Source organism: Eumetopias jubatus, unplaced genomic scaffold, assembly GCF_037043125.1.
Source record: "Eumetopias jubatus isolate StellerSeaLion01/CBP00866 unplaced genomic scaffold, mEumJub1_p1.0 scaffold_4, whole genome shotgun sequence".
NCBI classification, from domain to species: Eukaryota; Metazoa; Chordata; class Mammalia; order Carnivora; family Otariidae; genus Eumetopias; species Eumetopias jubatus.
Genome location: NW_028274810.1, coordinates 169633151 through 169921508, shown reverse-complemented (window position 1 = coordinate 169921508; position 288358 = coordinate 169633151). Strand labels below are relative to the sequence as shown.

The window sequence follows — 288358 nt, the reverse complement described above, 5'->3', positions numbered from 1 at the left end:
TGGTCAGAACTTAAGTATCCCAACCATATGTAGTACAAGTTGTTAATCTTACAGCTCCCCAGTAATTCTTTGCCTGGTGGTTATCCTTTGTCCAACTTTGTGGATTCTCACCCCACAAATCCATAGCTTAGTTTTCAGTCAACCACTGAAAACCCCATACAGATTTCTAGAGCTCTTTCTCTGTGTTCCTCTCTCCTCTCATATTCTATCCCACAAATTCCACTTCCCTCTCCAAATTACACTCTCTCTTCAGCTTTGCTTGGGTATCCCTCTTGGTGCCATTTTCGAAAAGTGTCTAGTGGGACATACCTCCCTTACGTTTCTTCTCTCAGGGATCACAGCTTATTGTCCATTGTCTGAGATAGTTGCTCCATATACATTGTCCAGTTTTCTGACTATTTATAGCAAGAGGACTAGTGTAGTACCAGTTACTCCATCTTGATTAGAAATAGGAGAACCACAACATTTGTATTCAAACCTTGTTTCTTTTTCTTTTCTCCCCACTAATCACGAAGACCTTTCAAGGTAGTGACAAGATCTCATTCATCGCTGTATTCCCAAGGCCTAACCTAGAATTTAGCACATAGCAGGCATAATAAATATTGTTGAATGAAAGAATGAATGACTATTGTTACACTGATCCACAATATTTAGGTTATCTACATTTAGTTGAGATGTTGATGTAAATATCTAATCATTTCTTTAATATGTGCTTTTTTAAGCAACAATGAAAAATCTATTAAACTGCTGAATTCACATTAGCTAAAGATCAATGCTAGGGTAGACAAGTTCTATGTTAAGCCTACTTAATATTCCTACTAGCTGTAATATGCCAGTGTCCAGAAACAGAGATCACATGTTTTCAAGTACCTATAGAACAGTAATGACAAATTATTGTAGAATCAAAAAGTAGCGGTGGCTGTTTTTAACATTCAGTCCATGAAGTTGGCAAATGCAATATTTACTTCGGGGATTTCTGCCTCTAAGCATATGCCAGGATTATAAATGTCCAGACTGTAGTTGCATTTACCTTCATCTTTTGAAGGAACTATGATGGCTTTTTATTTAAATAGCAAAATGCATTGAGTTGGTCTTTCAAAAGGCTATCTAGCTTTCTTTCTATGATCAAAAAGTCGACTTATAAACTAAGAATGATGGTCAGACTTTTGTAAACTACACAAATTGAGTGGGAAAGGAGTCCTGCATTTTCATGTTAAAGATTTCTCTCTGAAATCTTAATACAATATCTGTACAAGTTTCATATAAGAATTATCTGTATCTGGAAGAATGTAAGATTTGCAAAAATATCTTTAAAATCTCTGATACTTAAAAGTCTCTGGATATGGGTACATTTCCTATAATTAGAATATCTTTCCCTAATTATTTAAAGGTTTCCTAAAATTCAGACGTTTTCTTGTCCTATACACACATACACACACACACACACACACACACACACACACACACACACACACACGCAAACCACATGACTGATAATTATTCCTACTCCATAGGTCAAGTCAGGGTTCGCACAATACTGTCATTATTAAAAGCATGGTCTTTTAATACTTAATCTCATTTGATCCACAGGATTCTTAAAGTTTCCTTTCATTTCTTTTTGACTCTATTTCTGCTTTCCTTCGATGGAAGGCAGCAGTTTTTTAAGTTGAGGAACTGAGCCGTGAACAAGATCTCCGTTGGCTCATTCTTCCAGGTACCTTTGGCAAGTCACCTCTTCATCTTTGTTCTTTGATGACACACCCTACCAGATGGAAAGAATAATTTGATCTCCACATGAGTGTGAAGGACCCCTGAAATTCTAATATAGGTTAACAAAAAAACGGTTCGTTAGTTTCAAAATAATGATTGTACTTGTTTAAAGCCTGAGTGAGATGAAGTTTGAGAGCAATGATTTAAGTTTGTGGTTCCAGAACTGTTCAAAACTAAAGGTTTTATTTCACTTTGTTTTTCTCCAACGTTTACCCCCCTCGTTTTCTATTTCCCAGTTAAGAATCTAAAGTGAACCTTGGCCAAAGCCTTGGGTTCCACCTGGTTTGGGGTTGAAACCACATGAAGCCACTGAATTTTGCATAGTTTCCTTTTGAAAAGATATATCAGCTTAGGTTCTCTTTCAGTGTGAGCCAGGTTTACATAAAATTTGGCCAAGCTGTAGATGAACCTGCCCTGAGTTGTGATTTTATATCAGACCCTAAAATGAAGCCACTTACCTGGTTCTGTCTTTTAAAAACCGCATATGTAATGTCCCCAGAGTGGATGGCTGAGGTGGGGTAGCACCTTGTTTTAGTATAATGTGGGGGAGGATTTCTCAGGTACTTGGAACTCATTCTAATTGAGAAACCAAACAGACTCAGTAATAGAGGCTCTGGTGTCAGGAATAACGTTTTGGGAAAATTTCTTTTGAAGTCTGACAAGAAGGTTTCCAAGTAAATAGCTCAGAGACACCAGGTTAATTCACCTTTCCTTTGTCCCGTCCTTTATTTTCTGCATTCATTAATTGAACAAATCCTCATTGAGCACCTATCCCACGACATGCCAAGCCCTGTTCTAGGTATTCAAGACATATTTGTGCACAAAATATTTACAGATCCTGACTTTTGTGGTCCTTACGTTCTAGTAGCAGAAGACAGAAAATAAAACTAAATATGCCAGATGAGTCAAATATATATAGTATATTCGAAAGTGGCATGTACTATGAAATAAGAGAAAGTAAAGCAAAATTAGAAATCGGGGTGGGTTGCCGTGTTGAGGAGGTTTCACAAGGAAATCATGGAGATGGTAAGATTTGAACAAAGTCTTGAAAGAAGTGAGGAAATAGCAAGCAGGTATCTTGAGGAAGAGCTTTCCAGAAAGAGAGAACAGCTAGAGCAGAAGCCCCAAGATACCTACATATTAGAGGAACCATAGTGACACCATTTTGACAAATATGAAGTGAAAAAACAGAAGAGTGGTGGAAAATTAGGTCAAACAAGTAACAATAGGCCAGCACGTGACCTGTAGGCCATGAGAAGGACTTTGTCTATTTCTCCAGATGAAAAGGAAGCCATCGCAGGGTTTCATACAAAGGAGGAGGACATTCTGATTTCTATGGTCAAAGGCTCTATCTGTCTTGTGGAGAACAGACTGTAGATGTGCAAAGGTAAGAAAAGAAACATTATTATAAGGTTACTGAAAGGGATAAGAGTGCTTCGGATTTGGAGAAAGCCATGGAAGTAGCAAACAGTGGTCAGATGCTAGCTAATTTTGAAGATAGAGCCAACGGTATTGCCTGATTGATTGAAAGTGGTATGGGGGCAGGGGTAGAAAAGAATCAAAGATGCAAAAAAAGAATCAAAGATGCTTTGAATGTTTTGGCTCAAGCAACTGGAAGGATAGAGTCGTCATCAATTGAGATTGGAAAGGTTGCGTTGGAAGCATTCTGGGAAGGAAGATCAAGAATTCAGTTTTGGGGGCGCCTGGGTGGCTCAGTTGGTTAAGTGACTGCCTTCGGCTCAGGTCATGATCCTGGAGTCCCGGGATCGAGTCCCACATCGGGCTCCCTGCTCAGCAGGGAGTCTGCTTCTCCCTCTGACCCGCTTCCCTCTCGTGCTCTCTATCTCTCATTCTCTCTCTCTCACATAAATAAAATCTTTAAAAAAAAAAAAAGAATTCAGTTTTGGGAAGCAAGTTTGAGGTGTCTTTTAGACCTCCAAGGGGAAGAGCTATCACTGTATAGGTAGTTGGATTTATTTGCAGATTGTGTGGACATTTGCATTTGGAAGTCAGAAGCATAATATCAACAAGGATGTGAGTATACACAGAGAAAAGAAGTGAAGACCAGCCTCTGCGTTTCTCCAACATTAAGAGGTCAAAGAGAAGAGGAAAGGTCAGCACAAGATATTGAGAAGGAGCCCAGCAAAGTAGGGGGAAGACCAAGGGGTGAGGGAGTTCCTGGTTTCCTGAAAGCTGACTGAAAACAGTGTTTCAGGAAGGAAAGAATGACCAACTACACCTGGCAGGTCCAGTATGATGAGGATTGAGAACTGACCATTGGATTTATATCCTTAGCAGTTACTGGTTTTGTGCGTGAGAGCAACTTTGGTGAAATAGGGGGAGAGAAAGCCTGAATGTAGTAGATCTAAGAGAGAACGAAGGAGAGAGACTCAGACAGCAATATGGCAAATCTTCCAAGGCACCTGTTCCAAGGGGAGCAAAGAAAAGGGGCGATAGCTTGTGAGAGACGTAAGGTCATGAATGTTTTTTACAGGATGGAAGAAATGACAACATGTTTACACGCTGATGGGAGTGATGTAACTGGGGGAGGAAAAATGATCTGAGCAAGCGAGGGGAGCATTGCTGGAGCTCTGATTTTTTTGAATAGGTGAGAAGAAATAGTACCTTGTACAGAGGTGGAAGAATTGGCTCCGGACTGAGAGAACACGGAGAATTCATCTACTCAAGTAGATGAGAAGGCAGAACACAGGAGAGCAGATGCTGGTGGGTGAGCAGACGGGGGTTGGGGGAGCCTGTGGAAGTTCTCTTCCAATTGCTTCTGTGTCTTCAGTGAAGCATAAACGAGGTCATCTGCTTAGAACGAGGGTTAAGAAGGAGTGCTGAGGGTGTGAGCAGGTAGGAGGGGATGAGAAACCAACATCTGAGGGAACGGAAGAGTAGCCAGGCTAAGGAAATAAAGTGTGGTTGCCTGGCAGCATTTGGGGCCTCCTTGAGGGTTGTGGCACGGGTAAAGCATGAGCCCCCATGGGGTGACGTGCCTTTCTCCAGTCACGGGGCAGTGGAATAGGCAGCGAGTTGGATTTAACTAGGGCTCTGGTGTCGCAGGCCAGGGTGGTGGACTGATGGGGGAGGTGGGGGATCCAGCCTATTCACAAAGGACTGTGTGAAATGACCTTAACCTGATAAGGAGGGGAGTGAGGGCCAGTAATGAGCGGAAGGATCAAAGGACTGAAGAGCTCTGCCATGTCAAGGAATTGTTGGGTTTGGCCAACTGGAGGACTGAGTAGTGGCAGAGGGCAGGATGCAGGAATCTGAGATGACAAGACAAGAGGCAATTTCCAGTACTGCTCAGGGCCATGGATGGACTAGCTGGCCTCGGGAGTAACTAGGGTAGAAGAGAGGTGACCAGAAAGGAAGAAGCAGTGGTGCTGGGAAGCTCACATCCATGAGCTTGGAAATCTCCAAGAATTCAGGCAGGCATAATATTGGAGAGATTGAGAATGAAAAAGAAGCTAAAATCACTTTGAAATGTGGAGGAATGTCCCGGGGTTAGTTGATAACTATGGAAGTAGTAGGCTATGTAATCTAATAACATGAGCTAATCTTTTTTTTTTTTTTTAATAAGAAAGCATATGGATTTAAGGAGGAGAGGAGAGAGAGAGAGAGAGATGGAGGGAGGGAGGATGGGAGGAAGAAAGGAAGGAAGGAAGGCAGGCAAGAAGACAGGCTGGAGGGCTTTAAGAAAGAGTTTGGCATAACTGATTCAGTGGATCTACCCAAATTTACATTCAATTTTCTAGAACTATAGTATTCAAAGATAACGTATTTATACACAAACCTGGGTAAATCATTACATTTTGTGTAAAGTAACATTTTGCCAAAATGAGATTTTTTTTTCCAGAAACTATCAAGGTGCGCAATAACTTGCTGCTTCTTATTTTACAGTGAAATAAACATGAAAGTCCTTAGGAAGATGTCAACAACAGCCCAGAAGAAGGAATCCAATTTAAGTATAGATGGTCTGGGCTTGCTTTATGGCAATAATAAACCAAGTATCTTCTCTGGGAAAAAGAGCCAAAAATCTCTGAAGGATGGTGGATAGTGCTTTATATGTAGAGTGGTGGCTTTATTACCCCTTTTTATGGCTTTGCGTCTTCTCCTTGTTGTGACAAAAGATCACTCAGATGTGAATTTATTTTAACGATACCTATACAGGCTTTATGCCTGCAAAAGTAATTCATAGTATTTGTCCTGATGAAAGCTCAGAGGATATGATCGAATTTTAATACTTCCATAGTTAAGCCATATTCCATCCTTGATGCCATAAGAACATTTGGGAAAAAAAATTCCTGGAAGTCAATAACAGCACCTTGGTCAGATTCTATACAGTGTGAGCCCACAGATACTCAGAAAGTGCTCAATGGGACTAAGTTACTTGACTGTTAATCCTGTTGTAAATTCAGTTTTGTGGTGGAAAGGAATTCTATTTTCGTTGGAGTGAAATTGAGAAGGATGGCCAGGTAGAATTTCCCTGGTGTAATTCCCCCTTTCATGTTTATGAGTCATGTCTTTTGCCTTGGTGAGCAATGACAAGGATGACACCAGTTGACTTGTTTGAAAACTCAGTAAACCAGAAGAAACCTTTTCCTTGTACTTTTCTAGGAAATCGGGTAGGGAGAAAGAAACAGTCCAGTGGAAAAAAAGACCATTAAGTCAAAGGATTTTTGATTAATTCGCACCTTGTTTAGACTTTACTGTAAATGACAATAATGTTATAAATTGCAATAAGCTTTCCAGGCAGCCGGTACTGTGTGAAGTGGATTTTGTGGACTTTATCTGAAATGGCAAATCTCAGTCATCCATTCATTCAGCAAATGTCAACGCACGATTGCATGTGCGGGATATTATCTCGGTACTGAGATACTGAGGCTCTAATGTCAGGTGTGACCCACAGGCTCTGCTTTCAGAGAGCTTATATTCTTTTTATTTTTATTCTTATTTATTTATTTATCTTTTTTAATTTTTAAAAAATTTTGTTTAAATTCAATTATCAGAGAGCTTACATCCTAAAAGGACCACACGTGTGAGCTGAAGTAACACGCACTGAAGCTTTCTGTCAGTGTGATTACTAGAAACTGTGTCTTTATAGGGGTAACAACAGTCTTTAGCACTGACTCCAGTCTGAGGTAGGGGTTGGAAAGGACAAAGCGCTCAGCAGAGAGGACAGAAGACATCATTCCAAATGCTCCAAGACAGAGGATGTATTTCTTAAAGCTCTTCAGTGGATAATTCCCACTCTACTGTTTGTTAGAATGTATTTCAGAGAAAAATGGTTAGAGGATAATAATGTAAATTCACTAGAACCTCCCCGGAACTGTAAAGTTTTTAAGGACAAACTGCTATATAACCAAATGCCAGGCCAGCTTAGGGATGCTTAGGACAGCGGCAGAAAGTACTCCCCAGTAACCTTCTCACCAGCCAGGGGTTTGAACGCAACAAAATCCCTTTCCTCACGTGGCCATGTTAGAAGGGCAGTTAATATCCAAGCAGAGACCTCTCCTGAATACTCTCAACAGTCTAAATGACTTCCTCACAAGGCTCTTCTTTAGTGCAAAGGAGAATTTAAGTTTCTGGAGTTTTGTTCCCAAAGATCAACCTATCTTTTCTTAAGTTTTATTTTATTAGTCATTCTGTTAAAATGATGGACTTTTGTTATTAGTCAATTTTTTTTTAACGCTATGTCAGGGGCACCTGGGTGGCTCCGTCGGCTAAGCATCCGACTCTTGATTTCGGCTCAGGTCATGATCTCAGGGTAGTGAGATCGAGCCCACATTGGGCTCCGAGCTAGGCGGGAAGTCTGCTTGAGATCCTCTCTGTCCCTCTCCCTCTGCCGCAATCCCTGCTCACGCGTGCACGCGCTCTCTCTTCCTCTCTCTAAATAAAATCGTTTAAAAAAATAAAAAATGCTTCTGTTTCACTGTACTCATTTCCCAAAGTTTACAGTGAGAGGCTACTTGAGTTCCACTCAAAATAGAGGATTCGCTTCATGAGAAAGATAGCAATAATAATGATGATACTAATAACGGTTTCTTGTGTCTGAAAGATAGAACTAATCCGAAAGTAAGTTAGACACTTCAGAAATAAAAATAATAAAATGTCAGTGTGCACAGCTCTTGTCTGGCTTCAGCTGGTATCTTGATGATGTTCTTGAGAACTCCCCTCCAGTTTGCTGACACCCCATCTGCTTCCCTGAGGATGACATCACAGGCAGGCAGAGATTATGAGCACACTTCAGGACAGGCCCTGCAAATGCAAAAGTAGCTTATATTCAGAGCCTCGTTTCTAACCGTTTGTGACCATATTCCCAATCGGTACGTTGTCTATGCACAGAAAAGATGTAAAGAGAAAATAACAGGGGGGAAAACACTCCAGCTAGCAGATTGTTGCATAGCAGAAACCAAAATAATACAAAAACCGTACAATAGCCATGTCATTGGGGGCAAGTGAAAAGACAAGGCGAATGACCAGTAGAGCAAGAGGAAAGAGCCGGAGGTCAGAAAGGACAAAGGGCTCAGCAGAGGGGACGAAAGACTTCATTCCAGATGTTCCAAGACAGGATGGTGGGTGTCAGCGGGGGATTCCTGGGCAGCTTAGGGTCTAAGCAGGTACAGGGTTTTGGTTTACTTAAAATACCAGCTACGCAAAAAAAAAAAAAAAAAAAAAAAAACGATTGCAGGTGTCTTGAAAGGATGGATTTCTCCACATGTTCCTAAGTAAGCAGAGAGTAGACAGAAGGATGGATGGATCAATTAAATGAAAAACAAACAACCATTGTCCGTACAGATTTGAAGGCTTAAAACTGAATGAGATGCTCATCCTGTGGCTCCCACCCGCATAGCATGGGCACACATGTGTTTCCTTTCCTTTAAAATTGCAGGAAAAGGGCGCCTGGGTGGCTCAGTCGGTTAAGTGTCTGCCTTCGGCTCAGGTCCTGATCCCGGGGTCCTGGGATCGAGTCCCGCATCGGGCTCCCGGCTCCGCGGGAAGCCTGCTTCTCCCTCTCCCTCTGCCTCTCTCCCGGCTCATGCTCTCTCTCTCTCTCTCTCTCTCTCTCTGTATCTCTGCATCTCAGATGAATGAATAAAATCTTTAAAAAAATTGCAGGAAAAATGCGTGATGAAAAATTATGCTTGGGTAGCAGAATCTGTGTGTGTTTCTCTGGGGTGGGCAGAGAGAGACGAGGATGAAGGAACTGAGAAAGAGGGAATTTGTAAATAGTTTGATTAAACACCCTCCCCCCCCCCCAGGATAATGCGGTAAACTAAAGGGAGGGTAGTCTTGCTTATTTCAGCGAAATAATGTAAATGAGTAAAGCTAAATAGTAAAAATGTGGTGTATCCAGCCAGTTTCCTGCTTTCCAGGAACTCTTTTATGTCCAACTGCACGGTCTCTATCTTCCTCTAATCCTTTTCAGTCTTCTTGCCCTTTGCCCCCACATGACCTTTGGCACATTGCCTCCTAACCTTAAAAATGAGGAGTGTAGAGTTTCAGGGAGATTTTGATGAAACCACCTGCTGTTCTACTCTACTCTGCTCCCCCTCCCCCCACTGAATTCAAATAGAATGGCTGAGCGCACAAATATGCTAATATTCTGAACCACACTAAATCCCCAGCTCAACAATCCCTATAAGATAGGACCGTCATGATTGGCTGGGATTCCATAATTCTCCCACCACCACCCAAACAGGAATGGGAATGAAAGATCTTACAGACAGAAGTGGATTCTGATTTCCTTTGTCACACTGAAAAAGACAGTGGAAAAAGTCAGACCAAATTGTCAAAAGTTAGTCAATTTAGTATTGGGCTTTGAAACTGAGGCGACTCTTCATTTTCTTCTAACAATACTCGGCTTTCCTTAATTATATCCTGGTAAACTCTGACTTGAACCCTGGAATGCTTGCTCTCTAAGGTTTTCCTTTAAAAATCCAACTTTCAGATCTACAACTCTTAGAAGACAGAGTCATATCCACGTACCCTGACACTGGTTGCCTTTTAGGTCTGGGAGTGGGTAGGGCATAGGACAACATGGCATGGCCTTTGAGCTGTCAGTACTGAGAGGTGCCCGCTGGAGAGGGCAGGGAGGAAGCCAGGCAGGACAGCCGATGAGCCACAGTGGCTCTCTAAGATAGTCCTTCCTTGTTTGTCTCAGGTTCCAGATTCAATTAGGAAAATATCTTAGTTGACTAAGTGAACGGCATAAATGAATTCATGGATCATGAAAAAAGAAGAAACTATGACACGGTTAAAATATTAAGTCGTGAAAATAAATTGGTAATAAAAATGATAATATGGGGAGTTTTCTATGTGTTGGCTCTTCTCCAAAAAACTTCACATATATTAGGTTATTTAACCCTCACAATACCCATGAGGTGTGTACTATGGCATCAGTTTATTCTTGGGGAAGCTGAGGTCCAGAAAGTTTAACTTGTGCAAGTTCTAAGAGCTAGCATGCCATAGAGCCCACATTGGAGCCCAGCTTGGGAGATTTCCCAAAGCCATGCTTGTTATAAGCCACTGTGCTGGATCTAAAAGTGCGCTTACATATATGAAAGGGAGAAAGAAGGGAGGATCTTCTGAAAAAGCCATCAGAAAATGCCTTTGAACTGTCACTGGTATAGCTACAAAACTTCAGGACCCCTCTACTCTCTATTCTCATAAATGATTAGCAGTTAACACTGTCACAACCAAACTGAAAGGTCACTTCAGTCACTCATAGAATCAATCTTTTAGGAGCGTCCTGTATTACTTATCTATCATTGCACTAAAAATGAATCTAGATGAAATGGCTTAAAAGAATAATAAACATCGATTGTCTTGTATAGTTTCTGTGGGTCGGGAATTTGAGAGCAGTTTAGCTGAGAAGTTCTGGTTCAGGTTGTTCATGACATTGCAGTCCAAGACGATGACCAGGACTGCAGTCGTCTGAGGGATTGACTGGGGTTGGAGGGTCCTCTTCCAAGATGGCTCACTCACATGGCTGGCACATTGGTCCTGGCTGTTGATGAGAAGCTTCCGTTCCTTGCCATGGGGTCTCACCATGGAGCTACTCCAGTGTCCTCACAACATGGCAGCTACTCTCTCCAGAGCAGGTGATCTAAGACGTCAAGGCAGAGCAACAATTATTGTTAGGGCCTAGCCTCAGAAGTGACACCATCATTTCCACCATATGCCATTGGTTGCTGGGTCTGCCCTATTTAGTGTGGGAGGGAATGATATGAAAGTGTAAATACCAGGAGGTGAGAATCACGGGACTGTGTTGGGGGCTGGTTGCCACACATTATCAGTTCATTAACAGTACTGTCTGGTGATTTGGGTTCATTTTTCTACTTCAGGGAAAGACCAAAAGAGAGATGAAATAAGGGCAGTAAATACATTCAGTTTATGATTGCAGCAGGCACTCTGCTTTTCCCTCCAACCCAGGAGAGCTAGAGTTTGAGGAGTCTTGCTAGACTCTCAACCCCATTCATTCTGCCCTACTGCTGACACCAAGTGTAGGACTTGTGTCTGAGCATAAGGCTCATCAAGACACTTGCCCAATGGGGCACCTGGGTGGCTCAGTTGTTAAGCGTCTGCCTTCGACTCAGGTCATGGTCCCAGGGCCCTGGGATCGAGCCCCGCGTCGGGCTCCCTGCTCCGCGGGAGGCCTGCTTTTCCCTCTCCCACTCCCCCTGCTTGTGTTCCCTCTCTCGCTGTGTCTCTCTCTGTCAAATAAATAAATAAAATCTTAAAAAAAAAAGACACTTGACCATCAAGCACTCTGAGCAGACAGAAAAAGCAGACATGTCTAAGACTGACTCTCCATATACATTCATTCTACTTGACACACATTTATTGGTGGTCAGAACCACAGTCTGTATAGAATCTGAGACATAATGGACCGTTGGGAAGGCTCAGTCTGCTGCTCTTAGAGACTCATTGCTAAAATGAATCTTAGAGACAGTTAAATATAACCACCACCCCTTATTACAAAGGAGAAAATTGAAGTCTCCAGAAAACTAAAATTTTATTATTATTACATGGGCTATGCCTATTCTGCCTTAACTTGTTGTTGATGAAATCACAATCAGAATAACTGCTTAAAACTGTTTTTAGAGGTTCTCTACAGATTTCATTGTTTGTCCCCTACTCAAGTAACCAGATGAACCATTTGAATGAATTGTACCTCTTTCTAGAGTTCATAGGTCATGACTCTAGAGAGTCACAGGTCGCTTATGGACACCTAATCTGGTTCCTTTATCTTCTAGAGAGATATCTAACTAAACCTCAATAGTGACATTAACCCATACCTAAATTAACACTTTCTATCCCCTTGGACCAATGTATCAGATTAGACAACTGTATTTTCCAAAGAGGTTGAAGCTGTTGGTATCCCACATAAGTAGCTGCTCAGAAGGAGTGGAACAGAGCGAGAAAAGGACAAGGCACTTGTTGAGGGTCTCCTGGGTGCCACGCAGAATATGAGCACTTTGACACCTGTACCAATTCTGTAATCCCCACAAGAATGGTATGAGGCGATCAGCATGATTATTATCCCATTTTGCAGAAGAGAAAACTGACAAGGGAATGAAGAAGAATGCTCAGGACGCAAGAAACAGATTTGAAAATTAAATCCAGGTCTTCTTGAGCTTGTGTTCTTACCCATTAAGCTGCCCAAATACCCCTCGAAACTGACTTCTCAATCAACAAGCCTACCTCATGTCTATGCTCTCTCCTCAGGTTATCCCATGGAGCTTTGTAAGTGTTGATTTTAAAAAGCTATTTTATCTTCATATGTGTGTAAAGGAAGAGCTTCCAAATATATCAGTCCCTCCTTAATAACAGTATTCCTTTTTAACTTCCCTTTCCCCACCAATAAGGCACTCTGCCCACAATAAGCTCGGAAGATAGTTTTGTCCTCATGACAAATGCTCACCCAAGCCACCATCAGCCTCTCCTCCCTTTCCAACCCAACCCATTGAGTGTTGGCTCCTACTGGTGGGGGGAAAAAAATGATTTCTCATTTTTTAAGATCATATTATTTCCCCCCAAAACTTGTTCATATTATATTCCCCCCAAAAATCCTTCTTAGTCAATACATGTGTTTGCCTCAAAGTTGTGATTACAGTAATTAATATGGAAGCTGAAAAGTCCATTGCACTGTGACTAAGAGAGAGCCCAATGGGGACCCTATATCTTAATGTCATCTTAGACATATTTTTTATTCTGGAATCAATTTTTAAACACAGGCACATTATAACCCACACCTTTTCTTTCTCTTTCCCTGTAATTACCAAGAAGGCCTTTTGTTTTGTTTCTGCTGGGTGGTGGTTCCACAGCTCGGTGTCACCACAGGAAAAAGAAGCAGTTCTAAGCTGATTAAACACACCACCATTCCTCTACCAAGGGAACGCTTTGCTGCCAAGCACGGGAATTCACATCCTTAATGGCAGTGGCACTCTTTAGCTGAAGAGCTGAGACTCACTTGCCAGCAAATAACCTACGACAGGATAATTTCTAGCTTGCTGGGCCTCCAAGGTGAACAAGTTAGGGGTTAGGAAGCAAGAGTATTCACGAAGTCACTGCTACTCCACTCAAGAACATTGAGAAAGGAGCCTTTAGATGAAGCAAATATCCATTTAGATTACAGAATTATTCTTCAGTCACCATATAACCTCAAACTTTATATCTTTTTATTAAAAAGTCTTTTTTTGCCCCAGGGTCTTTTAAGGAAACAAGTCATTCTGTCTTAAAATAAATGTTTCAAAATAGACATATGAGAAAACTTTAAGCTTCATTGAACCTTAAAAGAATTTTCAATATTTAGAGGGGAAAAAAACCACAACCTTCAATTCTTTGAGAAAAGGAAAAACGGACAGCAATATGAATAGAATAGATTCATTAGCATTATGAAAAACAGGTCACTAACTCCTTTTTCTTTTTCAAGATAACAACAAATACTTTACTGCTATTAATAACTGTTAGAAAAGTCTTCTAATAAACAGAAAGAAGTTTGTGCTTTCACTACCCTCGGAAAAAGAGTGATCTTTAAATGCATTCTACAGTAAGAAAATGGAAAAAAAAATATGCAAGAAGAAAGTGGATGACTAGATATCATAGATTTACTACTGTTTCGAATATTTGTGAGTACAACCAAGATTTAGATATGGAAACGGATTAATCTGGAAGTACTAATACTAAGAAAATCACCAATTAGAATCCCGATTGGTCAAGTGATTAAGAACACTCTCCTGGCTCTTACTGTTTCTACCACAGTCTTCTCCATGCTTGGTTTTGTGCAGAAGCTGTTGAAAAACCTGATCACTGATACCCATAATCCCAGTGAGTTCAGGATTGTACTGGGCTGTGGAGAGTGGTACAACCTAACTCTGAGGGCCCTTGGGCCATTTGTTCCAAAACCAAACCGAGTTGAAAAGAATGTGGTTATTTTTACCCCCAGTCTGGAATGCTAAAATCAAAGGCTGGTTGTGTATAGCTTAAAACTCCATAGATAAAGTTAAAAGGCAAAAACAGACCAGGAGAAAATATTTGCAAGGTTCCGTTGTGAAGTTGACTATTTTTCCTCCACTTAAGGGAGTTTTACACTCAGCAGTTACAATGATGACAAAAACTGTGACATGGAAAGGGAATGAGAAGGAAGCTATTGATGGGTTAGTAAAATCTTCTGTTAATGACTTTAGTGAGAGCTACGTGATCGACGTTCATCTGGAGGCTGAGTATACTTGATAATGTACCTTTCACATTATCGAACACTTACGTTTGCTTACTTGCAGTTCTTCCAGGAAGTAGCTCCTAATTAAATAGGCAATCTCCAAGGACCAGATGAAAATTGAAAAATTCAGGAAGCATTTACAAATGATTTGTTTAAATGTCTGTCATATAATATTACATCTTTAGAGCCAAATGACTCTTTGAGAAACTCCTTAATTAAGAGATACACAATAGCTATTTTCACTAAATCATGCATGGTCAACTTCTGGGTGACTTACTATTAACTCGGTCTTTATGGGAATTACTTGTATGCCATAAGAAACAAGAATCTAGTGCACTTGAAGATGCCAACTCTGAAGAATGGGAATATATTTCTAGAAGCATCACCAGTCATTGAAGTTTTATAATACATAGAAACAATTGCCAGAAAAGCAGGACTATTGCATTCCTTTTTGCTCGTATCAATTTTATTACCAGTTCAAACTTCAACCTTGGTGAGCTCGGCTTGGTCTTCCATATGTCATGAACTGCATTTCCTCGACAAATGAGTGAATTATAAGATTTTATTTCACCACTTTTTTGAAGACTTAAGAGAATTGAGACAGGATAACAGTATCCAAAGGCAATCTGTCAAGGTTAGCAAGATTACGAACTTTGCAGGCCTATGAAATGAATGTGTTACAATTATACAATTGATGTCATACCTATTTAACAGGAACTATATTTTTAAGTTGTCCTAAACACAAAGTCACCATTCATAATTAATTAAGACTTAAGTGAAAAAAATTTTAAATAATTCAGATAGAAATGTGCTGATTGGAAGTGAAATAATAGTAGACTTTGTAAGGATTATTTTAAACAAAAGCAAGCTGTTTTTTAAATTAAAGTTTGACATATACATATATATGATATATAGTATATGATAATATACATGTGTGTTATTATATAATCATACATATCCATTAAAAAGTTTTGGGTTGAATATGGTGATTAACATAACAATAAAAAAATAAAAAAATAAAAAAAAAAAGTTTTGGGTTGAAATGGAAAAAAAAAAACCAATCGGCCCAAATTGCATTAGACAACAAGGGAATAATTGGTCTTACAAATAATACTTCTAGGGTCTACTGCTCACTGAGGGCTTATCCTGGAGCTCAGTTAAAATCACCTGCTGTGTTTCTTGCCTCCTTCTCTTGGCTCTGCCTGCTGTGGAGAGTGCTATGTTTAGGCATGTTTATGCTCTCATGTTTACAATGTGGCTGCTAGAGCTCCAGCGTCTCATCCTCACAGTCTTAAGTCAATGGACGACAGAGCACTGGCTTTCTCTAAGCTCTAACAACAAAGCCTCTGAAGGATGTTTCTGAATATCTGGCTTCATTCAATGGTCAGTCTTCAAAATGATCACTCTTGTTGAGGAGAAGGGAAAAAGCATGCGCTCCAGAGAGGGCACCCTATGGGGGAGGTGAGGGAAGTATGAATATCCCTGGAAGTTCATGGCATATACCAAAGGGAGAGAAATGATTCTTCCAAAGCCAAAATTCAGAGCCATTTACAAAAATAGGGAACAGTTCCTGGATCAGAAAAAGGCAAATAGCCCCTCGAATACCACAATACACGAAGTATGACTCTAGCCTTATGTATCTATTAATTTAAAATCCATGAAACTGGCTTAGCTAGGATGAAGGTTCCAATTAAATAAAGCCAATTGGAAAAACACATGCAACCTGTCAGGGAACAACATGACCACCCTTTTCCAAGAAGAACTGGTGCGAGCCCCGCATGCTGTTGCTAGTACCTCACTCTCCTTGAGGGGGAAAACAACTTAGCTAATAGAACCCTCCATCAATTTGACTCCATCATGATTTTTTATAGTATTTATGCCCAGGTATTTTGTATATATCATCTCCCTAGACCTCCTGGTTTTCTGGTTGGCACGGCACCCATTTTCTGTTTGGTGTAAAGACTGTAAGCAACTGTCCATGTAGGTATCAGTGAAGGCTCCTGCATAAATTCATCTTGTAGCTCATAAGGAAGGCATCATCTAAGGACTTATTCAAATGGTGTAGAGGATCAGAAAGTAAACACTGTTACCTTTCATCAGACATGCTACCAGAACTCATTTTGTTTATACTTTATATAAACTCCATGATCCTGAGTATCATTTGCAATTTAAATTAAAAATAGCTGATTACCATTAATACCGCACATCAGAGGACATTCAAACTCTCTTTGCAGCCTGCTATTCATGTTTATTAATAGCCGTGATGAGCAGGACACCCTGTGCTTTAGTACATTTGGCCGAGGAAGGTGGCAGGATATAATCCATTAGCCACATTCTCCAGGCTAAAGTGGGTTGCATTTTAAGGTAATCCTTTGACAAACATAAAATCACTGAGGTTGGAGCCCCAGAATGCGGATACTTGAGGATATTTCCTTTTTCTAGGGATGTTTGATATGTGATTCACTAGTATTCACTAATTCCTATTCATTTAGAGCAGTGAGGTGGAGGTATTTTCCGATTTTGATACCAGTGTCTCAGAGGAATCAACCACAGAAGCAAGACATAGAATGGTAACTGCCAGGAAATCTGGTGAGATGGTAGAAGACCTGTCCAATGTGGCCATCCCAGGGAGGCATTGTGATGTCCTACTTCATGATTACCTGAGTTGACCTTGCAGTAACTGGTCACGTAACCTTGGAAAAGCTATTTGACCTCTCCTCCTCAGTTCTTCAGCTGAAAATGGGGAAAATAGTCCTATCTCCTCTGTTCCGTGGGGCGTTCCTGCACTGTGCCTGGCACACACTGTGGGCTCAATAAATGTAAGTTTATATTATCAGCATCTCTGACTTGCATTGTGCACATCTTTAAGAGCACCTGTGCCCTTGGGAGAGAGTGAAGCCCTTGAGTTGGGCCTTTCTGGGCGTTCCCTCAGTTTCTTTTCTTTCTTTCTTTCTTTCTTTCTTCCTTTCTTTTCTTTCTTTCTTTCTTTCTTTCTTTCTTTCTTTCTTTCTTTCTTTCATTCTTTCTTTCTTTCTTTCTTTCTTTCTTTCTTTCTTTCTTTCTTTCTTTCTTTCTTTTTCTTTCTTTCTTTGACAGAGAGAGAGAGACAGCGAGAGTGGGAACACAAGCAGGGGGAATGGGAGAGGGAAAAGCAGGCTTCCCGTGGAGCAGGGAGCCCAATTCAGGACTCGATCCCAGGACCCTGGGACCATGACCTGAGCCGAAGCCAGACGCTTAACTACTGAGCCACCCAGGCGCCCCGTTCCCTTGGTTTCTGTCTGCAGGTGGAAAGAGATCAGTTAGCAAACCAGGTACAAATACCTGGATTTCTGGGCATCCCTGACAGCCTATGGTACACAGTGGGGTTCCTTAGAGGTTTGTTGGGTAAAGGCTGGTACCCTACCTGAAAACTGCTTATTCCCTAAGGTAGCGATCGCTTGGAGGTTTCATACATTTCTTCTTAACAACCTCAACCTCATGTCCTATGAATGGATTTCTACTGCCAGAAACTGTCATTAAATATGCATAATTCTGTTAAGAGACTTTCTTGATCCAGTTTCTGATCTCCAAGAGTATGTCATTTTAAATAGACAGAAAAAGTCTCAGCTCTACTCTCAGCGTGGGGGTGGGCATCTTAGGTGTACTTCAAGACCATTCAAGAAGATTCTCCCTCATGACTAAGCCATTCCCTGATTTTAAAGTTATGTGCTTCCCATTTTTACCACAAAGGACAGAGTGGCCTGCAGAAGCACTTAATACCCTGCCAGAATGTCAGGGATATCAAGGCAAATTCGGCACATTTGAAATGAGAATCCGTTACCTGTCATGCTTTGTGCAATATAAGACGGCAACTTTGACTTTCAACTTCTTGCTCCCTTTGCTCATGTTCAGATTCCTCTGAGGCTATATTATCTCAGAACTCTTATTTCATACCAGATGCATGGAATTAAAATATTATACAACCTGAGAAAACGATTTGGGAGGGGGGAGAAGTAATCAACCTGCTTTTGTTTTGCTTTGTCTGGTTGTTTATGTGTTTTTTGGCTTGCCTTGCCTTTTTTGAGCCATTGGGTTCTTTTTTTCAGTCCTGCATCTCCCCCCTGGCCTGCTGCATGACACCATAGAAGCTAAACACTAAAAGCCACGGCCATCTGTCTGAAGTCGGTGTCTAGAAATCTGGTTTGAGATGTCTAGGTTAAGTTTGCCAATGCACGAGGGCCAAAAAACCTTTCTAGAATATGTCAGCATGGAGGAGTCCACCCCATAGAGTCAGACAGTTCAGTGAGTTTTGAAAGCACTTGTCTAGAAGATGAGGGATGGATGCTTGGTATAGGTTTCTGCAGAGCGGGGCTCAGAAACAAAATCCTGAGCAAAAGTGGGACAATGAGAGAAAACAGAAAATCCTGTCAGGTCTGAACCTTCCCACACTCCAGTCTTCTTTCTTTTTGCAAGCTTTAATTTATTTCCAAAACACAGTGAGGTAAGCCAGGATTGAGACCTGCAGCTGGATACCTGTTAGTGTCCGGGGTTGGCTTTGAAAAGCACGGGGCACATCTGTTGGGGAATTTTCCCCACGCTGCAAGGCTGAGGGGCTGCTTCTGAATCCAAATACCTGAGCCTCTGTGCTCAGAAAGGCCAACTTGGGAGCTACAAAACGGCTTTCAAATGGGTTGGGAATAAAGTCAGACTGTCACAACTTTCATTCCTTTTTTTTTTTTAATCTACTGAATGAAAACGACCTCTTGGAGACATTGAGGCTCATTGAAAAAGGAAAGGCTTTAAAAGATGAAAGATCACATGTTATTTGACAAAGGCGTTTAAATGTCCTAATTTTTCTCATATGATACGATGACATGCAAATATGAAAACATCTTGCCCTAGGCAATTACTAACTGGATGTTTAGATATGGCTGAAAAGACCAGAGTGTGACATAGCCTATATATTTTTAAAAATATTTTACATCTAGGTTCCGGGAATACCCATAAGGGGGTAAGTGCATTACCATCTTGACATCCATTCTCTTATTCCACATTTCCCAAGCCCATATGCTGTGCCAGAGTCCAGTGGGCTCTAGAGGGGGAAATGATATTTCAAAGGTGGAGATAATGCACAGGATATTACTAGAGTCTAGAGGAGGAACACAAAATTTCTGGGGAAGGAAAATAAGTTCAAGTGGCAGGGGGAGTTTAAGAAAGGCTTCACTGATGTCTGTATTTCTCAACAAACAAAAGAGGGTTCCACCATTTCTGTGGGAGTGGAGTTGGTTGGGCAATACTACATTGGACAATCAGCAAGTGATTGAATCTAGAAGGAGTTTTCAACACGAGGGCCGTGACTGGGAAGGCACTGGACTTTGAGTAGGGAAGAGACATGGTTAGGCAGGCTAGTAGCATCTAAGAAGATTTCTGTGGTACCTGAGTGAATTGAAAATGAATTTAAGAGGAAGCAGACAGGAGACAGAAAGACCATTAGAAGCTGTTACAATGATCTGGAAAAGGGATGAAGGCATGATCTATGGAAGCGAAGAAAGAAATAGAGGAAAGGAAACAGAATTGATAAACATTTAGATGACAAAAGTAGCACGATAAGTGATTGATCAGATCTGATGGGTGAGGAAGATGCCGCCATAGAAGGAGAAAAGAGATACACACAGCCTCCAGATCCTTCTGGCCTACAGACAGTGATAATCCCCTAAAAGTGGGATAAATCCCACTTTTCCCCCTGACATAATGACATGGATTCTTTTCTGTAAATAGAGACCAAGGTATTAGAGTGCCTCATTTTTATAAGACATTTTCATGTTTATCAAGTAGTGCACCAATTTAAATCATGTGATAGTAAGAACACTCTGGAAGACAGGTAGGGCTGTTACATGGTAGAGATGAGGAACTACTGATCCCGAGAGGGTGTCGCCTTCGAAATCACACGAGTTAGTGGGAGAGCAGATACTCCGGTTCAGAACTTCTTTCCAAACCCACCTCCCCCTCCTTCTCCAGCAGCAGGCCCTGTTCTTTTGCAAGGAGCTGTCTCTGCGCCAGGACAGTGGCGCAAGTTGTTTCTCTTGAGGTGATGGCGTTTCTTGACTTCTTGCCCAGGTTTCTGTGCCTGGTCCTGTGCGGTGCTGACCACGGTGAGGAGTGTACATTCTTTCCCCACCCCACCCCACTGCTATGTAACTGACAAAGAACACTGTATTAGCTTTAGCTGTACAACATAATAATTTGATATTTGTATATAATGCAGAATGGTCACCACGGTAAGTTTAGTGAGCATCCATCAGCACACACAGTTACACATTTCTTTCTTTTGGGGCGCCCGGGTGGCTCAGTTGGTTGAGCATTGGACTCTTGGTTTCAGCTCAGTTCATGATCCTCGGGGTCGTGGGATCGAACCCCGCGTCGGGCTCTGTGCTCTGTGCCTAAAGATTCTGTCCCTCTGCCCTTCCCACCGTTCATGCTCTTTCTCTCCAATAAATAAATCTTTAAAACAAAACAAATTTCTTTCTTTTTTTCTTGGGATGAGAACTTCCAAACATACAATACGGCATTATTAACTATGGCCACTATACTATGCATTACGTCCCCATGATTTATTTGTTCTATAACTGGAAGTTTGTTCCTTTTGACCTTCTGCACCCATTTCTCCCACCACTCACCTCCCCCCTGGCAACCACCAATTTGTTATCTGTATCTGTGAGCTTGTTTTATTTTTTTGAGGTGGGGGGAATGTTTGTTTGTTTTGGTTTGGTTTGGTTTAGATTCCACACGTAAGTGAGGATATAATGGTATTTGTCTTTCTGTCTGACTTACTTCAATTAGCATAATGCCCTCAAGTTCCATCCATGTTGTCACAAATGGCAAGATTTCGTTCTTTTTTGTGTCTGAATAGTATTCCATTGTGTGTGTGTGTGTGTGTGTGTGTGTGTGTGTGTGTGTGTGTACACACACGTATATATATAACATTTTCTTTATCCATTCATCCATCAATGGACGGTTAGGTTGTTTTCGTATCTTGGCTATTGTAAATAATGCTGCAATAAGCGTAGGGATGCATATGTCTTTTCAAATTAGTGTTTTCAGGTTTTTTGGGTAAATATCCATGATATTTGCAACAACTTGGGACACCTGTGTGACTCAGTCGGTTAAGCATCTGTCTTTGGCTCAGGTCACCATCCCGGGGTGCTGTCATCGAGACCCACAGCGGACTTCCTGCTCAGTGGGGAGTCTGCCTCTCCCTCTCTCTCTGCTGCTCACCCTGCTTGTGTTGTGTCTCTCTGTCAAATAAATAAATAAAGTCTTTAAAAAAAGAAAAAAAAAGAGGTGGAGTTGCTGGATCACAAGGTAGCTTTATTTCTGAATTTTTGAGGAACTTCTATGCTGTTTTCCATAGTGGCTGCACCAATTTACATTCCCAGCAACAGTGCACAATGTTTCCATTTTCTCCATATCCTCACCAACACTTATTTCTTGTTTTTTTGATGCTAGCAATTCTGACTGGTGTGAGGGGATATCTCCTTGTGGTTTTAATTTGCATTTCCCCCATGATTAATGTTATTGAGCATCTTTTCATGTGTCTGTTGGCCATCTGCATGTCTTCTTTTTAAAAATGTCTATTTAGATCCTCTGCCCATTTTTTAATTGAATTATGTGGTGTTTTCCTATTGACTTGTATGAGTTCTTTATATTTTTTGGATATTAGCCCCTTATCAGATACATGATTTGCAAACATTTTCTCTCATTTGGTAGGATGCCTTCTCATTTTATTGGTGATTTCCTTAGGAGTGTACATTCTTGCTATAGGATGCCATTTGAGAGTTCCACTCTAGGTAGGTATTTGTTACGCCTTCTTTCTCCTTTTGCCAGTTACAACCCACAAATGAAAGACCAATGATAAGTTCCTGGAGGAAATATGCTCTTTGTAACTTTCACAGGACCTGTCACATAGGTGATGGCAAGCATTTCATTAATGAAATCAGTAGAGGCTTATTAATACCTCTCTTAGGGTCACTCTAAACTAACCCGAATGAACCTGGACTAAAAAAAACAATCCACGATGCAATATGAATCTATAACCTAAAAAGCTCATACCCTTTCCTATATGGCACAGCTAAAGGATTCCTGAAAAGGAGAATTCAGGAAAAGAGAAGGGGAAGAAACAGAATAGAAGTGCGTGCTTGGGGGGAAGGGAGACAGAGAATGATGGGCCGGGAGTGGGAAGGACCGGACGGGATTTACAGGAAAGACAGAATGACATCTCCAGCTCCATGTGTAATTTCCTACCAAACTCAATCCAATGTCGAAGAAATGGCATCCACATTTTACAGAAATATGACGGTAAAGCATATTAACTTGAGATGACTGCCATTTGTGAGACCAGAGCAAACCCCAACTAGTCTTAACCTAGGTAAAGGCGATTTGGCATTTCCTCTGAGAAGCACGATGCCAGTTACACTTGCCCAGAGTGGTCAGGGCAGTGTGAAAGATCACAGAAACTTTATCTGTGTCTTTCCTCAGAAAAACGGAAGCAGTGGAACTAGGGAAAATGCATTCTCACTTTTCACACCACTTGTTTACCTTAACATGTTATTTGCAAATTCGCTATTATACACTTACCTCATAAGGAAGGAGAGATTGGGCTCTAAAAAGAGAATTATAGGACATTTTTTATTCAAATGAATGAAGAGAAGGAAGAGAAAGTAAAAAGAAAAGATACCCACTTAACATTTTTTAAGTAAGCATAGAGATCCCTGAACAGGTATTTGAAAGCACAGATGTCTGGTCTAACCAGGATGTCATGGGATCCCAAAGTTCTCAAAGGGAGGAGAATCTATGAAGAAAGTTTTTCCTTCTAAATATTTTTTGGAGAGGAGAGCAAGCCATTTGATAAAATGTGAATATTGTGAGTAGATGCATGTATGGCTAAATAGTGATGTTTGATTTCCAGAGTAGAGGATACAAGACTTACTTTAAAAGAAAGAAAGAAAGAAAGAGAGAGAGAGAGAGAAAGAGAGAGAGAGAGAAAGAAAGAAAGAAAGAAAGAAAGAAAGAAAGAAAGAAAGAAAGAAAGAAAGAAAGAAAGAAAAAGAAAGGAAGAAAGGAAGAAAGGAAAGGAAGAAAGGAAGAAAGGAAGAAAGGAAGAAAGGAAGAAAGAAAGAAAGAAAGAAAGAAAGAAAGAAAGAAAGAAAGAAAGAGAAAGAGAAAGAAAGCAAGAAAGCAAGAAAGCAAGAAAGCAAGAAAGAAAAAGAAAGAAAGAAAGAAAGAAAGAAAGAAAGAAAGAAAGAAAGAAAGAAAGAAAGAAAGAAAGAAAGAAAGAAAGAAAGAAAAGAGATGGAAATGTTTTAAGATCAAAACTATGGATCCACCAACTTGTAGATCACAGAAAACATTTAATTTTTCATTCTTCATTCTGGGACTTACTGCTTTCAATCCTCAGGAGTTCCACACACTCTAAAGAATATTGGATAGGATTTCACAAATTTTAGGTGTGTGGGTGTGGTGAGGCAGAAGACATTTCTTCATCACACAAATGTAGTTCATCATTTCAGCGAGTCCCTTAACCTGAGACAGAATTGATTTAGACAAAAATACTTGTGGAACTAGAAGGAAACTGCCTGAAGTTAGTTTTGCATCAGATGCAATAGAGAGCTCAAATGTGATCACGCTGGAGTAGGAAGGTACAAGGTGCGGGTTTCCTTCTCCACTTTGAGAGAGAGCAATTTGGGGTGAGCCATTTAGCCTCTCGGATTCTGGCTCCACCTGTGAAAAAATAGGGATAACAGCAGTGCCACCAGGGACTACTGGAAGATTTGAATTAGAAAAGGTATGTGAAATCCTCGTACAGTATAATTTGATACAAATGGTACTATAGTCACTCAAGGCCTCAGTTTCCTCAACTTTAAAAGAAGTCACATAAGATGATTTCTAAAGTCGGGCGCCTGGGTGGCTCAGTTGGTGAAGGTCTGACTTGATTTCGGCTTAGGTCATGATCTCAGGTCATGTCTGGCTCTGCACTGGGCATGGAGTCTGCTTAAGATTCTCTCTCTCCCTCTCCCCCTTCCCCATCTCTCTTTAAGGGGAAAAAAAAAAAAAAGATTTCTGAAGTCTATTCCTGATTGATGAATCTATGAGTTTGAGTTTATGAGTCTATGACCTCTATGATTTTGTGGTTCTGTGAGGTGGAGATTTAAGTGATCATCCAATTAATTCTTCTTACATGTCAAATCAAGTTACTTGCCTTTTTTTTTAATTACTCTAAGAAACACCACTATATACAATACATACTTACAAGTATAGAAATTAAGCCTTTGATTTTTTTTAATCTTCTATTTTCAATATCTTTACATAACATTTTTGAGCAGACAGCCACATCGATATAAAAATCCTGATAGCCCAATTTGGCTCTCTAGCGGTCACTCTGCATTGACAATGGGTCACAGATCTATATAATAGGTGTGTCAAGGTCTCTACCTCATCAATCTCAGGATGGCTGGGACGTCTGGCATCATGAGAGCCCCTCAGAGCCGTGAGCAGACTTGTGTGCTGTTCATAACTGGTATTATTATTTTCTTTGTGTGCCATGACATGAAACAGTTTGGGGAAACATAAGCTAGACTAATTGAATTTACCAAATAATTTCCATTTCATGGTAGTTAAACATAAATCAAATTGAATAAGGTCTTTTGGTTTGTGGATTTCATATTCTTTTCCTTCTCATCTTTGCTAGTTATCAATGATAACTTTGAATTAGCCTTTAGTAATTGCTATGGAATCAGTCTCACCGTCTAAGAGTAGTATGTCAGTTACTACTAATATGAGCTTACAAAATCCTAATTTGAGGTATAACTGACACATAATCGACACCAATGCAAAAAAAAATTTTTAAATTCTTTTAACACATAGGGACCTTGAGTTTTAGGAGTTTGAATTTTTCAGGAAAACTTTGCTACCCAAGTAAAGGCAGAATTCCTATTTTCAACTAAAAACAAAGGTCATATTTGCAGGAGTGAGGACGGAAAAGAGGAAAAGATCTGCAGGTGAAGAGAGATAATTAAGTTTTTCTTATAAATAAATAGGCCCCAACATTCCTGCAGAGGAGTTGGTTTTGTTATCATTGAGTTTTGCACAGTCTGATCTGGAAATACAGCCTCAGTATGTACTGCCAGGGATTCCTTCAGGACACGAAGGATAGAGGCTGCCTGGGTGAACTTCCCTGAGTGGGTCACCAGCCATATCTACCTAAATGCAGAAACAACGCTAGCTCTTTTTATGTACGAAAAAAATTTTTTTAAGATTTTATTTATTCAGGGGGCACCTGGGTGGCTCAGTTGGTTAAACGACTGCCTTCGGCTCAGATCATGATCCCGGAGTCCTGGGATCGAGTCAAGCATCGGGCTTCCTGCTCGGCGAGGAGCCTGCTTCACCCTCTGACCCTCTCCCCTCTCATGTACTCTCTCTCTCTCATTCTCGCTCTCTCAAATAAATAAATCTAAAAAAAAAAGATTTTATTTATTCAGGAGAGAGAGAGAGAGAGCACAAGGGAGCACAAGCAGAGGGAGGGGCAGAGGGAGAGGGAGGAGCAGACTCCCCGCTGAGCAGGGAGCCCGATAAGGGTCTTGATCCCAGAACCCTGGGGTCATGACCTGAGCTGAAGGCAGACGATTAACCGACTGAGCTACCAGGCACCCCTACATAAAAAAAAAAATTTTAAAGTCTTCAATTATCAGTGTTTTAATGTGGATGGAATAGTCAATTGATTATAGAAATCTCCTTTTAAAATTCACGATTATCTTCTCAATGGATTCATTTTCAAAATATGTAGCTTAGTTTCCTTCAGTTACATAAAAGTACTCATACTAGAAAAAAAAAGACTCAGGTACAGTACTGGTATATTGCCCACGTAAAAGACTTAAGGCTTTTTTTTTTTTTTTTAAGGAGCTAAAGAGCAATTTGTACCATAATAAAATCCACTTGAATCCTGGGAAATTACCAAAAAATAGAGGAATCCATTTCTGTTTTTCATTTTCAGAGTTAATGAGAGATTTCTAACATTCTTAATTGACCCAGAAACCTTACACTGCCTTAAATATTAGTTTGGAACTTAATGCCTGCTGAGAGAATATCATGTTCTCACTTGCCCCCATGGATTTCATAGCACTGACCATACTTTGTAATTACACATTTATTTGTGTAGTTCTTTGTGTCTTTAAATCGCTCATTAACCACAGGTTTGTTTGTTTGTTTGTTTTCCTATTCTGAATATAAACCAAATTCTTCTGGTTTGATTTAAAAGGCCATGTTTTCCTAACATTTCAAATCTAGGATGGTGATAGAATAGGAAAAACAATAGTGTTCGTTCAATGTAATTGGAAATTTGACTACACATAGCAGATATCAAAGTAGTGCCTTAGCTACAAAAGGTTTTTTTCCCTCAAGTAAAAGAAATTCAAAGTCAGGCTGGCAGGGCTGGGACAGTGGTCACTAGGGACCCAGGCTTCTTTTCTCTCTCTGCTCCACCTTGGAGCATTCCATCAGTGAGAGCATCTTGTGGTCCAAGAATGACTGATGACGCTCTGACCATGTTATATGACAGAAGGCCACTCACACTCTTGTACAGAAACTCCCAGAAGTTTCATACAGCCCTTTTCATTACATCTCATTGGAAAAGATTCAGTCATGTGGGCACAGAGAGCTAAAAGGGAAGCTAAGTGATGTCACCTGAAGCTGGGCACGTTGCCACTCAAATAAATCAGGATCTTGTTATAAATGAAAAAGCTAATGAATGATGAGGTAGACAATGAGAAGTCCTTGCCCAATAAGTTAGGAGTCTTTGCATCAGTCAAAAATGAAAATGTATTTTTTCCTTTCAACACATAGAAACAGAAATTATAGGAGCTCAGAATGTGTCTGGAGGAAAACAGATCGTTGCCATCAGAGACAAAATAAAGCAACGTTGTACCTTGTCATCATTGTACGGAATGTTTTTTTGGCCTCTTCCTTCATCTGCGTGGTCAGGCAAACCCATGACTCAAGGTGAGGTGAACTTCCAGGAATAACTGTCCCACCCAGTTGCCTTCTCTCCCATGACTCCTACCTGGAAAATTACAGTTTTCTGGCCGCCATCCCCTGAGAAGGGGCTCACTCCCTACCATGCAGTCCTTTCTTATTTCATCAAGTTTCATGTCATCTACAAATGCATTTTCAGCAGTGCAATCAATCCAGCTTTCTAGTGTGTGTTTGTAAAAAGACCATGAAAATGTTAAAATGAACTTATCTTTAGGACTCTCCTCAAGTTATTAGTACTTAAGGGGCACCTGGGTGGGTCAGTCGATAAAGTATCTGCCTTTGGCTCAGGTCATGATCTCAGGGTCCTGGGATCGAGCCCCGCGTCAGGCTCCCTGCTCAGTGGGGAGTCTGCTTCTCCCTCTCCCTCTGCCTCTCCTCCTTACTTGTCCTCTCTCTCTCTCTCAAATAAATAAATAAAATCTTGAAAAAAAAAAGATATTCAATCCAAATTATCTCATAGACATATTTTTACCAAAAAGTTGTTTTCCCATATTTTTAAGCCTATGATTCTATTATGAATACTCTGATCAACATAATAGTATTGCTAAAATTATTAGAAAACAACATTAACACATTAGCTCACCCTATTCCTATTACTAAGGATGTTCTTCTTTGTATTTTCACAGGTCAGTGGGTTTATGCAGAAAGAATAAACAAACAATACAGTCTGTTCGCCTAAGTTGTAGAAAAAAGTAGCAATGAAAAGTTTACAACTCATGCAAATGCATTTTTTCTTTGCCTGTTTGCACATTACCTTAGTCTTTCATTTTTTAACATATATGTCCATGGATAATCAAGCTGGAAATTACTCACAAAATAACGAGGCAAAGTGAAAAAGAACTGATTTATTAGGGGAAAACCCACCAGCTGCAGAATCAGAAGACCTGAGTGTGCAGTGAGTTTTAGCTTCAGCCTTATGAACCTCCTGTGGGGGGTAGCGTTGCATTAGAGAAGGAGTAGAAACACTGGCTCTTCTTTCCTATTAAGTTATGGTGAAGAGCAATTTTGATAATTTATGACAGTCTTTCCTGAACTGGGATGCATTGTGAACACAGGAGTTATTTTATTTACGAAAGAACAAATGTATCTTCTCATGGGATTTGAGATACAAGAAAACACCTAAACATATGAAAAATCTTATTCCCAGTTCAATTATTATCAACGTAAGGTCAGGCTTTCAGAGAATAACTATGTTTAGCTAAGAAATAGTCATCCGCTAACCAGGTTGGAAACATTTGACTTCATCTATCTTGACCAGCAAATAATGGCTTGTAAGGGTTTGTTTTCATCCAAAAAAGATGAACATCAGACTCCACTGTGATGTTCAAGGTAGTATATACCCAAAGTGAATATCGTGCACGTTCTAGGGAGTCCTTGAGCCTTTCAAAGTGTCCCGTCTGCCCCACCTTTAGAAAGAGGACAGTTGCCCACATTCTGGAACTGAATTATATCTAGCATCCATCGAAAGCCAGGCTCTTTTCTCATTCATTCATTCATTATCTCCAGTAGTGCCTAACTAAGTCCCTTACTCAGCGGCTCTAAAAAGATTGCTGAATATAATGTGTATGGCAATTAAAATAAATTGGGGGGCAGAGGAACCTGGGTGGCTCTTTTTGTTGAGCATCCGACTCTTGGTTTCAGCTCAGGTAGTGATCTCATGGGTTATGGGATCAAGCCTCACGGTGGGTTCCTCGCTTGGCAGGGAGTCTGCTTGAGATTCTTTCCCTCTGCCCCTCCCCCATCATGCTTTTGTGCTCACTCTCTCCCTCTCAAATAAATAAATAAATCTTTTTTAAAAAGTAAAAGGAAATGGAATTGATCAAGAAGTGTCAGGTAGTCGTAATGCTTAGTCAACTATCTAGAAAATAATTCTTGTTACATGTGGAAAATGGCAAAGCAGGGGCTCTCCCTGTGGAACTTTACCCAAAGCCAGTTCTTTCCTAACTTCATTTATCCCACACCCTCAACCAACCAGACAAAAACAAAGAGGAATCTAATAACCCCGTGAAGCATCTACACACAAACGTTTGTCACAGCGTCCATGCACAAAATCCAACATACTGCACTTGAGAGAGACCCCCATGTCTTCGCTCTTACTTTAAACACAGATCTAACAAGGTTCAACAAGCCATCTTTCTGGCAGATTAGAGGAAAGAAAGTGGAGCTGTGAGAGGCAAATGCACTTAGTAACTAGAAGTGATATTTGCAAAGGAGGTAAAAACCATACTGTGAAAAGCATCCATAAGGAATTCCGAGCACTATCAGGCCAGTGTCATTTATGTATTGGTCAAACAGCTTTTCACATCCTCATATCCCTTAGGGAAAGTCTGAATTGTTAACAACGATGACCCAGAGCCATAAAAACAAAACAAAACAGTGATCTCATTCCCAGTATTCTTTGAAGGCTAGAAAATATGTAATTAATTTTTGAAAGTGTATGTGGTAGATTAACTCGTAATCCCCAATTATTGCCACCCGTCCCCCACCAGAGAAGTGACCAGAGTTCAACATCCCTGCCCACTGCATGGGACTTCCCCAGAGAGCAGAACGTATCCCCACCCAGCCTGGGCGCCAGCACATGGCTTGCACTGGCCAAGGGTGCATAAGCAGGTGTGCAGATGCCAAGGGCGAGCAGATGCTTTGAGCGGCATTCCAAATTTCTACCAGCTCTCCAGCTCCTGGGGTGGGTCATGAGAATGGTGTGTCTCACACAGGGGCTGCTGTCTCAGCCTGAGTCCTAAAAAGAAGACTCAAAGAGCCACACCGTGGAGCAGGGCTGAGCCACCGCCCTCTACAGGCGCCACGTAACTCACACAGGGAGAAATAACCCTTTTTCTGTGATAAGCCACAGAGTTTGGGGAGTTCTTTGTGCAAAGGCAGTATGCCTTAGAATGGTTCCATTGCATTTGTTTGTTTGAAGTTTCTGCCTCGAAAAAGTTAAAGTAAGGTATCATGACAATTCACGTATTTGGAGACCCGCCTTCCCCCTACTGTGATAGATAACGGAGGTATTACTGCGAACAGCCTCAGTTAAAACTGCACTAGGGGAAATAGTCACCAGCGGCCCCGTGCAATATATGGACCAGACTGTGCTTCTTCCACCCAGCGAGCCAGGAAGCCGAGCTTCAGGGAGGGCTCCTGTGGCCTCCTTGGGGCTAAGGCACAGGCCCACTGGGGGTGTGGGATCTCAGTGGGTGGAATTTCCAGGGACTGGAGATATTGAGGATGATGTCATGAGGGTGTAGATTAAGGCCAGCTGGCAGCCACCTGCCCTCCTTTTAGAAAATTTCAGGGATTGGCGGGGGGGCGGGGGGCGTTGGCTCTCTTGGATCACAGGCACAAAAGCAGAAAGTCAAGTCCAATCTTCTTTCTGTCTCTGGAAAACGAAGCACTCCAGTACTCACTCACCGCCTGAGAATGACCAACTGCGTGACTGTGCACAAATTATTTCACCTTCTGCCTCGGCACCAAGGATTAATTAATCATTGCAAGTTGTCTCACAACTACACAATGCTAAATACAAATAGAGGAGACCCTCAAATTCATGGAGTTGTGACTCGTGGTCTTGAATATTCATGTTCAGCCACGCCAGTCCACTGTCTCGCCCAGCAACGGCTCTTTGTTTTACTGAGTGCTGAGGGGTCCCCTTCTGTTTGTCAGGTGAAAGGGGGCCTGTACATAGTATGTGGCTGCAATGCTGATGTCCCGTTGTGTTCTCCTGGGGTAGATACAGTCAGGAACACTGGCAGGTGTCTGGAAACACCAGCAACACCTGACACCCAGTTTTTTACCCAAAAAAAGTCCCCCCGTTAATTTTGCCAGTTCAAAATTCTTCAGGCATACAAGATCTTTTAAAGTGAAAAGACACTTCAGAAACAAAATCCACACACAGAACAGTTAACAAAGACTCTAACGTGGGGTAGCCCCATTTCTGCCCCTTGCTGAGCCATCTTGGATAGATTCCTTAACTAGCCCGAAACTCAGTTTCCTTATTAAAAAAAAAAAAGAGAGAGAGTAGTTGTACCTACTTCCTAGAGATGTGGTGGGGATAAAGTGAAGTAAGGACTATGAAAGGTCTAATACGTGGTAACTGCTTGGCCGATATTAGCACAAATTGTTACTTCTTGATAAAAGGGAAAGTCTGATCCACAAGTAGGAAATGGAAGAAATTTGGAGACTCGGGAGAGCAAAAGGAAAGAAGAAAGTGAAGAAAGTAGTCAGGGCCGGGCACGGGCGATCATGGGGCAGTAGTATTTGAGGAATGAAGAAGCAGCAGGCAATCACATGAAGGGGCGGGTGGGGGGGGGAGGAAAGAAGGGGAAAAGGCCCCCAGTTCAAGATGCGCCACTTCTCAGTCGTGTTCCGAGCCCAACAGCAGTGCACATAGGGGTGGAATATTCTCCCTAAAGTCAGACCACTGGAAGACTCAGACTCCAAAATTCTTGCCCTTTCTCGGCTGGAACTAGACTCCTTCTGAGTTTCCTTCTGAGAAGTGGCTGCTACGAGAATGAAGACACACAAAGTCATTTGGAGGTTTGCTCCCTTGCCCTTTGCTCTGCTCTCCCAGTTAGGTCTGGCCAATCTTCCCAATTCCCTTTTGTCGGGAGGAGAATTCAGCTTGGGGTCCCCAGAGCACCTGATGTGCCTTGCACATCGCAGTGGGTTGGTCTGTTTGGGGGATCATATTGTGTAATTCAGAGTTCATTTTTTTGCTGCATCTCTATCTGTCGGCCAGTGCTTCAAAGAAGAGGTGATAGATGCGGGGAGAGGCCCAGGCTGCATGACTGGCAAGAGAGCTGGACAGAATCAGAAAACTGGGTTGGGGAGGGGGGGTGGTTCATTAAAACAAAAGCAAGTAACTCTCTCCGCCTTCTTAATTGCTAGTAATAACTATGTAAAGATCTAAAATAAAATGTAGTGGTCGTAAACCTATCTTTGTGCATAATGATTGTTTAATAAATATAACAAAACTTCAACATTGTGCTGGGCCACTGTCAGACTCCAGTAGTTCCCATATGCCCAGGATTTGTGGGATCTACCTTCTTCAGACATTGAAAGGGAATGTACAGAAAGGGATATCAGAGGGTCATTTGAAAGCCACTTCCGGTTATTTGCTGAGGGAAGTTTAATGCTTTCCAATGGAAAACTCTTTCTGTTGTCCATGCCTACTGAAGTCTGAGTGCGTGGAATGTTTGCCTTCTCCACAACTCCACAAAAGGTGATCTTACAAGAGTCCTATCGGTGGAGCCTGGGTGGCTCAGGTAGTGGAGCATCCGACTCTTGGTTTCAGCTCAGGCCATGATCTCACGGTTGTGGGATCGAGCCCCACGTTGGGCTCCACCCTGGTGCAGAGTCCGCTTGAGATTCTCTCCCTCTCCTTCCCAAGGCTCCTCCCCTCTAAAATAATTAATTAATTAATTAAATCTTTTTTTTCTTTTTTTAAGAGTCCTGGGGCGCCTGGGTGTCTCAGTCGTTAAGCGTCTGCCTTCAGCTCAGGTCATGATCCCAGGGTCCTGGGATCGAGCCCCGCATCGGGCTGCCTGCCCCGCAGGAACCCTGCTTCTCACTCTCCCACTCCCCCTGCTTGTGTTCCCTCTCTCACTGTGTCTCTCTCTGTCAAATAAATAAATGAAATCTTTAAAAAAATAAAAATAAAAAAGGAGTCCTATTAGCTGTGAAATGATTGGCAGTATCAGTAGCCCTGGGTGGCTGGTGAATGGTCAGCTGCCTTAGCCAATGCAAAAGCTGGAGAGGTCAACCTTCATGAAAAGACTTGAAAAACCTTCCCCAGACTTGGCTCCATGCACCTTTCCTTTTGCTAGTTGTAATGGGTTACAGTACTAGACCAGTACTATCCATATCAGCATCACTAGGAACTTCTTAAAAATGCAACTTTGTAGGCCCCATCCCTTGTATTGGGAATGCTGGAGCAATTAGCAAGCCCTCCAGGTGATTATGATGAACCTCTGCTCTACCTTGTGATTTAAGTACTTGAGCTTGGGGCCCTTGTGTGATGGTAGAATAATTGTTCTTCTGTTGCATGGCTCTTTTAAAGTATCCAGCTATTCTGAAATTGGGAGCCAAGTGTGGTAAAGAAGATTTTTTTTTTCCTTCCAGATTTTTATTTAAATTCTAGTTAGTTAACATATAGTGTAATGTTGGTTTCAGAAGTAGAAGTTAGTGATTCATCACTTACATATAACACCCAGTGCCCATCATACCAAGTTCCCTGCTTAATACCCATCACCCATTTAGCCTATCCCCAACCCACCTCCCTCCATCAATCCTCAGTTTGTTCTTTATCATTAAGAGGCTCTTATGGTTTGCTTCCTTCTCTCTTTTTTCCCCCTTTCCTTATGTTCATCTGGTTTGTTTCCTAAATTCCACATAAGAGTGAAATCATATAGTATTTGTCTTTCTCTGACTTATTTTGCTTAACATAATACTCTGTAGCTCTATCCATGTTGTTGCAAATGGCAAGATTTCGTTCTTTTAGATGGCTGAGTAATATTCCATTGTATATACATATACCACGTCTTCTTTATCCATTCATCAGTCGATGGACACTTGGACTCTTTCCATAGTTTGGCTATTGTTAATAAAGCTGCTATAAGCATCAGGGAGCATGTACTCTTTCAAATCTGTATTTCTGTATCCTTTAGGTAAATACCTAGTAGTGCAATTGCTGGATTGTAGAGTGGTTCTATTTTTAACTTTTTCAGGAACCTCCATACTGTTTTCCAGAGTGGCTGCACCAGTTTGCATTCCCACCAACAGTGTAGGAGGGTTCCCCTAAGAAGATGTTTCTTAGAAGGAATGCTTCGTCAAAATCTGGAGAGAAATCAAGGACTAAATTGTCAAGGAATGAAAAAAAATCCAGTACTTGGATTATAACTCTTAGCCTGGATCTTCATCTTTCTTGTCTGACTTTATTCTCCAATAAAACTGATTAACAAGTTAATTATGCAAATTTTGGAAGATTTCCGAATTGAATTTAGTCCAAGCACGAAAGTAGTAGTACATACGGAAAATTTCCTTAGTGAATTTGGAAAGCATTGATCAGTAGTCTAGCAGTCAAAATTCCTTTGAGCCAGAAAGGCATTAAATATGCTGGCTTCTTATTTGTACAACTCCAGCTTTATAGGATCTCTTGATTCAGTACTTAACCAAGAAATGGCCAAATTCAAAAATAACGCTTTCCACTGCTCTCCCATCTCTCTCCACCACACAAATATGTTTTTTAAGAGGAGAAGATGTAGACGTCAGATGGAAACCCATCTCCAAATATTAAAACATTTGTTATAAAGAAGAATATAGAATTAGTTTGTGTGGCTCTGTAGACTAGACCATGAATAAACATTTAAGAGGGAGGAGGACGGGATTTTGTTCAATAAAAGGGAGAATTTTCTAAGCTTAGATGCTGCCCTAAACTACACAGATGGCTTAGTGAGTTCTGTGTTACCCAGATGGGCATGTTTTCATTGATGCTCTAGTGAAGTCTTATTCATTAGTTAAAAGTTTACGTAGGTGAGCTTTAAGAGCCCTTTTGTCTTAGTCTATCTGAGCTGCTTTAACAAAAATACCATACCCTGGGGGGGTTTAAATAACAAACATTTATTTTTCACAATTCTGGAAGCTAGAAGTTCAAGATCAGGGTGCTTGGCAGATTTGGTGTCTGGTGAGAGCCTACATCCTGGTTCACAGATAGTCGTCTCCTCAGTGTCCTCACATGGAAGGGGGTGGGAGAGCTCTCTGGGATCCCTTTTATGAGGATACTAATCCCATTGGAGGGTTCCCTCATGACCTAAATACTTCCCAAAGGCCCCACCTCCTGATATCACCACATTAGGGGTTAGGATTTCAACGTATGAATTTGAGGAGCGTACACAAACATCCAGTCTATAACCTTCAAGCAAAGAGATTTTTACAATGTATTTTCTAGATTTCGTCCTGCACATTAACTCCGTTAAGTACAGCTGCTAATCTCCTTTCTCATATACGATCGGGTGTGTGAAGCAGTGTTCCAAAGAGGAACAGCACATTTTCTGTGTCAGGGTGCTGGGTTTTGCTAACTTCATAAACCAGTTCTTGATCATTTGCATGTTTTCTTTTATGTGCTTTGCAAGAATCTAGAGCTGTATGCAGAAGATCCTGAAATGGAGGGATTAGAAACATATCAAATCTAATCCTTTATATTTCCATCCATGATTGAAACTAAATACAGTTGACCCTTGAACAACACAGGAGTTAGAGCCGCCAACCTCCTGCGCAGTCAAAAATCTGAGTATAACTGCTAATAGCTTACTTTTGACCAGAAGTCTTACTGATAACATAGTTGATTAATGCATACGTTTTATGTTATAGTATTATACACTGTATTCTTGCAATAAAGTAGGTTAGAGAAAAGAAAATGCTATTAAGAAAATCATAAGGAAAAGAAAATACATTTACAGTACCATATTTATTTTTTAAAAATCCATGTATAAGTGGACCCATGCAGTTCATACCCGTGTTCTTCAAGAGTCAACTGCACAACTAGAGAATAGAAAAAGGATCAGGAAAAACAAACAAATAAAATCCCCAGAGATCCTCCAGGTCTGGAGGTGTTGGTAAACCATAGGCAATTACTCAGTAATTGTAAGAATCCAATTCTACTAACGATGATAGCTAATATTTTTAAGGTGTCAAATGCTGTTCTAGGACACATTTTGATCATGTTTCACCATGGTGAGCCAGAAGAATGATATACTAGAGATTCGCAACTTTTTAATGAATTTTCTAAATAATCCAAGCTCCTCACTATGCATAGTCGCAAATGTTTGCTGTGCTTTGCCTATTTGTCCGTCAGTGAAAACTTTTAGTTTCTCCTCCACTTTTTTTAAAATTTTATTTTATTTTATTTATATTCAACTAACATATAGTGTATTATTAGTTTCAGAGGTAGAGTTCAGTGATTCAACAGTTGTATATAACACCCAGTGCTCATCACATCACGTGCCCTCCTTAATGCCCATCCCCCAGTTACCCCATCCCTCCTCCCCTCCAGGAACCCTCAGTTTGTTTCCTATGATTAAGAATCTCTTTTGGTTTGTCTCCCACTTTGATTTCACCTTCTTTTATTTTTCCTTCCCTTCCCCTATGCTCCTCTATGTTGTTTCTTAATTTCCACATTTTCCTCCACTTTTATATGCCAATTGTATATATAAATATAAATGCCATTCAGATAACAGGGACCATCCTTTATTTTTTTTCTTAATTAATAACTAAACACCATCTACCTTTGTATGCAGAATGTTTTTAGTAAGCTTACACATAAAATTGAAAATTGCTTTCTTTTTGAAGAGTCCGTTATTAAAATCAGCCCAACCCTGTTGCATTATAATCTCTAATATCACATCAGGTTTTAATAAGCCTCCTTTTCGCAGCACACATGTGCTTAAGACTTCATGGAAACCAAATCAGTAGAGAGAAGGGATTACTTTAGATTACTTTGAAATATGCATTGTTTGAAATGGCCTCTGGTGACCAGCTTTCATGAATGGCTGATTTTACTTGTGGAGCACATCATCTGGTTTAATTATATCAGCTCCTTTGTGTGACAAGTACTGTTCTTGTGTGTGCTGAGAAATGAAGGTTTAAGACAAAGTAGAGCAGTTAGTGAGAGAATAAGTTCTGGAAGTGGAACACCATTGAGTATTTGTGATCTAGATGAAATCTAGGACTTGTCCAACTGTAAGCATCTGTTTATAGAGAACCTCTAGTGAAAATAACATAAATTTGCTCCAAACATCCACAGAGATCCTAATCTCAGCTTTTTCAGGATGATTACCTTACAAATATGACAAATAATGGTTTAAGGTGATACTATGACTCAAAATTTTCATTCTATAAATTCTTCAGCTTAAAAATGTCATAAAGTTTATTTACTCTTTTGTAAGAATAAAGCCAAACATTCGTTTTTATTAGCTACAATTTTTTCTCAGCTTCTGTCCAGACAACAAACTAAGACAGAAGGCCTATTTTAAGTTTCAAGTTACTTACAGGCCTTTGATGCAAGCAGCGTCATTTGAATCAGTAAATGTTAGTCAATTTATGGTCTTAAAAATCTCCTGTATCTCTTCACATGCTGATCAACCTGAAGACATTGATAAATATCTCTATGTCCAGATAATGAGTTGAGGGTAGGGAGATGAATCTGATTGGACAAGAATGCCATATATCTGAAGGATGTCAACAAGAATTGACAATTTGCATTCATCATATGCTTTATGCATGCATTATGGCTAAGATTACTAAATTAATTTTCTTAGATAGGCCTATTAGTTACTCAGTGTGCTCTCCTGTAATAATATTTTCCATGATAACAGGCCTGAATTTCACTTGAAACTTAAGTAGAGTTGCTTTTTTTTAACTGAGAAATACACAGCTGTGCTTGTTAGTGTTCGGAGGTAAGTGTACCACTAAAGGACAACTTAAGGATCGCGTAAGGATTTAGGTACACATAAAGCACATGTTGAAGATAATTTTGTCATTAAAAGTCTTGGAATTACATCGTTAGCCAGTAATACAAAGAAAGCTCAAAATAGTATTTCCCAGTACAACTTGTGAAGGAGTATTTTTGAAATATCAATACACGAACTAATCTGAATTTATAGATTCCTTGAAAATGTGAGCAAAGGAATTGACTTAAATATGAATGTCTGACTTTTTAAGAGGTTCTCCTGTAAGTAATATATTTGATGGGGAAGGGGGAGGGCGGGGGAAGGAGAGTTACTCTCCATATTTGCCCCTAAGTCTTTAGGAACTAGCACTGTTTTGAAATGCGAATTCATCTTTCACACTCTGTTTCCCAGACTCCCTTTCTTGGTCATCACTCTATGTGAGGCCAGCAGGATCCCTCAGAAGGAACTTGTAACTCTACTCTGCTATATTGAAACCCTTAGAAAATGTTAGAGAGCGTTATATTGGTGGTGAGCTAGATGGCATAGAAAGTAGGCCAGTGGAACTCTTTTGACTGTGGCTTAATTAATATTGTAAAATCAGGTGTTCCTCTTTCCTCACATAGATTTTAACTACAAGAAAATATTTGAAGAAACACTTTTGAAGTATAAATATAGCATCTAATTTTTTTTTTTAATATTTTCTTCACGGGCGCCTGGGTGACTAGATCTCTTAAGCATTCGCCTTCAGCTCATGTCATGATCCTGGGGCCCTGGGTTCGAGTCCCACATCTGGCTCCCTCAGTGAGGGAGCCTGCTTCTTCCTCTCCCTCTGCCCGACCCCGTGCTTGTGCTGTCTCTCTCTCTCTCTCTCTCTCTGTCAAATACATAAATAAATAAATAAAATCTTTAAAAATATATATTTTCGGGCGCCTGGGTGGCTCAGTTGGTTGAGCGACTGCCTTCGGCTCAGGTCATGATCCTGGAGTCCCGGGATCGAGTCCCGCATCGGGCTCCCTGCTCAGCAGGGAGTCTGCTTCTCCCTCTGACCTTCCTCCCTCTCATGCTCTCTCTCTACCATTCTCTCTCTCTCTCAATAAATAAATAAAAATCTTAAATATATATATATATATTCTTCAACTTAAATGTATTACAAGAATTGTGGAACTTTAAAATAAATTCATATTATGGCAGATTATGTACACCAGGGAAACAAACTAAAACGAAACATGTACCCCCAGAAATCTATAAATCTGTTAAAAGGTACATTTTTAGCACCCAGGAATGGCTGAACTTTAAGTTACAAAGACTATGTTTCTTCATTACTTGAAATACGTGTCTAAATATATTTAGACACGCATCTTAAGTACGCACATGCACACACTTCTGTGTGTGTCTGGAGAGAGAAAACAAAATAAATACATAAGGTGCTGATGGAACCTGATGCTTGGGGCGTAGACAGTGGTGCTCAGCAAACACTTCATCTACTCCATCAAATTTTCAGCCCTCTTGCAGCTGGATGGAGATGTGTGACAATGACAGCCAATGAAATATTAGGTATGATCCGAGTCACTTCCAAGTTGGAGCCATGAAAAGCTCTCCTGCAAGATTCTCCAGTTTTGTTTTCTGCCTCTCTTGGTCCAGGGCAGCAACAGGACAACAGTGCCCTGCCAGCCCATGTCCATGCATGACTGGGCAGAGCAAAGCTCCCTGCCACCACCCTGTGCGTGACTTGTAGTATGAGTGACGAATATACTTTTATTGTGTTAAGCCATTGATAGTTGGTGTTTATTTCTTATTGCAACAAACTGCTTCTGCTGTCTAATGCAATACCTTAAGACACTTAAATATAAATAAGCTATAGGGGCGCCTGGGTGCTCAGTCGGTTAAGCACCCGACTCTTGGTTTTGGCTCAGGTCATGATCTCGGGGTCTTGGGATCGAGCCCCAAGTTGGGCTCTGCGTTCAGAGCAGAGTCTGCTGGGGATGATCTCCCTCTCCCTCTGCTCCTCCCCCTGCTCTTTCTTTCTCTTTCTCTCTCTCAAATATAAATAAAATCTTTAAAAAGAAAGCAATAAATAAGCTATAAATACATAAAACTGGAGGCAAATTTAGTAGAATTTCGTGCAATAAACCATATACTTTAAGACCTAGCTAAGCTGTCTAAGACCACATTTGTAATTCTTTTTACTGATATTGCTGTCTTTCACCAGGCCCATTTGAACTGAAATTTCCAATGCTCCTTTTTTTTCTAAAACTCCAATAATCTCTTTGTTCTCACTACCACCACTGCAACTAGTGACCATTATTAGACCCTTCAGACACTTCACAGCATCTGCTTCAAGAATATCAGATCCTTTTGGTTCTTTTTTAGACCACTTTGTTTTCCTTTGTTTTGCTAATTCCTATTTGAAAGAAGATGGACAAATCTTCATCTTGAACTTTTGGCATTCTCTAAAATGCCCTTGGTAAGCTCACTTTTATGTGGTTTTAGTTCCTATCTTTCTGGGGCAGAGTCTCAAAAGTACATTTCTTGCTATCACCTCTCACTTCATGCTCATCACTGCTCCTTCTATCTATTCTCTTCCTCCCTGAGAAAACAGAGGGAAAAATGCAGAAAACTTACATGTATTTATCTCTATTTTTATAATGCAACAGACCATTGAAAAAAATCCAATATAGACATGAATGAAATAAAAACAAAATCTGTTCCTCTACCTCACCCTACCCCAGGGACAACGAACGCTAACAATTTTGTGAATAGATGACTTCTCAAGGTTCCCTTCAATTTCAGGATTCATATGTTGGAGGGAAAAACAGTAGAAAGGAAGAAAGGCAAGGAAAGCAAATGTTGTGGGAGGAGGATTTCATCATTTAGCCTAGTATTTTCCCAAAGGTGCTCCAGGTCAGAGATGCACGCTTTTCAGCTGTCATTGGTTGTTGGAAGAGATTTATTATTACAAGGGTATAAAAATGTTACTGCACCAGAAGGAGACTGTTGTCTATCTCCTCTCCTTGGAGTTGTAATAAATTAGATCAGGAAATATGCTTTCTGGGGATTAACGGTAGATGAACTTTGCCAGCTATGGGGTTTTTAAAAGAAATTAGCTCCTTCATGATTTCCATATATTATAAAGAAGATAACATGTCCTGAAGACTTCTCCTAAAGAAAAGAAGTAATGTATGGGAAACTTGAAAGCCAAAATTAAGGGAAAGGGGCCATGTAAACTGACCCTTAGAAATGTGAGTATGTAGATTGGCCGTGGGTGGAGGGGGCCAGATGTGGATATCAGCTTCTCACTGCTATAATCCTATTTTACTTCACTCTTAGGATAAACCAAGTGTGTTCTAGCTGAATTCAGCTTTGAATAATTGCATAATGCTGGCCTAATCTCTCCTGCTGTTTTGATTGGTTATGGTGTCCCTTTTTTGTCTCTGCCTTAACTACAGGGTGGCATTGCTTTGTACTAGAAATAATTCTTTTGCCCCATCCCTGAGAGGTTTATTTCTGTGCTGAATGGGTTGTTCTGATCCTGTCTCTAACATACTTTAGATGTGTGGGCATGCATTTGTAAAATTCTGTGTTATCCTCAGATTAAAAAGCAAACAAACAAAACACAAGGTGTCATCACTCATCAACAACCTCTATGTATACTAGGCATTTAGAACTTAGGACCGTTTCAGGGCTTTAAGGGACAAAAAAGTGAGTAAGTTTGTGAATGGGGCCAGATCTACAGCCTTAAAGGTGAAAATCTGGGCTTAACTATGGTGCCGGGTATACGCTAGGCCAGCAATTCTCAAACCTCTGGGGCTCAGGATCCTTTTATATTATTAAAATTTTTGAAGACTCTCAAGAGCTTTTGTTTATGTAGATTGTAGCTACTGATAATTAGAAATTACAATGGGGGGGCGCCTGGGTGGCTCAATGGGTCAAGCTTTTGACTTCAGCTCAGGTCCTGGTCTTGGGGCCCTGGGATTGAGCCCCGCTTGGGACTCCCTGCTCAGTGGGGCATCTGCTTGTCTTTCTGCCCTTCTCCCCTCTAGGACTCTCTCTCAAATAAATAAAATCTTTAAAAAAAAAAACAGGATATTACAACTGAGGGATTTTTTAAATATTTTTAAATTATTTTGAAAATAACAATAATCTATTACATGTTAAATTATATATTTTGTGAAAAATAACTATATTTTCGAAACCAAAAAAGTATTGGTAACTAAAGTGGCATTGTTTTACATTTTTTAAAAAGATTTTAGGGGCTCCTGTGTGGCTCAATTGTTAAGCATCTGCTTTGGCTCAGGTCATGATCCCGGGGTCCTGGGATCAAGCTCTGCGTCATGCTCCCTGCTCGGCAGGAAGCCTGCTTCTCCCTCGCCCACTCCCTCTGCTTGTGTTCCTCTCTCGGTGTGTCTCTCTCTATCAAATAAATAAATAATAATAAAATCTTTTAAAAAAAGATTTCATTTATTTATTTGACAGAGAGAGAGAGTGAGAGAGAGCACGCAAGTGGGGGGAGGGGGTGGAGGGACAGAGGGAGAAGCAAGCTCCCAGCTGAGCAAGGTGCCCGATGCAGGGCTCCATCCCAGGACCCCAGGATCATGACCCGAGCTGAAGGTAGATACTTAACCAACTAAAGCCACCCAGGTGCCCCAACATCGTTTTACATTTTTATGCATATTTATCTGAATAGAAGAGAGCTGCATTCTTCTATTTCTGCATTTAATCTGTTGAAGTATATTGTTTGGTTGAAATAAAGTAATCAAATTCAGCCTCATATGGATAAGTAGTTGGAAAAGGAAAAGTATTTTGATGGCTTTTTCAGACACTGGTAGATTTCCTTTGATACTATGCCAAAACTTAACAAGTGGTGACTTCTTAAAGATTAGTTGTCATAAGTAATCTGAAACCCCATCAATGAGCTTTCATACTCTGTTAAAATCCAATGGTCATCTTGCACTGGGAAATTTTTTTTGCTGATGTATGATTCTGTAGCATTTTATTTGGTCATTTGAGAAATATTGGTTCACTGAATTATGCAAATATGCTAAATGTGGACACATTTCATTTTTCAGTATAAAGAATAACATTTGTTAATATCAACATCAATGTCGTTGAAAGGTTTTACATATTGGGAAGCTGTCAAGTTCGTGGTGGCGATATAAGTTTTCCAAAATTCTGAGTTTAGCTTGGAAGCTAGATTTCTATCATTGGCAACAAATACAACAAATATTGTCAGCTGTTTTCCTTGAAATGACAATCTCATTTCATTTATCCCTTAAGAAATGTCTGCCAAATACCCAAGTCCAAATAATTCGTTCAAGTAAAACTAGTGTCCCATGAGCCAAAAGCAGTGTCTAGTGGAGCTTGCGACTCAGTCACACAAGTGCTGTTTCTCGACTATCATCCAACCTCCGTGGGCAACTAAGAGCTCTACATGTACCTCCTCTCTCATATAACAAAATTAGAAAGAAAAGATGTGTGTTCAAGGGTCAGGATTTAATACAATTAGTCATCTTACTGTTTCATCTTGAATGAAACTGGCTTTTTTTTGTTTTGAACTGTATGTGATGCTCCCTTTATTCCAACAAAAGTGATTTTACCCACCAGTGCAAATATCAACAAAGTGAAAAAAGCGAATGTGTCCGTATTCTTATCAAAGCAGTGCTGACCTCATGGACTCTCCCCAGAAAGGATCTCAGGGACTCCCCAGAGTCCTGGGTTACACCTTGAGAACCACTGCAGTGGACAAAGCATCTTGATTTCATGTGGGGTGTTGCTCACTGAGCAAATGTGAGCTAGACGTTTCCATCCAGTTGGCTTGAAGTCTCCCTGGTCTGTTTTTTTCCTTTTATATGTGACTTGAAACTTTTAATGTCACATTTATAGTTTGGCTTGACTGACCTAAACAAAGCCCTAAAAACTTTTTTATAGTTTGGCTTGACTGCCCTAAACAAAGCCCTAAAAACTTTCCACATCAACTGGCCATAGCTACAATTGGTGTTTTCATTTTAAGACTTGAAGAAAAGGCAACTTGTATTCTGGTCCTGATTCATGAATACAACCCCGTTCCTCAAGCTCACTTTCCGTGTGTGAGAAAAAACCCCTTTTACCATTTCTCCCATTTTCTGCTGTTTCTCAAGACAAATTGTTAGTCTCTAAGGACACTTGTCGTCCACCACAAAGTATCCAATTCAAACATTGCATCCTTGTCTCCTTTGTCAAGTTCTGTATTTGTCTGTCAATTTTTTTTTTCTTCTTCTTTACTTCTTTTCCTTCTGGAGCTGGAAACCAGGCAGTGAGAGGATGACAGGTTTTAAAAGGTCATTTTTGAATAAGGAATTGTCTCGGTGCAGGTTTTTCAGAGTGGTGTGTTTTGTGTCTTAGTGAAGGGAGATGGGGTAAAGATAGCGCGCTCCTGCTGGTCAGACCTGTCTGAAAGTCCGGTTTTCTACACCATCCCATATCTCCGCGTTTACATATGCACTCCCTGAATCGATAATAAACTGTGGCAGGAAAAAAAAAATGTAGGCTTTTTCTGCACCTTTAACTCTCTAAGGAAGGTCACATTAGAGGAAAAAAGAAAAATGCATCTACTTGGCTCTCCCTTTTCTTCATTAGGAAATGCTTTTCAATGTAATTCAATGTAGTTTACTCAAGGTACCATTAGGGCTAATTTTCTTTTTCCTAAAGGAAGAGACGAAGTAAATAAGATAAAGAAAAGAATAACCAGTAATGTTGATTGGGTTCCAGGGAATGTTATCAGCATCTTAACTCTGAAGACTTTTTTCAGTTTCGTGTGGGGCTGATTATTTAAACTGCCAGGGCTACTGTTTGCACGACACCAGGAGTTTGAACTTTCCGGGTCGCTACTGTCAGCAGAGAAGCTGGCTCATGACTAGAGAGACTCCTGTTCCCTCCCTCTTCACACACCCTTGCAGGCTTTGAGAGGTGAGCAAACTGCTGCTACTTAAAGCACCAAGCTTCTGAGAAATGTCTGCGTGTCACTGTTGAGCCTGATGCCGCTCTGCGGGAGACAGCCATTGTTTGACCTCTTTCTTTCCTTCTCCTGTCTTTCTTGCTCGTATCAGTTTTCTCACGATTTGAAACAAATGCACAGAAACCAAACAGTCAGCGCAGAACAATTGCTGGCTTTCAGTGTTCAACATGCACAGCAATCACCGAAATAACCCTGGGTTATTACCAAATAAACCCAAAAAACAACCTGCCCCCCAAACCTTGCATATTGACCTTCGCAGAACCACAGGATCCATCAGAAGTGGTTGGTTTAATGCTCTGCCTTCCTACAGCATTAGATTTTTGTTTAAAATCTATTTCTTACAGAGTGCGTCTCCCTTCCTCTCCATCCCTCCCTCCCTCCCTCCCTCCCTCCCTCCCTCCCTCCCTCTCTCTCTCTCTCTCTCTCAAAGTAATTACAGGCTGCAGAGTGAAAAGCATTAGAACTGTTTACAAAACAGCTCATAAAGTTTAAAATAATAGGGGTGTGTGTGTTTGTGTAAGACAAAATAATGTGTGCGGCTGGAGTAAACAGTCCACAGTCTTTCTTCTTTCTTCTCCCACTGCCCCATGTCACCCTCCAGAATTTAAGGCATGGAAATGAGCGATGCAGTCCCTTTTCTTCTGACTTGCAGTTCTCCCACTTGATTCGTTCTGCTTATTTATCTGATGCCAGTTTATTGTTGCAATTCAAAATACAGACCCTCAGGTGTGTGGGGACAGAGTGGCTGACGAAGCGGGCCGCTATCTAATTTTAGGGTGGCCTAAATTCCCATACAGACATTCCCTCATGACATCCAAGAGAAAGATTTTTCCTTTTTTTTAATGAGCCCTTTGCGATCGGAAGTCCAAGAGAAATGCTTTCAGCAGGTTAGTGCTCTAAAGTAGAAGGGGCATTCTTCCAACCCTTTCAGAAGTCTCCTCTTGGGCACATTTGCAAAGATTTTGCAGCACTCCCCTCCAGATCTGATTTATTTATTTATTTTTAATGTGGAAAGGGAGCCTCTACCCTCCAGCTTCAGAGCCAATCAATCATTTCGCTTTGCAGGTTTAGATGTGCTGCGGCAAAACCTCTCGCTGGCGGCACCGCGCCAGGTCTCGGCGAGAGTGAGGCTGCTGCTGACAGTTGAAGGAGCGCTCTGTCCCCTTAGGCGCTGGGGTGCTGAGGACACAGGCGGGATGGAGGGACAAGCCTCGCCCGGAGGAAGCACTCCTTCCCCTGGTGATTGATGGAGGACAGTTAGGAGCTTTTCAGGGGCCGGGAAAGGTTGCCCTCCTAGTTGCTTACTATGAAGTCTTTGTCAGCAGAAAGAACTCTCCAGGGTAGTGAGTGACATAATGCAGATGACAAATGACAGCCTTGCATTTTATTCTGCTTGATAAGTACTCAGTATCTACGCAGGTGAGTCAGCGCTCCCCCAGCACGCCCCCTCGCGCCAGCTGCTTCCCAGATGCAAGTACTCTCCAAACCCACTGTGGTTTTGCAGGTGCTACGGGTGCCTCCTGGTCAGGCATGAGTTTTCTTGGGGAAGTACTGGCAGAGTGTGAACAAGGATGGTACCTGTGTCACCACTTTAAGGAGCTGATCATGAAATGAAGATATTTTCTGAGTCATTTGTTAGCAGCTTTGAATATTGTTTTCTCCTGTTTCTCCCTTTTGGAGTACGGATTTTGTGTGATACACACACATATTCATATAGATATAGATATAGATATAGATATAGATATAGATGCTGTTTTGAGAGACTACTTCAGACCAAAATCTGTATCAAAACCCTTGACTGACGTTTCCTTTGTATTTCTTCTCCCCCTCTAGGACCCCATCTGCCGATGTTCTGAATACCTCTGAGTACAGAAATTGATTCTTCAACCAGGATACCTAATTCAAGGTATTAGCTCTTGTCAGGCTTTTACATTTGAGCTCTGTGTTGGAAATTCTATTTTGGCAATGAATTTTGAAATAGGAAAAGTTGGAATGAGAAGAAAGGGCAAAAGTGAATTTGCAAAATAATCAAGTGCTTAAAAACCTCCCCAGCGCCTGGGAGGGCTTGGCCACGTCTGACTCACGGGCAGCCCTCTCTCTAACAGTTCATGTGCCAGATCTCACTTTGTTGTAGCCCTTTTTCTACAACTGTGTTTGGGGTTTGGATGTCATTTTCATCTCTCCCCCTCTCTCTTTTTCTCCGACTGCCCAGACCTGCAGAAACCAGGAGGCTGAGACATTCTGTCAGTCTCGCGACATTGGACCAAACACAATGAAGTATTCTTGCTGTGCTCTGGTTCTGGCTGTCCTGGGCACAGAGCTGCTGGGGAGCCTCTGTTCGACTGTCAGATCCCAGAGGTTCAGAGGACGGATACAGCAGGAGCGAAAAAACATCCGACCCAACATTATTCTTGTGCTTACCGATGATCAAGATGTGGAGCTGGGTGAGACACTGGGTTTTTCACTTGTTAGTCTCTTTTGCTCAAATGATTTGCTGACCCTCCACACGATCAGTAACACTGAGTGAACATTTGGGGGGTTGGTCCTTAAGTGGAGGATCTTAACCAGCAACCTGAGTTTATAAAATGAACTTGTATTGATTATAAGGCATTCGGTTTTCGTTTCAACATTACTTTTCTGGTCTTAGGTGTTTGAAACAGTCTGGGGGAGGTCCTAGAATAACAGCAGGAGAGAGGAAAAAGAGCAAGCACGAATACTATAGAAGTCAAGGATTCGATTGTGCACCTTGGACGCTCTTGATCAAGAAATGTTTTAAATATTTGGGGAAAATTGTTTCCAAGAGTATGAGCTTATAGCTGTAATTCTATGCAGTGTATATGAATACAGATACTATTACTCTCTTTTAACAGTTATTATCATTAAAGGGAATGAAATATTCACAGCTTGTGATAATGTTAGGTGATTGAAAGTTACAGTATTCTATGTATCTTCTGGTGATAATTCATTACTACCACTTTGGACATGATGCTTTTTTGAAGAATTAGCTAACGTGGGTTCATTCCAGAACACTTGGAAAGCCTGCCAAATTCTGGTGGTTCTAGCGGAGCTGCTGTACCATCTGATTCCGTTTCTTATCTTCTCACTTTCTTTAATGGCCCAGCTCTTATGGTCTTGGCTGTTAAGCCTAGGTATGATCTTCCCCGGGACCTTAGGGCAGATAGAAAAGCTCGTCCTTACAAATTGTCGCCAGCACGCATTTTCATTCCTAGAATCAAATTCCTGGCTCTCAGGAATTGCTCAGCTGGGCTTACCCATTGCACTCAACCTGGTATCTTTTAGACTTAGTGCTGGCAGAGCAAGCTGGGCTTCCTTATAGAGGAACCCTCCATGCTGGAACCTGGTCTCCATGGAACGGGACTTTAATTTCCAGTTTGAAAGCAAGTCATGGAATCCCAACAAAGTTAACCCCTTGGGTTTAGCTGGAAGCACATGCACTAAAAACCAACAGCGTGTAATAATTGTTGAAGTTGATTTGCAGAGTCTGCTGTCTCTCCCTTTACTTTTTAAAGAAGAGTATTGATTTTCAGGCAACATGCCCGGATGAAGTCTTGGAGGTACGACTTTAGTATGCACGCAGCTCCTACTTTAGTTTGCACTTACCTATAGAGCAAGTAAAATGAGGTGAACACATTTGAATTCACCTTCCTTAACATCTCTCATATCCATCCCTTTCATTACAGCCAGGATCTCCAGACCATTCTCTTGCCTCTAGTTTTTCCCTAACTGATTAGTCAACTGACCCACCGGTCCCCCATAGTCTCAGCGCCTCTTGCCTATTCTTCACTCCATGACTGGAGTTATCATGCAAGTATCTGATCAGGTCTGTTCTGCTTAAAACACTCTATGGTTAAAACACTCTTCCCGTTGGCAAGAGGATTAAGCAACTCTCTTCCGTAGGCAAATGAGCTCTGGGCCATCTGGCCCCTGCCTATTTCTTGAGGTTATTCCCTTTTCCCCTATCATAGAAATGACTCACGCTTCCCTGAAGGTGTCTGGTGGTTTCATCTCCCTCACCTATATTTCATGCCTTTGTACATTTTGTCTCCTCTGTCTTTCGCCTCCCCCTTTCTCCACCTGGAGAAGCCCTACCTATTCTTCATGGCCCAGCTCAAATGCCTTGTCCTCGGATTGGGGGGGGGGGTGTCTTTCTTCACCAAAACCATTCTCCCCTCCAGCAGAGTAGATAGAACTTTCCTTTGTACCACCTTGGACATGCCTCCAGCATGGCCCTTAATCCATCATGTACTTCCATACTTGTCTCTTCCACTGGCCTGAGAGCAAGGTAGTGTTTTGTTTATGTTGCATTCCTGATACTGGGACCATGTGGGGACTATAGTAGGTGCTAAATAAATTCGAAGCGGACCTATGGGGGCCTGAAAAAGCTAGCAAAATTCTCAGAAGTGAATACAGGTATCTGTGGTAATCTACCTCTTCAATATATAGCCCTCGTCTTTAAAATAAATTAAGGAGTCATTTGACAAATTTTTTAACAGAATTCAAAATTTCATCTTTTAGTTTCACCCTATAATTACTTCATTTATCCAGTAAATATTTCCTGAGCAATCACTAAGTGGAAGCGTATGGATGTAATGGATACAGCTCATAGACCAGGTTCAATCAACCCAGTTGTTTCCTATGTATTTGTCTCTACCTCCTTCCTTGATTTTCTAGCCAGACACGATGCTAAGCATTTATTCATTTAACCTTCCCAATAGCTCTATGAAGTAGATGCTCTTACTCTCTTTAATTTCTACATAAGTAAAATGAGGCTTAGAGAAGTCACGTAGACGGTGATGAGCTAGTCAATGGTGAAACTAGGACCCGTGTTTGGACTAGGTCTCCACAGCTAACATTTAACCATGATGCTTTCCATCAGTCCTTCAACAAATATTTACTGAGGCCTTCCTAAAAGCAAACTGTAAGTGCATAGTAATGTTCTAGGTTCTGAAAGAGAGAGAACAGAAGCATAAGATGGCAGAACACAGTGATGAACCACAGTGAACCGTGGGGTAAAGACTTTAGAAAAGACCTCCTTCCTCTGCCCTAACAATTGTGCTCTTGGTAGTGGACACTGTCTGATGGAGACTTTTACCTAGCCTTCTGTAATGTTCTCAGAATCCTTCTTGAGCCGAACTGCTCTAGACTTTAGTTGGGTTTTTTTGTTTCTTTATTTTAACCATCTTTAAACCATTTTTAAGTGTGCAGGTCAATAGTATTAAGTACATTCACATTGTTTTGCAGCCGTTTTCCAGAACACTTCATCTTACAAATTAAAACTCTGTATTCATTAAACAATAACTCTCCATAACCCCAGTCCCTGGTAACCATCATTCTACTGCCTCTATGAATTTGACTGTTGTAGGGACATCATATAAGTGGAATTATACCAATTATGGCAAAGACAAAGTATTTACCTTTTTGTGACTGACTTGTTTCACTTAGCCTAATACCCGTCCTCAGGGCTCATTCATGTATCAGATACATGCTGTAGCATGTATCAGAATTTCCTTCCTTTTGAAGGCTGAATAATAATCATTGCATGTATATACCACATTTTGTTTATCCATTCATCTGTTAATAGAAGTTTGGGTTGCTTCCACTTTTTGATTATTGTAAATCTATGTAAATAATGCTACTATGACCATAGGTATTTAAATACTTCCTTAAGACCCTGCTTTCGATGCTTTGGAATAAATACCCAGAAATGGATTTGCTGGATCATTTGATAACTCTATTTTTAATTTTTTGAGGCTCTTCCATCTTGTTTTCCATAACAACTGCACCATTTTACATTGCCCCCAACAGTGCACAAGGGCTCCAATTTCTCCACATCTTTGCCAACACGTGTTATTTTCCTGGTGTTTTGTTTTTGTTTTTGTTTTTATAATACCCATCCTAATGGGTATGAGCTCGGAGCTCATTGTGGTTTTGATATGGTTGAGTTTTGCTTTGCTTTGTTTTGTTTTTTTACTTGCGTGTTATTATGCTTGCCAAATGCTTGAATAGAATAGAATCGCAAAACTATTTGCACCTGTCATACTGCAGGCAGTTTTGGCTACCTTACCACCAGAAAGATATAACAGACTTAGAAAAGGCTTAGAAGAACAATGACAAAAATTGTAATAGAATGCTTTTCTTTGGGGGAAAGAAGAAAACTATTCTACTTCTTTGTCTGGGAAGACAAAGGCTGAGAAGGGTTGTAATGGAAGTTTATGAAATCAAGCTAGGAAAGAAAGCTCTTACTCAGTAGGAATGGGGCCACTCCCTCAACTTTGTCTGAGGACAAATAAAATAAACTAGTACTTTGTGAAGGGAGTGAGACACATAAGGAATTCATTAATAGAAGTGCTAGAACCTTGCATGTTATCTTTTTCCAAAGAACACTCGTTCTCATTATTACCCTGTTTTCATCCCACCCAAGTTGGGTGGATAGGACAAAGGTCATTATCCCAGGAGAAAAGTTAATCTGTGGAAAGATGAAATAATTTAACCACTGGTCCCCTTATGTCTGGATTTACTTTTTGCACAACTTAAGAAGTAGCTTAGGTCGTGTCTGTCCTGTAAGTAGTTCAGGTTTTTAGACTATATTAATAGGTGGAAGATTTACACTTTCTTTTAAGCTAGAAAAACACACATGGACATGATCAGCATGAAGTTTGGGATGATGGTTTCCTCTGGAGGAGCAGTAACCAAGAATATCAATGATATTTCCACATTTTGCCTTAAAGTTTGAAAACGACATCTGAAGCAATTATCATCAAATATTAAATTTTTTAAAAGCTTAAATTTAAGAGTTTAACATTTAAAAATATTAAAGCTAGGACTGCCTTTGCTGCATCCCAAAGGTTTTGAACAGTTGTGTTTTCATTTTCACTTGTTTCCATGAATTTTTTAAATTCTTCTTTAGTTTTCTGGTTGACCCATTCATTCTTTAGTAGGATGCTCTTTAGCCTCTATGTATTTGAGTTATGTCCAAATTTCCTCTTGTGATTCAGTTCAAGTTTCAAAGCACTGTGGTCTGAAAATATGCAAGGGATGATCCCAGTCTTTTGGTACCGGTTGAGACCTGATTTGTGACCTAGTATGTGATATGTGTATATATATATATATATATATATATATATATATATATATACACAATGGAATACTACTCAGCCATCAAAAAAAATGAAATCTTACCATTTGCAATGACGTGGATGGAACCAGAGGGTCTTATGCTAAAAGAAATAAGTCAATCAGAGAAAGACAATTATCATATGATCTCACTCATATGTGGAATTTAAGAAACAAAACAGAGGATCATAGGGGAAGAGAAGAAAAAATAAAATGAAATCAGAGAGTGAGACAAACCATAGGACTCTCATATAAGATTAAGAGACTCAATCATAGGAAACAAACTGAGGGCTGCTGGGGGGGTGGAATGGAGTAACTGGGGGATGGACATTAAGGAGGGCATGGGATGTAATGAGCACTAAGTGTTGTTATATAAGACTGATGAATCACTGACCTCTACCTCTGAAACTAATAATACATTATATGTTAATTAATTGAATTTAAATAAATTTTTAAAAAGTAAAAAGTAAAAAAAAAGAAAAAAAGAGAAAGATTCAGTAAAAAAAATAAACCTTTTAAAGAAAAAAATATATATATATAATAAAAATATTAAAGCTAGGAGACACATTATTCTAGTATTTTCCTGTACTTAAGGCATTTTATAAATCAAAAAGAACGAAATAAAGAATGCCTGTGGAACTCCCCGAACTTTCTGAAACTAGAGTCAAAGAAATTAAGCTCTAAATCGTTCCAAAAGAGTCCCTTGGTGCCACTCTGAGGAACAAACTGAGGAGCTGATCTGACTCAATGTGGCATTTGTTAAATTCTTAGGAAACTGGGCTGATGCTAACATCTCAGTAACGCTGGCCCATTGCTTCTTTCAGATCATATGTGGAATTAAGAAACCATAAATACAGGGAAATACTTTGTTTTTTTAAATCAGGGGTCACAATTGGGATCTATAGTCCTCAGCTAGTCCACAGATGTGGTTTGCTTGACCAGTGTATTTTTTTTAATTAAGGTAACATTTTAAAAATCAGATGATTTCATGTTAAAAAAAAAAAAAAATCCAGATTCTGACCTTTCTGGAAAATCCAGAGGCATGAGAGCTTGCGTTCCCATGAGACAGCAATCAGGTAGATGTTTGAAGAGGAGTCAGAGTTGCCCCACTAGGTGGAGCATGTCCTCAGGTCATCATGGCCCCCACCACTCTCCATTGCTCCCCAACATTTAGGTCATGGAGCCATTTACCATCATGTCCATACTGCTGTTTTTCTCATAGTCGGAGAAAGCTCTCTACACCCACATCTCTACCAAATGTGAAAAGCAGAAAAGGTGAAAGCTCCCTGGTTTTTCTTATACCTGGCTACCCTCACTTGCCTACCTCTCTATCCGACCCTGTAGACATTTTCAGTCCATTTCTCTAAGAAATTAGTCTCCTCTTTTAATGGCCTTTTGCTCTTTGGCGGGAGGAGGTGGGTGAGTAATGAGGCTTAGTGACCTGGAGACACTCCAGACAGATTTATTATCTGCTTCTTAGTCATTTCTTCCCCAGTCTTGTTTCTTCCCTTTGGTTTACACCGAAATATCTGGGGTTTTTTCCACTCATCCCATGGTTTTGGTAGAAAAAGATATACTCTTTTATCATGTTACTTTTTTCTTATGCTTTCAGAATCAAAATATTCAACCGATCAATATAGCCTTTTTTAATATTGAAAATATCACTGTTTAAGGTTTCATACTTTACTATAAAAATAACTGTTGGTGTGAGAAAATAGCAATGGAATCTGGAGGTATTTAGTACAGACCATTTATATATTTAAAGCGTTAACCATAGCTCATCATAAAATGATGACATCTAGAAACAACACTGCACAATTAATAAGAGTTGTGCTTGCTTGTCATTATTGTTCATCAAAGCATGAACCATTGCAGTCCACAATGAGGTGTGCCTGTCTAGGAAGCCAGGTGTATTTGAGCCCCACATGCCTGGAGTTTCCATAAGGGATGACGATGGCAATATTTATTATTGAAGTTCTGGGTTTGTGAGTTTTCCAGACCGTGATAAACAAGCTTGATGAAAACTTTAATGTTTCATAGTACAAAACATTGAATAAATTAAACACTAAGATGCTTGAATCAAGAAAGATAAAGTTTTATTGTAAAGTTTGACATGTAAATGAAGTAATTCAAGCTCTCTGTGTAATTTTGGAAAAGTCATTCAGAGAAGTTGGACATTTTCTCTCTGCTGACCTTTTTCACATAGATGATGTGAGAATAAATGAGTTGGAGTGTGTAGAATGATTTAAATTCCTGGCCATGGTCCCATCCGGTCCCAGTAACCTATCCCATACTCCAACCAAAGAACTGTCCCTGGAGCCTGGAATTTTTTTTTTTTTTTTAATTCCACTGAAATTGCAAACGTGGTGGATCTTGCGGGACTCCTGAAGAGTGCCATTTCTCCCCTCCCAGTCACTGCTGGCTGACCGAGCAGTAGCCTCGTCTATAGCTGATTGCTGTTAAAACATCCCCACCCCTGCAGGAACAATGCAGACATCCCTAGTCCCCACCTGGAGCTCTGGCGCTGGGACAGCTTTTCTTGGCAGACCTGGGACTCAGCTGTGGCCTGGACCTTCTCTGTCCTCAAGCCAGGCCAGTCAGCAGTGCCCCCACACCAGCTCCTGGACCCAGTGACAGTCACTTCATAGCAACCTCATCAGGCTTCCACCTCCAAGGACAATTTTAAGTGATAATGAAGTCAGGCTTCTTGCACAAGGGGAGGTAGGGGGACAGTGTATGTGGGGAGAATTGATATTTTTAACTATAAACCAGCATTAACATTTTAAGTCTCAAAGCATAGAAATGATCGCTGACCTCTGTCTTAGTCGTGAACAGACTATCACAAAATGGAAGGTTTAGTGGCTTATAAACACCAGCCATTTATTTCCCACAGTTCTGTAGGCTGGGAAGTCCACGATCAAGGAGCCAGCAGATTCGGTGTCTGGTGCGAGCCCGCTTTCTAGCTTACAGATGGCTGTCTTATTATGTATCCTCACATGGCAGAAGGGGCAAGGAAGCCTAGTGGGGTCTCTTATATAAGGGCATTAAGCCCATTCATGAAGGCCCCACCTTCATGAGCTACTCGCCTCCCAAAGGCCCCACTTCCTAATACCATCGTCCTGGTCCTTAGGTTTCAACATATGCATTTGTCGGGGGAGGGGGCGGGGGACACGAGTATTCAGTCTATGGCAACCTGTTTACTCTTATCCCCACTTTTGGAATTCAGATGTAACTTATGGACACGGGGATGAAAAAGACAGGAGGAAATTAACACGGTGGGTTGAGGTGAGCGCACAGTGAAACCCCAGTGCCCCTGACAACACTCCTTGTGTGAAGTGCTCTAACAGCGAGCATCAGGCCATTTGCTCCTCAACAACCCTGTGATCTAGTTGGGGAACAATTCTTAGCTCCATTTTACAGATGAGACATTCAGACCAAAAGAGAGTAGGTGACTTGATCAAGCTGATCTGTGGCCAAATCCAGATGTTTTCCCACCAGTTCAAGTTCAAGGCTCTCTCTTCTCCTTCTTACCCTCCTAAGCCCTGCCTTGTGAATCTTGTTACGAGTCTTCGGCCTTAAGCTTCTTCTCATTCCTATGAAATACTTGTTCTAATAACTGAGAATCGGCACGAGTAGCGTTTTAGGCACCGAAGGCCTGAACCTCAGAGAGATGAGCAGTTGCAGCTTAAAACAAAACTGAGCTCTTCCAACAGCGAGGCAGGACATCGTCCCATTCATTCATCTCAACAGCTCTAAGTGTGGAACGATGAGTTTCATTACAGACGAGCTTTTGGGAGAGTTTCCCAAGGAAAAGTCAGTGGTGCAGTCTCCCTCAGTGAGGGAGGCGGTGTTACTGCCTGACATTCGTCATCGCACAGCCATGAAAAAGAAGGTGCTTCGTGCTTTCCTTCCTGTTGCATACTAACTCAGAGTGAAGAGGGAGGGTTCCTGGGCTCCATCATCTGCGGAGAACCCACCAAGATCAGAGGTGGCATTTCACGCCGGTGACGAAGTCAGACACGTCTACGGCCCTCTCAGCCCTCACCAGGCCTGAGCTCCTGAGATCCTTCAGCCCTTGGGGGGAAGGTGGGTGGGAGGCAGGCATTCGTGTGTGTCAGTGTCTCCTCTAAAGAGGCTAGATGAAATATCAGTCTGGGGAAAGTGAGACATATCTTGACTATGAGCAGACACCTTTTCTGTTTCTCAGTCTTGAAAACGTCAATGTCACAGCTGGTACTCAGCCTAGATGGAGCTTAAGAGCTCGGTCTCTGGAGCAGATTGCCTGCATTTGCTTCTGGGCTTGGCGACCTAGGCTATGTGTGGCCCTCGGAATGTTATTTAGCCCTTCTGCCCCTCAGTTTTATCATCTGTGATACTCATATGGGAATAATAGATAAGAGCACCTGCTATTAAGGCTTACCATCAGGATTAAATGAGTTGATGAGTGTGAGGGCTCAGAAGAGAACCTGGCTGACAGTAAGCATGACATGGATGTTTCTGATTCCGGTCTGCCGTATCTTACAGCCTTGGGGAGTGGGCTGAGCCGCCTAGAGGCACGTGCTAAAGTCTCGCCCAGCTCTCGGCTTCCCTGCTTCTGTGTCCAACCCGGACTACTTCTCTGAGCGTGAGTGTGGTCCATGGACAGGGAGCAGCGGCCTCACCAGGGAGCTTGTTGGAAGTGCAAATTCTCTGGTGCTTTCCCAAGTCTTCTGAAATCAGCATCGCAGGGCGGGCCCAGAATTCTGACGTAACATGCTCTCCAAGTGATGTTTAAAGTTGAAGGAACATTGTCTCAGAATCTATTCTTTACTGAGAACACTTCAGGCCAGATATCCACCTTTACAAATCCTAATGTTGGGGCTGCAGTGGTCACGGTGACTCCGGGGACCAAATGTCCTCATCAATCCCTTTGACTTAGGGACTGGTTGGAATTTGGACAGATTGTTTAGGATCTCAACATAATCTGCCTAGTTCATTAAAAGAGTGACATTTAGAATGGGAGGGGAGCCCTTGCTGGAGCAAGTCCAGATTATGAATTGGGCTAAGTTTTGGTACCACTTTGTATATTATTTGACCTTAGGTCCGATTTCTACCTACCATCCTATATTTGCAGTCTAAATGAGTCTGTAAACAGGAGATTGCAGGTGATTCAGGACCTTGGAGGATGGTTTCCAGTGCCTTTTTTTTTAATTTTTTTATTATGTTATGTTAATCACCATAGATTACATCATTAGTTTTTGATGTAGTGTTCCATGATTCATTGTTTGCGTATAACACCCAGTGCTCCATGCAGTACGTGCCCTCTTTAATACCCATCACCAGGCTAACCCATCCCCCACCCCCTCCCCTCTAGAACCCTCAGTTTGTTTCTCAGAGTCCATACTCTGTTCGTCCAGTGCTTTTTTAAATATGAGTTCAGCTAGGACTCATAAAGGAAATTGATAGCCCATCCTTTGTAATAAAGAGCATAGTAGGCAATGAAAATCCATCAGTAGTGTTTGCTCAGTTTTCCCAAAATTCAAGATACTACACTAAGTAAGCACTGCAGAGGTGTAAAGAGGAGAGAGGAGTAAGTGAATAGACGCAACCATCTACCTTTCACTCTCTCCCCACCCCCATGTCTCTATCCATCTATTTATCTCCATCTCCAGGACGTTTCCCCCACCTGATCAATAAATATAAAACACATTTCTGAAATGGACTTCCTTGATCTTCTACAGGGCATCTGTCTTTTTAGTTACTTCTTGAGTGACAGTGAAACCATTACTTTTCCAGTTTTCTTCCTGTGCTGAAAACGTTGAGGTATTATTAGTCAACTCATTATCTTCTGATGCATGACAACGTCTCTTGGATCTGTTTCTTCGAGGCTCCCTCCATTTTAGAGGCACAGTCCAGATCAAGTCTATATCACCTCATGGCCTAATGGCTTTAGCGACCTCTCGGCTCTAACCTTGGTGGACCAGCCTATTTCCTCCTCCATGCACATACCTCCATCCCCCGTTGCCACAACAACACCCCTCAAAGACGTTTTCCATATCACGTCATTCATTCCTTTGACAGAGAAACCATTCTGCCTTCATTTTCGCTATTCTATCAAATCCAAATATCTCTGCCCAGCCTCGAAGCCATTCACTAACTCTACCTTCTGTGTTTCATCAAGAGAATTCCCCATGTTCTTTTTCATCCTAGGAAATCAACGTGCTGTACTCATCCCTCGACTTCCTCCCACCTCCAGAGCACACACACCATCCTCCCCTTGCTGCCACGAACATACTTCACCTGTCTTGTGTTTTTCTTCCTGCTCTCCTTCCATTTGTCCTCGTCTCTTGTTTCGGAACTCTCATCAGACATCCCCTTCGGTCCTCCCTAACCTTATTTGTACCACTACCGCTGTCCCCACACTCTTATGTGGCTTTGCAAATAGCCCCAAGTGGTTTCTATATGTCGGTTCTCGTCTAGATAGTTTACCTCTAAAGACCGAGGCAGCAGAGAATTTTCCATTTCTTTTGTTAATGCTACACTTGGGGGAGCAACCCAGAGTGCTGAGGTTGATAGAATGTTGAGCATGAAGTGGGCACTCACTCCACGTTATTCACCAGTTACAAAAAGGTTGCTTGATCCGCCGAAGACAACCAGAGGAGAAAAAGCAGTTAGGAATCCTCCTAACTGAAGCCTGTTTTAGGGAGCTCTAATGAGACCCAATTAGAAACCTTCCTCCTGTTTTCATATGTTTCATGCGAACAGTAAGAGCTAATACGTGAAAAAAAATCAGGCTAACTGTGGCTTTTTGGACCATTGCACACTTTTCTGCTCTGAATGCTTGCCTGGTTTGCATTACGATTTCCTTCCTTGCTGGAAAACTACATAGACTTTCTCCCTTTCTTTGGAAGAAGTGGGACCTGTTGGAAATGTGAGGCTCCAGGATTCAAATGCAATGGGCTTGGCTGTGGCGCTCTGTAGTGCATTTCTTGACAAGTCCTGAAAAGACTATTGAATTCTAGCCTGTGCTTTTTTTTCTGCAGTATTTGGATGTGTTTCAGCGACAGTATTTGGCTGGATAGAGTAATCGAAGTCGTTTTTTTCTTCCTCGGCAATCTTATGTTACAATTTCATCCTTTGCAGTCAAAATGGAATACTTTACTCTATGCAAATACTTTTGAGTGCAATAGAATCATTGCTCTTTCATAAGCAGACAATCTATCTTTTAATATTACACATAAACAGGTGAAAGTATAAACTGGCAGTGCTATCCTGATGGAAAAACTGGAGGGTATTTGGTGACTTTGCTAGAGGATACCAAGTTACAATAAAGATTTTTTTTTAATTAAAGACAGGCATTTTGGAGGGACTTTTACTTAAGAGGAAAAAAAATGGTTTTCCTCTTTAGTTTCCTATGATTAAAACACTGTAAGTAGTAACCTCAACAATGTCACAAGCGTTGTGCATATGCTGTGGGTTGGGGGTTTGATGCCCTGTGTAACAGGCTCTTGTTCTCTTGCAATCTTCAAAAGGCTGCTGGCCTTTGAATTTGCTCCATATCTAAAATTCTAGCTTTAATTATCAGATTAGCCTGCACTTTTTTTTCTTTGTGAGTAAGGAGAGGAGAAGCTGAAATGAGTTTTATTATTCTGCAAAATGCTTGAGATGGTAGGATCCCAAATGTTTAATTTTGTTCTGGAAATGAGAGCTGTCAAATTATCGACTCCTTCAAGCCAATGGAGGGAAATTAATAAATCAGGGGAACAGAGTCACTGAGTGACATGACATCAATGGGCATTCGTGGTGTGGTGCGCTCTGCTAAACAATGCTGGAATTGTGCCTTCCAGGGTCCCTGCAAGTCATGAACAAAACAAGAAAGATTATGGAGCACGGGGGGGCCACCTTCACCAACGCTTTTGTGACCACCCCTATGTGCTGCCCCTCCCGGTCCTCCATGCTCACCGGAAAGTATGTGCACAACCACAACGTCTACACCAACAATGAGAACTGCTCCTCACCTTCATGGCAGGCGATGCACGAACCTCGGACTTTTGCTGTATATCTTAACAACACTGGCTACAGAACAGGTAAAGGTGGACTTGCTAGCCAATGAACCTCTGATGGTACTTCTTAGATACAGGAAAATGCCTCATGTAATGCAATATATAAAGTTACAATAACTGGAGGTAGTGTAGGTTTTTCTCTTCGCTATCAGGATCCTCCCCATCCCATCCTTTTTTACTCTGAAGAATGTACCGATGCGAGATCCCTTAGAAAAAAGTGATTCTCAGTGGGCACATTATGAAAATGTTATATTCATCAGAGCACCCAGTGGTTGGAATTTCCTAAGAGGATCCGCAACAGAAGAGCTTTCACCCCCATTTACCTGCTTACCTCAACCTCCCAGATCTCAAGGGATCATGGTACAGCTTGAGGCTTGTCTTAAGGTGTCAGTACATTTCTGCTGATTTTTTCAATGAGAAATCATCAAATATTTTGAAACTGCTTAGCATCTACTCCAAGATCTGGGACATAATAGGTGATCAAAATGATTTTTTGAATTAATAAATAACCGAATGAGGAAACCAATGGGGTGTACCTTATTGATTCATTTATTCGTTCATTCCTAATTGATAGAATTTGGAGTTTCTTTAGCTCAGTTTGTGGTTATTTTTAGGTCCCAGATGTTCATGCCCATCTTCCAAGAAGGGAAGACATCCCCAATCCTAAGCAGGCAAGAAGAGGTTTCTGGTTAGTTGGTCTTTTGAAAATCAGGGATCTCTTTCAAGAGAAGTCATAAACGTCATGCCAATCTTTCTAAGAAAGAAGCAAGGCTCCTTCTGGTAAGGTTAGCCCCCAAAGCCTTTGAATAAAGGCTAAGAAAATTCTCAGCACGTCGATGCTCTCCTTGGGTTTTCTGAATGCTTCTTCATGAAAGGCAACCAAGATGTTTATAGAAGAACTGCAGAGCAAAAATGGTTTTTTTCATAGCCACCTAGACTTATAAGATTTAAGGATATCATCACTAAAGCTCACTGGAAATGATTTTTAGGTCTACATATTCTCTATTCTGAAGATTTAAAAGTAAAGGATTTCAGAAAAATATATTCTCTTAAGTACTTTTAAAAAGTGAAATGAATTTTTCCCACTGTACTTGAAAAATATGAGGCCATCTGTTTATTTGCAGAACATTCTGTGGGCACTTAATACTTGTTGTTTATGGATAAAAATATTGATTTTGACTATGATAGCATTGTCATTCACAAGCATCTCAAGATCTCCATTCAGAGAGGAAGCTCTTCCCATGACTCTCAAGGGTGTTTGCTTATGCTTTGGAAAGAAACTAGGTTACTCAGAGTGCCTTATCCTAAGTGTGTTTTCTCACGTAAGTGATTTAAATTTATGGCACCTTTCATCTGAGAGCTCAAAGGCACTTTGCAAATCCATCAAACATCCCTGTAGGGTTTAGAGACAGCAAATGTACTTGGCTCTGTTTTATAACTGAGGTGGGGATTTCAAATATTGTGTGACCAACTCAGAGAAATGTTCCCTTAATGCCTGGTTCCTGATTTTAACCACCAAATTATGTTTTGTTCATGAGAAGCATCATGTGACATCGATGCCTTTCAATTTCCAGGCTTTCTATAATTTAAAACCTAGTAACAGATATAGAGCTTGAAGGGTCGGGACTCTCCCCATATCCAGAGTGATATGGATGATGTCTGTCATAAGAAATAGAGATGCAGGATGACACAGAGAACCTTGCCAGGACTTAGAGTGGTCCACTAGGTTTTGCTAATTTGTTTCAGGGCAGATCAAGAAAAAGCAAGAAGATGAATGAGTTCTGAAGAAATTGTGTACAGCAATGGGACCCGAGTTGACAATATTGTATTGTACACTTGAAATTTGCTAAGAGGGTTGGTGCTGTCACCATAAAAGAAAAAAGAAGGAACATAGTATAGATATGAGGTGATGGATGTATTGGTTGGCTTGGAGGTGGTGAATATTTCACAATGTTTATGTATTTCAGGCCATCAGATTGTACACCTTAAATATATTACAATTTTTTAAAGATTTTATTTATTTATTTGAGAGAGAGACAGAGAGAGCATGCGCAAACACAGGGAGAGAGAGAGAGAGGGACAAGTAGACTCCACACTGAGCATGGAGCCCGACCCAGGGCTTGATCCTATGACCCCAAATCATTACCTGAGCTGAAACCAAGAGCTGGTCGCTTAACAGACTGAGCCATCCAGGTGCCCCAAGTATATTACAATTTTTGATTATAAATAATACCTCAATAAAACTAGAGAGAAAAAAGAAAGAGGGAAAAGAAGGAAATTAGTATTTTTTGCTTACCTACCGTGCAGCATGCACTTTAGCTAAATTGTCTCACTTAATTCTTCGGGCAACTTTGAAAGAAAGGATTTGCCTGTGTTACCAAAGGCGAAACAGAGACTAAGGAGAGTTGTCACAGGCTAATCAGCGATAGGATGGGTCCATCACATCTGACTCCAGAGTCTTTCCTTTTTCCATCATCTCATTTCTTTACATACGTTTCTGTCGTGCCTCATTCCAAAGTGCCTTCAGAGACACATAAAACATAGCAAGATACAGAACAGTAAGGACCTTGGCAAATGGAAATGAAGAGTCGTACCAGTAAAAGTCAAGGCAAAGCTTGGTATACAAAGTGTGTGCCATGGAGCTGTGGAGAAAGGGTGCCTATGTGGGGGAACTAAGCTTCCAGATGGCAAGAGCAAAAATCGAAATGCCATCCATTGCAAAGTTTACCGAGTCACCAAGATAGAAATAAATCGGTTGCTTCTAAAAAGTGTAGTGTATTCTGGCACTTGTTTCAATTAGACTATGCTGTATCTACCCTACAATAGATCATAAGAGCTTGGATAAAACAGAGAGAATTTAGTTCGAGTCTCTTATTTTCAGGTGAGCAAATTTCTGCCAACAAGATCAAAAGTGACACATCTGATGTTCTAATGGGGAGAGCAGGTGTCAGGATGTTGGTCTTCAGGGTTCTTGCCAGCGTGCTACCCTACCTGTATGGGTTGGGTCTTGAATGACACTGTGCACCATAAGGCTATCCCGATGACGCGGGGCGCCTGGGTGGCTCAGTCGTTAAGCGTCTGCCTTCGGCTCAGGTCATGATCCCAGGGTCCTGGGATCGAGCCCCGCATCGGGCTCCCTTCTCAGCAGGAAACCTGCTTCTCCCTCTCCCACTCCCCCTGCTTGTGTTCCCTCTCTCACTGTCTCTCTGTCAAATAAATAAATAAAATCTTAAAAAAAAAAAAAAAAGGCTGCCCCGATGACAACTGTCAGGCTCTTTGTATAGCCCAGCTGTCTTCTCCGGGGATAGAAGACTTGCTCCTGGAAGCGAAGTCTGATTCCAAGGCCAACCTTCTTTCTGCTCAGGGGTCTAGACACTTAGGTAATAATTGAATTTATAGTGAGTCATTGTACAGAGGAAAAGGAATTCTTTAAAGGGAACAAGAACTTTTCCGAATAGTTAGAAATAGAAGGATGATCTGCACAGAAGAAAATAAATGTTGATGTGCCCCTTAGTGAATCAGACAAAAGTACAAATTGGAAGACAAAAATGGCAGCGATAGAGACCTATACAATTTAAATTTATCTTTGATGTGAAAATATTGAAATGTGTCAGGCGATTAGGAAGCAAAGATGCCTTTGTGACAATAGTTTATTGATCTAACCAGGGACAGAGACCCATTTGAAAATGGATGATAGGCATTTTAGGAAGTTAAGAGAATTAGGGAAGAGTTATTAAACCAACATAATTATTTATAAGCCACTAAACTAGAGGGGGGAAAGCCGATATATAAAGATATTATCATTTTTCTAATAATGAATACATTATTTGGAACGTTTAGCTGAGAACCTAAGAAAAATAATGCAAGAGGCTAAAATATGTATCATACATATAAATATTCATCTCGAGAAAAGCACAACGCAGTAATCAGTTTTATGAAGAATAACTCCAAGAAGACAAATTACTAAGAGGCTAATTTTGGGAGGCATCCAGAATACGTGGATTTCAATGGATTGAATTGATCCAATATTATATTTACCATCGTATGACATGATTTTTCTTTCTCAGAACTGAGGCATATTTTTGGACTGGCTATAGCCGGAATTTTTTCTAACTTTACTCATGGAAAATATGACTCTCCAACAGCTTAAATTTTCAAAAGGGGAAAATACAGCAACATGTCTATTGCATTTTATGTTCTGACAAGTGAAGTGGGAATGATATTGGATTATCTATCATAAAAATGAATATCCTGCCTGACTATCCGCTCAAAAAAATAATTTGGTGTGAATTTCTTGTGAGAGTATAGACTTGAATGTAAAACCTGGCATAAGTTTTAAGGTAAAAGTAAGAGTCTCTCCCTATAATTTTTATACTGATTCATTTAAAGATTGTAGTGTTCAAGTTACAATCAGAACACATGATACATAAAATCACATGTGAATTAAATTTTAGTCATAACTCATTTTACTTCATATCATTTGGGTAGAAGAGGCAATATTTAAAGGAGAGCTGCAATAAATTCTTTTGTAAAAAATTCTTTTGTAACAAAATAATTTGGACAAAGGAATCAATTTTCTGCTTTCATGTCTTTTTATTTTACAAAATCTATTTATGTTACCATACATTCGTTGAACTACATATACCTAGAATTACACTAAATGCTGGGATATGAAGAGATATAAAGAAAGATCCTTGTCTTCATTAGACTTACAGACTAGTTGGGGAATTATAGTTTTAACTTGGTTCAAAATTATGTATATTGTTAGTTTGTCAGTTACTACCAGTAAAATCCTGTGACCCCAAACCTATCAATGACGATTGAGTAAAAGCTCAATTAGTGTATCATTTGTTACATTAAATAAGATTTAACTTCTCCACAGCATCAGAAATCTTTTGTATAGTTCCTATTGCTGACTAAAAGGCCTTTGCTTCAAAAGATTTGAAGAGAAATTTTTAAAGTATTATGTAACAGATAGTCCTGGACAGAAGTAGCATGGCCTAAAGTCAACAGTAATTATAATCAGGTCTTTCTGATCTTTCTCCCTGTCACCTGACCCCCCCACCACCACCTTTCTTAAGTAGCCATAAAGGGAAGTATTTAATGGTGTCTCAGAAAAGAGAATGATACGAAAGGGCAGGTAGATAGTGTGCTCGAGATATATTCCCATAGTAGTAAATTGACTGAATTGCCAATGCCAAAGGATAAGAAAAACTTCATACGACACATAATAGAATGACATTATGGGCAAGAAAACAAAATTCACCTTAGGGAGGGAGAAAGAGATTTAATACATCTGGAGGAAAATAATTAGAAGCCCAGATAATCAATTGCAGAGCGCTGCCAGGAAGCATAATGTTGAAAGAGGCCAGGGGTGATTACAAATGAGTCTCAATGTTACGAGGCAACAAGAAAGGCCAGAGGAACTTGAAGCCAGCAGCACCGGGGGTGCCGCGTGTGGTGACGCATGAGGTCCTGGTCTCTCTTGGAACGAGTGCAATGGGTGAGGGCACATCTGGAATCCTGAGTACATATTTTACACTCCATTAGCACAAAGACACCGAAAACCTGGAGGGAGTTCTGAAGCCAGTAACAAGGACTATTAAGAGACTCAAAGGAAGAGTTTATAAGGGGAGGATTAAGGGAGGGGCGATGGCCATGACAATGGGTAGAAAGCAGCGCTAACCAACCAAACAAGGACAACAATGAGGGAAAGGCAGGAAAATCCTGTCTTGGCTGCCCTCGGAGGAAAAAAACAGAGAACAAAACTGAACATGGCAGAAAAAGAAAAAAAAATCTAAAAACTAATTAAGCAGGAAAATGTAAGCCAAATGGGAATTGGTTGCCACAAAATAAGTCTGATTGGGGAGGAAAAAGATGTAACCTCTCGAAAAATTTTTTCAGACTCCCAAGTACAGAACTCAGACAAGACGTCCTCCTACTGCAGAATGGTAAAGTACTTAAAATCAGGACACAGGGTTGGGAGGTTGATGGTAATGGTGCTGCTAATAATAATACAGGCAGCAGCGGTCTTTAATAAGCTCTTGTTAGGTGCCAGGCACTGTTTGAAGTGCTTTACATATGTTTTAATTCACTGGATTCTCACAACAACCCTACCACTGTTCTTATCATCATCCTCATGGTTTTACAGATGGGAGAACTGGAGGTGAAGAGAGGCCAAGTGACTTGCCTGTGGATGGATAGCTAGCAAATAGCACGGCCAGGTTTTAAACCCAGGCAGGCCGGCTTCCGGGTCTATATTCCAAACCACTGTACTCGTCTGCTTCTTTTAAGACCAAAGGAGAGAAAAGGGGCGGGGGAGCCCTGGGGATGAGGAGCAGGCCAGAAGAAAGAGCAAAAGAGCAGGGCCTGAGGTTATTAAGTGAAAAGTTCCTGGAAATAGTCCCCTTCTGAAGTCATGTTGGCGCGGTGTGGCCCTGGTCTGCCATCTCTGACTCAAAGTCATTATTGCCTTTTGTCAGAAAGGAAAATCATCTTGTGGTTCTCTGTGAAAAGGGGGTTGGTCTCTGAAGACGAGAACCCCTCATTAGAATTCCTACTGCACGTAGTCTGCTCAGAGGGAAATCCTGAGTTCTATCTGACCTGAGATCCTCTGACACTTTGTCCCACACACATCAGTCTGCTCTGGGGCCTGGCAGAGTAATCAAGCAGTGGGCGTTTGGCCAACTGACCATTTGATGGATTTACTCATTTGCAGACTCAACATATAAACGCTCATTCAACAAATAAACAGTGCTATGTTTCTCGGACTTGAGTTAACTCTTCAAAGAAAATAAATCTCGTCAGAAATAGCAACTTCAGCCACTTATAATTCCAGTGAAAACATCAGTCTAGAACTTGTAGAATCCCCAGAATACATGGAGGTCCATGAACCCCAGTGCAGGAAACAAAAACTATGAAGCCCCGAGGCTATGCGCAAGGATGGGGAGCCGGGGGAGTATAGAGATGAGGCAAAGGCGAAATTCACCCTCAAAGCCTTACAGGCTAAGGGGGATTACCTTACATACGAGCAGAACCATAGCACAAGGAAGGAAGGGAAGATGGCATTCGAGCCACAGAGACAAATTGCTGGGGGACTGGGCAAAGACTGGGATTGGAAGGGCACCTGGTCTAGCCTTGACACGCATCAGGGAGATGCGGGAACTAGCACGGGCAAAGGCTATAAGAGCTGAAAACCAGAGCAAATGGAGAAAACACATTCTCCAGAGAGAGGCACAAATAACAGAAATGCAGGCTGGGATCGGAAAGAGAGGGATTTGATCCAGATCCAAAGGTGGCCTTGCATGATATGCTATCAAGTGAAACTTGATTCTCTCAAATGACACTTGAGGGGGCTCCATCCACGACTGTGACAACGAGGTGAGGTCACCAGAGCCGGTCTTCAAGAAGGTGGCACTAAGAGTGGACAGACCCGGGAGGCTGGTTAGGGGCTCTGGAAGGAGACTGTGAGCATTCATGAGGGGCATCGAGTAATCGGAGAAAGAGGGGCAGGTTCGAGAGCTGTTATCCACGTAGAATCTTCAGGTGGTGGCGCCTGCTTAGCAAGGCGACCAAAGGAGCAGGTGAACCGGGCAAGGCTCTGGGGTGCTGAGCCTGGTCAACCAGGAAGATGACTATAACACTCGGAGAAGAAAAGGGTATCTGAGGAGAGAAGTGCCCTTGGAAGGGAAAACGATTCATTCCGTTCTGGACGAGCCTATTAAGAGGGAGGAAAACATTCCTCTGGAGGTATCCTACATGTAGCTGTGTATCAGGATGAAAGCGAGCTAGCTAGCCCATCAAGACACAGAAATAACGTACCGTGGACAGTGCTGAGATTCAGAAATGTGTGCTTTAAGAGCGATACTGATAAAGTGCCTGATTCTGGGATCTGTTTTCATCTTACCGGGCCTGTCCAGGAGCGATCTTTCTTCGTGTGTGTAAGTGGAGACACCTGTGAAACCAGCTTAGTGAAGATACACAGTGGCTTTGACATGGAAGGCATCTGATTAGCCATAGTTTCTCCCTAAAATGAAAGATGGCAGCCTTTTGAAAATCAGAAAAATTAAAGCTTGCGTGCATGTGTGTATTACATATGCATAGATACATAGGTAGAAGTGTGTGTGTACGCAACACACACACATAAACACATACACCTACAAATACATACATAAAAATTTCTTTGCTCCCTTCTACTTAAGGGGAAGGCTATGTACATGGCTACTAGGGTGACCAAACATCTAGGTTACCCAGAATAGTGCTTGTTTATGCCTGCCTTCCTGGTGAAGTTACAACTATTAGAAATAGTACCCTCCTTGTCTTGCAGACTGATTGAATCCTGCAGTTCTGAGGGCTGGTTGGCTCTTAAAAAACCCATTCAGAACAGTGCATGGAATACCACATTCTCCACTTTCCCCACAAATGAAAATGTGTGTGTCTTTAAACCAAACCTAAAAAATTGGTAACAGCCTCTTAGAAGTAGGATTTGTCTCAGAATCATGCATGTAAACATGAGAATACCTTCACTATGGATCCCAGTTTGGCTTTTCTGTAATTGCAGAGAGTTATGCCGCTGTGGTATTAGAATAATTTTTGAATGTCATCTTGAAATAGAAGCATGGATTTTAAGTACTAATGCAAAGGTAAAGGAGAAACACTTCTTAAATGTATGCAGTTTGTTTATTTTCTCTGTAAGAATCATAAATGTTGACACATCACCTGTAATTGAAGTGGTTAATGATTTATCAGCAAGGTGATTTGGTCAGCCATTACACACAAACTTTGGTATACTCCAGAATGCTTTATTGCACTTGTGAAGCTCTCTTGTCTAACCTGAATTTACATTCCGTGGTGATAACGTGGTGTATGCAGTGTGATTAAAGTAAGTGAATGTATCAAAAAAAAAGGAAAGAAAATTAATAGTACCCTCTTTCTCAAAAGTGTGCCGACAATACATTTTTGGCTACCCTTCTGAGAGTTACAAGGATTTGACTTCAAGATCTAACCCATTTTGTTCCCGAAACCCCAACCTGCCCTACTCTCTCCCCTTTGCCCATCTCTTCTCATCCTCTTTGGCAGAGGACCAAATCCAAATCCCAAGTTTCCCTCTGAAAGGATTGGTAGGCTCTGTTGCCCAGTGGCCTTCCTTAGGTGAGACATGCCGAAGTTACAAATGTGAAGTCCCTCCAGGGGCCTCATCGATGAGCAGTAGAGTGTCTGTGTCCCATGTACTTCTCTTAGACTATGATTCTATGAAAGTTAGTCATCTGCGTAGTAATTCTGTGTCACCGGAATTTTTTATTATCAATAATAGACATACACATTCATAAAATACAGATAACATGAACACCGACACCATAAAATGTGTGTGACATAAAAACCCTTACCATGTGCTGAAGAAACGGAGTTTACCATGGTTCCTTGACTTGGAAAATTTGTATTCTGGATATGCAAACATAAAGACAAGCTTTTCTATAGGGTTTTTATAATTTATAACTCTCAAATAGTAGGTTAAAAACTTATTTTCTCACCAAGACTGAACTTTCAGTCCCCCCCAACTATTTGCCCAGAGACAGCATTCCACATTTCCACTGGCTACTTCTCTGACTGTTACATCAACTTAACAAAAGGGTACATTCTGCTTTTATTCTAGCAGGACGGCAAGAAACAGATGCACCCCGAGTACCATGATCATTATGGTGATTTTATTGCGCTATAATCCATGTACATGGGTACTACGCTTATTTATTCAAAAGGAAAATGTCTGTGTGTCACTTTGCCAAAGGATCAGGGTATTACACTATATTTTGGCGTTACCAAGGTTTACTTTTGTTTTACTGCCCCTTTTTCAAATCCTAATTTCATACTTACGCATTTATGCATTTATTTGTGATTAATCATTTCATATGAGAAAATAATCCTTTTTTTCCCTTTGCAGCCTTTTTTGGAAAATACCTCAATGAATATAATGGCAGCTACATCCCTCCTGGATGGCGAGAATGGCTTGGATTAATCAAGAATTCTCGTTTCTATAATTACACTGTTTGTCGTAATGGCATCAAAGAAAAGCATGGATTTGATTATGCAAAGGTAATTTTCAGGCACTTTTACGCTGCATCAATTTACTTTGTGCATAATGGGGAAAAGCCATTTTCAGTGAGTTAACTTATCCACGAGATTGGCTTTCTATGTTCTCACAATGTTAGAATGAGAAATTTGAAGGTAATTTTAAACTCCAGGCAAGAAAAAGATTTTCAAGGAACACCGACTTTGAATAGTGATTCTTTTTTCCCTCATTAGGATGAAAGGCAATCAGCCTTTGATGAAGTATCATCAAGAAAATCATAGATGCCTCCACTCGGTCTTGTGATTTTTTTTTTTAATTTTTTACTCCCTAGAGGATTTGTCCACATAATGAAATGTTCATCTTGTACCATTTCGCTTTTCACTGGTGTAAAAGTGCATTTCGTCTGTGGCTTCAGGTTTTGAGCAGACAAGCGCAATAATCAAAGGTCGGGGAAACCACATTCTTCGCTTTTCCTCCTGTCTGACCAAGCATTGATATGTGACAAGGACACCTGCCCCACAGCAGCGAGAGTCCACAAAAGTCCCTGGGGCCATCAATCCCCGGATTTCCAAATCAGTTCATAGAAACTGAAATCCACACGTCCCTCCGTGTCTCTAACAAATCCATCCCAGATTAGACTTTCTAAAATTCACAAAGGTTTTGTGATTGCCAACCGAAAATAAAACAAGTTTCAGATGACAAGAGTGAAGGGGAAAATACCTTCGAATTTAGCCTGCTAATTAGCCTAAAATACCTCTTCCCTTCTAGCCATGCCCAGCTCTTCCTCACTTATCTATAAGAAGCCGACAATCTGCTCTATCTAGCGTAGATCACTACGAAAGAGCCATTGGTAGAAATCAGAGAGAGGGAACTTGATTTAATTTTGGCACAGTGCTGCCTTTATGCTTGGCCCGATTTGAGCTCAAGGAACTTGGGAGATAAGGTGTTGTAGTCTCGCTCTTTTGTCCCCTTCAGAAAACAATGAATGCAAATGAATTCACAAACATTGCTAATAGGATTCCAGATTCATCAAAGTTGAGAGCTGGCGGGGACCTTGGAGGCAGATTTGAGCAATGTCCTACAAAGTGCGCTAATTGTCACCGCTATCATTTTTTATCTGTGGGGATGCTTTCATGCTCCTTGTTCAAGCTATTAACCTTTCTTTCCCTGTTGTCCTAAGGAGAGCAAAGTAATCAAGATTCCCTCCAAAGACTAAAATTAGCGTAACTTGCCCATTATCACAGCTGATTAAGTGTCAAAGACAACTGTGTCCGGAAAGAATATATGGCTTTTTTTTTTAGTGAGAAAAGGAATGAAACAGACACTCCCATGGAAGAAGGTGATGGCCTGTGGAGTTGTCCTCACAATGACATGTGACACAGATTTCCTCCCTTGGGCACTGCTTTTGCAGCTGTGCTGGTCCCTGAATCTACATGTGATTAGTCATGCCTGAGAGCCTCTGACACTGTGAATGCTGTCTGGGCACTTTCTGAATAAACTTTGTACTGGAGCTCCAGGCCAACGATACCCACTTAGAGGAAGCAGGTGGTTTAATTTAAGTTTTCATCGTTCCTTTTCATTCCATTTCTTCCTTCCCCCTTACAGAGTTGCATCAGGTCCTCAGACTGCAGCTTGGGTCATTTTATTAACAAGTCAGGCTCCAATCCCAGCAGCTGTATCATTTTAGTTGTGCAATTAACAGTATAATCTGCAGGAAATCAAATGCTCCCCATATTTAGTGTTTCGAGTGAATTAATTGATAAAATATTGCAGCTTTTCCATGTGCACCCAGATTTTGGCTATGGCTTTCATTAGCAATTAATGTGTAATTCCCACAGGTGAATTTTGAATTTAAAAAAAAGACCTTTTCTTTTGTTTGTGCATGTGTGTGCGTGTGCATGTGTGTGTGTGTATGTGTTCTGCAACTGTGAATTTGTAGTGGGCGTGGGTGTTTCCTGCCCTTGAAGTAATTAAATTTTTTGTCAACGACGAATTACATCAATGAAACCTGAGAATGAAATATGTATCCGGTGTTTCAATGGGCTCTAGCATTTGGATTGCCAGATCTGATCATTATCTTGGTCACACAGGACTGGACTTTTTTTCTTTCCTAATTGCTAAGTTGTGCCTAACTCAAAATACAATTTTTGCATGTTACCAAGCTAGCCACCCTAGAAAGTAACCGGCAACTGATTTTGTCTGTTACGGAAGATGTTTTGCTGCTTTGGGAAGCATCATCTTCCTTCCTGCTTTAGACCTTATCCCTTCATTCAGTGAGATGCTTCTGAGGAAAGCAGTATTCAAATGTGATCTGATGAATGTCACCTTTTGTAATTTTTGTTTTGTGTCAAATGTATGTTTCAGGACTACTTCACAGACTTAATCACTAACGAGAGCATTAATTACTTCAAAATGTCTAAGAGAATGTATCCCCATAGGCCCATTATGATGGTGATCAGCCACGCTGCGCCCCACGGCCCCGAGGACTCGGCCCCACAGTTTTCAAAACTGTACCCCAATGCTTCCCAACACATGTGAGTAATAACGTAGGTTCTGGGACCTGCTGAACACGGGTCTTTCCTTTGCTCCCCACCTCCCTCCTTTCCCTCACCCCGTTTCCTTCCACGCCGTCTCTCCAGAGGCAGGTACACCAACGAGCTCTTGCCATGAGCCCACGGGGCAGGCTGGCCACGGGGCCTGGCATAAAGGACCTGGTCTAGTGTTGTGATTAGGAATCACATTTCCAACCTTTGTAAGTAGCTAAGTGGAAAGGAAGAGAAGCACGTAGGGTGAATGGGGGAAATTTGTATCAGGCGTTCCCTTCGGTTGTCTTACATGATATTCCTGACCATGATCTCATAAAAATAACGATCAAACGGTGTACTCCTCAGAGCAGCAGAGTGGTGCCCCCTGGTCTGGTTGTAGAAACATGGGTCTGTCTTCTAGGCGGATACTGGGGGCAGCTTTGCTGCAGATGTGCAATTAGGATTGCTGCAGAAAGCAGCTTGCATGGGCTTGTCTGAGAGGCCTTCTCAGGTCACGGTTTTAAAATAACGTGATGTTTCTTTTTGAGAGGCGGGAGCCTTGGTAAGGAGGGGAGGGGAGGCCCAGGGGAGGGGGCTGTTGGTGTGGGGAGACCAAGGCAGAGAGCAGAGAGCCCTGTTACGCCGATAACTCTCACTAGCCAAGAGTGGAAACGTCCGGATGCTTTGGCAGCAAAGAACAGGATTTTGTTTTTTACTCCATTGACTCGCTTCCTTCCCATCCTTTGCAATAACATCCAGCCTTCCCTACAGAGCAGTTGGCTCTGTGTCTGCGGAAGGATCGGCCATCAGACAGGTAGGGACCAGGGAATTGGTATGTTTCCTTCATCAGTAAACCTCCAAAATTAGTTCTTAATCTGTTTATGCTTAAGTATCATCTCTTCTCACCCACACTGATTTCCCAGCCACAATCCCAGACAGAAAGAAAATAGAGTAAATGTATTTATGAGAAGAGAGACATACCAAAAGCACTGTAGTTGCTGGTCATTACAAATCTTATAAGGAAAGAATCTTTCCTTATATTCTTATTTTTTTATCTTATAACTAGTAAGCTGATGGTTTTTGGCCAGTGGTATTCAGGTCATCTCTATCATATCGAGTGACTTAGAAGGAAGGAGGTCAGAGCCGACTGAGGACAAGAACTAACAGTAAATATAAAACCAGGACAGATACCCTACTGAACACGCCCAGTAGGATGGAAGGATGGAAGTGTCTCAATACATAAACTATTGTCACCAAAGAAAGCAGGTTGCCCCAGCGCCTGGGGAATGTGGTCTGGGTGAGCCGCTGTGTTTTGGAAAGAACTCTGTGGATGGATATACAGGCCTCTGAAGGTCCACCTACATATAACCATGAACCACAGTCATGAGCGAAGCCCATGAGTGGCGAGGGGCTCTCCATGACAGATCACTTACAGATTTACCAACCCGCTGGCTCAGTGAAAGAGAAAGGTCTTTGCAGGCTTCTTCCCCTGCCCTGGGGCCCAACGTTCTCTTCCCTTCTGAATCAGAAAAATCCCTCTGTGTCGGTTCTCTTGTTGCATTGGCAGATGCTCCGCCCAAGGTGGCTTGCTACCACTGTAAACCTTGCTGGTGTTTTCCCGAGGTTGAGGAGAGGGGACTGACAAAATGTGGTGTTTTATGGCTCCTTAGAAATCAGCCTGCCTTTGAAGCTTCTGGGCAAGGTCCTGAGCCGACAGAAAAATCAGCCGCAGGTCAAGAGGTTCTGACAGCTCAGTGGCATGCACAGACAATTGTAGGAGGAGAGGAATCTGCAGACTTCTCAGGGCCTTCATGATAACTAAACAACAGTATCTCTGAGCCCAGCAATTAAAAATTCTATTTGATTGCACAAACATTTATGAGTGGCGCTATCCGGTACAGCCGGGTCGAAAGGCATGAGGAAGACACAACGGCTCACAATCGGGAACCAGTGAGCAAAGACGGATGCGCATGCTGGGGCCAAATTCAGCTTGCCGCCAACTTTTGTTAATAAAATTTTACTGAAATACAGCCATATTCATTTCTTTATGTATAGTTATCTGTGGCTGCTTTCGCAATTCAACCGGAGAGTAGTTGTGGCAGATACAATATGGCCTGCAATGCCCCAAATATTTGCTCTCTGATCCTTTACAGGATGAGTTTGCCCCCAACCCCTACTCTAGGGAGAGGATGGGCGAGTGTCCAAATAGCCATAGCACCAGTGGGAACAGAAGGCCTAAGTACTAGGGCAGGCCTTCAAGGGGCTATGGAAGTTTGGAGAAAGAGGCATTCACATCTTTTCGGGGAACACGGAAAAGTCATGGACCAGCAGACATTCAGAGTGGGCCTCAAAGAATGGGTACCATTTCTGCAGCTGATTCTACAGATTGGGTGGATGGTTTCAGGAAGAAAATGCAGCATGGACAAGTGGCCGCCACATTAAGTGAGGCGATCTGAGATGTGACCTAGGAGAATGGAGCGCGAGGAAGGCAATAAGGGATAAAGCTAGAAAGGGAAAGTAGCAGAATTGTGAGGACTTGAATGAATTTGTATATCACTGTAAGCAGAGAGTCACCAGAGGTCATTTGGTGGGGTAGTAACATAATATATAACTCGGTCATTTTCACATGTGAATTGTTTCAGTTATTCCTTTTGAGCTCACGTGAACCACGTGTGTGCCTTACTAGTGACTCTATAAAACAAAACCTATGCATGGCAGAGTGAAAAGTATTTAGGCCTTTGAGACAAACAAGTATGGGTTCCTTTTTCATCTGTTCCACTAAGCCTCTGGGCAATTTTTTTTAACCTCTAGGGACCTCCATTGTCTCATCTGTTAAATGGGGATAATGCTAGCACTTTGACATGGTGTCGTGAACAAAAATTAAGGGAGGAAGCATCGTTCAAGTCCCCACATAGGGCCTGGGACAGAGAAGCCACTTCATAGATGCTGATTCCTAGTGATCTTTTCTATTGAGATGAACCATATGAAGCTGCTCTTTCTTGATTCCGTCTTTCTTGACCCACAAAACGTGCAGTTTCATTTGGCTCAACTTCATGTTGAGGGGAAGCAGCTGAAGAAATGACAAGTGGATACGTGTCCTTTGTGATGTGACAAAGCTCTTGACAAGCTAAGACTCACACTGAGACAAGCCTGTCACGGCTGGCCACTCTAAAAACCCAGGCAGGATAAGCACCAATCTGGGCTGTGGTATCTTTTCTAGGTGCAAAATGTGTGCTGCGAGCAAGTGCCAGTGAGGAGAACACCCTCAGCTCTAGAAAATGAAAATCCATGCGGTTGGTCCAGCGCTTCAGCTTCTATTCGCTGCTAAGCCTTGGGCTTTGGTGCCCCCAGCATGGAGAGAGCCGCTGTGTCTCCTGCGGGCCTTAGAAGGCCTGAGTCATCTGCATCTTAGTTGTCCAGGACTCCCTGGCTGTCGCTCGCTGTAGAAGGGGGCTGGCGAGAGCCCGTGTGCGGTTCTTGTCACTGTGAGTGACTGCACAGGTCCACAGTTCAGTCTGTGGACAAAAGGAGAGAGACGGATGAAGACAGGCGGCTAATTGTGGTGCACGGAGCTCCTGAATGGCCGGGTTCCTTAGTGAAAACATTAGCCACACATTCGAGCAAAGGGATATAGGAAGTTAAGTACTTTGCAGAAATGTTTGGCAAGCCCTCTGCAAACAGTGAGAGGCTATAGACTCTCCCTGTTCGGAGAAGCAAGCAATGTGAACACGTTCCTTGAGGTCGCCTTCTTTGGTAGTCACGCAGTATCCGGATGTCTTTCGTGTGGCCTCAGGTGGTAGTCATCTAGCCCTCTCCAACTGGAGTGAACACATCGTGTTTCCACGGCGCTTTTCATTCCCAACAAAGGAAGAAAGCCAGGCCAACATTGGCTTGCTGGCTTTACACACGAGGCTGGAGGTTTTGCCAAGCAACTAAGAATGGGGACGGATGTGGACCCCTCGTGACTATTTGGCACTGTTTAATCAGAAGCAGCTCGGCTGTTCTCGGCCTCGGCAATATCTGAGGGAGCCTCCATCATAACATCACACATAATAATCCTTATCATAAGGCTCTTCCTTATGGTGAAGACCCTACTGTGCTTTTCAGTAAATTACCTCCCAGGATCCTCATGGTACTCCTGTAACCCTCGCTCCCACAATGACATAGCTTTTCTCTCCTGGCCACCACGATGTGATAACATGCAGTAGTGACAGGAAAGGAGATTCCATTTACCTACCCGATGATTCTGGGGGAAGCTAAGAGACTCCCCCATCACCTTCCTACCAACCGTCCCCCTATCAACTGAGAATTTTGTTGTTGTTCCAGTTCATCAGTTCTTTCTCCCCATCCCTGGAAATGTGTGTGAACATACAAACACGGTTCAAGTGAAATCTAAAATCCTGGTAGAACAATCCAGGTCCACTAACTTGCGAGAATCCATCTAAAAGTGCAGTTTGGGGATGAGGTAGTACGTTAAAGGGACAACTACCTCTGCGTAAACCTCAGAACAAAGTTTTTAAAACACGTTTGTTGTCCGAAGTTGGAAAGAAATGTTTTTCCTTAGAAGAATTTGCACATTCTCACTTCATTTCTTCCACAGATCCATAAAAGAAAGTGCTTTTGAAAATGAGAGAATTTTAAATTCTCCATAAAAATCTTTAATTTGGGCAGAACTCATTGCTCCTTTCCTGTGTTCCCACTTTGTTCTTCTATCATTGACCTGCATATCCCATGGCAGTGGCTGTTTACCCAGACCCTTGAAGTCAAACTGCACACCTCCAGGGGGCAGCATTCACACAAGATACTGTGTGAATGGGGCCCTGGAGTTAGGCAAGATAGCCCTTTCCAGAAGGCAGGGCCAAGTGTTACATCTCTGCCTCCGGTGCCTGGGGAGCATGGCTCCTGCCCTATCCCTTGCCAGATACTTTTTTGTTTAGCAAATGAATAAGCATGTTAACCCCACCTCCCAGGTGACATTAAAACATATTTTAATGGCATAAAAATATTTAAGCCGTCGGTTTTACGAATTAGAGGACACCTAGAGATCATCTAATACCATAAATTTTTAGATTGAAAAATGAAGGCCCAAACTCTATTTAAAAAAAAAAATTAAAAACTCAAATGGCTTTACCCAGGTTGTGTAAGTAGATAGGGACAAAGCTGGAGTCAAAACTCTGTTCTCTTGGCCCTAGGTGATCTTTGCATTGCCCCCTGGCTTGCTCAGTACTCTTCACAGTTAAAGTTAATATTACAAGTGGCTTTTATGTGTGTGTTTGCACAATTCTGCTGGAGTTTGCAGCATCTTAGAAGACTTTTTTAATTTAGTTTCCTGCGGTATCTATAATCAAGATCATTTGATATTATTCTGCGTGTGTTCAAATGTTACCTACCTAAAGACATTTGAACTCAGGTGGGGAATATCTCTATAAAGTCAATTAAATAAGTTCAATTTGAGTGAAAGCTGAGATGGTGTGGCTTGGGAGATTAAGTATAGAATTTCCAATTTAATGCTTTGAGTGTGTGTCTTAAATCTCTATAACTGGCTTATTCTGGGAATTGAAACCTATTTCATTTCTTACAGAATGACGGTCCTGCTACTAATACCCTTTAAGAGTTAGATCATTAGAGTTTTTGTTGTTGTCCGACACTAAATAACAAATGAAGAAAACACATGTTCAGATATAAAACACTAGAAAACACTAGAAATGTCTTTCTTTTCACTGGGTGACAGCAAAGGCCATCAGCAGTAAAAATGAACTGCTAAGTTCTTTGCAATTCCCTGAATATGGATTTAATATACAACACATTGCTTTTCTTAAAACCACTTCTCTTCCAGTGAGAATTATTCTCCCCAAATACCCACCCATCAAAAAGAAAGATGACATTATTGATTTTCAGGATTCGTATTCTCCTTATGCCAATAAGCAGTAGAGGAGAGAGAATCAAAGACCAAAGAGCATCGGCATTGATGGCAAAGGTTGAAGTCACAAATGTGTGGTCGAAAGGATCTGTGATCTAGTGCTGAGCAATAAATCCAAACATGGAGAAAAAGCAACATGCAGAGAAGAGAAGCCTCACCGGGGAAAAGTTAACATTTTTAACTATGAGAATAGTTATGTTTTGGGGAGAGTGTAAGGCCTGGAATGCACAGTTACTGGGTAAAATCCTTCTCGGAACGGACAACAAGGATTCTTACCAGATCAGGCACATGCAACTGTAACCCCAACGTGGATTTTTTTTTTTTTTAAAGCAACAGAAACTTAAAAACGACAATTTAGTCATCTGTCCTCTCAGTTTTCAAGCAAAGAGCCAGTGTTACCTGTCTTTTCGCTGATGCATCCAGTTTGCCTTGGAGGGTCCGACTTTATCTTGTGTTGTCAGCAAAAGCAGACTTCGGGCAGCTGGTGGGAGGCACTTGAATGGGAAGCAGAAAAGGCTAATATTTTCAATCAAGACGAAGGCTGAGGATTTTAGGACTTAGTTTTGGGAGAAAGGAATGTATGTATCAGATCTTTGAATGACTGGGATTTTGAGGCACTTCTTGGGGACTGAGGTGCAGGACTCTGGTGGTTGTGATGCCATGGAAGGCACTCCGGCCCCAGGACAGAATTTCTGAGCCACCTCTGTACACTTTACTTTCTCATTTGTAAAATGGGAATAAGGTGTCCTCAGGGTTGCCACCGCAATCCAAAGAGCTATTAAATGATAAGATCTTTCCCAGCTCCCTGTGCGGATGGGTATGAATATGTGGATTTGTTCTCTGGAGTCACTGAAATCTCCTTAAACCTTTCCAAAGCTCTGAAGTCATTATTCCCATTATACAGATGAAGAAACAGAGGCTTAGAGAAAAAAAAAAGTTGCCCTAGATCACACACTAGTAACGGGGCTGGGATGAGATTTCAGTTCTAATCCCCAAACATTCTGGAACAATGGGACGTGTGATTTTCTACTTTTCCCCAAAATAGTTAGCTGCTCCTCTCAGTGGCTGTTCTTGTAGGGGAGGGCTCCAGGCCCTGTTTGAGTCATTGTGAGTCAATTCTTAGGGAAGCAAGCCTTAATTATCGCTGGGAGACAGAAGGCTGCATCTTCCAGGAATTTGGCAGACCCCAGCAGGAGGCAACCACAGGTCTTTGGCAAAAGATCACTTTTCAACAACATTGTCAATTCCAGCGACCCCCAACCTTCCACCTGCAGGTCCCCGAACAGCTGCTGTTCTGTGGGAAGCAGGGGCAGTCTGTCTTCCTTTAAAAGGCAAATGCATACCCCCCTCCTTGCCCCCTGCTGAGATCCCACCTGGGATTTTGGCCCCAGAGCTGGGGGTCAGCTCCCACTTGAAGAAATTACGGGTGGGGGGAGGCGGTTGGGGGTGGGGAAGGACAGCTTTGACAACAGACCTGAACTCTCCCTTTTAATATAAGCCAGATTTCACATATGTCATTCTGTAAATCCGGGAGTCCAATTTTGAGGCTTGTAATTTGCTGCAACCTTCCCTGTTCCTCAAAGTGAGGTGGAGCTATGCCAAGCTCATCAAGGTATCTGGTAGAAGATATCATTTGCCCACTGTGAGCCTTTGTTTTGGTTCCCTATTGTTAATTTTTATTTGTGTTAAGGTTTTGTGGCTTTAAAAAAGTCAACTCGATTTATTTTAAAATTAAGGCAAACCAACATCAAAGGCAGTTAGAGGAAGATGTTTAGGTATTACAAAGAAACCCTGTGTAATCTTTTATAGCCATATTCTTTTTCAGGGCACATATCAGTAAATGGTTAGGGGACCTTTCATGACCCACTTGCTATATTTTTCTGACCTCTAGCCACCCCCACGGGTGAAAATCCCTCTCCGATGGGGTTTAGAAGCCCCCTTCTCTCATCCTCCGCAGCCTCTCAATCTAATCCTGTTTGTACCACGACATGCTGCGTGAAGAATAAGAAACAGGGCTTACATTCTTTCCTACCGCACGAGCTCCTGAGATTGAAGAGGCTGATGCCGCCCGTGTTCACTCTTAGATATGAGGAACACTTTCAGGCCAAAAACATGGGACCAAGTGGTTCATGACTCATTTACTGGGTAAGCAGAAGAAAGTTTATGTTGAAAGTTTCTCTTAAAAAGAATGGCAGGTGATACCTGAAGAGCTTGTTTGGTTTTTAATGCGACAGGGTTTTTCAACCCAGACACTTATATAGAATGTATTTGTTTATTGGCTTATGTAGGAAACTCATGTGCCTCTGTTCTAGGCACTTTTAAGTGATATAGAGATAGATAATAAATATGATAGATGGAGAGATAGATGATAGAGATTTGTTTTTCCTCAAAAGAGCTTTTTAAGAAAGATACTATTATCCCCATCTACAGATGAGCAAAGTGAACCACACCTGCTTTTCCTACTCTGCAAATCTGCCCCTTCATACAGTTTTAGGTAGTGTCTTCTGTGCTCAATATTATATTGGTATTTATGCTGTTGTATTTCTGCTAGTTAACCAGCATCCAACCTAATGATCCATTTTGATCATTAGGATATGATGTGACCTTCTTTTGTGCCTAGAAGCTCGATGGTACCAAGACAGCATTTTCAACTATCAAAAGAGAAGTTCTGCAAATGCACTGGCAGAAGAAAAAATATAACAACAGGCAGCATTTATATAGTTCAGCATGCATGGAAATAGCCCAGTATACAATCATGTAGCTCAGAAACTCCAGGTTTACCCCAAGGGAAATTTGCTCTAGAGCAAACCAGAGGAGTACACGGTCAATGCCCCTGAATTCACTGGGCTCACAGTGACTATTTCTCTAGGGTGTTTTTGTTTTTGTTTTTTTAAGATTTTATTTATTTTTAATTTATTTTTATTTTAGAGAGAGAGCAAGCTGGGGGGTGGGGGGAGGGAGAATCCCAAGCAAAAGGACCCTGAAATCATGACATGAGCCAAAATCAAGAGTTGGATGCTTAACCAACTGAGCCACCCAGGCACCCTTATTTCTCTAGTTTTATAATATAAAAGATGGCACAAGGTCACCTACCCTTGTCATTATCCACCATTTTTCACTGATAAGACCCTCCCCCAGAGCAGACACTGGCTATCCGATTTCTCAACCAACATAGATTGTTGCTTATTCTGTGAGACCAGTTATTTGTAAAGTTGTGGTTCCTATGAAAAGTAGTCTGAGACATAGGAAGCACCCCCACACTTCCCTCTTCTTTCATTTTGTTAGAACAAATGGGCTTTGGAATTGAGTCCTGGTTGTTAATCTGAGGAAGTTACTTAACTTTGCTAAGCCTCAGTTTTCTCAGTTCTAAAATGGGAATGAGGGGCGCCTGGGTGGCTCAGTCGTTAAGCATCTGCCTTCGGCTCAGGTCATGATCCTGGGGTCCTGGGATCGAGTCCCGCATCAGGCTCTCTGCTCAGCGGGAAGCCTGCTTCTCCCTCTCCCACTCCCCCTGCTTGTGTTCCCTCTCTCGCTGTGTCTCTGTGTCAAATAAATAAATAAATAAATAAATAAATAAAATCTTTAAAATGGGAATGATAAACTGATTTCCAAGAACAGCAGAGATAATTAAATGAGTTAATGTATACAAAACAACACAATACCCAACACATGGTAAATACTAAGTTTTTACTATTAAACAACTTCTACATGCTTAATAACATCTAAGGAGAAGGGTCAAGTACATTGTAGTCTGGAGGAGATGTCAAATATAAATAGATAATTCTCAGTGTGAGAATTACTCTAGCATAGACATGTACTAGGAGTATGAAGTGGCAGCATCTAATGGTCAAGGGATTTGGGTTAGATTTCAAAAAGAAGGCAACATATTTTGTGGGCCCCCAATGGAATGTATGAGACACCACTTGAGTTTCTGTGATAAATTAAATATAGGCTTGAACCCACATGTTCAAGAGGAATAGGACCCACCTCGCTGTAGTTCACAAAAATTGTGCTCTGCACCTGTATTGAATTGTCTATAAAAAGAATAGCTTTATTGATATTGCAGAAGTAGACTTGGTTTTAATTCTAGCATATCCTATTAAATTAATGGCATCTATATACAAAGTTAGGAATCAGAAAAACTCATAGACTAGAGATTAGAGAAAAAAGTGTTGAAATTATGATTCATTATTCCACATATTTGTGACTATATCTAATAGCCTAATTAACTACAAAATTTTATGAGTTAACATCACCATGAAAACATTCCCTTCTGTACTACTGAGTTTTATCTGTAGGTGTTACAATACCATGATCATCTTGATGTCTTTTTACACATTTTCTTCAGTGAATCTAAATGAACTTGTACTAATTACCTTTTTAGCTGTCTGTCTTGGTTTTATAAATCTGAATCCATATGCCTTTAGGGGATGAGTGATATTTGGGGTAGTGAAGATTTTAGCTCTTCTTATAAAGACAGAAGACACATGGGAGAAAAAAATAGCAATGTCTAAATTACCTTTCCTACATGATTATTTCACAACCTTCAACTTGAGATATTTCTCTAACTGACTAAAAATACATACAGTAAGAATCTTTTCTGGATATTTTCAGAACCCCTAGTTATAACTATGCACCAAATATGGATAAGCACTGGATTATGCAGTACACGGGACCCATGCTGCCCATCCACATGGAATTTACAAACGTTCTACATCGCAAAAGGCTTCAGACTTTGATGTCAGTGGACGATTCTGTGGAAAGGGTAAGCACACGAACTTGCCTCAGTGACAGGTTTTGGTCCAGCTTCCTTGGCGTAGATCCATTCTTGCTAATTCTGTCTTTGTTTTGTTGTTGCTGTTTTTAAGAGAGGGAGAGAGTCCATGTGTGTGAATATGTGTACGGGAGTGTGTGTGGAGTGACTTTATCTTCCTTCCCTTATCTCAACCCCTTCTATTACCTCTCCAGACTTGGTTCTTTGGAGCCAGAGGCAAAGAGGAGATAAAAATCAAAACACCATAAGTCAAGGGCTACACTCACAATACCTTCAAGAATCAGGCAAATAATGTAAATACCTAAAGCTGGTCTCATATAAAGTGACAGGGCATGGTGGGGATTATGGTGAACTTTAAACGCCCACATCTATAACAAGGAGCAACTACTTGGCTCCAGCTAATTTTTGCCATGTAGGAAAATAGATCCAATATCATGAGATCTTCTGACTTTTCAAAGGAAACCAGAAATACAAGCATTTTATTTGAAATATCCTGAATTTTAAAAAAAGCCACAGAAGCCAAACAAAACATGCCTAAAGGCTGGATTCAGTTGGCTCAGGCTCCAAAGCAGCCTGTTCTTAACCCTTGATAACTATATAAAAGTGGTGATAAAATTTGCTTTAACAATGGATTTTTCAAAGTAAAACCTGTAAGTTAGGTGGTAGAGGCTGTTTTGTGGAGTTTGTTTTGTTTTTGTTTTTGTTTTTAAATAGGTGCCCAAAACCTTTAAGAGCAATGTGCCAGACTCAAATGAGTTACATTACTCCATTATTAGACTTTTCCCCTCCAGGATTGTAAGCAACTAGAAAACGTAGGTAGTGACCATGTTTCTTAGCCTTGTTAAAGTGACTCTTGCCTTTAAAAAATAATGGGGAAGAATTTCGGGGGAAATCGCTGCAACACTATTGTCAACTTGCCCATTTCGTGTCCGTTGTATTTCAGCTGTTTAATATGCTTGTGGAGACGGGGGAGCTGGAGAACACTTACATCATTTATACCGCCGACCATGGTTACCATATTGGGCAGTTTGGACTGGTCAAGGGGAAATCCATGCCATATGACTTTGATATCCGTGTGCCCTTCTTTATTCGTGGTCCAAGTGTAGAACCAGGATCCATGTACGTATTTCTCTGCTTGCAACATTCGGTTGCCGTGGCTCATGTATATCTGAGATAATTAGATTACCAATCTCAGGGTCTGGTTTCTTTTCATCCAAAACAGAAAAGGGTGTAGGTAGGTGGAGGTTGGTAATTTAGGAAATGAAAACCTTGTTTTTTTTCCCCTTACCACATGCTACATTAACTAAAGTATACTATTTAAAGAGAAAGGAAAATTAACTATCAATGACTAATTCTGCCAAACGGACCAGAATCCCCGTCCCATGGCCTGTGCACACAGATAGAATGTGATCATTAGGGACACATCATCTGTACTTCTTTGAATCAGACAAACACTGTCTTTAAAAAAAAAAAAAAAAAAAAAACACAGTGCCTGCCTTTAGTTGTTTTTTTTAATTATTACTAAAGTAATTTTTTTAAAGAAAATAAAATTTTAAAAAGCATGATTTTCTTTTAGAAGAAAAAAGGCCTAAAGGCCTGGTGTTCTATTTCTGCCACCTTAGACAAGTCACTACCTCCCTCTGCAGCTCTTTTCCTGTTATAAAATGAGTTTTACATGCCCTGCCGGCCACATCACAATATTCTGTGTAAAATAAGGTTGTGTACATGAAACAGTTATGGAAAGAGTTGAAGAAAAGAATGCAAGTGGAATTCCAAATCTGGGAATGGCCCTTAAAGAGCATCCAGCCGAGACGTCTTCTTTTTTTTTTTTTTTAAGATTTTATTTATTTATTGGGAAGGGGGGACATGCCAGCATGAACAGGAAGAGGGACAGAGGGAGAAACAGACTCCCCCCTGAGCAGGGAGCCCCACACGGGCCCAGTCCCAGAACCCTGAGGTCACAACCTGACCCGAAGGCAGATGCTTAACCCACCGAGCCACCCAGGCGCCCCCAGCCCGGACTCCTGATCTAACACAGAAGAAGCTTGGCACAGCACACGTGCCTCTCTCAGAGTCCCCGAATCTGGAAGTGGCCGAGTTGGGGCCCAGAACCCGGATGTTCTGAACCTCGTCCAGGCGCCTCCTCTGCTGTTCCATTGCACTACATCCTGGAAGAAGGAAGAAGGTGATGTTAGTAGAAGGGTTTCCTGGAAGAAGGTTATTATGTCTCTTCAGCTCATTGGAAACACTGTGGGAATTGTCTGATGTAGGTTAGACGGTTTTATGCGTGAAGGACTAAGATAGAGGGGGAGAAGGTTGAAGGCCGTGGAGTCTCGGTGCGGAGAAAGTGGCCCTCCATGCCACCCCCACTGGTGTTAGATCCGGGGCCTAACCACCTGTCCCTTTGCAGAGTCCCACAGATCGTTCTCAACATCGACCTGGCCCCGACGATCCTGGACATTGCTGGGCTCGACACGCCTCCCGATGTGGACGGCAAGTCCGTCCTCAAACTTCTGGACCTGGAAAAGCCAGGTAACAGGTGTGTCAATTTGCTTTCCCTCAGCCAGCCCCAAGCACCCCGGTAGCCAGAGCCAGCCAGCAGCTGAAAGTATGCCTTGCCCAGGAGAATCACGGCAAGCTGAGACTGTCTTGGCTGTTTGTGAACAGTGTATTGATGGAGATGCAGTCTTGGTCTGCGGGAAGCGAGAGGTGTTTCTTTAAATAAACTGTGAGCACAGATCCATGTGGAAAAACGTCCAGATGCCAACAGTAAATATTATTATTTTGCTTTCAGGTTTCGAACAAACAAGAAAGCCAGAATTTGGCGTGATACATTCCTCGTGGAAAGAGGGTAATTACTGGTTCCTGGGGCGCTTCTGGGAACCAGGCCTAGTGGGCAGCTCTCCCTGCTGGGTATTTTTCCCCCTTATTCCGGTTTACTAAGCACGCAGATTTCATAAGCCTAGTCACAAGATTGAATGGTTTGCTACTCATTCTCCACTGATGAACACAGTAATAATTGTTGCATCAGAATTGTTAAACATAAGTTCTCATACGGTGGGACCAAAGCCCTTACTGTTGCTTTTTCGACCTCGGGGTCTGAATCGGACCAGTTGACTTTCTCAGCCTTCCTTCCAAAGTCCTGCCTGGCCCTCTCCTTTCTCCTTCCTTTCCTTAAGTGCCTTTCCTAGTTTTAAACACAAATATATGAGACTGTCATTTCCAGAATCCCTTCTGGGTTTCCCCTTTTGATTCATAATCCTCATTGTCTTGTTTTTTTCTGTACACACATTGAGAAAAAAGCATTTATATGACTGTAAAGCTAAACATTTATGCCCAAAGTTTTGAAATTAATGCTTTAAGGGAGATAATCATTCTTCATAGTGCCCAGGTTATAATTTTCACAAAGGACTCAGCAAATGTTGAGCTCCTGTGGATAAGATCTTACTATCTATTTCATGCCATTTGAAGAATGTGGAGTCATGCTACAGGGGAGAAAAAGAGAAAAGGCAAAAGATGCTGGGTGGGTAAATCAAGTCATTTCTCACATCAAAAACTTCTTCTTTTCTGTCAAAGGAAGTTTTTACGTAAGAAAGAAGAATCCAGCAAGAATATCCAACAGTCAAATCACTTGCCCAAATATGAGAGGGTCAAAGAATTGTGTCAGCAGGCCAGGTACCAGACAGCCTGTGAACAGCCTGGGCAGGTGAGTGACATGGCTTGTCTTCACCACAAGTCACATGCATCTGCATTTCTAATTTTAACAATTTCAACATAAAAAGTAATGTACATTTATGTGTAAATAAACTTTTCATAACGGTCATGGAGCCCTCACTGTGAGAGCTCTCCTCTGACTGAGAACTATCCAACTGGTCTAAGCTGGGCCAATGGCTCCTCATCACTGCTTGGGCTCCCTTCAGTGAAAAAACGATGGTGTCCTCAGAGAGTGCTAGATATCCACCCAACTAGCCAACATCAGTTCAACATATTGGACATGTGAAATGGGTAGTCAGGTTAGAAAGATCAGAAACTTGGTTCCATCTGAAGAGTAGCCACCACCCCTCAGATTCTTGTTAACTGGTTATCAAGAAGGGTCAAGAGGCTACTTAGTCAAGAGCAGGGGAAGATGCTGAGCTTCTGGGCAGTGAACCACCCAAAAGACATGCTGGAGTCTTCCCATCCTGTACTAAAGTCAGATGTTATCTAACCCACAGAGGAGGATAGAATCTATGACCAAGATTGGGAAGTGAAAAGGGAAGCCATATTGTGTTTGTTTATTGTTTCTACTTCTGCTCACAAAATTTCTGACATCATCTATTTCATTAGAATGAATTCTTTTTATTAATAGAAATATTACTACAGATGGGGTGCCTGGGTGTCTCAGTGGGTTGAGTGTCTGACTCTTGATTTCAGGGGAGGTCATGATCTTGGGGTTGTGGGATGGAGCCCCATGTCGGGCTCCGCACTCGATGGGGAGTCTGCTTGAGTTTCTCCCTCTGTCCTCCTGCCCCTACCCACTCCTTTCTCAAGTAAATAAATACATCAAAAAAAAAAAAAGAGGGGTGCCTGGGTGGCTCAGTCATTCAGCGTCTGCCTTCAGCTCAGGTCATGATCCCAGGGTCCTGGGATCGAACCCCGCATCAGGCTCCCTGCTTGGCAGGAAGCCTGCTTCTCCCTCTTCCACTCCCCCTGCTTGTGTTCCCTCTCTCGCTGTGTCTCTCTCTGTCAAATAAATAAATAAAATATTTTTTAAAAAAAGGAAAAGAAATATTACTATAGAATTAAGGACTACCCAGAACACCAACTATTATTATTAAGAACTAAAGAAATACCATGTGATGAATTAACACAGTCCTGTTTCTAAGGAAAGTGAGAACATATGAACACTAAGTACTTTAAACACTCTTGATTGATATCTATGCGAGCTGAAAGAAGTATTGTATCATCATGAGAGAGGAACTGCCTAAGTCATTGAAACAAAACTGAAGGAAAGTGAAAAATAATAGTTATTACGCATTTGTCTTATATAAAGCACTGTACATGGAGTTTGATATGTGTTAGCTCAGTTTAAGCCTCACATCCATCCAGTGAGGTAGGCACTGCTGTCCCATTTATAAATGGGCAGCTGGTGAGTGCAGAACTGGGATCCAAATGAGTTATAGGATCATAGGATTCAAAAACTCAGGCCACTTGCTGCCTTCCAAGGTAAGTTACGTTAACGAGGCAAAGAGAAGTTCACATCTTTGTGAGTCCTTTTTTCTCTTTAATTTATCTGACCTCAAGATATCCATGCAATTAGCCAATAGCAGTACAGGGTATCAGGCACATGAAATGGATAGTGCAGTTATTAAAATGGCCTCATAAATGTAGGGCGTCACACATTTATACTCATGATACATTCACAATAAACAACTTGATCCTCATACTTTCTGCATTTCCTCATGACTTCTTGTGCTCAGGGATTCCTTTGAAATACAAAAAGGTGGGGAGGGAGGTTGTTGAAGGAAGGGATAAAACCAGGCCCTCGTGGCATACTAGTAAGTCTTAATTTTCAAGTGTTTAGTGGAGAAGCTTAGACTTATGCACTATATTTTAATATGATGTCTTCAAATCCTTCTTAAAGAAGCTCTAAGTATTATTATAACTAAAACCTCAGAATTGTTTTGTAGTTCTAAAATGATTTTTACAAGCCAGCCTCAATAGACTAATTTACTTTTATTCAAGAGTTGGAAATGTTTGGCGTTAAATATATCTCATGCCAATTGGTGATTTTGTTACTATTTTAGCCTTCTAAGTAGCAAGCATTATAGCCATTTGAGAATAAGGTACACTGCCTACCTTTCAGTATACAACTTTGCAAACCACTCCATATGGCTTGCCCTGAAATTTCAATATATGTTCTAAAGGGCAAATGTAGTATAAACTAGATTATGGCATTTTGGCACAAGCTCTTCACTCTTGTGCTAAATGCTGTAACTATGTTAAGAACTTCACTTTGCTTTTTCATATTTTTCTAAACTTGTTTTGACCCCACAAAATGCTTTAGTATCTAGTTCCCTGGAATTCTCCTCTGCTGCTTTATTTCGATATGAATCTGTCTGAATTTAGATTATATCACATGGTTATATGAAAATATTAGCAACAATTTCTTTTAGAAGTGCCTGAATTATTAGAACAGAGAATCACACTGTACCCCAGATGGCAATCTCTTTCTATAGGTGATGCTCAAACCATAGCTTAAAAATCCAAGAACTTCCAGAAAATTTTGAGGCTCTTCAAGTCAATTATACAATCTGTGGGTCAAACCTGATAGCTCTGTTGTGTTCTACAGAATCTTTATGTTTTGGCCTTTTGCTTTTTCTGTCTGGCTACTTTGAAGATTATCTTTTTAGTTACAATATCAGTGACTTTAAAAAAGGAAGAGAAAAGTCCAGAATAATAAGATTGTTTTTTCTGGATCAAGACATCAGTTAAGGCTAGAATTAACTCTAATCTAATCTCTTCCCTTGACACTGATTTCACACCTGGCCTGTGCCCTGCGTCTCTTCCTCTGACCAAGGTTAACTGCCGGCATTCAAAGACAACACAGTCTTCTCTTTGGTTTGACTCTGTATGGGATATAGAAGAAAAACCCACACTATCAGCGACATTCTCGTCACTTTTAACCCCCAAAGGGGTCATGTATTTCCCCCATCCAACCATACCCCCATACCTGGTCACCTAAGGATTGTTTGGCAGGGTCAGTGTGGATGCATGAAGGAGGTAAATGAAGGAAAGAGAAATACGACATCACAAAGTTTGGATTAGAATATTGGCATCCGCTACTGTTTAGTTGTGTGTTTAGGGACTGCATTCTTAAGAGTCTCAGGTTTCTATCCCTAAAGCTAAGAAAATTAATCTCAGTCTTGTAAGGATTCTGTGATAGCATATATGTAAAGTGCTAGATGAATTATAAGGCAATGTGTGAATGTTGGGTGCTATTTCTGTTCCGGGCCATCGTACCTGCTTTTTCATTCCTATGAAGGCAACAGGGAATTAAAATGGGCTGGAATCCCAGACGTTTGGCAATACTTCTTCACTTTGTGAACAGAGCAACCAGCAGGGACTAATTAAGACAGCGTGGACATATGTGTTTGCATTACTTCTGTGTTCCTGAATTAATATGAGGCTGAGTATGAATTCCCGCCACTCTCTCTGCTGGCGTTACACCCCCAAGCACATCACGTACAGATTTATATATGACACACTACACACATACTACACACACACACACACACACACACACACACACACACACGCACGCAAATCTCAACGTCTATCTGAAAAGACTTTGGCTCAACAAAGAACACACATCAGTGATGCTCCATTCTGGCTGCACCCTAGAATCACCTGGGCAGCTTTGGAAAATATCAATGTTGGGACGCCTGGGTGGCTCAGTCATTAAGCGTCCAACTTTTGGTTTCGGCTCAGGTCATGATCTCAGGGTTGTGAGACTGAGCCCCACATTGGGCTTCGCACTGGGCGTGGAGCCTGCTTAAGGTTCTCCCTCTCCCTGTGCCCCTCTCCTCTCTAAAGAACAATAAAAAAGAAAATATCAACGTATAGCCTCCCCCCAAACCAATCAGATGAATAGGTCTAAAGGTGAGACCAAGGCATCTGTATTTGTTAACAAAGTTAAGAACCACAGGTCTAGAGCCAGAGAATGTCGAAACTGGAAGGAGTCTTAGAAATCTTCCAGTTGAGGGACGCCTGGGTGGCCCAGATGGTTAAGCATCTGCCTTCAGCTCAGGTCATGATCCCAGGGTCCTGGGAGTGAGCCCCACATCAGGCTCCTGGCTCAGCGGGGAACCTGCTTCTCCCTCTCCCTCTGCCTCTCTCCCTCCTCATGCTCTCTCTCTCTCTCTCTCTCTGTATTTCTGTGTCTCAAATGAATAAATAAAATCTTAAAAAAAAAACACAAAAAACTTCCAGTTGAATGGTATCCTTTTCCTAATAAGGAAATACAGATCCAGAAAACTTAAGCTACAACCCAAAAGTCAGAACCTGCAACTCTTCACTCCATGCTTAATCCTTTCTTTCCCAGAACATGCTGCCTCTATAAAAATGTTACATAGTAGATTTTCTCTTTGAAATTATAAATGGCATTTGTCTGGCTGGAACCATGGAGCTTAGGACCCACTCACAGCATCTAGGGAAGTGTGGTTCCCAAACAAGACTGCACATCAGAATCACAGAGGCAGCTTCACAAATGTTGATGTTCAAGCTTCACTCCAGACAAAGGAAAACAGAACCGCTGGGGATGAGACCCAGACATCAGGGATTTTTTTCAAGCTCCTGCATGATTCTTTTAAGCAGCCAGGACTGAGAATCATTCATGCCAGGAAAGCGTTACTATATTTTTCGTTTTCTAGGTATAGATATTGACTCCTTAACTAGGAGTTACATAAAAGAGAAATTCCCTAGGCATTCAATTTTGGAGTACATTTTATATATTCTCTGTCATTTGAAAAAAAACAGCTTGTTTTTTTCTTTGATAAAGCAAATTTCACGTCCTTTGTGAGTTAAGTTCCAGCAACGTTGCAATTTTGTTTGCCTTTCTACTATTTGTATCAATATGAGATCAAAGATTTGTTTAAAGAACCCCAGATCAAGCAAACGGATACTACTTGTGAAATTAGAATGTAGCTTGTTCAATGTACTGGTTTAGCTCCAGGATTTATGTTCTCATCCCAAAATTATCCCTCTGACCATAGATCCCTTGACCTTTTGTGACCAGCTGCAGAGCAGGAATAAAAGGCATTTACCAGTAAGACCTGGCAAGTTTGCCAGGAACTGACAGCCTGTTTCCAGAAACTCACTGAGCCCTGGTTAAAATTTCAGCATGGCTCATAGACACTTCCCCACGGCGCTCCTTATTCCAGAGGGCGGGCCAAAAGGGCCGAGCCCCAGTGCCACCCTCTGGCTGAATACTTGTCTGCATGGAGCTCAGCATGGATGGCCCAGCCTCAAAGCCTCCCCGCTTCAACCTGCACTGAAGGACATTTCCGAGTAGTTGTGCATCTCAGTGGTTTGGCTTCTGTGCGTTTTTCAGAATACAAACCGCAGGCTTAAATGCCAAACCATATTTAATGATGTCCCAAACAAGTCAGAAAAAGACAAACATAAGGCCATTTTACTTATAAACTACCTAATGTGGCCACACCCGATTTAATTTATGCTCTTGTTTCCCACTGCTCCAGGACACAGCCTGCTCAGGGCAGGATCCCCTCCTCCCTGCTCATTAACAGAGCATTCGCTCTCTCTGCGTGTAAGCTGTTGCCTCTGCCTTCCCAAATTCTAGTCCCTCCGCCAAGGCAAACTGGAAGCCTCATCTTCTACCCCAAACCGTTCTTTTTTATTGGGGTTCTAGTCAATTGGGATTTCATCCTGGGTCCACTGCTTGCTTGCTACGTGACCATGGGCAAGTTACTTAATCTAACTCTGCCTCAGTTTCTTCATCTTGAAAATGGGCATAATAATAGCATCTGCCTCAGAGGGTTGCAGTAAAGATTATAAGAGGTAAGTGTATTACACATCTGAACCAGTACCTGGCACGTAATAAGCACTCGACAGATACTGGCTATCACTTGTTGGCCAAGGTCAGTGTACCAATTTTGCTTTCCCCAAACTGCAAGAACAATACTTCTTTCAACCTTCCATTATTGACTTTTACGAAGGATTATCCAGATGAAAATCTAAAGGAGGAAACATTTTCTTCTATTTCTCTTTCCTTTCCACTTTCCCTCCCCTCTCTCCCATCTCACCTCATCTCAAAGAAGACAGGAGATAAATCTCCTCAGCACAAGTAACGCTACTTATATTGGTGAGAAAATTTGACAATGGCTTCAGCTAAGTGGCAATATGAACGAGGATATTTATATGGTATTTTTATATTCCCAGTGTTGAGGAAAATTCTAAATACACGTCCACAGGCAGGCAACTGTTTCATGATGTTGGTACTGGCCCGAGGGATAATCAGGTTATCTGAAAATTACTGTATAGTTGTTATATTTCAGAGAACATGATTTGACCTGCATTACGACTAAATCCACATAATAAGACATATAATAATGAAGAAATAATCCCTGTGTGTTGTAACCAAATTTTTTGTTTCTTGCTCATGAATATGGGCATAAGTAGGCATAAATAAGAACATAGAACATTCTTGATCAATCTGAGAAATATATGCAATTGACAATGTAGAAACTATCACAATTATCTAGTAGTTACTTCAGGAAAGGGAAGTAACCAGTCTATCTGCATCTAATATTGTCCTAGACATTTAACACAGAACATTTTATACTTGCTCAAGGACATATAGAGATGTGAGAAAGCTGATATTCAAATCCAGATTTTTCTAGCTTGTAAGTCCAGACTTTTGCCACTGAGCCACATCCATATGGATATAAAATGCCATCCTCAAGTCCCAGGAGGAATATAGGTGATATTCACCGCTACAAAATCCTACTCCAATAAATGAATTATGGTAGCACTGTAGGTTGTAGTGATAATTATATAAAGTGCTCTAGACCAGTATCTGGCATCAGGTAAGAATTCCATAGATGATGATAATAATGGTGATAAAGATGGTGTTTAAGGAAATTGTTTGAATGGCATTTGTCCTATTTCTCATTAGGTTTGATTCCACCAAACGAGCTGCACACATGAATCCTTGTGTGCAGGATGAATCTTCTTCATCACGTGTTTTTTACATAGAAACACATACAACCAATCAAAGCTACTAAGACATGATTACTAAACAGAGTGATCTGATGCTGAGCTAACTTCAGGGAACAATTCAGGAGTATGAGACATGGTCCTTGCCTTTAATTCCAAATTCCAGTGTGGTTGGAAAGGCTAAAATGAAATCATAATAACTTAAAAAATTATTTAAATAGTTTTATCGAGCCCCTCGCTCGCCGAACGCATGCAGAAATCGCTGTGGAATGAATGTGCGTGAAGTGATTGGCACAGACGGAGTCAGAGAGGCAGGAGAAAAAATTGAGATGATGTCCCACAAAGTGGTAAGGGAATTTACAGATGGGGCGAGTGGTCGGGGAAGATGGAGACGGTCGGATCTGGCAGTTAACCGATTTGCTGATAAACTTCAAGAGCGTAGATAAGAGGGGACCAGTAGATAGCTGTATCTCGGCGTGGGTTCTTGCTTAACAAAGCACGTCTCGGAGGCTGAGCCCGTGTCCCATGAGCAGATGCCTCGCTGGGTCCGGGCTCCCATTTGATCGCTGCAGCTTTTCTGCAATGCCAAGTCATCTCCTCTCTTTTGAGCATTTAAGTGGCTTGAGGCAAGAGTTTCAGAACAATTCCCTGAAAGCTCTCTTCCTTCGCCTCCCTCTGTCAACTCTCTAAGTCAGGCGACCATGGTAGTTGCAGTAATTTCAAGGGTTTATTGCTCAGCCATAAAAATTGTCATGATATCAAACCCCAAAATGACTGTGGCAAATGTGCAGTAATTACATTTCATTAAAATTCCTAGTATGCTTGCCACTAAGAAGATTTCAAAGCTGCTCACTAATTACTCTATCTAATAGGGTCTACGGCTTGTTCAGAGGGTCCACGGTATAGAAAATCATTGGCATTTTTCTCAGTTGCTCTTGTTTTATTTAAGAATGTGTATCGGGGTATGTATATAACCAGTATATGTGGGTCTATGCGTGTGTGTACATACGCATGCATTCACATATGTATGCATATTTAGTTTGTGAGATACATCATCAGTGCCCGGGATGGTGCCAGATCTCAGGTTTGGTTTAATTCATCTCTTCAGGAAAGAACACCACTTCCCTCATCTCTGCCCCATAGGACATTAGTGAGGAATTTGGCTAATGGGGAAATGCAGGTTGGATTCCAGATAGACCAAATCACTAAAAATTCTGCCTACACTTTCTGTTCTAGAGGAATCTACCTGTCACCTCAGGTCTTCCAGGCCAAAAAAAAAAAAAAATGTAGAGGTTTTTTTGTCCTTTTTTTTAATGCATCATGGTTATAAAACTAAGAAAGGTTTTCACTGTAGTTATGTGTTTTAAAAATTAATGTTTGTACTAAAATTGAAATAAATTCAAGCCACAAAAGACAGAAGGCCATTATTTTTTAAGAATAAAGTTAACCGTATTTTTCTCTTATAGAAAATAGGGCACTTCCTAAGCTGCTACTAGGCTGTAAGTAAACTCTGGGCCCACTGGCCATTTCTTTTGCTACCATAGGCATTAAGTAGTGAACTCTTAGTTTTTGAACACTGGAGTTAGAGATTACCTAGATAGATGGACAAGTCTTAAAGCATCTGGATGTAGCCAAATTCAAATCTGGAATGATACTCAAGCACCACGGATTCCCAAACTTTTCAGAGCTGTAAAAGCTTATGAATTATTTTGCTGACACTTCTTGTCACCAGGAATTCCGTAGGGCATATAGTTATTCCCCAATGGAGTTGTAGATCAGTTTCTGAGAGGTTTTATTTGAGAATCTCATGGCACCTCCTTGAGCTAATGGGACGTGTCTGGAAGTGCTACAAACCCAGGCTTAAAAACCACTGGTCTCCACAGTGAATGGCAGAACCATGGAGCAGGCCACACACGACTTTCTGCTCAACCTTTACAAAGACTAAGTTCTCTCACTTGTCAGCTGACTGTGGGGAGAAAGGAAGGAAAACTAGTTACTCTTACAGGAAGCACATGGTCCTGCCTGTAGAGACAAGCTGGTAGTGTTCCTCTGTTCAGCTGGAGTCATCTTCTGACCTGATTACATCAGTACATTTCTAGACACTGCATCCTTTGCCTACCTACACCCCAACATGCGTACATCCCTCTCAAAGATTCATCCACCTGAGCTACTTAGACCTAAATATATCTCTTTTGCCTCTGCCATGGGTTCCAGCTGCAAAAAGGTCCAGTAACCAGTTGCAAATTGAAAGCAATTGTTCTTAACCCCAACTGCACATTAAAATCACCAGGAGAGCTTTTGAAACTCCCAGTGCTCAGCCGTGTGTGAGAACCACTGAGCTCCCATAACTCCCCAGTGCCTAATCAAGTTGACTTTACTTGTTTTTTTAGTTCAGTCATCTCTAACTTAGTGAGTCTTCGACTGTTCTTGTCTGTGTTGCTTTTTCATGGCTTCGCAAATAGAATTAGTTGCCTTGTCTCTTGAGTCTGCTTGGAATGGAAATGATGGACATTCAAGATATGCTGGTCAAGTCAAAAAAGAAGATTGTAACCTGACATGGCTCGAAATAACCAAATGCAATAGCACCAAGAGTGTGTGGGGGCTAAAGCAAGATCAAAGCACAAGCGCTAGAAACCAGGGATTCAGGAACTCTATGGTAGAGGTGTCAGGCAGCTCTGATAATTCAACATTGACTGAGGGCATATGGCTCCAGTAAGAGAAAGTAAGCCAAGACTCTGCACCTCGGTCCACTGTGAATAGTCGCACCCCATTCTGTACGCGAGGGTCATTTGTCTGCTGACCAACATATCTGGGATCCTTGACTAAACTTTACCTTGCATTAGGTCACTTTGAGATGAAAATGTAACCCAAGGGATGGTGCAGGTACAAGGAGAGGGGCTGTTGAGATCATTTTGTGTGGTGCAGGGAAAACCATCTTTTATTCGACAATTTTTTATTTATTAAAAATATGTAACTGGCACAACAAATACATAATTTTATAGGTACTCTTGCTTTGGCCACTGTTTAGAAATGTGTCCATTTAAAGAAAAATATGAGTAATTGTATACAGGTGATAGTCACATATGGAACAAAAACCGGAGACAAAAGTTTGCTAACACCACAGGATAGATAGCATGTTGTAACAACCGTGGTCAGCTTCAAATCGAGGTCAGTGTTCTTCCCAAACTACCATTTGAGGGGGCGAGCGAGGGGAAGAGAAAAAGGAAGAGGAAGGTTATTAGGTCTTTAAGTAAGACATGGAGGATCCCGCGTGGAGCACTGGGTGTTATGCACAAACAATGAATCATGGAACACTACATAAAGAACTAATGATGTAATGTATGGTGATTAACATAACAATAAAAAAGTTTTTAAAAAAAGACATGGAGGATCCCATGAAATGCCCTCAAATTCGTGAAGTGCTCTTATTTCAGCCAGATTGATACTCAAGGAGCATGGGCAAGGGGGGTGCGGGGGACACTGAAGCCAATGCTGGGTCCTATTGATCTAGAATTGAGCCTGCAGTGTCTGCAGAGGGCATGGTAGAAGGCTCAAAGGAGAAAACCCAGGGCCAGCTCCCCCCATGCTTGGTCCCTTGGGGAGGTGAACAATGTCTCCTCCTGGGCAGCTCGCTCTGCTGGGCATGCAGGATCTGTAGAAGGCTATAGAAGAGGCATAGAGAAAACCTGACACGTTGGCTAACGCCTGGGGCATGTGAAAGCTGGCCCGCTCCATGGCAGACTCTGATTAAACTCATCTCTTGTCTTCTTCATGTGCCACTCTTCCCCAGTTCGAGGCCGGAACTCGGGGCCCGAGACCAAAGCAGCCAAGTGTGTTTTTCCAGAGAAGAGGGGTCTGGCGAAAACAGCCCCAACAGCTGTGCTCTGTGGCTTGGCTTTTATGTGTTTCGTTCAAGACTCTGTTTAGTCTGGATACTGGGGATTTATATATCAATTTTGGGCTCTAGTGTCATGGAGGTGGTTCTGATTTCCAGTGATTTCGTTGTCATCTGCAGTTGCCTACAATGAAAGAAGGAGCTAAGGGAACCAGGGGGCAACTTATGGCAGGCTCACTTAAAAGCCTGCCTTTCTTCCTCGGCTCTCCTTAAGGGGTTTCCCGTGCTTCCAAAACCTAAGACAGCAGTCCTTAATAAAAAACACCTGGAGCGGGATGGGTAACCGGCTTTCACGTTGGCTTTTGCAGAAGTGGCAGTGCATCGAGGACACCTCTGGCAAGCTTCGAATTCACAAGTGTAAAGGATCCGGGGACCTGCTCACGGTCCGGCAGAGCACGCGGAACCTCTACTCTCGCGGCTTCCCTGACAAAGACAAAGAATGCAGTTGCGGAGAGTCGGGTTATCGTGCAGGCAGAAACCAGAGGAAGAGTCAAAGGCAGTTCCTGAGAAACCAGGGGACCCCGAGTAAGCTGCAAGCAGGGACTCTCGCAGTGGAAGGCACAGTGCTTTGCAAATGGACAACAGGGAGACAAAAGGCTTGCTCCTTCTACATTTGAGATCTCATCGATGCATAGTTTTAGCGCAAAAAGCAAGGATTGTTCTGTTTAAAAGAGCAAAGCTAAGTTGAAATTTGGGGTTTGTGGACATTTTTAAATTAAGTATAAAATGAACATATATTCAGTAAAAGCACCAGACACAAACTATACACACACACACACACACACACACACACACACACACACGAAAGAACTATAAAAGGGTAACAGGTGTGGCTAGGGGCAGAGGGTATAGTTTAGGTTAGTTTTATTTTACATGAATGCTAATGTCCTGATTTGTCTGCCTTGAGCTGCTTTAAAAAAAAAAAGGAGGAAAATAAAAATTCAAAGTTTCATTGCTTATGCATTTAATAAGAAAAGCATAAACACTTTTTTAAAGGTACATCTGTTGTAAGACAGTTATTTTTTTTAGTTATGGTTGAATGGCAAGGTCAAACCAGTCAAATTCAATATGAAAACACTGCCTAGCATTTTCTTTATTAAAATTCTATCAGGCAACTATGAAATTCCTAGGATTATACAGATGGGAAAACCGTCTGGCACCTTCCATAAAAGAATGAGAGTCTAGTGCCATCTAGTGGCAGAATAGGAAAAGTGACTCATTTCTGTGGCAATTCTTTTCTATACTGGTTTGGAAATGAGTAAGATATATTTTCTGTGTCACTTTTTTTTTAAGTAGGCTGTACACACAACATGGGGTTTGAACTCACAACCCCAAGATCAAGAGTCACGTGCTTTACGGATTGAACCAGCCAGGTGCCCCCCACGTTGTAAATTAGGAAATCAAATCAATCACTAGAACAATAGAAGCTCTCAGCACTGGCTTTTTTATCCTGGACCCCGCAGATGGATTTTAGGGGATCGTGAGCCTTCTAACATTTTATCCAAAATGATAAGTCTATTCTGTGTGCATGTGCACATTTTTTCTGGATGTCCCTAACTTTCAACACACTCTTAAGGGAATCCGTGTGAATCCATAACCCAAAGGCTGAGAATGATTGATTTGGGAGATTTTTTTTTTTCCTCCCAGAGAGAAAGTGCCAGGTTTAATAAGTCACACAAAGATATCAAATGGAAAGCCAAAAAGGGACAAAGATTCCTGACACTCTCCCTTAACGGAAGCTGATTACCAGTGTTGGGCTTGGAGGAAGGGGCAGCCTCTTCTCTCCCCAGAGGTTAGATGTCACTCCACAGCAGTGACCATAAATACTGATTTTGTTCAACATTGAGCACAAACTGGAGATGTCTGGGGCCGCTTTTTCAAAGCACGTGGAACCTCACATATTTGAAGGCAGAAGTTGCTCGTGAGCACACTCAGGGGCCTGGTGACTGTCACAGAGGCCTTTCCTCTTCTGGAAACTGCCATCACAGCGGGATCCCGTGGCGAGCGCGATTCTGATTCCACACCCTGGGTGCTCCCCTTCTTCCTATTTTAGCAGCAGGCTGGAGAAAAGAGGCCCCGTGAGTATGCCCCCTCAGAGCCAAAATGCTTCTGATAAGGAGGGGCCAAGGTTTGCACTCTTGTCTAACACACTATGAGCCTTGAGCACGGTCTACGGTGACCAGAAAACATGCTGGCCTCCCCCTGGCATTGCCCTCCATCTGCCAGATATTAAAAGTCAGATGGCTGATAAAAAGCATTTGCAAAATTTAATTTTTCTCTATTCTTTGTACAAATAGAAGGTATCGAGAGCATTTACCCTTTTAAAAAAACAGCCCAGTGTTGTGGAAAGACTGCAGCCTTTAGAATCTGGTAGATTAGAGTCCTAGTTCCCACAGCTGTTGGCTCCATAACCTTGCAAAATGTAGGTAGCACTCAGAGCTTCAGTTTTCCCATCCTTAAGAATCATCACACCAAATTTATGAGCCTGTTCTATCTAATAAGTCTTTTTAATATGAGGATTTATTATAATAAAACAGGTCTTCCAAGATCATGGATCAGAGATAAGTATGAGGTGAATAATACATAGCAAAAGCCCAATCAATGATAGTCACTATTATGATTAGTACCATAATTGGGAATATAGTTTTATCCAAACAAACTGCCTTAGCAGTTCGCGTTGAAAATGCAGTATGGAAGTTCACAGCCTGCTGTGAGTGGAAAGGAACTTAGACATCCCCCAGACGTACCCCCCACTGGGGACAAAGGACTGAGGCCCAGGGGAGCATGCCATCCACCATGCTGCTATGCAGCACCCAAGCTCAAAGAAGAGCCCAGCCCTCCCAACGTGAATCCCAGTGGGCTGCCTGCAGCTCCCCAATGCCCCTCCACAATGCAGTTTAAACTGCTTGCCCTTCCCAGAATGCTCACTGAGCCAGGTGGTGCCTTTCCTCCCTCCTAAACTACACCTGGACATCCATATTAATGTGTCTTCCCTTATTTCCAGAGTACAAGCCCAGATTTGTCCATACCCGGCAAACACGTTCCTTGTCAGTCGAATTTGAAGGCGAAATATATGACATAAACCTGGAAGAAGAGGAATTGCAAGCGTTGCGACCGAGAAACATTGCCAAGCGCCATGATGAAGGCCACAGGAGGCCCGGAGGTGCCCAGGCTGCCAGCGACGGGGACGTGATGCTGGCAGACAGAGACAATGCCCTGGGCCTGCCCACCTCCGTCCGAGTGACTCACAAGTAGGAAGGCTTTAGGTGTTCACGGCGGCTGAATTCCCAGTCATGCCCCCCTCCCCATTATCCCTGTTTGGCTTCTTTATCAAGAGTGTTATCACTCAGCCGTACAGGGTCCGGAGGCTGGCCTACAGAACAACTGGGATTTTTAAAGAAGCAAGGGGGAGTCCAAACAGTCGTACATTTGGACACATGCTTTGGGTTGGGTTTCACATGAAGGCTGATCAGCTGGGAATTTAGCTAGAGTGGTTCTGTCACATGTTTGTGGGTTTTTTTTAAAGATTTTATTTATTTATTTGACAGAGAGAGACACAGCGAGAGAGAACACAAGCAGGGGGAGTGGGAGAGGGAGAAGCAGGCTTCCCATGAGCAGGGAGCCCAATGCAGGCTCGATCCCAGGACCCCGGGATCATGACCTGAGCCGAAGGCAGATGCTTAATGACTGAGCCACCCAGGCGCCCCGGTTCTGTCACATCTTAACTTAGCAGGCATGGAGCTCTGCCCTTGAACAGTTACCTTTGTGGGAGTCTAGGGAACAGATGGAAACCATGACTGTCACTGTAGAGGCTCAGAGCAGTTGTATACTCGTAGCCCAAGGGAAGACTGCGGGTCCTAGAGAAGCTCCCAGAGAGGTGGGATGTGTTGGAAATGGACATAAGATGCAGAAACACCTAACTAACCTGGGCAGATCCCAGAGAGCACGGAGGGTCTCGGGAGTCGTGGAGACAGGGAAGGAGGCGATTATCCCACAGCTGTAATGAACCACCTTCGTTCTCCATTTCCTTCCAAAATCCAGCTACTCTCTTGATAGAGAAAAATTTTCTTTCTGAATTTATTAGCAAAGTTTTTTCCTCTCTCTCATTCCATCACTTTGGGGAGGCCTGGTATCATGACCTCTGGCAGGATTTTTATCTTTGGGACTGGTCTTCCCATGCCTGTACAGTTGATCTTGAACAAGGCAGGGGTTGGGGACACAGACCCTCCCCCCACCCCCACGGTTGAAAATCCACGTATAGTGTTTGACTCCCCAGAAACTTAACTACTAGTGGCCTAGAGCTGACCAGAAGCCTTAGTGATAACATAAACAGTCGATTGACCCATATTTTATATATATCATATACTTATTCTTACGATAAAGTAAGTCAGAGAAACAGTGTTATTAAGAAAACCATAAGGAAGAGAAAATATGTATACAGTACTGGCTGTGTTTATCCAAAAAAAAAAAAAATCTACCTATATGTGACCCCATGCAGTTCCAGCCTGTCGTTCCAAGGTCAACTATAGTTGTTAGAGTTATACACTAGGAGACTTAGATCAGGATTTGTGTCTCTTTCAGTATTGATCGACCCTTTATCCCAACTTTTCTCTATCCCTAGGGCTGTTTCTTTGCTTCAAACTGAATGGGATACTTGAGGCAGGCTCTTTGTAACAAAACGAATGGGATCAATAACCCCCTTCTAACTGCATGGCTCTAATCAGACAACTTACTTCCATTATAACTGTGGAAACTTCCACTTCCCCTACAGTAGTTGATGAGACTCTCAACACTAGCGTTTTCTGGTGGTAGCTGCTCCTGGGGACGTGAATATTGAACGTTGCTATGAAATGGGATCTTAGTAAGGGTCTCTCTCTGACACCATCCTTACCCCAGCCGCTGGCCAAGAGACATTCCTACGTATCCTTCCTTGTCTATGGCTCAACTTCAAACTACTGCTTGCTTCCAAATTAAGAGTTTAGAAGACAATTATTTTCCCTTTGCTATTTCTAATGGGTTTAAACAAATATTCGCATATAAACCTATTTCTAATGTTTTTGGTTTGTTTGTGTTTGCAGATGCTTTATTCTTCCGAATGATACAATCCACTGTGAGAGAGAACTATATCAATCGGCCAGAGCCTGGAAGGACCACAAGGCATACATTGATAAAGAGGTTAGCCACGGCTGCACGATTGGAAGGTGTATTCCAAATGCGAACTCGGCTCACCAGCCCCCCGGTGACTGGTGGGGCTCGCTGTGTGTCCACTTCATTTTTTTTTTACAATGACAATTATGTGAAAAATAGGGTAGCAAGGTATTTATCTTTCCCTGGGGATGTAGTGATCGACCTGCCTGAAAACAAAATAGGGTGTGAGAAAAAGTAGTGGGGATTGGCTCGATGACCTGTTGAAATCTCCATGAGGAAATGATCCAGTCGTAAGTGAGGCATCTGTTAATGTTTATGTACAGCACATCAGCAGGAACATCGTGATAGACATACTCTGTGCTCAGTTTCTTTCCAAGTTAATTATCATCTCAGCAGAATAGCTGAAATTACGGAACACAGAAAACAAGGTGAAAAGAGGGGCACCCGGCATAGGAAATCCTGATCTTCAAATGTCATTGTTCAAATATGTGTCTTCCAGATTGAAGCCTTGCAAGACAAAATTAAGAATTTAAGAGAAGTGAGAGGACACCTAAAAAGGAGAAAGCCAGAGGAATGTGCCTGTAGCAAACAGAGGTGAGTGTGCAGCTACCTCATGGTCTTACTTCCAAACTTGTGTTTCCACAAGCTCCAGGGATAAGCACTGGACTTGTTTCTCTCTTATACCAATAGAAAGTTTGGTAAACTGAATTTGTTATCATATACTGTAATGACCTAAACTCTTGGTCAAATGAAATATGTCCTAAACCTAAGGTGAAGGTTAAAAATCCCCATTAAGCTAAGATAGTTAAAGTAATCACTTGCCTTCTATTCTTCTTTCTGTTTAAAAAGTGAATTGTCGGGGCGCCTGGGTGACTCAGTTGGTTAAGCATCTGCCTTCAGCTCAGGTCATGATCCCAGGGTCCAGGGATTGAGCCTCACATCGGGCTCCCTGCTCAGTGGGGAGTCTGCTTCTCTCTCTGCCCCTCCCTCCTGCTCTGCTCTCTCTCACTCTCTCTCAAATAAATAAATAAAATCTTTAAAAACAAAATAAAATAAAGTGAACTGTCTGATCCAATGTGAGACTACGAAGACTCACTTTTTAATCTTCTTGCCCGTAGCTATTATAATAAAGAAAAAGGTGTAAAAAAGCAAGAGAAGGTGAAGAGTCATCTCCACCCATTCAAGTAAGTGAGTCTCTGTTTTCCGCATTTGCTGGGAGTGGAGGACTGTCCACTGGGCACTTCTGAAATGTAGTAGGGACCCCTGTCTTCCAAGTGGTGCTGCTTCCAAGCAAGCAGATTTAGCCAGGAGGACACAGAGCTCAAGAAGTTGAAAACAAAGCCCACACCTTGCCAAGAGACTATGGGGATGCTTTTGGAATCCTTGAGAGGGAGACACGAGGAGTTCTGCTCTAATTCTATGTGTGTTTTCTGTCGATGTATGGGATGGTAACTGGATTTTATTCTATGCACTGCTTTTTATGAACAGTGATTGGGAAATGGGACCGTCTTGATTAGGTTGGTGTGTTCCATAGAGTAGTCTGCAATCGTGCTGAATACTGAACGTTGGGAGAAATATACATATTTTTAAAATAACAGTAAAATTTGCATGTGAAGGGGATTTAGTTTTGAGCCTCAACAAAAATTGAGCCCTTTATGGAAAAAACAAAATAATAACAAAAGGAAATTCTTTCCAAGTCATCTAACCCTGCTAACTATTGACTTTATGGCTGATGAGTACCAAGTCCCCACGGAGTTAAGCCATTTGTCCAAATGCTGTGGCTAGCGGGATCCAGGGATTCATGCTGACATTTATTTCCACCAGTGTTTCCATGTAAATAAGGAAGAAAATGTTGATCCTTCCAGGCTCAGTAAAATTCTAAGAGAGTTGTCACTTCATGAGTTTGTCTTCACTCTTGCCAATTATAGTTCAAGGCCCTCTGTGAAAAATAAGTCATCTATTATTGTGTGTCTGCCTATTTGTGTGAGATTCGTAACAATGATAGTATTTTTCATTGGGAAAGTGCTTTCTGACCATGAACACATCCCTTCTGTTGGAACAGGGAAGCTGCTCAAGAAGTAGACAGCAAGCTGCAGCTTTTCAAGGAGAACCGTAGGAGGAAGAAGGAGAGGAAGGAGAAGAAACGCCAGAGGAAGGGAGAGGAATGCAGTCTCCCTGGCCTCACCTGCTTCACCCACGACAACAACCACTGGCAGACGGCCCCATTCTGGAACTGTAAGTATTGTGTGGTTTTTGGTATGCGGGTGTTTTGCTTTAAAAATATTTTTCTCAGTTTTGGGGTGCCTGGGTGGCTTAGTGGGTTAAGCATCGAATCTTGGTTTCGGCTCAGGTCACGATCTCAGGGTTGTGAGATCCAGCCCCACATGGAGCTCCTCACTCAGCGTGGAGACTCTCCCTCTGCTTCTGCCCCTCCCCCCACTCGTGCTCTCTAAATAAATAAAATCTTTAAAAAAAATAAATATTTTTCCCAGTTTTATTGAGATATAATTGACACACAGCACTGTATAAGTTCAAGGTGTACCACATAATGACCTGACTTCTGTGTATTGCGACATGATGACCACAGTAAGTTCAGTTAACATCCGTCACCTCATCTGAGTTGCCAGTAACTGCCGCCATGCAGAGAGACAGAACCTCACACTACAGTTACTAAGACTAGGGCTTCAGCAGCATGAAACCAGGGATCTGGAATGATTCAAGAGGAGAGCATCATATTATTTTCTGTACTGGCAACTAGAATGATCTTGCCAAAAATTACAGTTTTCTTTGGAAATTTGTTTTTGTATTTTATTTGGAAATGCCAAGTTCGCCCTGGGTGTTTCTCCTGATGGTGTTATTTCACATACTGCCCAGCTCCTGGCAGAGTCCCTACCCAATAAGACTGGGTTTACTTAGGGCGCCTGGGTGGCTCAGTTGGTTAAGCGACTGCCTTCAGCTCAGGTCATGATCCCGGAGTCCCGGGATCGAGTCCCACATCGGGCTCCCTGCTTGACGGGGAGTCTGCTTCTCCCTCTGACCCTCTTCCCTCTCGTGCTCTCTATCTCTCATTCTCTCTCTCTCAAATAAATAAATTAAAAAAAAATTAAAAAAAAAAAGACTGGGTTTACTTACATCTATTACTAAATAACTAAATAAATGGACGAACACTCTTACCTCGAATAGATTTTGTTTCTGCTTTATTTCATACCATGCTCTAAGTGTAATAAAAGGAAGTGAAAACCCCTTCAATGCAGGGGCTGTAGTCTAATTCTCAGTCCTTTTTGGAACCTAGCACCATGCTCACAAAAGAATAGGAACTCTACAAAATACACGGTTTTACATGGAATTGCTGATGATATGGAATAATAACAATTGTGCGCTTTTTTTTTTTTTTTTTGGAGAGAGAGAGCGCAAGCGCCCGTTTGGCAGGAAGGCAGAGGGAGAGGGAGAGAGAGAATCTTAAGCAGGCTCCACACCCAGCGCAGAGCCCAATGCAGGGCTCGATCTCAGGACCTTGAAATCATGACCTGAGTCAAAATCAAGAGCTGGACACTTAGCCAACTGAGTCACCCAGGTGCCCCAACGATTGTACGTTTTTAAAATTCACACTTACATGTGCTTTAGTGGCCTATGCACAGTATTAACTGAGGTTATCTAGGAATAGTGCCCTAAATTTTTGTGACACATCATCTGATTGAAGGCTTACCATCCCAAGGAGTAGCTAAAACTACAAATCTTCTCATTGAAAAGATCCCAGGATACCACCTGGGGCAGTGTTTCTCAAAGTGGGATTTGGAGACTCCAGGAACCCAAGACCATTTTTGGGGTTTTGGGACCTATCTCTGAAGATTTTTGTTTTATCTGTCCATTCTGATGCTTTTTGATTTCAGTGCCAAGTTTGCATTTTCATTTCCAGCCACTTCAAGGCCAAGTGAACTCTTAAACTCATAGCATTTCACTTTTAATCTTGTTCCCTAAACTGGGGCGTGAGGATCCCTGAGGATCATTCAGGTTGCGGGGGTCCATTCCCCACCAAATTCTGGGCTGGGGCACAGGAAACACAACAATCTGAAATATCATTTCTGTGGGGCAAGGATGAATAGATGGAGCAAAGTGGATCTTTAGGGCAGTGAAACTACTTTGTATGACACTATACTGGTGGATACATGGCATTATACATTTGGCAAAGCCCATAGAACATACAACACCCAGAGCAAACCCTAATGTAGGCTGTGGACTTTGGGTGATGATGTGTCAATGTAGGTTCATCAACTGTCGCAGATGCATTACTGTTGTGAGGGATGTTGATAGTGGGGAAGGTTGGGCATCTGTGGAGATGGGGTAGTCTCTAGAAAGTCTCTGTGTCTTCTGCTCAGTTTTGTTGTGAACCGTTTTATGCTCTAAAAACTCTATTAAAACAAAATTTGAAAAAATTTCTCATTCATTGTTTAAAACATTTTTTCAGCTTAAGGGGATAGTGTATTTAATATTAGATGGGGGGGGGGAACCTGGGTGGCTCAGTCAGTCAAGCGTCTGCAGCTCAGGTCGTGATCCCAGGGTCCTGGGATCAAGCCTGAGTCAGGCTCCCTACTCAGCAGAAAGTCTGCTTCTCCTTCTTTCCCTCTCTCTTTTTCTCACTCTCTCTGTCTCTCAAATAGATAAATAAAATCTTAAAAAAAAGATACTGGATAGGGGGTTAAGCAGCATGTAATGGTTAAGAGTATACCCTCTAGGGGCACATTGGTGGCTCAGTTGGTTAAGCATCTGCCTTCAGCTCAGGTCATGATCCCAGGGTCCTGGGATCAAGTCTGTCATCAGGATCCCTGCTCATCAGGGAGTCTGCTTCTCCTCTCCCTTTGCCCTTCCCTGCTTGTGTTCTCGCTCTCTCGCTCATTCTCTCTCTCAAATAAATAAATAAAATCTTTAAAAAAAAGAGAGAGAGAGTATACCCTCTAGCCAGACCCCTAATGCTGCCACTCGTCAACTGTGTGACCTTGGATAAATTACTTAACTTCTCTGTGCCTCATTTTTCCCATCTGTAAAATGGAATAATATAATTTCTGTCTCTAAGGTTCTTTTAAGGATGAAATGGGTTAATACATGCAAAGTACATAATGAACATTGAATGCTCATTAAGTGTGCCTATCCCAATTGTTTTAAAAATATTTGCTAGACAGCACATTTTTAAAATTCAACTGCCATTGCAAGAAAGGTCAACAAATTTGGAAACTGCCTTTCTGTAAAAGATCAGGTAGTTTGTTTTGTTTTGTTTTAATTTGACATCTGTTTTATATACTTTCCACCAGTTAACCAGTGAACCTCTGCATGGTACAAAACATGTTCATGGTCATAGCCCATTTCATGTTAAAACACTGTTGGGGCACCAGGGTGGTGCAGTCAGTTAAGTGTGCAACTCTTGGTTTCAGCTCAGGTCGTGATCTCAGGGTCGTGAGATTGAGCCCTGAGTTGGGGTCTGCGCTCAGCGTGGCATCTGCTTGAGATTCTCTCTCCCTCTCCCTCTGCCCCTCCCTGTGACATGCGCGCGCATGCGTGTGCTCTCTCTCTCGCAAATAAATAAATCTTTTAAAAAAAAAAGTTGCTACAAAGATCACAAATAATCCCCTCTTTCTGTGCACCATTTTTGAGGTGTGGCCATGACACAGAGAACAAGCAAGGGCACCAGGTCCATCTCTGTACTATGCAACTATTTTTTTTCCTTTTTTAAGAAAAGGTAAGAATAACCAGAAATAAAAGTTCTGATCATTTCCTTCCCATTCTCCACTCACTCGCCCTGTTTCAGAGACCACTGCCTGACGATGGGGGGCAAACTAATGTGCCTAAAACTTCACCTTGGCCTTCAGTCTGTATTCACGATCATAGATTGCCACTGTTTTTCCCATTTTCCACCTCTTCCCACAGCAAATTCTTTAGATGGGGGAAAATATAATTTTTTTAACATCCAACCACACAGTAGTTACAAGACAGAAAACGTGCCCCTTTCAGTATAAAGATAAGGAAATGGTAGAATGGCTAGCCTGCCTCCATTTTTTGTTTTTTCATTCTTTTCATTTTGTTGTTCTGTTTTTACCAACAGTGGGATCTTTCTGTGCCTGCACGAGTTCTAACAACAACACCTACTGGTGCTTGCGCACGGTTAACGAGACACATAATTTTCTCTTCTGTGAGTTCGCCACTGGCTTTTTGGAGTATTTTGATATGAATACAGATCCTTATCAGGTAGGTCGATACGTTTTCATGTAATGAAGTTTGTTGACAATAAACTAGCCAGAACCTGAGCTTACCTTTCCTGTCCTGGCATCTTGGTCCGCAGCTCACAAACACAGTGCACACGGTGGAACGGGGCATTTTGAATCAGCTACACGTACAACTCATGGAGCTCAGGAGCTGTCAAGGATACAAGCAGTGCAACCCAAGACCAAAGGGCCTGGAAGTTGGTAAGGGGGGGCGGGTTCCTGTATTTCCTGGGAAATTCTTTGTGTCGAGTTTTCTGCCTGTGAAACGTCTCTAGGCATAGACGCACAAAGTTTGGGATACTTACGGGGGAGACTTCCCAGGCAGTTCTGAATATAATGTGTTCTCAAAGTTTACCTCTGGGAGCATTAATGAAAAAGCTAACGCGCCCAAAGATTTGGTGAGCGTTTCATTTCAGTTTCTCCCACACGTTGGTTCTACTAGTAAAGCTTCCTGAATGAAGCATCCACTGGCAGATGGGACGAAAGCATGGGGGATTTATTTGTCATTGCTGCCAACAGGCATAATACAGACTCTAGGTAAACCGGGATATCCTCAAATTTTTAGGTGAATTTGGACGGAAACACCCAATGCCCTGTTTCTGCTTATCACACAGTTGGGAGCTGCCCCGGGGGAGATCCCTGCCCAGGACACAGGCAATTAGATTTCTTTTACCAGGATTTCCCCTCTGAAACTAGAGATACTTGAGTAATGCACTGTCTTGGGCTCTAACAAGCGTTAGAGGGCCCATACGGAGTCAGCCAAATGTTCCCTCCCCGGGCTGCCGCGTTAAACTGACCTATCTCTCCTTTGGTTCATAGGGCCGCAGTTCTTTTCAGTCTGTCCCTGCCCTTTCCTAGTTGATGAGAATACTGATTTTCTCCTAATTCCGGTAGAACTGTAAATTCCAGCAGTCCACAGAAGGAAGGAGAAAGAGCTAGCTCTGGCAAGGGCATGGGCATCAGCAGAGCCTGCCAACCCCAAAAGGGCGAAGAGCGGGACTCCCCGGCAGTGGGGAGCGCTCTGCAGGAACCCCTTGTGTGCAGCTGGGTTTTCTCAGCATCCTTAAAGCCGGTGTCTCGGGGTCCCTGGCAGAGCCAGCATCACCAGCACTAGGTCTTGTGACTGAAAGGGGGGGGGCCCATTCTCAAAGGATCAACATCCGCCACCTGTCATTTCCACCATTGTAGGGTCCTGAGGCTTTTGAGCGGCAAAGATCCCATAAGAAATTATAAACCCTGTGAGATGGGTCACCTCACAGCTATCAGCCAAATTTCTCAGTTAATACCTTACTCAGATGAATGGCCCGCAGAAAAGTCCAGTCCTGACTTCCAGAAGAAGTCTTTTGATCACAACCCCACTCAGCTCAAATCTTTTCAGATATCTTGCTTCTCTGTTTGAGCTTTTCCTCAAATCTTAGCCCTCCACACACCAAAAAGGGGGAGGGGAGCCCAACAAGGCCTAGAAATTAAACCAGTTATTAGAAACACTAGAAATATTACACCCAGACATTTCTCCCCCAAAAGACCTCGCTCTCTTACAGGTGATGACATAACTGCCCAGAGAAGTCTGACAGTCTCTAGGGATGACACACCAGGGGGAACTCATGATTGCTGTTTGGCCCAAAGTAGTCCTCTCCACCTTCTAGACGATTTCTCAGGGAGATGATCATTGGCCCTTTTTTTTTTTTTCCAAGTGTCTTGTCTCAAAATAAGCAACATTGTACTGAGACTGACTGGAAGGACTTCTCTTCCTGCTCTTAAATGGGCTCTCCTCCTTTCCCATTGCACTCATGTTTCAAATGAACTCCTCTGTGTTTTATCTCAGACCTTTTTATTTATAGCTTTCAATCCTCATTTTGAACCTGTCTACTAGAAAAGCTCTGTGGGACTCCGGCACTGTCTGTATTTAACACAATCTATTTCTTTCTAGGATTTAGATGTTGTGCATGGAAAACCACGTAGTGAATGGTTTTATGAGTTCTAAAGCTAACATAAATTACTCTTGTATTTTCCTATATCAGGAAATAAAGATGGAGGAAGCTATGACCTACACAGGTATTCACACTTTTTTATTCTCCCCCCGCAGCTTCTTTTCCCAATAATTGCATGATCCAGCCATTTCAACTAATTTCCGTTTCTCACCATGTTGCACAGAGCATAGTGTGGGGTGCATGCATGTGCTAACAGCATTCTCCACCAGATTGTGTCATTGGTTGCAGATCTGTCATTTTGCTTTAAATCAGCTGACTGTCACCGCAGGATGTCTCTCAGGGCATTACTCCATGTGTGTTTGCTCATTAGATGATGCTTTTAAGCATGGAATGTTGTGAAAGGGGGAAAAAACAACCAGAATGACCTTTGGGAGCCCTGGGGAGAGGTTGGGAGAATGATTTCCCTTGTGGTCCTTACACGTTGATTTGCTGGAGAGGCTTCATGGAAACTAGTTCGAGATTTTTATGAAATATAATGTCAAAGGCCCAAAAGGAGTAATGGGAATTTCAAGAGCATTCTGAAGCTGAAGTTGGAGGAAATAGGCGCTTCCTTGTGAAGAGCCCTTAATTAACTTGGGTGGGGAAAAGCAGCAGTGATATGATTCAGAAGGCTCTGCAGGGTGGTGGTTGGTGAGCAGAAGGCGCTGGGGTCGGGGACAGAGAGGTCCTTGCATTAGCACAGAGACGATACCGCCTGACACACCCAAACTTCATAAACAGGCCTCAGCCCAACCATCTTGTTCCCTCCGACCCCCACCCATCCCTCCTCTCTCGTCGTGTTCTGGAGGTGGGCACCCACACACCTGGCATCGTCGGCCCTTGATAATTTTCCACTCTTAGCGTAGACCTCAGGTGGGCTTGTCAGAAATGTGCAGTGTGGGACAGGAGGGGACTGACCTTACCACCTCTACGGTGGGGAAACTGAGGCACGACATGTCGGCACCCTTGCTGATGAATCCATCAAAAGAACATGGACTTCCTTGGTGCCATGCCAGGGCACCCTGTCTACCCCGCCGCCTCCCCTCAAGCCTCCTGAGCTCTAGTCTCAGATTCCCCCTTTACCAGGGCAGCTCACTGGTCTGACCGGAAGCTAAACAACCGGAAAGGTGAGGGGTGGGGGAAGGGGAGATGTCAACAACTAACAAAACAAAGAAAGCTGGGCTTTTGAGGATCCTTAATAACCATGTATGTATCTCTTCTTTTTCTCTTCTCTCCTGTGTTCTTTCCTTTCCTGGCTCTGCCCCACCCCGACCCCACATCACCCCCAGCACACATAGGACAGAGCAGAAGAACCCACTCTTAAGCTGGTCTCAGCCGGGATATGGGCTGATGAGGTAATGTCCCACACACCGGCACTCCTTCGCCTGCCCCCCAGGGGTCACATTAAGACGTTTCCAAAGTGTGACACTTTAAACGGACCAAACACTAAATATTGACTTTACAGTTATTTTATGATGCACTCAATTTTACAGCGAAGGGATTTCCAGTCGAGCTTTCTTTTATTCCCTGTCCTGAAGGAGGTAAAAGGCTATGAACGGGTGACTGAAGCCAGACGCCGGGTCGGAGCTGAGTCAGAGAGCTCTTCTCCATCCAGTCATCCCCGGACAACTTTGAGATGAGGGATGTGGAACCGCAATCTGGTCATAATTAAGTGGCAAACATCTGGGACCCCTCCCTCTCCCTTCCCTGCCACCACCACTAAATCCATCACCCGTGAGGTCCTTTGTCACAGCCTCGGTGACTCGTTATTGTTGGGTCGCCTGTCTGAGAATGTAGCTGTGCGTGAAGGTGACAGAGTGTTACCTATCGCCTTCCTCCCCACCCCCCCCGCCAGAATTCCTTACCAAAGGACAAATCTAAGGATACTCTGTAACTCAGAATGACTGGCATTTTGGGGTCCCACGGTTTCATAAGGGGGCAAGCTGGCTTTCAGTGGGTAGCCACGCTGCAGGCGGGAAATCATGAAACATGGTTACTGAGAGAGCGTCTGCCTGCCTGTCACGCCCAGGGACTCTCGGGATACCCAAAAGCAGTGTTTGATGTGGCCTCACCTGCTGGCGGTGTCCCGGTGGACTGAAGGGAGACAGATGTCAAACAAGCCACTGTCTGCGTGGAACTGCTGAAAAACCCGTCTCCAGATGGTGTCTGTGGGTATGCGGCCCTCCAGTAACAGCACTCCTGACAGCCTTCCTCAGAAGCCCGCATTCTTCAAGAAGATTCTGATTTTTTATTTTTATTTTTATGTTTTGGAAAACTAATCAAATGCATTTTTAATCATAAAATTCAATTATAAAGGACTTTGAGAAAACTGGTTGGCGACCAAACCTGAGGAATTTGAAATTTGAGAATTCAACTGAGTGTTTCAGAAGCATTCACCTTGCACAAGATTGACTACATAATAGCTTTAAAAACTGCCTTCCATTTTGTGGGTTTTGAAAAATTCATCTTTAGATTTGTTTAAATGGCCTTCGAAAAGCAAGTCTGTTCCTTGTTCAACTTCGTTATTTATTTTATTTCTTGATGGCTGTGGCCAGTGCCTGGGGCGAGGCCCCCTGAGAGACTCGGTGGACTCAGCCCGGTCATTTTCCAGTTAGGACAAGCACAGAGTAAGGGCACCGTTGAGGAAGTAACTCCCATGACTCAGGAGATCATTTTTGGCTCAAGTTGAAAGCAGTCATTTCTGTGTTGCAAAATAGAATGGGATCAACAGGTTGAGGGGGTGTTTATTTTTCCCATTGCTTAGGAAAGCTAACGCTGCTTCCTTTTGATGTCCCGGAAATGCTCCTGGCAGGCATGGGGTGCATCTGGCGGCTGTGTGAGGCAGACGGGGGGGGGTTCTGGGTGGCCTCGCCCTGGCTGCTCCCTGGCCCCTGCAGTGCCACACCCTGGAGACCAGCAGGCCACACTGTGCTTCACCCTCAGCAGCCATGCTTCTGCGCACCTTGCTTTTGCATGTTTTGATTCATCTCCCATGGGGCAACAGCTCATGCCTTGCAGATGGCTGTAGGTGAGCTAGCTGTGTGTTAGGACCTGATTAGTAGCCAGTCTGCCTTGGGTTCAAGTCCTGCCTTGCTTAGTAAGAAGATGAGAATGGAAGGCCCAGTAACAATGAGTCTTATTAGTAAGGTGTACATGGGATGCAAAACATTAACATGAAGGAAAGAGTTCCATTCCAAAGAATGTTCCTATATTTTGTAAGAGACACAAACAGAGATACTCATCAGCACCACTGCCATCTTGTTCATCACTCTTTGGTAATCCAGAGTTCAGTCTTTTTTCTGAACTGCCTGGACTTCGTGAAGGACAGAATCCAACCTCCACTGCCCTGCTCTGTGTTACTTTAATGAAGCTTCACCTGGTTCTCTTCTGTCACATCTCAGAATTCCATTTTATTGATTTTTTCTCTCCATATTTCTTTCCAGTTCTATTGAAAAAAAATTGACACGCATCGCTGTCTAAGCACATTTTATTTGTAAGCTGCCTTGCTAGTCCCGTTGGACTTTTCTGTTTAAGATGCTTGACCAGGGGTTGGGTCAAGTCAGGGATTGGGGTTAAAGGGACCAGCGTCCTCAAGTAACAGAGGACTGAGGGTCAGAGTTGTTAGGGTGTGGGTCAGAGGCAGGGCCGCTGTGTGGGATGCAGGCACTGAAATCCAGCCAAAGCTCTGCTAGACAGGCCATGCCAACTGGTGGATAAGTTTTTTTTTTCACACACCAGTGGCCACCCTGGTCAGAATCAGGGGCAGGGACAAGTCAGGATTCATCTAAGCTCCCAAAGAATTCTCAGAATTTGGTCTTACTTTTCCAATAGTGATTCTACTCCCAGTGCCTTGTTTCTTGTACCGTAGAAGAAGAAACAAACATGTTGCAGGACTCGAAGACCCTTCCCTCCAAACTGAGGAGTGAAATTTACCTGTAATCGGCTTCAAAATTGAGAGGAAGATGAGAGGGGGCGCAATTAATCCTCTTTCATCCATTCAATAACTAAAGAAGGAAAGAATCTACATGGCCACCTCTATGCAAGCCACTGCCTTCTAGGAGAACATAGCAAGTATTATCATTACAACACAGAAAACAAAGTGCTCTGACAGGAGAAGACATGACGCTATAAGAGCCTTGTGGGGCCCCTAAACCCACCCCAGGGAATCCTGGGAAGCTTCCCAGGGAGGCGGCGTTCAGTGCTACATGTGGAAGGCAACCCTAGCATGATCTAGAATAGGATATGGAAGGAAGAAAACCAGTCCACCTAGAAGAGAGTGTTCTTTCAAAGGCAAGATTCATTTGGGGGGGATTGTGATCAGTTCAAAGTAAGGACAAGGAAGGGTGTTGAGGGATAAGCAGAAGGGGTCAACAGCGCTGTTTTCACGAAGAGTGTTGTATATAGCCTGACCCACAGAATCTGTCTTCCAAACAAGGATATTTCCACCTGGAGGGAGAAGTAAAAATAATTAAAATTATCTGAATTTGATATCTGTATTTGCGGACCAATGACTTGATCAGTGGATTTATAAAATAATTGTATTTAAAAATGATTTTCTAAACTAAAATTCCAAAAATTCTGGACAAATCCTAAATGGAGGAGGATGCCAGTCCAACAGACATAAACTGGGACCATCCCAGCAATCTAGACAATTTGGTCACCCTGGTTGCAGACTCTGTCAGAAGATTGGATCTTTATCTTGAATGCAATAGGGGGATCTTCAAGAGTGTTGTAAACTGTGAGAAATAATATGAGAGGATTTGGGTTGATCAGATTAGGTAACATACATAGTTGTGAGGACAGTTTTGTGGGTCGGGTTAGTCACAAGGTCTGGCTCCACTGCCTCCCAATTTGGGGACAATTTCTAGCAGTATTACCTGACTTACATTGTTCCTACACTCTCCTAAGTACTTTACGTATGTTAAATCACTTAACCATCACAATAACTTTATGAGGGCAGCACTGTGAGCCCCATTTAATTAATGAGAAAATTGAGTCACCGATAGACCAGGTAACTTTCCCAAGATCATGTAGCTGATAAATGATAGAGTAGCTACCCAAGGATTCTGAAGCTAGCATGTGCTTTTAATCTCCATACTGTGCTGATTCTCTGGAACAATTTAACCTTTTAACTTCATTTTCTCATCTGTAAAAAGGTGATCATATACATACGCATAATAATACATAAGGATTACATGAACTGATATCTGAAAAGTGCTTAGCACATGTAAGCCCTGAATGTATATTATTCTATGAACGATGTTTGGTAATAAAGTTGAATAGTGAGAGAAATATCAAAGAGCCCCAGAATTTTGAAGGACATTTACCTTCACATTAATGGGTAATAAAATTAGTGGGCTTTTTAAAATAATGAAATATCAGGAAAGAGGGAAAATTATGTGCATTTGCCCCAGTAAGCAGGTATGCGCTTTTAATCAGCCATCAACTATACAAAGTTATTCATCTATAGATAAATGACATAACTTACTATTTATAGTTCTACACTGCCTTCTTAGCTGAACGTTCATAGTCTTGTATTTGTGAAATAAATAGGTGTTCTTGCAATTCATCAATAAAATTAGTCTGCTAGAAATCTTCTATGCATAACAAATAAAAAGGTATTTACGATTGATTGGCTTTTAGTTATTTTGCAGGACACTGAATTCAGAGTCTCTGAAATTTCAAAACTCAAAGCAAATTCCATTTCAGTCTAAAACATGCTGTGTTTCAAGCAGCCTGGATATCACGCACAAGGCACACCGCTTTAGTCCCAAATGTTGGAAACCCTGTGCCTTCAGAAAAACATTCAAAGAGGACACAGAAAAACAGGGAAGGGGTTCGGAGAAAGGAATGGATATGTTAGTGCAGATATTCTGCTGAGGCTCTCTCAATTTTGAAAATCAAATGATTGCCCTCAGAACTGAAACCTGGGAGGGAAGTACAGCCATGTGAATGAAAACATCCCTCCAGTGAGCAGCAATCAACGGAATTACAAGGCTTCTGACTGACCTATTGTTTGCCCCTTGAAATGAGAGACACCTAGCCCGGTGAAAGTCAAAGTTTGCTGTTGAGCACAAGTACCCAGAATCATCTAGAGGTGGGGGCTGTAATGGAGGGGCTCCCACCGTGCTGAGGAAACCCGAGGACAGGAAGAAGAGGGCCAGGAAATTGTGGAGGGAGTGATGCTCAAATTTCATTTTGAAGGCTGAGCGCCGACTCAGATGCTGGGGCAGGGAAGAACATTCTAGGAATAAATGCCAGTGCCGAGGAGGGAGAGAGCCTGGTGTTTTCAGGAAACGCCACTGTTTTGGTGACGCTACGTCAGAGGCCATGTGCGGAGTAGGAACAGAACAGGCCGCTGGAGTCGGTAGGCATCAGGCAGTCTCTCCGTAGAAACTACTCTTTCTGCTTCGTAGGACACCAGTAGTCCTTGTGGATTAGAACACTGCTCCAGAAGAGTTACAGTTCCACGCATACGTGGTCTCTGCTACCCACGCGCAGAGGGGGACATAATTACTGGTCATGTTTTTAAAGATGTATTCATTTTTTTCAGGGAGAGGAAGCAGGGGGAGAGGCAGAGGGAGAGAGAGAATCTCAAGCAGATTCCTTGCTGAGCGCAGAGCCTGACACAGGGTTTGATCTCATGACCCTGAGATCACAACCTGAGGCCAAAGCAAGAGTCTGAAGCTTAACGGACTAAGCTACCCCTGGGGCCCCTAATTATGTGGTCATGCTTTTAAAAGTAAATAAGTGCCACCCAGAAAGAAATGCGACTGAGCTTGAGACCGGCGTGTGCTTTTGAATTTCTCTTAGGGGTTTTACAACCTTTCTGTTTCCCAGGTTGGGTGAGAATTACCTGGAACTTGAAATCATCTACATTTATTCCAAAAATTCATTTTTTCAGAACAAACCTATTCATATGTTTGCTCCCTGAATAAAGAACTTCAGAATGGCCCAAGCAAGAGGGGTCCTTTTGTGAGATGAGGATTGGCAGAAACCAGGACGGAAATGTGGACAATTCAGTTCTAATGTCTAACAAGGATTTCGACTTACTGTTTTGATACAACGGAGCATGGCAGAAAACTTGCAAGAACACTTCCAAGAAATTTTACCCCATTTGCCTTACTGTTCCCCCTTGTTCTCTGGCTCTTTTTCCACATACACACACATCCTTTTTTTTTCCCCTGAATCATTTATAATTTGCCGATATCATGTATCTTTATATATAAGAGCTTTAGTACGTATTTCCCAAGGACAAAAACATTCTTACATAACTGTTGTACAGTTACCAAAGTCAGGCAATTTGACACTGATACAAGTCTATTAGCTGGTCCACAGTCCTTATTCAAATATTGCCAATTGTCCCATAATGTCATATGTATGATTTGGGGAGGATTTTGTTTTTCTGGTCGGGGATCCAATCCGGAATCACACATTGTAGTAAATTGTCATGTCTTTTAGGTCTCTTTCCATCTGGAATAGTTCCTCGACTTTTCATTACCATTCATGACATTCTAAAGTATACAGGCCAGTTATTTTGTAAAATGTCCCCCAGTTGGGGGTTTTCTGATATTTCCTCATGATTGGACTAAAATTATGCATTTCTGAAGGAATACCATAAACGTGGAAGTGTGCACTCCGGGATATCTTTTTTTTTAAAGATGTATTTATTTTTTTATTTGAGAGAGAGTGGGGGAAGGGGCAGAGGGAGGGGGAGAGAGAGAATCTCAAGCAGATTTTGTGCTGAGCGTGGAGCCCACCGGCAGGGCTCGATCTCACGACCCTGAGATCCTGACCTGAGCCAAAATCAAGAGTCATACACCCAGCCCACTGAGCCACCCAGGCATCCCTCAAGAGATCTTATAAGGAGATCCGTGACATCCGTTTGGTGGTCTTACCTCTGATTACTTGGTTCACATGTGGTTTGCTAGGTTAATCCACTATAAAATTACTATTTGTCCTTCTTTAATTAGTAATTCATCCACTAGCTTTTGAGGAATTCATAATTCTTGCCTTAATCATTTTGATGACTGCAAAATGATGATTTTTTTTCCAACTTCATTATTCTTGCTACGTTTCTTTTTTTTTTAAGGTTTTATTTATTTATTTGATAGAGAGAGAATGAGAGATAGAGAGCACAAGAGGGAAGAGGGTCAGAGGGAGAAGCAGACTCCCCGCCGAGCAGGGAGCCTGATGCGGGACTCGATCCCGGGACTCCAGGATCATGACCTGAGCCGAAGGCAGTCGCTTAACCAACTGAGCCACCCAGGCGCCCCTCTTGCTACATTTCTTAAGTGGTACTCTGCCATAGAGGAAAAAAATGCCCTTTTCTCATTTATATGTATATATGTATATATAGCAATAAGGATTCATAGATCCTTATTTTATCCCACCGGAAAACCTTTTATAAACCTAAATAAAAATTATTTATTTTGATGATCGAAATATCCCAGTGGATATCAGGTGGCTTCCATGTCCTTTTGGGGTGTCCCCATCATCTTTTGAGCACTCTATTGCTTTCAAGCCTAACTATGTTCCAAATTCACCTTGTAGTTTCACTCCCCCACATCTGAAATCAGCCATTTCCCCAAAGATCCCCAGTTCCTTTCAAGTGGGGAGTGGCATTTGGACCCAAGATCTGGGTTTGAGGTGCATAGAATTGTTACGGAGGCATCTTTGTATGTAGACCCTCTGTGTAGACAGAGCTAAAATACACACGCACGGGTATTGACAGCCATTCCTCTTTCTACAGATATGGAGAATGTGTGGACATCGCTACCTAGGTATATTAAAAGCCATATGTTCATACCGATACCTCTAATTCTAACTCAACAGCTCAAGATTCATTCTAGTCTTCTAGTTTCTATGTGGTAACTTCCTTTTCCAACTTTAAGAAGTCTAGTTCCCATTATCCTCAAAGGATCGACTCATCTGTTAAATGCTATAGCACACAGAAAGCAAGTTCAGAATTGCAAGATCCTACAACTGTAAACACAAACCTGCTAACTAGCGTTCAGGATATTTTGCAGGTCCTTCTGTCTTTAGAAGGAGAAAAAAATAGCACTGTGTTTGGAGTTACTGGGGCTAGCTCCCTGCTACCTCCTCCTTTATTGTGGTTATGTTACTCATTTGAAATAGACCAACGTTTGTTTATTTCCATCTGTATTCCATTTTGGGGTCTATTTTTTCTCATCACTGGTAGTGTAATTTCCTCTTTCAGTGTGTAATACTTTAACACAGTTCCAAAAGTCGAAACTGCCAAAAGCATATGGAGAGAAATGTTAGTCCTTCCCACCAGCTCTTCCCACACGTGCGCCGTAGGTAACCAGACTCATCAGTTTCTGTTTTACCTTCCTGTGTTTTTGTTGCAGTAGTAAGCAGATGGTGATGTTTGATTTCTCTTACTTTCTTACTTCGAGGGTAGCATACTATATATACAATATTACGCTTGGTTTCTTTTTCACTTAAATTACTATTGTCACTTTAAAATCTAACCTCTCCATCAGTTCACAGAGATCTTCCCATTCTCTTTTTCACTTCTTCATAGTAATCTACTGTGGCTGTACCATAATTTATTCAGCCACTCTTTTATGTATGAGATTTCAGTTCTTCTCATATTTTGCAATTACAAATTGTGCTGCAGTAAAGAACCTTGGGCAAATATGTTTCATGTTCTTGAAGATACCTTCAGAGTAAATTCCTAGTTGTGGGATTACTGGGTCAAAAGTAAATGCCTATATGGACACATTAAATACCGCCAAATTCCCCTCCATATGGTTTGCACCATTTTGCATTCCGGTCATCAGTATATGAGTGTCTGCTTTCAACAGCTGTCAAGCTTTTAAATTTTTTTCCAATTGAATGAGAAAGAAAGGGTATCTCAGTATTGTTTGGATTTGTATTGCTTTTATTATGAGTAAAGTTGAACATGTTTTTGAAAGTTTAAAGGCCATGTTACTTTCCTTTTGTAGATTATCTGGTTATGTTGTGTGCCCACTTTTTTATCTGGTTTTTGAAAGGATTATCAGGAAGGACTTGTATCTTTACGATGCTGAGTCTTCTATACAAGAACAAAAGCTATCTTTCCACCTGGTTAAGTAAATTTTTAGGTCTTTCAGGAGCTTTCTAAACTCACTTCTCAGAGGTTCTGCACATTTCTTGGTAAGTTTATTCATAAGCATTTTATCTTCTCTCTTACTGTTGTGAATAGGGTTTTCCTCCATCATTAAAACCTCTTTGTATTCTCATTTGTGTATATGAGGGCTATCGATTTCTGCATATTAATTTTATATCCTGCTACTTTAAAAAATATTTCTACTTTTGAGTTAATTTTGTCATCGATTCTCTTGGGTTTTCCAGGTGTACTTGTACATTTGTGAATAGAGATAGTTTTGCTTCTTTTCTAATTTGTTGGCTCTGATCCCTCCTGTCGGACTGAATGAACTAATACTTCCAGTACAATGTTACCTGGCTCCTGATCTTTGTGAAAATGCTTTTCAGATTTCCCCACTAAGTGAGAGGGAGGTTTAAGACTAAGTTGTATACATCTTCATCATGTTAAGGAACTAGCCATTGATTTTTTTTTTTTAGTGTTTTTATTACTAATGAATGTTGAATTTGTCAAAGGCCTTTTCAGCATCTATGGAGATGCTCAAATAATTTTTCTCTTTCAATTTTCCAATATGATGTTATATTCCAATATGATATATTATATTCCAATTCAATTCAATTCTATTCTATTCTATTACATAGATCTTCCAAGATGATATATTACATTCCAATTATATTATATTATATATTATATTATATTATATTATATTATATTATATTATATTATATTATATTATTATATAGGTTTTCCAGTATGATATATTATATTAACAGATTTGCTAAGAATGAGCCTAACTTTCATTCCTGGAATACATTCCACTAGGTCATCATGTGTTATTTTCTTAATATAATACTGAATTCTCTTCAGTAATATTTTATTTAGGATTTTTATATTATATTAATAAATAATACCAGTCCATAATTTTCTTTGTTTGTACTAGTGTTACCTTTTTAAGTATTGTATTAGTTTTCTATTGCTGCTGTAACAAATCACCATACTGTCTTAAACAACACAAATTTATTCTTTTATTTTTAGTGGTCGGAAGTCCAAAAATGGGTGTTACTGGGCTAAAATCATGGGGTAAGCAGGTCTGTGTTCCTTCCGAGAGCTCTAACAAAGGATCCCTTTCCTTGTCTTTTCCAGCTTCTAGAGGCTCCCTACATTCCTTGCCCAGGGCCCTTTCCCCCATTTTCAGAGCTGGTAGTGTAGGATCTTCAGATCGCCATCTGTATGTCTGTGTGCGCATGTGCACGCACACGCACGTGTGTCTCAGACCTAGGCTTCTGGGCTCGCATCTTCTCACTCCCCTGCCTCCCTTTCCCAACTAAGGACTTTTGTGGTTACATTGGCCCCATCTGGATCCTTCAGAATAATCTCCACATATCAGCGTAATTTAAATGACATCTGCCAAGTCCTTTGTGCCATGGAAAGTAACATATCCACAGTTTCTAGGATTAGGATGTGGACGTCTTTCTCCCTACCACAACTAACAATGTTATAGTTGCTTCATAAAAAGAGTTTGAAATTTTTCTTTAATTTTCTATGCTTTAAAACAGTTTGTCCAGCATTCAGATGCTCTTCTCTTTGAAGGTTTGGTAAAATTCTCCTGTGAAACCAGGGGACCTGGTGTATCTTCGTACTTTCTTAATAACCTTTCTTTCCCTTCTTTGGAAATGGCTTATATCTAAACTTTCAGTTGGGCCAATTTCTTTTTTAAGATTTTATTTATTTATTTGACAGAGAGAGACACAGCAAGAGAGGGAACACAAGCAGGGCGAGTGGGAGTGGGAGGAGCAGGCTTCCCCCTGAGCAGGGAGCCCGATGCAGGGCTCGATCCCAGGACCCTGGGACCATGACCTGAACTGAAGGCAGACACCTAACGACTGAGCCACCCAGGCACCGCGAGTCAGTTTCAATGAACTATTTTTCTGGTCAATTATCTGTTTCATCCAGGTTTTCTAATTCATTTGCTTTGAGGTCTACAAAGTGGTCTCTCATGTTTTAAATTTTGTAGATTTCAATGATTATTTCTCCCTTGTCATTTTTTATTTCGTGTGTGTGAACTTTCTCCCCTTTTTCTCAAGTAGCTGAACTAGTGATTGATTGCCTGTTTTGATACTTTCTTAAAGAACCAGGATTTTGATTTATTAGTTAGATATGTCATTCTTCTTTTTTTTTTAATTTTTTATTGTTATGTTAATCACCATACATTACATCATTAGCTTTTGATGTAGTGTTCCATGATTCATTGTTTGTGCATAACACCCAGTGCTCCACGCAGAATGTGCCCTCTTTAATACCCATCACCAGGCTAACCCATCCCCCCACCCCCCTAGATATGTCATTCTTCTGTTCTTTACCGCATTAATTTTTGCTTTCACCTTTATTATATCCTTCCTGGTGCTTTCTTTTGATTTACATTGTTCTTTCTGCAGCTCTTTTGAGTTTGGGGTTTAATTCATTTATTTTTTTCAGGGCGCCTGGGTGGCTCAGATGGTTAAGCGTCTGCCTTCGGCTCAGCTCATGATCCCAGGGTCCTGGGATCGAGCCCCACATCGGGCTCCTGGCTCAGCAGGGAGCGGGCTTCTCCCTCTCCCTCTACCTCTCCCCCTGCTCATGCTCTCTCTCTCTCTGTATCTCTGTGTCTCGAATAAATAAATTCTTTAAAAAAATTCATTTATTTTTCATGATAAAAGTGTTTAAGGCTAAGGATGCTTAAAATGATGCATAAGTATCATGCCTTATGTGTCATAGGTTCTAATGCATAGCATTTGCATTATCATTTTTTTTAATTCTGCACTTCTAGGTTTGTATTTTCCTTTTCACCCAGATGATGTTTGTCAGCTTCCAGGTGAAAGGGCTTTGTTGTTGTTTTAATGTTATTAATTTCTTGTTTCATTGTATTGTGTCAGAGTGTTTGTAATATTTCTATTTTATGCAACTTACTGATATTTTGTGTGTGTGTGACCTAACACAATCAAGTAATGTGAATTTCTATGTGTGTTTGAGAAGATGTGACTTCTACCCTGGGAGTATACTATTGGACACATTTAAATGAGAACTACCTGACTGATTATATATTTAGGTCTTCTAGGTTCATATTTATTTTTAGTCCACTTGGCCTGTCTTAGATTGAGTATCACTTATTATTATGTTTCCATGTATTTCACTTGGCATCTTTTACAGATAGTTTCTTCTTTATAAAGATGGTTTCCTCCCGCCTCCCCCTGTGGAACTTTGTAGGATTTGTCTTTTTGTCCTATTGGTTGCTTTTGAACTTAAACGTTTTAATGCCCCTAGTCCCCTGTTTCTTATTTAATCTTGTATTATCTCATTGATCAGTTTTTAATGATGTTCTTTGACTCCCACCTATTATTTCAAATCAACTCTCAATGAGCTTCTTCTCTTTCGGCTTTTCTATCTTCCCTCCCATTTCTGGTTACATTATTTTTGCTTTGTCATATAAAATGTATATATTATCTTTCGACCCTTCTCCTACCTTTATCAAGTACTCCTAAATCTGATAAGTACATTAAATGCTCAGCATCAGTGTTTTTGCTGGTTTCTGCAGTGATTTCTTGGTTGGATGGAGACTGTTCAAGAAAAATTGATGTGGACAGTATTCCCTGCATTCTTACATTTTAATTTTTAGACCTGTTTTTTCTGTAGCCTTGATATTTGAAAAAGAGCTTGAATGGTTTTAAGATCCTTGGTTTGTACTTTAATTTCTGATTTAAGATGGTTTTCACACCCTGGGGTGCTTGATTGAAAACACTTAATTTACTTGGTAATGTTGTATTGTGGTTTTCTTCACTTTATGGTTTATTTTGGCAGGGCATTTGGCATTTTCATAAGATGACAGATTTTGTTATTCTTATTTTCTATTTTCTTTTCTAACAATTTTGTCTAGATTCAGGCTTCTTTTCTTAATTTCATGGATTTCAAGTATTTACAAGATTTCTAGTTTAAGAGGATCCTTTCTAGTGGGTGTAACCAAGTCTACTATCTTTTTACTATTTTATTTTATTATGATTTGGGGATGGGAGTAGGGGAGGTTGTATGGCGTTTTTTCTCTCTCTTTTTTCCTTACAGGATCTGACATTTCCCCCCCGCTTTTGCTGCCCTTTTCCTTTATCTCCCAGTTTCCAAAGGATGTTGCTTCTTGCTTTGTGTCCTTTCCTTCCTCCCTTTCTGACTGCCACCTCGATTCATGCCCACTTCCGAGTCTCTTCCTCGTCTCCACCACGGTTTACCAGGATTCGTACAGTCTTCTCTACATCAGGTTGACATGCTTTCCAGTGATGGCTTCAACTCAGTTCTTGGCTGCAACCTCATTTCCTGCTTCTCTGGTCCGTACTGTTTTCCCAGGGCTCGTGCCCAGAGTGCGACATACAGCTCTGTTGAGATTCGGTATTAACTTTTTTTTTATTTTAACTTACAGGTTGTTTGAAGATTACATAATTTTCTATCTTCTAGTTTACTAAGAATGTGGTTTTGTGTAGTTTTACTTATTCTTCCTGCTGGTCCATATTGCTTTGTGCGTAGTTGATCACATTAATCCAGGCTGCCTCTTTCTAAATGGTACTTGAACATAATAAGAGAAAAGATGCTATTTCCCACAGGACTGTAGTCACCTTGGTGACATAGAAAGATCTGAAGAGAGAGAAAGCTGGTGTGTTCTTTGTACACTGTGGAAACCATTCAAAGTTTGACTTATCTGGAGCATAGAACTTTTAGGGCAAAAACAAAATCAAAGAAACAGATTCAAGCATTGGATTTGAAGAGTTTAATTGCACTGACATTTGTTTTTATACGGAGTGCCACGGAGCATAAAAATGTGTGACTGAGCATTGCCTCTTACATTAAAACGCTTTCAAATTCATCATTCGCCCAGCGACACTGTAGATGGTAAATGTTCCATCACACAACTATGCTCGCATCTGACAGATGAGGGACCAAGACTCAGAGAGCCTCACTCATGTGATGTCCTGGTTGCAAAGTTGCCTTGAGTAGAGCCAGGAGTAAAACACCAGCCCCCTGACCGATGATGCCATGCATTTCCATCACCAACAGTGCTTCATCAGAGAGGTTTGCACTCGTTTGTGCCTCTTTCCAATGTTTTGTTACTGTTCGATCGCTTCTGTAACCTAAGTCCCCTCCCTGACAACAAATGACTAGGGGAAAATATTTTTTAGCATTGTATTTCAAATGGATTTGCTCTGCTAAAAACGACGTAAGTTGCTTGTCCGGTAAGTAAGAAATACTTTCTCCCCTAATGATCCACCTCCCTCTCTCTTTTCACAGAGGACAGTTATGGGATGGATGGGAAGGTTAATCCGCCCAGCCTCGCTGCAGATGTCAACTGGCAAGGTCTGGAGGATTTATACAGAGTGAACGAAAGTGTCTATGAGGACAGACAAAACTATACACTTAGTCTGGTTGACTGGACTAATTACTTGAAGGATGTAGATAGAGTATTTGCACTGCTGAACAGCCACCAGGAGCAAGACAAAACAAATAAGACTGCAACTGCTCAAAGTGATGGGTCCCTGGCTGGATCTGCTGAGCTCTCTGCGCCAGTAGAGAGAGCCTCCGCGGAGTCAGATGAGGACCCGAGTCCTACGGTTGGGGAAGCGCCTTATTGGACCTGGCCGGCTGACCTTCGAACCCTGCCTTTGAACCAACCAACATTCAGTCCAGAGACAAAACTTGAATGGAACAACGACATTCCCGAAGTGAGTCGTTTGAATTCTGAACACTGGAGAAATCATAAAACTGACACGTGGACGGAGCACGAAGAGAGAAATCATCTTGCAAGCGATTTTAGTGGCAACGGCCTCACGGAGCTGGTGCTGCCACCCAGGCCCCGGCTGCAGCAAGAATTTCCCCGGGGGGCTGGTCCAGGCGAGGATGTTTTTGATCTTCTTCCCCGGGGGGGCAGTCCAGGCGAGGATGTTTTTGAAGATCAGCTGCATCTTCCTGCGCATGCTGATGTGGATTCCATTCATCAGCCGATCAATACGTCTGCCAGGGAGCAGCCGACCAACTCCAGCAGCGAGAAGAGGTTGAACAAGGCGAAGAGTCACAAGACGGGGAGCTTACAGAGTCTCGAAGGCAGTGCCTCCTTTCCACTCTCCTCCGATTAGCTGAAATTGTGACCTTACCCTAAACACAGTATTTTTTTTAACTTTTTGTTAGTAAACTAATAAAGGCAATCACGACAGCCAACATTCTAAGCTACCCTAGGCACATAGGCGCAGAAGTTAGGGCGCAGGTCAGCAGGAGGCACACAGGGACTCAGTGTTGTAATTCACGATTGGTCCAGAATAGAAAGAAAGGTTGACTTGTGTTTGTTTGTGGGGAGACTAAAACAGTATTATCTTTTGAAAATGATAGGGATATACCTATCCAAATATTATCCAATCAAGATGGCTAGAATTGTAACTTTCTGGGTTTCTAAAACTTGACCTCCTCCATGAATTTTTCAGCACATTTTCCACTGCCCGCCTAATGTGGTTTTGATTCCTTTTTTAACCACTGGAACTTTTCAGTGCCATCACCTTCAATGATTTTGCACTTTGAGATCAGAATACCATGTCTCTTTGGTTAGTCTTTTTTTTTCTTCCCATAGGCTTTTCATAGTCTCACTCCTTGCTCTCAGTGTGACCACGGGAAGTAGACCCCAAGAATGACACACAGTATGGATGACATATTGTTCAGCATACGCTTTTGCCAGAAGACATTGCATGCGTTTTCCTCGACTTGCTAAACTTGATTAGCAGAAAGGCATGGCTAACGATGTTGGCAGTAAAAATAAATAAATCAACAAAACCAAGATTGTCTGCTCTTTCTGTGCCTAGCCTCAAAGTGTTCATCATATGCTTCAGATTGCGAAATTTTTATTATTTTATTAACAGGATAAAAGGACTGAAGACTTTTTTTGCTCATCTTCGTTTTCTTGACCTGCCTAGTAAGGTCAAGTTTTGAGAATATATGCTTAGTTTTGAATTTATATAAGAAATCTTTTTCAATAAAACAAACTCACAAATGTTTCATATTTTAAACACACCATATGTGTTATATGATTATTTTTAAGGCCTTTACCAAGTTCTGATTTTTTAAAGACATAATACAAGACTGCTTTTGAAATTCTGTATTGTTGAAAATATTCTTGTTATGTATTAGATTTTTAAATACCAGCAAAAGGATTACCTCAGTGAGAATTATCAGTACCCTAGCCAACTTCCCAAGAAGGTTTTTTTTAGCTTAACAGTGATTTTCTTTTTATTTTTAGATCATTCAAATGCATAGGTAAATTATGTTTTCTTTAAGTGTTTAAGGTAAACTCTTTTAAAGAAAATTTAATATGTTGTAGTTGAATCTTTGATAACTTTAAGTCTTTATCATAGACTCTGTACATATGTTAAAATTAACTAGCTCTTTATCAGATGTGTGTGTCACCAGCTGAATGACAGAAGAAACATATTTATGGTCATGAATGATGTGCTTTGTAAAAAGGTTTCAAGTTATTAGGACGCATACTGTGTTTTTTAATCTTGTGTAATATTCTGTGATACTTTTATAGAACAATTCTGGCTTCGGGAAAGTCTAGAAGCAATATTTCTTGAAATAAAAGGTGTTTAAACTTTACCTGTTCCAGAGAAATGAGCTTATTACCAAGTTTTAGTGCCACACCCATTCTTTGCAGGTAAAATCAAGTCCTGATCTCAGTTGGACATGGCTGAATATTCGCCACATTTGTAAAACTGCCCCAAAGTCCATGTATTCTAGAACATCAGACTGATGATTTCAGTGTAGATTTGCCTCCTTGCTTCAGGGAGGCTGTGGCAGAGACAGCACAAGACTGGCTCCCCACCATGGCCCCCGAGCAGTTACGTAGGGCCAGTGTTTGGCTGAATCCTCTCCTGTCACCATCTTGACATCTTTCAAGATATTTGAACAAGGAATCCCACCTTCCCTCACTTCACCAGACCAACAAATTATATAGCCGGCTCTGGGCAGCGCAGACGGAGTTTTCCAAAAGCAAGAGGACCGATCCACTGAAGGAAGACCCAGTTCACCGGGGACGGGGCCATGGACTTTGATCAAGACCCAACCACCCTCCAATACCTCGTTTCTCCCAGCTGACAAATGCCATATACTGCTTTCCTGCTCCAGATTTCCTGAGGAGCTTCCTCTTCTGCAGGTCGAGGGGCTGACAATCTGTGAAGGTTAATAGTAAGGGGCGAAGAAACAAAAGCAAAGGGCTTTTTGAGATGTGCTAACCCAGTCCTGAGATAATTGAGGGAACCATCTGTATTGGTTTGCGAGGGCTGCCATAACAAAATACCACAGACTGGGGGCCTTAAACAACAGACAGTTATTTTCTCACTGTTCTGGAGGCTGAAAGTCCAAGACCAAGAGGCTTTGATTTCTTCTAAGGCCTGTCTTCTTGGCTTTCAGATGGCCACCTTCCCTGTTGTCTGTGCATGTGCAGCCCGGGCATCTTTTCTTACAAAGACACTCGTCATTTCAGATTAGGGCCCACCCTTATGACCTCATTTAACCTTAATTACCTCTGTAAAGGCCCTCTCTCCAAATACAGTCACACTGCGGGCTTAGGGCTTCAATATCTGAATTTTGAGGGGACACAATTCAGGCCATAACACCACAGATTCATCAAGAGAAGAGTTTTAGATAATAGTGTTGACCAAAGCAACATCATTTTGCCTCCCTTCTTGCTCCTTTCCTACAAAATGTGACTAAGCCAAATATTGCTATCCTGAAGAAAATTCCATTTTAGTTCAATTCAGTAACTATATATGGAGTACTTACTATGTGCAAAGGGCATGAAAGAGACTCGGATTTTGAAGAGTACTTAGAAATTGGCTAGCCGACTGACCTTGTTTGATCTCTGAGGAGCTGATGCCCAGAGGGCTGAGCTGATTCCCCAACTGCCCATTTCCCACCGATTTAGAAGAAGAAGAGGTTTGCCAGAGGCAGGGCTAGCCCCTCTCCACTTTCTCCATTTACACACACACACCACACCACACCACACCACACCACACCAGATCAGGGAAGGGAGAAACCATAGTGAAACCCCATGTGGAAAAGAGTAGTGGAAAAAACAATGGACATGAATTCTAAATTTTACTACCTATGAGCTGGGGAAAGTCACATAACCTCTCCTTGACGGTGAAATAAGAGGTGTGACTCGAGGATGGCAAATACATCACATCTGTGCTTTCTTTTCCTAAAACGTGCCCAGGGGAGACATTGCTAGTGCACGAGGACACTGCTGCGTGAAGCCAGAGCACTTGCACCCTTAGAATCCTTCTCAATGCAGCCAGCTACACTGTTGAGTTGATATTGGAGAATAAGACACAAACCTACTTACCATATCCAAACTAGATAATATCTGAGGCTCCTCCGAGCCTTCTTTAAAAAAAATAAAATAACCCTATTTGCAGGGGTCTTGGTTGAGAGAAGGAATGAAGACTTAACACTCCCACCCCATGCCAAATGTACCTAAACATGTTGCTCTTCTAAAAAAAGATTTTTAAACGCCTATTGTTCAGAACTTGCTTTAGAGCTACTATGATCTCAGCTATAAGAAGGTCCTCAATTCCCCCAATTAATCCAATTCTGCTTGATATTTTCAAATTTTATTTGCTTGATATTTCCAAATGTATTTGGAAAATATTTTCAATATTTTCAAAATTTATTTTAATAGAAAACAAAAGATCTTAGAGCAATTAACACCTCAGTGTGGTCCACCACCTGGTTCATTTAAGCCCTCATGACCTCTCCTCAAAGCTGCTGGAAAAGTTGTAATAGCACCCTAAGCCCCTTCCCTCCAGCCCCACTCCATCTCATCCTGCACTTGCTGTCTTTCATTACCTGGCTGAGACCTCAGCCTCCTGCTCAGAAATCTTCGGTGATTTTTAACAACCACCCCCCCCACCACACACACACACACACACACACACACACACACACACACACACACACTCGAAGCTCTAGCCTTCCATCTACCCATCTGCTCCCCTTCCCCCTTGCCTTTAACTACCAGCTTCCCCTGGATTAGTGCCACCTTCCCAAGTCTGAATTCCCCATCCCAACCTGTAAAAATCTCGTCCATTCTTCAATTCCCGTACTTTGTTTTCCCTTTTACCTTATCAAACTTTATCTTTTCTTTCCATGTAAACTTCCCTCAACTCCCCCACCCCTTGGACACAGTTATCTCAGCCATTTTTACTTTACTTTCCCCCAAGGAAGAGAACACTGATGTTGTACCAAGTCTGAGGCCAATGGAGTGAAAGCGACCGGCCACATTCATGACCTTGCCATTTGCCCCATTTCTGACAAGAGACCTACCTAATGCAACTATTGTCCATACTGGTCTAATTAACTCAACTTCCTCTGGTTGTGTCATTGATGCTGAGGACTTCAGCAACACAGTACCTGGGGCCTTATAGTGCGCCCACTATTGTATAAAATAAGCAGAGAAAATGGCTTCCAAAAAGCAGATATTTCCTGTTGAGACTAGGGAGTACCCTGCTCCCCGATATTGGGGAAAGCACTGCAGAGGGTTGGGGGACAAAGGGAGCTACAAATGTTGAGGTCTTTTGTGCTGAGCGTTGCCTCACTTTTCTGCTAGCAAATGCACTTAAGTGGTGGACAAAGGTATCTACCCTCTATTCTGAATTTCTAGCCCCTACACCCGTGTGCCTCCCAGGACTCAGGAATTCAGAATCTATGTCTTCTACCCCCAGTCCTCCTCTTCGTTACCCTACCTCCAGCGCCAACGGCACAGGAGACCCAGAGCCATGGTGGAACCAATCCAATTACTAATGGGTTTCAGCAGAAGAGGAGATGTCATTGCCACCCTAATACGAATCTGGTCACAAAAAGCCCCATTACAACTCAAGCCCAGAAACCGGAAGGGATGAGAGGTTAGTAAAGCATGTGATTCCCATCATTACCATTAGGTGTCACTCTAGCGCAACTCATGACATCTTTCCTTCCAGCCAGGCTCCGCCCTTCGCAAAGCTGCCACTTCATTGATCTCTAAAGTAGCGGCACTAGGTTTAGACAAGAACACAGCTAGAACAGCTTGATCCATGGCAGGCTTGCTCTTTCTTTGATACTTAGGATCTTAGCCAATCCAGAAGACCAAAAAAGGGTTTAGCTTTCTACTGATGTATATTGGTATTATGAGTTGGAACTGCATCAGACTTTGACGTTTAAATACAAAAGTGAGTACCAAATATTGATCTCCTTGCTTTCCAAAGACTTTTTGCAATTAAAAACGGTTTTTTGCGCACCCCCCCCCCCCCCGCCCCGCCGCCCATGCCAAAGCTACAGAGGCCATCTTCGCTCAGCTGGCAATTTTTAAAAGAAGAAAAGAACTGGATGCTTTTTAACAGCTCTTAAAATGCTGAGATTGAACCAAGTTTGGGGCTAATACAAGGAAGATGAGTGGCCACATTCATAACCTTTCCTCTCTCCTCATTTCTTAAAAAGAAACTTTCTAGTGTGTCTCTTTCAAAAAGCCCAATATCTGAAATGATTCTGCCTCTCCCTTGAGTGTGTGGGATATTTAAGAGAGTCGAGTGAAATCTCTAAATTGCCTAAATTGCACCCATTGATGAAGAGAAGGTAGACTGGGGATGAGGGTACTATCTGCCCTTTGTGTAAACGGCTTCCACAATGAATGAACAAGGCCCTGGAGGAAAATAAGTGTTTATCCAGAAACCAGCAAAGACACACACACACACGTAACTCCTGTATCTTGGGCCATTGTGACCCTTTAGTTGAGCTGTGCCAGAGGGGTGACTGAGTGAGAAATGGAAATCAATTGCCTTGCTTTACACCTATGGAGTGCTCCAGGCAAGGTTCTAAAAATAACCACTTTGTGCTCCAGTCGTGAGTCATGCTGTTATTTCCGGAGCTCCTTTGCCTCCCTCCTCCTCTCACCCAAAGGTTTTGGATGCCTTAGCAAACTCTGCTGTCCATCAGAAGAGATCTCAGAGACAAACTAATTTCAAGCCAACACACTTTATTCTTTTTTTTTACTTTTTTCTTAATTTTCAATGATCAAGTATTCAAGATGTTGTAAACCAAAGTTTATTAGTACATTGACAAGAGATTTCATTAAACACAAGGAAATTGAACATCTTTTAAATTACCCTAAGAGGTCTCCAAATAAATACTCATTGTAAAAATCACAAAATCAAACTCCTTTATGTAACAATTCAAAATGGCCTTTCATCACCAACACTTTCACACAACACACACACACCGAACACACACTCCACCAGGATCCTAATGCCAATTTATTTGACGCAGTATTACATCTCCTTTAACTGAAAAGCTAGAGGTGGACTTGCCTATTTCGTGCTTCTAAATTAACATTTGGGGCTTTGGGTAGAGGTATGTATTTTAAGAAAAATGCCCACTATAAAGCCTTATTATTCTGATTTTTAATTTCTAGATACAAAGTTTAAACTCTATTTGTTCACCCCTTTGGTTTAATAGGTCCCTGCAATGACTTTAGTTTTGGATATTTTCTCCTCTGATTTTAACATGTAATAGAATACCAGAAAAAGACATCTTCTAAACCCCAATTATTAAAAACACCTCACAAGGGTGTCAGTTTTTTGGAGAAGAAATAAGAAGAAATAAGTGAACTCATTTTCCCCTCTCTCTGAAATTATTTGTAGCATCTGATTATTCTTGCTAAAAGAAATATCAAAAGCACTGAGTTTTCCATAGAAAAGGTACTCTTCCTTACAGTCCTCATGTTTGCAGTGCAAAGTACATGGATTAACTGCAGTAATGAGAATAATGAGTGCTTGTTTTCTGGGAAGCTCTCTAGATTTCCAAAAGCAAAGCACATGCAGTCCCTTGCCAGTGAAACACTGTAAATTCAGTGTTACATTTTGTGTGGTGAGCATGCATCATCAAATACTTTTAGCACCGAGGCATTTTTTTTTTAATGTTGCAAAAGCAAATACCCAAGGAGGGTTTTCATCATATTTGACCCTTCTTAGGGCTGAGTAAAAATGAAGTGCTTAAAAGAACCTATTCAAACATAACACAGATCTGATTCCAATGTAGCAAGAAGCCTGGGACAGACACAGCCAGCAGCATCCTGGAAGATGAGGAAAGGAGAGAAAACGGAAAAGATAAAGTGCACAAGACTACTACCTTCGCCTGCCCGCCACGGCACGCCCTTCTATGCCAGGAAAGAGGAATTACAAATAACGTGGAGAGGCTACCTATGGTCTGGAGAACAGAACTAGCAAACCTGCAGTCTAGGCAATTCTGGGATTGTACAGTATTTTGATATCTATCTGCTACTTAGAAGACTCCAGATGCACCTCTATAGCAATAGTTAGACTCGTGTTTCTGCACCATCGAGGATGTTTGAAGTCCACACATGCTAAAAGTATAATTGGCTTGGCCAATTGACTTGCGCTCTCCTACTGCTCCTGGGCACACCAGAGAATTTCCAGAAATGCTTCAGGTCCATTCAAAAACCATGCAGCTGCTCTTTGGTTGATGCAAAACAGGCTCCAAAAAGAAACTTTCTGGTTCCACGTCCACCAAAGAATGCAAGCTGGAATTGCAGATGGAGGAAGAATTTTCTTGGTAGTTTGGTGAAAATGCAGGACGGTCATTATGACTTCCTCCTTCTTTGATGGCTGCATTTCCAAGTGCATGCTCCCGTTTGTGACCACAGCACAGGGACTGACAGCAACAATCGCACCAGTTGTTTGGTACATAACATGTAACGTTTTGTCTATGTTCATTTAACATGTAGCACTTTGTATATGTTCATTTAAAACTTTTATTTAGGAAACTTAAAACCCATATTCACTAAAAATTAATGGAAATGTTAACATTCTGAAAGAGGAAAACACAAAAAAGAAAGCATACACTGAAAATCCCCAGAGCTCAGATTCAATAAATCTGAACCACATTTCCTCATGATTCATTTCAGAAATTCTACTGAGACTCAATGCTAACATCAAAATTGGATTTGTTCTATATTAAATATGAACTATAAATAAATACTTGAGGTATGTTATGACAACTTTGAATATAACGCTTAGCTAAATAAATGTAAATTTACCTTGAAAATCTAAACATTAAATTTTGATGTTTCCTACAGATTTTTTTTTCTACACAAAGGAATAATAACTTCTCTACTCTTCAGAAAGCAAAAAATGAAATGCTTTACCTCACTAAATTATAGTCACACTTGTCTTTGTTAACCAAAACCATTGTAGGCATCATATAGTGTAAGAAGCAAGTGATGGAGACAGAAACCTGCTTCTGAACCCTAACTTGGCCACTCTGTACAATCCTAAACAAATCTCTTTACCTCTCTGAGCCTCAGTTTTCATGATGTTTAAAAAAAAACAGAATAAAAATAGTTATCTTGCAAAGTTATTAACAGTATTAAAATAAATGATGTATATTAAGTCCTTGACAAAATTCTCTGAAATAGTCAACACTCCACAAAAGATAATTTGTTTCTTCTCTGCTCCTCCTTCCCCCCCCCCGCAACTTAGTTCTAATGACTTTTGAATGTTTTCAAGAATGAAATTTACCTACAAAGGATAAGGACTTCATACTAATGAAGATAACAAAAAATGTGCTCCAACCACCCACCTTCCCCCTGGGTGTTTCTAAATTAATAGGCTAGACTCATAGATATTATACTTGCATATTAAAGCCAAATAATACATTATAATCTACAGAGTTGATAAAAGAACAAGGTGACCTTTTTTCCAAAACAAGTAATTAGAAGCCTAAGTTCATGGAAAGTGGGAATTAAACTTACAATAGTTATACATTATTAATACATTAATCTACAGAGTTGATAAAAGAACAAGGTGACCTTTTTTTCAAAACAAATAATTAGAAGCCTAAGTTCATGGAAAGTGGGAATTAAACTTATAATGGGAGCTATGACCATGAAGTAACAAACATATAAGAACCTCATATCTACAATTAAATGGTGCCATTTATAAAATAGTCACTTTAGTTGAGTATGCAATATTCCAAGGATACTACCAGGACCCAAAGCATTCTTAATTGGTACGTATTCTAAAACTTCAGTCTTCTGTGATTTTTCATTACTTATTCTACATGAACCAACAACACATTAATGATACACCCACTGTTTATAAGTATCACATACTTGAGGAAGTACAATATTAACAATTGTGGTGTACAATTCAGGCCAATTTCTTTGAATTTTGGCAGGTCAACCTAAAGAATTTCATAGAGCAGCAGATGGGTAATTGGCTAAAATAGTGCCTGATAGAGAACTGGTCAATGGTTGCTGAACTGGATGGACGACTGTTCAGGGTAGAGAAAGGGGACCGTCTAATTATATGTGAAGAGTCTGTCACTTCCTACCCTGGAGTTCTGAGAGCAGCTCCTTTTCAAAATATACTACCAAGAAGAGAGAGATTCTAAGAGTGTTGGAACATACAATCTTAGCTTTAAAAAAAAAAAAAAGGTGCTAATCCCACCCAAATTCTCTCAATGCAGTTCTTTAGCAATTAGAGGAGAATTAAGAAATACCACCTCTCCCCATCCTGTATATCTTTAGCTCCAACACAAAAGGAAACTTTCTAAAGGATCTAAAGGATCAAAGATCTCCCATAGAGAGTAAAAGAGAACCCTGAGGGAGCAGAGTAGACACTAAGTTAATCAGCAACATTCTCTGAAGACCTTCAATATATACCACATGGAGGGAAGTTGGACAGACACCAGAGTAACTACAGGCAACAGCAGACTTATGACTCAGCCAAATGAGACCGCTCCAAAGGAAGTCCTTGTTACCTGTCCACTGGCTCAACCCCTTACAGACATTATTCGGTCTAATAATGATAACCCTCTCCAAAAACTGCATGCCACCAAAAGAACCATTTGACAACACCGTTCTCAGGTGGAGAGGAAAACAACCTTGAACTGTTCACGCAACTCCACCAGTGTCTCCAAGGGTGAAGGGCAAAAAGCCTGAATCATGGGACAGTTCTGTCCCTCATGTATCCCCCTGTGGAAGAGTGTAAGCCAGCTAAGGAAATCAGTTCCCAAATTAGCCCCTACATAAGCATAGGCTCCTTGGCAGAAACTGTTCACAATTATATTGGTATTTGGACCTTACAGTACCTCCTAAGTCCGGGTTGTCAAGGATTCTTTTTCTGAGCAGACAAGATCCCAGGAGTTAACCTGCTATCAGTCCAGAGTGCAGCTGGGAAGCATCTACCTTCAGAATCATGTAGAAAGCATTCTGTGTGGCACCTAAGTCAAAGGGATGTGCTGGCAGGAACTGAAAAGGATGATGGATAATGAACCCAAAGTGCATTTAGGAACAGAAAAATCCTCTCGCAGAATTGCTTCGGGAAGGTTAACAGGAGGAAGGGATCAAAGAGAGATGCAAAACTGTTCTAACTCTGATAAAGTGGAATTCAGTATGACAGGCAAGTTGATTTTAAATAATTTTCAATCATGACTTAGGATCATACTCTCATAGCTCACAGATCTCCCTCCTCCTGTATTCAGAGTGATTTTCACATCACAGGTATAGGTTTCCTGATTTAATTACTCAGCTTCAGGGGCCAACCACGGCAATTTTCTGTACATAAGAAAGAAAGTGATACAGATTTGCTAGGGTTTCCAGGCGTATAACTAAAGCAATCAGATGGGACTCAATCTTACCTCTGTGGAATTTCTTTCTCCAACTATTTTGAGTGTCAAGGTTACAATTCTTAGCTACCCTTGTGTGGGCCCATGAGAGCTAAAAGAATTTATGCAGCATTTTTCTCTGGATGAGAAAGCTATCAGTTTCTCTCCTTATGATGCATCTCAAATTAGGTTCTAGCCATATTGTTTAGCACACTAGTTTTAAAGCCCCTGGCAAAAGAATACTGGAGTTTATATTCAAGCTATCAGATTTTATGATTCGGCAGACTCTTTACCTTATGATGGGGCAGACAGACTAAAAGAGAATATGTCTTATGAAATAAAGTAGCTGTTCCTTTTGTCACACTATGCATATGATTCCTTTGAAGCATCTGAAAGATTCTACCTGATTTATAACTCTGCTATGGCTTAAAATGCTATTAACAGTACTTCAGGGAAAGTTTATTGTCCTCTTTTCAAAACGTTATCTGCTTTAGTCTCTTGAAAGAAAAAGTTAACATGCTGCACTTACATGTTCCCAATCAAAATTGCATAGTTGAGGCAAATTCATTTGTGCTTTGTAGCGGAACTCACAGTAGGTGTTCATATCTAAAAACTCTTGATTTGTAAATGCAAAGTCATGGTCAAGCTCACCTTTGTTTGGAGTGTATGGTAATGATATGTACAGCCAGGACACTTCCCGGGGTTTTGTTAACCAGGCACCTCTCAGCCTTATACCACATTGGAGCACAGCATGAAATTAACATAGCGGAAATGGTAACAAATCTATCTAAACTCCTCCTTCTTGGAGAGAAGGGGGGAAAGGCTCTCAGTCTTGTTGAGGTATCCAGCCCTCAATCAATAGTGGCTGTGTATACTGAGTTTTGTTGGTTTGAGGATTGTGTCTTTAGAGGTTAAAAAAAGAAAGAAAGAAAAGAAGGCACGGGTGTTTCTCAAGTTGCCATATTCAACTCAACCAACAAAACTAAAGTCTTCCATTTTCAAGCTTCAGGAGGGAGGCTACATGGCAGTAGGGCTTTCTTCCAGCCCCGGGTCTGGGGAGGAGCTTATTGCTTCGGGGAAGGGCCCCGGATAGGTCTGTGCTGTGTACTGGATCCCTTTCTGCAGACCAGTCTCTTCGGGGAAATCCCCCTGGCTGCTGAAAGCTGGACAAGATCTAGTCCGGGCACCCTTATTGGCGTTGTCGGTGTGGCCCACCATCTCGCTCACTGTGTTCAGAGGAAATTCTCTCCACCTCTGCCTCTGCAGCTCGTCCTCCTTGTATTTAATGGAGTACCAGGCCAGAAAAATAAAAATGAAGCCAACAAATTTGAGGCCGGCCGCCAAACCAAAATAGACAAAACGAAATGATGTCACGTTGTATTCCCAGCAAGAGCCTTGCACTCCACATTCCTGTTGCCAGAGCATGCAGGTGGTGTCAATAACTGCTCCAAAGTAAATTGGAGTAGGAATGTATGCTAGCAGTGTAGAGAAAAAGAAAAAGAACAATATTTAGCCCATCTTATCAGAGAAAACAGATTTGTAAATTAGAACCCTCTAGAACCAGTGGAGGGCAGTGGTTTTCTTGTGTTACTTGACTGTTTTAAATATGTCACATCCTATCATAATATATTTATTATAAAAACGTTCACTAAGTTATAAATACTTTAAATCTTCCAGTTTGCAACTCGGTCAGAATACGCTATTGATTTTGAGATTGTAAAAATGTCGATTGCTTAAAATCTCAATTAGGCAATCCTTTTAAACTTAAAAATCAAATTTTGCCATTAAATACTCAAGAGACTATACGACCCTTTATAAACCACTAAAATTCAGTATACTTAGTTCTTATGGGTTGGGTTCTAGTCCTCAGGTGCAGGAAGAGTATGAGGAAAACACTGTCCTCTCTAAGCCAGAAACGACATCAAATGGAAAACTGTATAAAGACATTTGGAGCATAGAAATAACTAAGGCAGGAAATTCATCTTTGAAGCTTGTGAAACATCTGTGATGAGTAGTAGCTTCACTGTTTGGGCTGTGAGATAGATATTTCTTTACTCCCATAAGAATGAAAGTCTACCCAAGTAGACTTCCTTCACCATACGTTACTCCCTTTGCTGAAATGTGTCCCCATCCCCAAAATTGTTCACCTTGCTATTATCTACCCCTCCTTTAAATTCCTCACTCACTCAGATGCCACTGTATTGCCACTGCATTTTGTATACACCTTCATTGTATCAACTATCACGTAGCATGAAAGTGTCTGCAGATTTGTCACCCGTAAGCTCCTTGATGGCAGAGGCCATGCCTTTTATTCCTTGCACCCCAAGGACCCCTCAGGACAGCCCATGGAACCTCAATAAGAGTTTATAAAAGGAAGTGATGGGAAGGAACAAGGGAGAAAAGGAAGAAGAAAACAAGAGAGGAAGGAAGGGTAGACAGTGGACTAAGCGATGTATTTTTAAATGTTATATTCGTTTCAAATGAGGTGTGTTCACTACAATTAAAAGTTGACATTACTAAAACACTTAAAACTCTCTTTTTGCTTTGGAATTTGGGGAAATGGAAATTGGTTTGTTCGCCCAACTCTAGTTTTTCATAATCAACAGAACTTAAGTCAAGGTTGAATTAAATAATAGATGACTGAAATGTCCTCCTTCCACTTACTCCTGACACTGTGACATCCCTCTTGTTGACTTGCCTTCACCTCCAATTCCATATGAAACCATCCCAACTCCATGGCATCAAAGACAAGCAAAGCAAAAAGAAGGACCTATTTTTTTCTTTTCTTTTCCTATTCAACCACCCCTTTGCTAAACAAATTTCCTTCTTTGAAAACAACTTTTTAGTTTTCAACAGGAAGTATAAGGCAAGCTTCTTAACAAAATCAAAGCATGCCAGAATTTCCTTTCACCAGCTGCCTTTGAAAAATGGGACCTTCGAAGTTTTATCAGTACCAAAAACAAAACAAAACAAAACAAAACAAAACAAGCCCCCCTTTCAATGCAACTAGAAGCCTCTGAGGATGACCAGACAGTTCCTACTCCCAGACTGGGCCACCAACTGCAACGTAATGACAAATTGAGAATTCCAGGAATCCATAATCTCTCATGGTTCATCCAAGAATCAAACTGAGGGTTTTAGAGGGGAGTGGGGTGGGGATGGGTAAGCCCAGTGATGGGTATTAAAGAGGGCACATATTGCATGGAGCACTGGGTGTTATATGCAAACAATGAATCATGGAACACTACATCAAAAACTAATGATGTAATGTATGGTGATTAACATAACATAATAAAAAAAGTTATAAAAAATAAATTGATAATTCCAGGGAAGATTAATGTTTCAGAGGGTCAGATGATACCATTTTAAAGTGTTTCACCCTTCAAAATGGAAATTAAAAATTTAAATCAAAAAACCTATTTTTTTTTTTTTGTCCTGTGGACAATGATACTGATTACTGGAAGAAACGACAGCTCAAGAAAATGACAGACTTCTACTTGCGAAAGAAAAAATATGCTTGATGATGGGGAAGTCAATTACAAATACAGTGAAATTGATCAAGGCAATGGGCTACTTCACATGATATTTCCCATGCATTGTCCCAAAACACGACAGAGTGATACAGTGTTTACCAAAATCAGAACGACGTTCTCCATGCCCTAATGAACTCTGCAATATATTGACAGTGCTAATGAGCTTCTCTTGTTAATCAGTAAAGGGGACTCCTCATGTATCCTCATGTATCACTTGAGGATCTTTCTTTTTTCTTTTCAGAAAACTTGATAGGTATACTTTTGCCCGGCTCAATAAAATTACTGTAAAGAGGTAAGGAATTAAAATTTTCGCAAATAATACGAGTGCTGATTTCCATCATTTTCATGTTAAAAAGACATAAAGGGAAAAAAATGCCAGGATCTTAAGCCCATTACAATTGCTTGGTTCAATATTTCTTACCGCACCAAAAACGCTCTGGGGAATTTAGCCCACTTTCACTTTAGGTTCAGAGTCAAAAAGAAACTGTTCTAAAGTCAGGTGTGTTCTGTTTCATCAAAGCACAGAACTGGGTAGCTTCCAGTTCAAATCAGAAAATAAGGAAGTTGTGTCCTTCCGTTAACCCATAAAATCCTAGCTACTACTAATGGTAACAAGTGATTGACTTGCCATTTTTAAAAAACAGTGAGAATCTGCCATCTGTAAAGAGGAACTAAGAGGCACACGTGGAAATTCAGGAACGTACCAAGTGTTCGCAATAAAACAAACTGCATTCCCAGCGCAAAAGGTCTCTCCTCATCTTCTACCGATCTATGATGAAGGGAAAGAAAGAAATGTTTTAAAACACTGGCCTCAAGAAAATGAACATCAAATCAAGCCTGCTTAGCACAGAGACGGGCACCAAAGAGCTGCTGTGCCAAAATATGTATATTAACCACAGCCAAACAAGACTGCTGATGTAGCTGAATTGGTCAATGAGTTCTCCCCAGTGAAGACTCCAAAGAAGCTCTGATTAACTCTGTTTCTGGGCAGATACTGGTGGAGGGCCAAAGGTTCATGGTTGAAGGTACAGAAGTAGCTCTGAGCTTCTAAAATCAGTTCTGTGAAAATAGATGTAATAATTTATCCTAACTACCGCATTCTTTTTTTTTCTATCTGCTTACACTTTCCAGAGGGCAGGTGTGTCGACTGAAAGTTATTCCCATAGTTTTTCAAGGAAAAGTATGAGGAAAGAAATTAAAGAAAGAAGTAGAGGGGTGCCTGGATGGCTCAGTCATTAAGCGTCTGCCTTTGGCTCAGGTCATGATCTCAGGGTCCTGGGATCGAGCCCCGCATCAGGCTCCCTGCTCGGCGGGAAGCCTGCTTCTCCCTCTCCCACTCCCCCTGCTTGTGTTCCCTCTCTCGCTGTGTCTCTCTCTGTCAAATAAATAAATAAAATCTTCAAAAAAAAAAAGAAATAAGTAGAGTCCAAGAAAAGTATAAAAAACAAGTCAAACGTTAGAAAAAGAGTGAATCCCTCCCCACTACCTCATGTTGTTCTTCTTTTCCCAAAACATATGTTCCAAGTAATTCCTACACGGCAGGAAGATTGGAATCTATTGATTTGTAATTAGAAAAGATTAAAGGGCTCCTTTTCTGAAGTTTTGGGTTAGAAGCCAGCTGGTGATTTGCCATGTTGGAGCGCAATGACATGGGCAGCCCTGATCTGGGTTATTTAACATCTCTTGCAGAATTAAAGTTTAAAGAGTGAGATTATTAAGGATTCATTTTTTAAAATGATGAAGTACCTGTTCTTTTCTGTCTCATACACATTGAGTTCTAGGTATAGCATGTTGACCTCCCCAGGACCCGCGCACCTGCCATCTTTTTCCCCACCTCCCTTATCTTTTCCTAGCAATTTGCCCAAAGCTGTACACACCATTGTTACTCCATAAGTATCTGTTGATGGAGGAATTGAGTGAAATCAACCAATGGACCTTCCCACCGGGTACTCTTATCGTACGTCTAATTCAGCATCCCATAAAGAAGAGAAGCCAAAATGTGCAGAATAAGCAGCAAGCAGCCTAACTGCCCTGCTAAGAATGACGTCCCAGGAGGTGTGACCAACAGGTGCCCAGCAGTGTGGGGCACAGTGTGGGGTACCCAGGGGGCAGGGTGGAGGTAAAGGAAGAATGAGGACTGATTCCCTTTCCTCCCCACTCCTTCACTGCCTCCCTGGTCCTCCTGAAGCTGCTGTGGGCAAGCTTTTTCTTCACCACGCCGTGCCCCCTTCCCTCCTTTGCCCATTGCAGTCTTTACTGCACATGCAACACACTGATCTGATTGGGTCCATGTCAACATTTTTTAACAGGACTTCCGTTAAAATAACGTCCGTGTTCTCTTATAAGCAAAAAACCACTAACAGGATGTACAACAAAACACAGCACGAACAACTGAAAAATGACATTTCCCAGTCCGTCCTTTCCTTGGTTCAACTCCAAAATTTTATATGATAGTAACATTCATGAAATCCGCATTTTGAACTGCAGCCCCAGCGGGAAACGTCACTGATCCTGGAGGTACTAACTACCTACAAGGTTGGAGATAATAGTCTTTGCTATACTTGAGACTTAGCAATGTCACCAAATGACTTCCTGTCCCCTCTGGAGTCAGGCTCCTTGTGGCTAACATGGTGACAGCTTTCAGCTCCTGATCTTGAACCTTATAGGACCCAGACTTAAGAAGGCAAAGGCAGCCCCAAGAAGTTTCACTAAACTACACGACTAGAACCCATCTGAATAAAGAAAGTTCTGGGGTATGAAACGTTGCAACCTTCCTTTCTCTTCCTGACATGGGAAAACACTTCTCTTAAATTCAATAAGCAAATGCCTGAGCGCCTCCCTGCACCATCTGACTTTGCTTTCCCCTCCACACTACCACATCAGTCCCAGCTTGGAATGTGTACTCTGGCAATTCTGAGTGTACAACCCACCTGGAAGTTGAGTGCGGTTCTCACCTGAGTGTTACTATGATGGCTGATGGTTGGGCACATGCTGTGATGAAGGTGACAATGAAGAGAAAAATTAAGAATGGGATAAGGGTATTGCAGGCCCGTTTGCACTTCCCAGACACAGCATAGCCGTTCTCATTGAGATAGGTTTTGACAATAACCACACGGAGCTGACTGCGCTGCCCGACTGTAGGTGGAGTGATCACTTGCCGGCTTTGGACACACGTGCATTCTGTGTAATTCCTTATCTAAGGGATAACAAAGATCGGTTGTGAGCCAAGCCAAAGCATAGGAAAATTAAGACAAAGTTAAAAGCCCTAACATAGCTCTAGTATTTAAATATGCATAATATTTTGCTGAGCGAAATAAGTCAATCAGAGAAAGCCAGTTATCATATGGCTTCACTCATATGTGGAATATGAGAAACAAAACAGAGGATCATAGGGGAAGGGAGGGAAAGCTGAACGGGAAGAAATCAGAGAGGGAGACAAACCATGAGAGACTCTTAAGTCTAGGAAACAAACTGAGGGTTGCTGGAGGGGAGGTGGGTGGGTGGATGGGGTAACTGGGTGATGGGCATTAAGGAGGGCACGTGATGTGATGAGCACTGGGTGTTATATGCAACTGATGAATCACTGAACTCTATACATCGAAAACTAATGATGTGTTGGCTAATTGAATTTAAATTTAAAAATATATACATAATATTTAACTGAAAATACAGCCTCATTGCTAACAGTAAGGATCCAAAGTGTGCATTCAACAGTGTCTGCTTAGCCAAATCGTTTAAACCTAAACTTTTATAAGGAGCTTTCAACACTGTTCTAGAGTGTTCACATTCCATATGCTCATTTTGGTCACAACTATGCTGTTATAATTCTTGGGCTCTCTGATTAGAGAAGCCCCTCAAAAACAGGAACTAAGGGCACCTGGGTGGCTCAGTCGGTTAAGTGTCTGCCTTTGGCTCAGGTCATGATCCCAGGGTCCTGGGATCAAGTCCCACATCAGGCTCCTTGCTCAGCAGGGAGTCTGCTTCTCCCTCTCCTACTCCCTCTGCCCTCCCCCTGCTCATGCTCTCTCTCTCACGCTTTCTCAAATAAATAAATAAAATCTTAAAAAAAAAAAACACAGGAACTAAGCTTTCTGTTTCTTTGTGCCTACTAGAGCACCTAGCATCAGCCTGACTGGATGCAGTGTAGGACCTAAAGTAAATATTTGTTAAATAGATGCAGAGAATTCATGATGCAGCCATGATGACTCCAGGGCCAGGACCAGGGAACATATCATTGGCTGTTTCGTTTGAAAAAAGCTAATTCAAGGAACTAAAAAGGTATTTCAAATAAAAGCAACCAATTAATCTTTCTGCCTGTTATGTTGTCAGACATCAGCTGAACTCACTTTGCCATTGTGCGCTCTCAGCCACTTAGAGAAGCAGTAGCAACAAATATGAGGATGGGGTGCCATTTGTCCATCTGTCCTCCAGGGACTGCTGGCCTCTTTTTAGGAAAGAGGGCTGTGCATTAGAGGACTCTGTCGATCACTTCCGGGGAAGGACTTAGCCACTGAAAACAGATCTTGTTGTCTCTTCCAACTTGGTCACACACTGGTGTGTGTGGTGACCCCAATTATATAATGGGTAGCCAGCAACAGGATTTCTCCATTTATCAGTATAGCTTAAAACTCAGAAATCAAATGACAATCCCAAAACATACAGTCAACGGGTCTAATCCCTTAACACCTACACATACAAGTCAACGCACCTTAACCTTTTTAATTAAAGCAGCCTCCTACAATCTGTTCTTATGCAAAGAATGAAACCAGGCTCAGTAAAGAACTGAGTAGAATATGAAAACCTCCCACAGTATTACAGCCTATTTATAATTCACAGAGAAGGGAATTCTCAAAATAGCCTATTCTTGAACTGACAGAAATATCTTTACTCTGAAAGTTGAAAGATAGAAAGAAAGAAAGACAGAGAGAGGGAGGGAAGGAGGGAGGGAAGAAGGAAGGAAGAAAGGAAGGAAGGAAGGGAGCTTGAACTGACAGTCTATGAAAAATGGCCATTGCCCATCTTCACAGACTCTGATCAGGGAAGGTGCTCTCCTATTCTCTTCTATCGGCACCGAAATGTGGTCATCTTGACCTTCAAATGCATCGCAAGGGCCCTGGCAGAGCAAGAAATGGGAGGCCTAGCCCTCAACCTTATCATGTTTCACTGAGTTGGCACAGAATGTAAAGTGGGAGAGGACTGATGTGGAACTAAGTCACTGCACCCACATTCTGCAATCGTCCCTAGGGGGAAAAAAAAATTATAGCATTGCATAATTCTCTATCCTCTGGCTCTTTGTCAGGACGTATTTTGTAGGTTATTTGAAGTTTCTTGAAAAGAGGGACTGAAGTCACATGTTAGCATATGAATCCTAACATGTCCTTGTCACAGGATGTTGGATCAACAACAGTACAGGAACTTGTGATATGTACTCACCCCAGTGCTAAGATTACCACTGTTAACACAGCCAGCCAGACAAGGGTTAAAGTATGTAATTCCATCTGATCCACAGACTGGCTCATACTCATGTATTTTACAACCACAATTAACATTGCAGCTTCCTGTCAGGTTCCTGTGGGGCATGGTAAGAGAAGGTCTAGAGAGAAAAAAGCAGGTCATGAGCAACATTTACTAAAATAAAACTCTAAAGAAAGTTCTCGATGTTAAGTAATTTGTCCAGTTTAGAGAAGCTAGTCCCATTAAATCAAAGCTTTGGTACTGTAAAGTAACCACCTTGGATAATTATCATGACTTTTAAACAAAGCATAAAGAAACATGTTTCAATCTTCCGGTACTATAAATTCAAGACTTCTGTATCAAATTATCTATCATGCCTTGAATCTACCTTCCATCTTGGTGCTACAGATCTGGGCTCAGCAGTTCTAACCCCCATATAACTACTCACTTATTATAGACATTAAGCTCTCTGTCTTAACAAATCCAGGCCTCGATTTCTTTAACTAAAAAAGAGAGGAACTACTTTTCTCTGCCAGATCAATAACACCATTAGGAGAGCACAAACAAAATCCATCCATCACAGTTGTCGACACAGATCCCTCTGACCAAAAACTTTAATTGTTCTGGAATAAATTATCAAAGAAAGATATGGGACTCTAGAAATTGAGTCAGAAGTGATTTTCAAAGAAGATCAGGAATCATATCACTAGTTTGATTCAAACAACCAGAGAGGAACGATTCAGTCCTTCTTTCAGAATGCCCAGATGTGGCTTCACAGTCAACGCGGTGGGTTTTGTTTTCTTGTAAGATCATGATGTCTGATTTAAAGAAATGATACAATATAAAAAGCTCTAATACAATCAATTCAGGCAACAAATATAAAAGGGTGGGGGAGTAGAAGGAAATGCTGTGGAAGAACAGAGGCAGGCAGGGACCCAGGAGGGACCCATGGAAGCCATGGAAGAATGAAAGGGGCTCCATAGTGACCTCTTTCCTTGGCTTCCGTGACCACCATTTTTGTCACTGATGAAATACTGTTCCCAAAGTCACATGAGTTAGTAACAGATCCATCATTCATTTATCCATCTATTCATCATCCATCCATTTGACAATATTCTGGAATGTCTGTGCATGCCAGAACTTATCTTTAATGGTTAGGTTGAGTAACTACCCCTCCAATAGCATAGCCCATCCCAACTCTATGTGTTAATCTATACACATAAAGCATTTTTCACTCAAAGATCTCTCTCCTGTGTCTTCTTTCACACTTTGATAACTGAGTCCTCAAATTTTAATGAAAGGAGCAAATTTATAGCAGTATTTAAACCTTATCAAGGAAGGCTTCTAAAGAAGTAAAAGTGAAATAAATTTTGTTCTTCACTTATGTCACTCTACAGAAGAAATTTTGTCATAAGACTTTGATAATTATGTGCACAAACTCTTGGATTCGTATCATTTTGTTGTATACTTTCAAAAATGTGATTCTAGACCAGTAATTCTCCACAGGGGCAATTTTGTTCCCTAGGGGACATTTTTGGTTGTCACAACTAAGGGAGTGCTACTGATCTGGTGGGTAGGGGGCAGGGATGCTTCTAGACATCCTCCAATACACAGAACAACCCCACACCACCCCACGCACAACAACCCTGATGACTACATTTGTGCCCCCATGCACAATTTAAACCCCCACATGACCCCTGCATGACTCCCATTGCCCAAGTCTTAGTGGTCTTGAGGGTGAGGGTGAGAAAGCCTACTCTAGACCTACTACTTCATTCCACAAATGATGAAATGGAGGTCCAGAGAGGCCAAATGATTCAGTATAATGCTAATTAGTGCTGTTTTAACTGGTACCAGATGAAAAGTGTTCTGTGTCCATTACTGTTCTCTTCACTAGTTCTTCAAGAGCTACATTGCAAGCCATGACCAAATAAAAGGGGTTTTATATGTCTGCATGTTTAGTCACTAAAAATGACAGGCTCCAAATCCATACAATATAGTTCTTACTATTGCTATTAAGAAGTTACAAAGAATTTCTTATTCAGAGCATGATTCATATTCATTTATGACCACCTCAAGCTTCCAAACACCTCTCTTTTATGGGTCTGTCTACTCAAGAGAAAGGAATCTAGGAGAATATAAACAGATGCTCCAAAACCCACTGATGACAGGAAGCAAAAGCTTTCCTGAGTTCCAGAAACAGAGGCACAGTCCCAGGTCACCATTGGGTATGTTTGCTTTTCTCATGAGAACATGACATCTGAAACAAAGAAATGATACAATAAAACTCTAAGAAAATCAAAACAGTCAACAAATATAAATAGCAGTGAAAAGAAGTGGGCATTCACGAGAAAGTCTTTAGGGGAAAAGGCCAGAGTGGCACAAAAAAGGAAAGACACAACAGGGTCAAGGCTTTACACTGTGCTGATTTTAAAAAAGAAATAAATTTTAAAGAATAATTATGTCTTGTTCGACTATCACTCACTTTTCAGAAAACAGGCTGGGCTATAATAAGGGTATAAGTGTTTAAATCTGAATAACACCAAGCAACCACTCATTAGCATGAAGGGAACCTACCATGGGAGTACAAATGCACAAGGGCTGTGAGGCACCACACTTACACTGTGCAAAGTGACTGTGCATCATGCTTCCAATAAACTAAAGCATTTCGGACAAGTTAGCTTTATAAGTTAGAGGCTCCTGTTAGCTCAGAGGCAAGGTAAGTGTTAATTTCCAAGTGAAGAAAAAGTCCTCACTGGGACACCTGGGTGGCTCAGACGGTTAAGCGTCTGCCTTCGGCTCAGATCATGATCCCAGGGTCCGGGGAACAAGCCCCGCATCAGGCTCCCTACTCAGTGAGGAGCCTGCTTCTCTCTCTGCCTGCCACTCCCCCTGCTTGTGTGCCTTCTCTCTCTCTCTCTCTCTGACAAATAAATAAATAGAATCTTAAAAAAAGAAAGAAAAAAAAAAGGCCTCACTAACAAGTGGACGGACAAACAACTGCAGGGTACAAGTTGCAAGCCTGAGAGTCACACTTGAGATATTACCGTAAAAATCGCAGAATTACAGAACTAGAAAGATGTGAGCGGTCTCTGAGATTATCTAGTACCACTTGCTGGTTTTAAAGAAAAAGAAACTATGAGAGATGTGATGACATGCCCCACAATCATTGAGGCTTCAAGAAAACCAGCCACAGGGAGACCAAATGAACAAAAAAGGGAAAAGGAGCAAGCTTGCCACCCAATCTTTATTAAATCAATTGCTTAAGGATCAACATTTATTTAAAGTAATATATAATAATCAAACAGACCATGGTTTAACAAAGTTATAATGTCCACCATGGGGCCATGACAGCTGGGTAAGTAAGGACACAGTTGCTCTCAAATGTCTCAGGACACAATTGTTCTCAAACGTCTCTCTCTGTCTCTGTCTCTCTGTCTCTGCCTCTGTCTCGCTCTGTCTTGTGCACGTGTGCATGGGCATGTGTGTGCATGCATGCGCACGCACACACACACACACACACACACACACACGCACACCAAGTATGTCAAATCACGCCACTCAAAGACCTAAAGAATACTTGGACGTCCCCATCTGACATACTTCTAAAGGTCACTGTAAATCAAAGAGGAGACCCCTAACCATCTTTCTGCCTTCCCTTAAGTGTCTCCCTATTAAGAAACATGACAAGTGGGCATCCATGCATCTTATGTTCAAGTCACATGGATTAAAAGAATGATTCATGTAGCAAATACCTTTTTAGCCAAATATACTAATCAACTAGAAAAAATTGATATCTTTCTCATAATATCTTAATCGCTATCAATTTATCTCAACCTTCAAGAAGACTTCAATTAGAATGTTTCTTTTTGATTCCACTTAAAAATTCTTGGCTTCATATTAAACTGTTTCCCTGGCTATATATAGCTGTTCAATTTCAGGTTTATAATTATTATTATTATCATCATAATCATCGTTATCATTTAAAACTAACATTTACAGAGCCCTATTTTTACTCCAGGAATTGTGCACTGAGATCTCTATATAAATTACCTCATCTATTCCTCATGAGAATTAAAATTATTATGACTGTGCTTTCATCTTTTAGATGAGGAAATTGAATATTGGAAAGGATAGATACTGTCAAATTTCAAAAAGCTAGTAAGAGCCAAAAATAGATCAAATCATATCCATATATCTAGAAATGAACTGTAAGCCTATTAATAAAAGTAGCTAGGATAATCCAGAGATGCACATACCTAACATCTCTTATAAACTGTCCTCTACTTTTTAGGAATTTCTTTTAAAATTAGTAACATCTATAATAAATAAAAGATCCTGAAGGGAACCAAAAGCTTTAAACAACGGGAGAAAACTTCAGTAGGTTAAGCTGTCTGTGAGACACAGAAGAAGAGATGAATGGTTTAATTAAAGAATTTAGAGGGGCGCCTGGGTGGCTCAGTCGTTAAGGGTCTGCCTTTGGCTCAGGTCATGATCCCGGGGTCCTGGGATCGAGCCCCGCATCGGGCTCCTTGCTCGGCAGGAAGCCTGCTTCTCCCTCTCCCTCTGCCTCTCTTTCCGCTGGTGCGCTTTCTCTCTTTCTCTCTCTCTCTCTCTCTCTCTCATGCTCTCAAATAAATAAATAAAATCTTAAAAAAAAGAATTTAGAGGGGCGCCTGGGTGGCTCAGTTGGTTAAGCGACTGCCTTTGGCTCCGGTCATGATCCTGGAGTCCCCGGGATCGAGTTTCACATCGGGCTCCCTGCTCAGCAGGGAGTCTGCTTCTCCCTCTGACCCTCTTCCCTCTTGTGCTCTCTATCTCCCATTCTCTCTCTCTCAAATAAATAAATAAATAAATAAATAAATAAATAAATAAATCTTAAAAAAAAAAAGAGGGTGCCTGGGTGGCTCAGTCGTTAAGCATCTGCCTTTGGCTCAGGTCATGATCCCAGGGTCCTGGGATCGAGTCCCACATAGGGCTCCTTGCTCAGCGGGAAACCTGCTTCTCCCTCTCCCACTCCCCCTGCTTGTGTTCCTGCTCTCGCTATGTCTCTCTCTGTCAAATAAATAAATAAAATCTTAAAAAAAAAAAAAATTTAGAAATGATGTGGCCAGAAATGCCAGGTACCAGGAGAGCTGGTAGTTGAGTATATCTAAATACACCATGTGGCAGGAGCAGGAGTATTGACAAAGAGGATGAAATGCATTTTGGGAAAGTTGCAGCAAAGGTCTGAATTAACAGGCTACATTCAATTTCTGTAGCGTTAGCACTTTGGGTCAATAAAACCATACTGAGACAAGTAACTTCAGGGAAAAATCCCAACCTCTGAGATTGTGGACTTGGTTGAAATTGGTGGATCACTCCATCCAACAGTCCCTGCCAAACACAGAAAACTGAGAAAATGCTTCCTCGTCACTTCACAGCTCAAGAAATCATCCCTGGAAAAGTTCTGGCCCAGTAATTCAAGTCAGAAGTAATTTCAACCAGAAGATGATATAATAGATCTTAGTTTTAAGTTCAAAGAGATGACACTTGATAAATGAAAGATAATAAAGCTAGCATTATTAAATGATTAATCAAGACTCAGTACCATTGAACAATTCTGTACATGGACATCAGATTTAACCCCATTTTTAAAAATTACTTGAAGAAAAGGTAAAAAGGTAAAGGGCAAAGAACTCACATTATGCAATGTGTTTATATAAAATCTTATTTAAGCCTCAGTGTTCCCAGTAAATCCTGACTCTTACAGCTATGAGATGGTTCTGACATGCCTGTGTGAAATACAGACACACAGGGGAAGCAATACACACTTCCTAATTACAACTGCAGGGAGGGGCGCCTGGATGGCTCAGTTGGTTAAGCGTCCGACTCTTGATTTGGCTCAGGCCATGACCTAAGGGTTGTGAGATTGAGCCCCACATCAGACTCTGTGCTGGGTGTGGAACCTGTTTGAGATTCTCTCTCTCCCTCTGCCCTTCAAGCTCCCCTCCCCTTCTTTAAAAAAAAAAGAAAAGACAAAATACAAAACAAAACAAACAAACAAAAAGCTGCAGGGTAATAGTGGGTGCTGGGAATATAATTACTTGAGTTGGGAATGAGCCAGGATATTAACCAGAGTGCGTAGGATCTTTCATTATGAAAAATCATCAAATTCTTAAATCTGAATTTTTTTCAATTTCATTGTATTGTGGTTAGAACACCTAACATGAGATCTACCCTCGTACAAAATTTTAAGTGTACAATACAGTGGTATACAGCAGATCCCTAGAGCTTATTCATCTTGGTTGACTAAAACTTGATGACCATTGATTAGTAACTCCCCATTTCCCACTTCTTCAAGCCACCATTCCACCTTAACTATTTTAGATACCTCATATAAATGAATCATCCTGTATCTGTCATTCTGTAACTGGCTTATTTCACCTAGCATGATGTCCTCAGCGTTCATCCATTCATCCCATATTGCAAAATTTCTTTCTTTTTTAAGGCCAAATTGTATTCCATTGTATGTATACACTACATTCTCTTTATCCATTCATCTGTCGATGGACGCATAGATTGTTTCCACATCTTGGCTGTAAGATCTGAACTTGCTAGGGGAACCACTAACAACATATCAGGTTCATTCTGCAAAAAGACTATGACTCCATTTTAGCTCAAAAGGAAAAGTTCATCTTTCTAAAACATCTCAACCCCATATCAGGTATTCGGGTGCCTCTTGAGCACTTGATACTAATTCAGTGATGGATCGTCATGAAGATTCACCCTGCTGGTGAACCTGGAGCCTCTCAGACAAGCTTTAATAAATGGAGGTGACTTATTTACTGTGCTTGCTTCTTTGTGTTTTTTTTCTTCTTTCAGAATATTTTAAAAATGAAAAACATTGCATTCAGAATCAGAGAAACCTGGGTTCAAATTCTAGTTCTACCATTTTCTGACTGTGTGACTCAGCAAGTTATTTAATCTTTCTGAGTTTCTTTCTCTTATTTCAATTGAGGAAAAAAAATACCATTTTAAATAGTTATTTATCAATTACTTATTATGTATGGGTTTTATCCTATTTTATCCTTTCTATATTTCTGAGAGATTGGTACTGTTATTAACCCATCTTAATGATGAGGGAATAGAGGCACAGAGGGTAAGGAATGTGCTGAGTACTTTGTTCAATTCTCACAGCAGTTCAACAAGATAGTATCTATCAGTATCTTCACCTTAAAGATGTGGAAACCAAGCACAAAAAGGTTAACTAATGAGCCCATACTCACACAGCTAGCATGTAGCAAGGCCTTGGTGAAAATCCATGGCGACCTGAGAGCCACTGAGCAAAAGCAGTGGGTGTTCAGAACACAGCACTATGCCCATAACTCAGCTGCACCAAATATGAGGAAATGGGCACCACTGCCAGAAACAGAGGCAGTCTCTGTGGCTCTCTTGGTCAGGAGGTGGTGTGTGACTTAGGGCTGTGTCCATATGAAATACAAAATGTAAGACGGCACCTGAGTTTTGTTTTCAGGAAGAACATAAACTCTGAAATAGATAATCTGGGTTTCCTTCGGTTCTACTCCTTATTAACTGATGATGTTGGGCCAATCACTTCATCTCTAAGCCCAGTTTCTTTAATTAAAACATGTGGGTAATAATACACGCAGTAATGTTGTAAGCATTATATATAAAAGATATACATAAACAAGTGCCAACTACCATACCTGAGCCAAACAGATGCCTCACAAAGCCTCCCTTTTTCACTGCCACTCCCTTTATCTCTCTTTATTGGCTTTAAAGAAGAAAAAAAAAATCCCACATGCAAGCCTCAAAATCATACAGAACAGAAAACAGTTTTTCCTTAACAGCCAGCTCATACTGATGAGCAGGTTGTACAGTGCACAAGAGCACCAGCCAAAAGAACAAGGAGAGGCTGAAATGGAGCCCACACCCTGCTTGGAGAAAGGGTCCCCTTATTCTTCACACAAACAGAACTGCTATTCTAAAAGTGCCAAGCCTGTGCCTGTGCATCTACACCACCCAAAAGTGTTTATACAAATTCAATTTTAGTATACTATCTAATATTAGTATACTATCTTCCTAGAAGTATTTTGGAAGCCAGAGGAATTCTCCAAGGAAACTGGGTTTTTTTATTTTGCTAATTTATTAACTTTGATGAAGTCAGGTTGCAAATACTGGAATGAATGGATCCTTGAAGCAGCCTAAGGCACACCTAATCAAGTTCTGCTTTATTGAATACAGTTAAATGAGAAGTATACCATAAATCATGGATTTAGATAAGTAAGACATTTATTTTCACCAAGTTCTTACAAGTTCAGCACTAGATGAATAACATTCCTGCACAGAGGTAGATGTCAGACATTCATTCATCTTTTAAAGAAGAAAAGGGAGTTTAAAGAAGAAAAGCTTTGTATGATCTAGAAGAGAAGGGAGAAGAGACAAGAAACTAACTTTTTCAGCACATACTACATGCTGGACACTATGCTAGGAAATATCAGAAAACTTCCCTAATACAATCCTCAGAATCAAAACTACAAACATTTATTTAAAATGTTAGAATGCTTCAAACTGGAGGTTGAGAATGGAGGAAAGAGATGCTGACTTCTCATTTTTTACCCTTCTGCAGTATTTTAATTTTTCAACTACATGTGTTTTACTTTAATTAGGCTTGTAACCAGGTGTGACTGACATTATCACCAATTTAACAATGAGGAAACCAATACTCAACAATATTCAGCGATTTTCCTGCAAGGTCACACAGCTAAAAAATTAATGGCTCTGGTACTTTTCTTTGAAAATAAAACCATCTTTGACAAAGGAGTTTGGGGGGAGAGGGGAGAGGAGGTCAAGAAGTTCTTTCTTGGGACCTCTGTTTTCTCACTAACACAGAATCTGGGATGCCCAACAAGAAAAACAAGGCTAAGATAAAATACTTGAAGAAAAGAATTTTTAAAAATGCAACCATCATGGGGCATAGGAAAGGAAGCTGAGCAGGGCCAAGAAATGGATTGCTCAGCAAAGATGAGGGCCTGCTAAGATTGGAACTCATAAATTTGTAATGGAGCCAATCAGCACAATTATATAATTTTTGCCCATAATGCTGGAGAGTCCAGAATCAGTTGATTCAGGATTGGCAAGACAGATATGGTGCTAAGCAAGTCTTGAGGAGACTTGCAGTTTAAAAGCAGGTAAGACAATGAGTCTGCCTTCCCTCCCTGCTGAGTATGCACTTAAAATTAAAGCAAGTAAGATTAAAAGGAATAAAGCTAGCAAAGACGAATGGAAAGAGTGACACCAAACTTCACGAAAATAGCAAGTGGATAGGCATAGGTTTATGTGATGAGCAGATCCCACCTTGGAGAAGAGCCAACCTGCCCCATGCACCCTCCACAAGGCTCCACAAGGTTCTGAGCTTAAAGTTATCAGATGTGGCAGAAGCCAAAGGTGAGGATGAAGCTGAGGTTTGAGGGAGAGAAAATTGTATCGGTGGGCCCTTCCTTTCTCATATTCACTCACCTCCAGCCCCACGTCAGAGCCCAGACATTCTCTGGAAAGCTCTTCCCTAAAGAGACTGGAAGAAATTTAAAAAGCAAGCTTCTACTCTAGATGTTGACAAATGAAAATAAAACTCTCTCATTTTTGTATGGGGGTGAGGGTGGGGCACATAACCTGAAAGGTGCTAGACTGAGTCTTGTCAACCTGTAAAGCCCAGAATAAACAAACAGAAAAACTGACCCTTAACATCAAATGGCAAAACGTGAGGCACAAAAACAAGGTAAAGAAAACAAAATCTAATTATATACACAGATCTGAGAAGATATTATTCCTTAAAAAGACATCAGAATGTTATGAAAAGGGAATACTCAGAATACAACAAAGAAAAAAGTTATTCTTGAAATAAAAAAAAATTACATAAAGAATGGAAAACAAAGTATGGAGGAATCTCTCATAGCAAAGGACATAGGAAATATGAGAGAACAAACTACACGTACAGGCAACCAGTCTGTAAGTTCCAACATTGGATTAGCAGGAGTCCTGATGAGCTCATGGAAAATAGAGTGAGCAAAGCTGTAGCAGAAGAAAACTTCTCTGGGAACCAGAAGATTAAGATGGATCAGAGGGCACCTAACATAATGAATGAACAAAGCCCTGGGCCAAGACATTCATTCATCCATTCCTTCCTTCATACAACAAACATCCTGAATTGCTTTAGATGATGGGGATGCAACTATTATGGAGACCGCTATAGTAATTGTTCTTGAGGAGCTCATATTTTAGAAACAGGAGGCATGAGCAGAGGAAATAATTAAATGAGGTAATTTCAGCTAATGGTAAGTGCTATGAGGAGACTAAGGAGGAGTGATGAGATAAAGAATGAGGGAAGAGGGCACCTGGGTGGCTCAGTCGTTTAAGTGTCTTCCTTCGGCTCAGGTCACGATCCCAGGGTCCTGGGATCGAGTCCTGCATCGGGCTCCCTGTTCAGCAAGGAGCCTGCTTCTCCCTCTGCCCCTCCCCCTCCCCCGTGCTTCCTCTCTCTCCCTTCCTCCTTCTCCCTCCCTCCCTCTCTCCCTCACAAAAATAAATAAATAAAATCTTTTAAAAAAAAAAGAATGAGGGCAGAGCTGGCTCCCTTCAGTTGGGCAGGGAGGGGCAGCCTCTCTGAGAAAGTGACATTGGAAGGGCCCAGCTAAGACAAAATCAGAGGGGAAAGCATTCCTTATGAAAACTCCTTGAATAAAAAATTTCCTAAAAACTTCCAAATAAAGTTGGCCAAAGACAAATGAAAGCTAGGACTGGAGTTAAATTTCTTATCAGCAACATTAGATATGGCTTCAAAGTTCTCAGAAAGGTAACTTTTAACCTATAATTCTATGCCCACTCAAACTATCCTTAAACGTGAGAGAAGAATAACGACACTAATACACTGACAGGCTCAGAAAGTTTTACTCCCAAGTACTCTTTCCTCTGGATGGTATTTGGGTATTTTTCTCTAGCAAAACAAGGAGTTACAAATAAATAAGCAAACAAAAATTAGTGGATACAATTGAGATCTATGAAAGGAAGTTCCAGGATATAAATTATGCCTAGAGAGCCACTAGTCCAACTGAAGCAAGATTATGGAAAAAGAAGAATTCAATAAAACAAAGTACATGTTGAAAACTTAAAAAATATACATGAGCATGGGAAAGGCCAGTAGTCAGGGAAAGAATAGGCCGTCTGAACTCAGGGACAGACAACACAAGAAATAGGGTGGTCCAAATGTGATACAGTTTTAGGCAGATGCCCATCCCCACCCAAGATAATGGATGACCACTCTTTCCTCCACCTCTTTATTTTCTGGAGAAAATGAACCAAAGGCTCTGGACTTAAGAGCATCACACATAAAGGAGCCCTTTGGTGAGATGCTAGAATGGTGGCAGGGGAATTAGGTAAAACTCTACAGAATGAACAGAAGGACCCAGGCCCTTTCCCATCACCAGCCCACACTCCCAGCTCTAGAATGACAGCAGGTAGGCTTACAACCCTGAACCCACCCCAATACAGCCACAGCCAAGAGACAGGAGAACCCTGCTCCTGAGGAGCCAAAGCACCTCAGAGGTAAGACCTCAGGTTCTGACACCTAGCACCCCAATGAAAATGCCAGTTCCAGCCCTCCCGTTACCCAACAGGGAGATCCACCAAATGACAAGCTCTGCCATCAGACACAGAACACCTACTCAGCTTTTTAAATTCGTGTTCTTCAACACTAAGAGAAGGCTAAGAATCACCAAAATGTAAGGGAAACTTCCAACATAATTGAGACAGCAAAATAGACAGCAGGTATTCAGAGGACACAGACAATTCAGGAAGGAAAAGAAACTCTCAATCATGCTGGAGAAGTAACTGAAGATATTCCACCCATGAAGCAAGAGGACTAGAAGCAAGAAACCATCAAAAATCAAAGAAAACAAAGATAATGGAAATAAGACATTTATGAATTCCAGGAAAATCAATGCTGTACAAAAGAGGAAATCACCTCATGACACACTACTTGTGTCTCAGCAGTTAATAACACTGTCGTAACCAAACACGAGAAATATCAAAGAAGGATTTGACCACAATATCTGAAAGGAAAGCTGCACTCCTCATTTACTAAGAGAGGGAGTCATAAATAATGTCCCAGTTTGGTTAATTTATACATTATGTCTTAAAAATATAGAGGTGAATACCAGAAGAGACAGCTAAGAAGAATTTAAAATTATTGGCCTAGGAAGCAGGATTGGTCAGGAGACTGTTGGTTTTTTGCTTCTAACTTCTTAATTCTATTTGTTTTCCAACTGTAATAAAAATAATTCGATAGAAGTGGAAATTATTCTTAATTTATTAGTGATGACTGATAACAAGAGCTATCTTTCAGTGAGCACTTACTGTTGGCCAGGCATCGAGCTGAGAGCTTTACACATGTTACTCATACTATCCTTGCCTGTAGCTTCTCAAGTGATTCTTGTTGCTACCGACTAAATATTTGGGTCCCTGCAACATCCATAGGTTGAAAACGAACCCCCAGTGTGATGGTATTTGGAGGTTGGGCCTTTGGGAAGTGATTAGGTCATGAGGGGGGAGCCCTCATGAATGGGATCGGTGCCCTTATAAGAGGGACTCTAGAGAGATGCCTCACCCCTGCCACCACATGAGGACACAGGGAAAAAGACGGCCACTTATGAACCAGGAAGTGGAGCCTCACAAGACACCAAATCTGCAGGTACCTTGATCCTCAACTGCCGAACTGTAAGCAATAAACTTCTGTTGCTTCTAAGCCACCCAGTCTACACTATTCTATTTCAGTAGCCCGAAGGGACTAAGACACTATTATCATCACCCTATCTTACAGATGAGGATACTGAGCCTTACAGTTAAGCAAGTAGCCAAGCAGAATGAAGATGCAAATTCAGATTTAACTCAGGAATCCGGGCTCCTAGTCTATACTGCCCTTAAATTTTTAAAACACATTATTTCCTATGCCATTCTAAAAGAAGGCACTAAAAGAAGCTATGTATCAGTACATGCATCACCCAGACACACATCTACTGATGAGAAAAAGATTCTTGAGACAAGTGACCATATTCTGTCATCTACATAAGCTCTGATTGGCATTCATCTTTTTTTTTTTTTCCTGATGTTTTAGGTTGGCTAAGTGAAATTAAAGCTTTTCTTTTTCAAATTTCAAGTGGAACATTTTATAAGACGAAACTCCACTAAAAACCAAAAGGAAATAGTGCTTGTTGACAGCAAACACAAAAATCTAGGCACTGGAGTTCTGTCCAATGAGTAGATCCTAACAAACCCAAATGTATAAAAGTTATGATTTTCTTAACACTCCAAGAAGAATTTTCCACCTTCTTTTAGAAAGCATGTAGGAAATCAATCCTCAGATCCACTGCTGGTGAAGGGGCAAATTAATACAACACCTGGGGAGTAAATTTGGCAATATTCATTGCAATTTCACTTCTGGGAATTTATTCTCCAAATACATGGCACACAGGAGAAGTGACATATGCATGAAGTTATTTATTGCAGCATGATTTTTAACAACTAAAGATGGGAAACTGCCTTTCAAATGGGGACTGGTTAACTTACAAATAGAATTAAATGGAATGTTATAGGCAAATAAAAGTGTTCAAAGGAATGTCTACAATAGCCAAACTATGGAAAGAGCCATCAACAGATGAATGGATAAAGAAGATGTGGTATATACACACACACACACACACACACACACACACACACACACACACACACACACACACACACACACAATGGAATATTACTCAGCCATCAAAAAAATGAAATCTTACCATTTGCAATGACATGAATGGAGCCAGAGGGTATTATACTAAGCGAAATAAGTCAATCAGAGAAAGACAAATACCATATGATTTCACTCATATGTGGAATTTAAGAAACAAAACAGAGGATCATAGGGTAAGGGAGCGAAAAATAAAATAGGACAAAATCAGAGAGGGAGACAAACCATGACAGACTCTTAACCATAGGAAACAAACAGGGTTGCTAGATGGGGGGAGGGGGGGAGGGATAGGTGGGTGATGGGCATTAAAAAGGGCATGTAATGTAATGAGCACTGGGTGTTATATGCAACTGATGAATCATTGAACTCTACCTCTGAAACTAATATTACACTATATGTTAATTAATTGAATTTAAATAAAATAAAAAAAAAAATTTTTAAAGGAGTGCTTAGGGCACCTGAGTGGCTCAGTTGGTTGAACAACTGCCTTCGGTTCAGGTCATGATCCCAGAGTTCCAGGATCAAGTCCCGAAGCCCGCTTCTCTCTCTGACCCGACCCGACCCCCTCTCATGCTCTCTCTCTCTCTCAAATAAATAAATAAACTTTTTTTTTTTTTTTTTAAGGCATGCTTAAAGGCATGGACTCTGAATTGTTTGGGGTTAAGTCTGGATTAAGTTCTATGTAACACGCAGCACAGTCACCCTGGGTCACAAAATCCTCAATTTTCAAGGATTTTGTCAACTGTTTGTTTAGCACAGCAATTATTAAAAATTAAATTATATAAACTTATGATTAAATAACTATTACAAAGATAATAAATACTCAATTCATCACCTCCTAGTTATTTTACTATACTGTTATCTATGTCTTGACTAGGCTATTTAGGTCTAAACACCTGTATGAGAGAAGTATTACATAATGGTACGTGACTGGGCATCTCCTCCCAGCTTGGTGTTCAGTATCTTCACGTTGTTAGCTGGAAATCAGCCATGGTGGGGATATTTACACCTCCGAAATTGGCAAATGCTACAGATGGGAACTTTTTTCTTAGCCATGTGTTACATATTATCAGCATACCACTGGTATGTGTGTTCTGTACCTCAGTTTTGCCATCTGTAAAATCAAGATAATAACAGAACCTACCTGATAGGGTTGTCATGAGGATTAATGAGTTAATATATGTAAAGCATTAGAAGAGTATCAAGATAAGGGTTAGCTATGCTTTGTATTATTATTATTATTGGCACAGAAAGATCTCCAAGCTATATTGTTACATTTTTTTTAAGCTGGGAAAAGTATGTATGAATGCTACCTTTTGGATATAAAACAGAGATTTTAAATATATACTCATAGTTTCTTATAGAAAGAAGCATTGGCAGAATGCACAAGAAATGAACCCAAGTGGTTACCTGGTTCGTCTTTCATTGGAGAAATGAGGTGGAGGACTTGGGTAAGAGCAAGACTTTTCAGTGTACATTGTATTTTCATTGAATTTTATGTTTTTGGACTACGTGGGTATATTGTCTATTCAAAATGTTATATTAAAAAAAGAACAATTTTGGGGCACCTGGGTGGCTCAGTCATTAGGCATCTGCCTTCGGCTGGAGTCATGATCCCAGGGTCCTGGGATGGAGCCCCACATCGGGCTCCCTGCTCCGTGAGAGGCCTGCTTCTCCCTCTCCCACTCCCCCTGCTTGTGTTCCCTCTCTCGCTGTGTCTCTCTCTGTCAAATAAATAAATAAAATCTTTAAAAAGAAAGAGAGAGAGAGAGAGAGAAAGAAAGAAAGAAGAGAGAAAGAAAGAAAGAAAGAAAGAAAGAAAGAAAGAAAGAAAGAAAGAAAGAAACAATTTTCATTAACCCAACAAGCATTTCCTCATCTGCTGTAACCAAAATACTATGGAAAACACTCTGTGAGGCTTGAAAGGAACATTGGCAAAGGAGAGACCATGGTCCCTGCCCTCCATGCGTGCGTGCTCCAGCTTGGGGAGATGAAACGTGCACGGGAGACCTCCCTGATTGGGGGAACACTAGTTCGACCCTAGGGTACCAACACTATAGGGCTTTGCACTTCATTCATGATTAGAATGACATGAAATGGCTCTTTCGAGATACTTACCCTGTTGTATAAGGGATGTTTATGCCTCCTAGATTAATACTTTCACATCCAACAATAAATAGGGTTGAAAAACACAGTAAAGACACACCACTGCAGATCATGGCTAGTTTGGCAGATTCTCTTGCACCAAGTTTCAATTTCTTTATAATGTAGCCTCCCAGGACAATGCCAACACCAGCACTGGGGACAATAATCACACCTAGAGAGAAGAAGGGAATGACAGGATTAAGTGAAGTTACACATACTATAATTTGTTTTCTAATTATTCTGTTTCTACTTACTAGTATTAAAGTAAAAAAATAAAAAATACTGTAATCAATAAATCTTCAATGTGTAGGATTTTATAGTATAATTTCTTTTCGAAGGACTCATATCCAAAATGTAAAATAACTTTTACAAAGCAATAAAATAAAGACAAGCAACCCACTAAAAAAGTGAACAAAACTTGAATGGCCCCTCACTAAAGAGGAAATCCAGCTGGCCAATAAACACATGAAGGTGTTCACCCTCACTGCTAAGAGAGAAACACAGATTAAAACCATAGTAAAATACTACTCTACACCATTTGTGTTGATAAAAATTTAGAAGTCCGATACTACCACATGTTGGCAAAGCTGTAGAGCAATGGGCACTCTACACAGCTGGTGGGATGTAAAATGTGAAACCTTCTTTGAGAAACAGTTTGCCATCATATGCATCCTGTAGATGTTGAAGATATACGCATCCCATAACAGGTAATTTTATTCCTGGATCTACACCCTGAAGAAACTCAAGCACGTGGGGACCAAAAGAAGTGTACAAGACATTTGAAGCATCATAATAGCCAAAAACTGGAAATAAACCAAATGTCCATTACTAGATGCATTGCATGTTGTAAGTTCATGGAACAAAATGTCACTATACAGCAATAAATATGAAGGAATATAATTAACACACAACCATGAGGATGGATCATACAAATACAATATTCAATGAGAGAAGCAAAACAGAACAGAACACATGACATAACGGCATTTGTAAAAAGTTCAAGTGCAGTTAAAACTAAACGATTTGTTCAGGAATGCATATCCAGGCAGTGCAACTCTGAAGGAAACCCAGGAAGTAAGTGTCATAAACCCAAGATAGTACGGGAATAGGTGCGCTTCTGGACTACAGAAAATACTCCATGCCATGACCTGGGTAATAGTTATACAAGTGTTCACTTTATGATTATTCATTAGCTCTAAATTTTGATTAATGTATTTCTGTGCGCATTATATTTCACAGCCTTTAAAAAAATAAAAATAAAAAACAGTTGTATTGCCTGCCCCAAGAGCCTTATAATCTAAAATAGAAATACACAAATCAGAGTACAATAAAACAATTGTACAAAAGACAGGGAGAATACAGGGGAAAAAACAAAAGCATCCGAGCCTTCCCTGGGAGAAATCAAGGAGGACTTCACAGAAGTAGCAGTACTTGTACTGAACAAAGTATGAAGAGAAAAATAAGGTTAAGACTGAAATGAGACAACTATATCACTAGAGATCTTGGCAAGAGCAATGTTAAGGATGTTGTGAAGGAAGAAGCCAGACTGCAGTGGGTTGAGATGAGGATTTAGAAATTAGAATTCAGATTCTTTCTAGAATTTAAGCTATAAAAGGAAAAACAGGTTTGGGTCTAGAGTAAGAGTGGAGTCAAGGTAGAGTTGGAGCTTGGGGAGCTCGTTTGCTAAGACAGGAGGGGACTATGCATATTTATATACGGACAAAAAGATTAAAAGGAATGGGAGGTTGAATGTGGAGGGAAAGGTTATCTAATAATGCCAATGCAAGATCCTTGAGAAGTCAAGAGAATATGGAATTAATAGCACAGATAATCAGATTAGCACTGGATGGGGAGAGAATAGGATGGGGGATAAATCAACAGGTGGGTGGTAGCTCTTCAAATTGTAGCTTTTCTGTTTCATTATTTTTCCATTATTTTGCAAACATCATGTAATACATGTTGCAACAGAACACTGGAAAAGCACAGAGAAGTATGAAGGAACAAAAATCCACTGCTTACATTCTGGCATATTTCACTCCAGTCTTTTTTTCATGCTTTTTTACTTCAAAGAATTGATAACATGCTATAGATTCATTTTTTATATGGCTTTGGTTTTTATTTCTGGGTGGGTTTTTTTTTTCTGTATAACTGAAAACAAAACTAACTCTTAGAGGAAAGGGATATGGAGAACTTTAAATATAGCCAAGGATTAGAATAATCATTGTAGGAAAGAAAGTGAGCACTACATGAGAATATGTAATAGGCTTTGCAAATGGAGAGTCCAGTGGGTCCAGATGATATTAGATTTCAGAAGTCTGCAGCTGCACCAGTGCACACGGTTGAATGGTTTGCTCCAGCGTGTTCAGCAACCCACGTAAAGGAGCAGAGGATTAGATTAATCTAAAATCTGAGCTTTGCCTGGCAACCAGTGTTCATTTTATAATCCTCAACCGAGTCCTGATTTTATAAAATCAGTAATGGCCCTTTTACAGATGAGGAAATTGACAGCTCAGAGAAGTGACCAGCCCAGTAGTGCACACAAAGAAGAGAGAGTCTAAGAGAAACTGAGATCTCTGATTCCCAGCCCAGCGCTCTGTCCACATCACCACAGATGTCTCTTAGAACTGACAGATCCCTGGAATCTTTTAGGTAAATTGACCAGAGCTCTAGGCTCAAATGAGCTGGTTAATAAAGTATCATCATTAAGGAAAAGGACACGTTATCTATCTATACAAATCAATAGGCAAAGCTTTACCTTTAAAGTGAAAGTGATACATCCATGAAATTCTTATTTCAGTTGAACAATTTACATGGTTCTAGACCTGGGGGTAACAAACAAAACAAATCTCCATGCTCATAGCTCAAGTCCTAATTTAAAAGCAATAAACCTTACTTGACTATGCATCCTACTTGGTATTCAACTCTTAGAAACAGGAAATTTGTCATCAGTAAATATGAGGTTATATCAAACAGAGGGAAGACCCCTTAAAATTTTCTCCTGATGTCCCCTGCCATCTAAATCTCACTGCACTATCCAAACAGAAATTCTGACCATTCATGATGCTAATCTGTGCATCGCTCAGATCTCCAGCTTAAGTAAGAGACCCAAATGTTCCGTTGTTAGAATATTAGGCATACAGGATGGTGTTGGGGAGGGGAATGGGGGACAACAGTAAAACCTTCTCACTGTCCCTTCTGAAAGCCCCCGGCTCTGGGGAAACCAGACTGTATAGAGCATGGAGGGGCTGGAAGTTGGTTTCCCGCCCACCACCACACTGTCCTCTAGTCCTTCCCAACTTCCCCACTCCCTTGTGGGGAGAGGGAAATACAGGCATCTCCTGCTTTTCCAAGTTCACATCACACCACTTCGCATTTATGGAAAACCTAAGTACTTGTGTTCGCTAATTAAAAGAAACCCAAAGAAGATTTTCACTTTTATGGGGTGAAAAAAACCCCACAAAGGTGACCAGTGAAAATAGCATTCAGCATTTGTTTTGCAGCGAGGGGTTACAGAGGCAGTGAGAGTGGCCCTGCCAAGCCCCTTCCCTGCCAACTACGCCCAGCATCTCAGCATCAGGCCCCACAGCTCTGAACTGTACTTTATCTTGATTTAGTCTGTGCATCGTTAGGAAGATGTTCCAAAGGTATCAGAAAAGCCTAAGAGAGGTTGTTTCTTGAGTCTGGGAATGCTCAAAAAAGGTTTCCATATAAATTATTTGTAATTGCTTCGCCACTTTATGCCATTTCAGCTTATGAAAGATTTCACTGGAACACTCAACTTTCAGATAGCAAGGGAAACCTGTAAATATATAAGATGGGCTCTCCCAGCAGAAGCTGCCCACCTGCCACTCGCCATGTCTGAGTTCAAATTCACCTCACTGGCCCGTGGTCACCCCTTCCCTCAGTCCCCAGAGAGCACCCCGCCTACTGCCTCCATTCCTCTGAGTTTCTGCTCCCTATCAAGCCCTTTTGCAGCCCTGGCAGGATGGCTCTGCAGTCCCTGAGTTTCTGTTCCTCGCACCCTCTAGTGGCCAAGACATGGATGGGACCCGTCGGGTACAAAAGGATGGGTGGGGAAGAAGCATCAAGGGCTTGTGTATGAAGGGACGGGGAAGGACTGAACGTGGAAAGATGGAAATACCTGGACCAAGCCCAGGGACCCAGCCTAAGGTACAGGTGGTAGAGGATAGAAGCCAAAGCAATTGCCAAAGCAATAGAAGCCAAAGCAATGTCTAAGAGACAAATGCAGGTGACAGTGCAGGCCACATGGACAAATTTCCTGAGTTCAAATCTCAGCTCTGTCACCTACAAACTGTGTGTCCTTGGACAAATTTCTAAATATTCCCAGGCCTCGGATTTTTCTCATCTGTAAAATGTGGATACAGGGGCGCCTGGTGGCTCAGTTGGTTAAGCGTCTGCCTTTGGTTCAGGTCATGATCCCAGGGTCCTGCGACTGAGCCCTACTTGGGCTCCCTACTCGGCAGAGAGCCTGCTTCTCCCTCTCCTTCTGCCCCCTACTTGGGCTTCCTCAGTCTCTATAGTGCTCTCTCTCTCAAATAAATAAATAAAATCTTAAAGAAAAAATAGTATCTTCCTCATAGGTTGTTAGGTTTAAATGAATTAAGACATATAAAGTGCTTAAAACAGGGGTACCTGCCTGGTTCAGTCAGAGGAACTACGACTCTTGATTTTGGGGGTCGTGAGTTCAATCCCCATGTTGGGTGTGGGGATTATTTAAATAAATAAATAAAAACTTTAAAAAAATAAAAATAAAAAAATAAAGTGCTTAAAACAGTGTCTGACCCCTTAGTATATACTTAATAAATGTTGGTGATCATCATCAGAAGTATGAACATCATTATTATCTGCCTAATATGAATGAGTTTAACATTTGTGCAAATAAATATATTGGAATTAGGCAAAATTTCTATATGCTATTTTATCTATAGGATTGAATTTAAACTACTCCTAAAGGCCCAACTAAACCTCTATGTGTTTTTTTATATAAACCTTTGTTTGATGTTTAGCTACTATGTGTTCTTAAACACATAAACCTCTGTTAGCTATTTAGTTACTGTGTGTATATATCTGAATCTAAAGAACTCATGGCTGTATTGGTTAGCTGTTGACAAGGCAGAGGATCCTGCTTTACTTCATAAATGGTCTGCGAACAGCCTACTGTTTTCCAGTTGGAAATCTTTTTATCTACTTATTTATCCAAGCAAATTGACATGTTAATTGTCCTACTTCCTCTCTTTCTCTTACAACAAACATTGTTCCATAACATACAATTCTGAAGTTTTTACTCTGAGTTGCAATACTGCTTGCCCTTATACTGTATAGCTTCATGAAGCCAAAAGGTCTTTACGAAAAAATGATATTCACTGAGTTACCAAATATTAAAGCTACTGGTGGAATTTTTGCTCTCTACTCTAGTTTTTGTCAATATGTAGAAATTATCTGTATTGAAAATAGATACATAAAATATACATCTGCTTAATGCATGATTTGGGACACACAAAAAAAAACCTCGAACTAAAAAAGAGGAGGATGAAATTAGGTAACCCGCTCATCATCAAGAACGTTCTAGGCTCAGGGAAGGGGACTTCCATTGTGCCGCTATTGCTTTTGTTAAGAACAATAATTTGCTTTCGTGGTCAGGGATGACCCCTATCATGAGACCTGCCACTGTCTGTTATGTTTACCTCTTTCTTTCCTGCTAGACTGTAAAGTTGTTGTACATGGGGGGGTCTACATCTTTATTATTTTCATACCTTTCTAGCTCTTACCAGGACCTGGAAATGTATGGATGAAAGAACAAACTTTGTTATTTGGAATTTATTATATAAAAACTTCAAATGACTTATTCATTGCAGTTTTCAATTATTCCGGAACTAGGCTGTATCTTATTTTACAAAGAGGAAATCTAAAATCTAACCTGGGACCAAAATAAGCTGCTAATATCCATTTAAAACTGGCAGGCCCTAAATGATGCCTGCAAAATTTCACTGTTATCAAAATTCCGAATTGAACATTATTAGCAAAAGTTTAACTGCCAAACCACTAAAGGTGACCAAGCATGTTATGTCAGTAGCCCTCTGAGAACTCATTTCTGTTGTGAAATCACAATGGTGCAGAATATGGTGAACTAAGAACTCAGAAACTTAGATGTCCTCAGTGCTCTTTTCTCTAAATTCACTGATCCTTTCTACACATTTCACACCCAAAGTTTTCTTTCGTTAAATTGAAAAAGAAATGGCTTGCAAACGTAAGACTATGAATCAGTCAGTAAAAATATGATTGTAAGCTATTATGACTTTGAGGTTCTGCTGCTACCCTAGGGAAGGGCAGCTGGGCACCGGGGAGGGAGGGAAGCAGGATGGGCATCTGGAAAAGAAGGAAGTCTGGCTCATTCTCGTTCATTCATTCTCTCTTTCTCCCTCTCTCCCTCTCTTTTTGCGCGCGCGCGCGCGCACACACACACACACACACACACACACACAGGTGTAGACTATAGGCCACATACTGTGACATATAGTATCCCAATTCATTCTCAGAATTGTATGGATTTTGAGTGGCTTTGAAACAGAAAGCGTCTTACAAACAAAAGTATCTTAGCCTAATTAAAAGCATTTTCCCTTCATAATAACTCAAAATCATGGTGCATCTTACAATTTATGGTGTCTTCGATTGGAAGGAATATAGCTTCAGGCACCTGGGTGGCTCAGTCGCTTAAGCGACTGCCTTCAGCTCAGGTCATGATCCCAGGGTCCTGGGATCTAGCCCCGCATTGGGCTCCCTGCTCAGCGGGGAGCCTGCTTCTCCCTCTCCCTCTGCCTGCCACTCCCCCTGCTTGTGCTCTCTCTCTCTCTCTCTCTGTCAAATAAATATATAAAATCTCTAAAAAAAAAAAAAGAAAGAAAGGAAGGAAGGAAGGAAGGAATATAGCTTCTTTCCACATCACAGATGAGGAAATATCTCATGAGTGATAGAGCAGGGGAACAAACTCAAATTCATTTAACTTTTCCAAAGACTATGCTTCTAATCTTATGATACAAAATAAATGCTTTTCCTATCTCCTAGGGTAAATTATTTTACCCTTCTAAGCTTCTACTTTTCCTTGCAAACACTTTCTTACAGGAAATAAATATCAAGGAATAAAAGAATTTTATTTTTTTTTAAGATTTTATTTATTTATTTGAGAGAGAGAATGAGAGAGAGAGAGAGCATGAGAGGGGAGAGGGTCAGAGGGAGAAGCAGACTCCCCGCCGAGCAGGGAGCCCGATGCGGGACTCGATCCCAGGACTACAGGATCATGACCTGAGCCGAAGGCAGTCGCTTAACCAACTGAGCCAGCCAGGCGCCCAATAAAAGAATTTTAAAAGGAGAATAAAAGAAGGTTTTAAAAATGCAAACCTTGAGGCTAGCAAATTTTAAATGCTCTGAGAATATAAGAATGCCTTTTCACAAACTATACATAAATCCACAAAGTATCACAAAAGCACAATACATCTCTTTCTCTTTCATATCTTAATATCACCCTTGTGAAAAATGTCAGAAATCCCTTCACAAACTATGATTAGGTGTATCATTACAATGAATGTATATATATATATATATACACACACACACACACACACACATTGATCTCTTTTATAATTCAGTGGCCTTTTTAAGGCAGAGAACAGACTGTTTTTCATTAAATCCATAATATTTCATAGCATAACAGTGAGTCAAATTATAAATTAGGGGTAGCAAAGCGTAGAACCATGTCCTGTTTGGCTGGATTGGGAAAAGCAGCCCACGTGTATTGAACTGAACAGCCACCAGTTCCTGAAGAGAAGCCTCTGGGCCGGATGGTTAGAGGACAAGGTGCCAGAAGCTGACCTCTCCGACCACAGCTTCCTCTTCAAGTACCCGGTAGCAGGCACACAGTGTGGCTCAGATGGGACCGCCTGCAGCCAACCAATAGAGAATGCTCCGAAATTTCTAGCACAGCCTTGCTGAAATTACCAATAAAGGGTTTCAATGGGATACAAGCTTCTAAAAGCCTCCGCCTCCATGACTTCATCATGGAGGTATCAATATAAAGCTCCTATTTAATTCCTACTAAGGCAAAGGGGGCTCATTCACCCAGAATAACACTTTCTTCAACTCTGCCAACACAGGGAGATTCTATATAGTAACCAGAGGGAAATATGAGATTCCCAATCTCAGGGATTCAGGGTCTCGGGTGCACTGACTGAAGGAAAGGTAATAAAAAGGTACATTCAGCAGAGAAAACAACCACACTTTTCATTTCAGGTTTTTGCAAAGCTCCGGCTACAATAATACATAAAAGCAAATGCCAAGCTGCGTCATGAAAGGGATTCGAAAATCAAATCAAATTAATATTTCATCTTTTATGGCTTAGAAATGTAAGTGTTTGCTGCATCTAGGCAATAAAACCCACAGAAGGCAAAAACAACTTGAAATGATGAAATGCACAAATCAGATGTTTACTTCCATTTTTCACTGGCTCTGGGCAACTTACGGCAAAACAGCGAAAGCTTGAACCAAATTACTGCAAAGGAGGAAAAAGCTTCTAATAGAGGAAATTTTACAGGAGAATAATAAAGTCTTGGTAACTTTTTCAGTTATCAAAATAAGCCCCAAGCAAAGACCTTGGTGTTAAGTTACTGCACTTAGTTTCTGTTCACAGAGGCAAAGCCTACAGACGTGGGCTGGTGCCAAATGCAAACCCTCTTCCGAGGCCCTGCGGGCAAGATCCATTTTCTGTCAGCAGTTTTCAACTTCTCCCCTTTCCATTGTTGTCCAAATCCAGCAGCTCTCGGAGCTTTCCCATTGAGATGGCTGATCGTCATTACGCCCACTAAGAGCTGAGCCACAAAAACCTGACAAAGCTATCCCTCCCCTGGGAGAGGCAAGCAGATTTTTAAAACTCTATTTATCTGAAATTTTGAGAAAAACTTCTAAACACATAACCAGACTTGTTAAAGTGCCCTTGCTCCCCAGGGGCCAAGTGGAGATTTGCTCCTTAGAAACCATTTTAATTCTACCAATTTCTTGAGAAGAATCAGAACAGCCATTTATTTTATTTTTTTTAAGATTTTATTTATTTATTTGAGAGAGAGAATGAGATAGAGAGAGCACGAGAAGGGGGGGTGGTCAGAGGGAGAAGCAGACTCCCTGCCGAGCAGGGAGCCCGATGCAGGACTCGATCCCGGGACTCCAGGATCATGACCGGAGCCGAAGGCAGTCTCTTAACCATCTGAGCCACCCAGGCGCCCCAGAACAACCATTTAATAAACACAGTCAACTCACTAATCTGAATATTCTGTTCCTCTTTTTCTTTTTTATTTACAGCTTCATTAAGCTATAATTAACAAAGCATGCAATTCATCTAAAGTGTACAATTCAGGGGCGCCTGGGTGGCTCAGTTGTTAAGCATCTGCCTTCGGCTCAGGTCATGATCCCAGGGTCCTGGGATCGAGCCCCACGTCTGGCTCCCGGCTCAGCGGGAAGCCTGCTTCTCCCTCTCCCACTCCCCCTGCTTGTGTTCCCTCTCTTGCTGTGTCTTTCTCTGTCAAATAAATAAATACAATCTTTAAAAAAAAATAAAGTGTACAATAATTTTCAGAGATATACAACCAATCTCACAATCATTGTTAGAACATTTTCATCACCCCCCGCAAAAGAAATTCTGTATGCATTAGCCATCACACCCATTTTCTCCCTCAGCCCTAGACAACCACTAGTCTACTTTCAGTCTCTACGGATTTGCCTATCCTAGCCGTTTCATATAAATGAAGTCATACAATACATCTGTCTGGCTTCTGTCACTTAGCATAATGTTTTCAAGGTTCATCCGTATTATAGCATGTATCAGTACTTCATTCCTATTTATGGCCAAATAATCCATTGTACTGATATATCACCATCTGATTTACTCATTCATTAATCGATGGGCATTTTAATGGGTTGTTCCTATTTTGGGCTATTATGAATAATGTTGCTATGAATATTCATGTTCAAGTTTTTATGCAGACATATGTTTCACTTCTCCTGGATATATGCCTAGAAATGGAATTTCTGGATCATATGGTGACTCTAGTTTGAGGAAGTGCCATACTGTTTTCCAAAGTGGGTACACCATTTGACATTTCTGCCGAGTGCCAATTTCTTCTGATCTTCAATTGTTAATATCACAGATAATATTTGATTGTAGTCATCGGACTGGGTTTAAAGTCGTATTTCATTGTGGTTTTGACTTGCATTTCCCTGATAATTAATGAGGTTGAGCATCTTTTCATGTGGCCATTTTATATCTTCTTTGGAGAAATATCTATTCAGATCCTTCACCCATTTTTCAATTAGCTTATTTTTCTTTTATTATTGAGTTGTCGAATTCTTTATATATTCTAGATACAAGTTCCTTATCAGATATATATTTTGCAAATATTTTCCCCCATTCTGTGGATTGTCTTTTACTTTTTTGAGGGTTTCCTTTGATGTACAGAGTTTTAAATTTTGATGAAATCCAATTTACCTATTTTTTCTTTTGGTTGTATTGTCTAATCCAAGGTTACAAAGATTTATGCCTATATTTATTTCTAAGAGTATTATAATTTTAGCTTCTACATTAAAGCCTTTGATCCATTTTGAGTTAATTTTTTATATATGGTGTGAGGTAGGGGTCCAGCTTCATTCTTTTGCATGTGACCAGTGGTCCCAGTAACATTTTTTGAAAAGACTATTCATTGAATGGTCTTGGCATCCTTGTCAAAAACCAGTTGATCACGGATGTATGGGTTTGCTTCTGGACTCTCAATTCTATTCGATTGATATTTATGTTTGCTTTAAGTCAGTACCATACTGTCTTGATTATTGTCGCTTTTAATTAAGTTTTGGAATCAAGAAGTCTAGGTCCTCCAACTTGTCTTTATCAAAATTGTTTTGACTGTTCTGAGTTACTTACATTCCAAATGAATTTGTCAAATTCTATAAAGAAGCCAGCTGGATTTTTTATGGGAATTAAGTTGAATCTATCTAGGGTGCCTGGGTGGCTCAGTCATTAAGCATCTGCCTTTGGCTCAGGTCATGATCCCAGAGTCCTGGGATCGAGTCCCGCATTGGGCTCCCTGCTCGGCAGGAAGCCTGCTTCTCCCTCTCCCACTCCCCCTGCTTGTGTTCCTGCTCTCACTATCTCTCTCTCTGTCAAATAAATAAATTAAATCTTAAAAAAAAAAAAAAGCTGAATCTATCTAGGGAGTACAGCCACCTTAAATAACATTAAGTGCTCTGATTCATGAACATGAGATGTCTTTCTGTTTTTTTTAGGTTTTCTTTACATTTTAAACAATATTTTATGGTTTTTCAGAATATAAGTTTTGTACTTCCTAAGTATTAAATTCTTTCATGCTAGTGTAAATAGAATTGTTTCCTTAGTTCCATTTTTTAATTGTTATTGCTAGTGTATAGAAATACTATTGATTTTTGCATGTTAATCTCATATCTTCCAACTTCACTGAATTCATTTACTAGTTCTAATACTTTTTTAGTGGATTCCTTTGGATCCTCTCTATACAAGATCACATAATCTGTGAATAGAGATAGCTTTACATCTTTCTTTTTAATCTGAATGCCTTTTATTTCATGGTCTTACTTAATTGCCCTGGATAGAATCTCCAGTGCAAAGATGAATAGAAGTGACAAAAACAGACATCTTTGTCTTGTTCCTGATCTTAGGGGGAAAGCATACAGTTTTTCATAAGTATGATGTTAGTTGTGGGTTTCTTGCAGATGCCTTTTAATTCATCATTTCTTAACTTTCAATCATTTAAATAGTAGTTGAGCTAAACTTCAATTTTGTGTTATTTAAAAATGTGTTATTGGGGGACCTCGGTTAAGCATCTGCTTCTTGGTTTTGGCTCAGGTTGTGACCTCAGGTTTGTGAGATCAAGCCCCACCTCGAGCTAATGCACTTAGTGTGGAGTCAGCTTAAGATTCTCTCTCTCCTTCTGCCCCTCCCCCTGCTCTCTCTCAAATAATAAAATCTTTAAAATATATATAAAATAAAAAGCTAAGTATAACTTCCAGAAAACTCACAAAATATACAATTTTTAAGATATAACTAACTTAACAGAAAACACTTATTGAGCATCTACTGTATGTGGGGCTCTGTACTAGACTCTAGAGATAAATAGTTCATAAAGCTGACAAAAATTACTGCTCACATTGAGTTTACAATATACTGTGGGAAAAACAGATAATAAAAAAATAAACCAATAACTAAGCAAATCTTACTGAATGTTAGTAGGTGAAAGCATTACAGAGAAAAAGGTTGAGCCTAGCAAGGAAAATCAAGAGTTCTGGGAGAGGAGCTATTTTTAAATGGGGTATACTGGGTAAGGTCTCACTGACAAGAGGCCATTTGAGCAAAAACTTGGAGGACAGGGAATGCAGCATGTACAGAGAATACATGACACCCTAATTACACACTGTTTTCTACTATCCTACTAAACTACATTTACTGAGAGTCAAAATTATTAAAGGTCACAACATTTTATAACTAGAAGAAATTTAAAAATTAATCAACCTACCTTGTTTTCTGAATGAAATAGTTTAAACTAAAAAACTAAGAACTTTGAGCAAGGCAGTGACAGGTGAAATGGAAAACTTAATCAGTACGATATATTCTGTACTTTTTACCTAGAGATGTTTTGTTTCAAAAGACATGCATAATTCCACCAGGTAATAATGTCCGCAAAATAAGTTCTACGAATAGAAACATACTCTAGTAATCTAATGGTCTGAGCAGCTTTGGAGGACACCAAACCTACCATCTATCAGAACTTAGGTTTCAGAAATCCATAAATTAATCAACTTTTTTAAAAGAGGCATTGTGGGGGTACCTGGGTGGCTCAGTCATTAAGCGTCTGCCTTCGGCTCAGGTCATGATCCCAGGCTTCTGGGATCGAGCCCTGCATCAGGCTCCCTGTTCAGCAGGAAGCCTGCTTCTCCCTCTCCCACTCCCCCTGCTTGTGTTCCCTCTCTCGCTGTGTCTCTCTCTGTCAAATAAATAAATAAAATCTTAAAAAAAATAAAAGAGGCATGGGGTAGAAAGCACTAGAAAACAAACAGATGACATGGTTCTCATGTGCCTTCCTAAAGCAATGACAAGCACCACCAACTGATCCATCTTTAAATCTCAGCAAAACACCAATAGTCTCTCTCCTTTATTGTTCAGACCTTATCCACTCTTGGTTTTGAATAATAAAATCACACATTTGCAAATAAAACTTCTTTTAGGAAGACACTAATATATCTTGAAGAGCTAAAAGAGGGGCACCTGGGTGGCTCAGCCGGTTAAGCATCCAAGTCTTGGTTTCGGCTCAGGTCATAATCTCAGGGTCACAAGATCAAGCCTTGCAGCGGGCTCCACGCTCAACGCAGAATCTGCTTGAGATTCTCTTCCTCTCCCTCTGCCCCTCCCCTTGCTCACTCTCTCTCTCTAAAGTAAATAAATAAAATCTTTAAAAAAAAGAAAAGCTAAAAGAATAAGAAAATGCAATAAACATTTTAAATTTCACCCCAAACGACATGTGAACGAGCAAAAGAAAAAATGAATGTAACAACAGTCAATGCAATGTACCTCCCAACTAATAGCTATGGGCCCCTCTCACAGTGATGGTCACTGGTTCACTAACAAATCCAGATATTACACTGGGGGGAGTGGGGGTTTCACCAGGATCAAAGGTAGCCCTTTATTTTTTCACATTTTTATTTTCACCAAAATGAAGGCTATGCAAGACACCTGCCTAATAAAGTAGATTTTTACTCAGAGCTGGAGAGGAGTAGTTAGCTGACATCTTAGACAACTGGGCTGGAACTGAAAGCAACCATTATAAGATGGGGAAGTGGACAGAATAAAAAAGAAGGCAATTTAACTGGTGTAACTCAAGTTTCAACTTGTTAGAGCAAGAAAGAACTTTGTGTTTTAAAATTTACTAACATGTTTTAGCAACTAACATGTTTACTAACATTTTCAAAATTATTCCTACATTATATGAAATTAACTGTTTGGGTTTCTTATTTGTTTGTTATCATAGAATCATAGAATTTGCGAGCTATGACACAGATTGCTACTTATTCCCTGATGACTACCCTTCCCTCTTCTAGAAACATCAGTCTCCTATTGGTGGCAAGTTTTATTTACTTATTTATTTTTATAAAAGACCGGATCGTAAATATTTTCCATTCTATGGGCCAGACATTACCTGTTACAATTACTGTTGTGGTGCTAAAGTAGTCACAGTCTTGTGTAAACAAATAAGCACCGCTATGTTTCAGTAAAATTTTATTCACAAACAAACAAACAAAAAGAAAAACAAGTAGCAGGCTGCATTTGACCCAAGACTCCTATTCTAAAGTAATAGCATGGCTTATGGCTGTCTGGAATACAGACTACATTTCCCAGACTCCCTTGCAACTGGATGTAACCATGTGATAAGGTCTGGCCACTGTGAGGTAAACAAAAGTAGTATATCCATTCATGCCTTTCTTCCCCTCTCCTACCACCCTGCTGTTACGAATGTAGAGTTGATAGCTAGATCTCTCCTTTGGGCCAGGAGGACAAGAATCCAGATGGAGCAGAAACTGGAAACGGTCCCGGTGACTGCAGTCACTATACCAACCCTGAGCTGCCTATGTCCAGATTTTTTGTGTGAGAGTGAAATAAAAATCTATTTTGCTTAAACTTCTTATTTTGAGTCTCTGATATTCTCTGAAAAGTTTAATCCTAACTTAATACAGGAGCTCAGGGATCATCTCTTCAACTCCCTCATTTTATAGATCACAAAAGAGAGAGAAAAAGAGAGAGAAGATGCATGACTTGTTAATGCCGAAGCAAGGCCTAAGCTTGTTTGATTCTAAATCCAATGCCTTTTCTAAATTTATATGAGGCTAACACTCCCATAAATACACATTTAAATTACAAAGCTTTGGGCGCCTGGGGGGCTCAGTCATTAAGCGTCTGCCTTCAGCTCACGTCATGATCCCAGGCTCCTGGGATGGAGTCTCACATCAGGCTCCTTGCTCATCGGGGAGCCCGCTTCTCCCTCTGCCTGCCACTCCCCCTGCTTGTGCTCTCTCTCTCTCTCTCTCTTACAAATAAATTTTTAAAAAAAATTAGTTCCCATATTTTCTAATTACCTGTTGCTCTAAAAATTCCTCTACCAGAGACTCAAAGGTCTCTATAATACAAAACCACTGCACACTATTTCTTCTATTTTATTTCCTCTATTAATTATATTATTTCCTCTTTTATTCATCTTCATATGCATCATAATGCCCATCAGAGTAGTTTGCTAAATGGTAGGCACTCAAAAACTACTCAGTGAATTCAGTGAATGGATTACTCTCCCTAGGTCATGATCCTAAGACAGACTGGGAGCACATACCATAAAGCAAAATCCTCCCCAGGGCAGATATTTTATCTGAACACAAAATTTCTACTGGCACCTTTTTCTGAGATTCTTGGGAATCTGATCTAAAGACAAATAATATTTATCTATTACTAGCTGTCAGCACTGAAAATGCACCTGATGCTTCTATGGTACTTGGGAAAACTTGTAAAGTTGTCTTTCTTAAACATTTTAAACATTCTCCCTAAAAATCTTCAATTAACATGCAGAATGTTTTGCTTAGCAAAGTTAAGGCTGATGACTCTGTTCAAATAAGCAAAAGTTTTTCGTACAAATTGATATATATATATATACATATACACACACACACAAATATATGTATATAAAACCAAACTGTCAATTTGTACATATATATACATATATACATATATATATATAGTGTGTGTGTGTGTGTGTGTAAAATCTTGTAACTATAACTACCAACACATTGATTACAGGAGTAACTATTTTCGGAAAGCAAGGCTGCAGTAGGAACAAAGAAGAACTTGTAATGTCATGAATACAAATGTTCTACTGAAAAATCTTTGGATATTTATTTATACAACTGTCCTACTCTGCTTCATTACTGGGTAATTCCACCAAGCTCAATTGCATTTCCACAAGAGGTGTATTTACATAGAATATATTTCAAACAAATTGAAGGAAGATGTTACAAAACAACATTGAACTACTCAATACGAAACAATGATACACAAATTGTTCCTTGCATAGGTAAGAGAAGTATGCACCTATAATGTTTCTAAATACCCACTTTAGTCAAGATGCCAACACAAATCACACTCATCTTCATTGTAAATAGAAATATAAAAAATGTTTAATACGATGACTTGAAAACATCAACTATTGGTAACAAACCCAAATAACCCCACGTTTTGCCTTCTAACCAATGAAAAGACCACAAGGGGAAGTTGAGCCTGACAGCAAAGCAAATTTTCTGTGGTCCATCGTGAGATGGTTCAGGTTACAAAAAGACGTTACTTCAACTTCTAATAACGTTTAAGCCCCTGTTTTACTGTTTAGTTGAAAAGAGTAAGATATTTCCTTGTCTGTGTGGTAATAATCATATCCTGGCCATGCTCAAGGGCTAAGATCTCCTTTGACTCTGGATGTGATTTTTAGGACAGAAAGCATCTCTGAGTAAATGAGAGACGGTGGCATGAGCTGGGAGTCAGAACAGTTCGTCTCTAGCCCCAGGATGTCACTACTCTTGGGGCCAAGAATCCTTCAATTAGAGCTTCTACCTCTACTTATCCATCTACAAAACTGGGATAATATACTCTGTACTCTCTCTTCCTCATCTCTTTCCATAATAGTCCTGAGTCTCCTGTCCTATTATAGAGGATGGAATATTTAATGAGGAGAGAGGAAAGCCAAGGTCATTCTCATTAATATCTATATTGTTCTTTACACTTCAGTATTTTTTTAAATTTTTACTTAAGTATAGTTGACACATAATGTGACATTAGTTTTAAGCATACAGCTTAGTGAATTGGCAAGTTTATACATCATGCTATGTTCACAAGTGTGGCTACCATCTGTCCCATTACAATGCTATTACAGTATCATTAACTGTATTCCTTAGGCTGTGCCCTTTATTTAATAAGTAATTTTTAAACCTTTTAAAACTTCAACAGCCCTATGAAATGGATATGATTACATCATTTCACAACTAGTAAAACTGAGGCCAAAGAAATTAGTTAACTCACGCAAAGTTACACAGCTAATAAGTGGCAGAGGCAGATCTTGAACCCAGACCCTCTGACTCCAAAACTCATATCCTTTCTCTTATAACATATTGGCCCACTACAAAGCATTTGGGGATGACCTCACTTTAGCAGGGTATGGACCTGCAAAAATGGGATCATGCCTGGTAAAAAGTTCCTGAGCTCTCAAAAGGAGAATAATTAATCATCAAGCTACCTTACTTCTTGATAGTCCTTCCAAAAAAAAGCAAAAAGTGCAGCAATTCAACTTCAGTTCGATCACACACAACAAAGAGAAAAAGAAAGAGAAAATATATATATATATATATATATATATATATGTATGATTTTAACTGCCAGGAAATACATCTTACATATACCAAAGCAAAACAGTAAGACATTGACTAACTTGAATGTCTAGAAAAAGAAGTTGCTCACAAAAATCAGAGGATTTTGCAGGGTTGGCAAGAGGGGGTAGATGCAGAGAGATGGTGGGATGTTTGCTAGTTGGCCTTTGAAGAAAGGTTGTCTAATTCAATCTTTCATTCAAAGAGAGGACTGAGGGCCAGAGAAATTAATATTTACAGTCATTCATTCATCAAATCTACTGGGCGTAACAGCAGAAAGGCTCTTACATCTGCTCCAGACATTTCACTCTCTCCTCTGGGTTTTCAGTACTTTTCAAAAGCTCCCTAATCTTTCTCAACTTTTATACATAAATAAATCCTGCTCTGTGAACGAAATATGTTATTTTTGATGCTAAGACTCTCAAGGGGCCTCTGGACCATTCTGAATATCAGCGATCATCAAGGGGAGACGGATGTAGATATAGAAATGTGGAGAAAACTGGACTGAATATCCTCCGAGCCCAGAAAAGCCCTTATATGTGATGTCTGTCCTCATTTTTCTCTGTGTACACACACACGTGAGTGGGCATGGGAAACAAATCCCAGACATAAGGACTAGTAATCATCAAAGATAAGTGAACTAAACATCTCATTTAATTCAAAGATTTGGTCTGACATTTCACTGCACCGTGCTCAAATATATGAAATTAAAATACTTAAAATGTCTTTTCCCCCACTAAGGGTTGTGAAAAATAGACATATTTGAGGTTGAACAATAAATGGAGAATAAATCAGAGATATCAAGATTTACCCCTAGCTCCACATTGATTCAGCTGAAATCGGTTTCATGTTTCATGCATTACACTTGGAAAGCAATTGTACTTTATAACTTACATTGCATCTCTAAGCCTCCCTCAGTTCAGATGAAATAATCCCTCAATCAATCACATTAGCATCAAATCTCTTGCCTTCTCTCTCATTCCCCCCCCCACCTGTTAGTCACACTTTGTATCTCTCTTTTTACTCTGTGAATCCATTTCCCCCACATAACCTCTGCTATTAATGTTTCTACCTGCCCTAAGTCCTGCCTTCACTCTTCTGCCTTAGATGCCCCTTCCTGAAAGTATCTCATAAAGTGGGTATTGGAGTTATCCCTAATGGCTACTTCCCAAACACCGCACCAAGCACACAATCTACATTCCCTCCCTTAAACCTCACAATCTCTAACACTCACAGAATTTAATGAAACTTGTCCAGGGACATGGGCAGCCTTACAGGGTCACTAAACTGCAAGGTCCTTGAGGGTAGGATCCCTCTGTGCTCTCATCATGACTCTTCTACACCTTGCACAGTGCCAGGTCCATAGCAGAAGCTTTATAAATGTCTGTGCCTGGACGGATGAATGCATGGGCAGATGGATAAAAAGGATGAGCAAGAATTTCGACAAGATCTGTCTCCTTCCAAAACTGATCCTCTCAACTACCATACTGTACACTTTACCCAATGCATAAAAAGTTGGAGGAGAGAGAATTTGTACAATTAAAATTCTAAAATGTAAGCAGCTTCTCTGAGGACCAGCTCAATCTATAGACTATGGACTTGTATTATGGACAGCTGGGTGTACAGCTTACAAAAACTGGTCTATACCCCTGTTTTATCCACTGCAAACTGGAAGGAGTAGGCCCTCCACTGCAGTAGTGCAGCAAGAGCAGCCTACAATGCATCGAAAGGCCCCTTTGTATCACTGCACCTAGCTAAGAGTGGAAGCCGAACAAAGGTCACCTGCTTTTACTATCATAGCACAGAGTCATACTGAAGGAAAGACGCCCAATTTCATTTGGAGTCCCAAAAGCTACATGAATTTTTCAAAGAACTTCAGCAAGATTCCCTCTTTTGATCATTACAGCGATCTGAGGGAAAATGCTAAGGCTTGTTGGGGGGCGAGGTGGGGTAAGGACTGACAAACATATTCACGAGCTCTCTGTTTCCCTCCCCTGTCTGGAATTGGCTTCTCCACCAGCATAAAGGCTAATTGAAAGATGGAGAATTAAATTAAATAGTTAAAAAGAAATAAGTATATTAGACAAATGGGTTATTAGTATGAAATTATTTATACGGATCACGATACGTGTCATTATAGCAAAAGAATGGAAAAAACCCAATGTCCTTCCATACAGTAGCGTACTATACTGTGTGGCTATAAAAGAAATGAGCAAGGTCTCTGAGGCTGCTATAGTACAGTATACTTACCCCGGGGGAAGAAAGGGGAAAGATACTAAAATAACATACTGATGTGTATATTACGTATATTGCATACATACTACATTCATTCACTCATTCATTCATTCATTTTTAAAGATTTTATTTATTTATCTGAAAGAGAGAGAGACACAGCAGGAGCGGGGAGAGGGGCAGAAGAGGGAGACAGACTTCCGCTGAGCGTGGAGCCAGACACAGGGCTCAATTCCACAATCCCGAGATCACAACCTCACAACCGGAGCCCAAGTTAGATGCTTAACTGACTGAGCCACCCAGATGCCCTCACATATTTACTTACCTATTCAAAAAGAAATAAGAGGGATAAACTAATAAAATGATACCTATAGAGAGAACTGGATGGAAGCAAGTCCTCTTTGATGCCTTTGGCATTACATAATTTTTAAATTCACTTAAAAATATAAAAATAAAATAATCCCTAAAAACTGAAAACAAATTAAAGCAAATAAACTCCACTGTTTATCAGGTTGCTGGCATAACCAGAGAAGAATCATTTCAGATAACTTCAGGTCATGGTATTTTTTTGCACAGACTGTGGACAAAAGAACCACAAAGAAGTCTAAAACTGAATTTCATATTTCATGGTTGGCAATAATACTGATACTTGATTTGAAACTATAATACACACACTCATACATAAACACTTGGATAAATTATTTTATAGTCATTAGGAAAAAAGATTTGCAGAATTAGAGCAAAGAGATACAATATAATAACAAAGAAGTTAATCAATAACCTGCAATCTTAAGTTTGAAGCAAAAATATCAGTATAACTTCATGATCTGTTTTTCTCTTTTTATTTAAAAAAAAAAAAGCCCTAGCATCAATGACAAGCTTATAGCAATGAGGCGACCCTACTGTCTGGATGGTGATCTCCAAATACCATTTTCCTCTAAAGGGAACCACAGCTGCTTGCAGAAATGAATGATCCCAAGTCTAGGGCAGGAAACATAAGATAAGTGAGTCATCTTTTGTCATGCAAGAAACCAAAGACTACTGGGGAGGCTGTGCCAAAGGATACAGGTGCTAACTTGAAAGGGCTCCCAGTGACCAGACACTGGACAACTACAGCATCAAACAGAATAATGACTACTAAGGATTAAAGCACATTAAACATAAGTAGCCACGAGTTCATTGTAATATATTTTTAAGTTTATTGGTGACTCTACAGATTTGCTAGAATATAAATTTTTACTCTGAAAATTGGTAAATAAAGGAAAGAATCAAAAGAAATAATGGGCATTTGGAGAACTGGCCAAACAGGAGGCTGATCACTTGGTGAATTGATTTAGAGCAACTGAGAGAGAGAGAGATTCAGAGAGAGAGAGACAGAGAGAGACAGGGGTCCATGATTCATTGTGATATGAACATCCCTCCCAGCACCTTCTCGCTGTCTCCCTGCTCCAGAAAGTTTATGCTATTTTACTCTTATGATCAAGACTAAAAAAGTCCCTCCTTATAATTTCATTTGAATGTGTTACTTCTTCTAACAGGTGGAATTGAACAAAACACCCTTGAGTTACCACTCTAAATTAGATTAATACAAAGTTTGTTTTAAATCAGAAAACCTAACAAAACTGTTTAACAGGAATTTAAATTTAACACTGTTTCACAACATATAAAGGAAGAAAACTAATTTTTATTGAGCATCTACCAGATACCAAATGCTTTAAAATAGAATTATCTCATTTCACGTTTTTTCTGTAGCCCTGGGATATGATCACTCACATTTTACAAATGAGAAACAGAGTGGTAAAGTGACTTCGCTAAAATTACGCATTTAGTTAAACGACAGACCTGAGATCCAAAGACAGGTCTGTCTGTGGATTACATCAGGTCACCCACAGAAAGAAAAACAGATCATGTTGATGCTAGACATGGCCAAAGTTGGTGGTGATACAACATTACCAAAAATACCACAGAAATGGATTGGTTAATAACTAATCCTCTTGTAAGAAAATAATACAACTCTATGGGGAATGTAAGAATAAGTTCATTTCGTGCATGTGGCTTTAGAAAAAAATGATTTAATCTAAGATTTTAGAAAAGGAAGAAATCATAGAGTGCCTTCCAGTCCAAATTATTGTTTTCTAGATTAGAAAAACTATTCTCTAGAAAGAAAGACTGATGAACCTACAGTCACACAATGGATTAGTGGTGTGAGGGCCAACATGCTGCTCACCTCATGCACTAACGTAGCCCTGGGGTAGCTCTGGGGGGTAACTTCACAGACCTGAGATCATCCTGAGCCGAATTAAGAGAGCGCATGTATGCAGCACTGACTCCTAGCCAAGGTGTGAAACACATGGATTAATATATTGATTTGCAACCTGATCTGAGGAGTTTGGGGACGATTTGTACCAGCTTTTAGCATTGTTTATTGATGAAAGTGAACATGAAGATTTGTACCTGGTCTCCCTAAGACCACCTGGAGAGTTCTGATGTTGAGGCTGGTTACAGAGCAGGAACCCATGTGGCCAGCAAAATACAGAAAATAAAAAAATATTAAAAGTTATATTGCCACTGAGCCATGGTCAAGATTAAAATATTAAGCATCTGCCTTTGGCTCAGGTCATGATCTCAGGGTCCCAGGATCGAGTCCTGCATCAGCCTCCCTGCTCAGCGTGGAGCCTGATTCTCCCTCTGCCCCCTCCCTGCTCATGCTCTTGCTCTCTCTCTCAGATAAATAAATAAAATCTTTAAAAATATATTTTAAAATATAAAATTTTAAAATATAAAAATATAAAAAATATTATAAAAATACTTTGTGGGTGCCTGGGTCAGATGGTTAAGCGTCTGCCTTCGGCTAGGTCATGATCCCAGCGTTCTGGGATCGAGTCCTGCATCGGGCTCCCTGCTCCTTGGGAGCCTGCTTCTCCCTCTGCCTCTCTCTCTCTCTCTGTCTCTCATGAGTAAATAAATAAAATCTTTAAAAAAAATACTTTGTAACACCCACTGAGACTCCATTTTGAGCTCTGCTTCCTGGGTGTTCCAAGTACATGTCAATGGTGCCAGATATAAGAGAGGACATGGGTCCTGCCATGCACTTCAGAGATGGTCTGTGACTGGGAAGTACATTCTCACTTCAGTGCTATTGTCATAGAGTACTCATGGGTAAGTGTTGTCACTCTGGGGCCTCTGAGACTTCTTGAGCAATTAAACCCTGTTTAACCATCACCATCAGTGCACTGGCTTAGAACCTGCCACATGGTAGGCACTCAAACATGCCTTAAATTAACTAGCTAATCAACAAATAAAAAGAATCTGAGTATCTTGACTTAATGTCCACTATAACCTTCTACAACAGTTCTAATTAGCCCCGAAGAAAAACACATGTAATTTACTATAATAAATACCTTTCTGCCCAAAAGACAAAGAGCCTATAATTGTCACTCTTAGGTCCTAATAGCCTCTATTTATCTCAAGATTGTTTAAAAGGATAGAAGGGAGAAAATGCTAGCAGCGGCTGCAGGATGTTGGGTTCTTAAGGACCTTCCTCTCCTCTCCCTGAGCATATCGTGTTCAGTGCCTGCCCACGTCTTGTGGAGTCCAAGGTCACTGTCTGACCTTGGAAATGGGCAGTGACGCCAAGTGTAGCCATACTTAATATGGTCCATTTGCACTTAAAAGTTTAATGTTAATGTTAAAAATCTATGTGTACGTTTATAAAATTAGTACAAAAATGTATTTTTAAAAACTATTCTTATAAAATTAAAGAACTGGTATAGAAAAGCAGAAGAATGAAGCAAATCAAAGCATGTGCATGTCTCTCTGGCTTCCAAGCATGCAGTGACTCCCAGAGGTTGCAGTCTGAATTCAGTGGCACTGCTTTGAATCTCATCAAAAACAACCCCCAAATCAGTAGCTGAAGACAGATGGCAAATATTTGGTTAATTAGACAACAATAAAAATGATAGTCATTTAAAAAAAAAAAAATCACACCCCAACCTAATCCCCTTACCAAAGAAATAAGTATTTTGATTATTCTCCAATGAAAAGCAAAACAGAGTTCTCCAAGGCCGTTTCTCTTGCAAAGACAAACTGCCGTCTAACCCCTTATAATTCTGCACACACAAGGGCAGGACCCCAGGAAAGCAAAGGTGATGCTGAAAGATGCTGGTGTTCTGAAAATGAATGTTCTTGACCATGGCTCAGTGGCAAACGCTGCCCTAGACAGGGTGGAAGTTGAATCTTAGAATACTGTTTCTCTAAAATAGTTTAAAAAAAATTAAACTGCCTGGAAATGATAAAATAGCATAGACCTATTATAGTATTTCAATAAAAATTACATATGGATCTTTATATACTCCAAGATACTATCTCCTGGCTCTAACTATTTGCATGTCTGTAGGGCAAGTTGTTAAAAACTCCCTAGACCTTTGTTTCCTCATCTGGAAAATGGGCGTAATCAAGAACATCTACTACATAGCCATTGGTTACATTGCATAATGTCCACATGAAAAAGCTTAGATAGTGTCTTCTACTTAATAAACACTCAGTAAAGTCAGCAGCTGTTTTATTATCATCATTACTATTATAGAGGTTTTATTCTCAGACCTGTTCAAGCAGCATGACTTCAAATGTAAAAAGCTACCATCAACATCATCAATAATAATTCCCTTTCCTATAATATATGATTAAGTTGTGTTTTTCAATTTATATTGCTGTGCCCATTTGAACTTCAGGAAGATTCAAAACAAATCGCTATTCGCTACTTCATCGGATCCTCACAACAACACTGAACATAGAGACAGAGGAGCTCTTGCCCTCAAGACACAGGTAAGCTTCAGTTTTAGCTCAAGTAGAGGAAGTAAAATGACTTGCCAAAAGTCACACCGCTAGTAACCAGCAGTGGCAGGATTCAAGGCTGTTCTGCCTCCTCCTTCAGGGCTCTTGCCATCATTTCAGACTTTTCCAAAGCATCAACCTTCATATAGTTCATTTCAGTCAACAAATGTGACCCTAAATGGGTTAGCAGAAAGACCACAAATGGGAAGGGTGTAACGTGAACTTGGATTCGTGGTTGCATAAATACAAACACAGCCAGATCTGTAAACAACTTACGGTTCTGGTTTGAGTCTGACACACACACACACACACACACACACACACACACACACACACACACATGCACATGCACCCTGGTCATACACAAATAGGGTACAGCTCTATGAGAGCCGGTACTCAAGGGCTATGGGAGAGAAAGTGAGCAAAGGCCTGTGTTCTGACACATGTATGGAGCTTCATCCCTACCATATAACACAATACAAGCAAATGGCTATGGAGGGTTAAAGTATTTATTCAAATAATCCTTTTAAATTAAAATAAAAAGAACTTTAACTCAAAAATTTCGTCAGATGAGAAATTAAAACTATGTTAAAATTCTGGGGCACCTGGGTGCCTCAGTCAGTTAAGTGTCTGACTCTTGATTTCAGCTCAGGTCATGATCTCAGGGTCCTGGGATCCAGCCAGCGTCAGCAGGCAGTCTGATTGTCTCCCTCTCCCTCTGCCCCTCCCCTGCTTGCACTCTCTCTCTCTTAAATAAATAAATCTTTAAAAAAAAACTATATTAAAATTCTTGTTCAGATACATTTCTTAATTCTACATGTGACTTACATGCATAGAAAGGAACAAAAGACTCAATTAAACTAAGTAAGTCCTTTAAAAATACAAATCTCTGCTCAGAGGGTAAGAAGGATTCAATTAATAAAAATTCAAAAATCAAAGTAAGCTTTAAAAGAGATTATCATCCTTGTTCATCTTACTGTAATATGACAGGCAACCTTCTACTCTTAATCTGAATATCTTTGACCATTATTATTTATTATCTATCTGGAAAGAAAGGAAAAGGTATGAGCTAGGAGTAAAAAAGTGTTTTATCAGAACACAGGAGACTATCAAACATAGTATAAATTGCATTGACAATGTTTAAAAAAAAAAAAAAACCTACCGATGACAAAACCAGAATGGAATTGGCACTCTGTGATGTTGCTTTTTTAATCCTGATGTTGGAACACGGGATGAACAAATTCCGTGAGCTAGTTTTATTTAATCTTGCACCCTCCTTCACCAAGGGGCCATATTCAGTGACGACTCTGCAGCCAAACACCCCAGGTCCAGCTGAACCCTTTACTCTATTTTTCTACAAGGAGTCTTATGTCTAGCCCTCTGCCTCTACCAGTAATTAAATGATGGCCTTGGTCAATATGATTCAATATGCATCAATTCCTACCTAGCTCTGTACCGTACCACTGCCCCGGCAACTGCTGGTTGGTTAAAATGGCACATCTGGAGGGGAATGGGATGACCCGGACAGCTCTGCTCGCTAGACTGGCTGGGACAGGGACACACAGGAGAAAACAGCAGTGTTTCTCAATGTGTATCCTGAAGAAAACTGCTCATGGGAGAGATGCCATTCAAAAGTTCAATTTCATGGTCAAATCAATTTGGGAAAGACAGTACCTTGAGCCTGTGTCTGGGAGTTTCACAATGCACATTGGCATAGTAAGGGTTGTGAAGAGTCCTATAGAAAACAACTCTGTAATACTTTAACTCAGCAAGTCCCAAATTTATTTGACTATGACTCTTGCCAGTAACACTTACTAATACTGAAACTTAGTTAGGGAAATGCTTGAGACTACATTTATCAGATGTGTGGCTTCAGATCTAGCTACAAGACAACTCTCGGTTTCCCTGACCAAGAATTGTCACTCAATCAAAGGGTTAGTGTAAGAATTAAACTAGAAATGTGTCTTTCAGATTTTCTGGCAAACTGTTAAGTAATCTGTAAATTTTACCTTAATACAAGGAAAACATATATTTCTGAAACACAAATAGAGAAAAACATATTTTTGGGTGACCATTACAATGATCCAAAGCAGTATACTCTTTATAAAAATATTTGCGATCATGGACCCACAACCCAAATGTATGTCTTTTCATGTGCAAAGTGAAAGAAGAGAACAAAGTGATTACCCGAATATTTCAAGTCAACTTCTCTTTCTATAAAAATATAACTTTGCTTGTTAATTTTCAGATAATTCAAGCTTGCTAAGCTTGAACGTGGATGTGGAGGATAAAGCGGTAGTCAGCGTCATCAGAAAAGTTATAATAAATCTCCACTTAACTATTTAAATAATATTTTATTAATAGATTAAGCCTTAGGCAGATACAGTCATTTGACCGTCTTTGAAATCACTAAAGATATATCCAAAATATTATGATATAATACACTGAAAATTCCCCCAATATCTGAGAATTAGTGTTTCCACATTTCTAAACACCCAATTTTTTTTTTATGGTCATAGTGAGTTTTATTTTTTTTAATTTTATTATATTATGTTATGTTAGTCACCATACAAAACATCATTAGCGTTTGATGTAGTGTTCCATGATTCATTGTTTGCATATAACACCCAGTGCTCCATTCAATACATGCCCTCTTTAATACCCCATCACCAGGCTAACCCATGCCCCCACCCCCCTCCCCTCTAGAACCCTCAGTTTGCTTCTCAGAGTCCATAGTCTCTCATGGTTCGTCTCCCCCTCAATTTACTATGAAAAAAGATTTGAGTCCTACATACAATAGGTACCCATATCATAGTCTCCAAAAATCATTTTCCCAGACATAAAACACCTTCTAAAACAAAATTCATAGATTTCCTTATAAAGTCAAGCATCTCTTGTTATTCAATCAAAATCTGTTTATATTCATGAAGGGGAAATCCTGATACCATGCACCTGATCATCTCTATTTCAGATTATCCATTTAAAATTTTTTCAATCACTTTTTTAATTTGACTCATGCCACCCATAAAAAGATATATTCAGATTTAAATTTGAATGCCATTGCCTATTTCATTCTTTTTAACTGAGAACCATAAAAGCATAATTATGCAAAGTTCTCCCTTCCCAAAAGACAGTTGGTAAAAAATGGCACACAGTAACACCATCTGAGTCAACAAGAAAACATTCAAAGACCTTCTCCTCCTAAAATGGGGGTGGAGGGTGAGGGGAGGCAGGTAGCTGTTAATGAATTTATTCAACACTTTGATGTTAGAATGAACTTTCTCCTCACTCATTGCATTTTAGGTTAGTGGTCAAAAATGATCATGTTTTCAAGGAGCTCTAACGGCAGTGCCTTACCAGTGTAGATGCTGGCATTGGAAGCTGGGATACCAAACTGTGACTCGATGAACTTGGGAATGAAGGTAATGAAAGCAGTTACAATGGCACTCTCAGCTGTGTATGACAAACTCACAAAAAGGAATGTCATGTTGCTTAAGATCCTGACAGCTGCTCTTGGTAGGTCTACAAAATGACAAAAATGACAAATGAATGTTATAAATAAGGGATGGAAAATAAAATAAGATTGAATTGTTTTTGAAATGAACTGGAAATAGCCATTCAGCAATATTCGAGACTACTGAATAGAGAATAAAAACAGAAAAACCTGATGACTGATTAGAAATCACCCCCTTTATTAAACAGATTTGGGGTTGCTGAAAATTTTTCAAGTAGGATGAGGAAATTTAATAAAGTAGCAGAAAACATATCCAGACACAAATAACCTTACAAGAAAAACCAAACCTATGACTCCTGTTCTAAAAACTGCTTAAGATAAATTGTTTACATTTTTTAAATTAAAATAATGTTATTTTTTGCTAAAACCCAAGAATCTACTAAATGCGCAAAGTATCTGCAGTACAGTGCTACATTATGGTTTCTACTTCATTCAACCAGCACTTCCCTGAGAAACCCACTTCTGAGTTGTCACATCCCTGACGCTGCATTGCAGATACCCACAGCAGGGGAACTGGTACATGATTCTGGACATTTAATCTTCCAGCCTCATTATGAAACAGAAAATGATGCAGCTAAAAGGGCTTAGCGGTCAGGTCACCAGGTCAGATACTCCCAGGGACTTTGGACTGGTGAAGAAAGACAAATGATCTCCAAAGGAGGAGAGCCCAGAGGTGGGGGCTCAGGACCGGCCCAGCTGCCTCTCAAGGAAGAGAGAAAAGTCTCATCTTTAAGTCTTTGCAGTTACTTTACAGAACTTGCCATATATATATATATATATATATATATATATATATATATATATATATATATGCTTCAAGATGTATGTCCAGGTATCTTCATTTCAGCATTATTTATAATAGCAAAAATTTAAGGAAAAAGACTAAATGGAAAATGTTTAAATAAATTATGGCACAGCCCTATAATGAAATACTATGCAGTAGCTAAAAATGATACAGAGCTATATGTGCTGGCATAAAAGGAACTCCAAGAAATATTTTTATAAATGAATAAAGCAAGCTGCTGCAGAAATATACATATACATGAGTATGTAAATACATATACATATATGTAATATCAAAGTAAAAATCAAACAAACCAAAACAACATATTTATATGTGGTTGAATATATATACTTCCTAACATATACAACACCAATAAATTCTGTAATTGGAATAAGATTGGGAAAGAGGAATAAAAGAAGATTCTCGTGCATATTCTTTTGCATTTTTGCATGTTTATAATGTTAATTAACCCACATTTATGTGATCTGTACATATCTTGGAATGTATCATGGAAAAGATAAGCTGCATTAGTTCTGACAGGTACAGTCATCTCAGTTATCAGAATGGTTATGCCCTGGGGCGCCTGGGTGGCTCAGTCAGTTAAGCATTCGCCTCTTGATTTTGACTCGGGTCATGACCTCAGGGTTGTGAGATTGAGCCCCACATTGAGCTCCATGCTCAGTGGGGAGTCTGCTTGAGATTCTCCTCCCTCTCCTCTGCCCCTCCCCCTGCTTGACTGTGTGCTCTTTCTCTTGCTCTCTAAAATAAATAAATAAATCTTAAAAAGAACAGTTATCCTCTTATGCTACAACATAATAAAATCATTTCATAAAAATTAAGCAAAACTTGTTATTAAAGCTATAATTTATGACCTATACACCAGAATTTAAAACTTAGGAAGTCAAGACTATTTGCTAATCATTTTAAAATGTAAATTAATTTTAATGTTCTATATCTTAATTTGATCATTTAAAGTTTAAATGAACATTTAAAAAAATTAAGATGCATACTTCATTTTTTAACATGGACAAACACACCAGAAAAAAAAAAATAAACTACTTCATAAAATTACCCAATATTCTCTTATAAATATGCAAATCAATAGATCTAAAATTTAAAAATTAGAGGAATGCCTGGCTGGCTCAGTCAGTAAAGCATGGGACTCTTAATCTTGGGGTCATGAGTTCAAGCCCCACATTGGGTGTGGAGCCTACTTAAAAAAATATATAAAACATAAAAAAAATTAAAATAATAAATAAAATTTAAAAATCAGAAGATTTTCTATCAACATTTGGAGATTCAAATTAAGTTTACTTGGTATATTAAATTTAAATGTTGTTGAATCTAAAACATCTGGTGAAATTATACAATAAATTTTTTTAATCCAAGAAAATAACATATGTCTCACATGAATGTTTTAAAAGATACTAGTTAGGGTGCCTGGGTGGCTCAGTTGGTTAAGCAACTGCCTTCGGCTCAGGTCATGATCCTGGAGTCCAGGGATCGAGTCCCACATCGGGCTCCATGCTCAGCGGGGGGTCTGCTTCTCCCTCTGACCCTCTTCCCTCTCATGCTCTCTCTCATTCTCTCTCTCGCAAATAAATAAAATCTTTAAAATAAATAAATAAATAAAAGATACTAGTTATAGGGGCGCCTGGCTGGCTCAGTCAGAAGAGCGGAAGAGCATGTAACTTTTGATCTCAGGGTCGTGAGTTCCAGTCCCACGTTGGGTGTAGAGATTACTTAAATAAATAAACTTTAAAAAAAAAGATACTAGTTATAGAAAACTTGATTTTTCCTTTATACGCATTTGGTGTGCTAAATAGCCCTTTAATTTCAAAGCTAACTAAAAATATATGTAATATTTGTCTTCTCTTTCATAAATAAATAAAAAAAAACTGGTGTTATTTAAGAAGAATTTAGCAAAAGTTGAAAGTCAACAACTTTAAGTTAGCTTCCTCCTTTCTTCCACCTTCCTCCTTCCCTTTGTTGGAGCTAAACCTTCAGCATACATGCCCTGCAGGAACAAAGGGCCAGATATCCAGGCTTGTGTCTTTGGCAGGTGGGGCTGGGAGCTGGTTTAAATACAAGAGTTAAGTGAGTCCATTGAAACTAATGGCAGTCAGGTTTCTAATGGCCAGAGAAGGGAGTTACAAATATGGACAAAGGATAGTTAGATATCAGATTGCAACTGAAGGTAATGGTATGAAGTTATGGGATAGATGGGCAGGATAGACAGACAGACTGACAGAATATGATTGATAGATCAGATTGACAGATCAGACAGACTGACAGATAGAATATGATTGATAGATCAGATTGACAGATCAGACAGACTGACAGAATATGATTGATAGATCAGATTGACAGATCAGACAGACTGACAGATAGAATGATTGATAGATCAGATTGACAGATCAGACAGACTGACAGAATATGATTGATAGATCAGATTGACAGATCAGACAGACAGATAGAATATGATTGATAGATCAGATTGACAGATCAGACAGACTGACAGATAGAATATGATTGATAGATCAGATTGACAGATCAGACAGACTGACAGAATGATTGATAGATCAGATTGACAGACAGACTGACAGAATATGATTGATAGATCAGATTGACAGATCAGACAGACTGACAGAATATGATTGATAGATAAGATTGACAGATCAGACTGACAGATAGAATACGATTGATAGATCAGATTGACAGATCAGACAGACTGACAATATGATTGATAGATCAGATTGACAGATCAGACAGACTGACAGAATATGATTGATAGATCAGATTGACAGATCAGACAGACTGACAGAATATGATTGATAGATCAGATTGACAGATCAGACAGACTGACAGATAGAATATGATTGATAGATCAGATTGATAGATCAGACAGACTGACAGATAGAATGTGATTGATAGATATGATGATAGACAATAGATGGATAAAGATGACATGATAGATATGTGTGAGTGTGTGTACATGCATATATTTCCTAATTCTGTCTACTACACAGTTTAGAAGTTATAACACCCTAATAACAATGAGCACACCTAGCACCCGGTGCTTGGTATCTAAAGGCCATTTTCCACTCAAAGGAACCAGAGCTCCTTGGAGAAATGTCTAACTTCAGAGCTGAGGCAGAGAAAATACAAGATGAGCCCGGGAAATCTTGTTAAACAAGAAAGTAAAATGCTCAGAGAATGATGGGGACATGTCAGAAGGACACACCAAAGACAGTTTGAAGAATCCCAAATAGTTAAATATGAAGCAATTTAAGGTCAACAGATGCTAAAAGTGGTAAGTGAAAGTTTAATAGAAACAAGATACAGTCAATCCTCATTATTTACAGATTTAGTATTTTCAAATTTGCCCACTTGCTACAATTTATGTGTAACCCCCAAATCAATACTCACAGGGGGTAGCCATTCAAGGACTTGCACCAAGTGGCAAAAAAATTTAAGTTGTAGGACACACACTTTCTTGGCTAAGATTTCATGAGGCATCTCACACTGTCTTCCTTTGTCAGCTTTCATGCTGCAAGCAAGTGTCCTTTTCACAAGACACTGTCATATTTTTAGCATTTTTGTGTTTTCAGTGATTTCCCTGTTTCAAATGGCCCTCAGATATAGTGCTGAAATGCTGTCTAGCTTTCCTAAGAGGCTGTGATGTGCCATGTAGAGAAAATACATGTGTTAGATACACTTCCTTCAGGCATGAGCCATACTGCTAGTTGGCCGTAGGTTCAATGTTAATGAACAAACAATATATATTGAATAAAGAGTCTTAAAACAGAAACATACATAAAACAAGGTTATGTGTTGATTGGTTGATGATTATGTTGTGACAGGAATCCAATCCTGTGTCTTCCCTAGAGCAATGCTTCTGTATTCGCTAACTCAATGTTCATGTGACTTTATAGAACACAACTACCCACAAATGAGAATCAACTGGATTTGCATGGCTTCAAAGTACTTCCCCATAAAACACTTATAAATTACTTATGGATTTAGAACTGCAATATATTTATTAACTTTAGAGTACAAAAACCTGGTAGATACAATCTTCAAGAGATAAAAGTTCACAGGGATATTAGCATTATATAGCTTCTGTTACAAGGCACTGGACTATAGCCTCATTTCAGTGGTATGCCCACCAAGTGCATAAATCAGGAGGCGACATCATCAAACCCAAACTGAGGGACATTCTATAAAGTTATCACCTTATACTTTTTAAAAAGGTCAAGATCATAAAAATAAGGAAATATGAGAAACTGATCCAGATTGAAGAAGACTAAAATACACCCCAACGAAATACAACATGTGGTCTGTGAATTGAATTTGGACATAAAGGGCATTGTTGAAATCACTGATGAAGTTTGAATTGGGCTTGTGGTCTAGAAGGTTGCACTGGATCAATGTTAATTTCCGGGTTTGGATGGCTGCCCTGTGGTCACGTAGGACAATGTCCTTGTACCTAGGAAACCACACTGAAGGAGGATAGGGCAGCAGAGCATCATGTCTGTGACTTCTCAGGAGGGTCAGAAACATTAACAACTGGAGAACTGAAGTACAGGGTACACAGGAGCTCTGTGTGCTGTGTCTGTGGCTTTTACGTAAATTCAAAATAATTCCAAAAACACAAAGTTTTAAAAATCTAAGCTAAATCCATACAGTGGCAGTCAAATATCTAAATTTATGCTGCAGAATATATTTTAGATAAGTTTCTTCGTGTCATTTATAACTGTCATTGTAAAATAAAAAATGCGGTAAAAAGCCTGGTGAAGGAGAGATAAAATAATGATAATGACTGTCATTTTTTTATCATTTAATGCTACAAAATCTTACAAATTCAAAAGGGCAAACTGACACTAAAACCAGAAATGCCTTAAACATTAGTAAAGTAGGAAAAGAACGCAATACAAAGCACCAAATTTCAGTAGAATGTAATAGAAGATAGGCAACACATAGAAATCACTTTTAAAAGAAGTGTTACTTAAGGAGAGCACTTGTGATGAGCACGGGGTGTTGCATCACTGGGTTGTACACGTGGAATTAGCATCGCACTGTATGTTGGCTAGTTGGAATTTAACTAAAAATTAAAAAAAAAAAAAGAAGTGTTGCTGTCACTGGCAGATCCCTTGCTCGTTCCCATGTGCACATCCACAGCAGTGCAGGTGACCCCAGACCGCACCAGACCAGATGTTGAGTTGCACGCCCATCATAACAGGGATACACTATAATAAATTTGATGTAGTCCCCCTGCCCCCTCCGCTTGACCTTGCAAAGCTTTAGTCAATGCTTCAGAAAATCTGAGATGTGCAGTGTGACTGAGTTCCTGTGGAAGCTGATCAAGGATGGTCTCAGCAAGGGCAGAGACCATAGTTTCTCGTTCTCCAAAGCCTCGTGGCTCATAGCTTAAGAGGAGACAACAGGGATGATAGGTGGGTAAGTTTCTGCCCATCAGGCAAGCGTGCTCCAGCATGTGGGAATGTTTTATGCTCATTCATAAAATAAGTCTACAACTTGAAGGATCAATTTAAAATAAAGTTTTTGTTTGGAAGAGTAAAGCTTTAAGTAAGCCTGGGTTTCATAAAAACTGAAAGGTGGCAGTCAGCTTTTAAAGTGGGCAAAGGGAGAAAATCATTGGTAATACATTTAGTCTGGTGTAAAATGAATCCTATTCTGGAGAGAGGTCTGTGTGGCACTGCCACCCTGAAAGTCACCTTTCAGTGGCTCCTTATGCTGACATAGCAAGGTTTGTAGCGTGTGACCGGATTTCTCAAAACGAGCTGATTGCACCAGGAAAGGAGGCTGGACTCAGAGGTGCTTCCAGAAAGCAGCCCTGCAGACATGAGAGGCCTGGGACACCCTACATGAACACAGACTGGCCAAGCCCTTTACTTCGTGTCCCTTACTGTTGACACGTGACACACAGTGAATTAGGCTGTGCATATGAAGATTTGAGTGAGAACTTAAGTAAGGAAAAGGAACTGAGCATCAGCCTGCAGTTGAGTATCCAGAGTGGCTGTGGGTCCCGAAGCAAGGAACACATTCCCAGAGCTGCCAGGGGCTCGCGAGAGAGCCTTACGCTAGAACCCCAGTATCTCAGGGGGCTTCGACTTGCTTCTGTCCTTTACAAACTGAAAGCAACTGTCATGCCTTTTTGTCGTCTTAAACTATGGAAACAGACTTTTTTACATAATGATATATTTGAAAAAGATATGCTGACAGAGAGAATGACCAAGAAAATGGGAAGAAGGTCCAGCTGCCCAGAACTTGGCTTCATTTGCAAGGCCCGCAAGACAGGGTTGCTGTCCACCCTTGCGGTTCTGAAGTTCTGTGATTCCCACCATAAGCTCCCTACATGGCCATGGTCTTTCTTGTCTCTACTATTTACTGTATTCCCCCACAAGTCTGCTTAGCAAATGTCAAGCTCATCCATCGAATCTGTAGGAGACAGCCCCTTCAGCCAGGTGCTTCTCCTCTGTGCTCCCATGGCATGCAGTTCATACTGTTACTCATGAAGTCTTCAATAGCTGCGTGTGTTTACCTGTTTGTTTCTTTCAAGAGAGTGTAAATGCTATAAAAGCAGGACTTTGGTAAATCTGTATATCTTCAGCTCCCAGCATGCATCTGGTATTTTGTAGGAACACTTTGGAATGTATTTATTTATTTATTAACGTTCATTGTAACACCACAGCAACAATTTGTACTAAAACAATATCCATATACTTGTGAGAAAATGAAATCTATTCCAAAGATGCCTAATTTCTTCCTCCTAAGATAAAGGGCGGTCCATGGTTTTCTGGAGCTAAAGAATCCTACAAGGATTTAGATCGGATTATAAACCAAAAATTCCATTAAAGAAACAATAAAATGCTAACCAGAGACAGAGGAAATATACAATATTTCATTCATCCAGTATATCTGGGGAAAAGAGGTGTTTGGAATGCTTGAATTTTTCAGATAACTGGGCAATTGCCTCTTAAAGCAACAAAACTTTAAATATTTTGTATGTATTAACTGGTATTACTGGAAAATCCATAGCATAATTTGACATTCTCTTCAAGATTCAAAGTCACAATTATGAATGATAATATCTATCTGTGAATTTGTTTTGGTAAATTTTTAGGCCTTCTATTTATTTTCTGATCTTTTTTTGGTTGCAGGAACATTCCTTCCCTATGATGTGTTGTGGTGTTTGTTTTTGCTGACATTATCCTTCCACACCAGCTTTTCTCTGTTATGTTCTTCTGAAGGACCTTTACGAAGTAGACATAGATTTCAATTTTGTTCTTTTGCCACCTATTTTTTTATTTAAATTGGGAGTGGGATGAGGAATGGTGGTTTTATTACTATAAAAAATAGATGAATTGTTCTATCAAGTTGTTGACTAAATTTTATTACCTGGAAACTAACATCACTTCCAAATATAAATGATAAACATTAAATACCAAACAAACATACTAACCACTGTTAATACTTTTCTTTTTTTTTTAAAGATTTTATTTATTTATTAGAGAGAGAGAGAATGAGAGACAGAGAGCACAAGAGGGGGGAGGGTCAGAGGGAGAAGCAGACTCCCCGCTGAGCAGGGAGCCCGATGCGGGACTCGATCCCGGGACTCCAGGATCATGACCTGAGCCGAAGGCAGTCGCTTAACCAACTGAGCCACCCAGGCGCTGACATAGCTATTTTTGGACATAATACTTCTTCTTGTGGAAAAAAAAAGATTTATCTGAAGATTATAGCCTATTCAGTTTATTTTCCTTATGTCTAAATTCAAGTAAAATAAATACCTTTTCAAAAATAATTTACTGAGGTAAAATTCACATAACATAAAGTTATTTTAAAGCAAAAAATTCAGGGGCATTCAGTACATTCACAATGTGCAACCACCACATCTATCTAGTTTCAAAATATACTTTTTGTTATAAAAATAATTTAAGCATTTATGTTGAGGAATGATACTGGAATGCATTTTTATTTTATTCTTTATATCTTTATGTACTTTCTAAGTTTTCTACGATGAACATGTATTACTTTTATATTTTAAAAAACCAAACCGAACACTCCACAATTTTAAAAGAAAGCAACAATATGTCATCTTCCAAGACAAGTCTTCCCTGATTCAGTCAGCTAACTTAGAAATTCCTTCCTCCTGTTCCTTCAGCCTTTCTTAGAATATACATACCTCCATTTAAAAACTTATATTTTATTATGTCAATTTTCCTTTCTACCTCCCAGGTCCTTGTCCTGTAGCTGTTGCTCAAAAAAGATATTTGTGAAAGAGAAAAAGAAACAAAGAAAGAAAGAGAGACATTTTCTTAAGGTAGATATTGTCAGCGATCTATCTCAATAATTAGAAGGATTTGTGGGGGGGGCCTGGGGGGCACAGTCGGTTAAGCATCAGACTCTTGGTTTTTCCTCAGGTCATGATCTCAGGGTCGTGAGATCGAGCCCCGCGGCAGGCTCCACACTCAGAGTGGAGTAGGCTTAAAGATTCTCTCTTTAATCTTTAATCTACAGTCCCTCTACCCACTCCCTCTCTCAAATAAATAATCTTTGAGGGGAAAGAAAAGGAAGGATTTGGGGAGAACAGTCTAGTCCTTTCCTAAACATCTTAGATGATGCTGATTCCTTAAATGAAAGTAAAATTTGAGGGAAGTATCAATTGAAGAATCAGATCTAGACAGCTTAAACGGACTAAGTCAAACAAGGCATAGAATTTACAGTAGGCACAGAGAAAGCGACCAAGAGTAAAAATGGAAACACCAGCGTGGGGGTCATTGTTATATAAAAGGTTGGGATATTTATTAAGTTATAAAATAGAACAATATGTGCCAAAATACAGAGTGCTTTTCAAAGTACATGGGCGGGACCCAAAGCCCCAGCCTCGAGAGCTCCAGAAAGGCCCCTGGAAGGTGAGGAGAAGGAACATGGTAAAGAAAGGTGGAGAAAACACCATATGATAATAATAGTGGAGTCAGGCCAGGTGAGTGTATGCTTTGGCTGTAACATATAAGCTTTTATATTAATCATATTTTTTAATTTTTCAGTATTTTATAATGCTTTGACATCTTAAAAATCTTGCTGGCTGGGAAGAGACTAGACTACCAAGACGTAGAGATAGCAAGGGTCAGCTGAGAGCGCAAGTTTTACATGCAAACTATCCAGTCCTGAGTATATAGTCTCAACCACCTCCTTACCGTGCTCTCACACACCCAGCCAGTATTGTCCCCATCCTACATCACCCAGGGCCGGGTACCACACAACCAGACCACCTCCACAGCCGAAAGCCCACTGAAATGACACAGACCAGCCAGTTGTAAGCTGTTGACTCTGCCCTGCCTTTTCTTTCCTATGGAAACCCCCACAGGCGTCTGACCTTGGCTTTCCCCTCACTCGTCTTCTGTTTCCTGACCAAAGCCTGGTGCTTCCCTTGCAGCCCAATGTGCCCTCTTCTCTTGGGAAATGCAAGTAATAAATCCTTCTTTCAATGGCATTGACCTCTGCATGTCATGATTCAGTCACCTCCATAAACTAAAATCTGTGGGTAAAAATTATAGAGCCACTTCTCTTACCACCTTTCCACAAAATTCCTTGATTCCCTTCTTTTGCAACTACTTTCTAAAAGTATTTAATATGTCCTTCCACCCCTAATATTTTTGTTCTTATTTGTATACTTTAAAGCCTTCTGGTACATCAAAAAACTGATGGAAACATACCATCCCCATGCAGTGAAAATTCCAATAACTTCCTGTATGGCCTGGAAGTCTTGCACCATCCTGTATATTTCATGGGCACAAAGTAAATGCAATTTTTTGACCCCTGTTATCCAGGAGCATCAAATAATTTTTAGTCACAACTTTCTGTAAAAGCAAAACCAACGTTGTGCTCATATGTAACATGGCCAACAAACAGCCCAAGTGTCCCCATTATCTGTTCATTCTCTTAGAAACTAATGACCACCCCTGTGTTCCCTGCTCACAAGTCTCCATAAAAGTGTTGCAATTTTTCTCTCCCCTCCAGAACACACTGGCAAATGGCATTCCCTGCTTGCCAATAAAAGAGCAGAAGGAACTAGGTGATCTTGCACATCAGTCACCTCTGGGCCAGCACATGAAGCTCCTCAGCCACTTACCTACAGGCAGGGGACAGAAACAGCAGTTGTCAAAGCCCAAAGTACATCATTCGTGGTCGCTGGCCAAGTACTATTCTGCTTGTTTAAATCTAGCACCAATGAGTATTTTCCTACATAGCTTTCTAAGTAGATACTATGCTGATGAGTTGATGAGTAACCCCACAGTTTGCACGGAATATAAAGAAAGTGCTTTCTTTTTCAGGAATTCTTTGCTAGGCATGTTAGCATTTACCTCCTAAGCTGCAGGTCCAAATCTAAAGGTTCAGCTTCCCACAAGATATCATACATACAACAAAATAAATGTAATAGAAGAATGAAATGAAGAACCAGAGCCAGAAAAGATGTAAACACAGCACGACATCAAACCAGAAACAAAGAATGAAGTATGACTGTAAGAATCCTTGCTGGGCTTCAAATTTGACTCAGTTTCCTGGCCACCAAAGCAAAAAGTTATATAATCATCATTAGCAGAAACAATCAAATTGCTTTTCCTCTCTATGTTCTAGAGCAGTGGTTCTCATAATGTGGTCCCTGAATTGCCAGCATCAGTATCACCTGAGTAGTTTTTAAAAATGCAAATACAAAAAAAAATTTTTTAATAAATAAAATTAATTAATTAAAATTTCAATTTAAAAAGGGCACCTGGGTGGCTCAGTCAGTTAAGTATCCAACTCTTGATTTCGGTTCAGGTCATGATCCCAGGGTAGTGAGATTGAGTCCCGCTTCGGGCCCCGCCCCGGGCCTGGAGCCTGCTTAGGATTCTCTCTTGCCCTCTGCCCCTCCCCCCTCCCTCACTAAAATTAAATAAATAGATAAATAAAATTAAAAATAAAAATGCAAATACTCAGGCCACACCCCAGGCCTCCTGACTTGAATACTGTGGGCCAGGGCCCAGCGCTCTGAGTTTTAAGAAGCCCTTGGGGTGCTTCCTAGGTGGCCAAAGTTTGAGAACCACTGTTCTCAAAAAATAGGATTTTATATAAAGGGCAGTGAGCATGTTCCTACGGCAAATATGGGGAATTCAAGCAACAGCTCAATAAAAGCTGCAAACATAAAACCAAACTGTAATTCAGCAAGGGAGCAAAGACAATATCAAGAGAGCTAAGACACCATAGACTAGGCACCTGGCTTTGGTGATCCCTCTTTGCTGAGTCAAGGATTGACCACAACATATTCCATACTATACCAGTTTTAAAACACTTAGCAAAAAGCCACATGCAATAGTTCTGGATGTTCTTGGGCAACTCAAATTTGGAATTTATTCCTTCTGTCCCACTCAACTAGTTCCTTTCCCCATTATCTGAGGTTGAAATCCTGAAACCACCTTTGATACCTACCCTCCCCATTATCCCCATATCAGTTGCCACATCCTATAGACACAACCCCTCCTTCTTCAATAATTCATTCATCAAATATTGATTATCTATAAGGTGGTATAAATTCATCAGGGAATATGGTGCATAAAATATCCTTGCCTTCATGGGGCTTACTTTCTCACTGTGGAGACAACAATAAGATAAGTAAAATATATGGTATGTTAGATAGTGATATACTAAGGAGAAAAACAGAGGAAGGCAGGAGATACGATGCTTTGGAGAGGGGCACCTGGGTGGCTCAGTTGGTTAAGCGTCTGCCTTCGGCTCAAGTTACGATCCCGGGGTCCTGGGGTCGAGCCCTGCATCGGGCTCCCTGCTCATCTCAGAGTTAACTATTTTATTCAGTTAGGATTATATACATATTGCAGTCTAACACAGACAAAAGTCTAACAGAGGGGCACCTGGGTGGCTCAGTCGTTAAGCGTCTGCCTTCAGCTCAGGTCATGATCCCAGGGTCCTGGGATCGAGCCCCGCATTGGGCTCCCTGCTCCGCGGGAAGCCTGCTTCTCCCTCTCCCACTCCCCCTGCTTGTGTTCCCTCCCTCGCTGTGTCTCTCTCTGTCAAATAAATAAATAAAATCTTAAAAAAAAAAGTCTAACAGAGAAAAATCTGTTATATTTTATGCTAACTAATAATGCTAAGCAGCTAAAAGATTAAAAGTGGATACAAAAATAAAATGTTTCTTATGATTAATGGCCACCAAAAGTTTTCTATTTAGGAAGATATCCAGCTAAATTTGGAAGACTTTTAAAATGCTGGACCTCAAACCTCAGGAAAATTGATCCAGTTAAATATTTTAAGTGTTTATTTTTATTGGTAAGATTTGATGCGATCAATGCTAATCTCTTTATGGAAAGGTGATTCAGACACACTAAAAATTCTACCTCTCCTTTGTGGTGTTTTAAAACAGTCTTATTCCTGCATAATTTATAATAAGAATCTAGAAACACTGAGTCAGATTTTCCCAATGTCTATCATTAAAATGTGGAGGCAGAGAGTGGATTTGTATGGCCCAAATCATTTTTTTAAGGAAGTATGAGTTATTAACTTAGATATCCTGCCACCTCCTCTCTGAAGAAGCTAATACTGGTATCCAAATTTCAAATATGAAAAAAAGAGGAAAAAAGAATCTGAGAATCAAACTCAGATTTAATTCAAAATGAAACCTTAGCAACCATTCTTCATTTCAAGGCCTTAATGATGAATCTCAATTTTATAATAAAAAATTATGTCAACAGTTGAATGACTCCCAGAGATTTAATTTGTCCTCTTGAAAACCAGATTAAATATTAGACTGTCATTTCCTATAGGTGATAGGTATTACATAATCTGGAGGAAATCAGTAAGTGCAAGATAAATATGAATTTATTTTAAATATTCTAACTGAATATTATTTCTATATCATCAACATCATTTGAATCATTTTTAGTGAAACATTTGCACTATATACTCTCATTAAAACAGGATTCTTTTCTAACAGGAGAAAGTGGCTCTTGAAAGTCCAGTCTAGATACATTACAGAATTCAGTGCAAGTGAAAGTAAAAAATGAACAGCTCTGTTCCTAATCAGGAGATTTAGAGGCATAAGTGAGATCAGTCATCACAATGAAGGCATAGGATGATAAAGCTGAGAATATATCAGAAACACTGACAGGAAAATCAGAAAGGAAACACTTTATAGACCAACTACCCATCACTGCTAAAAGACTCTTCTTATTCTTTCCTTTAAGAGAAAATATCCTAATCTATCATATTGAGCATAGAAAAGATGGAGAAGAGAAATCCCTAGCAGTACAAGATGATATACAATAAAACAGTATATAGATTCAATTTGGAAAAACAATCTTAAAATTCCATGATGGCTTTTGAACCCACATGCCTAAGTGTGCTTCCCTCCAGAAGTAGGTCCTGAGTCAAAGATTCAAGTCCACGCAGTTTATTTGGGAGGCTCAGAAAACGCTGTTCAGGGAGTGCGAACATGATGCACAGGAAGCAAAAGCAGCCTACAAGGGATGTAGAAATAGAACTCAAACTGTCTCACCCATCAAATGGGGAAGCTGGGGTGTTCATCAGCCAGTGGTTAAGACTGCTGTGTGTGGGGGTGGGAGAGTGTTAATTCCTTGGCACTCGATGCCAGCCTCGAGCAGGAGCCAAGAGGCTTCCCAGCCCAGAAAGAAAACCTTTGGGCAAAAGGAGACCTTCAGGCAAGGAAGACCTATAGTCCTTCAGGCAGGTACCAGCGGTCAGCAGGCCTCCACCCTGAAGACAGTCAGGTCCCAGAGGTAGACGGGGCATTAACATCATTGTCTACACTTTATCCTCCAAAGGAACGCCATTCCCATCTATAGTCACATCTGTGGTTGGTGTTTGATATCAGCCTTCTCTTCCTTTTCTCAACTATCCAACAGGGCATATATTTCACATTCAAGCCATTTACCCTCAAGCTATAAAGTATACAATTTTAGCTTACCTAGGTCTGTATTTCTCTCCTTGAGTCTACTTTATATTCTTCATAAATTAAAACTATAAGTCTACTCCTGTATTGTAAATTCTTTAATATCAATCTTGCTCTTAATCGAGTTGTAAAAAAAAAAAAATTACTCCTTTGGTAATAGACTTTATGATCCATAAGACATCCAAGAAAAATGGTGGTCCAGGTGGTAGGAGCTCAGGTCACACTAGCATCCAAGGAATCCTTGATGGTATTAGAGCAGAAGTAATTTTTGCAGTTCCAAAAGTACACATTGTCACAAAACAATGGGTAGGGGAGGGCGAGTAGGGGAAACAGATCTAAAACTTAATCGGGAAGGAACAATTTCAAAGAAAAGTAACTTCACTTGCTCTAAACAAATACAGTCTTAAAAATAGTCCAATCTAACCATTATTTTTCTTTGGCTGCAGGGACAGTTCCATAATATATTAGTAACTTCCTTCTAGGCCTGAAAGGTTCCTCTTTGGCCTCAGTGTTTATATAGTCAAAGTGAGATGATAATGTGCCTGGGTAAATTTTACCTAAAACAACCTTGAGTGGTGCAAGCACTTGATAAATATTATGCTTCATAATTTCAAAAAAAAAATCAATTCAGGGAATTTAGGAAATAGGCTGAAATTAATGGGAGTGTGGCATTATAGGTTTCTTGGATTTAGACAGATTTATTGTGTCACTCAACAGATATAATGAACACTGAACAAATATTGCCTGGTTAAAATTAAATTGTTTAGGTTTGAGAATGCCTAACCTAGTTTTAATAAAGTTCTTGTTTTTACGACAAATAAAAATGAAAAAATAGACAAGTACACATCACTGAAACTTTCTGGACATTTAGAGGCCCATTTCTTGGCTAGTCTTCTCTATGAACACTTACAAGCATCTGACAGAGCCACTGTTGAATGAGATTGCTGTCTAGTGGTAGGTTTTATATTTAGGTAAGGATCTGGCCACACTACCAAACCCACCATGCCCTTGAAACAAACCATTCATCATAGAATGCAGTATTTTAAAACTCAGACATCTCTCATTACAGTAAATGACATATTTAAAATCTGTATCTTTAGGATCTCAATCAGTGCTTCTCAAACAATCTGTGATGAAGAACCATTTTTAAATTAATATTTCCAGTCTATCATGTACTGATACTTCTGCAAAATATATTAAAAATGAATTATAAGAAAATGAGTTTTTTTAAGTGCACAAAATGGAAGCCCAGTTTATTATTATTATTATTAGATTCAATAGGCATAAAATTACTGTCAAATTTCTTTAAAAGTTTCTCAAGGCTTACTCAAAATTTCAGTACTTATCTTGTCACAGGCCAGTAACAGTTGCTGGGGCAGAACTGACCTGGGTCCACACTTTGAGTAGCACTGATCTAAAATAACTGTGTGCAAAAAAAAAATAAAAACAAAACAAAATAAAATAAAATGTCGTGCACGTATTTACTCAAAAGATATACTTTACCTTTGACATTCTTTCCAAATCCCAAAGAAGAAACTTTTTTGTCCACTTGTTCACTATTGTTTGACTTCTCCTTCATAACATCATCATCACTAACAATATCAGCAGAAAATTTTTTATTTTTCTTTTTGTGTCGAGGAGGAAGCTTTTTTGGAAAAGTAAACATTGGGAATATCACAAGAAACATTGCAACAGCACAAAGGAGGAATCCACTCCACCTAAAAAATTGGGAAATGTGAATAGCATTTATGGCTCTTGCATTATGAATGAGAACAAATTAGCAAAGTTGAAGTTCATGGTAATAAAATTCTCCAGGGAAAACTTCTGTAAAGCAAAACAATTGTAAAGCAGTAGGAAGTTGGACAAACTAAGAAAACATAGGACTCCTCCCTATGTTATAAATGAGAAATCCGCCTGATAATTATACTAGTATTATAATGAATATTATAATTAGCAACCGGACTAGAATTTTATTGAAATATTTGTTAGCTCTGCTATAATGTGCATTTCATAACAAATCAATAAATAAATAACTCATAAATATAATAGAAAAATAATATAGACTCTATAGCATGTTTTATGGACCAAAATAGACACATCTTTCTTAAAAGAAAACCATTCATATCTCATGTGGAATGTATTTTAAATTGCTAATGGCGGGCGCCTGGGTGGCTCAGATGGTTGGGCGTCTGCCTTCGGCTCAGGTCGTGATCCCAGGGTCCTGGGATCGAGTCCCGCATCGGGCTCCCTGCTCCTTGGGAGCCTGCTTCTCCCTCTGCCTCTCTCTCTCTCTCTGTCTCTCATGAATAAATAAATAAAATCTTTAAAAAAAAATAAAATAAATTGCTAATGGCATTCAAATATTTTTTCTGCAAGCACTTAAGAATATATTGACCCTTGGGGTGCCTGGGTGGCTCAGTTGTTAAGCGTCTGCCTTCGGCTCAGGTCATGATCCCAGGGTCCTGGGATGGAGCCCCACGTTGGGCTCCTTGCTTGGCGGGGAGCTTGCTTCTCCCTCTCCCGCTCCCCCTGCTTGTGTTCCCTCTCTCACTGTGTCTCTCTCCGTCAAATAAATAAATAAAATCTTTAAAAAAAAGAATATATTGACCCTCTTAGCTAGCCCTTACAACACTTAACCGTGAGTGCCACCAAAGACATTTATATTTGATTGTTGCCTTCAAGAACTTACAATCTACTGGTAAGGGAGCTAAAAATATAAGAAACAATCTCCAAGAAATGCAAGCATGTATACAATTAAGTGTCAGATCATGTGGTACAGACTACGAATGCTATAAAAGCTCAGATAAAGGAAATGTGTGTCAGAAAGCTTCTAGGAGAAGTAGACCGTGAGCTATGTCTTTGAACTCATCTGAGGTTGCCAAGCTGCAGAGACTAAGAAGCAAATATAGAACGTAGTACTCAAATTCTAGTCTGGCATTAGAGCCATGTGTTAAGGCCTTGGGCTTCTTGTCTGCATAATTCCTCAAGGGCAATCTCTCATCAGTCCCCTTTCAATCCTTTCTTAGCAAGTAGAGGCCCCTGATCCTACAGAACAGGGTTGCCACTTTCTTACTAGGACTCCTCAGCTCTAATCTCTGTCCTTCAAGCTTGCAAATTCTTGATGCTCAGACTCTGTCCTCTGTCTCAGCACATTCCCATCAGTTGTAACCTGAACGCAAGCAGCATTCTAAGCATCAATGTTGAATTCAACCCATTAGGAATACAGATCAATTGCAAAGTGAAAATTCATTTTTAAAAAGATAGTGCTTCTACTAAAGTACTGTTATCAGCTGTTAAAAGTCACAGTTTCACTGACAGAATAATTCCATGAACCAGTTATTAATAATCCAGTGTGCTATCTTCAAAGATACTTAGAGTTATATCAAATAAAGATTTTTAAACAATTGGGGAAAAAAGGCTTTATTTTGAGAAGATTGCTCAGGGCAGACTTCTAGCAATTTCAATTATTCAGTATAACCAAGAACCCAGTGACTGACATACTCAAAAAATTTCCTGAATAAATAAACTGAATGAGATAGATTTAAAAAAAAAAAAAAATTCTTTAAATGTCTCCAGAGAACATAGCTATGATTGTATCTGGCCCCTGTAGTACCTGGCTGCTTATGAGGCCTTTACTAATAAACTGCCCCTGCTTATCTGCCACCTTTGAATCTCTTTCTACAATTCTGCATTCAAGCCCCTTGGACTCCTTCAGTTCCAAAAGCAGAACAGGACAAACAGCGCAATATAAGGGACAGTTCTTGAGCTGTGGCTTCAGACAAATGTGGTTTTTTTTTTGTCTTGTCTTTATGACCTACTGGCTCTAAGATCCTGGGGAAATTATTTCACTTTCCCAAACCAACTTTCTCATCTGAAAGGGGAATAATGCTAACTGCTTTTTGGAGTCATCAAAATTAATAAGACAATGTATATAATGGACCTGAAAAAATGCCTGCCCCCAAATCAACAATCACTTCATGGTAGCTAGTCTTGTTTTTGTTTTTCTGTAGATCTGTACTCAGGCCCTCCCCACACCTCCACTCAGAGCCATCGACTTAAAATTATATGCAAACATTAAAGATACACTTATAGTAGTCCAGAGTAAGAGCAAATAACAGAAGGAGGGGAAGAATTATAGCAAATAAACAAAAATAATATAAAAATAGTATAAAAGTTTGGGGGTTTTTCAAAGCTGAGCAAACTGGCCCAATTCTCCAATGGTCTTCAGTAGCATTGACAAAATGCATGATATAATGATGAGGCCAAAAAAGACCCCGCGAGAAGCTGATGAAGACAGAAAAGTGCATATTAGGGGTGCCTGGGTGGCTCAGTTGGTTAAGCATCTGCCTTCAGCTCAGGTCATGGTCCCCGGGTCCTGGGATCAAGTTCTGCGTTGGGCTCCCCAGTCAGCAGGGAGTCTGCTTCTCCCTCTGCCCTGCCCCCACCCCCACTCTTGTGAGGTCTCTTGCTCTCTGTCAAACGAATAAATAAATTCTTTAAAAAAAAAAAGTGTGAGTTATATGTTAGGAAAAGACCCATCAGTAAGAACTAAAATTGAAAAACCAGGGTCCCTAAATCCCTTTTATAAACCACCCCTCAGAGATTATTCATAAAGTAGGGCCAGTTAAGTGTATTGACTAAGAGCTTTGCCCTGTACTCAGTTTTTTATCCCAGCTCTCACTGCCTCTGAGGCTTTGGGCAAGTTATTCAAATCACAGGGCATTAATTTCCTCATCTGTAAAATGGGCATAATATTAGTGAGTACATACAGTTGTTATATATGTATGCTTAAACATATGAAGTTCAAACAAAAATGTTTGTGAAGCTCTTAGTAGAATGCTTGACACACAGTAAGCACCCAATAAACATTAGCATTATTCATTCCTTCATTCCTTTCTTCAATCTTTCAGCACATGTTTATTGAAAAATCCATCATTACTGCTAGGCATTGGATTAAATAGCATTGTATCAAATAACTGTCTTTGGTCAAGGTAGAAGTCTGTTACAAACAGAGCTACTCAATAAATAAAATTCAATTTTTAATATTGGACCATTAAAACAGATAAAAGTTCCTGAACATAGATTAAATTCAAAGGACTTAATAATAGCTAACATATCCTAGATAGCAAGAACTATTTAAAGCCCCACATATATAGACTCATTTATTCCTCCTAACAACCTATGAAGTAGATACTGTAATTACTTCCATTTTATAGATTCTTTTAAAACCAACAACTGAGGCACAGAGAAGTTAAGTAAATTCCCCCAGGGTCACACAGCTATTAGGTGGCAGACAGAGATTTAAACCCTGGACAGTATGGCTTTGGGGTCTGTACTCTTAATTACTCTACTTTGCTACCAATTAGATCAATGTCTAGAAAACTTTTAAAAGTCAGCATAAAGTACTTGTAAGCCGAAAGCTCCTGTCTCCTTCCTTCTCCCTGCCCCCAAGTTGGCCCTCCTCCCCTTTCTCCCTCCCTCTAGATGTTCCCTTATTGCCATGCTCTTTTCATGGACACCTATATAGAACACAGAATGTACATTGAATGTTCATATACATACTGTCTTTTCTATGGTCTTGTCTAATCTCCTTTTCTGAGAATAAAAAAATCCTTACTCTGATTTACTTCAGAACTGCAAAGAAAACAGTGGTTGAGGCCAAAAATTTCACTAGTGGTCAAGAACTTAAAATTCCTGTGTTATTCCCCTAATGCTAACAAGGGAACTTCCTTTTGTACGATCTGAAAATTCTATGAGCCCAGGTTCATCTAAATCTTAGCACATCCATCTTCAAAGAGCATTACTTATGAAAATAAGAAGTGTTATGTAACTTAATTAATATTTCTTAACTGCTTTGAAAATAGACAGCGTTAAGCATTATTCCCATGTACTTCAGAGTTATGAGATTATCTTATAATGAAATGCAGAGATAACACAAGTTATCTAAGAAACTCTTAGAAACTCTTTTTAAAGTAATTAGTGGAAACTAATTTCTAATACTGAACTATTCTCTTTGTTATAAAATGAACATGTCTTATCAATGTATACCTATTACTAATCCATGTTAAATGAATTCAGGAAGCCAATACTTTTCAGTTAGTGCTTGCTATCATTAGAAATAACTCATGTTCAAGTTGAGGATTATGAAGAACTGAAACACAGCCCTGGCTATACGGATAAATAACCTAACATCCAAAGTTGGAGTTCTCATTCTAAGTCCGAAAAATCACTTATTTAGCAAGACAATTAAGAGCTAGCAAGTGAGAGAATAGCTAGATCTCCAGCACCTGTTGGAAAAACAATTACCAAGGGAAAAGATTCACTAAAAGTGTGACAATGGAAAAAAGGGGGGCAGGGGCTGGAGTTTTGGGCAGTCAGAGAGGGTTGACAAAGCAGAAATGCTAATCTAATAAGGAAGTGGGAAGAAAATATTTTCTAAAAGGCCCAGAAAAGATAATGAAAGCTAGGACTCGAGAACACAGGAAAGCCCCAACACAGCCACTCTCTCCTCTCCCACTCTGCTATTTATAGCTAAAAGTTCCTCAACCCTAAAGAAGGTGGATTAAGCCAATGCTCCCAAGCCCTCAGCATTAGTCCCCCATTGCTGCTATAACAAACTACCCCACACTTAGTGGCTTAAAACAACACCAATGTGTTATCTTATAGCTCTGGAGGTCAGAAGTCTCAAGTGGGTTGGCAAGGCTGCACTCCTCCCGGAGGCTCTAGAGAAGAACCTATTTTCTTGGGTTTCCTAGATTCTAGAGTCCCAAGTGTGTTCCTTGGTTCATGATACCTTCCCTCCATCCCCAAAGTACGTCACTTCAACCTCTGCTTCAATCACCATATCTCTTTCTTACTCCAACCATCCAGCCTCCCTCTTTCCCTAATAGGGACCCTTGTGATTATACAGGGCCCATTCCTGTCCGACCTCAGGAAAACCTTCCTATCTCAAGATCCTTAACTTAATCACATCGGCAGTCTCCTTTGCCATGTAAACCAACACATCCATAGGTTCTGGAGATTAGGACATGGATATCTCTGGGGGATTACTATTCTGCCTTCTACTCCCTTCTAGGCAACTTTTAGCTGTTTTTCATATTCCCATGGGGAAATTTTTATTTTAACTACAAGGGTACTATGACTTGAACTATCATTAATAACAAATGAAATGAAAAATGTAGTAAACAATTCTTACCAGTTTCCAATGAAACGAGGGTCATTCTGGTCAAGGTTAACAGGATTTCTGGGATCGACATAAAAACCAATAAGAAGTCCACCTAATAAATATCCCACTGCAGGACCAAGTGCTCCCATGACATACATGATGGCTGAGAAGACACAAGGGGAAACGTGAAATACAGAAACATGGTCCTTAAGTTTCAAGTATGGTCTAATTTCAGTCATACCATGTATGTATGTCACAGTTAAACCCAGGGAACAGCATCCAAAACCAAAGAACTTTAGAGATGTGTCTATACTTATATTTGGGTTTCAAATCATGCCCTTTATTCAGCTGCTGCCTATTGTCCTTTTAGAACATTAGAATCATGTCTGGACAGCTTTTCAGTTGTTGTTGTTGTTGTTTTAAAGATTTTATTTATTTATTTGACAGAGAGAGACACAGCCAGAGAGGCAACACAAGCAGGGGGAGTGGGAGAGGGAGAAGCAGGCTTCCCGCGGAGCAGGGAGACTGATGCGGGGCTCAATCCCAGGACCCTGGGAGCATGACCTGAGCCGAAGGCAGACGCTTAACGACTGAGCCACCCAGGCGCCCCAACTTCTGTTTTGTTTTTTAATAGAAGTGCTCAGGCCCCACCCCAGACCCACTAATTTAAATTTCTGAAAGTGCTAGTTAATGAGCAGTCACTGGATAACCCAGAGAAGATAAAAGGTCGTTTCAAAGATTAAAAAAATAAATAAATAAAAGGTCATCTCAAGATAAGAAGAAAAAGAAAAAAGTGGATGTCACTTGTCACAACTGGAAGATTCCAACAGAATGAGGAAACTCAAGGCCACATTCTACCATGAAGCTGGATTTAATTGAGTTGGCAAAGATGCTTAAGCACCTCAAATCATGAATATTTTTCAAATCACCACACTTTAGAGTCAAAGAAGAGCTCACAATGCATTTGGTTTATTGCTAATTGAGGAATCTTACTTAAAGATTAATAAATCTCCTTAAATGGCATCAGTGAAAAGATCAAACAGATAGCACCAACCCACAGCTGAATTAGAAAATAATTTTTTTAAGCACATGACCAAAGCGGGAGGGGAAGGGGTTGTATCAATAGATCAGAAAGTGTGTCATTCTATCAAAAAAAAAAAAAATTGTCCATCAAAATGGGCTTATAGCAAAAAATAACAATAAATTCATTGTCATTCCTTTATACTATTTTCACTGCTGTGATTTCAAATAAAAAAATAATTTGTCAAATCTTAAATTTTGAGGTAGGATATGAAATTCCTTGAAAGTCATAGAAAAATCTGGAGTGGGCTAACACTCCAAATCCACTTTTTTTTTTCCTGTTATTTGGAGAAAAATCTATAAACACTGTTAAGATGCTCCTGTGTTCAAGGCATGATAAACTCAGGTATAACATATTTCTCATTTCTGCTGCCATCATGCACTTAAACCACTGAATAAATAACTGGTTTGCCATACCCTTTAAATAGTACTATATTTACCAAAAAGCAAATTGAATAATCGGAATAACTTCACCTTACTTTATCTTCTGCACCTAAATAAACTTTGCATAAACTTGTACTTCCTGTTACTTATAACTACAGACAGTAATTTAACACTTGCTCTCACTTTTCATACTATTTCAAAAGAGAAAGCACACGATTTATTTTACAGAATCATCTGCTTGAAACAATAAGACATTAGCTGCTTCGACTTCTCCATCTGTTTGGAAATGGAGAATGGGAGGAAGCATAGCCACAAGTAATTGTTCTTATTCTTTTGGAAGCACGCTTTCTGGCGTTCTTTCGGAAGCATGCTCTTAATAAAATAAAATCAGAATTTTGATAACTATCTCGTTAACCTCTCTGTTTGTAGCCTGAAACAGAACTCAAGAAGAGAAAGTGCTTTTTCAGTTCCAGGTTTTCCCATATGCATATGGAGATAAAATTTATGTTTACACCTCCAGGCAAACCAGCACCATTTACAACTTAAAACTGTAATGAGGCCAAAATGTGACATGAATCATCTTCCCAAAATAGTTCTGGCATGAAAGAGACTGTCTTACAAACACAGACAGGGAAAAGGGTATTTCCGCCATACTGTTTATGCCTGGGGTACTTGAGGGCAGCATCTCGGAAGGCCCAGCAGCACAGCGTGCAGCATGGGTGCTGGCAAGACCTCGCAATTACACAGTGAATGGAAAACCAATTAAGTCACATTCACCCAAAAACCTTAACTACTTTATAAAATACAGAGAGAGCTTTTTAAAATGCAGCTATGCAATCAGAAGAAAAATATTTCTAATATATAGCAAACACTGAGGCCAACTGAATCATTCTCATAAATAGGTACGTACGTTTATACAATTGTACTATATTTATACTATGTAACGTGTCATAACTATACTACACATGCTGTATCTACAAATCAGTAAGTATATAACAGTAGAGATAGAGATAGAGAATAACTCGTGGACATGGTCCTATTTAGTAAATAAATCATTCTGGCCACTGAGCTAGCATTGATTAATTGATTAACCAATGGCACTCATTCAGAGCTTAATAGAGGGGCAAACTATTGATGCAAATTCATATCACTCACTCTCCCAGTCCAAAACTCCCAGTCTCACACACACACACACACACACACACACACACACACACACACACACACTGCCTAAAGAAAGTCTAAACTACTCTATCTGGAGTTCAAGGCTGGGACAAGTTGGCCTCCTGCCACCATTTTGGTTTTTTTCCATTTTAATCTTAAAACCTACCGCCTGCACTCAGGGGTCCACACAGACTGACTCTCAAAACAGGCCTGGGCTGAGCCACCTCCCTTCCCTTGAAGACCCACAGTGCCCCCAGGCCTTCCTATCTGTGTAAATCCTGCCCCTTCTTCAAGGCCCAACAAAGTCCAGCACTGCCCGTCCTCCCCTGAGGGGTCTCTGTCTCCTCAGAATCCCTGTAGACGACATATTATCTATTCCAGTGGCCTCCACACCTTTTCATCATGCATCCCTATCAGTAAAAGGATTTAAACATTTACCCACAGTGTCCTTTTCTGTATAAATAGTGTGTATTTCCCACCAGCCTCATTCTCAGAGCTCACACCTAACATGTCAGTAAACCCTGCTGGTTCTACCATCAGATCATAACTAATATGCCCCTCCTTCTCCATGCCTCTACCTTGGCCCAAGCCACCAAGGTCAATCAACTGGAAAATTCCTCCAGGCCTTCCAACCGATATCCCTGCTTCTGCCCTTCCTTCCCTACAATGCATTTTCAACACGGCATCCCTAACAATCTCTAGAAACGTGAGCCACGTCATGTCACTTCTCGGCTCACACCTTCCAGTGGCTTCCCACCTCCCTCAGAATAAAAGCCCAAATCCTTTTATGTGGCTACAAGGACCTGCCCCCACACCGGCCCCACCCCCTAGGATCTCTCGGCTCTGTCTCCCAACCTTCTCCTTGTTCACCCAGCTCCCGTCAAACTGACCTTCTCCCTCTTCTGCACCCTGCCAGGCACATTCCCACCTGATGGTGTTAGCACTTGCTCTGTCTGGGTCTGGGTGTGGTTGTGTAATGCTTCTCCCCCCCCCGGGTTGCCTCATGGTGCACTCCCTTACTTCCTCCAGGTAGTTAATCAAACAGCCCCTTCTCACTGAGGCCCTACTTGGCCATCCTATCTAAAAATTTAAAACTTTTTCCCCAATTCTTCCCTCTCTTTCTCTGCTTTCTTTTTTTCTCCTCAGCATATGTTGGCACTCAACATACTCTATATTTCCTTTGTTCATCTTGTGTATCGCCTGTCCTCCTCAACGAGAACATGAGCTCCAGGAGGGCAGGGATCTTGCCAGTGGTGTTCACCGACGAAGTAGTGTAGAAGGCACTCGACCCACTTCGCTCCCATTATCCATTACCTTCAGCACTCCCAGTCAGTCCGTGAACGTGCCGCTGTTACTAACCACAGATATCAGTGATAAAAGTCGTCTTCAGGGTATATCAGCTCTTGAGATATTAGCTAATCACTATCGAGTGGACAGTTTCATGTTTTTTGTCCGTTGCCATCAGAACGGAGTACACTGGCATTGGTTTTCTGTCATGATGAGGAGCTTATACGGGGAAGTCCAGACTATCCAATGAACTAGCAATAGAAATAGAACTAGAAGTTCCAAGTTTCAAGAGTGGTCTAATTCCAGTCATACCACATATACATGTCACAGTTAAACCCAGTTAACAGCATCCAAAAACAAAGAACTTTAGAGATTGTGTCTGTATTTATATTTGGGATTCGAATCATGCCCTTTATTTAGCCACTGCTGCTGTCTTTTAGAACATCAGACTCACCTGGAGAATTTTCCTCTTGCACCCCAAAGGACCGTACTACATCTCCCCTGGATTGTACACAATGCAGCTTCATACCCCTTTCAGAGAACCCTAGACCATTCCATTCATTTGAAATTGAGTATGCCTTGCTCTTCACTTGTACTTCTTCTTCAAATGTTTATATCTTATCTTTTGAAGTAGCTCTTTATCCTGGATAGCAGGAGCCATATCATATCCAGTACTATGCAGTGGTTAAATCCCAGACTACAAACTCCTGGGTTCGAATCCCTGCTTCCATTATGCGTATAAAGTGCTTAGCATATAACAAACATGAAGAAATATTAACTTGCATTTTTATATGTTGAATGATCACCTATTCATTCTCTAACAAGTATTATTAAATATTAATTTTGTATAGGCCAAATACATGCATTATTTAACAGAAGGCATACTTATCTTTATATTACCTTAATGAATTATCTTTTCTGGAGTCACTATTTTTGATCCAGGAGTTAGTTTTGATAATGGCCTGGGCAGATGGGAGTGGGAAAAGAGAATACCCAGGCCTTTCTTTCCTCACACAAAGGTCAGTATGGACTATCTTCCCGAAGCTGAGAATGTGCCTGTGGCTATTATTCTTTTTTTTAACCTTTAGGTTTTTTCCTAAGGATTACAAAATATAATATGAATTCCTTGTAGAGATAACTCTCAAGAGCACAAAAACTTAAAAAAAAAATCACCAACAATCCCTACCATCCAGATAATGATGGTAACAATAGTAATAAATACTTTTTACTATTCATATACTGCATAAGTTTTTTAAGTAGCTGGAATTATACAGTAGTTATTGTTCTGTAATATGTTTTCCCATAATACCTCAAACATTTCTTATGTCAATAAATACTTCTGGAACATTTGTTATGGCTAAATGGTGTGTCACCATGTGGCTATGACCTACTTCCTTTAATAATACCTTACTGGTACCAGCTATCCTATCACCAATATCTGATTGGGGCTATTCTTCTGAAGATTATATCAACCCTTTGTTATTACATATGATGCACGGAACTAGACCCCAACCTGAGGATTACAACCGCCCACCCCAAACCAACCTCAGCTGGGTGAGCTTTTGTAGAGCTAAGAAGCCACTATTGAATGAAGGGGGCTGAGGGGCACCTGGGTGGCTCAGTCAGGTAAGTGTCTGCCTTTGGCTCAGGTCATAATCCCAGGGTCCTGGGATGGAGCCCTCATTGGGCTCCCTGCTCAGTGGGGGGTCTGCTTCTTTCCCTCTGTCCCTCCCCCCGTATGCATGCTCTCTCAAATAAATAAATGAAATCTTTAAAAAATAAAAAATAAATAAATGAAGGGGTCTAAAAGGCCCCTTCAGTGGGAGAGGGGGCGGACATCACGACTGGTTTGACAAAGAAACAACCTTTGAGGAAGGCTGACCCACCAACAACTTAGTAACTATTCTTCACCTGCTTCTAGCATGTGAATCCTGCACTTACCTTCCCCCAAGTTGTTTTACCTTTAGACCTTCCATTTCAATTTTCTTCTTAAATTATTTTTCACCCGACTTTGTGATAATTTATGCTTCTTTACATTAAAGTACATTAACTTCTATTTTTAATCCCATTTCCCTTCACATTTTTAACTTTTCTCCTCCTGTAGATTTAACTTTTATTCTAATCTAATACCTCTTTTTACTTTTACATCATAAACTGTTTTAGCTGCTGCTCTCTTACTTTACTTTGTAATGCATTTTATCTTTTCAAAAACACTTTTCGTAAGAATTTCGATCTAAAATTAACTATCAAGTTTTTCTTTCAAATTATTTGCTACCTTCTATTCTCATACCTTAAGGAAGTTTGCTTACATTTTTAGCCCTAATTATATTAGGTTAATTTTTTTGAAGATTTTATTTATTTATTTATCTATTTGAGAGAGAGAGAGGAGAGAGCATGCACGCACATGTGCATGCACAAGCAGGGGGAGGGGCAGGGGAAGAGGGAGAAGCAGACTCTCCACTGAGCAGGGAGCCCCACTCAGGGCGCCATCCCAGGACCCCAGGATCATGACCTGAGCCAAAGGCAGACACTTACTCAACTGAGCCACCTAGGCACCCCTAGGCTAATATTTTATTTTTATAAACTCTTTTTATTTTAAACTTTGAATCTTTGTTATATTCCTGAATTTTACGTTATTTTTCATGTTCGGGGCTTTCTCTTTCCTTTTGTATCCTTCTCTTAACAGTCTTTGTTTATCTTAGTCTTCTCTTATATTTTGCTTGTTTTGTGATCAGTTTTGGTAATAGCTCACTAGAAGCTGTGCCTGACCTCCCAGCTCATCTGGGCCCATCTCTTCCACCGTCTCTGTAGTCCTGCTCAGCTGCCCTGCATGGCTTTTCCAGCCAGTTAAGGATGGTAGTTTGAGAAACTGAGGGTTAATTCTCCCCTGGGCTCACGGCTCACTTTGCACATGGCATATCTGATTAGCCGGACGCCATGACTACTGTCTCACATGAGCCAATCATGACAAAATGTGAGTTCTAAACCCCAGGTCTCTGATATATAAGCACTGACTCTAAAACAAGCCAGGCCCACAGAGTGAAATAAACATGCCAGAGAGCTCTTCCTCGTTCAGCTGCAGCCTGGCCTGGGGGGGTCCTTGTGGGTTGACCTTCCCAATGGCTACTCGAGAGAGGAGGCATAACAGCACCCTGCAGAGCTCGCCTGCACGTTCCATCCCTTCTTGAAGCTGACACCTCCATTTCTGGCAGAGTTAAAAGACACTCCTCCTTCCTTATCACAAAAGCCCAACTTGATTGCATTGGTACCATCTCAAAAAGGGCTGTTTTGTGTGGTCAGCAGCAACCAGGGGAGCAGCTCTCGGAACTCCACCGAGTCCATGTTGAGTAACTTAACCTGCTCCTGAATCACAAGAAATGATTCCAGAAATCCTAATAGTGACCAACAAGCCACGAGGCTTGCTGGACTTGGGAAACCAGGGGCCAAATCAAAATCAGCAAAGATCTTGGTATCACAGATCACTAGAGTCACCTCCTTCCTAGCCTCAACACCAAATGATGAGTAGGGCTCCACATTGCCAGATCAGAGGTCACTCACTCGTCCTGGGTGCTCTGTGATGTCAGGTCCTAGGACAAGGAGGGGGCATTGCAAAGATCCATAAGATGGATGCACAGTCCTCCAGAAAAGGAAAGGTAAAACCAACTATGATTCAAGACTCCATGAATAAGTGCAACAAGCACCAGCAGTATGCCATGGACCATGGGAGAGGAATGAGTCATAGTAACTAGCTGAGGAGGGAGGACAGAGAAACCTTCCTGGAAAAGATGACTTTTGACATAAGCCTGCAAAAATGGGGAATAAAGGACATTAGAGGCTGAAGGCCCCATGTGGGTAAAAGTATGCAAGTGCGGAAGTGCATGGCCTGTTCAGGGAATTGCAAGTGATCTTGACCTGGAGGTGCAACTGCCTCAGAGAAGAGCGACCACCACTGACTCTGTCCTAGTCCCATGCAGGGCTCTAGGTACCCAGCCTTGTGCAGGCGGCCCAGCTGCTCTTCTCTGAGGACAGTGAGGATGGATGGCAGCATTGCACCCGCTTCCCCTACCATTCAGTGGCATTTAGAAATGCTTTTTGCTGTTGTTTTTTACATGGCAGTAGAGGAATAAGTCACTTCCACTGTGCGAATAAGGGCAGGCCCTGACATCGAAGAGAGTGGGAAGTCAGAGCTCTGGTCCTTGGGCTCACCTGAGCACTTGACTGTCTCCCTCCACTCTCCTTTCCTCCCTCTCTCCTTCTGTATCAGTCACTGGAATGTAGTCAGAAGTCCCAGCTACCATGTTACTGCCAATGGCTTCTCCTTCCACCTCATTCCTGCTGTTCCTAGCTCTTGGGAGAATTAAAAACTCCCCTTCTCATTCATTCTCTTCATTTATGGGCAGAATTCAACTGGGTGGACATCTTTTCTTTCTATCTGTTTGGTTTCTATGTTCAGTTTCTATGCCCCCTTCTCTTGGCAAAAGCAATTCCATTTTCCATTAGGAACCACCCACCCTTCATTGCACAGCCTCAGTGGCCTGTCATCCATGGGGCCCTGTCCTCCATGATTCATGGTAGACAGGTGACCAACCCAGGCCAATCAGCTGTTCTTCTCCCACATACCATGTGGCTCACTCCCTTACCTCTTTGGATTTATATTCAAATATCATTCCTAAGAGAAGCCGTAGCTCACCACATATCTAAACATGGCACCCCCCCATCTCCCCCACCCCATCACTCTCTGTCACCTTGCCCTGCTGGGGTTTTCATTACAGTAAATACTGCCAAATACCAACAATTACATTTGTTTGTTTGCTTATTCTCTGTCCCTCCCACTGGAATGTCAGTTCCATGAGAACCAGGGCCATTTTCTCACCGATGCCTTATCAATGCCTGAACAGTGCTGACCATAAGGACTAACAAATCTTGTTGAACAGAGAAGGGATGAACACATGGACTTCCAATTTGAGTGAAGTAACAAAAGCAATAGAATGAAGTGGATTCGTCCTTGCAACATGACCTTGAAGAATCATCCACTGGTTCCTGTTCCCTAGACCCCTGGGGCTGTGGGATCCTTACCCACCTTCCCCATAACATCCTTGGTTTGACAGAACTGGCTCCTGTGGTTTACAGCCACAGAGCCTTGATTCTTACTCCCAGAACACCTCCAGGCCCAACCCTTACTTCTGCCAGGCCCTCCAAGGTTAACACCCGCCCCAGCTGGGTTTCCCCAGTTCCCAGAGCCTCATTGCAGTCGGCCTGGATTTGCTGTGCCCTCATTTGAACTTGGTGTCTAATTAATCAGCCCCTGCTCCATGTTGCTCCCCACTTCCCACTTTTCACCACTCGCTGTCCACCACTTCCCCCACATTCCCTCTGGCACAGGACCCACTTTCTCAGCTGCCCTGCATGGCCAGTAAATGCTGCCAAGAACTGATGATGACAGGGTTCTGGGTTACAAGTATAGTTTAGGCTCAGTCCCAGGACCTGGGATTCACCCAGGATGGTCCCACGGAGAAATGTATCGCATGCATGCCCATTAAACCCAGTTGAGGACACACTGATAGGAGGTCACCATTTTGAATATAGTTTGGTGGTTCAGCTGCTGTAGATAAGAAGAGGGGATGAAAAGCAATCCACACTTCACTGTGGTATCACAGCAACGACACCAACTTACATTCAACTTGCACAATGTCTTGAAAATTAGCCAAAGTACTTCACAGCACCGGTGCACCACATTTAAAGAAAATATTCCCTCACTCGTTCCTTCCACTCCCAAGCACAGGCAGATGAGAGACCTCTGATCTTGGTTATTTAGAACAGCAATTTTTTTTTTCTCCTTTAAATGATTCAGTTAGTTTGACACAGGCCTGACAGTAAAAAAAAAAAAAAAAAAAACCAGCTGCAACAGCAGTCGGGGAACAGTCTATCACTTCACTAAAACATCCAGAGAGCATCTTAGGTCACAAACGAGAAGGGAAAAGGGTTTATCTAGGTAGGTTCCGAGTGGTTTTTCCACATGACCATAGCAAGCAATAGTTGGTTTAAATTCACTATCTCCCTTTAGAAATATTTTCAAAGTAGTTCATTTCTAAAAGGAAACACAGAATGTGTATATGTATAGAAGGAGCCATTTACACGGAATTAATACCTGGGACATGGGGAGGGGCGGGGGGGAGGTTAATGTGCTGCACTTTAAAACATCAAATTAGCCACCTGTGAGGGGCCACTGTCACCTCAATCCAGTCCTTAGAAAGGACCACAAGGACAACTGCCACAAAAGCATTAAAAAAAAATGTCAATTTCTTAAAGTTATATTTTGGGGCAATAAAAAAGTTTTATTAAAAGGTAAGAATGGATTCTCAGAACACAAACAGAAAATGTGTAACAGAATAATCAAAATATTAATGAGCCCATGAGAAACTAATTTGACTAGTTATCAAAGAAATAGAAGGTGCAAACAATGAAATGCCATTCCACTAAAATAAACTAGCAAAGACTGAATTGTGAGAGTACTCAGTGCAGATATAAATCAGTGAATTCGTTATTCTCATCCATCACTGGTACCGAGTTACAACTAGATAGCAATTCACCAATACGTCATGATGACATTTATCACTGCATTTTGTATATAGAAAAACAGAAATGACATTAAGATAGTAACTAATTGGGGCACCTGGGTGGCTCAGCTGGTTAAGCCTCTCTTGCTTTCAGCTCAGGTCATGATCTCAGAGTCGTGAGATCGAGCCCCGAGTCAGGCTCCGCACTGGGCATAGAGCCTGCTTAAGATCCTCTCTCCGCACTGGGCATAGAGCCTGCTTAAGATCCTCTCTCTCCCTCTCCGTCTGCCCCTCCCCACCTCACTCTTTTTTTTTTTTTAAGATTTTATTTATATATTTGAGAGAGAGAATGAGAGAGAGAGAGAGCACATGAGAGGAGGGAGGGTTAGAGGGAGAAGCAGACTCCCCGCTGAGCAGGGAGCCCAATGCGGGACTCGATCTCGGGACTCCAGGATCATGACCTGAGCTGAAGGCAGTCGCTTAACCAACTGAGCCACCCAGGCGCCCCCCACCTCACTCTTTAAAAAAATAAAAATAGTAACTAACTACATTTTGATTCATAATGCAACTATTAATTTCAATGTTTACAAAGAATTTTTATACCTTGAGGAAATATTTATTTTAAAAATTTTAAAATTTAAGTGAAATTCTGTTTACAGTGTGATTGTGTCAAAAAACACACTTTTTAAAAAAGACTGTTTACAGAAAATCTACTAGAACCAATAAGTGGATTTAACAGTTGCATGATACAAGATCAGTATTTTAAAAATCATACTTCTATATGCAAGTAAGTAAGAAATAAACACCATTTACAATAGATTCATAAAATATAAAGTACTTAGAAATAAACCTGACAAAAGATAGGAAACACATATACACTTAAAATTACAAATACTGCTAAAAGAAATTAAAGACAATCTAAATTAATAGAGAGATATGCCTTATTTGTGGGTTAAAGGACCCAATATTGTTAAGATATCAATTTTCCCAAAATGGATTGATAAATTCTACCCAATTCCAATCAAAATCCCAGCAGACTTTTTCGGAGAATTGACAAACTAATTCTAAAAGTGAAAGAACATATGGAAATGCAAAGGACATAGATTAGCCAAATAATTTTGAAAAAGAGCAAAGGTAGGGGGCCTGGGTGGCTCAGTCAGTTAAGCGTCTGCCTTCAGCACAGGTCATGATCCCAGGGTCCTGGGATTGAGTACCGCATCGGGCTCTCTGCTTATCGGGAGTCTGGTTCTCTCTCTCACTCTGCCCCTCCCCCTGCTTCTCTCTCACTTCTCTCTCTCTCTCACTCTCTCTCAAATAAATAAAATCCTTAAAAAAAAAAAAAAAAAGAAGGGCGCCTGGGTGGCTCAGTTGGTTAAGCGACTGCCTTTCACTCAGGTCATGATCCCGGAGTCCTGGGATCAAGTCCCGCATCGGGCTCCCAGCTCAGCAGGGAGCCTACTTCTCCCTCTGACCTTCTCCCCTCTCATGCTGTTTCTCTCTCTCTCTCTCTCTCAAATAAATAAATAAAATCTTTAAAAAGAAGAAAGAAAGAAAGAAAGAAAGAAAGAAAGAAAGAAAGAAAGAAAGAAAGAGCAAGAAAGAAAGAAAGAAAGGAAAAGAAAGAAAGAAAGAAAGAAAAAGAAAGAAAGAAAGAAAGAAAGGAGCGCCTGGGTGGCTCAGTCGTTAAGCGTCTGCCTTTGGCTCAGGTCATGGTCCCAGGGTCCTGGGATGGAGCCCCGCATCGGGCTTCCTGCTCAGCAGGAGGCCTGCTTCTCCCTCTCCCTCTCCCCCTGCTTGTGTTCCCTCTCTCACTGTGTCTCTCTCTGTCAAATAAATAAATAAAATCTTTAAATAAATAAGAAAAGGAGCAAAGTTAGAACACTAGAACTACCTGATTTCAAGACTTAAAAAGATACTGTAATCAAGACAATGTAGTACTGGCTTAAAGATAGACAAGTATATCAGTGAAATAAAAAAGGAAGTCCAAAAATTAATTAGTTAGTTAATTAATTTAATTAAATAAAAAGGAAAATCCAGAAACAAACCCACACAGTTATAAGGACAAGTGACTTGTGACAAAGGTATAAAGATAATTCAGCGCAAAAAGTAGTCTTTTCAACAAATGGTGCTGAAATCCATTAGATATCCATATATAAATTAACTCAAAATGAAGACCTAAATGTAAAACCTAAAACTATAAAACTTCTAGGAGAAAACAACTGAGGAAAATATTTTTCAACAGATACTTTACCAAGGAAGATATATGAATAGCAAATAAGCACATGAAAGATGGTTAGCATCATGAATCATTGGGGAAGTGCAAATTAAAACCGCAAGGAGATACCACTAAAACCCCTATTCAAATGGTTAAAATAAAAAAAAAAAAGAAAACAAATTACACCAGGTATTGGTAAGGTTGTGAAGCAGCTAGAACTCCCCTACACTGCTGATGTGGAATGGAATGTTACAGTCACTTTGGAAAACAGTTTGATAATGTCTGAAGGAGTTAAACATATGCCTATCATATAATTCAACCATTTCACTCCGAGTACTTTCACAAGAGAAATGAAAGTATATGTGTCCATACAAAGGGTTATGTACAAATATTCCTAGCAGCTTTATTTGGAATAGCAAAAAAAAAAAAGGAAACAACCAAAATGTCCATCAAGAGGTGAATGAAAAAAAAAAAAGAGAGAGAGAGAAGTGAATGGATTAACAAATTGTGGTATATTCATACAATGGAATACTATTTAGGATTATAACGGAATGAAATATTGATACATGTTAAAACATGGATAAATCTCAAAACAATTATACTAAGTGAGAGAAGGCAGACAAAAAAGAGTATATATTGTGTGGTTCAATTTATAAGATTCTAAAAAATGCAAACTAATCCAAAGTAATAAAAAAGCAGTCTGTGGTGACCTGGGGGTGGGAGAAGGCCAATCAGAAGGGAGGGATTACAAAGAGGCTCAAGAAAGATTTGGCAATGTTGGATACGTTCATAGTCTCAATTGTGATGATGAGTTCATGGGTCTGTGTGTGTGTGTGTGTGTGTGTGTGTGTGTGAGAAACCTTATCAAATAATCTACTTTAATTATGTGCAATTTGTTTTATGTCCATTTTACCTCACAATAAAAAAAAAAGGACAACTGTTCTAAAAGTGGGTTCTGTGGACGCCCGGGTGGCTCAGTCAGTTAAGCGTCTGCCTTTGGCTCAGGTGGGATCGAGTCCTGCATCAGGATCCTCGCTCAGCAGGGAGCCTGCTTCTCCCTCTGTCTGCTGTTCCCCCCACTTGTGTGCTCTCTCTCTTTCTCTCTGACAAATAAATAAAATCGTAAAAAAATAAAAGTGGGTTCTGGTGATGGTTGCATATTCTGTAAAATTACTAAAAATCATTGAATTATACACTTCAAGTGGGTGAATTTTATGTATGTAAATTATGCATCAAAGAGCCATAAAAAAAGACTAGAATGGAACACATTCTACTGTACTGAAAGTTGTTAACCTGGGGTAGTGAAATTACAAGGAGTTTTTTGGTGTTTTCCTTATAACTTTCCAAAAGTTTAGTCAGAAAAAAAAAATTTAACATATCTTCTGGATTAGTACTTTTATCTCTTTCAGCTACTGATACTTAGCCATCAAATATATCATCTTTTTGTCAACTTATGATGAATATGTTTTTTAAAACTTGAAAGAAGTCTTTACAGGGTAATGGGCTTGTTTTATTCTTATATCTACAGCACCTCCTACGGAGGCAGCAAACACATACTGGGCTTTCAGCAAACCTCCAGTGAGTGAGTACACAGTATTTGTAAAGCAATACTCCAATTTTTCTTAAGATTGATCTGCCCAGGGCGCCTGGGTGGCTCAGTCGGTCGGGCATCTGCCTTCGGCTCTGGTCGTGATTTCAGGGTCCTGGGATCAAGTCCTAGTTGGGCTCCCTGCTCCCCAGGAAGTCTGCTTCTCCCTCTGCCCCTCCCCACACTCATTCTCTCAATCTCTCTCTCTCTCTCGTTCTCTCAAATAAATAAATAAAATCTTAAAAAAAAAAAAGATTGATCTGCCCAATACTTCATGATGACTCTTCCCAGCCTAAATTTAAATTAGGGGTTGACAAATGACTTGCCAAACTCTGTAAAATTGTATTGGAGCACAGTGACATGCATTCATGGACATATTTGTGTGACTACGTTCATTACAGCAGCAGAGTTGAGTAGTTGCTACAAAGACAACATGGTCCTCACACTAAAATATTTACCAGAGCAAGTCCTTTATATAAGAACAAGTTTGCCAACCCTTGTAATAAATAATGAGTAGTACAGTTAGGTACTACATATTTACTGTTTCAAGTATCAGCTAAATGTCTGCACACGTTACTGCTTTTAATTTTCACCTCTTATAGGTAGTCATAATTATCTAAGCTATGGCTATAATTCACAGAGGTATGGGTGGGTTTTTGTTTAAATGAATATCTGGAAAAACCACTCTTTTATAAATGTTTTATTTCTAACAACTTATGTAGATTAAAAATTTTAAATGTAGAAGTAATATTTGTATAAAAATTCATTTGTAAAGTCAATTTTTCTAGAATTGTCAGTTTTTCAAAGATTCCATTTATAAGAGTATATACCCAAGTAATATTTTATTTATTTATTTATTTTTTAATGTGTACATGGGTGTTTATTTAATTTTTTTAAAAGATTTTATTTATTTATTTATTTATTTATTTATTTATTTATTTATTTATTTGACAGAGAGAGACACAGCGACAGAAGGAACACAAGCAGGGGGCGTGGGAGAGGGGGAAGCAGGCTTCCCTCTGAGCAGGGAGCCTGACGCAGGGCTCGATCCCAGGACCCTGGGACCATGACCTGAGCTGAAGGCAGACGCTTAACGACTGAGCCACCCAGGTGCCCCCCCAAGTAATATTTTAGTTGAACTATAATCCACTGTGAAGTAAAATGATATCATAACTATTATTTATTGACAATCTTCTGTAAACTACACTAGGTACTTTATGCTTTTGTAACTCTTGTTTGCCATTCAACACTAACAGCTTTCTGGGAAAAGAATATTTTCATTCCCAATTTACAGATGAGAAAGCTGAGTCCCTGAGAAGTTAAGATCAGCAATTACTAAGTGGTAGAGCCAAAATTAGAATTTGGCTCTATCTAAAACAACAGCCTACCCTTTTTCCATTTATGGACACATGTCTCTAAAATACAAAAAAAAAAAGAAAGAAAAAAAAGAAAAAGAAGTTTAATTGTAAGAAATATATAGTTCTCTACTACCGAAGAAATTAATCCTTTAAGAGCTGAAAATCTCAAAATATTTTTGGAACTGTTGGTAGCAGCAGTCTTAAAAGTATTCTAAATGAAAGAGTTCACTATTTAGATTTCCAACTCGAGTCTCATCACTAATTGGCTGCCATAAGGATGGCAGAGAAATGTACATTATATGAAAAACACATTCCAAATATGTTATATGACATCTACTTCAATAATTACACTGAAGACTCAGAAGAAGTTACCAGCTGTTAAGAGCAGATTAAATTTACCTCCTGGGAAGAGTACGTCTCTGCCGGGAAGCACCTTCCAGGTAAACAGAGGTATGACACACTTCCAGTTTGCTTTCTAGGCACTGGAAGAAGCATGATTCCCACAGGAAAGAATCAAGTCTAAAGTAACGCTCAGGCACAGGTGGAACAATGTCAGGTGCAAATGTTCCTCCAGTCATTGGCATCTATTGGATTTTACAGGCATTCAAGTGATATAAATGTTTTATGACACCTTTAATATTATCTTCCTTTTCTCCCATCAATATACAGGAATTAGTTATAGTACAGTAAGACTGCTTCCACTAGGGCTCATTGCAAAGCTTATTCATGTATTTGAAGAAGTGTTAGCAGTCAAAGTCTACAGCCACTGACAGCAGAACTATTACTAAAAGATAACACTGGGCATTTATTATATGGGAGATACTGTGCTAAATGCCTTTAGATGTATCTCGCACTTCATATTCACAGCAACTTTATGAGGCAGGTACTACTGTCCTAATTTAGGGCATTTTCCTTTGTAGTCACCTCACTGATGAAATAATACAATCAATTCATCTGAATTAAAAATAGATAATCCCTGCTCTTTGTTATCTAACAATAACAAAGATAATTTATAAATACAAGATTTACCAAGTTAATACACTTAAACATTTTATGTTTCTTCTATCACACAACATTTAGAGTAGTAGAATAAATTCTCATTTGGAAAGCTAGTCTATAGTCTACTTTTATAAGAAAGAAATATGGCAGGGGCGCCTGGGTGGCTCAGTCGGTTAAAGGTCCGATTCCTGACTTCAGCTCAGGTCATGATCTCAGGGTCATGAGATCAAGCCTCGCCTTTGGCTCTAAGCTGAGTATGGAGACTACTTAAGAATCTCTCTCTGTCTCCTTCTCCCTCTACCCCTCTCCCTCCCACCCCCCAACTCACTCTCACTCACTCTCTCTCTCTAAGAAAAAAAGAAAGAAAGAGAGAGGAAGGAAGGAAGGAAGGAAGGAAGATGGAACTGACCTAATAGCAGGCATTTTGTTTTAAAATAAACAGTATTGCTCAATGTCCTGGGGGCAATTATGATTCAACTCAATATTTGAGTGGTTCATAAGAGCACTGGCTTTAGCATCAGATGTCTGTGTAGGTCTCAATCAGGGACTGGCTCCATGAACCTAGACAAGATACTTAATCCTGATAGACATGCCTCCTCATCTATAAATAGGGGATCATAATTTATCTACTTCTGAGAGTTATTGAGGGGATAAATGAGATAATGCACATAAAACCCTTAACACTTACTAAGTGCTCAGTCAATGTCAGCTGTAACAATTATCATTATTACTTCTATTATTATATCTAACTTCATAGTTAAAATTATGATTCTGAGACAATACAGGATTTTAAAGTATCTTCAGAGCCACCAAAGGATGACAATGTTCTACTCAGTATTATTTTAGTGTTAAGTGTATTTTATTGTTTCCAAAGTCTTCCCATATAGAATTCACAAGTCTGGTGATCAGATCATCAGAATATTCAATTACTCAAAACACCTTACTCCCTAATCATTGATCAATCATTACTCGGTAAAATTATGTTGTATAAAATAACTGTTGCTAAAATTATGAGTGATAAAAGGGCCATGCCCCTTCCCAAAAAAAGTTTATGGGGAATTCTTTCTTTTTTTTTTTAAGATTTTTTTTATTTATTTATTTGAGAGAGAGAGAATGAGAGATGGAGAGCACGAGAGGGAAGAGGGTCAGAGGGAGAGGCAGACTCCCTGCTGAGCAGGGAGCCCGATGCGGGACTCGATCCCGGGACTCCAGGATCATGACCTGAGCCGAAGGCAGTCACTCAACCGACTGAGCCACCCAGGCGCCCTGGGGAACTCTTTCTTAAGGAACAAAACAAGAAAAGATAATTGCCAACATAAGACATTCTATGACAAGTGCTAAATTGTGGTTCCAATAAGAATTATGAGAAAAGGAGAGAGAAATGGAAGAAGAAAACTAATACTTTTAAGTGCCTCCTCTGTGCTTTTTGTTTTTTTAAAGATTTTATTTATTTATTTGAGAGAGAGAATGAGATAGAGAGAGCATGAGAGGGGGGAGGGTCAGAGGGAGATGCAGACTCCCCGCTGAGCAGGGAGCCTGATGTTGGGACTCAATCCCAGGACTCCAGGATCATGACCTGAGCCGAAGGCAGTGAACCAACTGAGCCACCCAGGCTCCCGGCCTCCTCTGTGCTTTTTAAACACAATAGCTAATTTTCCCAAGAAAATACCTGAAAGATGAATTTAATTAGTTCCCACCTCACATTAGGAATCTGAGCTTGGAAGTGTTAAGGAATATAACCAAGTCACAAAACTAGTAAAGAGAAGATTCAAGCCCGAGTCTGTCTGACTCCAGAGTCCAAACCCTCACACTATAGCACGTGGCCTTCCATGTGATTTAAATGAGGCCACAAATTTTTTTTTTAAAGATTTTTTATTTATTTGACACAGAGAGAGACAGTGAGAGAGGGAACACAAGCAGGGGGGAGTGGGAGAGGGAGAAGCAGGCTTTCTGCTGAGCAGGGAGCCCAATGAAGGGCTCAATCCCAGGACCCTTGGATCATGACCTGAGCTGAAGGCAGACACTTAACCACTGAGCCACCCAGGGGCCCCTAAATGAGGCCACAAATTAAATCCTACTCTATACTCAACAAATACCAAAATCAAACCATTTTTTAAAAAATCAAATTGTCATTAATGTTCTCCCAGAAGAAAAATATTAATTTAATACATCAGCCAAATAATACATAAGAAATCTCAATAGTAAGTCCTAATCTTTAAAAAGAAAATCCTGAATTGTCATTGGAGCTATTATGATTTTCAGAACAAAGTTACCTTAGAGATGCTTTCATGAATTTACTATGTTAAATTTTCAAATTTACTCACACACTTTGTCAAGTTCTCAAGGACATTTCTAGAGTAATCTCATCACTTATAGAGCCTTAATTCTGAGACCTGACTAGAGATAATATAGCTATTTTGTAATATTTAATAGTTCAAAATGAGAAGTTAATATACTTCTAAAAATACCAAAGAAACTAGTACATAAAAATGTCAACTGTGATCATCAAAAATTGCTTTGAGTTCTAATTCTCTCATACTCTTTTTTTTTTAAGATTTTTTTTTTTTAATTTGCGAGAGAGAGAATGAGAGAGAGCACACTGGGGGGGGGGGGGTGAGAGGGAGAAGCAGACTCCCTGCCTAGCAGGGAGCCCGATGCAGGACTCGATCCTGGGACTCCAGGAGCATGACCTGAGCTGAAGGCAGTCGCCCAACCAACTGAGCCACCCAGGCGCCCTCATACTCTTTTTAAGGCTTCTGCATTTTTTATCAGGGATGGTTTGAATAAATAACATCATTTGATATGTGGCAACTCTTTTTTATATTTTAGCCCATTCTCAACGATACTGATTTATGACTATCTTTTAAACCCCATGAACCCATCCAATCTGTCAATTTTCAGTTACTCTCAGGAAATTTCAACAATAGGCAAATATGGTGAAGGAAAAACCAGATACTTCCTAAAAGCATTTTTAAAAATAAGATTTCTAAGTTGTTCCTCATTAGCTTCAGTGTTTAAAGTACATTTAAGGGTGCCTGGGTGGCTCAGTTGGTTAAGCGACTGCCTTCGGCTCAGGTCATGATCCTGGAGTCCCGGGATCGAGTCCCACATCGGGCTCCCTGCTCAGCGGGGATCTGCTTCTCCCTCTGACCCTCTTCCCTCTCGTGCTCTCTATCTCTCATCTCTCTTTCTCTGAAATAAATAAATAAAATCTTTAAAAAAAATAAAGTACATTTAATTAATATTATGTACCAAGTTTTCATAAGTGTCATGCATCTTTGCAGCTTAGTTAATGGAGTTTTGGTAATGCTATTAATTAGTAAGAAAATTTAGAGACAATCAGTTATTGATTCCCCTCAAGACAGTAAACTTTTCATGATTTAGCAAACATACACACACATGTATGCAAAACAAAGAAATGGAGAGGTAAGCCACATATCTCGTCATCTGGAACCCCTCAAACAATCAACTTACCTAGAAGTATCTAGATAATTGAAGGAAAATGATGTTTATGTCAAATATTTGGGGAAAGTTAAGAATCCATTTCCTTGACTATCTATGATTTTGGAAGTAAGAGTAAATATTCCTTTAAAAATGTTAGTGGAGGGGCACCTGGGTGGTTCAGTCAGTTAAGTATCCAACTCTTGATTTTGGCTCAGGTCATGATCTCATGCTTATGAGATGGAGCCCCGAATCGGGCTCCTAGCTTAGTGTAGAGTCTGCTTGAGATTCTCAATCTCTCTCTCCCTCTGCCCCTTCCCCTGTTCACATGTGCTCTCACTCTCTCTCTAAAATATATAAATCTTTAAAATGTTAGTGGACTGGGGAAAGTCTGGCTGGCTCAGTCAGTAGAGCATGCAACTCTTGATCTCAGGGTAGTGAGTTCAAGCCCCACATCAAGCGGAGAGCTTTAAAAAAAGTTATTAGATTGAGGGGTGCCTGGGTGGCTCAGTCGTTAAGCGTCTGCCTTCAGCTCAGGTCATGGTCCCAAGGTCCTGGGATTGAGCCCCGCGTCGGGCTCCCTGCTCCGCGGGAAGCCTGCTTCTCCCTCTCCCACTCCCCCTGCTTGTGTTCCCTCTCTCGCTGTGTCTCTCTCTGTCAAATAAATAAATAAAATCTTTAAAAAAAGAAAAAAGTTATTAGATTGAATTTGCAAAGCTTCCTCCATGGGAGGAGGCATGGGAACTCCTTCATGACATAGGGCTGAGCAGTTCTCCACCACGGATATGTCCTCATCTCTTCCCCACTAATGTGGCCGACTCCCACACCAACACCCAAAGAATGAAATCAAAAAGAGCCTTATGTCATTTCAATGTATGGCGTCTAGCACTAGACACATCAACCTCTTCTTATGAAAAGTAACATTATTCTTTCTAACCTCTGATACAATGCTGATAAATCAAAATTCAGACCTACACATGCCCTAAACTGACATATCATTTCCCCCAGTGGAAGTTGCTATGGTTATTTTTATGTGTCAGTTTAACTAGGCTAAGGGATGCCCAGATAGCTGGTAAAACATTATTTCTGGGTGTGTCTGTGAGGGCGTTTTCACAATATTAACATTTGAGTCAGTAGACTGAGTAAACAGGTCCACCCTCAGTGGAGGGGATAGGCATCATCCAATCCTATGAGGGAAAAAAGAGAATGAAAAGGTATAGGGAGGACAAATTCTCTCTCTCTCTCTTCTTAGGCTGGAATGTCCATCTTTCCCTGCCCTTATACGTCAGAGCTCCTGGATCTCAGGCCTTTGGACTTTAGGACTTTTACCAGCAACCCCCAACGTGCCAGGCTCTCAGACTTGAACTGAATTATACCACCAGCTTGCCTGGCTTCTAGCTTACAGACAGCAGACTGAGGGACTTCTTGGCCCCCATAACCACATGGGCTAATTCCTATAATAAATCTATCTACCTACCTACCTAGCTACTTACCTATCTGCCTACCTATCTATCCCCCATTGGTTCTGTTTCTCTGAAAGAGCGCTAACAGATTTGCTTCAAATCTCTAACTTTTTCTTTATGTCTCATGGTTATTGCGATTGAGTCATATCCAGTCACTGACCTGAAAAAACCTATTAACTTCACAGACAGCCCTAGTCATCAGCATCTGCATCTGCTTATGTACCACCATAATTAATCAAGAGAGTTCGTGTTGGATAATAACATGAGCTCAGGCCCACAATCCCTCAGCCAAACGCTTGAGGCTGAATGTAATGTGGAATTAAGAATTTTTCACATTTTTCCAAAAGTAAAAAGGTAAGTGATGCTGTCTATCACGTAACTCCGTCCTGTTGAGTCCAGAATGGTGCTCCAAAATCAAGCACACTAACGTTTTGGCAACCAAATGAATGAATATTCACACTAAATGCAATTTAAAAACTAGTCCCTTATCCGATCAGGCCTGCCATGCCATCATGCCTTTTGCCATGAAATGGGTTGCAAAACTAACTTTTGGATTCCAAAGTTTTGTTTTGTTTTGTTTTAAGATTTTATTTATTTATTTATTTGACAGAGAGAGAGTGCACAAGCAGAGGGAGCGGCAGAGAGAGAGAGGGAGAAGCAGGCTCTGCGCTAAGCAGGGAGCCCGATGCGGGGCTTGATCCCAGGACCCTGGGATCATGACCTGAGCTGAAGGCAGACACTTAACTGACTGAGCCACCCAGGAGCCCCTGGATTTCAAAGTTTTTAATAGAATGAAGTAATAGTAGAGTAGCAGTAGAAAATGTTTGCAATTGTTGTTATAAGTACTGGCACATGAGAACAGACATCAGGCACCAGCTATGCATCCTCTCACTTACTCTCCCCAACAACTTCTATTATCTATTATCAGAACTATTATCTAGAGTGTGTTTTACTCAAACTGATTAAAATATACCCTCCTAAATCCTGTATTAAGCCTAATATTGTTATTAGCCCTTTATTTGATCAGCCTTTTCTCTTTGCACATTACTTCTACCTCTCTTTGATTATAGGATTTTAATATCTATAGATGCCTACCTACATAGCAAGTCCAGAGGTAGATTTTTTTTAATCACATAATTTCAAGTTATTTCAGTGCCTTCAGACAGCCACAGGACCAACCCTTAGGTTATTCATTAGTTCTGCTCTTTTTTTTTTTTAAGATTTTATTTATTTATTTGAGAGAGAGAGAGAACGAGAGATAGAGAGCACGAGAGGGAAGAGGGTCAGAGGGAGAAGCAGACTCCCCGCTGAGCAGGGAGCCTGATGCGGGACTCGATCCCGGGACTCCAGGATCATGACCTGAGCCGAAGGCAGTCGCTTAACCAACTGAGCCACCCAGGCGCCCTAGTTCTGCCCCTTTGACCAAAATTGTACAGTTAACAATCATCCCTTTAAGGCAACTTCGCTTCCTTTAATGAATTTCTGTATGCTCATCTCATAATTCTGAAATTTGTGTTTATTCTGACTACCACTACAAGGAAAAACTTGATTTAAAAATAATAACAATAGAAGGCTATGAAAGCGCTCAAAGTGTTCCTATTCAATTGGACAGTAATTTGCTGAGTCCAAAACTAGCATATAGAAACCTGTGCAAATCTCATTACCTGTCCTCAGCCATGGTCACCCTAAGCAGCTTAAGTGATCCAGTCTTCCTCTCTGTTCACTCCACATTCACCCTAGTAATTTGGATTAGTTCTCATCCAGACCCTGTCAGCTCAGCCTCAGAATTGCCGGCCTATATTATATCTTGTGGGATCATCATAAACATGAGACTCCAAGAGTCAGAAACCTTGTAATATCTAAGACCAGAGTGATGGTGATAATAATCCCTTTTACCTCCGGTGAACAGTTCATCTAATAAGCCTGGTATAAACTGATTACATATGTAATTATAATTTTTAATATTCATTTAGCTCAATGAATCAGATACTGTAACAATACGATGTATGATCATTTTATTCTTTAAATAAAATGCTTCCCTACCATGCTTCTTAATTACAGAACAAGAAATGCATTCCAACTAAAATCACAGTCTTAGTAGAATCAAAAACTTTCTTCTCACAAATATGAAAGTCTTCATTGTAGCAAGTGTCTTAGTTTGGGCTCCCCCAGAGGCAGACCTTAAGACAAGGATTTGAGTACAAGTAGTTTAGTATGATTCTGGAATACATACATATGGAGTTTAGGGATAGCATGCCAAGGGATGACTCATCTAAATTCTCTGAAGTATTGTCAAATATATATATTTATTTGCATACATATAATAATCTATTTCAGTTGTGTGTGTGTGTCCATCCCCAAGAAATATGTTTTGTTTTTCAGCAGTAGAAACTGTTACGGGAAATAACACGGCCTCTTGTCCAATGGGCCTTAGGCACCATATAGAATATGCAAAAAAATAGCACTGGTTACGCGACAAAAAAAAGTCTAGAAGGAGAATCAACTTAGATGTTAAAAGGCAAGTAAGTTTCATGTCTCTCTCTCTCTTTTAAGTTTTATGTCTCTTGAGGGTCATCAAGGAAATGGTCAAGGACAGTGAGAGTGAAGATCAGCAGACAAGTGGGTTGGGTGAAGGATGCCCTTTGATATTCTGAGGGTGTCACAAACATAACTGCAGCTCAGAAAGACTCATCAATGACTAGGAAAGTGGGAACCAGAGAGAACTAAGGCCAGAGGCAGTCATGACTTTAGGGGATTTGAAGGGAACAGAGAGCTTTTGACAAAACTGCCATTATATGACAGTGTGTTCCCTTCAAATGTTACTAACATCATTTAAAAAAAAAATAGGAAAGCAAAAAGAGCAAAGGGCTGGATTTTCCTGTTCTGCAGGCCATAGAATGGTCCAAAGCTGAGGCTGCTCCTCAATTCCCACTCCCCAGAGATTCTCCGATCACACCACTTGCTCTTTCATCCCTTGCTTGCTGTGTCTCCATCACCACCAACCACCTGGGAAGTTTGGGGGTGTTTGGGGGTAAGTTTCAAAGACGCAGAAACTAGAGGTGAGGACATGCACACAGCCAGCCAGCATTATCACTCTGTAGAAAGGGAGAAATGGAATTTGAGAATCTCTTGCAAAGCCAGGACAGCAGCAGTCACAGTAAAATGAGTAGGCGCTATCAATCCAATACATGAAACGCACGGAGTCAGGGGATGTGTTAGGTAAGGCTACCGTAACAGAATGCCACAGACTGACCAGCTTAAACAACACACATGCATTTTCCCATAGTTCTGGGGACTAGAAGTCCAAGATGAAGGTGCCAGTAGGATTGGATTCTGGTGAGACCTCTCTCCCTGGCTTCTCACTGTGTCTTCACGTGGCCTTTCCTCTATGCCCACATGGGGGGAAAGAGAGACAAACCTCTGGTGTTGCTTCCTCTTATAAGCTCACCAGTCCTATTGGATTAGGGCTTTACTCTTTTGACCTCACTTAGCCTTAATTATCTCCATTAAGGGCCTATCTCCAGATATAATCACATTAGGGGTTAGAGCTTCAACATGAAGGGGGGGGGGCAACAGACACAATTTAGTTCATAACACCCAGGCATTCCAAGTGAGAGCTTTTAAAAAATCATTATATTATTAAGTTCTGGTCATTAAAAATTGTGCTTTGTTCATTAGAAGAAAAATTAAAATTCATGATAAATATTAAATGTTAAAAATACCTGAGATGGGGGCGCCTGGGTTGGCTCAGTCGGTTAAGCATCTGCCTTTGGCTCACATCATAATCCCAGGGTCCTGGGATGAAGTCCCGTATTGGGCTCCCTGCTCAGTGGGGAGACTGCTTCTCCTCTTCCTCTGCCCCTCCCCCTGCTGCTCGCTCTCTCACGCGCTCTCTCTCTCTCTCTCTCAAGTAAATAAAATCTTTAAAAAAAATACCTGAGATGTAATTTTTCCCTCCTTTCAAATCTGCAGCGCTGCTCTGTGGTTTCATCATTTGACACACACAGCATTCACTGTGGGCCAGACACTGTCAGGTACTTTGAATCATGCAGATGACTGAAAAGTAGTAACTCCCCTCCAGGAGCTCAGAGTTCAGTGGAATAGCATCCAGCTCATAAATAACAGAGGCATTTGCTCCCTGTCACTGAGATTTTACCAGCTGGACTTTATTGCATTTTAAAAAATCCTACACTCAACAATGTAATGGCTTTCTCTAATAACTGAATTACAAAAGGCCTGCTTTGAGATATATTCAAGCAAATATTGATCTGACCATTAAAAGGAGTTCAGACTCTCAGGATAAACAACATTATAAATAGTAAAAGTCAAAAACAAAGTTAATGAAAAAGCTAAGTTGAAATTCTGTCTTTTCTTTCAAAAAAAAAAGAAGCTTTTTATTCCAGCATCTATTTTTATCAAATATTAAAGATATATGAATTCATCAATCAATATCCCATATATCACCCATCTTCTGCAGAACACTGGGTGTTAGAAATGTAGGCACCCTCAGAAACATTTCAATTTAGTTGGAGAGAGGAGATAAGCACATGAAATGTTAAAAGACACAGAGATTAATACCATTTCAATACGAGAAATTCACAAGCCAGTGTGTGATTAGCTGACAAATGAACAGAACAACGCTACTGCAACTTACAAAAGCAAAAATATGAACATTTTGGACAAGGATGTATTTAAGCAAGATCTTCCAGGATGAGTAGAATTTGGACACAAACAGGGCAGGAGGGCAAGGAAATATGAAAGGAAACAACTATAAATAAGGTAAAGAGTAGAATATTTGGGAAAGCAGAGAAAGAGCAAACGTGGAGATCCTTCAATGTCAAGCTAAGAAATTGGATTTTATCCTCAATAATGAAGTGTTTGAGCAAAGGAATGATAAGAAGAAAAGTGAAATTTTAGGACATTAGTCGAGCATCACTATGTAAGGATTCAAATAAACTAATAGACAAGAAAACCTGATAATCCAGGTGTGAAGTGGTAAAGAACTGAACTAGGTTGGGGCAATGGACAGTAGTGTGAGAAATTTAGGAGAAAGAATTTCTAAGACTTGGTAAATTATAAGAGACTAAGAAGTTCACTGGTCTCAACAACGTGTGGCCAAGAGAAGGAAAGAATTACTAACAAAATTAAAGTCAAGGAGGAAAGCTGGTTTCAGAGCAGAAGAAAACTCAATAGAAACAGGATCACAAAATGGTGAGGCAGAAACAGCAATCATAGGATTTAGCGTGGATATGCCATATATTTTCTTGGAAAATAATCATGTAAATATGTTATTTTTAAATAGCTTTTTTTTTCTAATTATAAAGCAATCAAGTTCAGTGCAAACAAATTCAGGACCAAAAAGAGAACCAAGAAAATGAAAAAGCACTCAGAATCCTGCTACCCAGAGATGAGTACTTTAACATTGTGTCAATCCTTTCAGTCTTTTTTCTATGTCAATAATAATAAGAGGGAAAAGGGGGAGATATGCTCTTTAGATTAATTATTGTCCTGGGGCATCTGGGTGGCTCAGTCGTTAAGCGACTGCCTTCAGCTCAGGTCATGATCCCAGGGTCCTGGGATGGAGCCCCACATCGGGCTCCCTGCTCAGCGGAGAGTCTGCTTCTCCCTCTCCCGCTCCCCCTGCTTGCGTTCCCTCTTTTGCTGTGTCTCTGTCAAATAAATAAGTAAAATCTTTAAAAAAAAAAATAAAAAATAAAAAATAGTAATAAATTAATTATTGTCCAAAAAAGGGGCACCTGGGTGGCTCAGTCAGTTAAGCATCTGCCGTTGGCTCCCATCATGATCCTGGGGTCCTGGGATCAAGCCCCGCATCGGGCTCCCTCTCCTTCTCCCTCCGCCCCTCCCCCTTCCCATGCTCGCTCTCTCACTCACTCTCAAATAAATAAATAAAATCTTGAAAGAAAGATAGAAAAGAAAATCATTTTATGTTGTTGAGACCAGTGTTTCCCAAACTTACTTGGTAACAGAACATTTCTGCATGTGATGCTCATCAGCGTCCTCCCCTGCTCTCAGATGGCTCTCCCCGCATTTTGCTCCTTCTACTCCCAGAAGACCAGCTTCAAACATGCCAACCCCTTACTGCCTCGGACCGTTGAACCTGCTGTAGCCTCTGCCTGGAGGCCTCAGCTCCCCAAAGAGATCTTCCCTGACACCACTCTCCTACAGTGTCCTACGTGGTGCTCTTTTCCTTCACAGCCCTTATCCCTGCCCAAAGTGACATGATGTACCATCTACCTCTGGCACTAGAATAGAGGCTTCCAGACACCAGGACTTGGTCTGTGCACCACTGTAACCCCCAGCACCTGAAACACTGTGTGAGGAGGGAAGGCAGGCAGTACATATTTCTTGAATGGATAAACTAATGAACCAATTAGCAAAGCCTATGAAACCCGGTTCTAACAAATACAGGAAATTGTGGCATCAGCAATCACCTGGACACTTGATAGAAATGCAAATTCTCAGGCCCTGCCCTGGATTTACTGAACCTTATCCACTAAGGGATCAAACCCAGCAATTCAGGTTTGAACAAGCCCTCCAGGCAATTCTGCAGCTAGCTAAAGTTTGAGAACCAAAGGTCTAGATTATCTTTAAGATAAAATCAACCCATGAAATTCTTAATCTCCGGAAACAAACTGAGGGTTGCTGGAGTGATGGGGGGGGTGGGAGGGCTGGGTGATAGACACTGGGGAGGGTATGTGCTATGGTGAACGCTGTGAAGTGTGCAAGACTGTTGAATTAAAGATCTGTAACCTCTGAAGCAAATAATACATTATATGTTAAAAAAAAAAAAGATAGCAGGAGGGGAAGAATGACGGGGGAGGGGAATCGGAGGGGGAGACAAACCATGAGAGACCATGGACTCTGAGAAACAAACTGAGGATTCTAGAGGGGAGGGGGGTGGGGGGATGGGTTAGCCCGGTGATGGGTATTAAAGAGGGCACGTATTAAACGGAGCACTGGGTGTTATATGCAAACAGTGAATCATGGAACACTACATCAAAAACTAATGATGTAATATATGGTGATTAACACAACATAAAAAAAATCAACCCATGAAATTCTGGAATTCTATTACCTGTGAGCAATTCTTTTAAGGTGCTTTGACCATTTTGCGGAGAAATGGACTAAATTCTCAAGTATCCTTAGGGTCTTAGAATTATCGTATATGGCAACATACTGCTTTTCCCTCCAATAGAACGAAAACTCTAATTAACACGAAATGTCCCACTGAGAATTAATCAGTTTAAGAGCTACCCCAGCACACTTGAGGGCCATTTTACTGTCTGTTATAACTTAGAAAAATCAGTTACCGTAGAACAATTAAAGTTCTCTCCAATAAAGGTTAAGTTCTTCCAAAATAACACACACACTTTCTCATCATGAATTAATCCCTTGATTATATTCTCAATGATAATACAGAAAACCCAATTAATTTTAATATTGAGAAACATTCCAAAGGATAATTTATGTGCTCTCATTTTTATCTATTTTCACTTGCTGTTAAGTGAAAATGGACAATGGCGCAATTTTAATAAAAGTTTTTCTAGAAGATGCCAAGTCAAGCAAGCATTACTGAATGCAAAAAGCCTGGAGTATATATATCATTTACAAGTCACAACACCTCTGGGCCATCCACAGTCTGGCCCAAATACACTGTCACGCTCACCTCAGAAGACGCTCTATTCCTGCCAAACTGATAGACTTGCAGCCTCCACATTGTGCTTTTCACACTTCCCTGTCTTCCCTGTTTGTATTATACCCCCTCACCCTTTTGGCCCAGCCCGAGCTTGTCCCTCAGTCAAGCTGACCCCTGTGCAAACCGTGCCTACCATCCCAGGGCAAAAAGCGCCTCCCCGGGGTGGCTCAGTCCTTAAGCATCTGCCTTCGGCTCAGGTCGTGATCCCAGGGTCCTGGGATCAAGCCCCACATCAGGCTCTCCGCTTGGCGAGAAGCCTGCTTCTCCCTCTCCCACTCCCCCTGCTTGTGTTCCCTCTCTCGCTGTGTCTCTCTCTGTCAAGTAAATAAATAAAATCTTTAAAAAAAAAAAACAAAACACCTCCCCTCTTGGGAGCTTAACAGCATCCAATGACAGGACTGGCCACGAGTCCTGGAGCCACACTGGATGGCATTGCTGTCTTCTGATGTGTGTGAGCTTCATCTCCTCTTATAATTAGTTTCAATGAAAGAAAAGATTGGCACTTACACATTTCTGCACCCTCCCTCACCAGTTCCCCTTCTGAACCTGCCCTCTTGAATCTTTGGCTCACACCTCAGTTTCAGCCACACCCAAAGCTCTAGCTAAAAGGCCATCCCATGGGGCACCTGGATGGCACAGTCGGTTAAGCATCCGACTCTTGGTTTTGGCTCAGGTCGTGTACTCAGGGTCCTGGGATAGAGCCTGCCCGGTGTGGAATCTGCTTGGGATTCTCTCTCCCCTCTCCCCAGACCCCTCCCCTCTCTCTCTAAAATAAATAAATAAATAAATAAATAAATAAATAAATAAATAAATAGCCATCCCAATGGCTCTCAAGAGATTCACTGATGAGGTGAGTCCCACCATCACCTCCTTACCTCCCTGTCAGGGAAAAGAATAAGAGAGGGAGGAATCTGAATGACTAGCCATGAAGAAATCCTGTCATCTAGGAATCTTGACTATAGGAAAAGGGAACAGCACCTTCCTTGTAAAACTGGTCAGAGACCAGGATAGATATTACATCTGACCAGGTATATGTGAGTTTTTCACTGTCCTCTGGAAGTAAATATCAGAATTCCCAAGAGAAGGTGTAGGATAAAACCAGGCCTGGAACTAAAGCATTTTTGTAAGGATCTAAAATCTGTATCTTTAAACTCAAAGAGGCTTTAGCCTTCTTACAGTTTCTGACTTTATTTTCCTGTTGTTCTCAGGATTTGTGGATGCCTTTTTTGAGCTGGAGCCTATTTCAAAATGCCAAAGAAAACCAAAGGAAGGGGATCATCTGTTCCATAGTTATTAGAACATCAAGCCGGAGGCTACCCACCCCATCCCTACACCGGAGGGTGAGTATGGAAATGATGTAAAACAAAAGAGAGACATCCCCAGGGGAAGATGAGCAGGCATGTCAGAGTCCTACTCCATCTGAAGGTACTCCTGCCAGAGAAACCTGGAGGTGTCTGCGTTCCCCTTCACTAAAGGAGAGGGTAAGCCCTCACAGTCACATGCTGCTTCATAAAGATAAATTTGTTCAGAAACCACATGTTAACTCCTCCTCACCAGAGAATGACCATCATCATTCAGACCTTCATGATGATAAAGGCAGCAATCACTGGCCATGAAAGATGACTTTGAGTTCATACCCTGGGACTACAGAGAACCACTCTTCAGAATATCTTACACTTAAGGACAAGTTGTATTCCAAAAGATTATATGTCACTAGCCACATCCTACCAGCCACTAAACTTTACTGATCTGCTAGCAATCAATCTTTTTTAAAAATACAGCTTGGAGCACAGGAAGATTTCTAAAATAAACAATTTTTGAAAAAGCCTCTCACTGGTAAGTCCTGGCCAGTGGCTACTTTATGTTCTCAAATATACTGCTCCTGGCTTCCCTGAAAAACCCCGGGAAGGAGAGAGAAAAGAGGAAGAGGCTCCCATTTCCTTTGCCTCAAGACTCAAATTGAGTTGTGCCTGGCCTTAGGATCCCAACATAAGAGCAATTCTAGGTCCCTATTTAAAACCACTCAGTTATATGAAATATATATATATAAATATATTAAAAGTATATTAAAACTAGGCAGAGGGATAAAGTATAACGAATCCTTCTGTAAGGAATCTATGCTTACTTTCACAGAATTCCAAGTATGTTTCCTATGTGCATAAAGTTACAAAAACTTTCAGATTTCCAAAACAACACACAACAATCTATTTAACATACAATATTACACACCAGAATTCCAAAATATGAACTAGAAACAGACCTCCCTCCCCCCACTTAAATAGTATCCAGAAGCTCTCCCATTAAACACACCTGCTAGAAATGGGGACCAGCTCCACAATAGGTAGAAAGCAAGATATGAGAAGACTAAGCCACAGTTACTGCTTTGAAAGGCAACTGTTGTTTCTGAGTAGGATTTCTCTAGGACAAGTTTCCAAATCTGACAGATCAACAGGATCATCTGGGAAGTTTTTTAGAAATACAGACTCTAACCACAGTAGGACCACAGTCCTACTAAATTAGGCACCCTTGGAGGTAGGTCCAGAGTCTGCATTTTTAAGGAGGCTCCTTACGTAATTATGATGTTCAGACATGTTTAAGAATTCCATTCTAGAATTTTTGATATCAGGATTATGGATTCTGATTACAGAATCATTTTACATTACCTTTTGTCACAGTTTTCATTTATCCTTTAAGCCCTAGATTACACGTGGCTTCCTCTTAAAGATCTTCCTATTTAAGTACTTCCTCTCCAAATGTAATGCCATGTGATTTCTTGTATTTATAACACTTACGATGATTTGTAATTACTCATCGTTTACTTTTTTATTGTCTCCCTCACTAAACTAAGCTCCATGAAAGCAGTCCTGCTCTGCGTCATACCCCAGCATCTAGCACAGAGTATGTGTCTATAAACCTTTAATGAATGAAAGGACATTTTACTCATCTCATTTCATCTTATTGCCAGCTGTAGAATATAGGTGCAGTCGAAGGTAATATTCCCAAGTTAATGAGATGAACCAGAACAGCTGGGTGGCTCAAGATCACATGGTGAGTAAGTGCTGAGACCACATCTAAAACCCAGGCTCAGTTTTCAGGTTTCTCCTCCACTCTTTCCACCCTCCCACGCTGCCTCCCTTCAGTGAATATAAAAACATGGTCCCAATTTATTAATATCAAACTTACTAAAGGGATGGGGCCTGTGTCTCAAAGTCTTTATTTTATGTATGACCGGCAATTGTGCAACTCAGAAACCTTGAACACATTCCGTTCATTTAACAGAGAAACAATATACATGATGTAATGGGAAAATATAAGTTCATTGGAAAACTCTGGCATAATAAATTCTAGTTTTAGTCAAAAGAAAAATGAATGTCATGAAAGGAAAATTATTCAGCTATAAAAAAAAAAACTTTCCAAAAAACTGATAGTAAGAGAACATTTTGCCTGAAAGAGAGAAAAGCACATTTAATGGAAACTTAGAATACAGAGGAAAGGTTAATGAATTAAATATAATGAGTTTATTCTAACCTAAATAATTTATAAGAAACTAAAAGGAGTATCTAGGAAGAAGAAATTCTGGAAATTAAATGCATAAAAACATAATAATAATGTTCAAATGACTAAACTGGTCATTAAATGTCTGATTTAACAATAATGAAATTAGAACCTGATCCATTAGGGACTAGTAATACTTTGTTAACACAGACTGTGACATATTTGTACTATTCCTGAAGAACTGGTATTTAATCACAGCAGGTTTAGATTGTACAAAGTCACAAGGGGAATCAGTTACTAAGCCTATTATCACACTGGCAATTAAAAAAAAGAAAGAAAGAAAAGAAACCAGTGAATTTTTCAAATTATGCTGACACAAAGTCTATCTAACAAAAATCTCTAATGAAAGAATAATACAAAAGAGAGAATGAATCATAACAAATTAGGTAACAAAATATCTAGCCATTTTAGAAAAAAACAGTTATTACTAAGTAAATGAGCAGATACAGTAACCTTAGTAAGCATTTGACTGCAGGCCTCTTAGGATCTTCTCTGAAACATTAATTCAAATTGACTCACATTAGAGCAGTCATAAGACTTTAAATCAGTAGAAGTAAATTAAAGCAAAGGGTAATAATCAACTAATAATGTTTTAAGAGAAAGGGAAGATCCCAATAGGAACCCACAGGCTTGGTAGTAAGCTCGAACTGTGACATCAATGAATGGGTTAATAGCTCTCAAATTAAAATCCCAGATGATGCCAAATAAAAAGGGAGAAGAAAACTCAAAAGGGAGAGAACCATTTATTAGCCAGATTCTGTGACCAATGAGAAATAAATATCTGGAATTAGAATCCACATGTGCGGGATTTTCATGGATGAATATGCTCCTAAAAGCTACAAAATACATTTTTGCTAATCATAGCTAAAGGATTCATAAGAAAGCAAAAACCTTGTTATAATGTAAGAAATTCATCTTCCCACCAGGGAAAAAAATATGTATTCTAGGTTTTTATTTTTACATAGCACTTTTTCTTAAAGCAAGACAAACCACAGGTTTAAAACTGAGCCAGCATTTAAAAAAAAAAAAAAAAGAGCATGGTAGTCCGAAATCAACTCATTAAAGAAAATGTACAATAATCAACATGTACTTTTTAGCCAAATAACTCAGCTAGAGTAACAATTTATCTTTTAAGTATCTGAAAGAATATCAACACTAAAGAGGAAAAGGAATATTTCTTTTTTAACCTAAATACAATTGCCAATGAAATGTGTAAATATTTTGTTTGGCATATACATTTTCTTTAAAAATTTACAAGCAACCTATTAGAAACAGAATCAAATATGCCAAAAGAAAATTTGTAAAGACCTAAAATCATTTGAGTCATTTAAAACCAGCTTGGTCAGAACATTTAAACACCCTGCGTCCCAGGGCTACTTATAAGATGATGATTATAATTACTATATCATCATTATTATGCTAAGTTTAATTATTATTATTATACATTTTCCATGTATTGAAATACAGTACATGGGTTTTGTTTTTGTTTTTGTTCTTGCAATAAAGGTGGGTGAGCACTACTCCTATTCCTTGTTTCCTGGAGGTCAATAAGTAACCTCATTTGTAAGGTGACAGGCCAAGGGAAGAGCAGAGCATTATGGGACAGAGAAATGGGGACTGACTCACAGTAACTCATGATCACAGGCCTCGTTAACATTGGGCTCTGCCTAACCCAGTGAGTTCACCAGCTACAGACACAAAATAATCCCTACTGAGAATTATAGCTATATACAGCAAAGCACCTGTGTGTGGTTTCAATGTCAGAATTCCAGGCCAGAACAGGCCAGTGCCCCAGAGACCCAAATGGAGGTTCTGAGAGCTTAAGTAGGCCCTCTATATACAGTGAAATGGGCAAAACTGCAGGAAAGAGTCCATAGAGAGCAAAGCTCAGCATCCTGGAAAAGTCATAATTAAGAGCCAGAGAGTCCACTAGAATCCACAGGGACTGAGAAGAGAGAGGGTCCCTGCAGTGAGTATGAATGGGAGGTATTAGGGCAAAGGCAAGTTGGTTGAGAATTTACGGTAGGAAGTGGAGTCTGCAGAGATTTTCTAAGACACCTGACAGGCTATTATAAGTAACCAAAACCTTAAAAGTGGTTTGGGAAGGAGGTGGTGCAGTCAAGCCAAAAGAAAGCCAAATAATAACACTGATAAACCAACCATTATCTGTTAGAGCATGGCCCAAATCACATGGTTCATTGATATGAATCCAAACTTTATTTTAGACATGAATTTCCACTTTTTAAGCAAAAATGTTTGGGGCGCCTGGGTGGCTCAGTTGGTTAAACGACTGCCTTCGGCTCAGGTCATGATCCTGGAGTCCCGGGATCGAGTCCCACATCAGGCTCCCTGCTCAGCAGGGAGTCTGCTTCTCCCTCTGACCCTTTTCCCTCTCGTGCTCTCTATCTCTCATTCTCTCTCTCTCTAATAAATAAATTTAAAAAATTTTAAAAAAATAAATGTGCCTTAAGCAAAAATGTTTATGAGTAATTAAATATAGAACAAAAATCAATTAATTCAGCCTTTACTTCCTTTCTTTGCCCATGCAAACTCTGAATGGAGCACCAGTAGACAATAAACTCACTACAGTCAAAGAGAGAAGGAAAAACAAAAGGCTTTCGTAATAATCTATAAACTATCATTTGACCCTGGAAAAATAAGAATTAGAAGAAATGCAAAAATTCCTATTCCAGCAATAGCAAGGTAAGGTCATATTTCTGGGACACAGTATAGGGAACTCCTGAAAATATACCCATTTCTTCCACTTGTTTTGGTTTTTTTTCTCCTACACCCCCAACCCTCTCTCTCCCTCTCTCTCTCTCGACCTGTCTCTCTCTCTCTCTGTCTCACACATACACACAAACACATAGATTGTGTGCCCTCTATGAAAGAAGATAAGCAAGAAGGCCCATTTCTGTATTTCTGGAGCATTGGCTTTCTTATATAATCCACCCAAACTTCCCATCCATAATAAACCACGAGCCATGATATCAGTAAATGGGCCCAGGAAGGTCACAGGCCCACTCCAAGAACCACAAAAGGCTCTAGAATTACCCTCATACACAAGAACTTGCTGGTTGGAGAGGTGATCAGAGATTTTTAAGTCTAGAATAGGACAGAAAAAGCATAACGATAGCCCATGAGCATATGTGTTTAGGGCTACCTCCCCATGCTTCTCAGTAATTAAACTTGATTATAGCCAACAGCTCCCATCATAATTATCACAAGCCCATAGCAAGAGCATCTCATCAGGAAGCTATTTATAACCTGGAAGCTTTGTCTTCTTTCTCCCCATGGTCGCTCTTCACTTTGTAGGGCAGATAACAGACACTCCAGACCCAAGGAAGCACAGAGTCCACATATCATTGTGGAGGGGAGGGAGATGGAGTGGACACCTCCCGAAAAGGTGCTGGCCAGTCAAGAACAGCAGTGGTGTGATGGAAGCCACATGTCTCATCCCACCTGGCTCAGGGCTAGCCTAACACACAATGACCCGAATAGGGGCAGTCAATGCAGACACACTGAACATGGCCTGCGAGGCAGGGAATCTGTTCAGAAAAGCCACAAGAGATCTACAGCCAATGAAAGCTAACACCACTCTCTTCCTGAACAGGATTAATTTTTTAAAAAAGTAATAACAGCCCACTTTTTTTTTTTTTTGAGTGTTTAACTATGTACCAGGCCAGGTCCCATTTTAAATGCATCCCACACATTAATTCATAACTAGCCCACAGTGATCCCAGTGTTAACAGAGGTGGGATGGGGCACAGAAAGGTCATAGAACCTGCCACAGTTTCCCCACTGGCCCTGACAGTACTGGGATTCGAACCCTGCTCTAGCAGCCACTCTTTTAACCGTAAGATTCAACTGCCCTGAATATGCTAGCTTCTGGATCTATGCCACAGTTGGTCCAGGAGAAATCAGAGAGTGTAGAGACTCTCTGTCTCAGACATACATCTCTCTGTATCTCTAATCAGAGAGTATTTGAGACTCTCTAATTCCAACCCATCAATTTACAAACTTAAAAACTGAAGACCCTGAGATGTTGAGGGACTTGCCAGAGGTCACAAAGCTCACAGACCACCTTAAACCATCCAAAACAGATGGTGCTAAATAAATAGTCAAACTAGATTGTAAGTTCTTAGGGGGTCAGGACCCACTTCTTAGGGTTAGTTTTAGAAATACAGTATACAGTATGGTGATTAACATAACATAATAAAATAAAATTTAAAAACACAAAACAAAAAAAGATTAAAAAAAAATACAGTATACAGTATATTAGCCACTCCCCTGTGCCACTGCTCCAATCCCTAGTCAAGCTTTCGAAAATCACAGATTAGATTAGAAGTTTTCTGGTGTGATCACATTACATCATTTTACAGAAAAGGGAGCTGAGGTCCTGAAAGATTACATGATTTGGTCAAAGTCATGTCAGTAATTACAGTGGAGTTTGTGTCAAATTACAAATTAGCTCTCTGTATATGATTTAGCATTCCTACAAAACAAGATGACCCAGAAGGTCCAAGTCCTAAATTAGTCATCCCCAAAGTGATATGAAATGTCACATAAGTGAATAAATGAGTGTCCCATGAGAATCCACATAAGGGTCTCTCCCTGACAACAATGGCTCTAGAAACTAAAAGGAAAGAAAGGGTGAATAAAAGAGAACAATGCACATCCAAAAAACTGAACCCAGAGATTAGGAGGAAGACTACCCATCACCATTCCTTTCTTGCATTAGCCACCATTGCCCTCCATCAATCCTAAGTAAAGAAATTAAAACTAATTTCTTTGAGAGTTTCACAAGATTGAAGTACCTAGAGAAATTTTTGAGACCAGTAAAACCGAATTTCAAAATAACTAAGATTTATATTTGTATTTTTTTAAAGGTTTATTTATTTAAGGGTGCCTGGGTGGCTCAGTCAGTTAAGCATCTGCCTTCAGCTCAGGTCATGATCCCAGGGTCCTGGGATTGAGCCCCACATCGGGCTCCCACTCAGCGGGGAGCCTGCTTCTCCCTCTCCCTCTGCCTGCCGCTCCCTCTGCTTGTGCTCTCTCTCTCCCTCACACATAAATATTATAAATAAATAAATAATATTTACCTGAGAGAGAGAATGCACACGAGTGGGGGAAGGGCAGAGGGAGAAAATCCTCAAGCGGACTCCCCACGAACACAGAGCCCCTAGCGGGGCTCAATCCCACAACCCATGAGATCATAACCTGAGCCAAACCAAGAGTCGGATGCCTAACCAACTGAGTCACCCAGGTGCCCCTAAGATTTATATTTGTATTTTTAAGTAAGTCTTTCCCATGGGAAAATTTTCAGATTTATCTCAGGAAAATATTTGCATCTTGTTAAAAGTTGCTGCTGCCCTTCACCTAAAAGGAAAGTCATCAAAATTCAGTTCAAATCAGCAAAGTTTCCCCTTCCAGCTGAACTCCAACAGCATATTTTAAGACAAAATACTGGCAAATAGCTTTCACCCAATAATACAAAGATACTTTGCAAATGAGGATTGTTGGTCCATCTTTATACACTGATCAGAAGATTTATTCAGATTTATATACATATGAGATTTATGGTCAGAAAGCCTAAGGTCTCAAATTCACTACACACGATCTTGCTCACTTAAATTTCTCCCCTCTTCTTACAAAAAAAAAGGAAAAAAATGCTTAAAACTTCTATTTCCTTCATAAGAATTCAAGACCAAAAAAATAAGAAAACACCTGACAAAACCAAATCCCATTATTATTACTATTATTAAAGTATTATAGCTAAGAAGTCCCACATGCTAGACAGTCAAGAACTGTACAATTCAATTTCAAACAGTTGCAAATTATGTAATTTCATCATGCTGAAAATATTAATTACATAAATACGCTCTTTTGAGAAAGAGTAACCTTCACCTGCCTTTCTAGCTTATATTAGGTAACAGGGATTAGCATTTCTGCAGGGTGACAGTTTCACAAGCAATCATAAATCCCAGGAGGGGAAGTAGACTCTGAATTTACCATCAGGTAACACACAGCTGCCTGAAAAGGAGCAAAAGGAATGCCTGACTTTGACTCAGTCACATGGAGCATGTGACTATTGATCTCGGGGTCTTCAGTTCGAACCCCACATTGGGGGTAGAGTTCGCTCTAAAAAAATTTTTTTTAGGGGTGCCTGGATGGCTCAGTCAGTTGAGCGTCTGATTCTTGGTTTCGGTTCAGGTCATAATCTCAGGTCCTGGGATCGAGCCCCCAGGTGGGCTCCCCACTCAGCGGGGAGTCTGCTTCCCCTCTCTCCTCCCTCTGCCCTTCCCCCCACACTTGTGTGCACACACGCTCTCTCTCTCAAATAAATAAAATCTAAAAAATAAATAAATAATTTTTTTTTTTTAAGGCTTGCCTGATTTCCCACAGGATGGCTGTCACATGGTGGTATCAGTCAAGCCACAGGGGGTGGAGGAAGGGCTCAAGAAACTAGCTTCTATGGCTCAAGGAAAAGCAGAACAAACTACAACTTCCCTCCAGACCTGAGTACAAAGTTCCAGAACAAGACCATATCAAGCCAGGCTGAGAAGACACAGAACTGGAGAACTTAAGAGGTGATAAGATCCAAAGAAACTGGGCTCCTAGGTGGCTCAGTCAGTTAAATGCCTGCCTTCTTCTCAGGTCATGATCTCACAGTCATGGGATCTCAGAGTTGGGGGATCTCCGAGTCGTGGGATCGAGTCCCAAATCAGGCTCCCTGTTCAGAGGAATCTGCTCCTCCCTCTCCCTCTGTGTGCTCTCTTGGGTAAATAAATAAAATCTTAAAAAAAAAAAAAAAAGAATCTAAGAAACCACTAGCCTTACCTCCTCACCTCCTTTAGAGATAATAAAATTAAGACACTCAGCCAAAATCACAATAGAAGTTTATAAACTTTTCTGTCCCCTCCTCTCTCCATAATGTTGATGCTTAGAGTTCAGGCTTTGGATGATGACCTTGGGTGCTGGTTTTGTCACTTCTGAGATGACCTTGAGTGTCCTGTTTAATCCAAATTTCCTCATCTATAAAATGTATATAAATATATATATATATATAATATATAAATATATAAAATATAAAAGTAGCTACCTATTTTTGACAAGGTAACCAAGACTGCACAATAGGGAAAGGAGACCATGTTCAACAAATGATACTGGGAAACTGGACAGACCCAGACTTTACACCATATGCAAAAATTAACCCAAATCAAAGACCTACACGTAAGGCCTGAAATTATTAAATGCCTAAAAGAAAACATAGGCCCTGAAACTAATAATACACCATATGTTAACTAAATTGAATTTAAATAAAAAATTTTTAAAAAAAGAAGAAGAAAGAAGAAAATATAGGGAAAAAGATTCCAACACTGGATTCGGTAATGATTTCTTGGATACGACACCAAAAGCACAGGCAATAAAAAACAGACAAATGAAACTATACCAAACCTTAAAACTTCTGCACATGAAAGGAAACAATCAACAGAGTGAAAAACTAACCCATAGAACAGTACAAAATAATTGTAAATCATATATCTGATAAGGGGTAATATCCAGAATATATAAGAAAATTCTGCAAATCAACAGTAAAAAATAATCCAATTAAAAAATGGCAAAATATTTAGATATTCTCCAAAGAAGGTATATAAATGGCCAATAACATATAAAAAGTTCAGTATCACTAACCATTAAGGAAATGCAAACCAAAACTACAATGCGATTATCAACTCACACCCATCAAAATGGCCACTAATCAAAAGAACAGAAGAAAACAAGTGAAAGTGAGTATATACAGAAGTTGAAACCCTCATGCACTCTTGGTGGGAGCATCAAATGGTTCAGTCATTATGGAAAACAGAGTGGAGGAACCTCAAAAAATGAAAAATAGAGTTATATGATCCAGCAATCTCATTTCTGGGTATATATCCAAAAGAATTGAAAGCAGAATCTCAAAGAGATATATTCACAGCAGCATTATCCACAATAGCCAAGAAGTGGAAGCAACCCAATGTCCATCAACAGATGAATGGATTAAAAAAAAAAAAAGCACATGTATACAATGGAATATTATTCAGCCATAAAAAAAGAACGGGATCTTGCCATTTGCAACAACATGAATGGACCTCAAGGACATCATGCTAAGCAAAACAAGCAAGTCACAAAACAACAAATACTGTGTGATTCTATTCATATGAAGTATCTGAAGTAGCCAAAACAGTTGAAACAGAAAGTAGGAAGGTAGTTGCCAAGAATAGGGGAGAATTTTTAATGGATATAGAGATCATTTGCACAACAATGTGAATATACTTGACACTACTAACTTGTACACTTAAAAATGGTTGATGGTGGGCTTTTTTTTTTTCCCAGTGGCCTCTGCTCCGGCGGGAACGCCCCGGCAGAGCTCCAGACACATGCAGAGGGGACAGCCGTGGGCTTTGGACAGAGGCAGCCCCAGGATGACTTGAAAGTGGGGCATCCTGGGTCCTCCTAAAGAGAGAAAATTAGTGGCTGGTGAACAGTCTGTATGGCATTCTCAGATGCCTTTACCCGAGTGAGAAACCTGCCTCCATCAGGACCTCCGATGTCTGACAGCCCTATGTGACATCAGGATAGGATATTCCTGTAAATATACTGCAGGATGTGTGGCACTCTACAACACTGACATTTACTGCATGTTGATGTGCCAGAATTGGTAAACTCATTCTACATATCTTAATCCTCTCAACAGGCCTACAAGAGAAAGAGAATGCAGGGCGGAGAGGGAGAGAATCTCAAGCAGGCTCTAGGCCCCTACAGAGCCCGATGCTGGGTCCCATCTCACAACTCTGAGATCCTAACTTCAGTGAAAATCAGGAGTCGGATGCTCAACCGACTGATCCAACCAGGTGCCCCAAAGATTTACTTTATTAAAGGATGGAGTAGAGTAGGGGTTCCCATTTTAGTTTTACATATATAGTAGTACAAGTGCTAAATTAGGGACATAAAGATGTTATAGATACATGTAATAAACAGTTACATAAAAATACAACACAGAAAAGTCATTCCGAGATTATTTCAACAATATATCAAGAATAATCTCCCTAGGGGTGCCTGGGTGGCTCAGTTGTTAAGCCTCTGCCTTCAGCTCAGGTCATGACCCCAGGGTCCTGGGATCTAGCCGTGCATTGGGCTCCTGCTCGGCAGGAGGCTTGCTTCTCCCTCTCCCACTTCCCCCCACCCCCCCAGCTTGTGTTCCCTCTCTCGCTGTCTCTCTCCCTGTCAGGTGAATGGATAAAATCTTTTAAAAAGAGAAAAGAGAATAATCTCCCTACATGCTAAAACAGCATTTGCTAAAACTGCTGAGGGTCAACATTCCTAACCTGTTAAAAGTGTCTTACTCCAAAAGGCTGTGTGATGCTTAATGAGGAAACCCTAGAAATGACGCTATTTTTTTTTTTTAAAGAGCTTTTTTTCAAGGTTACTATCAAACATAATTAGGAAAAAAATGGGGAAAGAAGTAAAAATCACTCATAGATGGTAAGTTTACTTGGAAATATGTCTATGGGTGTCCATTGAAGTAACAAGTAATAGGTTTGAAGATAAACTGGAAGGAAAATAAATATGGGAATAATTAGATAGATGTACAGAAGTTACAGATGAGGAAAACATTAAAATACTGACAGACACAAATGAGACCTTAAATGGTAAATCATACCATGTCTAAGAAATTTTAACATAAAGATGAATCTCTTTTTTTTTAATATTTTATTTATTTGTTTGACAGAGGGGAGGCGAGAAAGGGAACACAAGCAGGGGGAGTGGGAGAGGGAGAGGCGGGCTTCCTGCCACACAGGGAGCCCGATGCGGATCTCGATCCTAGGACCCCAGGATCATGACCTGAGCCACCCAGGGGCCCCAAAGATAAATCTCCTAAAGAAAAATGTAAGTTTATAAAAATTCCAATAAAAATAACAGGATTGTTTTTGTAACTACACAAGTTGATTGTAACATTCATATGGAAAAATGAGAATAACCATAATATTGTGAAAAAGTAGAATCATACAGGATAACTAGACCTACCAGATATTAAAATGTTACAAAAAGAGTAAAATGTTGATACTGGCACCTGACTAGCTTACTCAATGAATAGAACAGATAAAAGGAAGTCCAGAAATAGACTCTGCATCAAATTTAGAAAGTACAATAAGAAAGCATGGTTTTTCCTTTAATCGTGTAGTATCCCTTTGCCTTCTGAGTTAAAAAAACAAAATGAGTACTTAAAAGGAATGAATTATGTGACTAGATTTTTAAAATTCTGTATGGAGGGGCACTTGGCTGGCTCCATCAGTAGAGCATGCAACTCGATTTCAGGCTCATGAGTTCAGGCCCCATACTGGGCATAGAGACTACTATTAAAGTATTAAAAAAAGTAAATAGTGCCTGGTGGCTCAGTCATTAAGCGTCTGCCTTTGGCTCAGGTCTTGATCCCAAGGTTCTCCCTCTCTCACTCCCCCTGCTTGTGTTCCCTCTCTCGCTGTCCCTCTCTCTGTCAAATAAATAAAATCTTTAAAATAAATAAATAAATAGATAGATAAATAAATAATTTAAAAAGTAAAAAAAAAAAAAAAAAGGTTGATGGTGGGGCACCTGGGTAGCTCAGTCAGTTAAGCATCTGCCTTCGGCTCAGGTCCTGATCCCGGGGTCCTGGGATCGAGCCCCGTGTCAGGCTCCCTGCTCAGCAAGGCAGTCTGCTTCTCCCTCTCCCTCTGCCCCTCCCCCTGCTTGTGCCTTCTCTCTCTCTCTCAAATAAATAAATAAAATCTTAAAAAAAAAATTTTTAAATGTTGATGGTAAATTTAGTCTTACGTGTTTTTTATCACAATAGAAAAGAAGAAAAGTAGCTGCTCCATAAAGTTGTTCTGAGAATAAAATAAGATGATAAAGCATTTAGCACAGTGCCTGGTATATCTTAAACACTCACATTTCACTTAGCACAGTGCCTGGTGTATATTAAACGCTCACTTTTCACTTAGCACAAGATTCATCCATATTGTAGATGAACGTGTCAGGATTTCCCTTCCTTTTAAAGCCAAATAATATCCCATTGTATGCATATACCACTTTTTGTTTATCGATTCATGTGTTGACACTTGGATTGCTCCCTCTTCCTGGCCATAGTGAATGATGCTGCTATGAACATGGGTGTGCAAACATCTCTTTGAGACCCAGCTTTCAATTCTTTTGGATATATACACACACCTGGATGTGGGGCTGTTGGGTTATCCAGTAGTTCTATTTTTAATTTCTGGAGGAGTTGCCATATTGTTTCACATAGAACAAATCCTTTAATCCTAAAGTCCAGGCTTCCTCACCTGTCAAATGATTATCTTTACAAATGGGGTTAAATGAGAGGATCTCCAGGACACATATTGACTTGACTATAGAGAGAACTTGGCCAGCCAGTCCAGCTTGTGCCCTTTTCTGTCTGATCACCCTTTGCAGTGGAAAAACTTCTGATCCTCATTCTTCAAAACCATTTCCAATATACTCAGATCTTACATTTATCTATTATCAAACTCCCAATTCGCTACCAAGTTTTCTAGATTGTTTAGAAAGAAAAAAGCAGAGCCAAGTACATGTTTGCTTTTCCCCCACCTAGGGGGTCTCATAAGGTGAGCTCACCTGAGCTTGCACAGCTCATAGACATACCTCTGACATGCAGAGTTCCACCAACAGAGAGGAATCCATCAGCACAGAGCCTTCAGGGTGGAGAAGAGAGTAAAGAAAGTGGTGCTTCCTTTGGTTAATATCAAAATGAACACCATTTGTCTAAGGTCACTTTCTCTTACTAAACTCAGCAGTGATCACAATGTCACACGACTGTGGAATTCAAAACAGTAGCCACAGCTTATGAAATACCCAAAACTGACATCATGCTTTCACAAATGAGTAAGAGATGGTAGGGTTCTTCTTGATGAAGTAGAACTTCAGCCAGCAGCTGGTCTGGACCCCAGGGGTTCCACGCCCAAGCCCAGACAGCAACTTCCCACCTGTGAAAAGAATCACAGATCTGTGGTCTTTAGACCCCTGCTGCTCCAAACACGGTCCTCAGACCTCAGACCTCACCTGGGAGCGTATTAGAAATGCAGAATTCCAGGCCCCACTCCAGACTTACAGAAGCAAAATCTGCATTTGGAAAAAAAAACCCTGGTGATTCACACAGTATTAAAGTTTCAGAAGGGCTGTTTCAGACTGCATGCATAACAGACTTCATTGCACTGGGAGGGGAGAGATCGATAAAATCATGTTTCAAAACTGTAGCATAAATATGACTAAAAAGGCTGTTCTCTTTGCAGGTGGGCTGAATCGATCAAGGTGCGCTCAACTGTCTTTTTCATAGCGATGCAGTAAACTCTTTTGCTTGCCAGTTAGAATCTTTGAAGTTTGTTTCTCAACATCTTAGACTGACTAGTTTGTCTTAGAGGCCACAAGTTACCACCACGCAGCTGGTACAAATTCAGTAATTGCTGAGGGTAGAGAAAACATACCTGTTCTGACACAGATTAACTGCCCCGGGTATATGCTGAGACTCACTGACATCCCAACATGACACAGCCACAGGCCATAGATGCCACGTGGTTCTCACTCTCTGCCCTGCATCCATTCTGCTTATTTCTCCAGGTGTCTTGGATCATTTCGTCAAATCCCTCAATCATCATTCTCCCTCCTATTAGCTTTCAGGGGAGATAATTATTTTTTTTTATTTATTCATGATTTGTACACAGTCTACTTCCCAGAAGGATTTTATGAGGCTTACAAAGATGAACACATTGTAAACAAGACAAGTAAAATTAAAGGAGAATAAAAAATGAGTTAAAAGTCTTAGAATATATATTCCACATGATGTGACTTTTCCTGGCTCCCACCAGGCCCCAGAACTGTTCCTCCCCAGGAAAGCAGAGGAAGATTAATGTGATGGATGACTTTTACAATAAACTGGGATGTTCAGCTCAACTCCTCCCCTTTGCCTCTTGGGACGGAGTATGCACACAGGGAGTAAAAATTCTGCCCTGCTCCCTCTCGGCATAAAGTCTTAACCCAAGCTGCTCCCAGCCCTGGCCCCACCCCACGTGGGGAGACCCAGGGCTGCTGCACTGTTGAGGTCCAGCATTGCCTGTGGCTGGACGAGTGGGTCTGTTTAATAGTGGGATACTTACAAAGTCCATCTGCACAAAGATATGAGCTACATTCTTCAATCTCACTTCTATCAGTTTAAAGAAGTGATACTTTAGCCCCCAGTTTATGCCTTTGACTTCTTTCTCCACAAACTCAGAGCTCAAGTGAGGGAAAGAGTACTATTTATTGGGCCCTTTCAAAATCCCAACCAAAAGGTCAGGAAAATTAATGCTATAAGCCGCTAAGGGTAGGTTTTAATACTGGTCAGGGGAAAAAAAGTCCTGAATTTTCTGGCTACTCAGACAGAAAGAAAAACACGACCGGTGGGTGGGCTCCTACAACCAAAAGTCACTCAGCATTCACTCCACCTTCATCTTCCTTGCCTTCCTCTTCCATACAGACCGGAAAACCTAACACCTGCCTCCCCAAAATCATGTTAGCTAGAAGAGGCCAGGAGACTCCATCTGGCCAAGGGGATGTCCTGGAGAGTAAGCAGAGGCTGCCTCCTCCAATTCCTCCCTGTGAGGATCAGGCATGCAGTGCCTCAGCCATAGGAACCATTGCTAAGAAGAGCCGGGCAGGAACAGAGGAAGCTGGCTTGTTGCTCAAGATAAATGAACCCCTAACTTGTCAAAGCCACACATACACTTGGTTACACAGTTTGGGGAACACTGAACTGAAAGATACATACATGTATCTTTCATTATTTTTATTATTATAAATATACTTACATATACAGATGTAGACTGTTCTATAGAACACTGCTAAAAACTGGTCGAGATTTTTCTATACAATAAAAAAAGATGTTGAAGGAGATATGTACTAATGTCTGTGTGGAAACAGAGGCTGGGAGACGTTAAGGGATTTGTCTAAAGTCTCACCCCTAGTCACTGGTAGAGCCAGACAAGAAAGGTTGAAGGGCTTTCATACTCAAAAAGAGCAATATATCTCAGAAAGAGCACAAATATATATAGTATATTCATATACTATGAATTCTTGATGAAATAGAACTCAACTGATTTCAAGCTCACTGTACTTTCAAAAGACTGAGGAAATGTCAAAGAAAGAAAAAAGGAGAAGCCACCAGCTATTTATTTTAAGATAACATGACTTCTGAGGATGTCCTTGGACCAGTCCTCGCTCACCAAACGTCCTGCCAGTCTGTGTGGGCAAATGAAGACCCACAGTGGAGAAACTGGGACACCACAGAGCCCCCTCAAACTTCAAAGGAGCTCTTGCTATGTTACACCAGACACAAATATACACTGCATAAATGTTCACATACCAAAGAAAGATTGCCATCAAAGGCTGACATGCAGAAACCGCTGGCAATAAAAGCTTGGATTCTCAGAAAACTCAATTAATCAAAATATAACATTGCTGAAATGCTGATCAAATTTACCCATACAATGTTTCTAAGGAGTGATTTCCTATACAATGTCTTAATTTCCTACACACTGTCTCTTTCCTTTTTCCAACTATAAAAAGATCTGGTTAAGGGTTTTCATACGCAGAAAGAGTAAAATATCTCCCTCCTCACTCTGCCCACTCTTGTAGGATGAGTTTGAATTCCACTTGAACAGAGCAGAGTGCTGCCTCTTACAGTTGGCAGAATGCTTGCACACATGTAATCCCATTTGGTCCTCAAAATATTACAGTGAGGGAAACAAATGTCCTAATCTCCATGTGGAAACAGAGGCTGGGAGACAGTAAGGGATTTGTCTAAAGTCTCACCCCCAGTCACTGGTAGAGCCAGACTAAAATATAGATCTTCTGCCTCCTCATCTTGTGCTCTTTCTAAAGCCCTGTGCCAATCCCGCCCCCTATCTGTGGCGTGAAGTCAGGGCGCACACGCCAGGAAGGTGGAATGGTTGCACCCACACTCCCTGGCCCATCGCCAGCCCATGCCAATTATTACTTCTCCTGAATATCCCTCAATCGGAGTTGTGGTTTTCTATTTTGGAAATGCATTCTTTGTTTTCCCTTTTCCCACCTGGTTAGCCATTCTTTCTCATTTCACTGTTGGTTCATTAATTTCTTGCCCTCAAAGGACCACATTTTCTCTCTCCCCTTGAGATACAATTACAAATCATGGTCTAGTTACTAACCTTGCTTCTGAGTAGCTACAAAGCTTTCTCTACCCTCCAGGTCAACACAAAACCTCTCTCCTTGCAGAAGGAGTTAGGGCATTTAGTGGGTATAAAAGCTGCCGTATCTCATCTATGACCACAGCTCTTCTACAGTTAAAGCTGCCAGAATGTTAACATCAAACATTCAAAAGATTAAGACATACATTTACATTCCATTTCAATGACTTTAATGTTAATTCAGATATTTGTTTGTGCCTACAATTATGAACCTGCTACCTGCTTTTATCTTTTCTTCTATGGTGATAACACGAAACTAGGAAGACTGACAGATGAAGAAAGGAGTGGAGAGTGAAAAAAGGTAATATAGAACACTTTCGTGGAAAATAACAAAGAGCCTGAACCAGTTATTTATTAGAAAAAATGCCCCACCATAATAGGTTAACAACTCTCACGTTCTAAGAATAACTTAGTAGTCTCTCTCATTTGAATTTATATGGAGGCTACCTATAAAACCTCCTTGAAAAGGTTTAAGAAGGATCTTGTTTTGATCGTGTTTGATAACTGTCGGCCAGTTCTGCATCCTTCTGTACCATTCTCAGAACTGTGCTGAACACGGCACAGCCCGTGATTTCAGTTGGCTCTCAGAGCCTCTTGCCAAAAAAGCATGCAGTGGGGAGGGAAGCTCAAGGGCTCTGGAGTCAGAGATGTGTGGGTTTGAAGCCCTTAAGCAAGTCACTCAAACTCACTGACCTTCAGTTTCCTCATCCTTGAAATAGGGAAAACAATCCCATCTCATGAGGTCATTGAGAACATGAAATAAAGTAGTACAGGCAAGATTTCTGGTACTCAAACCACTGTAGCTTTTACTGAGGTCCATTTAATATAAAGGAGAATTCTCTTGAGTTTCCCAAAGAATGTGTCCTAAGGCCTTCATCAAAGATTTTTTCAAAAGAGGAGGAGGAGGAAGGAAAAAGCAAATACCATTTGTATAAACTTCTCCCACTTCACACTCCTCCCTTAAATTGCCAGTAGTTTCTTTATTACACCGAAAGCTCTTCAGGCGCTGGGACTCGGTCTCATTTTCAGTCTTCCCAAAAGTAGCACAGTACCCAGGACCTGCTGTGTTTCTTCTCAGTGGGCAACCCCGACTAGAAAAGTTAAATCTCAGGGCTCTCACTAGTGGATGCTCTCCCTTTGTGTATGGCCCTACCTGTGTTTTTGATGAAGCAAATTTGTGTGAATGGTATCCAAGGAATGGGGTGGAAGGGAGATCTAAGTTTTCAAAGTAAATGGAGGCAGAGATCAGCAAAAATAAGAATAACAATGAGGATATTTACAGTAAAGTTATCATTCTAAAGATCATTTATTATTTTCAAAGGGAGAAATGCATGTTTACAATGGGAAGACCTAGCAATCACCCACTCAACCAAGTGATTAAACTTAACATCACTAACAAATGGCCAGATGTGTGTAACGTAAAACACAGAGCATTACCTTGAAGTAGTCTGACCAAAAATGTTTGTCTGAATCTATTCAAACCTTTAGACTGAACTAGCAGGATACAAGAAATATAGGGGATGGAGGACAAGGTGAGTGACACCACAAGGAAATAATCAGATAAATCCAGAATGTAGAACATTCTGCAAATCAACTAGCCTTGTCCCTTCAAAAAGTCTGTATGATGAAAAAAGAAAAAAAAAGTTGAGGTACTTTTCTAGATGATAAAACCCCTAAAAAGGTTAGTGGCCAAATGCAATGTCTGAGAATCTTGATTGCCTCCTTCCTGGTTTGAAAAATATATAGTTATCAAAGACGTTGAGGGGACAATCGAAGAAATTTGAATACGGACTGGATGTTTGATGATATTAGGGAATGATTATGAACTTAGCATGTTAAAGTTCCTGTACGTATGTAAAAAATCTTATTTTTGTAAGATACATGCTGAAACCTAGGGATGTCTAGAATTACTTTCAAAGGGCTTAGCCCCCCCCACCCAAAACAATATATTACATACATACATACACACACACAGGTTGATAAAGCAAATATGACAAAATGAACAGTTACTGAGTCTAGGTGGTGGAAATATTGGTGTTCATTGACTGTTTCAAATTTTCTGTATGTTTGAAAATTTCTTGTAATAAATGTTAGAAAACAAGCAGGCAAAGTAACAAGTAAACTAGTGCTCTCTGCCCTGAATGAAAATTTCTTTCTCTTGCATTTAATAATAAAAATAAATTATAAAACTCTTGTCCTGATGCATTTGGGCCAGTAACTGGGGACTATACATGGCTCAGATACCCTCTACAATGGATTCTGGGGACAGCAGTTGTGCTGAGGAAAGAGCAGAGCCCTCTTAGCAGGGTATCATTTTCACTGTCCTTTGAAACCTCGCCACACCAAAGATGTGAGTGTGTCCTTTCCCACACCAAAGATCCTATCAGCGCATGGCTAATAAAATGATAAGTATAACTGGTATTTGCTTATTTACTATTTTTTATAAAGTACAATCCTTTCTCTTCTTTTAGTTGGACTCCAGTATAGAAAGATAGAAAACCAAAGATCTCATCTAGCATGACTACTATTCACCCTTTTCAACGGTTCAAATACATACTTTAAAGGCTCAATTTTGAAGGGGCAGCTAGTACAGGGAGGTGCTGACAACCACACAGATTTCTAGGAACTACATTTTCTTACCTGCCACAATGACTGCCTGGCCTCATATTAGCACCCTCTATTCAACCCAAACACCCCCTGTTCACAGGAGCTGATTCATGCAAGTCAAATCACCAAATCCAAGAGCCACTTGCTACCAAGTTCATGTACTTAAGGGTCTTCAACCAGCAATAAAAATAGCTTTGGGTTAACTTTACAACTTCTGATCTTGCTTCTGCATAAAGATAACCTAGTCATTTGATATCACTCAAGGTTTGTTTTTTGTTTTATTTTGTTTTGTTTAATGGTGATGCAGGTGATATGAAGAAATACAGGTATGAAGACAGCAAAGCATCTTGTATGTAGTCTGGGTACTCCATTAGCCCTGCTGTAGGGGACAAGAATGAGAAGCAGCAGGAGACGAAAGCAGTAAATAATCCAAGACTTCACTCTACACACCAGGTACTTCTATTCCTTCCTGAACTTTCTAGAAGAACAGCCATTAGAAGATAAACTTGCTAAAGTTTTTACAAAGGCAGGCAGCAAGAGGAAGAAGCATGACCCCATGGTTAAAAGTTTGTATTACTTGGGAAAAGAGTGTGAAGTGTGAGTCTGACGGTTAGCCCACAGACCTCTCTGCTGTTTGGATTCTCTTCCAAACTAAAACATACCACACTAAGATTAAAACATAAAAACATAAAATAAACTGAAGCTTAATGCTTAAAATATACATGCAATATATATATAATAACATATATGCTATATATATGTATAGTGAGATATATATGAGATCCTATAGTGTGTGTGTGTGTGTGTGTGTGTGTGTGTGTGTGTGTGTGTGTAATCTCCTGGGAAATGTGGAAGTGTTTCCTTTTCACTGGTGAGTTCAAGCTTATTTGAGAAGACAGGAAAGTCTTACCTAGGTACAAGGATGCATTTTCTTTCTTGACATTGTCATCTAAGTAGGTTGGTCCCAAGGTATAAATAGGTGTGGAACCCATTCCAATGAGAATCTGTGCGCAAATGAATAAAGCCACATAGACCCAATGATTATTTCCTCCTGAATCCTTCAGACAGGTGGGAGGTTCGGAAGGCGCCGTGGAGTTCCCATTCTGACACAGGCCATCGTTGGAGGCCGAGGCATTCAACTCTTGGATCTGGTAGGGAGGCGAGATGAAGTGAGGTAAAGCAAAGAGGGCAGCCCCAACGGCAATGAAAAGTCCACCCACCGCTAGCCACAGGGGCCTCCGACCCCGGCCGCCAAAGTAGCTGACGAACACCACCACCACCAGGCTCCCAATGTCAAAGCAGCTGACCAGCAGCCCCGACTCGGAACTCTTCAGACTATAGCGCCTTTCGATGGTGGTGATGACACTGCTTAGGTACCCAGAGACCATTAACGCCTGGATGAAGGTCAGAAAGCACATGCAAACCAGGAAGCAACGGGAATCAGTGAGGACCACATAGAGGCACCTTCTCCCCTGGAGCGTGGCCAAAGTGGAGGACACCGACACAGCTTTGCTGACTTCCACCCTGTGGTTACATTCCATGAGCCCTGCCATCTCCGCCGAAGTGGAAGGAGCGGAGGGACTGGGGGCCAACCCGCTTGGGCCTGGTTTCAACTCCTGACGGCCCAAAGAGCCGATGGCGGGCTTGGCTCCTGCACGCGCAGGACTCAGGTCTGGCCGGCAGGAGGCGCTGTTCAGGACCGGTAAACTCTTGGACCGAAAGGTCTCTGGTTCGCACTTCTCTTGGACAGCTCCTACTGTGGCTTGTGCTTCCAGCTGCTCTCCCGCCTGGGGCTGCAGCCCGGTGCCTTCGTCCATGGCTCTTAGAACTCAGATTCGATCGCTGATCGCACTCAGGGACTCCGGCGCTTTTCATCGACCAGCACGAGGGGCCGAAGTCGGGCCCACTCAGTCGTGCCCACCAGGGACCGGGGCTGGGGACGCTGAGCCGCGCAGCAGGGCATCCTCACCAGCAGAGAGGCACCCAGGGCATCCTGACCGCAGATGCGGCCCCGAGGCTCCGGAGCCGCGTGCCCCGGGGGGCAGGGGTCCGCGCGGTCCTGCGATGAGCCCTGCTTGGGGTCCACCTCGGGGCGGTAGCTCGCAGCAGGAGCCTTGCGCGTCCTGGGCGCATCCCCTCCGCCGCCGCCGCTCGGCCCGCCGCCTGGAGCGAGTACGCCCCGTGCCCAGCGTGGGGGCGCTTAGCGCTGTTGCCCGCGCCGCATACCGCCCGGCTGGCTGGGCCAGAGGCGCCCTGTCCTCGCCGCCTCGGCTTGCGACACCCTCGCGCGCAAAGATGCCAACCTGCAAAGCAGAGAGAGGGCGGTCAGCGAAGGGCGGCTGCGGCTGGGGCTGGCGTCCCGGCGCCCCGGGGGCCAGCGGGGGGTGACTCGGACGGTCCCAAATGGGACCGAGGGACGAGCGAGGAGCGAAGCCCCGGAGGAGGAGGCGGCTGCGGGCTGCAGCCTCTAGTGCCCGAACAATAAGCAGCAGGCGGTCGGCAGAGACCCTCCCTCATTGTCTACCGTGGACCTGCCCTCGCCCCGCCCCTTTTGCCTTAAACAGAGCATGTGCTTTTATATGTTAATAATTATCAACTTGGCAGCGCTGACTCAGAGGCAGTGTCTTTTATTCGAGTGAACTAATTGCAACCTTTTGGTACTCCTACTCCATTACTCAAAATAGAAAATGCCCAAAAGAACAAAGGAAAGTTTTTTTGTTTTTGTTTTTGTTTTGGGGTTTGGGGGTTGTTTTTTTGTTGTTTTTCTTTTTTTACAAACACAGTACATTCCTAGTACCGATTTAAAAAAGAAAAAAGAAAAGAAGGGGGTAAAGCTACGTGTGTAGAAATGTGTGTACACACTTGTGCGCAAGCACGTGTGTGCGACTGGATGCGAATCCGTCTGCTTCATCAATTAGAGACACGTATGCAAAGCCCAAAGCAGCCGCAAAAAGGTCAACGTGCTAGCCTCTTTATTCACAACACTAAAAATAACCCCCCAGCCCGAAAGAACTATTCAATTTCAAATACCAGGGGCATTTGAGGCTGCGGCCCACACTAAGTCCCAGCGCGCAGTGTCACGCGAAACCGAAAATCAGTTTGCTTTGCGGAGGGGTGGGGAAGCAACAACCAAACAAAGAGATGCCGGCACGCTGTCACAGAGCTCGCTAGGCGCCCACCGAGTAGTCTTGGCCCGAGCGGGCCGCGGAAGAGGTGTGCAACCGAGCGCACCCCGCGAGCGTGGGCCCGGGGTGCGTGCGCGCGCGCGCACACATACGCACGCACACACATACACACCCGGGAGTATGTGTCAGAACCCCTCGCGCGATCCTGCATCCAGATCGTATTCAGCGAGAGGCGAAAACAGGTGTGTCCCCGGGGTAAGCCCCCGCCCCTAATCTCGCGCACTCCCACTCCTCCCGCCCGGGGTGATGTGCACCAGGTGGGAGACGAGAGCCGGACTTCGCTGCACTGGGTTTCATTTCGCGCTTTTGTGATGCTGCTGAGGGAAGAAAGGAGGAAGGGTAAGGGAGAAAGACGGAGAGGCTGGGCGGCCAGGGCGGTCGCTCCGGCGGCTCCCTCGGCTCTGCGGGGCCAGACCTGCTCCCAGATTCCCGGCCTGCCAGCCGCTCACAGCCCGGGCTTCCCCGCCGCCTCCCTGCCCAGGCGCCTTCCCGGGGAACCCCACGGGCGGCCGCGCGGCGAGCCGGGGAATCCCGGCAAACTCCCTCCGCGCTCCGGGGGCCGCCGAACCGCTGCCTGCGCGGGCACCCACACCGCAGCGCCGGCTCGGAGAGACACACGGTTCCTGGCAGGGAGCTCTCCGGCCCGGCGTGGAGTCCCAGGGACACCCCTGCGCGCGCGCACACACACACTCACACACACAAGCACACGCACGCACACACAACCCGCGGGAGGACACCTCGCCGTGCAGCCCGGCGCTCAAGCCGCCGCTACTCACTCGTGAGTCTGTCGGTCGGTCAGAATGTCTGGCTGAGAGTGGAGCGGCGGGAAGTGAGAACTGTGGAGGTGCGGGAGTAGTTGGGAGCCGCCTGGGGTGGCAGCTTCTGTCCAGCGGCGGAGAAATCAGTGAATGAGACTGTGAGTCAGGCTGAACTCTTACCCCCACCCCGCGCTTGTCACCCAAGCCTCTCCTCTCTAGACACACGCACACAGAGAACGCGCCCGGAGCGGAGCAGCAGAGGGCGCAGGCGCGCGGGCGCCCGCCCAGCCTGGCCCGGAGGCAGCGAGCCGCCCTGCTGCCCTTCACCTGCGCGGTGGGGGAGACGGAGGATCACTGAGGCCCCGAGGGGGCAGGTCTCGGAAAAAGTCAGCTGCTGAGTCAGAGAGCCCACTCGGAATTAAAAAAAAAAAAAAAGGTTATTTCTGTTCGTTTTTCCGTGCCGTGGGCACTCACAATGTCTAGGTACCAGAGTAGGTTCTGGGGACCAAAGATGAACGGGATAGGGTCCCTGGACAGAGGAAACGTCTGTCTTGTGGAAGAAATACCCCGTAAGTAGCCTAAAACAACAAGATAAGTTCGATACAGGATGCCCCCGGAAAAACCTAATATCCATTAACCTATTCCATCTTCATTTCCAGGCAGAAGGAAAGGCAAGTGCAAGAGCACGGGGCATGGTGCTCCAAGTTAGTAGGTAGAGGAGCCGCAGGGAGATCGCAGGGATGGAGCAGAGGACTGGAGGGCAAGGGTGGCAGAGTGGAAAAGGTCAGCAAGGGCTTCACAGGTTGTGTGCTGTCAGAACTGAAGGGCCAGTGACATTCTGACTTGCTCACCACAAAGCTGTTCTGGCAGTGGTGGGTGAATGGAGGCCCCACTGCAGGCACAGAGGAGAGTTTGGAAGCAATCTCTAGACAGAATGTGATGAGCAGTGGCAAGAACATGGAGAGGAGGCAATCGCTTAAATATACAATGAGAAGGGGGCACCTGGGTGGCTCAGTCGGTTAAGCGTCTGCCTTCGGCTCAGGTCATGATCCCAGGGTCCTGGGATCGAGCCCCACGTTGGGCTCCCTGCTCGGCAGGAAGCCTGCTTCTCCCTCTCCCACTCCCCCTGCTTGTGTTCCCTCTCTCTCTGTGTCTCTCTCTGTCAAATACATAAATAAAATCTTAAAACATATATATATATATATATATACACACACACACACACAATGAGAAGGTAGAAGTGGCCAGACCTGGAGGCCAATATAATCTGGAAGATGAGAAAACGGTCCATCGTAAGATGTCTCTCAAGTTTCATTGCTGAGTGACTGGGTGGATGATGCCCAACAAAAGCACAGGAGGAGAAGCATGCTCTTGGGAGAAAAATGGTTCTCCTCTCAGATGGTGTTGATTTTGACAGCCAAGTATACGTGTCCCATAACCTATTCTGATAGATGACATACAGGAAGTTTGGACTAGGGATGTGAATTAAGAGTGATCTGCCCAAAGGTGGCAGCAGGTAGAATAAGGAAGACCAGGCAGACTGAGCAGAGGAAGGCTAATAAGGACAGGGCCCCGGGGGACACCACAGTCAAAGAAAAGGGGGGGGGGAGCTAAGAAAGGCGATTAGAAGCAATGGTCAGAGAGGTATGTGAAGAACCAGAGGTCACAGAAACCATAGCAGCAGAAAACTTTAAGGAGTTCTCAGATGCGTGAACAGCTGTGGAGAAGTCAGAAAGGATAACTAAAAAGAGCCCATTAGCTGTAGCAGGTAGGAGGACACTGCTGAACTTTGAGAGAGGGAGATGGTGACCTAATGAAGGAAGGGGATTGCCTTCTACAACTGCCATATCTATGCAGGCCACTGCTGTCATGACAAAGCCACTTAACTGAGCCTTGGCCTTATCCAATGAGAGCACTGGCTGCACTTTACAGACATAACAAGCAGAGTGTAGAGACACTAAGTAAGTTGGGGAGGGTGCACAGCTAGTCTGTGGAACCCGTGTGCTCCTTAAGCTCATGCTCTTGACTCTGACTCTATACTCGCTCTCATAATCATACAGCAGCTTCACTTTTCAGTGCACCTTGTATCTGTTAATCATCTCACTTTAGTCCAACAACTACCACTCACAGTTAATCCTTAGAGAACAAAATCGCCAGCTGACACCAAAGGACGGTTAGTGTGTGTTTGACGTTCGTGTTGAGACAGCAATGATCTCCTGGCAGCTTCCAGATGACCAAACAAACGGGGCAAATATAGCAAATATATTCATTTCCTCATCCCTTGCTACTATCCACTCCTCCTGAGATCTCCATCAAGCCCACTGCTACTTTTCCACAAACAGGCCAGATGACTCCAGCTACCACCCCTGCCTGGATTTTAGTCCCCTACTGTTGGTAAGGTGGGCAAAAATATGCATCACTTCTTGTACCTAAATACTCCTCTGAGCGTATTCTGGAGCCAAACAGATTCGATCTGCCTCCTGTGACATCCTTCTAAGGTCTTTGGCCCATTCTCTCATTTTGGCCCCAGCCCCAGACATCAGTTGTCCTTCAGCAAATTCAGTCTGTTGCACTTGGTGCCAGCAGAGGGTTTCCCTGCTGAAAAGTCAAAGAATCATGTCCCTGGTACATGCTGAGTTTATTCATGGTCAATTACCATAGTTAAACTAGAAACAACTCTAAGAACCTATAGATTTTTTTATTGCCCCAATAGAAAGATCATGATTTATAGACAGAATTTAAAAGGTCCAATTAGCTCTCCATATAGGAAACAAGAAGAAAACATTTAGCAAGAGACATTCCTTTCGCTTTCCCTTCCATAGTTAAGTATGACTTTGGAAAAGGCCAGTTGTGTCTCCATCAGCCCTCATCTTCAGATTCACTGAAAGAAATGGATTCAGATCACGGGATTCTGGTATACCCATGGCTCTTTCACACAATATGAATGGGTACAATTGCCTGAACTAGGATGCCTCCCTTGTTAGGTGTATGGGGATAGACGCTGTTCCAATTTCCAGCTTGCTGATGCTTCTTCTAAGTCATTAATCAGTCGAATTTACACATAAGTTGCTCTTTTCCCAACCTTCATATAATAAGAAGGTAGCGTTTGGAATTACCTGTGGCATTCCATGGGCTTAAAATCTGGCTGCACTGGAGAATGGAACAGGGAAAGGAGAAGGGAGCCTTTTATTCACTCCCTTCCCTTCCTCCTTAAAAAAGGCGCACTTTGGAATTCTCCCAGACACAAGAACTGGAATTTGGTCCAGAATACTTTCTGGGCTAATAAACAGTTGCCAGTTGCTTAAGAGGGGACAAATTTTTTTAATATTGAAATACAGCTTTATTCACAGACCCTGAAGAGGTATCCAGAATATTAGCCTTTGTGACATATTTAAATTACATCTCTCTTCTTAGGTCAAAAAAGTAATTTATGATATAACTGTTTTCTTTCTATTTTTTTAATTTTTTAACTTAATTTTATTTTTAGTGAGATAGAATTGATATAACATTTTTAAGACGTACAACATAATGGTTTGACATATGTATATATTGTGAAATAATTGCAATGATAAGACCAGTTAACATCCATCACCACACATGGTTATAAATTTTTTTTCTCATGATGAGAACTTTTAAGATGTACTCTCTTAGCAACTTTCAGATACACAATACAGTATTGTTAACTGTAAGGTTAAAAGGTAAACTCTTAACACAACTTGACATTTATACCCTTCCTTAGAAGTAAATTTCAAGCTGGGTGAAACAGAAGAGGAAACAGATTTGGCCCTGGGGTCCAGTGAATGGAGGCAGTCACTCCAGCCCTATGGTTTGCAAGTGCTAAAGGAGTGTCTGACGAGCACTTGGGTGGCTCAGTTGGTAGAGTGTCTGCCTTCGGCTCCGGTCGTGGTCCCAGGGTCCTGGGATTGAGTCCGGAGTCGGGCTCCCTCCTCAGCAGGTAGTCTGCTTCTCCCTTGACCCCTCCCCACTTCTCATGGTCTCTCTCTCTGTGTATCTTGGATAAATAAATAAAATCAAAGGAGTATCTGACCAACTGTGTCAGCTTTCACACTGCAAGTCCCACAACTCAAGAGACCACAGTCCCATGAACACCTGGACATATTGTCACCCTCTAAAGGAGCCAAGCAATTTCCAGATATTAGCTTCCCTTACAATCTGTAGACAAGTTGGGTCAAGGTCTGAACTAAAGACTAATAAAGGAAAATAAATACAAGGGATAAAATGAAATGAAACTGTGTTAGATATGCTTAACACTCAATGTGCAGTCCCTATATTCTGTTTTTCTTGAATGACAGAGTCTAGAAAGCTAAAAAAACAAACAAAAAACAAAACAAAACACACATTTCCCAGACTCCCTTGCTGATCGGGTTCTGGATAAGAACTGAAGCATTCCTGTGAGTTTTGGAAGGCAGAATGAGTCACGGGCCACATCCTTTTTGGCTGTCTTATGCCAGCAAGCAGGTCATAGAGACATGTTATTTTTCTGCCTCAGTATTCAGTTGTCCAAACTCCAGCTTATGGGTGTTGAAAGGGAGTTGCAGCATTGGATCTCCGAATCCAGCCACAGGAGGGTCTCCTGAAGAGAATACACCTAGGAAGGCCTTTGATTTCCACACCCACCTGTTCCTCCCCCACATTGTGGCAGCTGTACGAGTTTGCCTGGTAGGACAGATATATAATGTTCTAAGAGTCATTCCTGGTCACCCAATCTACAGATCATTTATCCAACCCTTCCAGAGATTTTCTAAGCACGTATCTTTCTGTAGTGAATCCCTTTCTGCCAAAAGCCCAGAGTGATTTCCCTGTCCTACATTGGGCCAAGATTAATACAATAGATAGTTGGCTTTTAAATTATGGCTCACTCATCCACAGTTTGAGGTCCCTCTGCCTCGCTCTCAACTTGCCTCTCTAAAGCAGAAGTCTCTTGGGGAGCCTAGGTGGTACAGTCCGTTAAGTGTCCAACTCTTAGTTCCCACTCAGATTGTGGGCTCAGGTTGTGATCTCTGGGTCATGGGATAGAGCCCCGCATTGGTCGCTGCACTCAGGGGGGAGTCTGCTTGAGATTCTTTCACTCTACTTCTGCCCCTCCCACTTGTGCACACATGCTCTCTCTCTCTCTCCCTCCCTCTCAAAAATAAACAAATCTTAAAGCAGAAAGAAGTCTCTTTAGGACCTACATTAGGGATGACCTTGAACTATCTGTAAACTTGTCAAAGTCTAGATCCAAAGAGCAATGCCAAGAAAAACCTGGAATTCCTCTTTCCCTCCTCCCTTCTCGATTTCCATTCCCAATCTAAGGACATTTTTTTTCCCCTAGATGATTGGAAAGATTCATATTTCAGGTTAACCTGAAAGAGGTGATCTTATCCCAGAGCATAGAAGAATAATTAACACAAGATAATATAAACCAACACACTCACGGCAATGACACACTGTCGAGGCTCTCCTTCAAAGTAGATAGGATGGCAGCAGGTTCTCATTCCTTTACATTTATCTAAAAGACCTGGAGAGCTGTTGGGCGCCTGGGTGGCTCAGTTGGTTAAGCGACTGCCTTCGGCTCAGGTCATGATCCTGGAGTCCCGGGATCGAGTCCCGCATCGGGCTCCCTGCTCAGCAGGGAGTCTGCTTCTCCCTCTGACCCTCTTCCCTCTTGTGCTCTCTATCTCTCATTCTCTCTCAAATAAATAAATAAAATCTTTAAAAAAAAAAAAAAGACCTGGAGAGCTGTTGTTCAACATTGTACCTATTGTCAATAATAATGTATTGTGGGGCACCTGGGTGGCTCAGTCGGTTAAGCATCTGCCTTCGGCTTAGGTCATGATCCCAGGGTCCTGGGATCAAGTCCCGCATCGGGCTCTTCCCTCAGCGGGAGGCCTGCTTCTCCTTCTCCCACCCCCCCTGCTTGTGTTCCCTCTCTCACTGTGTATCTCTCTGTCAAATAAATAAATTAAATCTTTAAAAAATAATAATAATAATGTATTGTGCACTTAAAATTTTGTTGAGGGTAAAAAAAAAATCTTATTGAGGCTAGGTCTCACTGTAAAAGTGTTCTTACCACAATAAAATAAAATCAAAGAAAAATAAATGAAAGACCTGAAACACTGACAGTTATAAACCATCTGTGGTGTAGTCCTGCTGGTAGCAAAAAGCAAGCTAGCCTCTGGACAACAGCATCCTTCCCCCCTCCCCCACCCCTCTTCAGAAGGTCTGTGTCATCGGTGGCAAATGAACCCTATTTCATCTTTGTGGTGAGTGCATGGATGTCACTTATCCATATTTCATCACAAGAAGATGCCCTAATTCTAAGAGGTGCCGTTATTTTATGTGCCACTAAGAAGGAAAAAATGTTTCCAATTAGACTATGACACATGCCTTAATGATGAAAGAGAGGAAAAGAGGGCCCTGTTGTCACACTGCCTAAATTTAATTGTGGCTCTGCCATTTAGAGCCGTGTGGCCTTGGACAATTTACCAAGCCTCTCTGCCTCAGTTGTCAAGCCGGGGTTCATCACAGTATCTATCTCACAGGGTTGCTGTAAATAGTAAATGAGATAACATCGGCAAAATGCTTACAAGGGCTGGGACGAAGGTTGGTGCTCCTAAATGTCAGCCATTGCTACAGATCTGCATTGCTGTGTTTTCGTTCATCTTACACAGTTTTTCCTCTCTGGTTGTTGGAGTGCAGGGGATCCAGAATCTTTTATTTCATGCGGGCCACACATTTCTCTAGGATTAGTTCCTATCTGGGAAATTATGGTCAGACTGATAAAACATCATATACCCTGTAGGGTCCACTATTTGGTTGTTTCTGTTTGTTTTGTTTCATTTTTCATTTTTCAACCATGGGAATCCCTTCCATGCTGGTACCCCCACCATTACTCAAATATTTATGAAAACTAAACAATAATGATGCCTTTCATTTATCATATTAGGACTGACTACATATTTTCCAGATATTATTTCATCTTCACTTTTCAGTATATATTATCAATTCTGTTGATAGAAGAGAGAGCTGAGGTTCAAAATGATCATCAACTTGCCCTAAATCATTTGGCATAGAAAGTGTGGAGATCCAAATCCAGATCAACCACGTTCCAAGACCTGTGCTTCTGGCAACCTACCTGTATTTTCTCGCAATTGTGTTTTACATAATTTTTAGGAAACCATCTGTTGATTAAGATAAGCATGTCTCTATAGTGCAATATTTAAGTAAACTAAAGGATGAAGCAGTCTAAACACAAACAATGCATGCCATCGCTTTTGAGTAAAAATACAAAACAAACTGCCCGGAGATCCATAATCTCTATAATGACTAGGATTCACGTTTTTACAGGGCTGCCCAACTGTCTAGTCACTAGCTGTGGTTTCATTCCCAACTCATGACTCCTCCCAACCTTCTCTGCATTCCTCCCCTTTGACTAGGAAACATCAAGGAACAAGTTTGCCATAAAGCCCATCCTTCAGAATGCTGCTGCCCACCCCCACTCCCCCCACCTTCACTGCATTCCATTATAAGGCTGAGAAATAACTGACCAGTAGGTAAACCCAGGCTCCTTCTCTCACAGCCAGTCTTGCAAAAGAGAGGTGAAATCAAACATGGCTTCCTGAGATCCCAAATCACAAATGCCCATAGCAGAATTCTTTTAATAAAAACACAGAAAGGTAGGGGGCTGTGTGGGATGATCAGGAGCTCAGAGCTCAAACATCCTTTCCTTAATGGAAAGACACTCTGAAAGAGCTTTTCACAGAGTTCACTCAAATTCCCTCTCCCTTCTCTACCTTCTTTTTGTCGTGAATGGCATTTTTGATAATTATCTGACTCCAAAAACACTCCACAAGTCCAGGTTGAAGTGCCATACTATTTTTAATTATTACCAGTATTGGCTTTGGCACATGTGTGGAGGAGCTTGGTTTTGGCTGACTTTTAGGCTCCATTCTCTTTGGCTGTCTGTCATACACTGACAATTGTTCCATTTGTCTTATTGTAACTAATGAATACAAAATGACCCAATACGAGTAAAATGTACCACTCAGGCCACCAGGGAAGTGATTTTAAAGGATTTAGTGTTCCATTTGGGGGCTACAAAACCTGCCATCAAGGAATGGGAATTAAATGATAAATGAATTGTCTTCTATCTTTCCCTTTGAGAAAATTAGAGCTGTTAGAGTCTTAGTTTGCCTAAACTGGGGAATGACCTGACAAATGCACATGTAGACAGCGGAAATACAACATCTAAACATGGTGGTCCTTCTTCCTCCTTCCAGTTGGCTTTGTTTGTAAAATTTCACGCCAGAAGAAAAATGTGATTTTTTTCAAACAGAAAAGAATTATTGTGAGAGTTAGCTCATGTTGGACCCAGGATGGATTTTAAACCCCAGGGAAGGAACTGAAACATGCTCTAAGGAGAAATAAGAGATTTACAGGTAAATGAAAATACGCATTTTTCTTTCCATACTACGTTCATCCTTCTTCAGTCTTCCCTAAAGAAAAATACCTTTAGGAAGAAAAGTCTGAAGCCCCAGAAACAATTTTTACTAGTCTTAGAAAATGTCTTTTTATCAATATCTTTCACACCTAACAAAAAAGCAAAACTAAGAATAAGCAAAGTAATCCAACCTGTCAAAAAATTAACAAAATGGGGCATCTGGGTGGCTCAGTCAGTTAAGTATCCAACTCTTGACCTCAGCTGAGATCTTGATCTCAGGGTCATCAGTTCAAGCCCCATGTTGGGCTCCACATTGAGCATGGAGCCTACTTAAAAAAAAAAAAAAAATCTAACAAAATTAGCTCCCTTATATGCCACCAAGACAGGATCTTATCGGTCTCCTGCAATTTAAAGACCAAGATCCTGGGGTGCCTGGGTGGCTCAGTCGGTTAAGCAGCTGACTCTGGATTCTGGCTCAGGTCATGATCTCAGGGTCTGAGACTGAGCCCCGTCAGGCTCCATGCTCAATGCAGAGTTTGTTTGTCCCTTTCTCTCTGCTCCTCTCTCCCACCCCCACCCCCCCAACACACACACTCTCCTGAATGGCTCAGTCAGTTAAGCGTCTGCCTTTGGCTCGGATCGTGATCCCTGGGTCCTGGGATTGAGCCCCACATTGGGCCTTCTGCTCAGCAGGGAGTCTGCTTCTCTGAGAACCTCTCCCTCTGCCTGCCACTCCCCCTGCTTGTGCTCTCTCTCTCTGTCAAATAAATAAATAAAATCTTTTTTTAATTTAAAAATAAAATAGAGTAAATAAAATCTTAAAAAAAAATAAAAAAGACCAAGACCCTGATTTCTGCTAAGTGCAAAGCCCAGGCGGTAAACACTGTATGCATGATGAAGGATCTGAGTTGAACACTGAAGAGTAAGCAGAATATGCACGTGTGGGTGGGCCCACTGGCCTCTGAGACAGAGCAGACCCAAAGAGGGAGATTAAAAAGGGAACACTTTGGGGCAAGACATCTCAGGAAGGTGACATTGTTGGGGAACCAGAGACACGTGAAGGGAACAAACAGGAAGTAAGAAAGGAAAGCTGGTTACCTCCAGTTAAGAAGTTTAGACTCTATTCCATAAACAACAGAAAGCAGTTGAAGGTTTCTAAGCAAAGCAGTGACAGGATTAAGCAGAACTTCACAAAGAGGGATGCCTGGGTGGCTCAGTCAGTTAGGCATCTGCCTTCAGTTCGGGTCATGATCCCAGGGTCCTGGGATCAAGTCCTGCATGGGGCTCCCTGCTTGATGGGGGGCCTGCTTCTCCCTCTACCTCCTGTTTGTACTCTCTCTCCCTGTTTGTGCTCTCTCTCTCTCTCACACACACACAAGTAAATAAATAAAATCTTTAAAAAAAAAACTTCATGAAGATTAATTTCTCAGGAAGTGGTGGGTAGGATTAGAGTGGGAGAGGACTATAGGTAGAAAGACCACTCCCAAAACAATTAGGATAGTACAGGCAAAACCATGACTTCAGGTTCCGATTAGTAAGGACTAGGTATTAGACCCCTGTTGTTTTATGACATGGAATTGATGAATTTAGATCGGAAGGTGTTTAGGGATTGTGTAGCCAAAAATCTACAAACCTATGGCCACATTGGGCTGATGATAAAGCCTGTGTGTGTGTGTGTGTGTGTGTGTGTGTGTGTGTGTGTATGTTCTCAGTTTTCAGAATTTGCTGCTAAAACTTAAACTTGAGAGATTTCAAATGAAAGATCCAGATTTCTACATTCTTGATATTTGGCATCTGCCACATTGGGTTCCAGGCCCTCAGTTACCTGCCTGGCCACAATAAAGCCTCTTAGTTTGAGATCTCTTGATTTAGGCCAATTTTTGTCCTGCCATTCCCTACCCCGGTCTTGAAGATGAAGGAACTGAAACGCAAGGAAGGTGATTTTCTTAAAGTTGCACTGGCAGATGGTGGCAAAATCAATGAGGAATGACATGATACAATGATCATTTTACTTTGTACAGCAGCTTGAAATATATTGTCCCTTCCTCACAGCTCTACAAGGTAGACATCATTACACCCACAACTAATGTAACATTCTGTGTCAACTATACCTCAATAAAGAAAAGAAGTAGACACTGTTATCCCTGTCTCAGAGGAGGGAAAGGGTTGAGAGAGAAACTAGGTAACTTGACCTAAGCCACACAGCTGGTCAGCAGTGGAGACAATGTTTAAACCCAGATCCACCCTAGTCCTTTTATTACACAATACTGTAAGATCCTGGGGCCTGACAAACCCACTTCAAATTTGGGCTGGCCATTGACTGGCTGTGTGACAGCAGGGATGTTACTCAGCCTCCCTGAGTTTAGCGTTTTAGTCTCTAAACTGACATGAACAGGGGCGCCTGGGTGGCTCAGTCAGTTGGGCGTCTGCCTTCGGCTCAGGTCACAATCCCAGGGTCCTGGGATCAAGCCCCACATCGGGCTCCCTGCTCCGCGGGAAGCCTGCTTCTCCCTCTCCCGTTCCCCCCCTGCTTGTGTTCCCTCTCTTGCTGTGTCTCTCTCTGTTAAATAAATAAAATCTTAAAAAAAAAAAAAAAAAGAAATACAAAACTGAGGGGCACCTGGATGGCTCAGTCATTAAGCGTCTGCCTTCGGCTCAGGTCACGGTCCCAGGGTCCTGGGATCGAGCCCCACATCGGGCTCCCTGCTCGGCGGGAAGACTGCTTCTCCCTCTCCCCCTCCCCCTGCTTGTGTTCCCTCTCTCGCTGTGTCTCTCTCTGTTAAATAAACAAAATCTTAAAAAAAAAAAAAAGAAATACAAAACTGAGGGGTGCCTGGATGGCTCAGTCGTTGGGCGTCTGCCTTCGGCTCAGGTCATGATCCCAGGGTCCTGGGATCGAGCCCCGCATCGGGCTCCTTCTGCTTCTCCCCCTCCTTCTGCCCCTCCACTCTCCCCACTTGTGCTCTCTTTCTCTCTCTAATGAATAAAAAACTTTAAAAATAAATAAATAAAAATTAAAAATAAATAAACTGACATGAATGTGTATCCAACAACAGTTAACACACAGTAGGAAGTACAGTTCCTATGTACTGGGGTGCTCACTTATGCCAGATGTTGTGCTAAGCTCCACACTCCATCATAAAATGGGTGCTGTTGGGCGCCTGGGTGGCTCAGTCGGTTGAGCGACTGCCTTCGGCTCAGGTCATGATCCTGGAGTCCCAGGACCGAGTCCCACATCGGGCTCCCTGCTCAGCAGTGAGTCTGCTTCTCCCTTGGACCCTCCCCCCTCTCATGCTCTCTCTCTCTATCTCATTCTCTCTCTCAAATAAATAAATAAAATCTTTAAAAAAAAATGGGTGCTGTTATCAACGTTTTGATGAGATTTAGAAAAAATGCAACACTCTTCAGTAGTGAAGAACAGTCTAGATTTGCCGTCTGGTCCAGTCTCATTTGTATGTCTCAACCGCACCCTCCACTAACCTAATGGGGCACAACATGCTTTTCTCCTCTGCTCTCAGTAATTTAGATGTTTCTTTTTTTTTTTTTAATGTAGACATGTTTTTCAAATCAAAACTGTTACACAAGCCAATGGTTTTAAACTTCTATCTAAACACTATTATGGGCTGAATTGTGTCCCCTTCAAAATGTGTATGTTGAAGTCCTAACTCCCACTACCTCAGAATGTGACTGTACTTGGTAATAGGATCTGTAAAGAGGTAATTAAGTTGAAATGAGGTCTTTATGGTGGGCTCTAATCCAATATGACTGGTGTCCTTATAAGAAGAGGAAATTTGGACATAGACAAGTACCGAGGGAAAACCTTGTGAGGACTCAGGGGGAAGACGGATGGCAACCTACAAGCTGAGGAGAGAGGCCTCAGAAGAAACCAATGCCCTGACAGCCTTGATCTCTGACTTCCAGACTCCAGGACTATGAGAAAATTCCTGTTGTTTAAGTCACACAGTCTGTACTACTTTGTATGGCAGCCCTAGAAAATTAATACAAGTATTGATTTTTTTTTTAAGTCAAATATTTTGGGGTGCCTGGGTGGCTCAGTCGTTAGGCGTCTGTCTGCCTTCGGCTCAGGTCATGGTCTCAGGGTCCTGGGATCGAGCCCCGCATCTGGCTCCCTGCTCCGCAGGAAGCCTGCTTCTTCCTCTCCCACTCCCCCTGCTTGTATTCCCTCTCTTGCTGTGTCTCTCTCTCTGTCAAATAAATAAATAAAATCTTTAAAAAAAATAATAAAGTCAAATATTTTAAAATTATAATAGCTAATAACCTATTTTAAAGTTCATTCTTGAAGAAGTTTCAGGATTTTAAACATTTCTGACAATAAGGAAAAGTAGTTTAAAACTTTCACGATTCACTTCTCAGAACAAATTAGAAGAAAATGACTTGAGAGAAAACCCCATGGCACCTGTCAGTCAGAGGATATGGTCTCATACAGTGTGGGGTGGTTTTTTTTTTTTTTTTTAGATTTTATGTATTTATTTGAGAGAGAAAGAGGGAGAACACAGAGAGGGAGAGGGAGAAACAGACTCCCCGCTGAGCAGAGACCTGGACACAGGGCTGGATCCCAGGACCCTGGGACCCTATAGACGCTCAACCAACTGAGCCACCCAGGTGCCCCTACAGGGTGTTTTAATACATGATAAATGTTACAAAGAATGGTAGAAAAAAAATACTGTGATTTAGGACATATTAAAGAATAAAAGCAAGTTACATCAAAGTAATATAATCCACAAATAATTTAAAAGAAGAAAGTCAAATAGATGTGCCCAATTGAAAAAGAAATGAAATATAGTATACCTGTGTCTAAAATAGAAAAGTTTATCACAGATCTTAGAACTTCCCTAGGAATGTCCACGATAGCCAAACTATGGAAAGAGCCCAGATGTCCATCGACAGATAAATGGATAAAGATGTGGTATGTATATGTACAATGGAATATTACACAGCCATAAAAAATGAAATCTTGCCATTTACAATGATGTGGATGGAACTAGAGGGTATTATGTTAAGTGAAATAAGTCAATCAGAGAAAGACATATGATCATATGATCTCAACTGATATGTGGAATTTAAGAAAAAAGGCAGCGAATCATAGGGGAAGACAGAAAAAATGAAACAAGACAAAACCAGAGAGGGAGAGAAACCATAAGAGACTCTTAATCTTAGGAAACAAACTGAGGTTTGCTAGAGGGGAGGGGGCGAGGGGTGGGGTAACTGGGTCATCGACATTGGGGAGGGCATGTGATGTAATGAGCACTGGGTATTATATAAGACTGATGAATCACAGACCTGTACCCCTGAAACAAATAATACATTATGTGTTAATTAATTGAATTTAAATTTTAAAAAAAGAAAATTAGGATCATGACACAGATAAAAAAAAAAAGGAACTTCCCTAGGATCTGCAAGTATATAAGAAAATATAGATCTGGAAAAAAGTGACAAACCCCTAATAATCAAATGGTAACATTATCAATGTAACCAGGTTCTCCCCACTTCAGGCTTCTCAAACTGGGGCTATGTGTCCCCAACAGCACTAGGCTGCCTGCCTGTAATAAAGCAAAATGAAAAACATACATGTCTTCCTAGAAACTCAACTTTATTAAACTTTGGAAGTAATATGATAAACAGAGATACATTATGGTATAGAAAGAAAAACTCATATATTATTTAAATAAAACAGAACCTTTTTTAATAAATGTGATACTTGCTTAAGGTTACTTAGGACTACTGGCATCCTAGACTCCCTGGGGTATGCGGCCACTTCCCTTCAGCCAGGCCACTTTTGTTGGAAAGTTTAAGAAGTGCCTTTATCTGAGGCCAGTTTTATTTTCAGGAGGTGTGCCTTTGATTTAGAGGGCTCCAGGAAAAAAAAAAAAGAACTTCAATCGCACAGTTTGAAATTCTCTTAAGTTTGTCTAAACAACTCTTGTTTCAAACAAAATGTGCCAGATTATGCTATTAAGCATTCACACTTTAGAATGGATTTTATCATTCATACATTTTCTCAATACCTGAAACTACCTTTAGAAATTGGAGGTAGAGGGCACATGGGTGGCTCAGATGATTGGGCGTCTGCCTTCGGCTCAGGTCATGATCCCAGCGTCCTGGGATCGAGTCCCGCATCGGGCTTCCTGCTCCTTAGGAGCCTGCTTCTCCCCCTGCCTCTCTCTCTCTCTCTGTCTCTCATGAATAAATAAATAAATAAAATCTTTAAAAAAAAAATTGGAGGTAGAGAGGAAGACATCTAACAGTCAGCGTTCCCGGGGAAAAGAAGTTGCCAACTTTATGGTCTGGTTTGATGGGACTATTTACCAAAATTGGCAAAATATGGGGAAACCATGAGGGATATGCAGTACTATGGAGGTAACTAACAGTAGGATGCCACACTATTCCCACACCAGGCCTGAAGAAGGGGGGAACAGAGCAGCTTTCAAAAGTTGGGAGTACAAATTTCCTCAAAAACTTAAAAATTAAAGACGCCTGGGTGGCTCAGTCGGTTAAGCGTCTGCCTTCGGCTCAGGTCATGATCCCAGGGTCCTGGGATCGAGTCCCACATTGGGCTCTCTGCTCAGTGGGGAGCCTGCTTCTCCCTCTCCCCACTCTCTCTCTCTCAAATAAATAAATAAAATCTTTAAAAAAAATTTTTTTAAGTTACCATATGATCCAGTAATTCTACTACTGGGTATTTACCCAAAAAACAAACACTAATTCAAAAAGATATATGTACCCCTATGTTTATTGCAGCATTATTTACAATAGCCAAGATATAGAAGCATCCCAAATGTCATCAATAGATGAATGGATAAAGACATGAGATAGATATAGGCAGATAGATAGATAGATAGATAGATAGATAGATAATGGAATATTAATCAGTCATAAAAAAGAATGAGATTGGCGGGCTGTGGTACCGGCAGCGGGAGGCGACAGGATGGTGAAACTGATGGCAGAATTGATCGAGCAGGCGGCTCAGTACACCAACGCCATGCGGGACCGCGAGCTGGACCTCCGGGGGTATAAAATTCCTGTCATTGAAAATCTAGGTGCTACCTTAGACCAGTTTGATGCTATTGATTTTTCTGACAATGAAATCAGGAAACTGGATGGTTTTCCTTTGTTGAGAAGACTGAAACATTATTAGTGAACAACAATAGAATATGCCGTATAGGTGAGGGACTTGATCAGGCTCTACCCTGTCTGACAGAACTCATTCTCACCAATAGTCTTGTGGAACTGGGTGATCTGGACCCTTTGGCATCTCTGAAATCACTGACTTACCTAAGTATTCTGAGAAATCCTGTAACAAATAAGAAGCATTACAGACTGTACGTAATTTATAAAGTTCCACAAGTCAGAGTACTGGATTTCCAGAAGGTGAAACTAAAAGAGCGTCAGGAAGCAGAGAAAATGTTCAAGGGCAAACGGGGTGCACAACTTGCAAAGGATATTGCCAGGAGAAGCAAAACTTTCAACCCAGGTGCTGGTTTGCCAACTGACAAAAAGAAAGGTGGGCCATCTCCAGGGGATGTAGAAGCAATCAAGAATGCTATAGCAAATGCATCCACCCTGGCTGAAGTGGAGCAGCTGAAGGGCTTGCTGCAGTCTGGCCAGATACCTGGCAGGGAGTGCAGATCAGGCCCCAATGATGATGGTGAAGAGGAGATGGAAGAAGACACGGTCACAAATGGGTCCTGAGCAGTGTGGCCTGAGTATCTGCAGGATGTATGATACGCCTCCTTGGGACAAGTCCTGCTTTTTGAACTTGGAATAATAGCCTTGTTTGGGTCAGCGAAGTGGAGTTCATAAGCATTGTTGAAAGGCTTAAGACTGCTGCTGGTAATTTTGTAATATTACTAATTTTGAAACCTAAATGCCAGTTTTCTACAAATAGTAAAAACGCGACATTCACTGTGCTGCCACGTTGTCTGTCATGGGGCGGGGTGGGGGGTGCGCAGCGCAGTGAGGTATACGGACATGTGGAAGTTGGAAATGCCCGAGGGCAGTGTTTCTAGGTAGGCTTCCCAGGCCTCTATAAAATGTTTAGATTTTTAAATTCTTAATAAAACTCAAGATTATCTGTGAAAAAAAAAAAAGAATGAGATTGTGCCATTTGTAACAACATGGATGGATCATGGATCATGGGTCTAGAGGGTATAATGCTAAGTGAAATAAGTCAGTCAGACGGGCGCCCAGGTGGCTCCATCAGTTAAGCCTCTGACTCTTGATTTCCATTCAGGTCATGATCTCAGGGTCGTGAGATCAAGCCCCACACTGGGCTCCGCGCTCAGCGCACTCTGCTTGGGATTCTCTCTCTCTCTCTCCTTCTGCCCCTCCCCCTGCTTGCACTCTAAATAAATAGATAAATATCATTTAAAAAAAGAAGTCAGAGAAAGAAAAATGCCATATTTCACTCATATGTGGCATTTAAGAAACAAAACAAAGGAAAAAAAAAAAGACTCTTCCCCTGAAACAAATAATAAAGTATATGTTAAAAAAAAAAAAAAAAGACTCTTAAATACAGAGAACAAGCTAGAGGTTGCCAGAGAGGAGGCGGCTGGGGGGGGTGAGTGAAATACGTAAAGGGGATTAAGAGCACACTTATCATGATGAGCACTGAGTAATGTAGAGAATTGTTGAATCATTACATTTTCTGTATACAATACACACACACACACAACCTGAAACTAAATAACACTGCACTGGAAACTATTAATTATACTTCAATTTAAATATGTATGTGTGTGTGTGTGTGTGTGTGTGTGATTTCTTTTTTTATTTTTTTAAAGATTTTATTTATTCGAGAGAGAGCGTGAATGAGAGAGTGAGAGCGAGCACAAGCAGGGGGAGCGATAGAGGCAGAGGGAGAAGCAGGCTCCCAGTTGAGCAGGGAGCCCGATACCGGGCTTGATCCCAGGACCCCCAGACCATGACCTGAGCAGAAGGCAGACGCTTTAACCAACTGAGCCATCCAGGTGCCCCTATATTCTTTTCCTAAATTGAAATATATATATATATGTGTGTATATCTATATATATTATATAGATATACACACACATATGAAGTGTATATATATATATATATTCAGTATAAATATTTGATATATATATATTAAAAAAAACAGGTTGGAGGAAACAGTACAAAGAAAGTCACAAGATGGGATGGGCACGTGGGTGGCTCAGTTGGTTAAGCGACTGCCTTCGGCTCAGGTCATGATCCTGGAGTCCCAGGATCGAGTCCCGCATCGGGCTCCCTGCGCGGCAGGGAGTCTGCTTCTCCCTCTGACCTCCCCCCGCCATGTACTCTCTCTCTGTCTCAAATAAATAAATAAAAATTTTTTAAAAAGTCACAAGATGGGAGCTATTGCTTCAGTAGACGGACAAGGTCAGTCCACAGGGACCCTGCAGAGAAAAAACTGGGGGAATAAACCCAGTCTCAGGTCCTCCCTCCCCTGCCAGCTTCTGATCTCCTCCTGGTTGGAAGCCATTGGAAGCAGAGGGCCAAGGAGCTCACGGAAGCTATGGGTACAAGTCAGCCTCCAGGGCACAGAACAGACTGCAGGAAAGTGGAAAGTTGATCTGGAAGGAAAAACAGAAGGTGTCCAGTGTGCGAGGACTAAACGGGGAGGACTAAGTGGACCAGAAGGCACTGGCAGCGGGGTAGAAGGGCTAAAGATTGAAAGGACTGAAAATCTTTAAAAAATGAAAGATCTTGGGTTCTGTTTTCAAAAACTTAAAGCTTTGGGGCACCCGGGTGGCTCAGTCAATTGAGGACCTGACTCTTGATTTCAGCTCAGGTCATGATCTCAGGGCTGTGAGATGGAGCCCCCACGTTGGGCTCCATGCTCACTGCAGAGTCTGCTTGAGACTCCATCTCTCCCTCCCCCGCCACCCTCACTCTCTCTCTCTCTTAAAAATCTTTTTTCAAAAAGCCTTAAAGCTTTAATATTAAAAAAAAGATTTAGGGGGCGCCTGGGTGGCTCAGTGGTTAAGCATCTGCCTTCGGCTCAGGTCATGATCCCAGGGTCCTGGGATTGAGCCCCGCATCGGGCTCCCCGCTCGGTGGGAGGCTTGCTTCTGCCTCTCCCTCTCCCCCTGCTTGTGTTCCTTCTCTCGCTGTGTCTCTCTCTCTATCAAATAAATAAATAAAATCTTAAAAAAAAAAGATTTAGAAAATATGGATGGTAGGTTTCTGTGGAAAGTACAGAAGAATGCTACAGTTGCTAGAGGAGAATAAAATGGAACCGTGCAGGATGATGAGGAATAGTCACATATGATGAATAATCAATCTTCTGGACGCAGTGACTGCTCCAAGCACAGGCATGGGACCAGTGAGGCAACCAGAATCCTTCCCTGGACTTGTACAAACTGAGGCTGAGGAGAAAACCATCTTTCCTTTTGCATCAGCAAGATGGAATGTGGAAAGTCTGGCACTGCCTGAAGCCATGCCCCATGCCACATGGAAAATTCCAACCTGCAGTGGTAGAGAATAAGGCCACGCACAGTGCGGAATGATGGAGAGAGAAAAAAATCCCGACAGTAGAAACTGCGTTCTCTCTGAGGTTAGTGCATTCTGTCCTTCCCTTTTGTGTGAGGCAATAAATTGCCCCCTTTACTAGACTGGTTTGAAGTGGGTTTCTGTTACTTGCCCAAAGAAAGAATCCTAATATATTTGCTATGTTATGGGTTGCATTGTGCCCCTCCCCCCAAGAAAAAGATATGTTGAAGGCCTAGCACCCAGTATCTCCAAATATGACTTTATTTGGATACAGGGTCTTTACAGAGGCAATCAAGTTAAAATGAGGTCATTAAGGTGGGCAGCAATCCAGTACAGTTGGTGTCCTTATAGAAAGGTGAAATTTGGAGACGGATACATACAGAGAAAGCACCATGTGAAAAGCAAGAGTCAGGCTGCCACGAGCCAAGAACCACTAGAAGCAAGGAGAGAGGCCTCAGAAGAGACTTCCCTCACAGCCCTCAGAAGGAACCAACAGTGCCAACGCCTTAATTCAGACTTCTAGGCAATATATTTCTACCGTTTAAGCCACTCAATTTGAGGTACTTTGTTCACAGCAGCCCTAGGAAAACTGATACTCCCCATAACTAGGATGTGGTAGAAAGGCTTTGTACGTAGAACTGGACAAGATGATTTCCAAATTCTTCTAGCTCAGAGATGTGATCACTTCAGATATGGGTGATTAGCCCAAAGGAACTGAAAGTTGAGCCTCTTTCACTGTGAATGGCATACCTAGAGCTGTTAGTTCAGAGACTACCTCATAGCCCTCCACAAGGCCCTACCCCTCACTGCCCATCAGCCATGCAGCCTTTACTGAAGGTTTGTTATTTATATTCATTAAGTACAAACACTAAATAAGAAAACAAAAATAGTAGAAAGCTTCAGGGGTCCTTGTGAATTACCTGGAGAAAATATAATAGATATGCATAAAGCAACTTAGATAAACCAAACTTATCAAAGAGTACAAATATCCACGATTCATCATTTCTAGTGAAGCGTCATTAGAGAACCCCCTCTGCCCTCACGCACTCAAAGACAGAATCTATAGAAGCCCCACTTCCAAGCATTTTAAGTAGAATAAAAATGAACTCTCCTCAAGTAGGGCAAAATCTTGGTTGAAGTTATTCCTGAGACCTACATAGTTCCCCAAATATGAAATCTACCTATAAAAAAACAGGGAAAAATTAAATCAATACTAAATTTATTTTTTCAAATGAGTTTTTTTAATTTTCAAGTTGCTGACCTGGGAGACTCCACACTTATTCCAATGATGCATTTATTGCTCATTTGGAAATTGTACTTAGTCAGACAACCAAATCCACTGTTGCTAGTTTAAGTAGTAAGGAATTTATTAGAGAGTATTAGCCATCTTATGGAATCTCCAGGAGAGTCAAGGAAGCAGACTTGGGCATTATGCAGCGAGAAACAATATCTGGAAGTAGGCTGCAGGAATGTTTTGGCCAGAATTCTAGTGCTGCCACC

At 41.0% G+C, this 288358-nt stretch overlaps 2 protein-coding genes and 1 pseudogene across 3 annotated transcripts; 2 read left to right on the top strand and 1 right to left on the bottom strand.

The window, feature by feature from the left end:
- Positions 1-46826: 46826 nt before the first annotated feature.
- Positions 46827-128405, top strand: SULF1 (sulfatase 1). Its single transcript, XM_088023134.1, has 19 exons — positions 46827-46901; positions 47208-47439; positions 59956-60195; positions 70109-70260; positions 72602-72771; positions 83297-83447; positions 84400-84575; positions 85867-85995; positions 86251-86307; positions 87033-87162; positions 98376-98592; positions 101072-101318; positions 103146-103242; positions 103715-103809; positions 104334-104399; positions 105278-105450; positions 109310-109452; positions 109547-109670; positions 126855-128405. Exons 2-19 carry the CDS (start codon positions 47268-47270, stop codon positions 127694-127696), a joined length of 3381 nt encoding a protein of 1126 aa, XP_087879260.1. The 5' UTR covers positions 46827-46901; positions 47208-47267; the 3' UTR covers positions 127697-128405.
- Positions 128406-139277: 10872 nt separating this feature from the next.
- SLCO5A1 (solute carrier organic anion transporter family member 5A1) lies at positions 139278-265780 on the bottom strand. Of its 2 annotated transcripts, XM_028112975.1 has the most exons (9): positions 264874-265780; positions 213268-213400; positions 207576-207790; positions 191142-191306; positions 163158-163356; positions 147227-147386; positions 144748-144989; positions 142498-142562; positions 139278-139735 (listed from the first exon to the last, which is right to left on the bottom strand). In XM_028112975.1, exons 1-9 carry the CDS (start codon positions 265778-265780, stop codon positions 139278-139280), a joined length of 2544 nt encoding a protein of 847 aa, XP_027968776.1. The 2 variants fall into 2 exon arrangements, with proteins under 2 accessions (XP_027968776.1, XP_027968784.1); XM_028112983.1 differs by lacking the exon at positions 142498-142562 and having other exon boundaries at positions 139696-139735.
- A 17496-nt stretch (positions 265781-283276) lies between these two features.
- On the top strand, positions 283277-284289 carry LOC114214951 (U2 small nuclear ribonucleoprotein A' pseudogene; annotated as a pseudogene).
- Positions 284290-288358: the final 4069 nt, after the last annotated feature.

Coding starts and splice junctions, on each gene's coding strand:
- SULF1 (XM_088023134.1), top strand. CDS start 47,268: ATGAAGTATTCTTGCTGTGCTCTGGTTCTGGCTGTCCTGGGCACAGAG. Junction 85,996..86,250: donor CTGGAAAAGCCAGGTAACAG/GTGTGTCAATTT, acceptor TTTTGCTTTCAG/GTTTCGAACAAACAAGAAAG. Junction 109,671..126,854: donor ACCAAAGGGCCTGGAAGTTG/GTAAGGGGGGGC, acceptor CTCTTTTCACAG/AGGACAGTTATGGGATGGAT.
- SLCO5A1 (XM_028112975.1), bottom strand. CDS start 265,780: ATGGACGAAGGCACCGGGCTGCAGCCCCAGGCGGGAGAGCAGCTGGAA. Junction 147,387..163,157: donor AACATCCCTTATACAACAGG/GTAAGTATCTCG, acceptor TTTTCTCTCTAG/ACCTTCTCTTACCATGCCCC. Junction 142,563..144,747: donor GCCATCATAGTAACACTCAG/GTGAGAACCGCA, acceptor CCTTCATCATAG/ATCGGTAGAAGATGAGGAGA.